Source organism: Tauraco erythrolophus, chromosome 22 (genome assembly GCF_009769465.1).
Source record: "Tauraco erythrolophus isolate bTauEry1 chromosome 22, bTauEry1.pri, whole genome shotgun sequence".
NCBI classification, from domain to species: domain Eukaryota; kingdom Metazoa; phylum Chordata; class Aves; order Musophagiformes; family Musophagidae; genus Tauraco; species Tauraco erythrolophus.
In genome coordinates this window covers 9,301,871-9,538,507 of record NC_141486.1, presented here as the reverse complement: position 1 = coordinate 9,538,507, position 236,637 = coordinate 9,301,871, and the positions used below count along the sequence as shown (strand labels likewise).

Below are 236,637 nucleotides of genomic sequence, written 5' to 3'. Positions count from 1 at the left end.
ACAGGAAGGCAGGTGGCAGCTCTTGGTTTAGAGTTCAGCTGGAAAGGATGATTTCTATAATGATGCCTCTAATTTTGGATGTCCTTAAGCTTCAAGCATAATTATGACAACTCAGTATTTTGAGGGAAAGGGATTCAAGTCTTGGCAATGCAAGGAACATAACCCACGATTCCCAAATTACAGGCTGTGGCTCTAACAGTAATTAAAGGAGCAGCACAGCAAGCAGCATTGTGATGATGTTAAGCATCAACATCGTACCTTTGCCTCCCCTCCTTCCCACGGTCCTGGAGCTGCAGCTGCAACAAGAACTCACTAACAGTCTGTTTTAAAGAAGTCTCAAGAACATTTCATGCTCTGATACCATGGCAGCATGACACATTTTCCCATTAGCTTCCCACTCTACTCTTTGTTCTGCTTTCTAAGTTTCTGGAGAGATTCTCCATGTTATCATTAGGAGTGGGGCAGAGATGCTCAGAGATTCTTTAAGCCTGTGCTTCTTGTTAGGCATTAAATTAGCTTTACACTAAAAAAAAAAAAAGATACAGTACCTCTATTAGCTATGCCCTTGCTGAAGGTAATCAGAATGTCTGTTAATTGACCAATCTAGCCTCAGGAGGTTTTGTCCTATAGTAACAGATCAGTTTAATCCTGAAAAAGAAGAGAGACAGCTGCTTTTTGTAGTTACATGAAGTTTTTCTACAAGCAGTAAGATTACAAGGGCATCTCTTGAACAACATTTGCAAAGGACAACAATCATTCAGAGCACAGATCACATTTAGGACCAGTGCCTCACAGTAACAGTCCTGTGGTGGACAGTGCACAGAAGTGTATGGCAGAGCTTCTACCACATCTGAATTGCTGGGAAAAATGTTACCTATAATGGCTTATGGAAAGTAGAGTACACTGAAAGAGGAAAGCCATTTCAAAATCATTCCAAAATCAAATATCTAACATCTTGACACCCAGTTACAGCAACATTGGCACCCACTTTCCCCCTGACCCAAGCTCTGCCTAAAGGGCCCTCACAGAAGAGTTGCAACTCATAGCGCTCTAAGCTCCTTGCTACGTTGGCAGGAAGCTGAGCCAGTGCAGGAGTACGGAGCTTTCTGCAGCACTTTCCCACTAGATTTGCTCAGCTTTGACTCAGCTAGCTTTGCACCTCTCTGTAAGAAAGAAATTGCTGGTTTATGAACGAGGAAACAAGTTTTTGTTAAGTGATTTGCTAATGTTTGTATGAGGCAGGCTGTGGAAGAATCAAGAAAGAATCCAAGCCTAATTGAATCCTGCAGTTTCAGCCACATGCATATTCATTTTCCACATTCTCCCTGGGTTTCGTGCAGCTTGCAAACTTCATTTTTCTCATTAGCAATCACACTCATACACACATTATTAAAAGCACTATTTACTAGAAAAAACCCACACAGAACACATCAGTAATTTTTAAGTGAGAAAAATAAAACATCTGTATTTCAACAAATACTCAAGACTCATTTTGATACAAAATTGATCTGCTGCTTATTCAGCACTATTCAGTCAGTCAGCTATCAAGCAAAACCACTGTCACAGCACTAGGGAACATATTCTGAACATGGATAAGCATTCACATAAATAGGGCCTAACACAAAAAGGAAATAAATAACCACTATTGCTGGTTTCCCAGATCTCCAGCAATCTCCCCGCCTCCGGCATCTAAGGCAGGTGCCAGTTTGGAAGAGAACAGAACTGGTCTATGCCTGAAAGATTGTGATCCAGCCATTTTGTTTCATTTTTTGCAACTTCTCTAAAGATGCAGACTTTGTTAGGCGATGGGAAACCAGTCCAGCCTTTTTCCTCTTTTCCCCAGGTCCATTTAGTCAGTTTGTTGGAAGTGTTAAAAGTGAACAGTGCAAGAGTTATTATCTCCTACTGCCATGCAGGAAGGGAGACCTCATTCAAGTAACTCCTGTAACAAAGCACAAACAACTCCTATTAGTCACAGCATTTTTATAGGGAAGCTGCCCTTTTTGGAGTTTCTAAAACCAACTTTCAAGAAACAACCCAGACTCATCTGACAACCATGTGAATCCAACACTGCTCATGTTCATTCGGTCTATGTCACCAAAAGCCTCTGTAGACACTAAGACATCCCACACTTGCACCCTATAGAGACTGTCCTGTTATACATGTAGAGAAATGAAGCCCTACAGGGGAAAAAACTCGTCACAAAGCTGTTCAAAGATGAAGTGGTAAAGACAAACTCCAGTGAAGTACCCACTTCCAACAGGTAGCCAACAGCTTTTAATACTATTCTCCTCTTCAAGACTCACCAGCCAGGCTACAGAGGGCAAACTGCACAAAGAGCTGCCACCACTGCCCAGGATCTAGAGGACTGCCAGATAGCCCCGAGCAGGGACAAATTATCACCAGCCTGCTGGAACCTGCAGCAAGAATTTACTTCGGCTTCTGCTGCAAGTGTTTAGCACTCACACACAAACTCTCTCTGCAGCAGCAGCTGCTCAGGCTTTCCTGTCCCACCAGTTATGACCCTCTACTAGTCTCACTTCAGCAGCCAAGCCTGTAGAGTGCTACCAACTTGGGATAATACCAGCAGGCAGCAGCATGGGCTAAAAGGCTGCCAAATGTTTGAACTTCATGACTTTTGTATATAATTTTATCATGCAGGTATCAACTTTCTTTTCCCCTGACAGTATTAGCCTATGATTAACGGGTGGTTGTAGAACTCTGTGTCCTAAGGGAACAAAAGTTGAGATAATTTCAGTCCCTTCTCAGGGTCGTGATTCATTGTCTAAGCTGTACGACAGACGAACGTGTTTCAGGTTCTCTTCTCAAGCGAGAAATACAAGATCCACAGAAGAGCTACTAACACGTTTCCTTCTCACACTCTCCTCCTTTTCCTGACTCGGGCACTTCTCCTGACTTGAGGAGCACTGCCATCAGCCATATCAGCGCAGGAGTCCAAAACAGGTTGTGCAGCCATCTCCTCAGCTCCCACGCCCTGCAACACAAGCAGAAGAGACTCTCACCACCATGAGAGCTGGCATAACCACAGAAGAACCCCTTTGGCTGTCTTTTTATTTTACACAGCTCAGCAACATTTCCAAAATAATCTTCCATTGACCTTCAAAATTAAGCAGGGGACAACATTCTCTTGCCAATGTCACAGCAAGCACAAAACATCCCAAACACCAAGTTTTCACAGTGAAAGTTTCAGCCAACAGTGGCATTTCTTCCTGCAGGATACGCTTCTGCTACCACTACCAAACTAGGGCATTCCTGCTGTAGTCTCTGCCTGGGCATAACCATTTGTTAGAGAGACTGTGTGCCTGCCACAAGTGATGCCACAAGCCTGCCACAGCTTTCACTGCTGGAGCCAGACAGTGCCCCAGACAACACAGGTCAACACAAACTTTTGATTTCTCATAAAACATGCCCCTACCACAAACTTTTCACTGAAAAGCACCAGGAAAGCAACTTGGCTTAATAAAAGGAGTAGGAAGGAGTCTGGCAGAAGATGACACAGGACAGAGGTTGGCAGTAAGGCTATAGGGCAGCGAAGAATTGCTAGTGACTTTTGGACTAACTGCTCACAGTTCAAACTACACTGAACTTGACCCAGACTCAAAAGTCAGATCCAGAATAGAAAGACTTTTACTATGGCTTTTACTATGGGAAAGCTCTGATTTTTAGGCAGCTTTGCCCTCTGCCTGTAGAAACAGCCATTTACCTTGTTTATTTATCTTCATTACTGGTTTATGTGTTTATTTTGGAGCCACAATGAATTGAAATGCAAGTTCGAGCTACACAGCTTCCTGGCATGCTCTGTAAGACCAAGACCTCGAATGGCAATAGGAGCAAACACACACAATTCCTCTGATATTTCTGGGGTTTAAAGGACACATACAATGAAAAACAAGGGCCTGATTTCAAAAATACAGGAGTCAGTGCAGCAGATTATACACTCTAAGAGGAAGGGAAGCTTTGGTACCCCCTTCTAGAAACCACCATGTCAAGTTGAACGTGCTACGTAAGACACAAGCCTTTACCCTCGTGAGGAGTAAGGGCTCCTAGCTAAGCTAGAGAGCTTTTTCTTTTATCAGCTCCAAAACTAGGCTTATTCAAAAGGACCAAATCTCTGCTGTGCTTAAGAACAGGGGAAGTTTCACTCTGAACTCCAGTGGGAGTAATAATGAGATGGCAGTAGCTTTCTGCTTTTAGTCCCTGGCACCTCTGTTTTACCTGATTTAGTAAATCAGCACCCTTGTCTCCAGGCTCATCACCAGCTGCCTCATCCAACTGTACACCTGTTAATTCATTCCCACAACTCTCTTCCTCAGACACTTCCTTCTCACTCTGCCACTCCTCTTCATCACTCTCTTCATATTGCTTCCTGCTGGCTGACAGAGTTGTTGTCACTTTGGGAGGAGGCAGAGTTGCTAGTACAGCCGGGAGTGTAAAGGCTGCTAGGAATCTGGCTTTTAGTAGGAGGTAAGCAGGGTTATCACCAAGCTTCTGCTGCACCAGTTCTCTGATAGCGTCCAAATCAGTCCCAGTGCCCTCATCTCGACTGGCATCAGAAGGCAGAAGACACGCCGCTTGCTCTTCTAGAGCTGCTTTCTGCAGAAGCAGCTTCGAGAGGGTTTTTAAGTTGCACAGAAAAGGTGGCAAATAAGGCAATCTGGTCTGCAGTGATGGCACCTGGACGCCTTGTTTCCCATTCAGCCACTCCTTCACCAGCCCCTCATCTTCAAGGGAAATCAGGCTGAAGTCAAGCAGATTCTTTTCTGCACTGGAAGTGGTTGGCTGGGGTGGGCTGTCAGCAGGCTGCATGGTCAGGGGTTTGGAGGCAATGGGTCTATTTTTCAATGCTCGTGCAGCAAAGCAATTGGTGTTCCTTGGGACACTGTTATGAGGAACTGAATCTCCTGGCTGGAGCACAATCCCTTTTGTGATGATGCTTGGACTGGAAGATGATCCATTTGTTGTAACAGAGTTATGGCTCTTTCCCAAGTCAGTGAGACTCGATACACATTTGGAATCAGACCCTTGAGTGCTTGCAGGGAGCTGTGTTTGGGGCAGCAGGACAGCATGCACGGTTGGTGCATCAGCTGGAACAGTGGTCCGAGCTGCAGAGGAGTCAGAAGCCTTGGAGAAGCTGTCTGAACACGCAGGTGTTGCAGAGGAAACACTGGATGTGGTGCATCCAGGACTCGCTGAGGTCACAGGTAAGAGAACTGTGGAATGGTTAGCTGGCTTTTCCAAAGGTACCCCCCCTTCTGCCAGCTGGGCACTTGGTGCTTTTGTCTCTGCACTGGTAGGGTGAGGCGTACTTGCTCCAGCTGGTACGGCAGGCACTCCCAAATCAGAGACATTGCTGTTGGAAGTCACAGTTGTCTGACATGGATTTATCCCAGCAGCAGCTGGCAGTCCTTGGGGAACATCCAGCAGAGTTTGTACAGTGGTGGGGAGCAAAGCCTGTGGTGTGACAACCCACGTGAAAGGCAGTACGCTGTTGGGAATCAAACGTGAACCAGTTTGTGGAGTTACAAGAGCAGGCAATAGATTGACTGGGCTCTGTTGTGGTCCACTACTATTCAGCTCACAGGTAACTGGTGTGGAAAGAGACAATTTGCTTGTGCCAGACTCCATGCCAACAGGCACCACTGTAATTTGATGTGGCACAAAAGCTTGGTTTTGCAACACTACTGAAGCTGAGCTACCAGCTAGGACCTGACTATTGCACCTTCCCTGATTTGGGACCTTCTCTGCTGCAGCTGGATTCATGCCTGGAAAAACCCCTCCTTCAGGGCTACTTTCCAAAGCTTGCTCTTTTAGTTCCTTATTGGATTGTAGTTCTGTCCCTTGCGAGGAACCAGGGCTTTGCCCAGTTTCTGGCACTGATGAGGAATGGTTTTCAAGCATAACAGTGGTGGAAGGTGGACCTGCAACAGAAGTAAACGCTGGCAATGGTGCTGGTGCACACCGTACTTGGCTATTTGTGCAACCAGTTGCTGCAGGTTCGCTCCCTGCTTGCACGGGAGGAATGACTTGCTGTGGTGGGTGCTGGATTATCAGAGGCCCCGAAACCAGCATCTGTGGGGCAACAAACACTGTCCCCTGCATAGCTGCCTTAGCCTGGGATTCTCTCAGCCGCTTCTCTCTCAGTAATTCTGAGACAGTTTTAGGCTTCTGCCTTTGCGCTTGGGCTGGAAGAGCTGCCTGCGTGGCCGGAGTGCCGCTCTCAGAAACAGCAGCAGCAGCCTCCCTTGCTTTCAAGGCAGCAGGTCTCCTGACAGCGCTCCTTGGTATGCCCCTTTGGGAGTTCCTTTGAGGACAAGACTGTGATGAGTTAACTATAAAGGAGGGGAAATAAAATTAAAAAAAAAAATTAAAGACTGAACAGTATTTTCAAAAGCCGTTTCTTAGCTATTAAGCATCAAGTACCCTGCACAGGAAGTAGCAAAATTCCTGTTTGTCAGTGTTCCTACAACACTGTAGTCTTCATCTAATTGAGTCCCATCCTGACATCCCTCAGATAACTGATGCAGCAAGCTTACCACTTGTTCAGTAACGATGTAATTTTCCCCAGAAACCACATATGGGCCAGGAATGCACCTTAACACCACACACAAGGAACTGTACTGGTGAGCACTGCACAAGCACTTCTCGCCAGCTAGGATGACAACCAACTGAGGTTCTGGTCAGTGCCAGCACGCTCACCACAGCCTACAGCCAGCACCTGGCTGGAGAAAAGCGTAACAGCGACAGCCTACAGAACTGGTGGCCCAGTGCCACTGGTCTCTCAGCAGTTCAGCGTTTTTTCAAGTCCTTACCAAAGGGTAACATATTTAGCCAATAACTGAAAATCCAAGCGCTAACAAAAACGAGCATGGCAATGTAGTTTTGTTCCAAAAGTTCTCCTTCAGTTGAATTGGTCATTAACGTAACGGTGATGAATTAAATGAAAGTTCTTGCACACCATAAAAATAAACGTTCTGGTAAGTACCTGAAGAAGTCTCCATATTTTGGGAAGCCTGCCAAAAAAATTATATTAAATTATACTTCTGGCATATCCAAAGACCATTAAAACAGCAGAGATGTGACTCAAACCCACGTCTGCCAACGTGCCATATGTTTGATTACGCTTCTGAACCAAACCAAACTGGTAACATGCACACATAAACAGCACTACTGGCCACACACAATGAAAAATCTCCACTTTAGTCAAGATTTCCATGGGAAAAGCTTAGAAACAGACCATGTGCAATACCTGCTGAGGCCTTCTTGCATCAGCCTTAAGAAGCTCTGACTGTCTTAGCCTTCTCTCACGAATGATCTTCATGCAGCCTTTGGTATCAATCTGAAAGAGCTGCAAGATGAGAATTTCATTAAAATTTGATTGAGAACAAAAATTTTTGGTAGAGCCAGCAAAAAAACGAGATGGATGGGAGAGGCTTCACATGCAAGATTCTGGGGACAGTTTTACACTTACAGAAAATATCCTAAGGGTATTTGATTTTGGATGCAGGATTTATTTAAGAAACATCACATGCAAGCCATGAGGTCAGATTAGTCTAGAAATTAGATGATTAATTTAAGGAACAAAGATCAACTATTTATTTAAGCATCAGATACAGAGATAAATACTACCACTGTTTGAAAGCAGATAATGCTACTAAGACACTAAGACCTACCTGAATGAAAAGTGTGAACAGAGGAGTGCTCAGAAGACTGACCGACTTAATCTTCTCTTGAATATAATCAGCTAGAAAAAAAAAAGTCCAACATCACAATCAGCTGGGCTTTCACTTACAAGATGCCAGAAAGCAGGTACAAAAAGTAGGAGAGTACTATCCCTGACGAGTCACCACTACCTTTTGTCTGATGAAAGGCCATCTTCCCAGTTTGGAAGGTGCAAGGCAGCAGCACATTGCCCACCCAAGGTGTCACTGCCATTAGAAGCTTTCTGTCAAGGTTCATTCTTCTCAAACGCTCTCTCTCTTGACGATAAGTTTTCTCCGTGATGTTCTGCAGCCCCTGAAGCTTCTGGCCAGCAGAGGTACTACCTGGACCTCCAGGTACTTGTGTTAAAACGGTGGCAGAAGGTTTTAATATCTTTGATTGCTGTGCATGAACAAATACTTAATTAGAGCTCCAATAAGGAAGGTTCTGCCATAATTACTCCCAAGACAAACTACTTACAGGGCAGTTATGAAAAAAAATTCTGAGCTTTTCCTCTTGCAACTATAGTACAAAAAGATATATGATTCTATCAAAAAACATTTCCCACTAAATACAGCCTGGCAGCACTCACATCACAAGAGCAGACAAGACAGACACTTACAAGTCTCCTCTGAAAGCATGTGTTACTTCTTAATACTCTTCTGACATCCTCCAGAGTAACCCGTAGCACTTGCTTTCCACACCTGGAAGCCTTAAAACAAAAGCATAAAAAAGGGAAAATAAGTATCTCATAGAAAATTACTTACACTGACTATATAAAAGTTTTCAACATTCCTGCTGTTGAAAGTATCTTATCACATGAAATCCGCCCTGAAGGGCAGACACTTACCTTGTCTTTTAGTCCTTGTGCACTACCACAATACCAAACATCTATTTTGTAAAAGCCTTTGTGTGAAGCATCTACAAAAACCTACACTGAGGGTCAAAACCTATTGGATGATTCTCTTTGCATTTTTTGGCTTAATAGTACAAGGGCAGGAACAGGAAGAGGTTTGGAAAAGCCACTGACTCTCCCCTAAACTTCTACTAGTAAAATAATGCTGTGTCTGTAGTCCAAATTAAAGCACCTGCAACCCTTGCACATCATTACCCCCAGAACACATCGCTTCTGATCACTTCAGGAAACTTGCCACCAGTGCAATTGGCCATGCAGCCCAGGGCACACGTGCAATCCTTAACACAAAAGTCAGAACAATTTTGATTATGTGAACTTAAAACAGCAATTTAGACATTTAGTGTTTTGCTGAGAAGTATCTTTCTGCCAAAACGTGCTAGGAGGAGGGTTTGTACTGTTTCAGTGCCTGATTAGGGCTGAAAACCCAACTCAGAATCAGACACAGCTGTGCAAGTAACTTAATTCTTCCAAACCTCAGGCCTGCATGCCCTAGTCATCAGGATAGAGAGATGCTACCATTCACTGGACAATTCTGCTTTATGAAGACACAAAAGCAGTTTTGTTTCTGTGACACTATGGGTAGGGAAGAACACAGCTATTTTCTAGGTACTGCATGGGGAGGCAGTGCTGGAAATTTCTGTTTAATTCTAGAGCTCAGTTTCCAATAGCCCCCTCCAATGGTGTAGTAAGGAAGCAGCCAACAGAAGAATAAGAAAGATTTTACCATCTACTCATCACATGCTCTCTTTACTGGAATAACTGCATTTCCTGGTCGCTTCTGATCTAAGCTCCAATCCCATCAAGAACAGACTAAGAATCCCAGGATTCACCTTGTTCATTATTTCTACTGGATTCTTCACAATGATGTCTGTCGAATGCGGACGTGCAATGCCCCTCAGGAGGGTGTTCAACTCTGACGATTTACTGGCAACTCTGTCCTTGTCTCCATCACAAGTTGCACTTGGAACTTCACTGCTACTGGTCTTTGCATCAAACCTCACAGGAGAGAACAAGGATGGACTTTGGTATCTTCCTTTGTTTGACTCTGGTGTATTTGCCTGTGTTGGTATCCACAAATCAATGCTGGGAAGCGCACACTCCTCCTTGCTTGTTGTCTCCTCCTCTGAACTGTCTGCTAAGTCCAGTTCTATGTCTTCACTGCTACTCTCTGAGGAGCTGGAACTCTCTTGCACGTGTCGGCGTTTTGTTGACTTAGATCTTTTCTTCTCAGTCAAAAAAAGCACAGATGAGTTATAGTCAGTGTTCACCCTTGACTGGTAAATCTCTCAAATCAGTAAGTTAAAAAAAGGTTTCATGGGGCAGTATCATAAGGTGTGACTTCCAAATGGATCGTTCTGTTTCACTTCTGCTAAGATTAGCCAAACCCAGTATAACTGACAATTGCCTTTGGACACAGATTTGCATCGGTTTAGATTCTTGCATGCAAAGAAAAAGGTACAGATAGAGACAAGCTATGTGGGAGTAAAGTGCCCCATCTCAACACATCTGGGTTTCCATGAAGCCTCCCCCAGGACAGGCGCTTTGCCAATGGAAACGACTGTTTTTAACATGGTCTTAAGCAGGCAGAATTTCTGGAGTGCCTGGTACCAAAACTGGCAACTCCCGAAATACATACATGAAAACCTAGTTATGTCCCATCCTTACATACACTTCAAGGCAGTAAAGAAAATTCTGGATAATATAGAAATATACAGAAAATTAACTTCAGACTTTCAGAACAAAGGCTGCTTTAACACATCAACAAATTAAGACCATGAACATCCATGACAAAAATGTTGATTGTGTGAAATCAATGTCAATTTTTGTACTGATTTCACAGGATTTCACTTTTAGTTTAGAGAATCTGAATTGAAGAGACAGGACTGTGACACAGCAGGATTTTGTACAATACCTTACACCCAATCATGAGTTTCCACTTGCTCAGACATTGGGAGCCAGTCCGATGTGGCAATTCGGAAGCTATTTTACTCCAGCGACCTAAAAAGGATGCAGAGTAGAGCCCACCCATTAATGCAACAAGCTGAGCCCCAGGCCTTTTCACTGGAGAACACTCTACACACATCATACATGTCCTACAGTCACCATATGAATGGATCTCAGAATCTTAACACCCCTCTGTGCTCCTCGATCAGACTTCACACTACTACACACTCAGCTGCAGTTAGAAACTACTAGAAAATGAACCGATAAGGAAAACCCTGGCAGAACTACACACTCCCTTGCAGCAGCAAGAGAGCTGTTAGAAGAAAGCTTATACTGAATGCTGAAAAGCTTCTACAGAAGCTTCTATAGCTACAGAACTCTTTACTGCACAGTCCCTCAATAACTGAATTTCCAGGAACAGACTACACAATATGAGGAAGGTTGCAGTCATCAGTACAGAGCAGAGTGTGCTAGTATCAGCTGCAGGGCTTAAAAGAAAAGAGCAGAAAACCTGCAATGATGAATTCCTTAATAATACTCACTTCTCTACACTTCTAAAGATGAAGCCACAGAAACACTTACCCAGGCCATGCTTTTGAACCAGTTCAATCAGCTGCTCCTCTTCCTCTAAACTCCACTTGCCTTTCTTTACATCACAGTGCAGTGCTTTTAAGTACCTTCAAAATGAAAACACTGAAGTGAGGAACATTCAATCCTGCTTGTACAGCTCCGATCATCACTGCACACTCCGAGGCTGAACAAAACCAGCATTCCTTATCAGATCTTTCCTTTTTCTAAGGGTTTCCATCCCTGCTCCCTTAACACAGCACAGCTACAATTCTCTCTGTTCTCAAAAATGTTGGGCCACATGATTAAGAATTACAACAAGCAGCTGTAAAATGGGTCACTGAAATTAGGACATACAGTACTCTGAGTCTCCTGCAGTTGGGTCCAAGGCTGAGAACTGCTCAGCACCTCGTTGTTGGAAACCACTGACTACATCATTTTCACAGCTACAGACACGTGTATGACGTGCACAGACTGACAACCTTCCCTCCTTACATGTACTCATTCCAGTTTAACTGGAATCCCCTTTGCTTTACTTTGACCACCACACTTCCCAACTCCTGTTAACCCGCAGGCAAGTACGCTGAGGGAGCAGCACACCACGGCACCAACGCGCTGTTCTCTCAGTTAAACTCAATTTTGACTTTCTGACTTCTGTAACAACAGGCACAGGGCTGTGTGGGGACAACCTTAGAGACTGTATCGAGACCACGACCACTTTTACAAAGCAGCCCTTAAGGTGGCACTGGGTTAAGCAAATCAAACGTATTTGTAAAATAAGTTGCATCTTGGTTCTGTGTAATCAACTTCGAAGCACAGATGCTACGTTCAGCACACTTACCGATCCCTGCACTGAGCATCGCTCCTCCCCGGCACTTCTGTCCGAATTTTGTACCAGTCACGCTCTCCATACTTCTTAACTGCAGCCAGCAGCATCTGTGTCAATCAGACAAAGCAAGAACTGAGATTCTCATCAGTGATAATCCTAATAAGCCTGAGCCAGAAGCAGCTGCATTTGTTTCTGTTGTGCTGTAAATCTCTGAACAGAAGTGTTTAGGAGCTTCTAAGCCCTCTTGACTTGTGAACTGCCCGCCTTGATATGTTTTACACTCTTTTGTGCCACTGTTAGAGCTCAGATGTGTACAGCCACGCAACACCTCGACAGTCCAGCCTCCCCACTTTTTGCACCCTGCAACATCAGAGACCAGAGCTTACAGCATCTTCCTCTGGTGTCCAGGGTCCTTTCTTCAAACTGGGATCCACGCTCTTTGTCCATCGGTAAATCAGTTGAGCAGAATCCCTTCCTTCCATGTAATAAGCAACTAGAAATGTAAAGGTACGTTTTAAAAAGTCTGTTGCAAACCATGTTTCTTCCTTTACTTACATTGTAACTCTACTGTGGTATTTTCAAGCAGTGGATTACCATAAACAGCATTTTAATCTCAGCTTAAATAATTAAACAAGGGTACACAGCAAGAACTGAAAGAGCATGGCATACACAAGGTGTTACTGCTTATACTGGCATTGCCCATACTAGACACATCATGACCCAACAATCCGTCTTGCAACAACAGAGAACCAGGAAAGCTTTCAGCTCTAATACATATCTGACAGGTTCAAGACACCAGGTTGGATTTCAGGCTTGGATTTAGGACCCCACATACTTGACTAATATTCTCAGTTTTACTCCTCACTAGCCATACTGCCTCCCACACTTCTGAGGAACAGGAGCAGCAGTACTGATTCCCTAGAAAAGGCTTCTGAGGAACAGCCCTAAAACCACCAAAACAGCTGGCCATTAATGAACACTGGCTTTCTAGGGAAGATCTCTGATGATTTTGCTACAAAAACCAAAGCTCACACAACCATCAGCACTTGTTAATAACTCTCAGCCAGTTTCAACCAAATTTCAAAGAAGGGTAAAGGTTCCAAGAGACACTAAGTTCTTGCTGATATAATGACACATCCAGGTAGGTACAGGAAAGGCACATGTCACTGCTCTCATCAAGAAAAAAAAAGAGATGGAAAACTCAAGCATCCTCTTTCATCCATCTCACCGAGGGGTTTTTAGAAATCAGTACATCTGCAGTTTCAGATAAGCCACAGCACTGTTGTGCCTTTCCTAGATCGCAGGCTAGAAGGTAAGGTGAAAAAACCGAACTGTGACTATCCTGGAAGTAGAAACATTCACAGGAAATAAAACTTCATTAATTCCTTGAATCACAGCAGTATGGGTGCTCTAGTATGTAGAAACTAACAGACGTAAGCCTGGGAGAATGAAAAAAAAATATTACAGGTGAATGTAAGGCATTTTCACTTGAAGGTCACTCACTTTTCTTGTATGGGATATGGTTTCCTACTCTCATCTCTTGAACAAGCTCTAAAAGCATCTGATCTTCACCTTTGGTCCATTCTTTCCTTTTCAGATCTTTGTTATAGACTTGATACTTCTGCAAGCACTGGAAAGGTGTCCTGTTTGTCTTAACACAATGACAACAGATACACAGATACTGGTTATTTACAAGGACAAAAAGCAAGAGGGAAAGGGTAAAGCACCAAACATTTTTGGTACTGCTCCTTAATGCTTCTCAGAAAAGCATTAATTAACAACGAATTAACATTAACGTAGCTTTCTGAAAATTGGCACGAGGCACAATTAAGTCAGAATTAACTTACCCCCAGCTCCTGGGCTATAGTCTGCCAGTCCAGATAATCGTGTTTAGCAGCTATCTTCTTTAGCCTCTCTATTTCCTCCTCGGTCCACTCCTTTTTGTTGATGCTTGGATGCTCCCAATTTTGCCAAAACTTCCTCAGTTCTTCTGAACTACGTTGTCCATCAAACTAAAAGAAACAGCAAAAATCTGGTTTGCCTTGTAACTGGGACTGAAACACCTGGACAGACAGAACACCGACACGAGGAATAAATCTTGCATTCCGGATATGTCTTATTGCTAAGTTTTCCAGAATTAAATCACCAAATTTAACAAGCTGAGATCATCTAACAGTCAACTTCAAGAAATGCATGATGGGAACAATGGATGCAAACTGGACCAGGTCAGGTAATTCTCAAGAGAAGGGACACAGACATCAGAAGTAATAAACCAGCTAATCTTCCAACTTACGTTGATGTTTGAAATTTTCTCCCAGTCATGCTCATCGAATCTGTTTCCTAATAACTCACTTTCTGGGAGTTGGCTAAAATAGAAGGTAGAAAGAGAAAGAACAAACCACATTAAATGGTTAATTAAACTGTCACTTTGTCTTCCTGATCTTGCTCCATCTTACCCCTCCCTCCTGTTACTGATTTCCACAAGAACTGAACACTCTCTCAAAACGTCGTGCTCTTTAACACAGTAACTTTGCCCAAAACAATGCTGCTTCTTGAACAACAGTTGCCTACAAGATGATTTGGTTTAGCAGGAGAAACGATTAGTTCGATATCAAAATATATTGCTCCAGACATGTTAATGAGCAAAAGCTCAGAACTACTGAGCCCTCTGCTTCCTTGTTGCTAAATCAAGAACTATGTAAAACAGCACCTCTATATTGGGTATAGATACTAAATTTCTGTATTAAGACCTAAAACACAACTCTTCGTAAAGAACTGTTGAGATAAGAGCTCTACAGAGACTGAACAGTAATTTTTTGCAAGCCAACACAAATCAAGCTTTCTCCAAATGTCCTATCTAGAAGTACTTAAAGAAGGGGGGAATTTTAAGAGGTAAACTCCAAGAACAGACTTTCGATTTTTACCAAGAGCATAAAAAGACTTCTCACTTAATTGCCTCTATTTCTTGCTCCACTTCTTTGATTTGTTTTTCCAAGATCTGTTTCTCTGTTTCAGTCTTGACTTTTTCCAGTTTCTGATTCCAATAACTCATCCTGTTCAAAGACATTTTTATCATTACTTAGGGTGGCTAGATGGGAATGAGATCAAAGGCATCTGAAGACATATGGCAGAGAGGGTTTCCCCATCAGTATCATTCTTTCCTTCAGGTTTATTTCCACATTACACAAAGCTGTTGTTCTTCTAGGTCTTCCCACATGGCACACTCATTGTCCTAGTTTTGCCCCCTCAATGCAAGTCACTGACCCAGAACAGGTCTCAGATTCATCACTTTGGTATTTACAGAGAGAACCAATGGCTGCAGCAAGGCACAGAAATCTCTCACTGGACCCACCATTATGACTCGCTACACATCACAATTTCAGCCTCAAGCCCTGTGGAGTATTTTAAGTTGTACTCCTGTGTCAATGGGAAGAAACAATGGCTATGAAACGCCACTATACCAAACAAAACATCTCCACCAGCCAGATGTCCACAAAACAATCAAAAAGTTTACAACCCAACCCAAACGCTGTCACTCAACAGTGCCAGTCAAAGTACCTCTGCTGTGTTTTGCACCCTCACCAAATCGCAAACAGTTAACGTAAGAACTTGCTGAAGGAAGGTGCAATGTCCACGTGCATCCTCTCCTTCCTTTATACATAATGTTGTCATCAGAAGAAGGAACGTTTTTGCACAGTACTTACTTCAGTAACTTTGGCTGAAGCAGGCGCTGCAAGCGGTCGCTTACTACTGATTTCTGCAATAATGTCTTCTCTCTGCTTTTCCCTAAACCAAAGAAGGTTATTGAGTGCTCAGACATTAGTGCCAAGACAAAGAGAGAGCAACTGCTTTCAATGCCCCATTAAAGTGTCCCCCAGATCTTCAATAAGAGTTCCCCACTTAAATCACTAACGTCACGTCTGACCTGGGCAAATTGCAGCCTCTTGCTCAGCTTTAGTTCCCAAGAGACCTCGCTAAAGATCATCACCCAGGTGTTCGTAACCACCTGGAGCTGTAAGTGTCCCTCGAACTTCTCTCATCTGAGTTCTAACCTTACACTATCTCACTTGGTTTTGGAGTGCTCACAGGAGTCGATGCATCAAAACAAACGTACACGAAAGAGGGAAGTCATTAATCACTCACTGAAACAATTTATAGAGCATCTTATTTAGTTTTAACTGTTTTTATTGGTGGAGTCAAGTATGAAATATCAGAAGTGTTGACATTTAACTGCAAACTGACAACATGGATACACACATTTCTTATAGCTCTTATAGAACGCTGAACAGCACAGAGAGTTACTTACATTTTGTTGAAAGCAGTTGTTCAAAGGATTTAATGCCCTGAGCTGCCTTTTCCTTGGCATCTTCATTGGATGGAGGGCCCTAATGAAGAGTAGAAGGGTTAGAGGCACTGGAAGAGTAAAGATATACAGAAAAATTGACCTTTCTTCTTAGAACTCTACCATGAATTGCTACCAAAAAAAACTGGTAACTCAAACTTGTGCAAGATGTCGCATTCAAACTGTTAAGTTGCCTTTCTTAGCACCAGCTCACAGATACATCAGAAGACACAAGAAAACAAATACAAATAGATCCTTCAAGCAAGTAAGTTTGTCCATGGTTACGCAGCACATTCACAGCTCAGAGCCAGGCCTGCTTGTGTTAGCTGACAGTTGGTTACGCATTTTGAACACGGGGCACGTGTTACACACGTTTGTACCTACTTAAGATGCACTAACGACTTGGGTAGCATTGAATAAAAAAATTACAAGTCTTTGCCTGAATATTATATCAATATATGTATGGACAGTTGACAAAGAGGGCAGATTTAGATTGAATATAAGAAAAAAAATTTTCACTCAGAGGGTGGTGAGGCACTGGAACAGGTTGCCCAGAGAAGTTGTGGCTGCCCCATCCCTGGAAGTGTTCAAGGCCAGGTTGGATGAGGCTTTGGGCAACCTGGTGTAGTGGAAGGTGTCCCTGCCCATGGCAGGAGGGTTGGAACTGGATGATCTTTGAGGTCTCTTCCAACCCAAACCATTCCATGACTCTATGACATCTTAGCTACAAGAAAAAGTCAAGATCTCGTTTTGCTTGTGACCCATTAAAAACACATGAAAAAAGTAGTGACATTTGCCTCAGAAAACTCAAAGACAATTGAGGGCTTTTAACAACAGAATGGAACTGGATCGTGGAGATGAAGACAAACAATCACAGTTAAGTTGAAACCAAGAACGTTCGAGTGCCTCGTGGCTGGAACGCCACTCCTCAGAACCCACTCTCAAACATCACACCCAGACACGGGCTGAACAAACATTTCCAAAAGAGGATAAGTAAGTAACAGTGGAGAAAAAAAGGAGGTTTCAAACACAAGACTGAGCTTGCAGTTACACAGTGGAAACCAACACAATTTTAACAGTTACAATTTAAATCTATCATTGAAAGACGTATCAGTATGCAACCTGTTTACTTACAATTCCTGTTGTTTTATCCTTAAAGTATGGTTTCATAAAATGACCCAAAAACAGATTTGCTGGTAGACTTCTACCATCTCCTGCCTTTGCTATTTTTGGACCACGAAGCTCGCACATGATTTCCTTCTGCAATACAAGAATTAGTTAAACAATATCAGCATTTCCTTCAAATTCCTAATTTCAGAGAGCAGTGGCTGTATCACCTCAAACCTCCCATGCAGGGTTCAGATTCGCAGCACCAGAATGTAAATCAGTGTATGTGTTAAAGACAGGATTTGGAACTGCCTAAGTTTGTATAGTACACTGCAGAGCATTTAAAAATAAAAAAAATCAACTTGCCACACAAGCTGAAAGATGAGATATAAAGTACCCTAGTGGTAGCCTTTTGGGTGATAAGAAAGCATGGAAACATCAGCCAAATAAGCCACTCAAAAGGCCAGTCCCATGACAGTGTTTTGAAGAAACACTTTTGAAGAAAGCAAACCTGGCCCCTGGCCATGCAAGCTGAGCACTGCACCAGCATATGAATAAGGGACTATGACTGTTGCAGCTGATACCACTGGTACCTGTGATGGATTAGGAATGTCCTGGAAAGCTTTACTGGGCTTGATGGGCAGGGGAAGATGGCCAATGGCAACCAGAAAAGCACAGGAATGAACACTTTACGCCTGTTCTGCTCACCTGCTGTTCTTTGTTCTGTGCAATGAGAAGCTCGACCTCCTCAATTTTTTCCTGGATAACTTCCTGGTACACATGGTTCATCTGCAGGCATGTTTCTGGATCCTGTGGCAGACTACTTTCGATATCATCATCGCTACTGTCATCTTCTCTTTCCATTTCCTTGAAATGAATGACGCATTTTAGAGGAGGGCGAAAAAAAAAAAGAGAGAAAAATGCTTGCTTTAAAAGCAGGTGTGTAACAATTGTAATTCAACACTTCTATTACCTCATAAAACTGATCCTCAAAAGATGTGGAGGCACGTGGCTGTTTGTCCCTCCCCGGAAGCTGTTCAGAACTGCCCAGAGGCAGTTACCAGCCCTGCCTGGCTCCCCTCGCCCTGTTCATCAGTTCAGCCTGTTGCTATTTGAACAAAGCCTGACTCCAAACCTTGCCAACCTTGCCTGGTCTCCTGCCACCGACTCCAGAACTTTCAGTAAACTGCAGAACAGCAGTGCTTCACACTGGAGCTCTCTCACCTGCTAAATCTGTGCTCCAGAACCACCCCTTCAAATCTCCACATCACTTGTGCTTCCACTAGAGCAATTCTTTCAGTGCATGGATTAGTACCACGTGCTTCAGACACAAAGCAGGGCTGTTCCATGACAGTGCTCTGCACCTAGATCCAACCTGCACCACAGATTTGTCTTCACAAATCAGCTTCTCCTTTTCTGTGCAGTACACGTGTCAAGATATTTCTTTGATAAATGTTTTTATATGAAGTCTGAGAAAATACTACGTTTATTAACACCAAAAGTAAACAGATTTGTAAAAAGTCTTAGAAGTAATTTTTCCCTCATGTACAAATCCAGTAAGCTTCAGGCACAAAGCAGTAAAAGATTTCTTGCTCACACGCTGATGATTTCTTCCTCATGTGCAATTGCACTGCAACCCCCCCAGCAGCTCATGTGTTTCAATGACAGAGACCAGTAAGTATCAGAGCAGTGAGGCCTCTGACCCCTGTAGTTTGCTTTCACACGAAGTCTCTCTATTACACGTGAATAACAGAGTCCTGGGCAGGAATAACCAAACCTCCAGGTCTATTACTGACCCTTCCCAAGCTACAGAGTCAAGCCAGCTGCCTAGACTTCCCCAGAACAGAGTGACATTCCCCTTCCTCCAGCTCCCTGCAATGAACAGATGGAAAGACATGCTTAAAGAGGAAACAGTTACCATTTCAGCATGAGAATCTGAGTCGTCATCTTCACCATCATCTGTCAGACAACAAAAATACAAAAATGCTGATTGCGGTGGGATAAAAAAAAAAAGCAAGTTTCAAAATTAAAGACTTTTCAATTCAAGCGCACAGAATGAAGCACCAGGCAGCATCTCAGACATGACCATTAGAGTTTTCAGGTACCGCCAATATTGTCAAGGAAGACTGATGTTCAGTCACACTCTATGTGTGCACTTTTTTGTTCTAGAGAAGGAAAAAGGAGCAAATTCTGGTAACTGCAGCAATAATCACGCTGCATCTTGGTCCCACGCATCATGGCAAAATAAAGGCTCCAGGGCACGCAGCCAAGTGAACATCCCAATCCAGTAAAACCCACAACCTCTGTGAGCACCCGGCAGCCCTTCCAGTCTCCAGCAGTATTTTTTTGGCACCCGCTGTGCCGGCAGCGCTCTGACAGGCGCTGTTCAGCCTTGCACGATCGAAGCACGGGCGGATGAAGCGCCTGGGGCAGCCGCCAGAGGTATAAACACCCAAACTACTACCGCCCCCTCTTCGCTCTGAGAAATTAATTTCAGGAGGCGCAGGCACGCTGCGTAAGGAGCGGCCGGAGAGCGGCCGGGCGAGCCCGCGCCCCGCCGCGCCCGTACCGGAGCTGAGGCTGCAGTCGGAGACGGCCACCCCAACCGCGGCCCCGCCGGGCTCCAGGCTCCGCTCCAACTCCTCGATCTCCCGCCGGATCTTCTCCCGCTCCGCGTTCAGGTCCAGGGCCGCGGCAGGCGCCCCGCCGGGGAGGCGGGGGCCGCCGGCCGGGCCCGGCCCGCGGGACATGGCGGCGCTGCGGCCTCCCCCGCCTGCGCCGCGCGGCCTCGCCGCAGGCCCCGCCCCTCTCCCCCCGACCAATGACTGCTGGGCATCGCGGTCAGCTGAGCGCTCCGCACGTGACGCCGCCCAGCCAATCGGGCACACCGCCGCTGCCGCGGCTGGGCGGGGCTTGGCGCACGTGGCAGGCGGAGGGCGCTCCCGGGTCCCCGCTCCCCTCCGCCCGGTGCCGCAGAGACCGCACACCGGCTGCGCCGCCGCCGCCTTTAATGGCGCCGCAGAACCCGTCACACCGCGCCCGGGACGAGCGTGACGAACCGGCCCCGCAGCCTCGGGGCCTCGCCGCGCCGCACCAATCCCCCCACAAGCTCTCTTCCCTCCGTGGCAAGGAACACCCTGGGAGGCACCTGAGTCCGAGCCAAGAGCCGGGTTCCCGGGGGGTCCCGGTCAAATCCCGGGGAGGAGCGGCTGTGGTCCCAGTCCAGCAGGAAGGCAGACACAGTCTTGTCCTTTATCCTACGGTTTTAGCTGCACAGTGGGTAGAGATGGAAGAGCCAGCTCTGCAGCAGCACTAACAGTTTCGGATGTCGAACGAGGTTGGATATTGGAAATTAACTTTTAAGTAACGATTTCTGCGTGAAAGCGAAGTTCTCCATTTGAATCAGTTTTGTAGTTTCACGGACTGTCTTCTGACGTCTCAGAAATCCTGTCTATGGATTTCAGGAGATCAGCGACGAGCTGCAGCGATTCTGCTCCAGAGATCAGCTGCCTGGAAGGCGGGAGAGACACGGCGTCAGGCTGAGGGGGACAAAGCGGCCAAGCAGCATCGTGGAGGGGTGTGCCTGAGGAAAGGGATTTTTCAGGAAGCAGTTTCTCTGGACTGAACACTTCGCTCCCTGACGTGAAGCATAAGAGACTCAGTCTAAGTGTAACGGGTTTACATTAAGTAAAAAAAATAAGACTTACACACTCTAGTTATTTTTATTACCTAAACTTGGAGGAAAATACATCGCAGGTAAGAACATGGACTGGCTGATCTGGCATGCAGAATACAAGAACCCGAGTTTCAATCCCAAAAAAAAGCAACACTGGAGGCGTTTACTTGTGACCTCAGTGTTCAGACAAGCACCTGGGATAGTGTAAGGAGAGTCATGTAAAACAACTCACTGGATTGAGGACTGGGAGTTTGTGACAACTTTGGGATAGTGTTAGGAGAGTCATAGAATCATGGAATGGTTTGGGTTGGGAGGGACCTCAAAGATCATCTAGTTCCAACCCCCCTGCCATGGGCAGGGACACCTTCCACTACACCAGATTGCCCAAAGCCTCATCCAACCTGGCCTTGAACACTTCCAGGGATGGGGCAGCCACAGCTTCTCTGGACAACCTGTTCCAGTGCCTCACCACTGGAGGTGGTGTACACCTCATTTACAGTTACACCTCAATGTTAAAAATTTCTTCCTTAGATCTGATCTAAATCTCCCCTCTTTCAGTTTAAGGCCATTACCCCTTGTCCCATCACTACATGCCCTTGTAAAAAGTCCCTCTCCAGTCTTCATAAAACAACTCACTAGATTGAGGACCGGGAGTTTGGGATAACTCTGGGATAGCGTTAGGAGAGTCACGTAAAACAACTCACTGGATCGAGGAGCGGGAGTTCGAGATCACGGTGAGAAGGTTCTGCAAGGCCGTGTCCGCGTTCTGCTTCACTGCGGCCAGACTCGCCGACTGGCCCAACCTCAAGGCTTCGTTCTCTGCCTTGTAGTTCTTCAGCTGAACCTGGGGAGGAAACAGGTAAAATCTTATATGAAAACAACCACAGAACTCCAGTAGTCACTTTACAACTACAGCGACCAATGAATACATTCAGACTGCAATTTATTAGGTTCAACAACTAATAAATGGATCCCAGACTGCCTGGAAATAACGTCTTCCCAGCTGTGGAGGGCAGTGTCTGACAGAAAACTACAACTCACAAGCTTTTACTAAAACTCAAAAGGTATGCAGCATTTTCATGACAGCCTGACAGCCAGCAGCCCTCCAGTCTGCCTGCTTCACAGAACCAGTCTAGCACAAAAGCAGCGTGTTCCAACCCAGATGGTGGGGACGGACGCTGTGACCCGGCACTGACGCCGTTGTCTACCACTACGCGGGCTCTGCTGAGCTCTCTGTAGTATCTCCCACGTTCCTCTCTCTTCTCTGTTGAGAGAAGAACCTTCCTACAGCTAGACACCCATTTGCCCTGGTGCATTACAGCATTCACAGGTCCCAAATACTGAAGAGCATTTCAAGATCACACCAAACTTGAGCAAAATTGTAAGCCAAGTACCACGCGTCGCAGAGATGAAGTCAGTCTGCACAGAACATTTTCTGTGGCATTCAGTAGGAAAAGCGAGGCGCAGCCAAAACTTTTCAACGCCCTTTTTACAGACATCGAGATGTCTGCTCTCAGCCCCAGTACTTAGGAAGGCCTTAAGAACACTGCTCCGTACCTGAAGTAGTGCGTTTTCCTGCTTCAGTTTTGTTGCACTGTTTTCTGCTTTAACAGCCCGTTTCTGAAACAGAAGAAAGATTACTTGCACCACGGCAGCGCTCAGGACACAGCAGGCACTTTGAGCTGGGTAGGAGTGCACAATCCCAGCACGTAACCTCGAGTGACACGGTGTGTGTTATACCACCTCGTGTTCTGAATGCTTCACGAGATGGGGACAGTGCCCCAGTTGTGTCTGATCAGCTGTGTCCTCCCCTCCCCGTTTTCCCTTTCTGCCATCTTCAGATGCTGTCATCGCTTAGATTCATAGAATGGTTTGGGTTACAAGGGACCCTAAAGATCACCTAGCTTCACCATCAAATTCCAGCCATTAAATTTTGTTTGTGGATAAGAGGAAAAGGTACTCAGCATAAATAAGCAAGCAGGAAAAACAGCTCTTAGATCATACAGGCGTTTTGAGAAGGCTGCAAAAAAGCAATCAAAGGTATTGATGAATCTGAAAATGGTATCTCTGCAAGAAGTAATGAAGGAAGTTCTAGACTGGGACACAGTCTTGATATCAGGGAAGAATATGAACCCAGGTCAGAGCTGTTTAGTGCTCGCAAGGGTGAAGCAATCACTTCAGCTTCCCTCACTCTCTGGGGGAGGAAGGAAAAGGAACAAAACCACACAGTTCCGACTGCAAAGAAGCTTCTGCTGTTATGGCAAACGCCAACACTTACAGTCATCAGCTGGAGATTTTGTTCCACGTGCTGCACCATTGCTTCCAAATCCTGTGCTTCTTTTTCTTCTTTAATTTTGTTTTCTTCAAGCTTTTTCTCAAGCTTCCTCATCCTTAAAAAACAGGAGACAATGTTCAGTAAGCACTTGCAACATTAAATACCTTAAAGGAAGGATGAAGCGACTCTTTCTTTCATGTCGGAAGAAAAATGAAATCTTCCCACAGAAGTACACCTCTGGGTTGTGGCTCAGGGGATTTCTTTGTTCGACAGCCACTAGCATTGACAGGAACCATACAGCTGAAGGCAGACAGGCCATACGGAAACCACAGCTGGTCACAATCAGCCTAGGTAGGGGCAACTCTGCAACAAATGGTTACCCTGTCACCATGGAAGTACCAGCTGCCTCACTATGAGGAACAGCACAGCACAGAGCATTCACATATGAACTTCAGGAATTGCCACCCTGGATAGGTCACTGGGCTGTTTAACCTCAGGAAAGTCGAGTCTCCCAGTATCGAGTTGCTCACCAGCAAAAATAAAAATGCTTTTCTTGCTTTACAGAAGAGAGATTACGAATCCTTACTTTGTTAATCTGCAGCTTTATGAAATGCATCCTGTCGAGCCCTACCCTCGTTTTCACTAACCACCTAAACTGCACGAAGCGTACGCCACACAAACACGATCATCAGATGTCAGCTTGCTACTTACTTTCCAAGCCTTTTTCAATAAGAAAATCAGGTTTGTTAGAGCTTTTTAATAAATAGCATAGATTTCAACTACATTTTTCTTCTTTAAAGACGTTGACTGTTTCCAGTGAGCACCTCTTCTAAGACAACTCCTTGCTTATGTGGTTACTTTCCCCCATACTGTGGCTTACGCACTTGTCTGCTTGAGTTTCAGAGAAAATCTGAAGCTTATTGATCTTGCTTCTCAAGCTGGCATTCTCTTCTTTTAGCTGAAAAAACAAAAATTCTCTTTAGAAATGAGGGTCCAGTTTCACAACACTACTAACGCTCCAAGACCAGTACCAAAAGAAACATCCAACTTTAACTCTAGCGCCGGAAAGCCTCGCGCTATTACGTTCACACCTAGTTTTCCCCTCTCAAAACCATTTAGCTTCACCCACCCTGTGGGCCACGGAAACATGGCACCGAGCAACCCGCGCAGATGTGTCAAATCGAATGCTGTTAATCCTAAACTAACATGTTCTAAAGGCAAAAAGCATAAGGAAGTCACCTGGGCCACGCCAAGATAAGCAGGACAGACAAGGTACCGAACCTGACTCACAGTGTGGAGCAGTTTTTCAGACCTACTTCTCTCCACAAGCATCTCTACCAACCAGCTGCCCACGTATGGTGCAGCCCGTGCTGCCAGCACGCTTTGGCAACGCTGGAGGCTGACACCGAGTTCTGCAACAACCCGGCACCCGAGCTCAGAGCTCGCTGGGCAGAAAACGGACCCCGCAGGCGGCACCTGTGCCCGCCCTGAGAACGGTGCCGGAGGACCGCCGAGGCGCTCACCTCCTCGTAGGTGGGCTGCCGCAGGGAGCGAAATCCCGGCCCCGGGGGGGCTCCGAGGGGGGCCGCGCTCCGGCCCTCGCTGCCTGGCGGCCCCTCGCAGGAGCCGGCGGAGGGCGAGGCAGGGCCCGCGGCGAGGTGGGCCTGCTCCACGGCCAAGGGCTGGTAGCTGCCGCTCCACTCCTCCTCTTCATCCTCCTCATCCTCCTCCTCGGGCGGCAGCGGCTCCGGGAACAAGGCAGGGCCGAGGCTCGGGCCGGGCCGCACCGCCTGCGGAGGGGAGAGCGGAGCAGACGGGTCGGGGCGGGCCGGGCGCCGCAGCGCGGCGGGGCGGGGCTCAGCCGTGCCCCCGCCCGGGTCCTACCTGGCGGGCGCCGCTCCGCGCCTTGCTGCGGACGAACTCGCGGAACGAGAAGGGGTTGGGCTCCGCCGGGCCCGCCGCCGCCATGGCCGCCCCGCCTCAGCCCTCACAGCCGCGGGGCGCGGCCTCGCCTCAGCGCGGGCCCCGCCCCCCCCAGAACGGACCAATTAGCGAGCGGCCGCCACAAAATCACCCAATGGCGGCCTCGCCCAAGTCCCGCCTCCTCGGGGAAGGGTGGGGCTCAGCCCTGCCCCTGTCCCCGCCCGCCCGCGCTCAGTGCGGCTGCGCAGTGTCGCGTGCGCCGCACACACGTGACCCGGCTCTGGGGGACGCCAAGATGGCGGTGGCGCTGGCGTGGCTGCGGCGCGGCGCCTGGGGCCCGGCTCGGCGGTGAGCGCTCCCCCCGTCACCCGAGCGGAGCGGAGGGACGGGGAGGGACGCAGCGCCCGGTACCGGCCGCGGGGCGCTGCTGCCGGGGCGCCCGGCCTCCCTGACAGCGGCTCCTGCTGTCCCGCAGGTGCGGACTGGCGGCCGGTCGGAGCTACAGCGGCGGCGGCGCCTACCCCGGCGTGTCGCTGACTTGCCCGCTGCCTGGCGTGCCCAAGGCGGTCTTCGCGGCGGCGGAGGGCCGGGAGCGGTTCGAGACGCGGGTGACGGTGCTGGAGAACGGGCTGCGCGTCGCTTCCCAGAACAAGTTCGGGCAGTTCTGCACCGTGGGCCGTGAGTGCGGCGGGGGGGGGGGGGGGGGGGTGTCCGGGGGGCACCGAGCCGCTGCCCCGGCCTCATCTGGCGGCAGCGACTCTGCCCCTGCCCGCAGGCCTGGCCGGGACGCAGCCGTGACGCTTCGCTTCCCGCGGGACCGGGTGCCTGACGTGCGTGTGAGGACCGGGAGGGGGTAAAAGTCGTGCTGACTTCTTCTCTTCTTAACGCTAGTTCTTATAAATTCGGGATCAAGACACGAAGCGAAGTACCTCAGTGGTATCTCTCACTTTTTGGAAAAGCTGGCCTTCTCGGTGAGTACCATGCGTGGCATCACGGGGCCCTGGCATCCAGTTAAACTGATGGTGATGGGATTCCTGGTTAATTACTGTGATCGTAATTATGTTTTGAAAGGCTGTTGTGCTTTCACCTCCAAGGTTAGCAAGTATTTAGCGAACCACTTGACTTAAAGAACGAAGGAGATGCTTGATCTGGGCTACACTGAACGATTATAAACAAGTTAAGGCTTTACTTATTAATGATACTGATATCTTCTTTCTTAGTCCACAGCTCAGTTTGGCAGCAAAGATGAAATTCTCCTTACCTTGGAGAAGCACGGAGGCATTTGTGACTGCCAGGCATCAAGGTACGATGCTCCTTCTCCGTGCTCCATTACCCGAGTGGTGGTAACACTAGTAGCTGGAGTAACAGTAGCAGTAGTTTGAGTTGCTTTTTCTGGAGTTTGACAGTAAGAGCCACTTTTTCCTTCTAAGCAGCAGAAATCCATTTGTGGCGACTGCTGAGAAGCTACAAAGCGAACCCGAAAGGGCAATAAAAGTCAGTTCTGTTTCCTTTTGAAAGCATTAACGATAATGGTGGAGTAGCTTTACCTGTGATTTCCTGATGCGCATTTACCTGATGGCAGTAGATGTGACTCCTCAGTGCAGAACCCATCTGCTTGTCTTGCAGGGACACCATAATGTACGCCGTTTCTGCTGACGCCAAAGGCCTGGACACGGTGGTCAACTTGCTGGCTGATGTAGCGCTGCAGCCCAGGTTATCAGGTCTGGGAACATAAGCTTCTGTTTCCAAAAAAGTCTCCCAATGCATGACTTGCTGTTAGATTTCAGAATTCTTCATTAGATTCTGCTCATCAAGAAGTTGTCATGCAGCAATTGGGTGTTTTGCAGGGGGGTTGTTATCTCTTGCTTTCTGTCTTAACACAGATGAAGAAATTGAGATGACTCGAGCTGCTATACGATTTGAGCTTCAAGACTTGAATATGAGACCAGATCCAGAGCCTCTCCTCACAGAAATGATCCACGCGGTAAAACACTGAAAGCTTTACCTTATGTGCAGTCCCCTGTGGGAGACATGCTGCATCCTCGTCCTCAGTTTTTCCTTAACTTCAGGGTTTGTTTTAGTCGATTCTGAAAACAGATTTTTCTGGTGTTCAACTAGATTTCAGTGGAGAGAGGGAGAATTTTGGTGTCTCTCACTTCAAAATCCCACATTCCACACACGTGAAAGATTTTAACCTAACTAAAACTGTCTGTAACTTCTCTTTGTTGATGTGGGTGACAACACGTTGTTGAGTTATGCTGACATTAGTGAAATAATGCTCAGCCTTTCCTCTCTTACGTGTCTCAGACAGGTAGGCAGAATTGTAAAACAGAAGGAGAAGGTTTAGATGGAGGGGAGTGACGTAATATTTGTCACTTTAATGTTATTTGTTGCCTTTTAGGCAGCCTACAGAGACAATACGGTTGGACTGAACAGGTTCTGCCCAGTGGAAAACACTGAGAAAATCGATCGAGAAGTTCTGCATTCGTATCTGCGCAACTACTACACGCCAGACAGGATGGTGCTCGCTGGGGTGGGCATCGAGCACGAGCAGTTGGTGGAGTGTGCGAGGAGACACCTGCTCGGAGTGGAGCCGGTGTGGGGCAGCGGGCACACCAAGGACGTGGACAGATCTGTGGCCCAGTACACAGGAGGCATTGTCAAGGTAAGAGGAAGGTGGAGGTGGCATCATGCCTCTTCTCTTCTGTTGGAGGTGCGGATTTGGATTTGAGCTGGTTTCTTTAGAGGGTTTTCTTTTCTAAAATGACATGCTGTTCGTGTAGGAGTGCAGTCTAGGAATATGCAGCCAAAACTGGCCACGACAGCCATTATCTGGGTGGCAGGTTAATTACTGGGAATGTAGCAAGCTGGATACAACAGAGGTGAAAATCAGTCCTGATAATTTGTCTGCCCTTCCCACAGGTGGAAAAAGATATGTCAGATGTCAGTCTGGGCCCTACTCCCATCCCAGAGCTCACTCATATCATGATTGGGTTAGAAAGCTGCTCATTTTTAGTAAGTATTAACCTAAAATCCTTTGGTTTGTGTGCCCTGTACTTGAAGAATCTCAGAATACTATTTCATGGAGTAAACACTGGCACTCTTGCTGCTGATGCTGCACATCAGACAAGCAGCTTTTTCACTGGCAGTTTGAGGAAGGCACTGACCTTTACGCTTCTCTTGTGCTGTGCTTCTTGCCGACTCTTCCTCTTCCTCTTCACTCGTGTCAGATCCTTGAGAGCTCGATTAGCTGACTGAATTTCTCGTTGCAACTCAGGAGGAAGATTTCATTCCCTTTGCGGTATTAAACATGATGATGGGAGGTGGTGGCTCTTTTTCAGCTGGAGGGCCTGGCAAGGGCATGTTCACTCGACTGTATCTCAATGTGCTCAACAGGTTGGTTTGCCTTTCTGTTTAAGGGGTAGCAGAAACATTCCTTTCTAACAGGTTCACATGGGAGACTTCATCCTTTGAAAGCCAACACCCCCAGGTTTTACATCAGCTTATTCTGCTTAAAACGTGGGGCTGATTTGTCAGTGGGTGTTTTGAGGGGTGAAATTAAAGGTCAGAAGTGACCAGGAATCCTGTTTTCTTCCACTAGTTTGATCCATTTTTTAATCAGGGGTATTAACAGAATTGGCAGTAGGTACCAGTAGTGCTGCTCTGTATTGTTCTGAGTTTGGTCTCAAGGATGCAAGTGGAGAGGAGGAAGCAGATGGCACATGCAGAAATGGTCAGAGGCAGGGACTGACAGTTCTCATTGGCACTGCTGAGAATTCTGAAAATGCACTATGCCGAGGACTCGCTGTCCATGCTTGTTTAATTTTTACATGTAAATTCTGTTTTTTAAAATTTTAAATACTGTTTGTCTACTCACAGGCACCACTGGATGTATAATGCAACCTCTTACCACCACAGTTATGAGGATACAGGTCTCCTGTGTATACATGCCAGTGCAGATCCAAAACAGGTACAAAGTCTATTCAAAGACAAGTGTCCTTCAAAAGTAATCACATAATGTTAATAATGTTAACAGAATAAGCATTGTTCTAATCTTCTTTCAATTGCCTGTTTGTTCCTAGGTTCGAGAGATGGTAGAAATCATCACAAGAGAGTTCATTCTAATGGCAGGAGCAGTGGGAGAGGTCAGCAGCTTAACTTACAGGCTGTGCAGATGGTCTTTGAGCTGAAATAATGCATTGCACTGGCCTTGCTAAAAAGAATTTTCGTAGATAAGTATGTTACATATTTCTGTAAAAGAATATACTAACGTTAGCAACACATTCACAGAGAGGAAGGTGTTTGTAGAACTGTTATGTGGTGTCTTGCATTAGAGAGCAGTGGCCAGACTGTTTTGAACATCTGTTTGTATTTGCTGCTTATTTCCAGGTAGAACTTGAGCGAGCAAAGACCCAGTTGAAGTCCATGCTCATGATGAACCTCGAATCCCGGCCAGTTATCTTTGAAGATGTGGGAAGACAAGTGTTGGCAACAAACACAAGGAAGCTACCTCAGGAGCTCTGTGCCCTGATCAGTGAGTAGACAATGCTTTTTCTTGCCTTGACTGAATCATGGAATGGTTTGGGTCGGAAGGGACCTCAAAGATCATCTAGTTCCAACCCCCCTCATCAGGTTGCTCAAAGCTTCATCCAGCCTGGCCTTGAACACTTCCAGGGATGGGGAATTGTAGGCACAGTTGGGGTGGGGCAACTTACAACATACTCTTGTCGCACAGATGAATTGCCTTAGAAAGCACAGGGGCATAAATACTATAGATACATATTTCAGACTGCTGTTGCAAGCTGGCACAATGCTTGATTTTTGTCAGAAGGAAGAGAAAACAAGCATGGTAGAGAAGGTTGAGGGTTAGTGATCGGTTTTCTGAGCGTGGGGTCTGACTCAGCAGCATCTTAAGGCTGCTTTGTGCTGTTTAGAATGTAGTTGTTACAGCTCTGGCTTTTTTTTTTTTTTTCCCCCTGCAGGTCAGGTGAAATCTACTGATATCAAGAGAGTGGTCACTAAGATGCTTCACAAAAAACCAGCTGTGGCTGCACTTGGTGACTTAACGGATTTGCCCACTTATGAACACATCCAGGCAGCACTTTCCAGTAAGGATGGGCGACTCCCTCGGATGTACCGGCTCTTTCGATAAAGCATTTGCATCCTGCACATGTCTGACAGACTTGCTTCTTTTTTATTATGTTTTTGAGATGATAATATTGCTGCAGCCCTACCCTCCCAGTCTTTCCAGGCATACTGTGCAAACGTGGAGCTATGCTACAGCTGAACAAAGCTGCTTCAGAACGCTGGACTGTGAAGAGCTCGTTATGTTATGGATTTATGGTATGGATTTAAAGGCCCACCCTGGCTCTGGATGAGTACTCTGACCCTCTGAGTAGGTAACAAGAGAAGATGGGTGTATGCAGCCTTCTCTTGGCACTGCGGAGAACACAGCAAGCCAAAATATTCATCACTACAAGTGAAAGCATCTATCTGAGCTGGAGGAAGTCACTGCTGTGTGTCACCACTTCATCATATCGGCAGAGGGGCTGTCACACTGGGGCCCCTGGTGTGTGCCCTTCTTGAGGGATGTGGTGGCATGTTAAAGAGCTTGGCCTACGTATCTGAATTCAGAGAATATTTACAGCTGTTACCAAGGTGAACAAAGACTTGGTCAAACCGAATTAGGAAAATATTAGTTATTATCCGTGTCAAGTTAGGCAACAAGTTTCCTGCAGTCCAGGTTTTCTTACAAGCATCATGGATCCATTTCATCATGGTAATTTACCATCTGTAGTACTACTAGAAGTCATGTGTCTGGAAATAAATAACTTCATCATTTTGGTAGAGCTCAGAGGAAAGGAGACCTATGGCATAACTAAATTCCTGTGGAGTTCCTCTACAAAGATACTATGCATAATGCTAGATGGACACTTACTTCTGAATGAAAGTGATCCTATTCTTCAGGTTTTTCACTTGTACGTGAACTATGCTAAAGAATAAAAGTTCTTTTACCTCAGAGTTGGTATGCAAACTAAATTATTACAGGAGTTGCTGCTGCTGCACCTTAAACTCTTACCTACTTTCTCCACTGTCACTCAGATGAACTTAAGGCCTTGCAAAAAGGACTTAATTGTCAGTCTCGCAGCAGAGATGTCACTCAGCCAGGACTCAAGATCAACAAAATGACAACATTTGGAAAGCGACTGACACCATGTTACAGAAAAACACAAAGCTAAGTGCCACACATTTGACACGCTGAAGAAATGGCAGACCCAAAAGAGAGGAATAAAGCATTTGATTTACAGAATATTCTAACGTGCTTAAAAACGTAGACAGCTGCATTGCAGCACTTCACGGGCTAGATGTGTATCGTAAGGAGCACTCAAACTGGGAGCAGAAGACTGTGAGGCAGTTATTACCTGCTGTATCCCCATACCTTTCCTCATGCAACTGGAAGAAAACCCGTTGCATTGCTTCTTGTGGAACCCACAGTACAGGAGTCCTATTCAGTTGTTGTGTATGTTTGTAAGAAAATAAAGAGACCTCTAAATGACTGGAGCAGGTAGTAAGAGTTCTGGAATTCATCAGCTAATGGCTGGGTTTCTTGAACTGTCAGGAGAAATGTGCTTTGTTTGTTCAATGCAAACGATCCCAAAGAAACCTGTCCCGCTTTTCCAGCTGAAGACAGATGGCTCAGGTCACCCCAACAGTTAGCATGCATCACAAAGAGCTCCAGTTCTGACAACACTGCAATAAGAGCTGGTTCTCATTTAAGGTATTGCATTAATTTATTTTTCTTCCTTTAAAAAGAAAGGAAATCCAAATACCTGATGGCTACAGACAGGTCAGTGCCATAAATGTTTGTACCGCAGAAGAGAAGCTCTGTCCTGGACAGGTTGCATAGTTAGCAGCACTTCCTCCAAGTTGTTTGCACGGTGTTTTATGCACTAAGGTGATGAATGTCCCAGCCGATCTGTGCCCATGAACAGTTTTTACTTAACGTTTTACCAGTGTCATACTGGTCCATGTAGTATGTTTAGCCTTAAGACAACACTACTTCAAAAATAGCACATTATTGACAGTTCGCTGAATTGGAAAACCAAAAAGAATTAACTGTAACGGGAGGTAATGGAACTGCGCTGGTTTGACTGGCTGCAGTTTCCCTCTGTACTTCCTTTGGACTCATTTGACATCGTCATCACTTTGGGGAAGTGTTACACAGTAGCTCTACTTGGACCATTATTTTCCACTCGAGTGTCCTGCTGCTGAAGGCAGGTAAGTTTTTTATCACCCCTGGGGAGGGCACGTGAGTTAAGGGATTGTTTCAAGCAGTCTCAACAGACGAACACGGTGAGAGGTTGATATTTACCCCCTTAGGAACAGAAGGCCTATAGAATAATTATTGAAAGGCAAGATTTCTACACGTCAAATGTACAGTAGTACATTCACACAGAGCTTGCTGTAGGGGACCAGAAAAGCCCAACACAGGAGCACCATCCTTAAACAGAACTGCCCAAGTCCCCTCATTGGTCCCTTTACACATTTTACAGAATACCATACATTTGGCTGCAGATAAGGAGAAAAAAAACAACCACACAACATACATAAGCTAACCAGATCAAATCAAACAGACAAGCAAAAATTTTCACCTTTCTCCAGGCTTTTCTTAGGTCCCCTGCCCTCTGTCATGCCAATTCCAGAAGCTGTGCCGCCTGTGTGGAGTCATTTTAGAACCAAGAGAATGCACCTGGTTGCTTCCAAAGACAGTATGGTTAAAAATAAATCAATTACATCCGTTGGGATGGATGTCCTAAATGGCTGGCTCCATTTTCTTCAGCAAAGCACTTGAGCTACATGGATTAGCTCATGCAAATGAATCCAGGATGAGGTTTAAGACATTCTCCACAAGCCACAGCAACTGCCAGAGGTGCTTAAGCAGACGATTCCCTGCAGAGTTCGCTGTGGCCTGAAATCCTCTTTCTGGGCACCTCTAATACAAGCGTGGCAGAGTTCAGGAAACGCTACATATGCTGCTGGATTTTTGGTCCTTTTGCTCTTGCCGTTTCTGAAGTTCCCTTGTAATCCGCCTCTTTATTCCGATTAAATAGAGTTCTCTGTCAAACTGCCCTGCAGCAAGCGGAATGCTGCAATATAAACACACACAATTAGATCAGGGCACAAACACATTCTTCTTGTTGGCCCACCATTTCCCAGCTAGCTCACACAACAAAGGCCACAGGCCTAATTTTTACTTTTTTAAGGCATTCAGCTACCGCTGTGGGAGAAACTGGGTGAACCAAAGATCTTCCACAGCAACAAGTTAATGTTTAAATGAAGAAAATATTGGTTGTAAAAGGCAAAGGTACTTTCAATTTAAGCATGAACATGCCTGTGTCCATAAGGGATATACGTGGAGGACATTATCACCCTAAACCAAACACATCCATTTGAAAAGCTCAACTAGCCTACTGTTAACTTGGTGTATTTGCTGGCATGGCTCATGGACAACAGTTCTTACCCTGGGCTGTTCCAGAGGCCAGAAGGAAACCCTTAGCAGCCCAGCTTCACAGACTGTGCAATACTTCCATTTAATGGGTATCTAATACCCATAAACAAAAAAAAAAAAAATCCCAATTCTAATTGCACTGCTGATCAGGGAGAAATCACCATTTTCTAGATACCTGGGTCTTGAAATCCCTGACCATGCTGCTCACAGAAAAGAGACTAACTAAATTTCAGTGACTCAACCAAATTTTCTACAGAGTTCTACTAGCACGACATTAAAAACTTGGAGGTGACATGTATCTATCCTGAAATGCAGCCAGCACTGGGGAGGGAAAACAGCATTGATCCCAAAGAGGGAAAGAGGAACAGAACAGCAAAGCTGTCCATGCTGACAGGAGAGCAAGCTGCATCTCAGACAAAACCAGATTTATAGTCAACTGCAATGGACTCCCTTTATCTGCCTCAGGAGGATTAAGGGACCCAGCAGCAGGGACTTCAGATGTCAGAGCGAGGTTTAAGTGCTCCTACTGCTCTGACCACTGAGAGCATATATTGTGTAAAACAGGAAAAAGGCTGCAGAGAGCTACATGAGAGAAACTCTATTTCAGGAACTCTCCCGAGAGGACAAACTCTGACCAGGAGCATATCCTCAATATCCCTGGAGCCATGTAAGGAGGTGAGGAGGTACTAACTTGTCTCTGCCAGGCCTCACTTTCACACGAAACAAGGCAAACACAGGCCGATGGTCGGAAGTTCTGATCACGGGACAGGATGAGTACTTGACAGCATGGATGTCATCTCTGTACCGACTGCGGTATACAACTCGATCCTGGGAGGCAGAGAGAGGGAGGGGGGAGACTGATGGTGACTCCCTTTGCACACCCACCCTGGGAAGAAGCACTGGTTCTCAAGAAATAAATCCATTCATTCATCACACTCCACTTAGTGAAATGAAGTGTCTTGGATGGGGATACGTTCATGAAGACTGTGTCTGATCTCAACAGCAGTTTTGTGCCCAGCTCTAAGCACAGGGAAGAATGCACTGGAACAGGATGTGAGGCAGTGAAAATAAGATTAGCAGACTGTGCCAAACTCTCCCTGTGCTCACAGATTCAACAATCCTTTCTTCCAAAACAGTTCCACATGCCCTGTTGCCCTTAAGCAACAAACCTCAGCACAACTGCACCTCATGCAGACCAACTGTGGAAGGCAGCTTTTTGCCACAGATAAGAATCCCTTTTGGAGGTGGATGTGAGGCTGAGCAGCCCTTCTGAGCATGCTGCTCTGAAATCACCTCTTACCGTGTAGGAAGGAGTCCTCTGTTTGGAAGTGGTGTCATAGCTGTCCTTTCCTATGTCAAACTTGTAGGAGGGACGGAAATGAATGTCAGCCTCTTGGAATCCTTTGAAAATAGACCCTGCAATGGAAGGGGAGAACAGCATCAACAACAAATTCCTCCTTTCTAAGAAGCCAGCACATTTTCTGCATTTATTCAACACTGCTTACCTAATGCTGGCTAGAAACAACAGACATTCACGTAGAATCATAGAATCACACAACCATAGAATGGTTTGGGTTGGAAGGGACCTCAACGATCATCCAGTTCCAACCCCCCTGCCATGGGCAGGGACACCTTCCGCTACACCAGGTTGCCCAAAGCCTCATCCAACCTGGCCTTGAACACTGCCAGGGATGGGGCAGCCACAACTCCTTTGGGCAACCTGTTCCAGCGCCTCGCCACCCTCAGAGGGAAGAATTTCTTTCTTATATCCAATCTAAATCTCCCCTCTTTCAGTTTAAATCCATTTCCCCTTGTCCTGTCACTACATGCCCTTGTAAAAAGTCCCTCTCCAGCTTTCCTGTAGGCCCCCTTTAGGTACTGGAAAGCTGCTATAAGATTGCCCCGGAGCCTTCTCTTCTCCAGGCTGAACAGCCCCAACTCTCTCAGCCTGTCTCCATAGCAGAGGTGCTCCAGCTCTCGGATCATCTTTGTGGCCTCCTCTGGACCCAAGTCACATACATGACTAGAAAAACCTGGGCTTGGGCTCCAGAAAGGGAGCAAGCTGAAGTTCTTACATAGTGGGGTGAAAAATAGGCAGTGGCTATTTAAACAAGAAACACTCGGTGCACGCACTTCCCCTCCCGCTGAAAGCTCACGACGCTTTACAAACACCACTCAAACGTGCCCGCCCCAGACGCTGGGACAGAATGATGTCCTGTTTATAGAGGAGTCAGATGAAACAGCAGTCAATGGCTTGGGAGATTACACTATATATGGCAAAATGCTACAGCAAAAAGTCCCCTGTACAGACTGCCGCTGTATTTGACAACTGCTGACTTCTCTTTTTAGGGAACTCAACATGAGAAAGAAGGAAAGGTCTCTAGGAAATAGGGATTTGGCTGTAATTCTTTCTCTGTGTAGGTATCTCTGTTCCTGGAGACTAGGGAGAAAATCAGCTGTCACTCACCCCTGCTCATTTCACTAGTAAGCTGGTCATATGCCAGTAGCTTGGACATGTCTGTTTCCGGGTTCTGGTTCAAGATGGAATCCACGGTCTCACGATCCTTATTTAGTCGGAAGTTGAAGTCGCCAAACCAGAACACTTCATCAAACCGAGTTGTGACGTCATCTGCAAATTCAAGCCAGAAGTGTCAGTAGAAAGGTAAACATCCTGAAAAGTTCTGAAAGCAAAAAAAAAAAAATCCCAAACTTTTCTTCCCTGAATCTCCTTTTGACTTTTGAGGAAAATTAAAGTATAGGACGTAGCTATGCACTCATTAAAATAAAACTCACTTAATTCTTTCAAGGTGAGAGCTGTGTGATGCATAGCTTACTGAGAGTGTTGCTAGATATGATCAAGGAACAGGCATAAATTCTTTCTTTTTACTGCCAGGAGATACAACACTTGAGCATGCTTTCTGCCTGTGACCATCACAGAATGTGGTAATTAAAAAACAGTAGAAAATAGAACAGAAATTTAAAAAAATCATAGAAAAAGCTGAAAAGAGACCACATTGTCTACAGGACCTAAAAATAGTATGAACACAAAAACCTAAAGCTACACTACAAATAAAGAGTAAATCCATCTTTCTAGAAAAAGGGCTTAGCTATTTATCTAGCTGTCACGTTAACAACACAGTACTAAGAAATGATAACGGAATTTGGCAAACAATACGCTGACCTGTGTAAATGCAAATTGAAATAATGGTCTTTCTCTCAAGTTTTGAAATAAAGTAATTTCTACTTGTTCTAGAAAACACTTGAAAAGTGAAACACATCCATAATATTGACAAAAATTGCACCAAAATTATCTTACTGCTGTTCTGAGAAAAAATACATCGCATGAAAATTCCTTTTGAATTTTCTCTCTCCCTCTTCATCTCAACTTTTTCTCTAATTGCCCCCCAAATTACACCCCACCTAAAAAAAAAATATTCATGTGAATAATAACCATTCTTAGACAAAAAGACCTACAGTTTCTTTTTATACTATCCCAAATTAGCACTCTCTTTCTCTCTTCCTTAGTGCAGAATGAAAGACCATGCACGAGCTGTTCACTCGGGCTCCCACACGAGCGTGGTTTCACACTTACTGGAACTGGATCGGTACGGGTTTGTGTCCGGAACGTTCTTGGGAAGCGTAAGGGCCTGAATGGTTTTATTGTAGTCCAGTTTCCTCTCGTTCACCTTACTGTCCCCAGCTGAAAGACAGAAATCCCATTACTGCCAATGCATCATTTTCATTCAATTACCAGTTTTGGATACAACAGGAGCTTCCAAAGGACATCAGACATTTTCCACATGTAAAATGCAACATTCTGACCCAGAGAGACAAGACTGAAAAATAACGACAGAAAGCATGGAAAAGGGATACGGTTGTGCAGAGTTCATTTCTGATTTTCTACGCACAGTTCTTTTGTAGGTTTTCTACCAAAAAATCCTCCTCCCTTATTGTTCTGAGCTCAGCAATCCTGAGCTTTGACTTCAGGCTGTCCTGCTCCTCTATCCCCCCTGCGCCTTTTTTATCTTTGTAAAGCAACCCCCCTCCTCCCTCAATCAGGACACTTCTAACAGGACTGTAAATGTCTCACATGTAAAGTGGGAGGTGATGAAGAGAAAGGAGGTCCCAAAAAACGTGAAGCAGATTCCCAGAGCTCCCTTGGTTTTGATCTGAGATACAATTCGAGTTGTCACTGTGGCATACTCCACTTCTGGAAGGAGAAAAAGAAGCTGCTTTTACTGAAAGGCCTCTAGAGGCAGCGAGCAGGAGGGACAGCGCTGGGGAAAAGGACAAGACAGCCGATGGCAGCAGTCCTTTCACCTCCCCACTCTGCAGCTCTTCCTGGACCACACACCTGAGCAGAACCAGATCAGGTCTCTCCGAATGAAGACCGACATGTACAACACCCCATGTGCAGCAGAGTGGAGCATGACGTAGTGGGGGCCTAGTGTCTCCTGCAGGCGGATCTCCCACTCTCTTCTGCAGGAAAGAACAACAGCTGGATCACAAGGACAGCACAAGAGACAACAACGAGGAAAGGAAATCAGCACTGTGAAAACAGAGACATCCCTCTGACAAAGAACAGCGAGTACACGTGAGCAGAACCTCCACTGTCACAGTGATGCTGCAGTGAAGGCTGGTCAGCCTGGCGTGTAATTCCACAAATATCATGCAAAAGGCTCTGCATGTTGGTGAGAGTATTACAACCACTGCACGGAGCAGCCTGCAAATCTGAGGAAAAGAGAGTCCCTCTGGGAAGACACCCTAAAAAAAGCAGAGTCTGACAAAAGGCTTCAACCTGCTCCTCTAGGGTTAATCTATCTCAGAAGTTTTGCAGCCATGTACCACTAATGAGCACATGGCTGCTAAGGCTACCAGCCAGCCCGTGAGCTAGCTCACTGCTGTCTCAGATCCATGGTCAGATGCCCACAGAAATTACCCAGGAGTTTTGCAGGTAGCTGCCCTGACAACAGGGCCAAGTTCTGTATTTACAGATTTTTGTGACGTTTTCCTCTAAAAAATAAATAGGTTTTATATTTATTTCCCCTGGTGCTCATGCAATGGAATTCAGAGTCTTATTAAATGAGTTGTTTCTTGAAAATGTTAAGAATATGATGGAAACTATTTCCAGACTAATCAAACCCGAAATATTTAGTTAACAATAAAAGAGGATGGTTCATTACATTGTTTTTGCTACCTGTCTGGACAGCCTTCTTGAACTCCAATGACATACATGTCCTGGGCATAGTCAGGATCTGTTGGTAATAAGAAGTCATCCAGATTCACTGGAAGTTCCTATTATTAAAAAAAAAACCAAAAAACCCCAGCAATATTAGTTATGCAAAGATTTACTAGAAAAGTACAAGAAAAGTCCAGGCTAAACTGCAAGTTCCACAGTATTTGCAGACAATTTAAGCTTCAAAAAACAGTTTGAGTGACAACACTAGAAGTTCCCCTTCCCAAAGGCGCATCACAACTGCTGTCGCTCCAGCAGCCATCACGACTCCGCAGTTCAGCCCTGTGTCCCAGTAACGTGATGTTTCTCACCTCCTGTGATGCTCACTTTTCACCAGGCTCACAGGCTACTTACTAGCACCCCAGGGGTTGCCTGTGTTCTTCCAAGCAGAGCTTCTCAGACACCTGGTGGAGTCAGTCCTGCGTTCCTAGGCTACGTGGCGATGTGGGCAGGAGGCTGTGTTTTTCATCAGAGACGTTCTTGTCATAAGCACTAAATTGTCAGTCATCTTCACGCGACCCTGACTGCCACAAAACATAAAAGCTGCTGCCACAAAAAGCCAGAGTGGCACCAGCGAGCTCAGTTGTCACACCTAATACCTGAGGAACCCTGTTATCCTGACTCTCTCGCTAAGATGAACCTGCATGAGAGGGCCTTGGAATTCAGTAAAGACAAGGAACTCAGGTTGACGGGGAACTTAATCATCAACAGAAAAAAGCCACTGCAGTAAAGATGGGGCAACTTTACCACTGCCAAAAGACCTGTGGAGACTTACATGCACATACCTTCTGACCCTGCATGTTCCAGGTAGCCACAAAAATTCCAATGTTCCGATCAGGGAAATACCTGCTAAGTTCTTCTGCTCCCAGTAAGGCACCAGTCGCCAGAAGGCTGCCTTCCAAATAGCTTCTGTGAACAGAAGACCCATAAAAAAGCATCTAAGGAAACAGCATGACAGTTGGAATGATGATTTGTTAGTGGTTGAATCTTGAGTTAATCAAGACCATGCCTTTAGCTCGAGAAAATGGCATTTAGTATTTATATATCGTTCTGCTTGCCTAAAGTTCCTCATCGAGTTCCAACCCTTATAGAGAGCTCATGGATTATGTGCAAGAAAACAAAATATTGTCACAAACTGGCCTTTTTAAAGGCAGGACACAAGCATGATGGTGAGACTGATGCTGCACAGGTTCTGTGCTGAGAAGAATGAAGCCATCCAAGGTCTTCAATCCCCCTAGTACTTACCACAGACACAAAATGAAGGGATTGGTTTGATATTTGAGTATGTTGAAGCAGCTCAGTTTACTTAAAACATGAAAATAGCTCCACCATTCCCAGTGTTCTGGCACCAAGTTGCTCCTAATCAAGGACTCAAACTCACATTCATCAAATTAGCTTTCAAGTAACTGATTTATTGAGTCTGAGGTCTAAAAGAACATCACGTTAAGAAAGGATAGACCTGCCCCACACTGCGTGCCGCTCCAAAGAACACACCGCTTACAAAATCAAGGGGTATTGCCAACAGGCCTGCAAGTTGAACGAGCGTTTTTAATCTTGCTTGAGATCCGCAAACGACGACAGCACAACGTCAGGGAACGCTGCGCAACCCACTGGTCTACCAGCTGCCCACCTGACTCCAGCAGCTTTGCAGAGGGAGGTGAAAGAAAACCCATCATGGCAAACAAGTAACAGTCCATCTTTGGGGCTTTTTTACCAGCTAGTACCACCTCAACTTATCTCTTGGCATTATTCTCCCCTGTACCACCGACTCCCACTCTTTGGATCAATGATCAGTGATCCCTCAAGGTCTTGCAGGCTGTTACGGATCCGTAACATACAACCTTTAGCTCCATACTCGGTGTCCTTTACCTTTTAACACATTTCCTGACCTGCAGTATCATCAGTAATACTCGGAGTGTTTGTGCTGTGTGCTGGGAGGTCTTTAGAAACGGGAGGTCAGCAGCCAACACACGAGGATTCGACACACTTACAAGCAGATTAATACACCTCCATCAGTTCCCTCCAATCAACAATCGAAACTTCTCTAAGAAACAAAGCAAACGAGCAACCAGAGCAAGAGGTCAGGGCCACACTGGGAGGAACTGGTGAGATCTGAGTGGAATCATGCTCTCCCTCAAGAGATTCCTGGAAAAGCCGGGGCAGAGGAGCTCCTGTGAGACACTGAAGCAGTTCACAGTACACGATTTGATCCTGCCAGAAGCCAAACAAGCTCAACATCTGCAGAGGAACCTCAGCACCTTACAAGATTGTGACAGTACTGCAAGTACTGCATGATAGTTTCAAGCTGAAATATTTGGGTTTTCTTCCTGCCATTTAACATTTCAGCTCAAGCCCAATGTATTTTTAGATTCAAATAGAAAAAAAAAAAAAATTCCCAACTGCTAGCGTGCACAGCTCCTGTTTCTTAATTCTCAAAATAGATTATTTAAATATAACAAGCAAGCTGACAGTGGATCAAACTTACATTTACGAAAAACAACACGCAGCTGAAAGGATCAAATATGGAGTGTTTGTACTAATCCCACCATCTCCAACCTGTTTCCAGTCTCCACAGCAGGCTGAACACCACTTTTGCATTTCACCTTGCAGGGAACCCAAAGTTCCCTGCCTCTGCCAAGCAGGACGCTGCTCACACCCCCCAAACTTTGCCACGAGAAGCCGGGGGACATACCTGCTTCGAACATCCTTGGAGCGGATGGGAGCAAGCAGGCTGAAGGTAGATTTCATGGAATCTGTGGAACAATTCTCATAGACCATCCCGTTGCCGTGCAGCCTGGTATCGCTCAAGCTGCTGCTGACCCTCCCAAACTTGTGCCAGGAATAATGCCGGTAATCCATGCAATCTGAGTCAATCCTATTAGCCGTCCTCAGCGTGTGAGAGGCCACGTTGAGCTCCAGGGGTGGCAGAGGTCGAGACGGCATTATTTGGGACAGCCGGGGTTTGCCACCGGCAAACGCCTTCCCGCGCAGAAGCCCACCAAAGGCACTGGAGATCTCGGAGGCTCGTTTCCCCAGGTCCGAGGTGCCTCCTCTGCTCTTCCCCACGGGACTGGCTTCCAAGGCGTCTGGTGAGCTGTTCAAGGAATTCTGCTGGCAGCACTGATGGCAGGGGCTTGCTCTACCCCTGATGGGAGGGCTGAGGGATGCTTCCTGCAGAGAACCGTTTGAGGAACTTGTTTCGTTGGGATCAGTCAGGCTTTCTTGACTTGTTCTAAACCGCCTCCACCTCCTCCAGCTTTTCTCATCCAGAGATGCAGCACGCTCCAGCCGGGGTTTCCGAGGAGGCCTTGGAGTGATTGACTTAATCTTCATGTTAGCTTTGAGTTCCTCTGGCAGAAGCTTTAAGGTTTCATCTAAAGAGGTGCCTACACTTCGAGGATCTTCAAAGGTAAGCACCTCGTTGCCAACAGCCTCCTTCCTTGCTGCTTTGCCAGCTTTTTTAGCCTGCAGGTCCTGTACTGCTCCACCCTCCATGCTCTGAGTAACACATGCCCCTGAGTGCTGTGGAAATCCATTTGGAGTGCTCATTCTCCTCCAGATACCACCTATGGACACTGCTCCATAGGAAAAGTTCCTCACAGTGCAGTTTCCTTCCCGTGCTTACCCTGTAGGCTCATAGCCGAGCCAGAAAGACATGGAAATTGAAGACAGCTCAGTCTTTAGTTGAGAATGAAGGGCAGGAGTATGTGTAGGCAGACGCATTGTCTGCAAAATCTCCAGAGATGGGACACCTAGATTTCCCCAAGAGAAACACGGAAGAATTAAAAGTTATTGAGCTGCAAACTCTGCTCCTTAACCAAAAAGCAAGCTCCTTGCAGGACCTTCCCCTAGGACAATCCAAACCTTAACGTGACCTTGCTAGAAAACCAATGTTATTTTCTCTTTTTTCCGAGAGCAGAGCAGCGAACGGAGCTCCTGCCTGCTGCAGGCATCACAGCTGCACACAGACTTCCTTAAGAAAAGGTTGTGCACGCTGTTAGCGCGGGAGGAAATCCAAACTGCACATAAATCCCTGCTTGTGACAGCAGGTCACCAGCACAACCAGCCTCCAGGCTGCCGGCAGCACTCGGTGCCAGAGGCCGGGAAATTTCCAGGGATCTCCGCTTCCCACATCTAGGACAATGTCTGCGGAGCAGCAGTTTTAGGGACATGGGATGGGGGTTCGAGGGAAACTCCTGCCCCAGGGGACGCAGCTCGTTGTGTGGCAGTCACCGCGGCCCCAGCCTCCCGTCCGCAGCGCTACGCCGGGAACGCGAAACCCCGCGCCGGCCACCGGAGCGCCGTTCGCGTGCCCGGGGGAGCCGCCCGCCCGCTGGGCAGGGGCAGCGGCTCCGCCGGCGCCTCGGCCGCGGCGGGGGGGGCGGACGGGACCCGCCGCGACCCCACAGACACCCCCAGGGGCCGCCCCCCACGGACCTCACCGCTGGGACCGCCGCCTCCCGGCCCGCGGGGCCCGCTGCCGCCCGGCTCCGCTGCGCGCTGGCCGCGGCGCTCCTCCGCCTGCCGCCGCGGGCGGGATGCGGCCCGGGCCCCGCCGGCTCTGCCCGGGCGCGGCCGCAGCCGCCCTTCCCCGCCCCGGCCCGGCGGTGGAGGCCGCCCGGCCCCGGCCCCGGCCCCGCTCCGCGGCCCGCCCGTAGCAACGGCGGCGACGCTGCGCGCGCCCCGCCCCGCCCCGCCGGCAGGCGGCAGCGGCCCCTGGCGGCCGGAGGAGCGCACGGCCAGCCGCGGGGGGGGGGAGAATAGCGGGAAAAAGATGATAGGCAAAAAGAAAAGAGAAAGGGAAAGGGGAAAAGAGAAAGGGAAAGGGGAAAAGAGAAAGGGAAAGGGGAAAAGAGAAAGGGAAAGGGGAAAAGAGAAAGGGAAAGGGGAAAAGAGAAAGGGAAAGGGGAAAAGAGAAAGGGAAAGGGGAAAAGAGAAAGGGAAAGGGGAAAAGAGAAAGGGAAAGGGGAAAAGAGAAAGGGAAAGGGGAAAAGAGAAAGGGAAAGGGGAAAAGAGAAAGGGAAAGGGGAAAAGAGAAAGGGAAAGGGGAAAAGAGAAAGGGAAAGGGGAAAAGAGAAAGGGAAAGGGGAAAAGAGAAAGGGAAAGGGGAAAAGAGAAAGGGAAAGGGGAAAAGAGAAAGGGAAAGGGGAAAAGAGAAAGGGAAAGGGGAAAAGAGAAAGGGAAAGGGGAAAAGAGGACAGAAAAAAGACAAAAGATAAAAAAGAGAAACAAGAAAAAGGACAGAAACAAGAAAAAAGACAGATGCAAGAGGCAAGTGGAAAGCGGAAAGCAGAAAGACAAGACTACAAAAAAAGATACAAAAAAGATACAAAAAAGATACAAAAAAGATACAAAAAAGATACAAAAAAGATACAAAAAAGATACAAAAAAGATACAAAAAAGATACAAAAAAGATACAAAAAAGATACAAAAAAGATACAAAAAAGATACAAAAAAGATACAAAAAAGATACAAAAAAGATACAAAAAAGATACAAAAAAGATACAAAAAAGATACAAAAAAGATACAAAAAAGATACAAAAAAGATACAAAAAAGATACAAAAAAGATACAAAAAAGATACAAAAAAGATACAAAAAAGATACAAAAAAGATACAAAAAAGATACAAAAAAGATACAAAAAAGATACAAAAAAGATACAAAAAAGATACAAAAAAAGATACAAAAAAAGATACAAAAAAGATACAAAAAAAGATACAAAAAAGATACAAAAAAGATACAAAAAAGATACAAAAGAATGGATAAATAAATGGATAAATAAATGGATAAATAAATGGATAAATAAATGGATAAATAAATGGAGTAAACCCACAACTATCACGATCCGTCCTACATTAGAGGCATATAAATAACCAGTTTAAAGCAAAGCATTGTACAGTTCAAAAAAATTAACAAAAGCAACTTTTAAACCTACAGCTTCAAATTCGCACATTTCCACAGAGCCCCGTGCACAACGGAGGCTGAAGCTCGTCCCATTCCAGCACTCCCAGCTCCCTTCTTTGAGCGGATTGCTTCCAAAGGTACAGGAGAGGTTCCTCTGCCCACTCGCTCCAGCAATAACCACAAGAAGAAGTAAAATATGAAAGTGCTCCAGAGCGCAAAATATTTTATTTGAGAATTTACAGTGTCAAATCTTACACTTAGGAAAGACAGCTGCTCCCAGCTCCGAGGAAGCCTTCTTGGATCGAGTTGTCTGGCAGTCTCTACGGAAAGGAGGAACGACCAGCAGCCTGGCGGAAGGCGAGGAACGCCACGCGGCCGACTGGGTTTCCATTATAGAAAAGTAAATAATTTAACGCCGACTGTGCTGACCACGTCTGGAATCGAGTACGGACCATTATGCAAAGGTTTCTCATCCCCCCGAGCAGCGTTTTACTCCAGCTACACACAAACCTTCCAGGACACACGTAAGGCTATTGAGATCTCAGAAAAGTGGCGTTATTCAGGAAAAGAAAAAAAAAAACAAAAACCAAAACCAAAAAAACAATCGGGCCCAACACTGGCAATTTCACATTCACGTTATTTCTACTCACGGGCAGAAATTCCAGTAAAATCAAACAGTCTGGTAGCAAGTTCTAAAGAAAACATGGCCTAAGGATTTAATAAATATTTAAAGTTTATTTCTCTTTGCAGATAATTCAGATTCTTCAGAGAATATGAATGTTGCGTATCACCATTTTCAAGATTTCCTAGATTAAACCTAAAGATTTGCGAGTCCAGCGGTAGAGGTCTAATCCATCTACTTTTAGTAGGTTTGAAATCCAGCTGCTAGCTGTTTGAGACCTTGGTTATTTTAACGAGGGAAATTCAAGAACAGAGTATTACGCTGATTCTGGCACTCAACAGGAAAAAACTTGGACAACTTTCAAGCTGTTACCACCTTAATTGTGCAGTGCCAGCAGTGAGAGAGAAAGCAAGTCACCATATTGCACTTAATTTAACACTCACCCATCAGAGTACGGCATTGCTATTATACAGAGAGCTCCTGTCGGACTATACAATTTGCTTTACAAGTAGTCTACATCACAAACTACATACATACTAGGCAAGATCCAAATCAGATTAGTATTAGATTACAGTCACAGTTTTCATTCAATACGGGTCAATTTATTTGGATGAGCTGTGGCCCCCTCCCCCCTTTGGAAAACAAACCAGCAAGAGGCATTTCCCAGGTGAACATCCCCCGTTTCGGACAAACCGAGTCCTGTTTGATGAGCATCACAATCCCGCATGGTCCTCTTAAGGCCACAGAGTGTTACGTTACAAGGTGGACGTGTTCCGCCCCCGCTGGGAGGGGAGCATCCTTCAGAAATTAAGGAATCCCTGAAACTGTCTTCCAAGGTCACACTAGTAGGTTTAAAATAAACTTCTGGAATAAATTGCCTATGCAATTTACAAATAGTTTTTGTAACAGACAGCAACTATTTCCTCCCTCGTGTCTATTCTTTATCACAGCGAAGCTATTTCTAGCCAGGTTTTTTAAAAGGAAGAGTTACATATAGTTCATGTTTGGTAATGATTGACGTAGATGAGGTGCAAGTAGGGAGACCCATGAAAAATACCACCCATCAGTAAATTTCTGTCATGCCAACTGCAGCTAGTACTGATACCACGTGCCCTAGGACTGAAGAGTTCTTTGTATACTCAGAACACAGGTGAGAATTCCAAGTACAAAGCCATTGTATTCTACTTCAATGTTGGATACTTCCTCTGTCCAATTCTTCCCAGTCTGGAACTTCCAGTGACTGCGGGAGACTGAAAAAAGGAGAACAGGAACGAAAAATGTTCTGTAAGAGTGTCATACTATAGACAAAACACAAAAAGCTGGCAATAAACTTTTGAACACAAACCTGTCAGCAGCTGCTAGATTGGTCTATGTGCACATTTAACACACTATATGCAATACTCCAGATTAAGCCAGTAAAACATAGAATCATAGAATGGTTTGGGTTGGAAGGGACCTCAAAGTTCACCCGGTTCCAACCCCCTGCCATGGGCAGGGACACCTTCCACTACACCAGGTTGCCCAAAGCCTCATCCAACCTGGCCTTGAACACTTCCAGGGACGGGGCATCTACAACTTCTCTGGGCAACCCGTGCCAGTGCCTCACCACCCTTTGAATGAAAAATTTCTTCCTTAGATCTAACCGAAATCTCCCCTCTTCCAGTTTAAAGCCATTGCCCCTTGTCCTGTCACTACACTCCCTTGGAAAAGGTCCCTCTCATGGGTTTGTTCAATAGTTTTGTTCCGAGTAAAAACAAGGCCTTCACTCACTTGTGCAAATTGAGAAGGGTTGTAGAAGGGTACTGCTCCTGCTGAAGGTCCCCCCGGAGGTGGTACACTGGCAGGCTAGAAAGTAGATAGTACTGAAGTTATGGAGCCGCAGAGCTCCGCTGCCTCCCACGTGTGCCACACCGAGCAAATACCCACAGTAACAACGCCAACAACTCGGGCAGCGCAGCAGATTGCAACGACTGCAAAAAGGGCTGGCACGCTTTGCATCCAGATCTTTGAGATCACTTGCTCAACGTAAGAACTGGCCAAACAACGTCACATGCATCAACTCCGAACAGCTCTGAAAACCCACAGCATGCAAAACCGAAACAAGACACCGGCGTGACTGCACTGCATTAGTACCTTCTGCTTTTGTTAGTAGACCTGAGGGCTTGCCCCAAAATAAACGTTCTATGTCAAGTTTTGCTTTACTGAGAAATATCAGAAAAGGTTTGTGTCACCCCTTTATGGTGACCTCACAGTGCTGGAACTTAAAGCAGAGATGAAGCATTCCTTTAATTCCTACAGGGGCTTTTGCAGATGAAACAGGCAACGGTAGGATTACCGATTTGAGAGTGGCAGCAGCAGAACGACAAGGTTTTGTTTGCAAGAGTCTTTTTATGAGTTTTTTGGGGTTTAAGGTTTTTTTTGTTGTTGTTTTTTAAAATCAGCTGACTTCTTTGGTATCCCAGGAAAGAACTGATCAAAATTATTGAGTGAATCTCTCAGGAACATGAACGTAAACAAAAAGCATGCCTGGATTACATGCATTCTCATAAATACAAACAACTCTGAAGACCCTGTTTGAGTGTTAAAAGGAACACTACATCATTAGTCACTTTTAATGTTACTTCTGTGAAATGAAAAGACGTGAAAATGGCTAAAAGTAGCATTAGTAAGTATTTGAGCAAATGCAAAATAAAGAGGGGAAAAGTAAATAAGCTAACATAAATGAGAATGGCCAGCCACATGTACCTGATTAAAATGCTGGCTTACTTCACGTGATAATGAACTCATTGAACTAGAGCGCGAAAGCTACAAAACAGCAAGAACACACAAATACAAAAAAACACAAATAAAAAAGTCGTCATGCATGTCACTGCCCCAAGCTTTCAGTTGTTTTATTTAATTTTAAAAGTCTCACTGCCAAAGGTTAAACCAACTTCAAGTTAAAAAAAAAAAACAACGTAAAGCCAGAAGTTAGTTTAAATCAAAAGGACTTCTTAAAGCACAAAATTATGTAGATATAGAAAACATTTAGTAGGAACAAAGGTAATGTTACTCTGCCTGGCACACAGCCATCTATTCTCCTTGTTGTGTCTCACACTTCATATTAGTGAAATTACATGCATGCACGGAGGCAAGAAGAGGTCCTCAAACTGCTATTGACATTTTACTCTGAAAAAGGCTTGCAGAAGTCTACTTGTACAGAAAAAGGAGATACCAGCACGTAACGTAAGACACGGAGGCTGAACTGATTGTAGGGACTTACAGGCCTTTTCTGCACGGTTTTGGAGGCAGTCATGATTCCATCTTGGCTAGTCATCAGCAACTGAATCAGTTACTTGTTGTTTTAGATGGCCCACGTTAAGTCCACAACAAATTAATGGTTAAAATATGCTGCGAAAGTAATTAGTTAACTACTGCGAATCAAGCCTTACCTCGCCTGACTGGGAGCCATCAGGGTTAGAAACAGGAAGTCCAGATCCAGGAGGAAGGACTGCAGGGTTTAAGTACTAAAGAAAAACAATGCACTTTTGTTTATTTTCATTACTGTGATGCTATTTCACATTTCTGCTATATTGAAGCAAAACGTTACAATACATCAAGCCAGCTGAAACATGCAGTGCGTGGCTCTGCCTACACTCTTGGCACCTTTCCTGACACACACTGCACCCACAGAACCTCCAGCCCTACCAAATCTAACTTTTCATGGCCTTCCCACTTCCATTTCCACCTGCATTTCCCTTCTCCAGTTCTTTAACCAAAGTGTTAAACACAAATGTAATCCCTACAACAACATGCTTTGCACATAGCGCGGCTACGAAACGACTACTCAGAATCATTAGGGTTTTCTGATCAGAAGTATGAATTATAGACACAAGATGTTCTTTCTAACCCACCTCTGGCTCAACAGCTGCAGCAGGATCTGTGTTGGTTTGATTTGCAGCTGGTGTGTGCTCTGCTGCATCACTCCCTTCCATTGGCTGCGGCTCCCCGGGAACTACAAAGGAAATGGGATTCAGCCAAACACACCATACCAGAGTGTTTGATTTCACAGAAAGAGAAGCAGGGACCATCAGCAGAACGGAATTTCTACAGTACCAATCTTTTCCCAGGAAAAGGATAATTTAAAGAGGGCAGTGGCAATGTCTCTAGATGCCCCAGTCTTGTTACAAGCCTGCAAGCAGGAGATGCACACAGTTCATACGGATAACCTTTGTGCAAGACAGCATGGAGTGAAAGCAGGAAAAAAAAAAAAAACAACACAGATGGTAAGCAAGTGTGCAGGTTAAGACCTCTCCCTTTCTTTTGCCAAATAGGAATCCTGCAACTAGGAATAGGTGTCAGTATCTCAGTATGAGATACTGAGCAACACAGGAATACTGCACAGCTCAAATTTAGCCATTTGGATGGCCTAGCCACTCCGCAGCTGGGGCAGGGGGAGGGGAGGAAAGCAAAAAAAGAACCTCTTTGTTTGCAGCACGCTGAGTTGGGCTTTAAGTCACTTGTTTTACTGCAGTTCCCAGACTGATTCTGCTTCTAAAACACACTGAAGTAAGTGATACTGAACATTCTTAAATGTTCACTAAAGGCTACGTAATACACACACTGGCAAAAATTACTTAAATGACCATGACATGAATAACCATACGACCTCTTTACAATTTTATCCACTCATGACACACCTGAGTTTGGAACAAACACATTTGCAGGAATTGGCATTGGTGCCAAGGGGGCAAATAGGTCTGACGGTGCAGGAACAGCACCGCTTGACTTGGTTCCGCCTGGATTCAGGACATCAACATAACGGGCTCTGCTTCCAGCTAAAACAGAAAAAGTCCAGAAATAACAGAAGTAAGCCCTGTGTTAGTCACCCCCATGTCTATTTTGACCAGTCTGCTGGTCAAACCATCTTTCAGAATCAGAAAATAACGCTCCAGGGATACAGAGAGTAACACCCAAGTCACGATATAGGTGTGACAGCAAGCCCAGCACAGAAGCTAGGCACAAAGCCAGCACGAGCCCCAGCTCCATGATATCACTGAGCTGCCAACTGTTCCCAAACAACTCCAGAGAAGCCAAGACTTCTGCCTTCACATTTTATGCAAGGGAAAATCTGAAGTCTTCCATACTTCAGGCATCAATGTTGTCTGTTACCTGCTCTTCTGGAGAACATGTTGACAGGGGCACTAGGTGGGCCTCCAGGTCCAGGTGGAACAGTCTGAGGAACTTTCGGAAATCCTGTCGGAGGTGGTGGCGGAGGCTTACTCTGCAAGGATGAGAAGAAAATCCAACCACATCATTGACTGAGAGTTTTAAACCAAGTAACTGTCCAACTTCTCTTTTTCCTTACCTATTCCAGAGCACACAAAATTGAGTATACAGACATACATGTTTTAGTGCAGACCAATATTCCTCATCTTCCATCTGATAACTAATGTCAAGGCATTTCTACAACCCACCTACGCTCATTCCAAAAGGAAACATTTACAGCAGTGGTTCTTACCACTTGTTTGTGTTTTGAGACAGATCCTTGAATGACAAGGACGGACAGGATGTGTGATTTTCTTTGCTTTACAATACATCATATTTTCAAAACTATAGACTCTTCCTAACTTTTTTTCCCTATATTCTGTTTGCAGCAAGTCAATTAACAAGCAATTGCCTAGGTGATGTCAACCTCTAAGAAGACATACACCAAACTAAGTTTAGAGTAAATTCTCTTGTAAATTCAATCACAATTACCGGATCCACACTAGCAACTAAAGGTACAAATGGTTCCATAAGGATGTAGACTACGAGAACACGTAACCCGTTTATTAGTTTCAAAATATTGCATGTTTTAATCCAAATTCAGTAAAAGGCAGCTCTTAAGAGCCAATAACAGATTAAAGAAAATTGTGTGCCAGTACAGATTTCAGTTTTCCACTTGGAGAAATAATGAGTACTCAGATTTTTACCTCCTCTTCTGGTTCATCCAGATTAACCCAGCGTTGTTTCTGTTCATCCCAAACAATCTACAAGGAAATCACAGTCAAAGATTAGGAGTCCAAACACAGCTGCTAAACAAAACAAAAAAATCCTAACAATTTTTTTAAAAAGCCAGTCTTGGAATAAGAATAATCTTGAAAGTTTTACACCTATTTGTTTACTTCTCAAAACAATGTTCATCCGTCATCCAGGAAAACATTTTGAACACATTAAAACGTATAAACATTTTTGTGATTTATTTTGTTTATTTTTAGGGGCCTTACTGATTTGTTCTTGTCATCTGGAAGGTGAGCTTCATTCTTTCCTTTTCCCATCAGCCAGCGAAACCAGTTTGCACCAGTCTAAAAATAAATTCATCTATTCGGTTAATTATCTCAACACTGCCCTTACAGGCAGATTAAAAGAAAAATTCATTTTCTGTTAGAGACTTCAATTCTAAGCCCAGATTGCACCTCATAAATGGAAACAAAGAGTTTAGTCAGGACCTCTTAAATCAGTACCCTGGACTAGGAGCTACCACATGGACTAACAAATCTCCTCCAGCTATAGCTACTTTTCTTAGAAAGCTTACCTTTCTAGGTGCTGGCTCCTTCTTTATTTCTTTTTTAGTCTCTTTTCCTACAGGAACAGAGGGAGAAGGAGAAGGTTGTTTTGTTGCAGAGCTGGATCTCTCTCGTCCCACAGAATGAGCAGAGGACTCTGAAGTTGTTCGGGATCTTCGCCCATAGCCCTGTATTACAAACATACAAGAAAGTATAAAATTGTCACTGCTGGAGTGATGGATTACATTTAATCTTGCTAAACAAATTCCTTCTTTGAAAAGTTAGTAATAGGAAGAGATACAAAAAGCACATGAAAAATAAACATAAATAAGAAAGAATATTTAGTAAAAGAAACAGCCTGCTTGTGGCATACCATATGTGCTGAAGACTGAGATGCAGATCTGGATCTTCGTCCTGGTGCCTGGTTAGACATAAAGCCAGGACATACTTAATAGGCAAGCAGCTAAATATCTGACACAACATTCACTTTTATCAAAAATTCCCACATAATTCTAGATATTCAAGCTGGTTATTTGGGTACTCCTATCTCCTCTGACACGTAGGAGGTGCAGAAAAAGAGCTGAAGTCTGGCCAAGTAACTGCACTATCATGTAACTGGTCCATTAAACAGAGTTAAATCAGGGCACTGCTGTGCACGATAACCAGTCCACAAGAGAAAAAGATACAAAAATGCTGCACCAGGGAGTGGTTGATGCATGTTTCCCCCTCCAAAATCAGGTTGTTCCTCTAAGGTTAGCATAGCAAATCAAGCATAAAAAAAAAAAAAAATCATCAGTTTCTTCTACAAGTATGGTTAACTTCTAGTTAAAAAATCTCCCCATCCTCTATCAGTTACCAAATGCATCCCTATTAAAAACGTTCATATTAATGCTTTCAGACAATTTCAAACAGAAGACTAAGCTAACTTCCAAGCAGGTATCAACTTCAGTGATATTTAAACAGTGAAAATACTATGTATTTAAAAAAAGGGGTTTAGGATTTTGATAAACATCTTCCACGTTTCCAGTCATGACCACGTGGTAGTCAATACTATGCTTTTACAACTCAGTTGCAGAACTGTTGTCTAGGGCCTCACTTGCTGATGTATGCTCCAAGTTCTTCTAGCTACGAAGAATCATTCTGAGAGATGGGAAGGGCAGAAATTAAACTCTTCCCTCTTTTTTAAAACAAAATTCTTTTTAGAGAAGAAAATTATGGCTAAAATTTTTCTACTAGCTCTTCCCATTCACTGGAATAAATATCAAAGGACAGTGGGGAAGAAACTAAGCTCTAAGTCTAGTTGAAGAGCAAGACGGAGTTTCAAGACACCCTTTTGTTTGCAAAGATCTGCAAAGCAGCTGACACTTGCTGAAGAGATGTATGAAATAAAGATACCATGCTGGCCATTCTGCCATAGAAATCCTCCTCTCTCTGCTCAGGGAAAGAGTTTTGTGAAGGAGACTCCGGGGCAATTCTCTGCATTCCTTAAAAAACAAATCAGATTATGTTAGTGGGGGAGGAACACACCACCACCCCCCCACCCCCCCCCCAAAAAAAAGCCCCGAGACCCTGTAAACACTTCAAAGGCAAAAATTTTCACTAGTGATGAATTTTGTGCTAGAAAGAACCCGGTCTTTTAAAGAACATGCACTGCAGTTGCTGTGATTTTTTTTTTTTCCTCCTGCATTGGTATTATGTTTGTTCTAAACACAGGCCAGAGCAGGCTGAGGGATGCAAACACCAGTATGGGGCAGTTTAAGGTTTTCCACATTTCTAACACAGCTCTGCCAAACTTATATATGCCTTGTCTTCACATGTGTCAGGTTCTTCTGTCACAGAATTAAAACTTACAGGGTCTCAGAAGCTGATGTCCAGGACAGAAATCCCTGAGGATCCAATCACAGACCTTGCAAACAGTGATTCCATGATACAGAAAACTACCTGTTAGGGTCTAAATTGTAATCTGCTGAGCCTGACCTCGCTTTTAAACTAAGCCCAGTAAGCAGGATGAATACCATAACTTTCCACAATGTTTCTGTACGTCATGTTTTCAAGTTTCATTACCCAAGACTTGACTTAACTACTTTCTAAATATTGAGACATTTTGCATTTGCAAAGTACTTAATTCCCCTTTGGAATTAAAGGGGAAAGGAATTAAAAATTAAAAAAAAAATTAAAAGGAATTAAAGAAGGAAAGCTGTAGTAAACAGACCTGTTTCCAGGTTTGTCTGCTCTTCTGACCGTGGTTCAGTTTCTTGTGGTGGCCCTCCTGGTGGTAGTGCTGACCCTAAATACAGTGGTGAGGGTTCAGTTCCATACGGATTTGAAAATCCTGCAGGTGCAAAGCCAGGTCCTGGACCAACAGGCTGAGAAGCCACTGAATAGAAAGGGACACTCCGGACAGCTTCCTGGTCATCAGGAGGAATCAGAGCACCTGACCCATCAAGGACAGCCTGAGGTACTGCAGCACAAAAAAAAAAAGAGAGTTCTAAGAGAAATTCCAGTGTGTGAACCTTTTACCCTATGAATAAAATGATACAATATAGAAATCTTACTGTTTCTACCACCCTTTTAAGTGGTTTCTTATACCAGAAACCTGAAGCATTTATTTTCTCTCTGTCATGAAGAAGGATATGAAACACTAACCTGAAGGCATCAGCTGCACACTTTGCATCTGTTGAGCCATATTGGGTAATAAGGATGCTAATAATGCATTTTCAGCACCTGGACCCATGTCACGGCCAACTCCTGCTCCATCACATTGACTAGCATGGTCTAATTCAGAGCTTGGTGTACTACATGCATATGGTGGTGGGGTGGATCTGTCTGTGTTATAAGCTATTGCACCCTCCTGCACAAAAAAGCAAGATCTTATTAACTGTACCAGACATTAAGTTCATAACCAAGGGAAAATATAGCAAAGAAAATCTTAAGAGTGAAAATAGCACACAGGATTTTTTAGTGTTCTGTCAAAAAACGAGTTGTCAGCCGTTTTCAGGCCAAGTTCAACCAAAACATTTAAAGCCTTTTTTTGTTTGTGGTTGTTTAGGTTGTGTTGTTTTGTTTGTTTTGCGTTTTTTTTTGTTGTCTGTTGTTTTTAATGAAACCTTAGTTAATTAGTTCAAGGTTCAATTTTCTCTTTAAAGAAATGGTAATTATTTCCACTCTGTTACAATCTAGCTACACTAATTCACACAATTATTTTTTTCTGGCAAGCATATCCTCTGCTTACAGTAAGAGGTATTGCAACCTAATAAGCCTTGCAATTGTCCTTGCATTATAGCCTGTCTCATATAATTTACAACACCCTCTGACTATTCTGTATTGAATCTCAGGGCACTAAAGTGTGGTAAATTCACTTGGTTTAAATCATACCACTTGCACTTTATGCCATGAATATATCATAAGGACACTTCACATGTTTCTGTAATTAAGAGTATTAACAAAACCATTTAAAAACTGGATTTACACTAATCCTTAAAAGAGAAACCTTCATGTTGAAAAGCACATTCTGTACCTTGATCTGTCCATCCACATGTCGAAGCCTTACTAACCATGAAGGTTCAATAAAAGATTCCTGTTCTGGTTTTTCTTTTATCTGTGGGTCGAACAGGCGTAGTTGTGATGACATCTAAAGAAATAAATCATTGTCAAGTTTAACTTAACCAGCCAACAAAAGGCACCTTGAGCCACAGCTTACCACCTAACAATATGAAGCCACAAATACTTAATTCTTCCTTGCATTACCTGGATTAGCTGGCCAATAAGTACAGGTGAATAATAATGTGGATCTTTAAGGACAGTTCTGGAAATCACTTCACAGTAATGGAAAGCCTGAGCAGCAAGTCCCATTTCAGCCAGTCGGCAAGCATAGATGAATTTGAAAACCTATAGAATGCAAGCAGGTGAAATAAATCAAGTGATCAGAACATTCTTAGAAGTATCAAATGAAAGGCACTCTGTCATTTCAACTGAAAGCTCAGATATCCCATTACCACATCTATACTAGGCAGGAACAAAAAAAAAAAAAGAGGGAAAAAGTATTCAATTCTCCTCTTCCACTCAATGTATCCAATGGAAGTTATCTATTTGTCTACAGCTAGTGCCAACACATTCTACTGGATTTTTCTTTTAGAATATAGTTAAGGTAACAACAAAATTTAAAATTCAGAAGTTCAGAATGCACAGATGAAAAAACGCAAAAAGAAGGTTTAAGTGACAACAAGAAAAAAGCTATCTTGCACAATGTTATCCATGAATATTTCATTTTACAATGGATAAAATATTTGCTGTGCTGAATATTGCATATGAGAGATTAAAACCTCACATAAAACCTGCCAAAATGAGAAAAAAAAGAAACAGCTCTTCACCTGGAAATTGGGCAAGCAGCCAGGCTGAGATCCGAGTGACTGTGCATATTCATAGGCTTCTGTCCTTTGAATGGCTTCATTGGTGGCAAACTTAAAAAACGGCAAGCTATTCGGGAATGGGAGAGGAAAAATATTATTTAACATTAGGATTATATATGCTGACAAAAAAGACTATCAGAAAGCATCAGTAACTTCTCCTCAAACAAGACAGAGCATCAAATAGTTATCTCAAAACCAGCTGTGGCTAGTGATGATTAGGGGAGCAGTGCAACTCAGTCTCTCAAGATATTAAGCGTGGCCAGCAGGTCGAGGGAGGTGATTCTCCCCCTCTACTCTGCCCTCGTGAGACCTCACTTGGAGTATTGCGTCCAGTTCTGGAGTCCCCAACATAAGAAGGACATGGACCAGTTGGAGAGGGTCCAGAGGAGGGCCACGAAGATGATAAGAGGGCTGGAGCACCTTTCCTATGAGGACAGGCTGAAAGAGTTGGGGCTGTTCAGCCTGGAGAAGAGGAGGCTCCGGGGTGACCTTATAGCGGTCTTCCAGTACCTCAAGGGGGCCTACAGGAAAGATGGGGAGAGGCTGTTCAGGAGGGCCAGTTATGATAGGACAAGGGGTAATGGTTTTAAAATAGAGGGAGGTAGGTTCAGGTTGGATATTAGGAAAAAATTTTTTACTATGAGAGTGGTAGAACACTGGAACAGGTTGCCCAGAGAGGTGGTGGATGCTCCATCCCTGGAGACGTTCAAGGCCAGGTTGGACAAGGCCCTGAGCAACCTGATCTAGTTGGAGATATCCCTGTTCCTTGCAGGGGGGTTGGACTAGATGACCTTTGAAGGTTCCTTCCAGCCCTAACCATTCTATGATTCTATGATTCTATGATTTAATTTTTGCATCTAAAGTTGTGTTTTTTTAAAAAAAAAAAAAGTCAAGCCAAACCTATGATTTGATCCAATTAGGACAAGCTTTGTTGTCTTCCTTGTGTAAACTCCAAAACCAACTTGGGCCATAAGATAACAAAAATGAGCAGCATCCAGCAGGCCTTTCGAAGCTGTAGAGAAGCAAGTGACAGAACTCAGGATATTTCCTCTTGGTGGCACATTGTAATTTATGCCTCGTATTGTTTTGGTTTTGTATTCAAATACCTTCACAACAGAGATACACTCATATAAAACTGTTCCACTTTATGTTTTACACAGCAATTGCTCGTTTTCAAAAAAATAAGACGAGTAAGTAAAGTTTTCAGAAAGCTTTTCCTTCAGTCATCACCCTGTTCATTCCCCAAGTGTTACCAAGAGTGTCTCCCATGGTAGCAATTGTCCTGGATTCCAAGTCCACATTATTGGTCAAGTTGGATAACACCATTGCTAGATGAGGCCTCCAGTCTCCCCATTTCTCATCTCCACAGCACTAAAATGAGAAGAATTATTTAGTCAAATCAGTGACTGGAGCTCTGCATAGGTAAGCATTTCAACCTAAAAAGGACTAAAACAACTTATTTGACAATTCTAGGAAAAGCACACGGGAAAATTACTGTTGTGAACGACACTACTCACTGCAGAACCTCTGTAGTCTCAGCTGCAGCTCAGACTTGAATCTTACCGTGGATGCAGCTGGCATCCTTCCAGACATGAGCTGGTAAACAGTCTGCAGAGGGTCATTAATTGGGAGACTGTTGGCAAATCTACAGAGACATTACACAGAAAAACAAAACAGAAACATGGGGTAAGCAGCTAAAATGTACTTGAACACTCAGTGGCAGTTAAGTTAGCTTATTTTAAGAGAAGGGAGCGCTGTTTGAAACTACTACACTATATAAGCAATCTCCCAGTGGATAAAGTTAAAAAAGCAAAACAATACTAGTTAACTGGATCTGCCACTCTGACATAGGTCAGTCCAAGCTAGGAAAAACCTCAGGATTCTCCCCATGCCAGCTGACTAGACTTAGTATATGATTTTGCAAGCTCAGGAAGTCAAGAGAAAAGTTCTTCTGTCTACAAACAAAGCATCTGCTTCTTTCAGGCAAGGAGAATGAAGGACACGACGGAGTTACTCGGCTTTAACAAAAGTTGACAGTTGGGTTTTTGCAGTTTTTTCAAAGCCTGACTAACAGCACCTGTCCAGCAAGCCCACAGGTGACACTGCTCAAATACCCCTTAAATGGAACAAGTGGCATACAATAACATCTCGGGTTTAAGTTTATGGCCAGAAGGCCCCAAAATAAAAAAAAAGTAACAATGACAACTGAATATACACGTAAAATTAAAGCATAATTCCTGCATGAGCTTCTAACGATAACTCAGGATTTTGACATTAGGATTTCTGAGCACGAAGTCATTAGCAGAAGAGGCAGTCATATGGCAGTGATCAACAAGCAAAACAGTACCTGGTCATAACTCTCGCATGTGTTCTGCTGTCCATTTTGCTGGCAAGTAGCAGAGCATGACCCCATAAACCATGCTTCATGGCAGACTCCAAAGCATCCTAATTAATACAGAAATTAGTTTCCCAAGAATAGCTTAACATACTACTCAGATAAACAATGATTGTTTTACTATAGTACTTTGTGACTGAATAAAAAAATGCTTGTTTAGATCAAATGATAACACATTACTATAATTTTGTTTCATATTATAAACTATAAGGCATAACATTTTTTCATATCAGTGTAGTGCAGTGCCATGAAATATTATATGTGCTGCAAGCTGCAAAAATGATTTCAACTGATGCCTAGAGCTTTAAGACTTGTGAAAAATAAGTATACAAAGAGAGACACGTGCAGTGTTTGGAACAACAGTATAAGCATTCACCTTCTTGCGGCCATAAAGCAGCAACTCTCTGAATCTCTCAATCTCTTTCTCAAGACTGTCAATTGTGGTTATAAGACTGTCAGTGAGAAATGAGAGCTGGGCTTCACCAGATTCCTCTTCCACTTGCTCCAAAGCCTCATTAGTGAAATCAATCAAATTTGCCTCATTAGGGGACTTCCCAGGAAGCCACACTGTTTTATGATCTCGGAGCAAAAGTTCAGCCAGGTCTGTTCCCACGACAGTCTGTATATGTAGAGAAAAAACAAAAATAAAAAATTTGTTATTTCAATATTGCCTTCATTTTATTTGTCACTTCAACAAAAACGTGTGATCAGCACCTCTGAGCACAACTCACCAGTCCACCTGTTCATCAACTTGTGAACTATTCCAAGGTAAGTCACTATAAGCGTGTTACTGTCTAACATAAATACCATTTTGTGTATAAAATATTTCAGGATAGAAAAAAATTCAAGCAGTGAGACATACCCCATTCTGCCTGCACAACAGCACGATAAAGTCCCAAAGCAGACTTGCAGATTCTTTGTCAATTAAATTTTCGTTCTTCAAGCACTGCGTGGCTTTATTTTGTGCAAAATTAATAACATCTACTTTATGGGTGTCATCCCTGAAAAAAATAAAAGCAACAAAGAAGGAAAAAAGTTTTTAATGGAACAAATGTAAACATTCAGGTTATTATTGTGATTAGTATGAGGAACAAATTTAAGGCTCATGTATTATTTAAGCAGGTGAAAAGCCACAAATATTTTAAGTCAGTTTAAATCTTGTAATTTGCAGACCATTAAAAGTTTGATGAAGAAATGAACTCTGAATACACAAAGGTTATTTCTGAAACGTGTAAGAACATACTTAGCAAGAGGACCAGGAAATGCTCTCATCTCTTCTTGCTCTGGAGAATGTTGTAACATAGTCTAAAACACAAATACAAACCATAAGAAATTCTCATAACTATGAATTTTGCTTTTTAACAATAAAACCTCCGGATCTGAAGAAAATACATGGTGTAATCAAGTCTATTGCTCCTAAACAAAGCACATATTGTGATGTTCAACCTGCACAAAGATAATAAATTATGAAGTCTACTTTACGTGTAGCAAAACATAATCATCTTCCTCACATCTCCTTAATCATAGAACAGAATCATGGAATCGTTTAGGTTGGAAAAGACCTTCAAGATCATCAAGTCCAACTGAAAACACTGCCAAGTCCAATAATTTTCCTGATGCTGTTCCAGTACTTGTGCAGAATTCCGCTCCCTCCTAGTGATATTTTACCAATGAATTCTCCCTTCATCACGTAAGCCCGTCCTTCCGTATATTTTACATAACTTGAGCATTCCATTTCTTTGCAGCAGCGCAAGAAGAATGAAAATACACCCATCATAGTTAATCCCCAGTCTATCCAGATGACAAACAGTCCTTAGCCCTGCACAGAACGTATGAGAACAATGTTGTCTCTATGAACAGCAACAGATTACAAACAAACCAAGCCCAGCCCCTCTGGGATGTAAGGATTTCACCTGAACAAATTTCTAAGGAGCTGGATGATCTGATCATGACTACATCATCTCTCAGAGGAAAAGAATTTTTAAAGCTACTGTTGTATTTACAATTACAGCCCAAACAGATAAACAGAAAGATGTGTTGACATATAAAAAAAGTCAGGACACTACAGATCCAAGTTCCATACTCCCCTTCCAAAAGAAAGACCTGTATTCCACTACCTCCCTTTTTTCTTTTAAGCATTACCTCCATACTGTGTATTTCAACCAGAGCTGGCTGTCCTTCTGAAGGCAGGTTTGGCAGCACTTTTATTAAGAAGCCTCCAGGAGCAAACCTAGCACAGATATGAGGCACTGAAAATTTCTCAGGCGTTGAGGGCCTTAAAGGTGCTGAAACGGGAAGAAAAGACAAAATAAGTAACTTGGTGATGTATTTATCCAATTCAGTAATCCCGCAGTACTAGTGGAAAAAACCCTGCCATTCAATTTGGCTAAACTTTATGAGCAACAATTAATCAATTCCATTATAGTCCCAAATATCTTAAGATTTGCAACAGCAAGAACAAAACTAGACTACAGAACTTTAAAATTCACTTTTTTTTTTTTCCCATGCAGGGGCTCTGACTGTTAGTATCAGACACATTGTTGTCACCTCTGTACAAATATACGATGCATCTTCAAAGACCTAATGATATACTCCAACATATCCAAGCTTTTCCAGAGAAACAGTGTTTTGTTCCGCACCGAAAGGGTGAGAAAAAACGATGGAAAAATCTGAAGTTTAAGTTAAACTTTAATCATTCCCCACAAAGCACAAGCAGTGTATTTAAAAGCTATCTAAAAAAGACATTTACAAATGGGAATACGCAGTATTTAACAGCAAACACTGCCTAGCTACTGCTGTTCTGTGATGTACCCATGTTTCAGCAAGTTAACCTTACACTGAAAAGGAAACAAAACACTTTGTTCATAGGTACAGACACTGTAAATCAGTTGTTTTTTTTCCTGTTTAACAGGCTCAATGAATACCTGAAAGGCATCTCATACACTAAAAATACTAACAGAAGTGCAAACTACTACTGGTAGACAACCTCACAAGCAGAGTGTCTTCCCTCCTCCTTCCCCAAGGGTGCCAATACCTTGTTCTACAGCTGGCCATCCAGGTTCAGTCGGGTAGCCATAATCTGTAAAAGGCTGATGTCCATCAAAGTTAGCAGCATATCCACCGTATGGATAATCCGTGTGGAGCGACACCGCCTGCGCAGTGGTTTCGTACGTATTAGCTGTTAGATCATGACTGCTTCTATACAGCTGGCTCTAAACAGATCATATTAGTAACTGTTAGCAGAGAGCGTGAAGCGACACGGAGCAAGCAACCCTGCAAGCAAGACTCCAGACTTCCAATATTACTAAATGAATTGGCAGTTCAGACTGGAAAAAAATCATCTCAACTTCCAAGAAACATGATGAGTAACGCATGAGACTACAGCTAAAATGACACATTCCAGTAGCAAAGTCTGCAACTCAAAAATTACCCAAATACTCTGCATTTTTCAGCTATATGTACTTATGGCATAAGCAGGTAAGTAATCAGTCAGATTTAGTTTTTGCTTTTAAAGTCAAAATAGCATCATACAAATATGGAGTTAGTTTTTTAACAGATCCCAAGTTCAGTAACGGCATTCATGCTCGTGATGAGAAGAACGACAGGACGCTGAAAGCCAGCCACATTATCAACTACAGCCAAGCACGGCAAGGCCAAAGTTCTCACAAACAGCAAATGGATTCAGTAGAGGAAATTTTCCATTTCTGCAAGCGGGCTGATTTTGGTTAAAGTTCTCTTGAAAACTGTCATAGATACTAAGTTCAAAACCATATTACAAAACAGCCTTAACTTACAGAATAAACGTTTTCAAAATACATATTCCCCAAGCTAAACGTAGAAATACTTCCTTATTTCTAACGTTTCACCCACCCCTAACACAGACAAAGACCCAACTCAGCTGCAAGAAGACTTGATGTGACCGTTTGCAACTCACCTGCTGAGAACGAGAGCTGAAACTGCTCTGGCGACTGTGAACACTGCGGGAGCTACGGAGACTGTGACCGGAATGCTCGCTGTGGACACTGCGCCTGTCAAATTCATCACCATAAGGATCTCTATGGGGTTCAGATTCATCATCAAAACTTCCAGTAAAACGAGGGTCGTATCTCCAGTTGTCTTCATATTGGTCATGTCTGAAGAGCAAAGCAAAAATGAACATGGCCACCCATATCCCCAAGGGAAGTAACTTCACTGCGTACCTGTCACGAAGAAAACTGTACCTAACTTCAAAAGGGCTTTTAGATTATTTCACAGATTGAGGTCTATTTTTTTTTTAAATGAGGTTTTACATTTCTTCAAGAACGTCATCCAGAATATTCAAGATCAAGACCAACATCAGAGTCTGTTCTAGGAAAACCCACAGAATGTTCACCCAATCTGCAAACAAGTCCTACAGCCTTAAATCCTTTTCTCAAGGGTGACAGGACAGCTCATCTGTTTTTCCTCAACGACCTATGTTAACGCTAAAGGACTAGCATCATGTATCTGTGAAACACGCGTCATACTGCATTTTAATAGTCTGTTACAGGATGCATCTGCATTCCTACAGAATATTCAGAGGGTTTTACTCACAAAGCTGCACGATACCCTGAAATTCTGGTGCCAGATACAACTGCCACAACAGTTCATACATTTTGAAGGCTTTGGGGCAGATCTTCAGCAAACAAAGCAGTATTTCTGTCAGCACACAAGCAAAGCCTCAGCCTTTGCCTTAACACCTACTGCCATAACTTAATTTTCTGTTGACACATCTGACTACGAGGGACTCAACCCTGAAGAAACTAATACCAGATTCTCCCCCTCCACTCAGACACACACACCAGTCCTCTGATCAACACCAGCACTTTGGCCCTGTGCTGCCCTAGATCTGGAAAAAGCACCGAGAGAACATGGATCAAATGGACAAACCTGTTGCCGTACGGATACGCCTCTCTCTTCTGGTAAGGGTTGTGCTCAGCATCATACCAATACCTCTGATCATAACTTCTGGGATCTCTGTATCTGGGGTCGTATGCTGATGAGTAACGTTCCCAGCGACTTGGATCTTTGGAAAATAAGGAGAAATGATTTAGGTATCAGGAGCCATTGCCTGTAACCATTTTCTACTCCTTTCTCTTTAATTACATGCTGATTTGGTCCTGAAGCATATAGCAAAACCAAAGTCATGTCCCCTAATTTTTAGTTAAAAAACAAATAAACAAAAAAAACCCTAAAAAATAAATTTCACACCTTTCAGAGAAATATGATTATTATAGCTAGCTAGATGCAGGAGAGTGTTCACCATCAGACAGATAGATCTTTTCTAACAACTTTAAAACTCGATCATAACATGATAGTAACTCAACAAATGTTAACAGAATCTTTGTGATCAGTATCCAGAGCAGCATGCTAAACATCTCAGGATGTGGACAGATGTTGCTTAAAATCCTCCCAGGCACTACACAAACAATTATCTTCAGATTACCAATGCCAGTAAGTCTCTATGAGCATTCAGATAATTACAGATAAAACCAAATTCTAGTCATGAGTCGGTTTCTGTGTACACCCACCCAAAATTTACTTTAGCAGTCTGCCTGCAGGTTACACACCAAGGATACACCCCAGTGAATGACAGGCTGGCAACACATTGAAGAAAACTATTCTGTAGACTTACAATGGTGTGCTTTCACAATGGAAAGGCAAACTGAAGGCTGGTAGTGAGGAAAAAAACCTGTATTTACTTTCTATTTACTGCTTCTACTGAATGAAAAACATACAGGAAGATGGCATGGTACTGAGAACCGAAGTAGGCCCAATTTTCAGCAAGGAAAACTTTATTCTTGCTGGTTGTGGAAAGGGTATCAGTTTTATTAATATTTAAAAATGTAGTAATTATCTAATCTTAAAGTTCCTCTTCCCCATAAGTTTTTGTTTAAACCTGCAACTTTCTATAGAAAAAATTCAGAGTTTGTTTTGACACCTTACCTCCATAATCATATGAATTTGGGTAATAGCCTGGATAATAATCACTCCATCCACTTTTTGTATAATAATCTTCAGCATATCCTTGCCTGAAAGAAAGTGCACAGGTATAAAACGTTCTTACACTTCCTTGAATCTCTTCCAAAAAGCCAGCAGGAGATATTAAGAACTATATGCCACCAGGTAGAGTTTCATATTTCAAATAATGCATTTACAGGAAGTCAAAGAATCATAAAATTAAGACTTTACAAACGAATATATTTCTGAATTGTTGTGTGCCATCAAAAGTTGACAGCCCTTACTGTACAATAACTTAGAGATTTTTGTAAACCGCTTTGGTGATAAGTTTAATTACTTACAGACAACTAATCACAAAGACTGCTGCTATAATTAGCATCCTTTGAACCATCTCAGCAGAGAAGCCAGTAGCTTCATAAGTAATGAAATAATTGCTCCTCCAACTTTAACAGTGCTTTGTTACACATCTGATGGTGATGAAAAGAGGACTATGGTCTGGAGAAGAGTTCACGAAAATGGGCCAGGACACAAACTAGCACTCTCACAGGTAATTCTGAACTGGGCTTCAGCCTCTGGAGCTGCCCTTGTGGCATCTGTCACCAGCATTAAATGCAGTCAGAAAAGAAACAAAATGCACCTTTCTTTGGGTACCTGGCCAAAGCACTCGATACCATATCACCTTGCTCAACCTGGTGCTGATGCCAACCTGTGGCTGGCAAGCACACAGAAACTAACACTGACGGGCAGCACTGCTGTAAAACCAATGCTTTATTTTCATCCTGCGTTCAAGTCTTTCTCAACCTCAGCTTCTCAGTAGATGCAGTGATGTTTGAGTGTTAGCACATGCTTACATTTGATACCTCAGTGAATAAATGAGAGCACTGAGATGCAACCATAACACAGCACATCACCACACAACTAATTCCAGGCATCTTCTAGGTTATCACCCTTCTCAACAGGCTTCAACGGGCAGCAGCACGTAGGAAAGGTTTGGTTTCCATTTGAGCAAACAGAGAGGACTGAACAGAAGAAAATACTCATTTATAGAGCCCATGTCAGAATACTGATTGTCCAAATGAACAGAACAAGAACCTGACTAAAACCAACACATCAAAGTATGAGTCAGTGCACACACAAAAGATAATTAGAATACTTTTGATAGAAAAAGAAAGATGTGGCCATTACTTGAAAAATCATGAGCCTTTATTATGTGCCATGTTTAGGACACAATCCCACAATTTCTGAAAAAAGCTACAAGACAAACGGTAGATGAAAAATGAAGTATGTCTTACATATATGTATACAGATGTACCTACACACGTATGTATACACAAGTATGTTTATATCTACATACATGTATATACACGTGTATACACTCACAAACACACATGTACATATACACACACAGGAGGTAAAGATATTGAATGCCAATGCGGAGCGATGGGAACTTTCATGCTCCTCTACAAGTGATCATACAACTGCCAGTGCAAACTCCAAAGTGGCTCAGCAAGTCAAGGGATGCTCCTCCCTGGAACAACGCGTGGGACATTTGCTAACACAGCACCTACCTCTGCAGAGGAGGAGGTTTGATCTTATCAGATCAGGTTTATCCACCCAAACAACCTTCTCAGTCTCTTTCAGAAAGATGTTATTCCCTTTCCCAAACGAAGTTTACAAAGCTGCATCATCAATACTGGCACAGTAAGGGCAAGTTTCAGACACGTTGACACACTGACTTGGCCACCCTTAGGCTCTGCTGCCCTGCAGCACCACACCACAGCCCACATCCGACTGCACTGTCACATCACACATCGACACTGACAGAGCTGCTCACAACAGGCTTTCATCTGCCAAACACCACCTAAAAAAACTTCAACCACTCACAAAAATAGAACATAAGAAGAGCACACACCAGGAAGAGTGCCATCCTAGTGCTACTAGAGGTTTTTATCTCATTACAAGGTCTCACACCGCACTTTTATCATCATCTTAAGTCAATCTATCACACCCAGCTACAGCTGCCGTTTTGCACTCGAGGCCAATATACATCTCCTATAGCCTTCTAGAGGTGGCAAGTAAAATGTTATGTTTTTAACTTGAACGTTGTTCCATGAGTGAACTACCAATAACAGACAAATACTACAAAGGGTTTCATCATTTCCAGATATACAAGTGGGGTTCTTTCTTGAAAAACCTGCAAACCTACCTACTAGGTAATGCAACAGCAACATTTTGTCATTAATTTGGAGTTCACACAGATCACTTATGCAATAATCACCAGAAAGCAGTAATCCCTGAAAGGTAATTTGCTGCTTCTTGTTTGAGAAATACTAGGGATTTCATTTCTGCTTTTTGTTTAATATTTACAAGTAGCACCTGAACACATTGTTTCCCTCTCAAATTTTTTGTTTCATATAATCAGACAGACTGAGGTTTTTAAGTTTTCCAATTCACATGCTACCTGCATCAAAACCTGTAGTGGAGTCAGTGGGTGAGACAGGTCCACGTGGCACCTATACTATACAGACCACAGTGTGTGAGTTTTCTGAGAAAGCTTTTCCACCCAGCTGAAGTAATCGTCAGACAAATTAACCTGACACAGCACCAGGACGTTTTCCCTTGATTCATCACCTCTCTCTTCCGAACACCCAAAACACCGTGTATCAACAGGCCACACGTACTGCTACGTGTGCAAGACAAACCCCAGCCCAATGTGCAAAAGTGCCATTTATTAACAGAACTAGGGGGCACCGCTGAAGTGCAAGCCGGAAACTAAGCCAGTATTGATAAACCATCCCATTATAATTATTTATTAGAAACTAAGCCAGTATTGATTAACAACCCCATGGCCCACGCTGCTCCTTCACAGCACACGTGAAAAAGACCTAACGTCAGCACCGAGTCCGCCCTGCCTGGCAGAAATGCCAACAAGCACCCAAAGAACTGAATGAAAGGAGTAATAAGGCTTTAGCACCAGACAAGCCTGTGGAATCGTATCCTCTCCAGACTGGGCATTCGATACCATTCGTTCCTACGGCAGCTTATGCCATAAAACTTCCACAGGCATCATCATGCTCACTGCTTCAGGGTATTCCAGATCTTCACTCGATTTAGGAATTGCATACCTCGAAGGCGGCCGGTCAGAGCAGTGACTAGCTCTGGAACTAGGACGTTCGGGCTCAGAGTACCGGTAGCTCCCAGGCTCCATGTAAGCAGTGCTGGTGCTATCATAGTGTCTGTACCGTGGGTCATACTGTCCGTAGCTATCCTCCTGGAAAAGAGATTGACACGTGAGGTAAGAGGCTTCCCACCTCCAAGAACAAACTTTCAATAACAAACAAATCGCCATACACACCACGACTGCAACACCTGAACAGATGCAGATCAATAGACTACAGTATTGCTTTCGATATCTGTTGTGGCAAGTTATGTTCAAGTCTGTTAGTATCCTAAACTTAAAAAAACCCCACATTATGTCTGGACTAAAGGCAGTTCAACCACCATGCTGGCCACTCTGCTGAACTGTCAATAATTCAGGGAGCAGACGGGAAGCAAATATGAACACCTGGGCAGCTAAGACAGTTATAACTGCCAACTTTTTAAAAAAAAAAAAACAAATAAATTGCTATCAGCTGACATCTGTGCCAACTGGAATTGGTATCAGCAACAACTTCAAGTTTTTATTATCTTTGTAATTTAAGTCTTGTTAACTGCTATCTGGATTTTCCCTACAATTAAATAGTCAGCATGAACACTATCCTGAATGTTGATCATGACACATCCGTTTAAACTCAATTCAAAGATGAAAATTACTAATACATACTGAGGCAGAGGGAAGGGGAAAAAAAAAATTTACCATGTAATAAAGATGAGCTGCTGTTCTGGGGTCTGCAGGAGGATAAGGTGGAGGATATGGAGGCTGGTAAGCATCATAAGGGTGTCTGTAGTAGTAGTAAGGGTTGTGGGGTGGACCAAAGGCATCCTGAGGAGTCTGAGGCAGGGATGGACGCTGCAGGTCTTGGTGCACGTTTGGCATGACTGACTGATTGCTGGTGGGGGCAGAAGAGGCTGTGGAAGTTGGAGCACTTGATGGCTGTCCAGACACCAGTTGCTTATCAGGACTGGTCTGATCATACGCTGTTGTCAGCTGTGCTGAACTTGCCTCTTGGGGACCCACAAGTTGAGGACGGTTACTCAGCACCTGGTTCTCACGCTGCTGTGATGCCTGCAGGGCTTTAGTCCCTGCGGCAGCCTGGTAGTTTGAAGGAACTGAGGACTGTCCAGAAGATGGTGGCTGCTGCATTTGAGCCACTTGCATTTGTGGTGGAGAAGGCAACGCTTCCTGTACGGCCCTGTCTGATACAGCCTGATGCTGCACATCTTGTGTCACCTGTTGATAGAAATGTTGTTTGTCATGCATCTCAGGACCCACCTGACCAGCACTACCAGCTGACTGTTGAGGATATACTGGACCACCAGAAAGTGACTGATTATGCACCTGTACAGAATTACTTGCACTATTTTTCTCCAACGTCCGTGATACTGTGAAGTCGAGCACTCCAGCAGCAGCTTCTTTGCTATTTGAATGATGTGCAGAATTATTAGCCTGTGCTACAGAATTAACAGGGGGCACTAGTGCACCTGCACTTCCACTGGGGAGACTCGTCCCAGGAGAAACGGATGGCTTGCTAGCAAATTCAGGAACAAAACCTTCCATATTAACATTCTTTTGCCCTTCCGGAGCCAAATTAAGCGGAGTTTTCATAAGCAAGTTTGCAGGCTGATTAGAAGCAGTATCAGAGGAATTACCAGGGCTTTGTAGTACATTATGTTTTAAAAGATTAGTATTTGGAAGTGCATTCACTAACAGAGATCCAACTTGCATGACAGGTAATGGCACGTTTTCCCCAGAAATGATCCCACCAGCATGTGAAGTCTGGAGACCCATGGCAGGCTTGTCCCCAACCCCAGCGTCCTTCATTGGCTGATTGTTTTCACTGCTGCTTAGCTGATTAGATAGAGAAAGAGAAAATTAATTGGCTGAGCCACGTTGTAGCTTTGATTAGGCTGAGCAATCAGGATAGGCTGATTTTGCAAAGACTCTGTAGGTGGAGAAGACAACAAACTTGCATAACCAGAACTTGCCTGAGACTGAAGTGCCTCCTCTTCTCCCATTTTGGGAGGATTCTCAAGATTTTCAGAAGATATATTTCCATCTTGGGAAAGCTGCACACCAATAGTCCCTGGTTTACTTGGCTGCTGATGAGACAGGCCTTCTTCTGGTGGCTGAATGACTTCTACAGTTTGTTTGGCAGGTACATACACTGCAGGAGCAGCAGGAGCGAGAAGAACATTTCCCCCAAAATTAGGTAACTCATTATGAGCCCACAGAGTCGTCGCTGGGCTATCACACTTCTTAACTGCTCCCTGAGCTCTTGTTGAGGACCTTCTGTCAGATACTGATTGTATGTTTTCCATAACAGGTCCAGAGTGCAACATATTTCCAGCTTCACCAGTGACTGCAAGAGGCAGTGGGTGAGGCATGAAAATAGTTTCCAGATTATCTGGTGGCTGTTCAAGATTGCCTGGGGATGCAGCTGGCGCAGCTGTATTCTTCTTGATATTCTTTTGGTTTGAGTGGTTCTCTCTTAATTCAACCACCATCTTTGCTTGGTCAATCTCTGCAGGTTTCACACCAACTCCGTGGGACCTCACAGGTTCGAAAGAACTATTTGCACTTGTCTGAAACACTCCTGTAGGCTTAGGAGGACTTGGAGTTGGAGGCTGGGATAGATTACTATGGTAGTTCTTGCCCAGGTTTAGCTCACTAGAATCGCCTCCCAAAGGAGAGGAGTCAATCTGTTTAAAGAAGCTAGCAGAAGAGTCTTCATCAGGTTTCCCACTTTCCTGCTGAATAAACGTACCAACTTGCTCTTGAGGCCTTGCTGAGCTAGAAGCGCTCCTATGGCTAATGCTGCTGTAGTTTGAAGACACACTATCTGGTCGGACAGGGTGAGGTAACGAATCAGGTGCCTCCAAATTTGGTCCTCCTTCAGCATGGCTCAGAACAGCATTCTTCGGAAGCATCTGGCCTGGAAAGGATCCATACCTGTACGGATCAGGACCAGCAGCAGGGGATGACGTGCTGATGTTCTGTGGTTCACTTGGCAGCACTTCTTGATTCTGAATGCACTCCAGGTTCTCCACATTTTCGTACTGCGACCCACCACTCCCAGACGCGTCACCTACATGTGCCTTGTCATCACCAACAAACATCGAGTGCGGAGCGGCCTGTGTCTCCTGCTGACTGACAATTTTAGGAAAGTACTGGACATCCATTCCTTTTTGCATCACCTCACTGGCTGAACCTGTACCGATCTGCGCCTGAGAGAGAACATTAGCTGCAACCCGCTGGTGATACAAGGATGCTGAATTTGGCTGATAAGCGTCAAACTCCGTATTCTCAACTACGTAATTTTTTTCAGATGAAAGTATTTCTTCATTTTCTGCCTCATCCCCTTTGAAAAACATGGAGAGAGTTCCTGAATCTTGATCTGTGGGAATAGGTCTATTTGATGTTTCAGACATATCTGGAGACTGGGTTTGGGGGTTATTTTCCTGAGCTGGGGGAATGGCAAAACCGGAGTCCTGCAATGGTGGCTGTGGGTAGAACTGCTCCTGGTATGGTTGACTTAACCAAGTGTTAGTCATTTCTGTGTTCTGCCTAAACACGTTTCCAGGCTGGATGCTGTTCATGTGATGACTGCTACTTGCAGAGCCATTTGGCCCATTCTTTTCACAACCAACGGATAAAGGTGCTTGCATGATATTTTGGGGGATACCTTGGTGTACAGGACCCTGCTGTAAATTTGTCTGTGGAGGAGGATGAGAAGTGCCAAGAGAAGACTGAGAAACGTTATGAACGTCAATCTGAGAAGACGGCTCAGGATAGGGCACAAAATTACGAACTGGAGACTGCAGGTTACCTGGAACAGGCCTCCACTGCGACACAGGCTGCTGAGGAGGTGGAGGGAAGAGTGCTGTTGTGTTGGGCCCTGAAGGAACGTCATTTGGGTCTCTACTAATATCTTGTCTACCTCCAGGTTTGTGTGACGCAGACACCATTCCAGGATGCACACTGAAAGAATTTTCAACTGCTGCTCCTGTATTATAATGCAATGGTACTGCAGGCCCACGGAGTCCAAGATCTGCGTTTGGATGCACCTCTGTAGCACTATTTATAACATATCCTGGGGACGGCGAAGGAATCGGAACATTAGAAAACGTACTGGCATTTATTCCTGGTTGAGATACAGGAGCGGATAAGGACGTATGCGGTCCACGGGGACTGTCCCCTGCACGTGAGGGTGAAGGATGCACAACGGCTGGCTGCGGAAACCCTGCTGGGGAAGAACTTTGCATAACCAATGCATTGCCCTTGGATGGATTATCTAGAGGGGAACCCTGGGGAGTCTGTCTGCCAAACGCAAAAGGGTCTGTCACAGGCTGCACTGGGGCAGCTGCTGCGTTTGCTCGTTTACTGAGCGGGCTGTTTCTCCAGTACATGTTCCGAGCAATGCCTGCGGGAGGTGGAGCTGCCGCTCCTGCTGGAACAGTCTGTGGCGGCTGCTGCATGACGGCCTTCTGGCAGGGTCAGATGCTGGATGACAAACTAGTAGTAGATGCTGTAGGTAGACCCCTTCTTCCACCCTGTTAAGGCAAAAAAGATGACAAGTCAGTTTCCTTTCTCACAGTACATGCAGCGCGTAAGCAATTTTTCTTTTAGAAACAAAATTACTCAAAGAACTTGAAGTGGAAAATACCTCTCTTTTCTCCAGAACACATAAGAAATTGACACAAAACATTTTATTTCTAAATCCAAGTTCAATATTAACGAAGTTTAATGCTGTGTGGTAACAACGCACACTATTTAGCAAACATATTAACAAGCAGCTCCAAGTAAGAGCAATTGAACACAGTTCAGTCCTGTACAAACATTAAAATCTCGGGCTGTCAAAGCACCAACGGTATTACACTGTTACATTTCCCCAAATTTAAGCAGAAGTATGCATCACAGACTAGACACCGCAGCAGTCAGCCTGCAACAAAACCTGCAAGCACCGCGGCAAGCTCAATTTAATTATAAAAAGTTGAGAAATTATTTATTATCTAACTCTTCATTCTGTTAGAGACGATCTTCATCTCTGTTGCAGTGTTGCTGAGTGTGAATGCACCTTTCTGCAGGTAAGATGAGAAGCAAACACCTCAAGAAAGAGGTCACCAGATATTCTTCCCCTCAACAGAACACAGCCCATTTTTGTTTTAATAAAGAAAACATTGTGTAGGGCAGTAGTGTTATTTACTTTGAGAAAGGCAACTGGGTTTTCTTCACAAATATTCTATCTTCTAGATGAACGCTGCATAATGGTAAAATTGCATTTAAGAATATAAAAGACAACCGACTCCCCTCACCTATTAATTAATCAATGCTCAATGAAGCTTTAGTAACATGTGATAGTCTTGTTTTCTAACAGTGTCCAACAAACACGGTTTATTTCATGTAGAGTGCAGTACCCACAGCAAGTGTTCCGTACCAAATACGCTCCTGTTTCTAGAGGACAGACAAAAGCCGTGCAATTTTCAGGTAGTCGGGTTGCTTTTCTTAAAAAAAATTCAGCATCTTGTCAGTAAGAGTAATAAAATGGGAAGCCAGAAAAGTCAGATGTTTGTAATCAAGCCAAAATTAATAGCTATAGAGAAGTTCAAATGCAAACCACTTCTAGTTTCTGGTTAACAAAAAAACATATTGAGTGAACACTATGTAACTACACACGTTTTGTAAAGATTTACAACTTTAAAATCCCAATAGAAAGCATACTGACTGGTACCACAGCATGAGCTATCAGACTATATCGGATATCAGTGCAACATAATCATAGGGAAAAACGTCTTCTACTCATCTCTGCTGAATCCAACAGTCCCACATATAACCCAGGTCCCTCTTCCAGAGGGCCTGAAGTACCAGTCAGAGACAGTCTCTCAATTTCTCCCCATATCCACATATTTCATAGCCATACCTTAAGTTAAGACTTTGTGAATTTGTTAAAACTTGTGTTTTGTTGAAATGAGAAAGAAGAGCAGCAACTGGCTTCAACAAAAAGCTTCACTAGTTTCATGCATCACTTGCATTTGTCTTCAACATTCTTTTAAAACAACAGCTGCCTGCTGAATTCCTATCGAGGAATATTTACAAAAAGGTTTTATTGCTTCGCAATCTTTCCTCCTATTACAATACCAAGGTGAAGGTTTTCCAGCTGGCTGTGCTTACTGCCAGCTGTATTACCAGGAAATCCTGCTCAAACACCCACCTCAGGTTCCACATGTTTAAGAAACCCCAGGCTGTTCTGGAAATTCTCATTTATTTTTCATCATGTTCTTTACTTGTATTAACCTAACTGCAAAAACTGCTCCTTCCCCTCCAAAGAAATGAGGGGTTTTATGCAACACACCGAAAAGTGGGGAGGAAAAAAAAAAAGCTAATTAAAAAAAGACAGTTACTTCCTGGAAAACACTAGCTTAACTGAATAAAATGTTGATATCTACCTAACAGTTCTGTTTTTAATAGAAAATTATTTCTGAACTCTAGTTGAGCACAAAAGCCAACTGTTTTTACAGCTTAGATACTCACTTCCAGACTTCAAATGTGGACTTCACTCCTTACAGTGTCTTATCAGATGTACACAAAGAAAAAAATCCTAATATTTTACCACACTTCTGAAACAACCAGTGCCCATAATTAGCTAATTAAAATAAGTGTAGAGTTCTACTTTAAAGCACTGGCTTGCCACTCCTGTAACAACATCTCTAATGTTGCATTAGAGGAGCTCAACACGAGGATATCAGACTCCTTACAGAGGGAAGTTAATATTAACAGACTGCACACAGCAGTAAAAGCACGCCAGACTTGAAGAATTATGTCCAAATAAAGTGAACGTGCCTGCATCGGGCAACTTAAACAGAAGACATCAACTTGGTGACACTGACCCCCCTGACCCCGACCCAGTATTAAGAGAAATGTTGATTTAAAGAAATTTATAAACGAGAAATAGCTGTGTAAGTTAAGAGCAATCCATCTCTGCTTTACCTACTTTGGAAATTCTTAACTTCCAGCAGGGTTATTGATGGACAATGTGGAGCAGCCTGCTAAACGCTGATCACCAGAAATAACAATTGGAGAAGTTGTTTCCAGACACGCCAAGGAAATGTTACCAAAGAGGAAAAAAAAAACCCAACTAAAACTACTCTCTAGACAAAGCCATCAATAAATTTAACCTGACAAGCTCCATGGGCATGATTGGTTCAAGATCCTCTATGAAAATTTATTTGTGTGAAGAAATAACTTATTTGGGGAAGAATTAATTTAATCCTATCTCCAGGTGACATGAGCTAAACAAATTACTCTTCAACAAGAGTAAGCATGCTGACAAAGCAGGTTGCAGAGTACTGATGTTAATTCTCGTGTGTGCCTGCACATACACACATGCGTGGGCACGCACCAACCAACAGATCACACATTTACATACAAAGATGCCCAACGGAGAGGACAAAGTGAATAAAACCCCCTCACTGCAATCCCGAAGACGAGAATAGCTGGAAAATGGGATTTGCATCTTGAAAATCGGTATCTGGGCCATTAGTTTTTCAGATTTTTTTTCTATGCAGACAGCTGCACATCTGCACAGACGAGGAGGACAGTCAGACTGAACACATTCTGCATCTTTAGTACTCGTGACAGCTTCCTACTGGCTTTCTCATAGATGGCAACCAGTTACAAACGTTATCCAGCGAAAAGAGCTCTTTGGGAACCAAGAGCACAGAGCTTCATGTGACTCTCAGACAGCAGCAGCGTAAAACATTCCTGTTTATTTCGTGAAAAATAAACTGCCAGTCCGCCACACCAGCGGCTCCCAACGCTAACCGCACTCCTGAGTCAGCACCAGTTGCTACTCCCGACCCCCCGCACTCGACGGGCCGAGAACACAGCGCCGAGCTGCGCGCAGCGCTGCGTCTCCTCCGCGGAAACACATTTCGCGAACGCCGGGCGAGACTTTTGACCGCGGAGCCTCTTTTTCCGCCCCCACCGCACGCAGCACCACCCGGAACGCCCGCGGCGGCACTCGAGCCGACCCAGAGCCACCGAATCCCGCTGACCGCCGCCCCGTCCCGCCGCTTCTCCCCTCCTCCCGGCACCGCGGGCCGAGCCCCGGCGCTGCCGCCGACCCGCTGCCGCCCTGCGCTCCGACACGGCCCCGGCCGCCGCCCCGAGGCCCGCCGGCGCCGGGCAGCTCCAGCCGCACGGAGCGGGCACCGCCGGGCCCCGCGCCTCAGGCCCTGCGCGCCTCACGCAGCCCGCCCCGGCTCCCCGCCCTCCGGCTGCCCCAGCCCGACGCGCCCCTTCCCTCCGCCGGCCCCACCGTACCCGGTAGCCCCCCCGCTGACGGAGGCCCCTCAGCAGCGGACGCCGCCCCCCGTCACGGCCACGGCACCGGCCCCCTCCGCCGCCATCTTGGAACATCCGGCTGGGAGTTCCGCCGCCGACGTGTCACGCCGCGGCGCGCGATGACGCCACAGCGCGTGCGGGACCGGGCGGCGCGCGCCCGTGTTTGTGTTTCGCTTCCCCCCGCCCTCCCGCGTGCCTTCAAAGGGAAAAGGGGGACGGCGGAAGCGTCGGAGGCCAGAAACGAGAAAGGCGCTAAGGGCGGAAGTGGCCTCAGCAGCGTCCGCCTCGCGGCGCCGCGGCCTGGCGCAGGCGCAGTGCGGCTGCGGACTCGGGGGTTGCGGGTTCGAGTCCCGGTTGGGGCGGCTGGTGCCGGCGCGGCGCTGCCGGCTGCCCGCTCGGCGGAGGCCGGGCCGAGGGGGGCCTCTCCCCGGAGGGGGAGCAGCGCTGCAGCCGCTCCGGAGCGCCTGCTGGGGTCCTGCGCTCCTCAGGCAGCCGCCGGCTGCAGCCGGGCCGAGCGGCCACCGAGACGCCCCAGAGCGCGGCTTTCCCGGGGCGGCTGCAGTGGCGGAGGCGGCCGCCAGGGCGGGACAGAGGACTGCGGGCCCCGGCCCGGCCCCGGCCCCGCGGGCTGCGCGGCGGGACGCGCTGAGCCCGTTCCGGTCGGGGCGGGAGCTGGAGGCGGAGGGGGGCGGGGGGACGACGGGGAGCAGGGCGGTTCGGGGGGCTGCCCCGGGTCGCTGGAGCTGAGAAGGAGAAAAAACTCTGTTTTGGAGGAAGAGGCGAGCGTAAGAAAGTGGAAGGCTGGTGGACGGGTGTCCGAAAGCTGCAGCGTGGCGCATGCCCCAGTTCAGCCCCGCTGCACCCAGTTGTCCCTGGGACGCGTTAACGTAAAGGCTTATAAAAGCACTTCTCCAGAGAAGCATATGTCTGAGTGTTCATTGTTTTGTTTGTGTTTTTTTTTTTTTAAACAAGACCGTAGCATGATATCAAACACTTACATGCAAGACTAAAGATTTTATTCTGCTCGGCTCTGTGTTCCAGCTCTGCTTTAAGGGTCTATTTCACGCGAACACGGAGTTTCTAAGGGGACAGTCCCTGTTCAAATGCAAGAGAGACGCGTCTCGTTTACCGGTTTGTACACAGGCGGAAGCTGCTGTACCAATATTGTCACACTCTGCACCCAACAACAAGCCTTGGAGAGGAAAATACAAACGACCTAAACATCTTAATCAGGAGTCGTCATCGGTGCAAGAGCTGGTTTTGCATGCTTGATCATTAAAGCAGGGTAATATCCTCAAAGCCCAGTCCAAGCAGGGGAAGCAGCACTTTGATGCTGGTGTGGGAACCAGAGGCAGCGCTGTGATTTTTAAAGTGCCTTTCATCTCCCTCTTTTGTAGGAACGTTCTTATAAACCAGCTTGTCAAATACAGTTTCCCTACACAAGCAAGAATTGCAGATAAAGCCCTGGTCCTCCCTTGATACTTCTCCCAGCAGGTGTAATCTGAGGAAACATGGTTTTAATTACCCTGATTGGCTTTTTAAAAATACATAGGCATTCTGTAAAAGCCGTCAACAGCTTACAGCTTAGCTATATATTTACGTTACATATCTAACCCTCTTCTTATACACCTGTACACACATGTAAACAGGATGAGCTCTCACCTTTGCTGTTCTCCTGTTAAGTATGTGATTGTAAAGAATTGTCACATTAAGGCATTCGATCCCTTTTTACCCTGAAGCTTTCTAACTGATTTGCTGTACTTAGCAAATGCAGCCAATTCCGGACTTGAGTGACCCACTACAAATAAAAAGGCTCGCTGGCAACAAGAGGGCAGCGTGTGTCCTTCTGTCCTCCTTAATCAGCTTCCTTGGGGTACAACACAAATGACACTGACCTTTTCCCATTACATTCTGATAACTTATTCAGCCTGCAGGTTGCAGGCAACCATAAACACAGCCCTGCCCCGGGAGCTTGCTATTAAAAGTTTTCTGAGTTTAGAAACAGGGAAAATGGCTAAAGGAGAGTTTCTCTTACCATCGGTATTCTGTATCAACTCAGACAAGCTGGGCTTTATTTATTTACTCATTTAGTTGCTGTGATTATTCAAACTACTCCAGCCACATTAACCCGTGTGTAATTCGAGAGAGGCTACACCTTAGGTGAATTTGGCTCCTTTTGTACATTCTTAAGGGGGTGATTTGAGCTGCAGTCACAATTCGGCAATCAGGGTTCAAGCAGCTGTTAGCAACTTTCTGAGCAAACACCAATAGCCTGGAGGTAAAAGCAATACAGAGTAGCAATTTCTAAACGTCCCATCTAATTGAGCAGGAGTAATGAAAACAAAGAATGAAAAAAACCGAGCCCTCCAGCATGTAAACAAATAGTTCAGATGCACCGATTCCTCATAGCATCAACATACTTGCCATCGGAATAGCTCATGTCTTGTGCAAACACTTCTGAACCCTTCCCTTGGCGTGGGATATAATTTTAGTGCCTCTCAGCCTTTTTCACCTCGAATGCTAAAACAAATGTGCTTGCCATGACCCATTCATTCCTCGGCATCTTCCGTTGACAGGAGAGCTTGAAATTCGGCTCTCAGCATCTTTATGAACATGAGCTAAAGAGGAGCTTGTGGTTGGACAACGTGGGTTGGTTGGAGGGTTTTGGGGAAAGGCAAATCCTTCTGGAGAGAGTTGGTGGGGAAGCCCTGAGTGTGGAGAGAGGGTTTGAAAATGGGGGCATTTCGTTTCTCATTTAACTTTTCCTCAATCCCAGCTGGGGATCTGTAACCCCACAAACATCTCACGTACCCACTCAAGAAAGAAGGAACGAGGGACTGCAAGAGTTTGTGGGTCATCAGACACCTTCATAAATGTAAGTAATTTGGGACTAAACGCTTAAAACCTAAACTGTGTATCCTTACTCCTCTGCTGCTTAGAAAAGCTTTCCTGGCTTCTAGTTTGAACTACCTTGTGGCCAATTTACTAGTATCTATTCATGTGCCAATGCAGACCATTTTGTTTTGCCTCTTTCCCTGGTATTTAGCCCCTTCTTTCCTTGTTCTGTCCCTCTGACCCATCCTCATGGAAAATTATGTGCTTCACAGCCCCTCACTTTTTAAATAAGCCACATGTGCTTAGCTGCCTCTTGCAACGTCATGTTATTTCGCACATCCTTATAACCCCTTTTTCTTTTTTAATCCATTCCAGGCCAAATTCCTGCCTTGACCATGAGTGACTGGAGTGTTGTACACTAGACCAGATAGGAGAGGGTCTTACTAACAAGTCATGTTGGCGTGAGCATCTCCCCGTCTCACCGGCAGCACGGAGGCATGCCAGCTGTGCCTGCAGCCAGCCACGGGCATGAGCGCTGGGATGTGTACGTGTGGGAGAAGCCTGGAAGGATGGGCTGTGTGGGAATGTAGCTGGACGTTCCCAGACATGATTCATGGGTGGCACATGTGCAAATCACGGTGAAGGCAGACACACTTCATCTAGCATATCCCAGATGGGATGCGGCGAGACACAACTAGGGGGAAGAGCACGTCTCAGGAAGCCCATCTCCAGGGTATCCACTGGGGTAACAAGATCCTCACTGGTGAACCACATCTTGCAGGGGAGAAAGGGATTTGTCCTCAGTTAAAATACCCCTTTCCACAGAGTTTGCAGGGAATGCACACGGGCACATTGCCTCCCTGACCTCTGAAGGCGTCGTGTTTCGCTGCTGCTGGGTGGCACATAAAGCGCCACTGCTGCAGCACCAGCTTCTGACCAGTTGTACAGCAAACGTCTGGCGGCCCCGAATCCGTCTGGGGCTGGATACCAGCTACAAGTGCACACATGCCCGCTCCCTCCCCGGCCACTGAGTGGAAAATACCAGCATTCCAGGAGTTACCAGGCTTATCTGATTTGGGAGGAGGTCCACGGCTCGGCTATTTATATCCAGTTATTCGGGGACTTTGCAGCTGTATTTGGACTACAGAGTCCCCGTGGGGAAGAGAAAGAACTAAATTAAATTACCTTAAAAATCTTGAGTGCAGCAAGGACAGCAAACGTTTCTTCGCAGCGTTAGTGCCCGGAGTGGCACTAGTGAAACTTTCCCGCGGGTGCCGTCGCCCCTCGGCGGTGCCGTCACCCCTCAGCCGTGCCGTCGATGGCTGCCCGGTTCCCAGCTGTGCGAGCCACCACATCTGAGAGCCCAGCCGTGTGCTTGGCCCTGTGTGGGAAGTAAGAAGCACCAGACATAACTCGTAACACCAGTCCTAGAAGGCTCTGTTTCCGCAGGCACCAGGTGATGAAAAACACATGGCCGTTTTTCACCCTTGGCCGTCTCATCAGCCAGAGACTGCTCCTAAAAAACTGATCAGAAAGCAAAGTTTTAAAGTTTTAAAGTGACAGAATAGAGTACTTTGAACATGCGAGAGTGACGGTCTGTAACACAACTTTTCGGTGTTTCCCCTTTTAGATCCTGACCTAATGACAGAGGCCTGAGAGGACATCAGAGCATCCACAGCACAGGTGAAGGGCTGCCTGGGCAGAGCCCCTCCTGCCTTGCTCAAACCAGATGTCTCAAGTCAGTGAGAGTTTTGCACAAGTTAAGGAGAAATTTCGTTGTCCAAAGCCCTACTCTGAGCTTTAACACAGAGAAAAAGACTTCAGGAAAGTGCGGAGAGGCAGCCCTGCAGTATAGAGACAGTGGGTATCAAGCCCAGATTTCAACCAATCCATAACAAAAACACTAAGTTCCAGTTTTAGTAAAATCTAGATGCCCAGAAGCATCATTTATTGCAAATCAGTTAACCAAAAAAAATACATCATTTTTGCAAACTACAACTTTGCATGTAGATAACTTTATTACAGAAGATATCTTTTCTTAAACTACACTCTAGTTTATAAAACATAGGAAGATTCAACACCACGTGATGTTTTTATCACTCATATTAGGGATGTCACAATAACAACGGTCTGAAACGTTAACTAAGATGAGTGTTCAGCAAGGCGCTGTGCCTTGAGAAATATCCACTTTATTTGGTGTTCTAATAAAAAGGAATGAGGAAAAGGAACACTTTTCTTAGGTTTTCTTGATTAACTGCTCTCTATTTGCCTGTCCCATACCCATATCTAGTCTTAGGGTGTCTGCTTGCCTTTGCACCCAAGTGAGTGATATTCCAACACCTCTATAAGGTGATATATTTACGATATATTTAAGACTTGCTCATTTAGATTTTTGAAACAAAATCCACCTTTTCTTAAAAAAAAACCCAAAACATATTTACAAACATTAAATCTGCCACAGGCTTATACTATATTTTACATGATACACAGAAAGAGTGCACATCAATATAAAAAAAGATGCATCACTCCAGACTAACAAGAACCAAATGTTAACGTTTCACAGCACAGACTCGCCTGTGCTGTCCTTCGCCCTCCTGTTTAGCCAGTCCAGCATCCCACCAAAACCAGCAGCACTTTCCACTGAGCACCCAGCAGTCGTGCTGCCAGAGGAGCTGGATCCGGGCGAGCACGTGGAGGTGGCAGCGTTACAATGCTCCATCATCTCACTCAGGGGGTCTGCGTTACTAGACACACCTTCTTTAAAACAGGCAGGCCATCCTTAAAATAAGGATGTGGTTTACAAGCTTATATTGGCATTTATTTCCTACACAGTTACTCAAATGCAAACACGAAAACAAAAAAACAGTAAAGATATTCAAAGAAAAATTAAGTCTCCTTTGTGTAGAAACTCCACAGTTATGGGTTTGGTATATACTCCATAGTTACGGGCTTGCTCTCTTAAAAGTTTGGCAAATACACTTTTTTGGTGGGGGACAGTATTCATGCTTTGTAGGGTTTTTTTTTTTTCAGCTTAGAACCTGTTCTTACAGGTCTATAATCCTGATTTTTTTTATCATAAAAATCATTTAAATATATATTTTTTTATATATATAAAAACAAGAGAACAAAAAATTTCTATTATCAAGGCAAATGTACAACTATATAATACTGAAATTTAAACAAAGATTCATGACTGGTACCATAAAATGTCCTCTCAGATATAATAGCAAAGGAAACATTTTAAAGTACATCTCAAACATCTGTCCATATTTAATTTTCTTTTTCCCCCCTAAGAAGCAGTTTTTTTAGTAAAATTTTCCTTCCCCTTTTCTTTCTCACCTCTCTTTCTGAGTTGAAAGAGAAAAAAATAAATTAATGGCATTCCAGAATCACAAATCGCTGCTTACAGCTTTACATAAACATTTCCTCTCAAATCAAACACAGTGAACTCCCCCAAACAAAAGAGAACATCCTATAAAAACCTAATTTTTTGATTTCTTGAAACACAACTGGTGTCCCATATTGAGTTCTTAACAATAGAAGATATAAATAAAAAGGCAGTGTTCTCATGTAAAATAAAAAGTACATAAATAAATACTAAAAAAAAAGGAATTAATTTGTCTTTTTAATTTTTTTTATAAAAACATATTTAAAAAGGATCCTTTAATAAAAGCATCCAATGTCCTTTTAAAAAAAGATCTCCCTCGAGCTTCTAACTCCCACTGAGCGCCAGCGTCTCTGAAACACCGTCTTTTACTTGAAGGCTTCGGGGATGTGTCCCATCTGTGACTGCATACTGGTGGGAGGGCTGGAGATGCCCTCGGACCAGTCGGACACGTTGGAGTGAGGAGACGAGCTGGACCACTGGTCCGGCGACTCCGGAGACGGTGTTAGGAAAGGGTGGTCGGGCACCTGGAGCTGGTGGCTGGGGGTGTTGTCCAAGGGGGAGGAATAACTGTGCTGGGAAGGTGGAGTTAGAAACTGCGTGGTGGTCATGGGCTGGGCGAGGGAGGATGGCAGAGATGTGGGCAGCATCTGGGAATCTTGAGGCAGGATCGTGTGGACTGCCATGGTACTGCTGCTCACCGGCTGCATGTCGGGCTGGCTCAGCTCGGTACCAAGAAAATTTTGGCCGATGTGGCCGCTCGCGTTGGAGCTGGGGTTGTGATGCTGCTGCGGCTGCTGCTGCTGCGGCTGCTGCTGGGGTTGCTGCGGCTGCTGCTGTGGCTGCAGGTTTTGCTGCTGGAGCTGTTGCTGCTGCATCTGCTGTAGCTGCTGGCTCTGCATCAGGTGAGGCTGGGAAGCCAGGCGGGTGTTGGGCATGGCCTGGTAGCTCATCATCTGCGACAAGCTTGTGGTGGGCAAGCCGTTGTGCAGGGAGGTCATCATGCCGTGTTGAAGGTTTTGCGTCTGCTGATGCGCCCCTGGTTGCATGTTGCCTCTCATGGGGTTGTACTGATTCTGGACCATGCCATTCTGCAGCCTGGTGAGCCAGTCACACTGCCCGTTCAGACCCGCTGCTCCGCCAACGGAGAAGTTCATCGGGGCATTGCTCATCACCGTGCTGGGGCTGGAGACGGGGAGGTGGGAGAGACGCGGTGGCACCGAATCGAAGGCCATCCTGCTGGAGTTTCCCATGGCCATATCCTGCTTCCCTGCCATGTTGAGGTGATTGATGCTCATGTGGGCATCAGGCATGCCTGGCAGATGATTCAGAGGCATGGAAGGGGACTGCTGAAATGGAGAGGTCATCAGCGGAGGAGAGGCAACATCCGACAGGTACCCATGGGGCGATTCCAGGGAGTCCACTGGAGACAACACGCTGGAGTTGTCAAGCAGACATCCTTTTCCATCTTGTGATTTTTTCCTCCGGGCTTTGAGGTCTTTGGCATCCTTGCCGTTGCAGCTCAGGCCCTTGGTACTCGGCTTCCTGGCCTTCTTGCCCTGGACGGCAGGTTTCAGGTTGCCGATGTAGCTGTTGGGAGAGCAGAGCGGTGGGGACAGCGTGGGTGCCCCCAGTGGGCCGTTGTGCAGCGGTGGGCTCCGCACCAGGTTGTACTCGTCCAGCAGCCTCACGATGTCGTGGTGCATGCGCTCCTGGGCGATGTCCCGCGGGAGCCGGTCCATGTGGTCCGTGATGTCGCGGTTGGCAAAATGGTCCAGCAGGACCTTGGCGGTTTCATAGCTCCCTTCTCGGGCTGCGAGGAACAGTGGGGTCTCCTCCTAGAAACCCAGCAAAGATGGTTAGGTTTAAGTTCACAGATTCTCCTGGCTAACGCTATCCTGAGCTCCATGGCCAACGCCAGGCAGTTGGGTGGCACTGACAGTAATCATCTCTCCTTTGGTGAGGTTTTGCTGCTGCTTGTTCCTACCCTGCTGAGCCACGTCCTTCTACTGGTATCAAGCCAGAAACCCTACAAGTGACCCAGAACATGAGAGAAGATGGCCACACTAACACTGTATCATAGTGCTCACCAAGCACCGCACAGCCCCTCAACATCACCCATAGGACCAAATCCCACAATGCTTCTTCCAGCTAAATCCAACAGCTTAATCCACAGCAGAACAATCCAATCAGAGTCTCAGTGCCAGACAGCGTTGTATTTTAGGCAAAAATTACCCTTTAAGTGACTCCCCAAACGGCTCTTTCCTTGCCTACGTCAGCCCAGAAGACTCCTACCTTATTGTTCTGCATGTCCTTATTGGCACCATTCTTCAGGAGGACCACTGCGGCTTCAACGTTGTTCACAGCAGCTGCCCAGTGCAGTGCCGACTTGCCTATGGAGGAAGACCATGAAACACAACACGCATTAGCGAGTGGTAAGAGTACGAGCAAGCAGCTCTTCCCTTCCACCTCTGAGGGAGCTTGTGTTTTGGTCGCCTGCAGTACCTAGATCATCCACGGCATTGACGTCTGCATGGCAGTTGATGAGATCGTCCAGCATGCCCTCCACAGCCAAGCGAGCGGCCAAGATCAGAGGAGTGGTCCCGTCGTGCATTCGGGCGTCGAGGTCGGTTGCCCTGTTCCTAATCAGGATCTGCCACGACAAGGATCCAAGCACAGGAAACACAACCGTTAGGAGGGACAGACAGCAGACACCCCTGGCACCCAGGTGTCAGGATCTGCAACCCCATTTCCAGAGGCTGGTCCCTCCAGTCCCTGCTCCCAGCCCAGGGGTGCACATCCGAGGGCAGCTAGGGGGTTGCTGCTTTGCTGTGCCCTGCTCTGAGACAACGGGGGCTTCAATTTTCAAGACTTTCACGCTGCACCTTGCCAGGACAAGCTGGAGACCCTGCGCCAAGCTCAGTGTGTGACTGACAACACGTCGCACCACTGTTTCCCCAGAAAACCCCGCGACTGACGGCGAAAGCATCGATTACCTGGAAAACTCCTTGGGCATCGGCAGAGACGGCGGCGTGGAGGGGCGTCCTGCCCATGTTATCCTGGATGTTTGCATCCGCACTGGCTTCCAGCAGGCGCTTGGCAGCGTCGGAGCGGGAGTACCTGGCAGCCAGGTGAAGCGCCGTCTCGCCGGTGCGGTCAGTCTGGTTGTGTAAGCTGGCGCCTTGGTAAATGAAATCCGAGATGACGGCGGGAGCATCATCTTCCTCTTCGCTGTTGCCGGTCTCCAGCCCTCCTCCGCTGCACGAGGCGATCATAAGGGGGGTGAAGCCGTCTGAAAGGCACAGGGGAACTCGGTGAAAAAAGGCTTTTTACCCTTCTGTAATGCAGGCGGCTCAGCAAGATGTTCTGTCTGCAATAGATGCTTATTCTCGTGGGTGCATCAAGACTGAGCTCCTGGCTGGTTCTAAACATCAAACACGAATATCCTTCCTCTGATATGGATCTGAAATTCCTTAGTGGCATCTCACCACTCGCTGCTTTTCCTATTTCAGCTGCTGGCTTGCACACTAACATGTAAGGTGCAATTTATAAGGAAGGCTGCTCAAAGCAACTTGAGCATGGTACAGCGCAGCCTTAAATATTTTCATTATTTCAGAGGACAATTTCACAGATGTGGAGAAGACCAAATGTTTGTAATAACTTAAAAGCCTATTAGCTATTAATATAGTGAAAAACCTGAAAAGAAGATCGTGAAATGTGCAGTTTGGTGGGAGGAGAGGAATCTAGGAGTGGCGGAGAGACAAGGTGGATGATTTAATAGGTGCTTCTGTATTCTCCGATTTCTGTCTCAGTGTTTAAACAAAAGAGATCTCATGAAAGCAATATGTGTCAGGGTCTGTCTCCAAATCACGCACAACAGCAACCACACGACGCAGACCAGCTAGCTGTGACTCCGGACTAGCACGAGACAGGCAGGGCTGTCTGCGACTGCTCCTCTGCAAGGGGTGAGGGAGGATTTTAGATTATCTGACAAGCAGAATTGAAAGGAGTCCACCTTACCGGGACCTCTGACATTGACATCCATACAGTCTGCATCGATTTCCCCCTGCGGTGGAGTAGGAGCCATGGAGGATATGCGCAGGTCAGCGGCATCCAGGTGCTGCTGGGTCCACTGCCTGTGATCCGTCTGATCGTCCGTGTCAGGCAGCATCGCCTGCTCCTCGAACTGCGGAACGACAGCGGGCCGTGAGCATCGGGCAAAGTGCAGGAGGCAGGGCGGGAGGAGGGGGCCCAGCTCGAGGGTGGGAAGTTCTGCGAGTCTCAGAGGTGCGTTTGCCACACGCAAAGGCGCTGGCAGCAGCGATGCGCAGGGCACACCGGGTCCCCGAGGGCCCCTCTGCTCCGCTGCTTTCCGCAGCGCTCTGCCCCTTGCAAGACAAAACCCAGCGAGTGACTACTTGTGGCACAGAAAGGGAACGTGGCAGCGAGCTTACCCTGAACTTCTTGGTGTCCAAGGTCTCCTCATCGCCCCACTCGTTTTGGTTGTCATCCATCAGAGTGCCGTCTGAAGCATTTTTGAGGGGTCTTTAAAAATAAAACCATACAACAAATTAGCTCCTCTGCAGGAGCTACTCTGTGATGGACTGTGTTTATCTACATGCACAATCTGAAAGAAGAACCAATAAGGCAATCTCCAGGAGGTTCCCCTCTGGTTGCCTTTCACTTTTTACCAAGTGCAAACGGACCACGAAGCATTTAAAAAACCTCTTCCAGGTGGGAACACTCTTTTCCCCATGCAGAACTTTAAGAAACCTGATTTTTCTCCTCCCTGCTACGCCAATACGATGCACTGGAGAACAAAACTCAGATGGGTTCTTTCAGAAGAGCCCCGAGTAGCCCTGCTGCTCTGTGTTTAACGAGTTAGTAAGCAAATTACTCACTTCAGTCCGACAGAATCCTCCCCAAGTGGTTCTCGTCGCTTCTTCTTGCTCGACTCTGTCACTTTGAAGCCTTCTGGGAACCAAAGCTGCCCATGCTCCCTGCGCCGCTTACGAGACACCAGTACTCCCACTCCAATGAAAGCAAGCAAGACCAGCGCAGCCACCACCACGTACATAGGATACAGCTGGGAGTTCTTCGTGGGTTCAGCTGTTTCACCTACAAAACAGTGGGGCACAAAGAGACGCTGAGACATTAAGCTGCATAGCAAACCAGTGACAGAGTGGAAATGAAGGAAAATTAGTTAATAGAGGTACCTAAGGCTGATCTAAATCAGCCCCCCCAAAATAAGGTCATTTTATACGCTATTAATCAGAATTGCAAACTATCGGCAAATTCTCGGCTGCACAAGCCAGCCTGCACCAGGAGACAGCTTCACTTTTTTCTCCTTTAAGGAAAAGGATTAGCAAACTTCAAATCATTGCGCTTGCATTGAGCTGTTAAGACAAAAGGATTTAGGGGGGATTTTCAAGATACAAACTTCAACTCTTTGCATGTCACTGATTGATTTGAGCTGCTTGGGTTTTCTTTTTCTTTCCTTTTCTTTTTTTTTTTTTTAATAACTTTTATAGTGATAATGATTTTGAAATAAACCTGGAATAAGCAAAAATAAAAAGCTGGGTTTGAAATTTTTTTAAGAACAGACTTAAAGAAAAAAAAAAAGATGCAAGGTTATTAAAACCAGACTGTCCTCAAGTGCAGCCAGCTGACAGATAGCTCAACATGGATAAGGCTGGAAAGTTTTGGCTCACTCTCCTCCCCAGCCGACCAGCCGTACTTACTTTTAACAGCTTCTATTTTGTAGGGTATGTTCAGGTTGCCAAGGGAGGCCAAGGCACCCAGGAACGCCGCCACATCGGTTGCACTCTGGAAGCACTGGGAAGACGACTGGATGCACTGGCGGTTATCAATTTCCAAGTAGACGATGGATCTGTGTGAGAGAAGGGTCCATGAGAAACACGGTGCAATGACCATGCTGAGAAGACAGATGAGCCCTGTCCCCCTTACCTCCTCAACTCCTCATCAGAGGGAATCAGAAGGTGGGAACCCATCTCCTTGCTTCCCTGTGGCCCAAGCCCTGCAGCTCACACTCATGGTCTATTAGATTTGCCTCAGTTAATACTATGAAATCCAACTCCTTATCTACAGGAACGGAAGGGAGTCTCTGCTTCGCAGTGTTTTAAAATTACCCAGACACTACAGTATCTTAACTAATGCTGTTTGGGAGCCTTCAGATCTTTCCACATCAGTTTCGCTCCTCTAACTCCTCTGCTTTCGGTGGCTTTTGATTGAGCCCACAGAGAGGGAGAAGGTCAGATCTATATGTTTATACCAAAGATCTCCAAACACGGTCTGCAGTAATTGAGTTTTACAACAAAGCTCTAGAAAGCATTTCCCAGGGAGAAACTGAGGCTTAACTTAATGACTTCCTGAAGTCAGCCAGTCGGTCAGGCCAACCTCTGCTTCCACGTCCCACCCAGCCCAGCCCCAGCTCCCAACAATACACAGGACTCCTTCAATCCTGAGAGTCGGCGCAGCATTGTATCGGGGATTCCTGAGCGATCACTCGCTTTTCCCACATGAGAGCAAAATCCGGTTTCTGTTCACACAGAAAGCAACGTCTAAATACAATTATCTGGCCAACATCCTTCCCTTTATAGTGTGTTACTATTATCAACACAGAGAACAAAAGCTGCACAGTGACAAAGGAACCCGTTGGTCCCCCTTACCCTCTGATGTCCATCTGATCGAGCTCTCTCTTCTGCCTTCTGCCAGCCCTGGAGTAGAGGCTGCTCTTTACTTTGTTGATGACAGCACTAGACATATCTGACCAGTCCTCTGTTGACCTCTTGATGTAATGCTTTTTCAGCTCCTCCTCATTGCCATAGTATGGAAAGATCATATATTCTCCCTTGGGGTTCTTCTTGAAGACCACATTGGTGTGCAGCACACGGCTCAGCTCCCGCAGGAAGTTGATGGAGTTGTTCTTCAGGTTCTCGGGAGTGATTCGGACCACCACCACCAGCGTGCCATCTGCAAGCTTCTCTGGCATGTTGTTTGCACAGTCCAGACCATCCCATTCGCACTCAAAATTATTGCAGCCCTGGTCACAGTGACCATCTGAGAAGTGATCTTTGCAGTACTGGTCATACAGAGGGCTGGGCAGAAGAAAAAGAAAGGCAGAAGAATGAATTAGACCAAGTACTGCATGTACTACCTATCTGCTGAGAAAATAAGTGGTGGTCCATGAGGACCTCTCTTTTGTATAAATATTCCTCATCCTGATAGACACTAAGCCTGTTTCATGCAATGCTGTGAAGCACTCACCTCTGCCAGCGAAGGACAGCAGCTGCTAAATTGTAAGTTGCAATTTAGATGTCAAAAAAAGGGACAAATTACTGTGGCTCAGAGAAGACATGGGGATACGGAATAGTTACTCAGACCAGAGTTTGTCCAGAAATTTGGGATTAAGTTCCTGCCGTTGCCAAAGACAATGTTTAGTAAATGCCTGGATGTTAACATCATCATGTTTTCTGGCTGCTCTTCCATCTGGGGTCTCCCTACGCTGAAATTCACTGTGTTACTACTCTGAGTTGGAGAATTCACTTCTGTGGCGTGACACAGGCAAAGACAGGGAAGCCATCCGGAACGAGCCAAACCCAGAGAGCTTCCAAGTGTATGTAAACTCAGTAAGACCACAGGGAAGTGTGGCTGCTTGAGCTGCAGCCCTATAGGCAGCAGGACAGAATGTAGAGAGTGAGCAACAGGTCTGCACTTAGGAGCTTTAGCAGAGCAACCAGAAAATACCCCCAGAGGACCAGCACAGAGGTTGTGGCTTTAGAACAAGAGGGTCAATGAGCAAGTCACTTACTTGCACTGCCCTTCGTATTTCTGGCAGTCAAATCCATCGTACAGGCAGCCTGCATTATTGCACTGAGAGTCACACTTGCCATCGTTGAAGTACTTCCAGCACTGCAGAGACTGGGAGCAGTTCTTCCAGGGGTCGTTGAAATTGAGGGAGCAGTCGCCGCCGTCCCAGCCGCAGGCATGGTTGTTGCATTTCCCATCGCAGATCTTGTTGCCGGCATAGCCCGCGCAAACTGCAATCTCACACTTCTCCTCGATTTTGGGTGGGATGATATCCTGCCCGATCCCACCTTGGAAATCGAAGTCGAGGATGTGGCAGTTGAGGCCGTTGAAGTTGGCTGGGCAGTTGCACCGGTAGTAGGGGGAGGCGTCGCTGAAGAACTCGCAGGTGCCCCCGTTGTAGCAGGGGCTGGATGTGCAGGGGCTGCTGGCCGGGTACTGGCACTCGGGGCCCGTGAAGGCCGGTGCGCACATGCACTTGGAGCTCTTGTGGATGGAGATGCAGGTGCCACCGTTCAGGCAGTGCAGGTTCCCACAGGTGCGGGAGTCGTTCTCGCAGGTGGCACCCACGAATCCCTGGGGAGGTGACAGCAAGGAGGGAGTCACAATCACTGACGCTGTCCTACAAGCAGCCCAAAACATGTGTGTGCTCTGGGAAAGTGGGCACAAACCCAGTGAATCAGGGCACGGCTCTGGCGTGTCCTCAGAAACCAGTGATGGGCAAGAATAATCCAGAATGTAAGCCCCGTCAGAGCATCCCCCTCAAAACGAAGGGAGGGCTTCTCCATAGCTGCCTGCTCCACCTTTAGGTGGTGCAAATAATGGTCAACCAGGCAGGAATCCCTCCTACAGAGCTGTGCGTCATACCTGCGGGGCTCAGCCACCTCCTTCTTCCTGACCCTGACCCAGTCTCCTTGCAAGTGAGGAGGGTATGCATACATGGATATACCTCCTCGGAGCAAAGCATCTTCCCCTCCACACCTACCCCTGGCTATCCCAACTGGGGAAGCCTCAGGGGCTATACTGGCCCCCTTGACTGCCCCTCTGTGCAAGGGGGTGACCTGCAGGGCCTGTGCAACATCCCACTCCCAGAGCTGGAGCGGAGCAGGTACCTACCGGGGGGCATTTGCAGATGAAGCCACGGCCGGTGTTGCTGGCAACCGCGCACGTTCCACCGTTCCTGCAGGGTTTGCCTTTACAGCCGTCCACCACAGTGTCGCAGCGACGGCCTGGTGAGGGAGAGGAGCGTGTGAGGAGCAGAGGAAGGTGTGCGAGATGCTTGGGGTGGCTGGGGGCTGCAGGGCTGGGCACTGGGAGCAGCGGGGACGTGGCACTCACCTGCATAGCCAGGTCGGCACTCGCATCTGTAGTCGTTGACCCGCTGCACGCAGTTCTGGGTGCCGCGGGCGTCGCAGGGGTTGGACAGGCACTCGTTGACGTCTCCCTCGCAGCGCTCCCCTACAAAGCCAGGGGGGCAGATGCAGCTGTAGCCACCTACCCGATCCGTGCACTTGCCATTGTTAAAGCACTTGGGCCCCAGGGTAACAGGATCAAAGAAAGGGCTGCAGTCATCCACATTGATCTCACAGTGCACCCCTAGAGAAACGGGGGAACAACCCACACAGCTCATCAAACAGTATCGGGGTGCCCGGCGGTCCCTTGTGTGAGCCTTCCCTGCCAAGGGGCTGAGCCTGACCAACTCAATGGCAGTCTGAGCCGCCGCGCTGGCAGGAGGCACGCAGCACCGCGCAGCTCGCGTCCAAGGTTGCGTGGCCTTGATGGCTAAGCTCGCGAGCAAACGCAAACCCCTCCTGTTGCATTTGCTTCTGCTAGCCCGAGCAGCTAATGAGCAGATACTGAGGATATCTGCACTCAGCCCACTAATGCCCCAGCCTGGGGAATTAATTTACCTTGAGTTCCTCTGGGGCAGGAGCATTTGTAGGTATTGATGAGATCGATGCAGGTTCCTCCATTCTGGCACGGGTGGGACAAACACTCATTGATCTCCTCTGAGCAGTTAACTCCATGATAACCAGCCACACACTATAAGGAGGAAGAGGGGAACTATCAGAGGGGTCCACTCAGCTCCCACGTGGCTGCAGGAGCACAGCCAGCACCCCAGCCTTCAGCCCAGTACAGGGGCACCGAGCCAGCCTGGAGCTGGGGCAGCTCCTTGGGCAGCAGGAACGCAGTAACTAGTGCTTTCTCCCTGTGCATCTCTGCCCCCACAGCACCCACCTCGCAGGAGTAGCCTCCCAGGTAGTCTGTGCAGGTGGCTCCGTTCTGACACGGGTTGGGGGAGCACTCGTCCACCTGCTCCTCGCAGTAGCTGCCAGTGTAGCCGGCCTGGCAGCGGCAGAAGTGAGTGTTGCCGGTGTCCACGCAGAGCCCCGAATTCCTGCAGAGATGTGCTACATCGATACCTGCCGGAGAGAGCAGAGTGAGCTGGGGGGACCTCGGTGACACCCACGCACCACAGGGCCATGTCCTGGCCACCGCGCATCCCACTGGGGATCGCAGCCAGAACTGCAGCCTCGGGGGGTGCACGTTACAGCAGTCCTTGAGATCGCTCCGGTTGTGCCAAAGATCCCCACCAAGAGAACTGAGCGTGTCCCTGCTCAGAGCCCAGCACGGGGGGCAGCAGGGGACCCCACTGTGGCCCCACAAAGCCGTACACATGGCAGAGACTTACCTTGCTGCTTAGCAGCCACCTCGCAGGACACGCTGGGGACATCGCAGTAGAGCCCCGTCCACCCGCTGTTGCACTCGCAGCGGTACAGGTTGTTGGTCTGCCAGCATTTGCCTCCGTTTTTGCAGGGAGAGGAGTCGCACCAACGCACCAGGTTCTGGGGAGAGCAGAGCAAGAGAGGGGGGTCAGGACTCAGCACGGCTTCTGTGGAGACCGCAGTGACCCCCCACATCCCCACAGGCGGCACGCATGGGCAAACACTGGGGTCAGCAGCCAACCGCTCATGGCTCCTCTACCTGGCAGTTGAGCCCGGTGTATCCCTGGGGACAAGTGCACTTGTACATCCCATAGCTGTCCTGACACGTGCCCCCGTTCAGGCACGGCTTGGAGTCGCACTCGTTAATGTCATGCTCGCAGTAGCTGCCCGTGAAGCCGGGTGGACAGACGCAGGTGAAGGTGTTGATGCCATCCACGCAGGTGCCATCGTTGAAGCAGGAGCTGGGAACACACACATCACATCCCAGTGAGTCACCTCTGCTCATGCTCCATGCCAAAGCCCCCACAAACCGGCCCAGGGCTACAGGGCAGCGCAGGGACATCAGCCCCGTGCTCTGGCCCCGACAAAGGCCGTGCCCGCGGCAGGCGCCGTGCCAGGTTGTACCTCTCCGTGCAGTCAGGTGTGTTGTTCTCGCAGTGGATGCCGCTGAAGCCGGAGGGGCAGGTGCAGGTGTAGCTGTTGACGCAGTCGGTGCAGTTGGCGCCGTTCTTGCAGGGGTTGCTGGCACACTCGTTGATGTCCTCCTCACACTTGGGCCCACGGAAACCAGCCAGGCACTCGCAGAAGAACGTGCCAACGCCATCGGAGCAGGAGCCGCCATTGTGGCACGGATCTGGAGAGGAAGGATGTGCGTGTGAAGACGCAGTGGGTCCCAGCCATGGTGCAGCAGCCCTGCCCAGGACCTGCCTCACAGCACTGGCCCTGCACATGTCCCCTGGCTGCGTGGAGGGATGGGACAGAGCCCATGGACAAGCAAGAAGCCAGGCCAGCCCCATCAGGGGACAGGGCACATGGGACACACTTGCTCACCGCCCGCACATCACTCCCTACCCCAGCTCCCACCCGGCCTCGGACTGACACAGCTACACTGGGACGTGCTTGAGGTGGTCCAAGCCAGAGCCACAGTCGGGGCTTGCCCACGCACGGGGAGGAGGAACCCGGCCCCAGGAAGGGGCAACTGGAGCTGCTGGCTTGGGGGCCAGGCTGAGTGAGGTCCCCAGTAGTGGCCCATGCTCTTACTGGGCTTGCAGTCGTCGATGTCGGTGTCACAGTTGCGGCCAGTGAAGCCGGTTCTGCAGGAGCAGCGGTAGCTCCCGTTGGTGTTCTGGCACGTGGCCCCATTGCGGCAGGGGCTCTTCACGCACTCGTTGATGTCGATCTCACAGGTCTGACCTATGGGACAGAGCGGGACAGGGACCACGTGGGCTGAAGGTGCTGGCAAAAGCCCTGGGGATGATGATGATGATGACGACGACGACATCTTGGGCACTGCTCACACCATGGTGGGAGCCCTCGCAGCAAACTGCCCTCACCAAGGGGTGCAGGCGATGGACTCACCCCATCCACCCTGAGGAAGGTCAGGACCCTCCCCTCAGCCGGGCACCGTGCAGGGCTGCTCCCATCCAGCAGGGCACGCAGGCAGCCACCTGCCCGCTGCCCCCTGGCCACACTCCACCCCCTCCACCTTTTACTCCCTGAGCAGCCGAGGAGAGCAGGGTGTGCCAAACCCCGAGATGGGCCATGCCCCTACCTTGCCAGCCGGAGGGGCAACTGCAGGAGAAGCTCTTGTAGTCTTCTGACTCCCGGCACTCGCCACCGTTCTTGCAGGGGCTTCCAGCGCAGGGGGCCAGCACATCCTCACAGGTGGCTCCTGCACAGGCACAAGGACCTGCTGACATCCCCTCTGAAACAGGTGGCCCAAGATCCCCCTGCCCCTGTCCCAGGCTGCTGCCATCCCTGGGGCAGGCTCTGGGCTTCCCCACTGCCCTGGGGCGGCCTGGCTGGGGCCATTTCCTTCATCCCTGGTCCCCCATGACCCCAGGCCCCCCATCAATCCTTTAAGCCCTGGCAATCCGGGCTGCATTAAAGCACTGCACACTTCCTTTGGCAGAAAAGCGCTGCTCGGGGTGTCTTTCCCCCTTTGTGCTCCCCCCGTCCCACTCAGCCGCTTTTCCTGTTTACGTCCAGCCAAGGGACACGTTCCCTCCAAACCCTTATCTTCCCTGTCAGCCAGTATCTCCAGAACTGGCCTTTGCTATTTTCCAGAGCCTTCCCCTCCCTGCCTGCCCCGTCCCCGTCCCCTCAGGGGTTTCTATGGCCACTGCCGAGGGCAGGAAACAGCTCATGGCTTCCTGCAATTGTGCACCGGCTGCCGCTCTGCGCGAGCGGAAGCGAGAGGCCGGCAAACAGGAATTGGCTCAGCAGAATCCCCCATCCCCTCGGCCTCGGCTCGCTTTTTCCAGCACGAGCATCGTGGCAGAAGAACGGGGCCGCCGGCGGCGCTGGCCCCCCGGGGTGGTGGGGTGTGAGTGGGGCGGCCGCCTGGTGCTGCTGCCCCAGGCGCAGGCTGCGGCCAAGCCACCACCTCGCTAGCCTCCAGGAGGAAGAGGAGGAGGGAGGAAGCTCTGGTTGGCTGCTTCCCAAAGCTCCTCCAAATTTCCTCCAGCTGTGCTGTGGCATGGGAGGTGGAGCCACGGCCACAGGCAGCCCCATGGCAGGGCAGCGCAATGGAAGCCCCCACGCTTGGTGCCAGCTCATTGCACATGCAGAGGGACCGAGTTGCTGTCACGTCTGGAGCAGCAGCCCCACAGACCCCTGGCGAGGGCCAGGGGGGCACAGGGTGCTCCCCCTCACCTGTGTAGGGCAGGAGGCAGTTGCAGGTGTAGCCAGCAACATCATCGATGCACGTGCCCTGGTTCAGGCAGGGGTTGGAAGCGCATTCGTTGATATTGGTTTGGCAGTTGGGTCCTGTGTTAAGAAAAACAGATAAAAGCAGCTGTGATGGAGGTGTGCTGGTGGGAGGGGGCTGAGGGTACGGCGGGGATGTGGTGACCCACCCATCACCCTGGAAGAGCCTCCTGCTCTCAGCTCCAGCCACAGACACCCAAACTCTGCCGAAGGTCCCCAGGCTGGCTGCTCTGCCACATCTCCCAACCAGACCTGGGGTCTCCACCATCCCTGCAGCGAAGCCTCCAGCCCATCTAGTGCCATGGGGACACCCACCCACAGCTCCCACCCCGGCCCCAGCACAGGGGTGCCAGAGCAGCGTCCCTGGCTGTGCCCTTACCACTGAAGCCCTCCCTGCAGGTGCAGATGTAACCACTGGTCATGTCCTTGCAGGTGCCACCATTCATGCAGGGATTGGATTCGCACTCGTTATTGTTAATGTCGCAGTTTGTCCCGCTCCAGCCTGGGTCGCAGTCACACCTGTAGCTTTGGGGAAAAATTGGGGCATAAACCACAGGATCTGGTCCAGCCGCGCCCTCCTGGCTACACCAGCTGTCATTCACCCAGCAAACCCAGCTTCTCATCATGCCCCTGCAGGGAAACATCCCCTGGCACTAGCACAGAGCATGGAGGAGCACCGGCACGAGGGACAACTGCTCGCCCTGCTTCCAACCCCGACTCTGCTGGGTGGCCCTTTGGCCCCAGCAGCCCCCGCACCCTCCAGCCTACCCGTTCAGCCCGTCGTGGCATTTCCCGTGGATGCAGGGGTTGCTATTGCACTCATTCACTTCGGACAGGCACTTGGGGTCGTGGAAACCCTCGGGGCAGAGGCAGGTGAAGCCGTTGATGCCATCCTTGCACGTGCCCCCGTTGTGGCAGGGGTTGCTGGAGCACTCGTCAATGTTGATGTTGCACATGCGCCCTGGGAAAGAAGAGGGAGTGAGGAAACGGTACCCCATAGGATGCATGGCACGGCACGGTGGGTGCGTGCCACCTCTGGGGAGCACCCACCAGGCAGACCTTCCTCCAGTCACCCAGCCAGAGGCTCAAATCTCCGGGCACACGTGTGCTGGCTGCATAGGAGCAGGCTGCCCTCGGGTAGGGTGACTTCACACCCCTGCATCGCCCGCCTGGCTTAATTAAACACGACTGGGAAGAGGCTGTGCTCTGGGCTCGTTTGGTCCAGGAGGGAATAACGAAGGGAGCCAGTTTCAGCCTGTAACCCTACCTGCCACCACCGACAAAGCCGGGCTTTATTGTGGCTCGGGGCAGGCAGGAGGACAAGGGGCCATGCGAGTGGAGAGAGGCGGGGGCTGCTCCCATCAAAGCCCTCCGCCATTTCCAGCAGCCATCAAACAAACCAGTCGGACAAGGCGGCAACCTGATACCCATGGGAGTGGGCGCAGCGGGAGTCAAATTCGCGGCACCAGACACTCTTTTGATTTCGGCCTGAGCAGGGGTCACCCTCTCGAACGAGCAGGAGCACTGGAGGGTGCAAAACCTCCGGCAAGTGGGATGGCAGCACCTCCACTCCTTGCTGCACCCTTGTCCCGGCTGCACGGGGCACCACCGGCTGCAGCCATGTGGGCACAGGGGACATCCCAAGGCTCCCTGGCACAAGGCTGGATCTGGAGCAGGGGTTTCTGCCATGCCCTGCTCTCACCTGTGTACCCCGGCTCACAGGTGCACTCGTAGCCGTTGATCTTGTCGATGCACTTGCCGTAGTCGCAGGGGTTGCTGGCGCAGTCGTCCAGGTTGATCTCGCAGTTGGGCCCTGGGGAGGAGAGTGGTGCCATTAGGGGGTCCCCGGCCCCGCTGACGAGGCACAGCGAAGCCCGCCGGCACCAACCGCCGCTCCGCAACAAAGCTCCGCCACCACAAGCGGCTCCCCGGCTCCGGGCTGGGGCGCGGTTCCTGTGAAAGCCGGGCACCAAACCGGGAGAACTCGCCCTCACCGAGAAGGCTCCGGGCTGGCTCCGGCACCACGGCGGCTGCTGGAGGAAGCCCAGGGCCAACCCAGGGTGCTGCGTGGCACCACCAACCCACGTGGAGCCCCAGGGGGGTCTCTCTCGCTCACCTGTGGTCCCTTTGAGGCAGAGGCAGTTGTAGGCGTTGTTCCTGTCCTGGCAGGTGCCCCCGTTTTTGCAGGGCTGGCTCTGGCATTCGTTGATGTTGATGTCGCAGCGGTGGCCCGTGTAGCCCGGCTGGCAGAGGCAGGTGAAAGCGGCGATGCTGTCCTTACAGGTGCCGTAGTGGCACGGGTCAGGGTCGCACTCATCGATGTCGATCTCGCAGTGGGCGCCCGAGAAACCTGCCGCCAGTGGGACGGACGCAGGGTCAGGATGGGGCACACGGGGTGAGGATGGGGCACATGGGGTGAGGATGGGGGACGCTTCTTCCCACACACCGGGGTGGCTTGACCTGCCTACCCACGAGCCCCTGGACCCCCAGGAGCGGGGCACAGCAGGGAGCACCCTGGCATGCTGGCAGTGGGACTGGGCAGACCCCGGCTCGCGGGCTTTGTCCCGGGGCGCACAATGACCTGCATTAAGCTGCCTCAGCTCAGGAGTGGGGCCCCGCGCTCGCCCGCAGCTCGTCCCGGAGTGTGCGGGGGGGCCGGCCACAGGCACCCCCGAATAATAACCCCCCCGGCAGATCCCATTCTCCCGGCCGGCTCCCTCCTCGCCGGGTTTGGGGGTGGAGAGCCGAGGACAAAGTACAGCTTTGACTAGACCCCGCCAAGCCCACATAGCAGCTTTTCATCGGGGCTTGGCATTAGCAAGACACTAATTAGAGGCCATTCAGCTGGAAGATTTCTGGCGGGAGCTGCTCCACAAAAGAGCCACTGTTTGCCACCGGGGCTCAAGTCATCATTTTGTGCAAACCGCTCCTTGGGTTTCGGTCGGCGAGCCCCCGCAGCCCTGCACCTTGCGTCCCCATAGAGGCAGCTTTATTCCTTCCTTCCTGCCGTCCCCCTCGCTGCCGCCCGCCACCGAGGTGGGGAGCACGGCCGGACGGCTGCTGCTGGGCCACACCTAACGAGTGCCAGGCTCGTTATGCCCGCTCTGGGGCCAGCGGGCAGCAGGGCTCAGCTCGCTCCGCCACCGCCTGGGAAAAGGATGGTCCCTGTCCCTTGGGATTCCCACCAACCAGAACCAACCCTGCTGCCGGTGGGCTTGGGGACTCCCCTGCGGCGGGTGCGTGGGGAGGTGGGCACCTGTTAACAATTTGGCAATGTGGTTTTATGGCACCTCATGGGGCGGAAGGTGGCTTGTCCCTGCCTGGCAGGGTGGGACACCCAGAACCCCCGGGATGTGGGGACCCCTCACCTTCAGTGCACTCGCAGCTGTAGGTGTTGGGGCCGTCCACGCACTTGGCACCGTTCTTGCAGGGGGTGCTGGCACACTCGTCGATGTCGAACTGGCACAGATGCCCGTTGAAGCCTGGAATGGAGGGAGGTGTCACGTCCCCACGCAGCGGCCGGACCCGCCAGCCTCCCCTCGCTGCCAGGCAGATCCCGCCAGGCCCCCCCGCATCCCGGCCGGGGCGCCGGGTTTCCATGGGGACGGCTCCTGGGGGCCCTGAATGCGGGGCTTCGGGGCTTCGACCCACCATTGAGAGCATCTTATTTACATCTCTAGAGGAGCAAAGTCTCTGAACTTCAAAACCTCCTTTCACAGATTAACCGTCTCCCCATTCTCCGCTCCACCCCGTGACTTTGACACTGCATTCAAAGCTGCTGGTGCGGCCCCCCCGGCCCCCCCCCAGCCCTCCTTCCCAACCAGGAGCCTTTTCAAGTGCAAAGCCATGGGGTTTAATCCTCCCTCCCCTCTCCCATGGGCTGGACCAAGCGGCATCGCCTGCGTGAGACTCGGCCCCTCGCTGCAACGGGGGAACTCTCCACCAAAAGCGCCGAGAGGCGCTGAGTCCCATCTCCTCGTTTCAAGGGGCTCCAAAATTTCAGGAGCCCATTTTTGGCTCCTTCCCAGCTCAAGCCAGGATGCATCACAGCTTTGTTTCTGCCACGATGGCAGCGGGACGGATGCCGCGTACCGGTGGGGCACACGCAGTGGAACTCATTGATCTTGTCGAGGCAGTTGCCGTTGTGCAGGCAGGGGCTGCTGGCACACTCGTCCGTGTTGATCTCGCAGTAAACCCCCTCGTAACCTGCGGAGAGACCCGGTGCACCGTCAGCGCTGTGGCACGGGGCCGGCACAACGCGCGGGATGGGCAGGACACCAGGGCATGTTTGGTCCCCCCGTCTTTACAAGGGCAGCTCCTGTGCTACAGGTGGTGGGACCTGATGCACAAGCTGCTCCGTGGTTGTCCACCCTGGATCTCCCTGCCCTTGGCTTGATTCAAGCCAGCAAGGACGGCAAGAGGAGGAGTTCAGAGCGGGGCTGATGGTGCCCAACTCTCACCTCCCGTCCCCCCACTGCTGCAGGAGACAGCGTAATCTTTACCAACGTCTTCCTTTTCAGTGCAATCCCCAGACACACGCACCTCCTGCGGCTCCTCACCCAAACCAACACTGAGCAGAAGCTCGGGGCACCCAGAGCCCTCCCACCGCTCACACCCAGCACCAGGACAGGGGTCCACAGCGCCGCCCACCCACCGGGCATGCAGATGCACTGGAACTCTCCAATCTGGTCCAGGCAGGTGGCATCGTTCTGGCAGGGATTGGAGAGGCACTCGTTGACGTCGATCTCGCAGCGAGGGCCCGAGTAGCCTTGCAGGCACTGGCACTGGAAGGACCCCTGGGTGTTGATGCATTTCCCTGCGTGCTCGCAAGGGTTGGCTCCTGCAACACACAAGTGGGGCTCACAGGACACGCTCCCGGCTGCACGTGAGCTCCCGGCTGCACCGGCGCTTTCCCCAGCTGCTCCTCTGCAGCCCGCAGGAGCTCAGCTCCAGCGCTCACCCAGCGAGCACTCGTCCACGTCCTGGTTGCAGGCTGGCCCCATGTACCCTGAAGGACACGTGCAGATGGCTTTGCCGTTGACGGGGTTGGTGTCGCAGTTGGAGCCCTCGTTGCAGGGATTGCTGATGCAGGCGTCATCGAGGTGGCACAGCAAACCTGGGTGGCAAAAGGCAGGTGCACGTCAAGGGTGATGGGCACGCAAGTCATCATGCACCAAGACCTCAGCTAGGAGCCAGGGGACATGCAGGGAGATGGGATGGGGCCTCACCTGTGCGGCCGTGGGGGCACTCGCAGTAGAAGGAGGCCACCCGGTCGTGGCAGGTGGCCCCGTGGAAGCAGGCGGCCATGGCACAATCGTCAATGTTCTCGCTGCAGTCCTCGCCTGTCCAGCCGTTGACGCAGACGCAGTTGTAGCCGCCGTGGTTGTTGTGGCAGGTGCCCCCGTTCTGGCAGGCGTTGGGCATCAGCTGGCACTCATCCACGTCCTCTGTACAGTACTGACCTGCCAGGAGGTGAGGCACCCGTGTGAGGCTGGCGCTGCCCAGCTGCTGCAAGCTCCGCGAGCATCACTGCGAAGCACGACAGCTCTCCCCACCTGCTCCACGGCATCCGCCAGGGCAGGATCCGTCCTCCCAGCCCAGACCCACGCACCCTTGCTGCCAGCAGCAATGTTACCTGTCCACTCGGGTGGGCACTGGCAGTTGTAGGTGTTGACGCCATCCACGCAGGTGCCCCCATTCTTGCAGTTGTTTCCCGGACAGTCATTTATGTTCTCCTCACAGTTCTGGCCTGTGAACCCTGTGCAGAGGAGACATCTGCCATGATGCCGACCGACCAACCGGCTGTGCCACTGCCTCAGCCCCCCACCCCACCCCGCCGATGGCAGTTTACTCGTTATCAGGTGCTGAATGTGCGCCAGGCGATCCCAGCCCGGCTTTGAAGCCAGGTGCCCACTTTCATCCCCAGCCCTGTCCTGCCTCTGCCGGGTTTTGGTTCTGCCGTGCAGGTTTCCCTACCAGGGTGCCATCGCCAGAGCCTGGCAAGCGGCAGCAGCTTCCTCCGTGCAGGGCAGACAGTGCGTCCCTGGCACGGGGCTCGCCTGCCAAAACCCCTGGCTCCACAGACGCTCGCCCAAAGCGGACGAGGATCCGGCTCCACGGCAAGCCCGGCTGAACCAGGGCTGCTCCCACGATGGCTTGCGGCACCCGGTGCTGAATCACCAGCTTTTAATTTCGCACGTAAAGAGTCTCATCAGCAGCACTTCCCCGGAGGGGTTCCAAGTCCCTGGCAGGGTGAAGCACTGCGCTAACCCCGGCCCTCCTCCGGCGCGGTGAGCCCAGCTGCTCAGGTTTATGGTATCGCTTCCACCTGACGGTGCAGCACACATGGACACCGTGCCACCCCAGCTTCTCCCTGCAGCAGGAATGACACAGCTAGGCCCTTTTCAGGGCATCTGCCAAGCCACCCTGTCCCCCTCCAACGCCACTTGGGTCAAGAGCTGCATTTACTCCAAGACCCCCAAAGCCCCCTATCCAGCTGCTGTCTGGCAGCTCCTTCCCAGCCCGCTCAGGCACTCAGGGTCGGGATGGCAATGCCAGCCCATGGCAGCTCCCCACGGTGCCGGCGTGCACCTGCAGCTCCCCTAAACTGCCCAAGGCGTTCTGCAGGTCCAGACCAGGCTGCTCCCACGCACAGGCAGCAGCGCCTTCCGCCTCCCAGGAAGGGCCCTGGTGCCCAGGCTCACCCTCAGTGGGACCCTAGACCCTGGCCCAGCTGGGGGTCTGCCCCTCGCTCTCTCCGAAGGGCCATGTTTTCTTCTCCCCCATAACCTCAGCCCCATCACACGAGGAGCAGCAGCAGCAGCTATTTACGACTGCTGGTTGGCATCCAGAGCCGATAACATTGATTTGTGCCTCACTTTTAAGCAGCTGGGCTGAGACTGAACAGCAATAACTGGCAATGTCCTCGCTACCAGGATTAACTCATTTTGAACCATCTGAATGAGTAATTAGTCCTGCAATTACTCTAAACTCAGGGTTACATTCTACAGCGATGGCATGATAAAACAGCCGAGATTAGTTTAACTTGGAGAAACTCGGTACCGCCAGACCTCTCCTCTGCGGGAATGAAAAGGGGACATTGTTTCAGGTCTGCTGTGCTGCATACCAGCGTATCAATCACCCTCTTATCATGAGAAACAGCCCCCAGTCCCTCCTGCCTCTACCCGAAGCTGATGCAGCTCCTGCAGCGAGCCACACCGGGTGGTGGAGGTGCAGAGGGACCCCGCTGCATTCCCCCGGAGCAGGGGCCGTGCCGTGCCACCCCGTGGGAGCCAAACCAGCCTGTGCAGCACCCACATCTCCTGGAAGTGGCCCATGAAGCCGCAGCTGGGCGTGAAAGCGCCAATCCCGGCCGCAGCAGGGATGTTCCCCAGGGCCACACCTCACCCCGATGTGTCTGACGCTTGGGCTGCTCCAGGGAAAAGTGCCTTGTCAGCAGAATGGCAGGGCAGGGCCAGCACCGCTCCTCCTACCCCCTCCACCTGCCTGTCCCTCTGGCAATGCTGCTCCGTCGAGCCAGGGCTTGGAGCTGCTCCTGCAGAGCATTGCCCCTGGGAAGCTCCTGGCCATGCCAGCTCATCCCGTACGGAAAGGCTTCCTTCCCTGGCACTACTCACCTAGTCCACCCCAATGCCTTGCTGCCCTAAGGACAGGAGCTTTGCTCCAGCCTGGGTGAGCAGGCACAGAGGGAAAGCAGGAGATCCAGCAGGGCCCTGCGTATTCTGGATGGTTAACTAGTCTCCTGAGTTATTACAGCCAAAAGCTTTGGGAAAGGGGTTGAACCTCCGAGCCCATGTCGGAGATCAAGATGAGATCCCCCGTGCTGCCCCGTGGGGATTGTGCATCTTCCCCCAGTACTGGGCTGGGCTGCCAGCAGGATGCAGGTACATCTGTGCCAGCTGGGAGACCCCAACCCTACCCTGATGCCACGTCCCCAGCATGGGAGGGAGGCTGGAGATCCCTGCAGCGATGCCAAGCACCACCCAGGGTGCAGAGCAGAGGAGCCACCTACTCCTTGTCCTGCCTCGGCCCCTGCGTGGCTACGGGTGACCAGGGGAGACCAAAGCAATCCCAAGGGAGACTTCTCAGGCAGCGCTGCACTGCCCACAGTTTCCTTCCAAGAGAGAGGGTGGATGCGCTCCCTCCACGTCGGCTGCAGCTGGCAAGCGTGGCTGGCTCGGGTGGGAAATGGCACTCGTCCCCCAACTAACACAGCCTGGTCTGAGCGTGGCTCTGGGCTGTGCCGGCCGCCCATCGGCAGGAAACTCCGTTATTTCGTTTCTCTAGCCAGCACGGGGCCGGGGGGAGCGTGGGGCCATGCTCAGCCCCTTCCGCTCCCTGCCCCGACCGCGCTGCAGACCGCTGCCCCAGGGCAGAAGCGAAAGGGCTCGCCGGGGTCAGGGGGCCCTTCTGCAGCTGCTTTTCCTTCCCTCAGCGTGCAGGGTGCCAAGCTCCTGCACAGGGTGCTGAGCTCCCAGGCAGGGTGCTGAGCTCCTGGGACAGCCCACTCCTGCAAGAGCCCTTCATTTCAGAGGCTGTAATTTGGCTGGGCTGCTCCAGCGCTTGCTGGAGAGAGCAACAGTGAGCACGGAGAGGGTCTCCCTTCCCCAACTCCTTTCGCACTCGGAAACTTTCCAAAATAGCTATTCCGGCCTAATTATTCCATTCTGGAAGTGGATTAAGCTAAAGCGGAAAAAGGCACTCTTATTCTGGAATATGAGCATCCGCACAGGGGCCTCTGCTGAAACAGTTGTTTTGGAAGAGCTATTTTGGTGGATCACCAAGTACGAAAAGCCCCCAGCTGACCTCTCGTCTTCAGGCATCGCTGCCCAACGTCCTCCCAAACGCACGCGGCACAGCGAGCCCCCCAGAGCCGTAACTTGGGGAAAGATCGGGCATTACTTATTTAGGGGCGGGCAAAGGGGCTGCAAGAGGGTCCCTGGTCCCCGTCCCCCCGCCTCAGAAGCAGCCCTACCTGGCAGGCACGTGCAGTCGTAGGTGGTGTCTCCGATCTGGCGGCACGTCCCCCCGTTCTGGCAGGGCGAGGGGTTGCAGGGCACGTAGAGGTGCTCGCAGTTGGGCCCGGTGTACGCCGGCTTGCAGGAGCACTGGTAGGTGCCCACCTCGTTGGTGCAGCTGCCGCCGTTCTTGCAGACGAGCGGTGAGATGTTGCACTCGTTCACGTCCTGCTTGCAGTTGGCCCCGTGGAAGCCGGCGGTGCAGCGGCAGATGTAGTGGGCTTCGAAGGGGACGCACTGGCCCCCGTTGGCGCAGGGGTTGGAGGCGCAGGGGTCAGCCTGCTGGCAGGTTTTGCCTGGAGAGGGCAGGGAGGGAGGATGAGGATGCAAACCGCAGGCATTGATGGGTGCGATCTTTGCGCTGGGGTGCAAACCACGCTCTGGGACTACAACTAATTCCCCCCACCTCGGTCCCTGCGAAACCCTCACCCGTGCAGGAGGGCTGCAGCTCACCCAGCCAGGGACCCTCCCAAGCCCCTGGTCAGGTGTGCAGACCCCCTTCCTTTCTCCCAGCACTGGGGCAAGCCAAAATCACAGGCAGCATCCTTCTCCATCCACGGGGGTTTTCCAGGAACAACCCCCGGTGCAGGCTGCCCCTCTACCCCCCGCCCCGGGTCAGCGCATCCCCGTGCCCTGCAGCAGCACTGCCTCACCTGACCACCCCGGCGGGCAGCGGCACTTGTACTCGCTGAGCGTCAGCAGGTCGCAGGTACCCCCGTTGCGGCAGGGGTTGCTGAGGCAGACGTTGTCGCGGGGCGTCAGGCAGAGCTCGTCGGTGAAGCCCAGGCGGCAGGCGCAGGTGTAGTCCACGGTGCTGCCGCGCACCACCGCGGTGCAGGTGCCGGCGTTCTTGCAGGGGGAGCTCAGGCAGGGGTTGGGTAGCTGGCACCGCTCGCCCACGTAGGCACTGCTACACCTGGAGGGGCAAGGCACACCGTCAGTGGGATCGGTCCCCAAGGGCTGGCGGGCACCCGGACACCCCAGGGACCGGCTCCAGGAATGCCTGCCCGGGTCCGACCCCACGCGGCATTCCGGCACGTCAGGTTTGGCAATTGCAAGGCTCTGCCCTGGCTGCTCTGGGCTGAGAAGAGGAAGATGAAAGAGGCTCCGGGAACAAAGGCGTCCCCCATCGAGGAGCCTGTGCCGACTTGCAAAACCGCAGCCTCCAGCGCTGACGTCCTGCTTCTCATCGCAACGGGCTTTTTTTGCCCCTACCTCACTGAAGAGGAAACTGAGGCACAAGGGGAGAATGTGGCAGAGACAGGAGGGGTCCCCCCCCATACCTGCACCCAACCCCGGGCACCTACAGACCCCGAGGGAGAAGCAAACCCACAGCAGCCTGTGGCACCAAGCAGCACGGGGACAGCCCTGTGCCCCTGCCCGCCCCTGCCCGCACTGGGGCCCCTGCTCCCCCACCGTGATTTTTATCCTCCCTCCATCCTAAGAAATCACTCAAACACCATCAAACAGGGGCTCAGCGTTGGCTGATAGTAGTTGGGCCATGCTCCTGCTCCTTGCAGCTGGCTGCAATCTTCCCCGAAAACAAACCCTGTGCAAGGAGGGACAACTGGCCCTGGCTGCCGCGTCCCTCTCGGGGGGGAGGGGCCTGAGAAAAGGCCCCCTCGATGCGGCCACCAGCTCCACCATCTGTCACCGTTGGCCGACAGGGCTGGAGCAACCGCCCGCTGCAGCACTAGGGCACGCAACGGGGACGTGCCGCAAGGGCAAATCTGCGGCCATCCCAGCGAGGCTGGGCAGGGGACCCCGCAATGCTGAGAGCTGTCCCCCAGGAAAGGGAGGATGGGGGGATGGATGTGCCACGCACAGAGAGACTGAGGGCACCTGACATCAAAAGAAGACCCTGGCGATGAGGCCCCTTGGCACCTCCCCAGCACAAACCCTCCTGCATGGCATCTCTTTTATCATGTCTGCAACGCGAGATGCCACGCGTTTTGTCCCCAGCCAGCTTTGCTCACGTTATGCTGCTTCTGAAGGGGCTCCTCTGCCCTGGCTGGGCTGCGCCGAGTGCCCGTTGCGAGCAGGGCACGGGAGCAGCGAGGCGGCGGTGGCACGCTGCTGTGCCGCACCGCGATGGCAATGCCACTGCAGCAGAGCGTGGCACGCTGCGCTCAGCTCACGCTGGGCTGCCGGCTGCTGTCAGAAGTCTTGAGAGCAGAAATAAACCTGGCAACCATGGCTGGAGGTGATGGCCGGGGAAAACGACAGCACCTGGGCACGGAGGGGGACTGTGGTCCCCACTGTGCTTTGGCAGGTTGGGGCACAGGGCACCCACCACGTGCTTGCACCCCTCGTCACCTGAGCTGGCGGGACCTTGCATCCCCGAGCCTCGTGCACGGCTTCCAAGAACCCCCGTCCCCCTGGGTGAGCAGGGAGGGTCCTGGGGAACGCCGCAGCCCCGTGGCTGCAGAGCAGAGCACCCGCCCGCAAACCCCACCAGCCTGCAGACCCCAAAACGAGCACGGCCAGCAAAACCCCACCCTCAGCCAGCCCCAATCCCGTGCTTTGCCACACCGCGCCGGCTGCAGGACCACGTTACGGCCCCGCTCCCCCTCTCCTCTTCCCCTACTTTTTTTTTTTTTTTTAACCCAATTCTGATTTCATTGTTGGGGATTGTGTGAGAATTTGTCAGGATTCGGAGACATTTTGAGTTAATGAGACGGCATTATCCAGGCCAAATGAAAAAGAAAATGTGTATAATAATAAATCAGGGCATCTGCTCGGCACACAAAGGGCGGCGGGGAGCAGGTGTGCATCCTAATGAGGCAGAGCAGCTGCCGGCGCCCGCAGCCGATGCCCGGCTCGCTGGCGGCTCCGAGCCTGGGGCGCCATGACCACGGGACGACGGCGCTTCTGGGTGGCTGCGCCGTGGCCCCGCGTGGGGGAATGCGAGGGCCGGGACCGCGGCCGCCTGAGAGGGGCCATTGTGCGGGGCCGGCCGGCCGGCACAGGCACGCCGCCGGCAAACCGCTCGAGTGTGCAGTCATCTGTTAAAAGCATCACTTTCCCCCGCCTCCCTGCACCACACACACTTTTTTTCTTAAAACAATCCTCTGGGCTCTCGCGGCGGCTGGCGGACAGGGAAGCGTCATGAGATTCTCCAATGGGAGAAAAAGGCGCAAAGAAAAAAAAGGAATAAGAAAAAAAAAGAAAAATTGATGCTGGACAAAGAGCCTCGGGGGCAGCGCGGGAACCGCCAAGCGCGCGGGAACCGCCACGGCGCAGGCTTTGGCTCACGACGGTGCAGCCATGGGCAGCCGGGACCGGGAAGCGATGCTCCGCATCCCGGGCCAAGCGGGGCAGCCAGCGGGGTTATTGCTGGGATTGGGGTTCCTGTGCCGCGGGGCTTAAGCGAGGCCGGGAAGAGGGGCGCGGAGCCGAAAGCCTTCCCACCCAATTAGTTGTCGGACCGTTTCCAATTTCAGCACAGGCAAGTGGCGGTTTGAGCTCATGGATGGGAAGCCGGAGCAGAGCCCAGCCCGAGCTTGGGCATGGTTATTAGCCAGGAGGTTAATTAGTGATTGGAGGCACAGTCGGGGTTGGGGCCACTGGCAGTGCCCGGGCTGGTGGCTGCCCTGCACCCAGCTGGGCTGCCCGGGTGCTTTCCAGGCTTTTGCTTCAGGAAACCCCTTGAGTTTCACAGAGTTTGCAGATTTTTTTTTTTTTAAATGGCTTTCTATTTGTTTGTTTTAAGAGCTGGTTTATGGACGCAGCCAGCTCGAGAAGTGAGGATGGTGCGGCGGATGCCGAAGAAGGATTTGGCACAGGTCTGCCCCAGGCAGAAGGGGCTGAGCTGAGCGATGGGCACACGTGGGCAGGCGGGACGGGGTACGTACACATCGCATTTCTCCTTCCTGCAAAGAGGGTATTTCCAGCCACTGAGAAGTGCTGGTAAAAAAGTCTTCAGAAAAAAAGCAATACAACACAGGCACCCTTAAAATCTGGTAGCCACTACTATAACCCACAGGGCAGTTTGCATGGAGCAGAGCGGGGCTGCGGATCCACTGCGGATGCCCAGTGATTCCCAAATCCCAACCACAACCGTGGCAGGGACAGGGACAGCCCTCGCGCTCCCATTGCACACACCGCACCAGCTCCCAGCTCGGGGAGCCCTCTCCAACTCCTTCTGCAGTTTCTAAGTCATCTCAGCTTCTTTTCAAGGTTTCAGAGCAAAAGGTCTCCGACGGCAGGGACATCACTATCACGACAGCGATACTGCTGCTCGGTGAGAGCGTGAAACGAGGACACTGCCCACGGCAGCGCCGGAGACATGCCCGAGACACACCACACCTGGCGGCTTCGGCACCGCTCCTGCATCATCTGTAGATGCTTCTGCACCAAAGCGATGCTGTTCCTGCCCACATTGCAACAGAAAGTCTGAGACAAGGCAGGGAAGAGCGTGGTTCTCCTGAAGTTCAGGGATGAACTTCACTGTTTCCTCCCCACGCACGTCCCGGAGCTCACTCACAGCCGGAGACTCTGGCATTTAAAAGCCCAACGACTGCAACAGCTTTAGAGAGTCCCGGCTGCAGAGGAAAGCCTGGAGACAAGCCTCGCATGCAAAGCAAGAGATCAAAAACCCGGTGAAGAGTAAGGCCAGCTCAAGACATTTTTCAGCTCTCCCAGGTCCGGAAAGGCTGGATTCAGCAGAGCTGGGTTCAGCTCCCAGCCGTGCTGCAACCTCGTCATGCATCCACCTACTTCTCCAGAGGCTAAAAACCTCTCCTAAAGTTCAGCCCAGGGAGCTAAGCTTTATTTTCTGTAAAAAAACATACCGGCGGGTGGTGGCATCAGGGCTCCCAGGTGAGCAGACGTGGAGGATGCGATGTCCCCGCGGGCTCAGCCAGGTGAAGATCACCCTGTGGTTTTTCCTTTGGCATTTCCCAAGCCAGGGCTACCCAAACCAACCTCTGAGCAGCTTATGGAAATTAGCATAAGAGACATTAAAGCTATGCTTTAATTATAGACATACGTGTTGGCAGAGGACAGGGCGGGTGCTCCAGGATCAAAACAGCTCAGAAGGGCCATTAGAAACCAGCTTCGAGGTGGTGAAAGGCGGCTGAGCTCCCCGTGAGGACTGAGGACCCTCCGTGAAATCCCCGGAGAGGCCAGCGCGGCCACGCTCCCAGCCCCACGCATGACGCACGCCCTGTTCCCAACCCAGGCAAGAACGGCTAAAAATAACGATGTCTCTCCCTCCCCTGAGCATGCAGCTGAGAAATGTTTCCGTTGGCTCATTAACCTGCCAAAGAGGCACCAAAGGCTCCAGCCACGACCCACTCTGCCATTTTGGATGATGCCAGTGGGTGACGGCATCCCGACCCTGGTGATGGCCAAGCCCTGCTCCAATGCACGATCCTCCTGCTCCCAGCTCCGTGCTGCCACAAGGAGCAAGGCAGGGTCAACGGTCTCACAGCTCTCTTCACTTCTAGGATATTCTCTACACAACCTAACCCAGGGACCAGGGCTGTCACCGACGCATCAGGCAGGACAGGGGACAGTGATGCAGCAGCTGGTCCCCATCCCTGCGATTGTGTGCTCCTTGCAGGTGCAAATATGCTGATTTACACCCCTCGAGTGTCCTGTCCATCCTGGAGGCTTTTTGTTTTGGGGGGTCAGGCAGAGGCTGGGGGCTGGATTCCCACGACACCAGGCTGCGACGTGTCCTCCCCCTCCACGCCGGCCCCGAGTGAGCACCCGCGCCCGGAGCGCAAACTGCTGCGCGGGGGGAGGCGCAATTAATAATGCACCGCGCTCCCGACCCATAAATCTCCGGCACGATTCGCGGGCGATGTGAAGGGTGATGGAGAAGGCCTTGTCCAAGGTCAGACAGCGAGTCCCAGGGGACGGCCTGGGAACGGGAACAGCGGCCCCCGAATTCCCACCCTGCTCCCAGCGCTGAGCCAGGCCAAATGTGGATCTGCTCAGCCTGGGCACGTGCATTTGTTGTGTCTGCTGCACATCCTCAGCGAGCTACAAACAACGGCCCAGCGCTGCAGTTATTTCTGCGAGGCTCCAGAAAAGCTCGGCAGATCACCGAACCAAAAGCATGAATGAGCCGCAGAAACACCGGAGAGCCAACAAGCTCTGCCGCCCGCTGCCACACCGCTGCCCCAGCTTTGCATCACGCACGTGCTTGCCTGGGCACCGCGGCTTCCAGCACCCCCTCACCCCAGGAGCAGCACCTGAGAAATGTTTCAGAGCTGGGGTGCCCGTCCCGGCCCTCCGCCAGCCCCGTGGTCCCTGCATGGGTGCTCCGTGCGTGCGGCTCCGCGCGCGCCGCCGGCCCTTTGTTCGCTCCCTCCCCGCCTGCAGCGCGCGAGGCTTCTCCTCCAACCCACCAGCAACAGGTTTTGTCCCTCCGCAGCAATGTGGGCACTGAAAGCATCCCGAGGCAGATGTTTCTGCGACCTCTGACCCAAGACTAATGTTTTCCTTTCTGTGCTAAGCTGCCATCTGCCACGGCCGGCACAGATGACACCCAGGCGCTCCCGCAGCCCACCCCGCCCCAGCACGGCTCCCGCATGGCGGCACGGGGGCTTTGTTCGAATTCGGGATGTGTCAGCCCTGCACAAGCACAGTCCGGGGTCCGGGGGGTGTTTCGGAGGTGCATGGAGGGTGCCCGGGGGGTGCCCTGGGTGCCAGAGGCTCAGCCCACATTGCCCCACAGCTGAGAACGGCCGCACTCACACCACCCACTGCTCTGCCCAGCCCCAGGGCATCCCCCCAAGGACTGAGACTGTGGCAGGGCTGGAAGTAAAACCCACCTTGGGCTTAAAACGCACAAAATAAACCAACAAGTAAAATGAAAACCAGGTGTAAGCCGGAGCGTGGCCACCGGACACACAGGGGCTGTCCCCCATCCTCATCCCAAGGCGGGGGTAGGTCCAGGTGGCAGCACCAGGCTGTGGGAGGGGACGGGGGGCTGGCAGGGACCCCCACCCCGGCCACTGGCCCCACGTCCAGGCTGCCTCTTATCTGCGCTGCTATCACATAACCTCCTCCTCACCCTCATCTGCTGGAAGCATAAACGGCCGCGGCTGTTTTCCCCAAGGTACGAGCACCGTGGGAAAGCCGGGGAGGGGGGCTCAGGTCTTTACTCAAGCCCTGGTTTAGGGGCACTTAAGACTGACGGGGCCAGGAGAGTCTCCACTGCCTCTGGGGCAGCAGCGAATGGTGTGGGGCGAACGGTGCGAGGTGTCCCTGCGGGAGAGCAGCCCCCACCCCAACACCCATCCCCAGGCGCAGGCTGGGCTGGGGGGACGATGCCGCTCTCTGCTCCGCGGTACCCATGGCCCGGAGCAGCCATCCCAGACAAGCTGCCCTCCCTGTGCCCCAGAGTCCCTGGCACAGCCACCCCAGCGCAGAGGTGATGCAGAAACCACGACCGTGACCTTGCGTGGTGCAGAGGGTGCCCACCGAGGGACCGTCACACCCGCAAAGCCCTCTGCACCACCGAACGTGCTGCGCGACCGAGCGGATGCCAGTGTCGGCGTGGTTTGGACCCCGCAGAGCGGAGCAAATGGCCAAACATGAGTGGGACACTCGGATCTCACGTGTTTGCTGGCAACAGCTGAGGGAAGGAGAAACAACCAGCAGGACAGCCTCCCTTAGGTGCACACAGGCCCACTGCACGCTGCTCCCAGCCGCAGAGCGGTGACCCGTCCTCACACCTCTCGGGGTAACCGTCATCCTCGGGCTTACGAATGGGAACCACAACCACCTGCTTCCACACCTTCCCCTCCGCAATCCCAGCAGCTGCAGACCCTGGGCGTTCAGCTTGGTTTCCATCAGGCATCCACGCACAAGAGTCACTTTTCCAGTTGTGCCAGTGGCTTCCCACCTGGCACAGCCTGGGAGCAACACCCCAACTTTCTCTTGAAGTTACACCCTTCCCCCTAAGACACGTTTGCTCATTGCCAGCCTGGGGGACCCTGATCTCCCCCAGCTCCAATGTGACCAGAGAAAGCACCGGTGCTCAGGGATATGTCTCCATGTCACTGAGAGATCTGCTTCTTATTCCATCTTCCCATTCCATCTTATTCCATTCATTCTTATTCCATTGCCTCCTGCAAGCCTCTCCCGTGTTCCTGCGTGGAGCATCACTGGGGTCCGCAGGGGCATACGACTGTCTATGGGACAGCTTCCCAGCGGGGTCAGCCCATCTCGGAAACACCCCGCCGAGCATAGGAGCACGCTCAGAGCCAGGGGAAGGCAGACAGGCCTGGAAACTGGTCCCACTGGGAAAGCAGAGCTCAGTACCCCATGCTCTGGTCCCATCTCCTGTTCAGCCCCTGCCCTGGCATCACCAGCCTGCTCGGGGTGGGCATGGCACCCCTGGAGCCAGCAGAAGGAAGATAGGTGCAGGGACACAAGGAACACTTTTGGATGCTGCCCTGAGCTCCTGGAGCATGTGGACCATGGATGCTCCCTCCTGGGGCTGGTGGGGGCTGCTTGAGCCCCCTCCTGGCAGCGGGCACGGCTGGGCTCACCACACCTCACCTGCAGCTTCGCTCTGTGGTTTCTGGCACACACGTCCGTTAAGAAACCAAATGCTTCGCTGTGGCTCCCAGGAGAGCCAAGGCAGAGAGAGCAGAGCTGCCCAGCTCCCCCTCACCAACACAGGGCAACCCAACCGGGCGATGCACCCCAAAGCTCCCGACGGCTCTGCCACGCTCCCCGGCGCCAGCATGGACCCACAAACATCTCCAGCAGCCGTGATGCGGCTCCCAGCACCAAAAAACAGCCCTAGACCAAACCGCTGTTTTTTTATGGAGTCCCATCCAGGCCCAGCTTTATTAAACACTCTGGGACACCAGCCTGGGAAAAAAACAGAGTTTCACACAGGGAGGGTTGTTGGCAAAGCAGCAGGTTACTTCGAGTGACATCAGGTTAATAAAGCAAGAGCAGATCTCCAGTCTTGTTTAATTAAAAAAAAGCAAACTGCAATCCGAAGTCTTTGATGTGTTTTTTTTTGTTCCATTTCATTTTTGACCTAGCCCAAGCCATCTAATTGAGATTTTAAGACCCAGACTTTCATCTGGAGAGAAACTAAAGGAATTCCCAAGGCTGGATATACTCACGGACAGGAGTGGAGAAAAACGTGCTAGAGCTCTGTTCCTCCTACCAGCGCGGAGGGGAGAGGGGAAAAAAAAAATGGCTTTGTTTCTTAAGCAGACATTAGTCAGGACAGTTTGGGAATCAAAGTTCCCATTGTAATGAAAAACAATATAATCCCATTACTAAGCAAACTGGCCAGGCTATTCACCGGGTGGTAACCAGCTACCTGGGAAGGAGCTGCCTTTCAATGGAGCTTCATTCACAATAAACATGAAAGATGTCGAAGGAAGAGACCAAGACAAAACTCGCCTCATTCCCACCCTCAACAATGCCTGCTATGAATTTTTTTTTTTTTCTTCCCCAGTTGATGTTTTTTATATCCTTTGCTGGTGTAAATCCACATGGCCCCATTGTTTGTGGGAGTGGGCTGAGCTCTCCCCGCTCACCCTGGTTCCTGCTCCTTCCCTTGGAGGAGCCCATTTATGGGGCGACCATGAGGGATGCAATTCCAACAGAGCATCCTTGGGGAATACAACCTGGGCTAAGGCCAGCAAATGGTCCCACCGCCCACCCATGGGGCAGGGCCAAATGTCCTGGGGCAGGGCCTCAAGTGAGTGCCCGCAGGGGTGACCCGTGTGCCTGTTACACACCATGAAGTTATCCGGCTCTTCCTTTCCTCCGGGCTCTTCTCCTCCGAAGTGCTGCCCAGCAGCTCTGGCATTCAAAAGCATCCACTGTGACTGCTCTCCCTGTTTTGATTTCTCATTTGTAAACATTTTCCCTTCAAAAATATTTATTCTTTAAGCCAGCAGAAGGAAAAGTTGGAAGTTGGAGGAGATGAGGAATTTCCACCTCCCCAGGCCACCCGCCAGCCCAGCACTGCTGGTGCCCGATGCCACTCTTCCTTCCCCATCCCTTTTGGGGTAAATGCCCATTTTCACCCGCTCCGGACACAGCGCTGCCTGCACTTGCTGCCTGCGCAGGGTGGTTTCACGCTGTCTTGCTCCCGGGAGCTCTGGCACACATGCAGTGCCAGTGTCACCATCTCACTAAGTGATGATGAACTCTCTTATTTTTTTTTCCTTTTCCCCCTCAAACCAAGTTTTGGCCAAACACCGCGCTGCCAGAGAGCCAAATATGGAAAACTCCCACCCAGCACAGGCACGACCCCACCATCCCGCTCTTCTAATCCTGAACATAAAATCTGAGATTAGGATCTGAACAGGCACCAAAAATTTAAACAAGCTATATTTAGCTCCGATATTTATAAACAGGAGGAGAGGGGGGTTTTGCAGAGCACACGGGTGCCCCTGTGGCACAAACCCTCCCGAAAGCCAGAGCAATTGGCATCGGGGCTGTTTCGGTGAGACGGTGAGTGGGAAAAGATGCCAATGACAGTGATGGATCCAGCTCCTGCAAGCTGCTGGTTTCTCTTTGCAAGCAAAGCAAAGCTCCCAAAAACATTTATTAGCAACAAAAACCTCGGTCCCCCCACCCCACCCTTGGAAACCATAGCCTGAGGGATGTAAAGCACCTCTGAGTATCCGCTCCTGGGATCTGTATCCCAGGATTTCTGTTACTGCCGAGTTTAACCAAGGAAACGGCGAGGGAGGGAGGGAAGACTCTGCCTCCGACACCTTTTGCCGGCAGAAATCCCTGTGTCAACATGACGCCCTCGCCGAGGGAGCGGGACAATGGTGGCGGCTCTGCCCTCCGGCCGCAGCCCGCATTCCTGCCCCCTCCCCTGGAAACCCCCCTTTTGTGGGGAGCAGCAGGCCCTGTGAAAGGGCCGTCTGTCGCCCTGCCTTTTGACTTGGAGGGCTGTGTCTAACATTTTAATAGGGGCTGGGGGCCGGGGAGAGGCCCCCCCCACCCTCCTCCTGGGCCGCTTCCCCACGGGGTCACTCTCCTGGTCCGCTCCGAAGCCAGAGCACCGGGCTCCGGCCGCCACCGGGCAGCGGGTGTGTGGGCAGGAGCCAGTGGCACTGTGCATCCCGCTGTCGGCAGCCACAGTCCCCCACCTGCCCCGAGAGGAGCTATTCCATGGGTCAATCGGCCGTGAGAGCCTCGGGGGGGGCTTTTTTGGGTCCCCTTTTGCAAGGATGCACCGGTGGGGTGGGAGTGCTGGGAACACCAGTAGGGTGGGAGTGCTGGGAACATGCTCTCCTCCATGGCTGCTCATCCATACCAGATAATTTCCATCTTAAAACACACTCACAAACACTCAGCCCCCCGTAGGCAGCGATGCGAGCGAGGAGGGTCAGCTCCATGGGGTCCCCGTCACCCTGCTGATGCCAGCAAGAGGACATGGGACAGAGCAGTGGACAAAGTGAGGAGCCGCAGCGCCAAAGGCTCCTTTGGTTGATCCTCTCGAGGACAGCTGTGGACACAGGTAACACCACATCGTGCCAGGAGCCACCAAGGAGGATGAGGAGGAATCAGCAGCAGGAGACAAGGCTCAGCCCTGCAGCCCCAGCCCTTGCAACAGCCCGGAACTGATCCTGCAGAGCCCTGGAGGTCCGGGCAAAGCCTGGCACCACCACCCTTAGCTACACTGGCTTCGGAACAAGCCCAAAGCAACAGGTTCCTCAGCCCACCGGTGCCCCTCCAGCACCCAGCCCTCCCAGCCCACCACCACGAGGCTGCTTGCCTGCAGGGTGCCTCTCCTATTAAATAAGGGCAACGTTATAGCATCATTAAAACTTAATAAATCCATTTCCCATATAAATACCATTAAATTCAGGTTTTGGGGACGGGAATTAGGGGGAAAACTTGTTAAAAAAAATGACTTCTGCACAAATAAATTTTTGCAACTTGACTGAGCGTGAAAGTTTCCCATTAAAATGCAACTCCGTTCCCGTTGCTGGAAATGTGCAAGAGCCTAATAACCAGGGCCTAAACATTAACTGGTTAACTGACTTTTCCAATATTAACTCCAGGCTGCCGTGGGGGAAGGGGAGGACATGACGGGTGAAAGTTTGAAGTAGATGTTAATTACTGCTGCGCGAGGGAAGCACACCCAGGGCGCGCACCGCTCACATCTCACCGGCATCATGCTCCCAACAACCCTTTGCAGACACAGACGTGGGATGGCACCGGCCACGAGCGTGGCACGAACCCCGCTGTGCGTGGGGCGGTGGGCAGGACGCTGCCCCGTCCTGGGCAGGGCTCCCCACAGGACCCAGCCAGATGTCTCCCTCCTCCATCCTGCACATGGGCTTTAGTCGTGGGCCTGATCCTGCACCTCTCACACTGAGCACTGCATTTACCAACAAGCACGTCCATTGCCTCGTTCATGTCCACGAGCCGGGATGCACCTGGCAGGTTGTGCCGCTCCATCTTGCACCGAGACAGGTTTTGAAGTTCACATGAGCAGCAGCACATGGAGGGAAATTGAGGCACCAAGCAGACCTCACCTATGAATACGGAAACCCCAACACTGTCCTGTACAGAAGACCCCTGCGCACCTGCAACAGGTCCTGGCACCACGGCACACCGAGCAAGGCAGAGTCCAGACAAGGGTGCACGAGTCTGAATGGGCACCATCACACCTTGGCCAGCTGGAAGCAGCGCCAAGCTGTTCCATCAGTGAGACTCACTCCCCAAGCCTGGGGCATCCCCAGGTGGGCATCTCTTAACTGTCCTGGAGCTCTCCAAGCAGGCAGATGGGAGCTGCCATGGTCCAGTGTCACTAAGACCTAGCAGGGTCCTGCAAAGATTTCCCAACATCACACATGATAGATGTGCAGAGAGACTATTAAGTCCAACTGGAGCTTCTCGCTCTGTGCCCCTGATCAGACCCTGCTGACGCCGGCAGCGCCAAAACCCCGACCCTCACGTCTCTGCTCCCGATCCTGGAGGACTCCAAGCTCAGATACCCCAGAAGCAAAAATGCAAAGCCCCCTCTCAACACCAGAGCAGCATTTCTACGCTTATTCCAGATAAGAGTTGATGGCAAGTGATCCATGCAAGTAGCAGCAGTTTTACCCCAGACCAGAATGTGGGCACAGCCCTGGGCTGGTAAGTGCCCAACACGATGCCCACGGCCAGCAGTCCTCGGGACGGCAGTAACACCGACCTGCCGCTGCCGATACCTGTCAAGGCCAACCCCAAGGAGCCTGGCACTGCAGGACGGACTGGAAAAGCTGGGATGCCTCCTCCCCACAGCAAACACGGGCTCACGAGGGCACCATGCAGCAAGACAGAGTCAGGGACTTGTGGGATTTTGCCAAGGGCATGCAATGAGATGAAAGCACCACTCGGAAAGTGTCTGGAATCATCCCAAACCATCACCTCTCCAGCCTGATGGTCTTTCTAACTCTGGCCCCCAAAAGTGAAGAGCTGCAGGAGGTCAGCCCGAGACTGGCTTGGGCAGGGGTGAGTGAGCAGCTCAAGTGCCCCCCGGTACTGCCCCATCCCGGGTGGCAGCAGGAGCCAGGCAGCCCTCAGGGACAGTGGGACACAGAGCCACACACCTGCAGTCCCAAGCAGAGCAGGTGGACCCCAAACACCTTTTTGGCCTCTGGGATGGAGGCAGGACTCAACTGACACCTCCCTGCAGGTCTGCTTTCCCAGGGAGAATTAAGTTGTATCCCAGAGGCTCTTCCACTCTGCAGCCCCAAAACATGGTCTAAACCCTTCACCTGGAGTTTGGCAACATGTTAACCACAGAGAAGTCTCCATCTGGATCCAGAGCTCACCAGCTCTTGGTAACTGCACCCTGAGGCTACTCTCTCATTAAACACACTGATGCTCTATAAATTTCACATTCCACTCATGTACACATGCTGTTACCATTCGGGACACCTACCAACACGAGCAAAACGAGGGTCAGCACACCTCCAGGCCTAGAAAGAACAGGTTAATTTCCAAACAATGTTATTTTAAAACTTGCTAACTGCCTGCTGATTATGTTATCCAAGCCCTTAATTGGTGAATAGCTTGGTCTTGCAGTGACTTATATGTGTCTCCCTCATGCTACATACAATAAACCGGAACAGCCTTGGAGGTGAGACCGGGGCGTGCAGTATCAGCTGGAACAAAAGGACGTATCGTGGCTTCCAGCAGGTAGGAAGTCAGCAAGCCAGGTGGCTGAGAGGGAAGAGATTTCAGTAGAATAAAGTGTACCCTGTATGATGACATCAGTGACCTGCAGAAGTTGTCCATGGAGCAGAGCCCTGTGCACTGCATCACGCCACGGGATCAGGCATTTAACAGCTGGGAGTACCCGATGGAGAATAGCCCCTCTGATCTCAGGGGGTGATGGCTGCTGTGAATACCTCATCCCCCTTGCATCCTGGGGAACCCCTGAGCAACTCCATCTCTGCAGGTATCACCCCATCTCTCGTGCCCATCTCTGTGCCACGGGTACTGCAGCGAGACCTACTGGGATTATCTTCTCCTGAGCGTGACCCATGCTGGCCCCTGCCCACATGCAGTACAACCCTCTGGCCACCACAAGTATCCAAGCCATGAGAAAAATCAAGTGAAACAAACCTCAGCTCTACCAATAAAATCCCAAGGCAAGTTAGCAGGAGTCAGTAAGACCACCTGAGACAACTGATAACCATTAAGACAGCTTGCAGAGATGTAAACAGAGATTCTTTCAGAAAAAGGCTAAAAAAACCCAGTGCTGTCCCAGTGACCTTACCAGCTGGGCTTCTCACCTAAGCCTCTCTTCCACTGGAATTCGTAACAGGTGACGCTTTTGTATTTTTAATGTACCCTCTTACCCATTTCCACCTTGTTCTTTCCGAGAATGAGCTCAGACTCGAAAAAGCCATCAAGAGTTCTCAACATGGCTGAATCACCGTTCATCTACTTCTTTAAGAGCTTCCTCTGGTTGATTGTTCAACACTCCACCCTCTTCCTCTCCAGCACGGAGACTGCATTTTTTCTTTGTTATTATTTCATGGAAATAACGTTGGGTTGAAGCACATGAGAAAAACCAAACCAGAAGGAAACTTCCGCCCTTTACAACGAGATAACAATGACTGAGCAGTTGAATAACTTGAAGGGCACAGAGAGCTGCAGGGCTCAGATCACTCCTCTGTCTTCCTGGTTGTCTCCTGAAAGAGTTTTGAGCTAAAATAATCATCTCTTCCCACTGCAGTCCCCCTCTGAACGTTTCTTCCAAGGTTTCTGGCCCGCTGCCCATGGAAGCTGGTGGTGGCAACGGGCACCAGCTCAGGAGCCATCGCCCCGGCTGAACTACAACACCGCGCTGATTCATAAACAGAGGAAGTACTTTAGCAAACCGACTTTTCCCCCTTTTCAGTGCAAGCCTAGTGACTAATTTAACTTATTCTTTTCCTTTGCCGTCTCTTTGGCTTCTCTGGGTTAAGAGTATGACAACCCCGACGCAGCTCCTCTGACTTTTAATGGCGACAGGCTGGTGGAGCGGGGTTTGAAACTCAGCCCTCTTTCATGCCATCTGCTTTTAACTAGCGGAGCAGGGAAGGTCCTGGGAATAAACGTCACGTGGCACAGCAGTCTAAAATCAGCCCCACTCATTTGTAGGGATGCCAGTCAAAACTACGGTTATCCAACAGTCTAATTAGGAGCTATCGGTAGAAGTCAAAACGACCTTTTGGAAAACTTTCTCATCTTGTCTGGGAAAATGCCTCAGTCGAAGGCGAGTGCCTTTTCTGGAAAGCCACAGGTCCCCAGCGCCCTAAAACCACACGTCAAACGCCGCAGCAGCCGCCGTCTGCTGGTGCGAGCCCTCCGCAGACCGGACCTTCTAAAGCTCCAGATCGGTGCGAGTGCCACGCGTGGGACGGAAACACCCCGCGCCTTCAGCTGGAGCCTGTGCAAGATGCGTGAAACTCTGCTGCTGCTCTTCCAGCACCAAAAGACCCAGTTACCCCTGCCAAGATGGAAAGCAGCTCCAAAGGCGGCTTAATTAGGCTGCTCCTGTCGCAAGCCCTCCAGCCCATCAAACGCTCAGCCCTCTCCGTTCAATTAAAGCCCGGCGTGCCCTGCACTGCCTGGCAAAGGGACAAGCAAGATAAGGCACCTGGAGTTGCACAAACTATAGCTGTAAAATAATAAAGGCAGAGAAAGCTCCTCGTCTCGCACTGGCGATTCCCTTTCCGTAACAGGGCTGATAACTCGGTTTTGGTGTTATCAGAGTCGCCTTCACGTAACCCAACTAGCTCTCTCCCGCCACAAACGCCGGGACGCTTGTCCGCTGGAGCAGCGTCTCCCTCGTACGCTATTTATTTCACTCCATTTTCTAATTGGATTTGTGGGGGCAGCACAATGGGGCTTTATGGCCAAACTTTGTTAAGTGCCAGGCCGAGCGGAGATGTGGCCAGCAGCCAAAATGGTGCATTTCACGCAGGCGCCAAAGGGCAGTGCCAAGCTTTGCTGCGTCTGGTATCTGTGTTCTTGGCTCTGCTTTGTTTAAGAAGCTTGGAAGCAAAACTCCTCGTAAAGAGATATTCAAACAAGTGAAACACCAGGATTTTGCAAGCTGCTATCAGATACCTTCGAAAGTTGCACCTCCTCCAGTCTGGCATAATATCCAGTCTCTCTCCTATCTGCCCCCATCGCCCATGGAGTGTACCCTGCACGGGACAAACGCTTTAACGCACCGAGAGCACACACCTTGGGTTCCTGCAAAAATAACTCACACACTCGTGAAGCCATCCCGGCGTCTGCAGCCAAGAGCGAGGCAGTTATTCACAGCTAGCAATGAAGAAGTTCTTTAAAGTTAACTTTTTCTCTTAAAAAAACCCCACCCCAAGCCTATTTCGGAGGCTTCTCCTCCAAATAGAGCTCGTACACATCAGATCTAATTAGATTCCATCACCATCTGCACATGAAATGTAAATCAGGAGTTGCAGAGACTTAAGAAAAAAAGGGAAGAATGACCACAAGGAAAAGGAGGGGTGTAAGGTTGGGGAGGGGGTGGAGGGTTGGGCATTCTGGGAAGCCATACATGATTAGTCACACAGCATTAATCTGCCTCCCTTAACAATAGCTGCCGAATTTCGACCGAATCCCAGCTGTCGCTCTTTGAATGAAAGAAAACAAGATTTAGAGCGTCAAGCGTTGGTAAGGGCTTCTGTGCAAAAAAAAGTGGCGTGCATTCATTAGTGGCTCACAAAGGGACCCAGCCTTTGTCCATTAAATTGCTCATGTGCCTGATTGATTTGCTGATTTATTTGCACCAAAGGATTGGGGGGCTCAGCTTGGAGAAGGGGGTGGGAGGTGCCCAGCTACTGGGCAGAGTAACGGCACCCAGGCGGATTTGCAAAAAGCAACACACATTGTCAAGGGAAACTGCCATTCAACAGGTTGGGATTGGAAATGCCTTCAAGTTCCTCCGCCGAGGACTTCCTATTTGGAAATTTGGGGAGGGTGGGAACGTCTCCCCGCCTGCTCTCAGCTCCGACCACGTTCAACAGGCAGAGGGGAAATCTGGCCGGAAAACAGAGCCTTGCCCATTCACATTTCTTTTATGGAATAGTTTTAAAAAGGGAGCTGGAGTCTTATTCATTTCTCTTGGTTATTGTTCCCTGGGAGCCTGGAGTGAATCGGCCATCGCTGCGGTGGGTCGGTTGGTCCTTCAAAGAGTCCCAACGCTTTACACATCCGTTTCCCCACAATCAGCTTGGAGAAAGCTCCTGCCTGGGTGCCAGGTCCCACCAGGAACGCCGGGCTGGACCGTAGCTTGGCACTGGTGCTGGCAGAGCTGCAGGAGGAGGTGGCCCTGCTCCCCTGCCTGTCCTGGGCGATGCCGCGTAGACTCACGGACATCAGTGGGGCAGCTCCAGCAGCCAGAGCCATGCCACGAAACCTCTCTTGAATCTTTATTGGAGATGTACTGGACACCACACCACGAACTGCCAGGGTGCAAAGGGACTGAAAGGCAATGCTTCAGGGCCCGGAAGGAGTAGCTGGAAGACAGACAGACAGACAGCCTCCCTCCCCACCCGACGGTCCAACGAGCGCCACGGGCTGGCCCTAACTCCTGCCCCATCAGCAGGGCAGTCTGCATAGGTTAACATCAGCAAAACATGGCCCTTTGCCCATGTTTTTCCACCCAGCTAGGAACAAAGCCCGATCCTGCCAAACTCGCGGCGACTCCTACACAAGCAGGTTATTCTTGCCACTCAAGGAAAGGAAATGCATCTTGCCCTATTAAATCCAGAGCCTTCAAAGCAAAGTCAACATGCATGTCAATACTTTGGTCGGGGGAGATGAAAATCCTCTGGCTCCTCCATACTTACTGGCACACCTCCGTCCCGTTGACAAAAGTTTCGCACTTGCCCCCGTTGAGGCAGGATTCGGCAAGCTGCGTGCACCGTAAACCTGCAGACAGAAGGAGAGCGTTAGGCACAGCGCAGGTCCCAAGGGACAGTGGAGGGGGGCTGCATCCCCTAGTGCCACCCAGACCGGGGACAGGCTCACCAAGACCCCCCGAGGGCCCTGCGCCTGCGCAGCCCGGTGAGGTGGGGGCTGCAGCACTCGGCGGCCCCCACCCGCAGGGTGACGGAGGCGGGCAGGGATCCGCGTGGCCCCAGCACAGAGGGGCCACCTAAAAATAAACTCGGGGTGGGCTTGAGGGTAGGCTCTGCCTTCTCCTCCAGTGGGAGGACTGACAGAGAGAAAGCCCAGATCAGGTCCTTGAGTGACAAATGCCATTTGGGAAAAACCATCCGCCCGAGGGCCCATGAGTTACTACGAACTCGGTAACGAAATGAGTCGCCCGTCACAACTTGCTGTGAGTAAAGGTTTCATTGTCTGGCCCTCAGAGCCAAATTCTGCACAGTTACCACAGCAACTCACTGAAAGTACCAGAATCGCTTCCGATTTCCACCCCAACTCGCTCTTCCCCTTCTCTGCCCCGCTCGCTCTTCACGGTAACCGGTTCTGCGACACGCGCGTGCAGCCAGAGCAGTTTCACACTGAGCTTCGCGCCGCCACTGCCAGAACCAAACTTCAACCCCAGACGGCTCTGCCGAGCCCCACGCACCCCAAGGACACCCCTCTGCGCTCGGGGCCCTGTCCCCAGCACCGCATGTCCTGCGGGGGATGGAGCGGGGTGATGTGATGGGGACCCCTCCAGCCCGGCACAACTTTCTGCAAACTTTGCCTCCGAGGGGCCCGAGTGCCAGGCACAGCTCCCAGCTCGGGCTGTCCCGGTGCGGAGCGCGGTGAAGGCAGCCCCGTTGCTTTCCCTTCTCAAAATCCTCCCAGGACACTCCTGCTCCGGAGGAGGCTGCTCGGCCCCGGCGCGGGGTGGTGGGGAGGGGGGGGGTGGAGGGGGGAAGCATCGCAAGGCCCTGGCCCCGCCGGGGCGGGCTGCTCCCCGCTCCGCCCCGCACCTCCGGCCACTTTTAGGGTTCTTTTCCCCGGCCCCGACCGGCCGCCCCCGACGGTCGCCCAGCGCTTTGCGGCGAAGCACCCGGACCCGCCCGGGGCCGGCGCCGGGGGTGGGGGGCGGGGGGGAGACCGGGGTGGGGGGGGGGTACCCGGCTGACTTTCAAGAAACAGGAAACCGAGAAAAATTTGCAAAACGGTTAAAAGCTCTCGCGGAACAACAGGCAGGAGCGCGGCCGCCCTGCGCGCCCCTCCGCCGGGCCGAGCCCGTCCCGAGCTCCGGCACCCCCGGCTCCCCGCCGCGACCTGCCCCGGCCGCCCGCGCTACCGAGCTCCGGTAGTCCCGACGGCAGCGAACGCAGTTTCCCGCGGCACCCCCCAGCACCGAGCTCTGGTTCCCGGCGGCCCCGAGCGCCGTTTCCCCGCCACCTAGTCCGGGGCACCGAGCCGCAGCCCCCCCGCGGTTCTGGCCTCCCCGGACCGCCCCGCGGTGCCGAGCCCCGCTCCCCTCGCAGTTCCGGCCCCAGTTCCCCCGGCGGGGCCGAGCTCCGGTCCCCTCGCTGGAGCTGAGCCCCGTCCCCGGGCATCCCGCGGCACCGAGTCCCGGTTCCCACGGGGACTCCGCGTCCCGGACCCTCCCGACGGCGCCGCGCTCGGGTGCCCCGCGGTGCCCCGCGGTGCCCAGCCGGGACCGGGGCACACGCCGCGCCCAGCCCCACTCTCGGCAAACTTCCTGCCGAGCGCTGGGGCGGCCGGTCCGGGGCCCGTCGCGGCGGCCCTCACCTCGCGTCAGGGCGGGCAGCAGGAGCACGAGGAGGCCGGGCGCCAGGAGCCGCTCCATCCCGCTCAGCTCCCGCCGCTCACAGCCGCATAGATCCGCGGGGCCTCGGCCAAGCCGAGCCGGTGCCGGTACGCGCTGCCCCGCCGGGAGCCCCAGACACACCGCGCCCCAGCGCCGAGCGCAGCGACTCCGAGCGCCGGCGCCTCCCGCGGCTGCTCAGCCCCGGCGGGCCGGGCCGGGCCGGGCGGGAGGGCGGGGGGGGCGGGACGGCGCGGGGCGGGACGCCGCGGCACGGCACGGCACGGCGCGGCACTGCACGGGATGGGATGGGACGGGACGGGACGGGACGCTCCTCCCTACCCAGCTCGGGGGGCCGCTGCTGGGAACCCCCTTCCCGCCACGGAGGGTCCCTGCGTGGAACGGGAGTGGGGCTGCGAGGTCCGCGCAGCCCCCACGGGCAGCCCCAGTGCAGCCCCCGGCAATGCAGCCACCGAACACCCCCAGTGCAGCCCCACCATGCCCCACAACCCCCCAGTGCAGCTCCAGCACAGCCCTCTTCCATGCAGCCACCGCAGAACCCCCGCACAGCCCTGGACACCTCCATGCAGCCCCCCACGAGCAGCCCCCACATAGTCCCAGTGGAGCCCCTTGTCTGCAGCCCCAGACCCCAACCTTGGTGCAGTCCCTCCATGCACACTGCGTAATCCCAGCGCAGATCCCTCATAATCCCAGTGCAGTGCCAGTACGGCCCCTTCCCAGCCACAGTGCAGCCCCCTTAACCAGCCTCAGCACAGTCCTCGCACAGCCCCCCCAGTGTGGCCCTCCTCAGTCCCTGCACAGCCTCGGAGACACAGCCCCTGCGGGCTGCAGCACCCACTCAGGGACCGCAGGAGGACCCCGGCCCCCAGCCCAACCCGCAGCAGGGCTGTGCAGAGGCCCTGGGCACCAAAACCACGAGGATGCGTGGGAATGGGGCGGTTGTAAACAGCCAGTTGCACCGAGGGACCAGGACTTGGGCTGAGCATCCCTTGGGGGTCACAGGAGAGTTAGGTGCAGGGTGCACCTGGGGGCACAGGGTGGGATTCACCCTCTGACCTGCACCACGCCGCAGGTGCGCGCAGGTACACCGCAGCCATTTCCTACCCGCCTTCACCATACCAGCCGTGGCGCTGGGGTCGGATGTTGTTTGTTTTGTGAACTAATGAACTCGCAGGCAGAGCCCCAGCCAGCCCGATGCGCTGCATCAACAAATAAACAAATAAATTAGGAGAAGCAGGGAAGCCAAACCCAGGAGGCAGCCTGACAACCCCCAGATGCGCGCAGGCTTCCCACGTGTGCAACGCTGCCTGTGGGTCCCCGCGCCCCCAGAGCCCCGCTCCAGCCCCCAGCCATTGCTGTGCCGCGGTCGAGCCTGGCAGATCAAGCTGTGCCAGAGCCTGCGGGATGGAATCATGGAGACCTCCCACCCAAAAAAGCCAGGCCCTGAGCCTGGGGACGGACTTAAGCACTTAAACTCATGTTTGCTGTTGCCACCCCAGGTCTGTGCCTGCAGCAGGGTGCTCAGCAGCTGTACCCACAGAGCACCGCCACCAGAAACAGCCCGTGGGTGCTAACGAGTGATGCTTCCGCGCAGGGTCGTGGGGGCCAATCCTGCTCAGCAAGGCTCACCGCGACACCAGTCCCCTGTGTCACGCCATGGCAGCCTGATGAGCTCCAAGCACAGAGAATGTGGGGTACTAACTGCTCCGGGGATGGGGGCACCTAAACCCCATTGGGCTCCTGAGTCTGCCCCCAAGCCCCTCCGAGCTGTGGCTGTTGGAGGCTGTTGGAGGGCTCTTACACAGCTCTCAAATGTGGGGACATGTGGGGCTGGCTGCCCACCTTGGGCTGAGAGCTTGGGAAAGAGGAAGAGGAGTGAGGGTCAGCAATGGGTTAATGGGAAGGAGGTGACACCGTTGTCATCTGTGTCTCTCATCACAGGGCACCTCTCCGCCAGTCCCCCAGGCTCATCCAGTCCCATGCCAGGCCCAGTGCTATCCCACTGCTTCCTGTTGTAAATTATTTCCAGAGCAAGTGTGAAACAATTAAACAAACCGAAGGGCAGAGTCTGCTCGTCAGATCAAAGCACCGAGCCCCGCAGCGGTGCCTCGCTCCCGCACTCTCCCTCCTTCCCTGCTCCTCCTGCACTCCTCGCTTTGGGCTCTAAAACAGTGCCCTGATCCGGGTTGGGGAGTCCAGGCTCTGAACGGAGCACGGTGCCGCTTGGGGTTTGGGTGCCACTGGGAGCTCGAGCCCCCTCTGAAACCTTAAAGCATCCTGGGGAGGTGCCACCTGGCTCACTCCATCGTGGTGGAGTGGGGGCAAGGCCAGGCCATTGGCACGTTTCAAGGACGTGAGGCTGTAATGCCTCTTCACCGTCATTTTCTGCCCTTGGCAGGGAAGTGGGTGACCCCCTGTTTTATCCTCTGTGCAGACATGGGTAAGATGGCAGCAGCTGGGCAGCAGGATGCAGCCCCTGCTTCCACCCTGGCTGAGAAACGTCCCTGTGCCACCATGACCGTACCACCATCTTCAGCCTCAGCTGGAGGCAAGGAAGCTGCGAGGGCAGCCTGAGCTTTCCACCACTCAGGCTTTCTTGGAGATGGAGATTTCCGCTCTCTTTCTCCGTCTTCTCCCTTTCTCCCTTCCTTCAGAGCCCAGCGAGCAGGGAGCATCTTGGCTTTACCTGCCTGGAAATACCGGCCGTAGCTTTGCCTGGGCTTGTTCTCCACGTGCAGAAAACACCACGCTCTCAGCTTAGCTGTGCTCAGGGGCTCGCGCCCCGAAACTCGAGGGAGCTCCCCCAGCCCCACCAGACCCCTGTGGCCATGCCTGAGTATGTGGGTCTGTCAGGGTCCCCACCATGCCCACGTTGTATGGGAATGGACGCAGCGGCAGGACTGGGTGGTGCAGACACCCAGCCCTGCCTGCTGCCCCGGCACTGCCGCGGCGGGCGCTGCCGGATAACTGGGTGTCCCTGGTACCGGCTGCTCTCAGGGTGCTGGATGCCCATGAGTGTGGGGCTGAAAGAGCACATGGGAAGCCATGGGCAAGACCTGTCCCCGGCTTTCCTCTGCGATGGGGATGGTCTCTGCCCACGGTGGCCGGGGGCAAGGCTGCAGATAAACGCAAACACACCCGTGCGTGCAGCCGCACAGCCTCAGCCCCGGGCACAAAAGGTCAAATACATCTATTTATTGCCATCACTCGGGGCTGCCGTGACCCCGTGGCAGTGGGGTGGCTCTGCACCGGGGAAGGCTTTGCCGTGGGGGAGGTACAAGGCTCCTCTGTGGTTTCCCACGGGCAGGATGGGGGTACGAGCACCTCGGCACGAGGATGACTCCCCCAGCCAGGCGCTGCTGCGAGATGCTCCGCTTTAATCTGGTGCCATCCTTCACCTGGAACCGGGGGGATCTGGTGCAAGATCCTTGCAGGGAACCTCCTTGAGTTCCCTTCTCCCAGACGTCTCCCCCAGAGACTCCTACCAGTTAAAGAAAAAGGGGAGGAAGGGAAAAATCAGTGTTATGCATAAATCTTTCTGCAATAAGAGGTGAATAGGACATAAATCCAAAGAAACTTTTTATTTGGAGTGGTCTTCAGGGGTTAAAAATAATGGGATTTTAGGTACTTTTAAAAATAGTGTTCATAAAAGGCTTTCATAGAAATCTTGGCAACTGTCCATGTGATTAGTGATTTAAAAACATAAAACCTCCACACATGTTTAAAAGTTTTAATAAGTTAAAATTAAATGAGTGAAACTCTGGGAATATTTTTTTGTTACTGCAAGCTAAGAAAATTATGTCCGTTAAGCAAAACTTAATACAAATATAAACAGGTAACGCACATCTGTAAATTATTTTCATGTCTCCAGGGGCTGGAAAAAAACCTAAGTGAGACCAGCATTCTTATATATATTTTGCCTTGACAGCTCAGGAAAAAATTTGCCAAAAACCAGAGTTAGAGCACTGGGCTGGCGTGGGAAAGTTGGTTTAGTGAGAAATTTGCCCTAGGCTATTTAAATAAAAACAGGCGTTTTTTTAATGGCAAATGCCTGTTAAATACAACCAACGCAGCTTCCAATCGCCTGAGTAACTAGTGTGCCTATTCCTTCTTGACACTTTTCATCTCTTTATCATCACAATCAATATTTTGCTCTTATACATTCAGTGCAATAAAAATAGAACCGATAAGGCAGACATCAAACTGGATCTCTCCTGCTTTCCCCACCGTGCTTGGTCTGGCGTTCCTCCGACCGCTGGTTTTTGGAGCAGCACGCAGGGTTAGCCCTCCTCGCGCTGCTACGCGCACCCGCAGCCTTGCTCACGCTCTCAAAAAAAGCCATTTTTAGTAATTAAGCGTGAATCAAAGTGGGTAGAGCATCCTGGAAAGTCTGAGTAGATAAAAATACAGCCGGTTATGGAGTCTGCGATGTAAAACTATCCCAGCCAAAGCTGCCCCATAATGGGATTAAACTGCGATTCCCCAGGGCACTGGAGAAATGAGGCTGGATTTGCAAGAATGGTCTAAATCCTGATTTCTTTTTTTTTTTTTTTTTCTTAAATAGCTGAGTGGAGGACTGTGAATGGACGACCATAGGATAAATCACACCGATCGCACCGTCCCTCCCGCACGGCGGTGATGGCAGTGCCTCCAGCAGCACATGCCCATGGAGGATGACTTTCCTCCTGGCAGCACTGTGGGGATCAGTCCCACCAGGGTGCCCGGGATCGGGATGGGACAGAGGACAGCCAGTGCTCGCTGCTGTGGGCAGAGGTCGGTGCCGTGCACGTCCCTGCCCTGGCATGGCGGCTGCACCCAGTCTTGGCACCTGCGAGGTTTTCCTCCTTGCAGGCTGCTGAAACTGGTTTTAATTGCTGGGTTGCTTCTGGCCATCATTTCTCGTTGTGTAAAGTCAGTTTAGTAACTCTCACTCACGGGATTAGCGACAGGCGGGGAGATGTCCCGGAGATTTCCCCGCACTGTTTGTACCTGGGTGAAAGGTGCTGATGCTCTATTGCGCTATAAAATCTGTATCATGTTTAAAATAAAATGCCTTTATGAGCTGCGAAGGCAGAGCAGGTGTTGGGCAGGCATCTCTCAGCCCGGCCCCGGCCTCGCTGGCCCCTGCGCTGCTCTTATCCAGCTCCATAAAACAATTGAAACATTTGCTGTTGTGTAAACAGAGGCCGATGGGGTTTATGGAGCTGTGGGTGACGATGTGCCCGTCCCCAGGCCTGTCCCATCCTGACGCTGCTCCCTTGCGGGTGTTGGGGCATGGGTGCACCCACCCGCATGGGCTGGGTTGAGATCTAGGTCCCCGCGGTCCCTCGGTGCTCGTTCTTTTCCATGCCTGCAGCCGGGTGCTGCAGACCCCGCGTGTCCCCGTTCCCTCCCTCACCGAGGCGATTCCTCAGGGGGTCACAGGCACCCAGCTCTGGTGGGGAATGGGTCTGCACCCATCAGCTCTCACCCACGGAGGGTGCAGGTGGCGACCCTCGAAGCACAGACCCCAGCCCAGCCTTGCCCCCAGCCCTGGGGCCGGGCAGGACATGTTTGCACCCTGCATTTCATATGCACCTTCTTTCAAAACCATCCATTCCTTTGCTTTCTCTTCCATTTCTCCTTTTCCTGCTGAGGCACACGGGACTTTTCATCATCTCAGCAAAGATATTGCTCCCCAGAGTGTGTGGAGGGGCCAGGATCAGACCTCTTCTGATATTTACATTAAATAATTGAAAACCATCGCTTGCAGCAGTGAAAACCCAAGCGTGATTCTCTGTGCACAAGCCTGGGCATGAACCTGATACTGGATTTCTGGACTGCCGCGCGATGCCAAGCACATCTGAGTTCCGCTGGCATCTCCGCAGTTTCACCCAGCTCCGCGCTGCTGAGATTTGCCTCTCCCAAGGCAAGCACTCAAAACAGACGTCATGCCATGCGGACACTTGCTCCGTGCAGGTTTTCGGGCAGTTTTTTTGGGAGACATCGCTCCCAGAGACCGAGACTTGCCTCTTCTCGCTGCACTGGCCTGGGGGAAGGTGAGCTGCAGGGTCCTGGGATGCCACCGACGCTGGCAGGTAGTTTCAGGGGCAGCTCAGTGCCAGCTCTGTTCTCACAGTAATGGGATTCGGGACGTGGGAGCTCTTGCACCAGGCTGAAGCCAGCTGAAATTCTTAAGCGATTACAAAAAGAGGGTGAAAAAGTGCTTTCCACACCGCAGCTCTTGCTGCTTGCTCCGTCCGCGGGCGCTCCCACCCACCACCCCCTCTTTCCTTCCGTGTGGAAACAGGAAGATTTGGAGATGTTTCATTTCACAGAGTGGCTGCAAAGCAGCTCTTTCCCAAAACAAACATGTCTGGGGGGGGATTGCGCATCTTCTGCATCCATGCAGGGTGGTTTAGGCTATGGGAGCCCAGGATGGCAGCCCCACTGCCAGGGTGGCGTGGGGGCTCCTTTGTCCTCCCCAGCCATGGCCGGGCACTTGTGCAAGGGCTGCTGTCGGGGAACGCTTCCCACCCAGCTCCGACCTTGGTGCCTCCCAGCAAAAACACCTCCTGGAGAGGGGCCAAGCATAATAGCCAGTTCCTTCTACTCCCTTCCTTCCCAGGCAGCCACATTATCACAGGGCTCGGCCGTGAATCAAAGCCAGGCACACGAAGACAGGAACCAGGAGGAATTGGCCAAAAGATGCCAATTTCCACTCAGAAAGGAGAGTCTGTGGGGCACCGGCTGCCTCTCTGGAGCCGCCTGCTTTATTGCTGGGTGCCTCATCGCGGTGGGCTCCATGCCTGGGAGGGAGGATGGGAGGATCCCCTCAAACCACGCTTGGGTGCACCCAGGAGCTCATACCCAGTGCATCCCTCGTGTCAGGGCACCCGGGGTTCCCTGCCCTGCGCCACGGTGGCTCCCATGGGACTGGTTGTGCTTGGGGGCTTTCATGGCGCTGCAGCCGGTGCCAAAGGGTTTGGAGACGCCCCAGAGCCCACTCCCTGACCTCTGCCCGCTGACAGCTGTACGGGAGGTATTTATTTCCTGGAAAATCACTGCAGATTGTCTTTAGAATTACACTGAAAAATAAATTAACAAAATAAACCCTGCCTCTCTGCCTAGAGGGATCACTCCTGCATGGCGAGGGCGGCTGCCCACTGCCTCCTGGGGCGGGATGGGGGCTCTTGCTCTGGCTGTGGCCCCTCAGGGTCCCAGCTGGCCCATGGGGCTTCCCCCCTTCTCCACATATAGGGATGGTCCTGCTACTCCCACGCTGCTGTGCAGGCACAGGGCTGGTGGCACGAGCCAGGCTGTGTGCCGCACCACCCACCGGCAGCACCTCTGCCCGTGGCACGGGCCGGTGCAAGTGGCAGGCTGGGCTGGGAACTGGCCAGCAAAGAGGGACCGGCGAGGTGTGAACCCTCCGCTGCCGCCAACTTCAAAGCCCAGTGACCTTTCAAATGCAGCAGCTCTGCACGGGGCGGTGAGACTCACAGCTGGGAGGAAGTGGGGAGCAGGGGGCAGGGTGGGATCTGTGCACCCCTGGACCCACTGGAGGGATGGGGTTGACCCCCCTGCTCTGGCATAGGGGGACAGGGTGATACTGCCCGGTGGGACCGCCATGCCATCGCTGGTGCCCACGCCGGCAGGAGCCCGCGTCCCACTGGAGCGGCGTCTGTGCCGGGCACGGCCGGGCAGGGCTCTCACTGCCACCTGGACTTTGGAGCGTAGGAGCCGCACGGCAGCCTGGGCGCTGCCAAGGGTAGTGGTGTGCTCGCTCCCTCCTGCTCCAACACCTCACCGCGCCGTGTCCCTGCGGCACGCGGGCCCTGCCAGGGCCTTGGCACGGCTGGAGCTGCCACGTTGAGAGCCACGGTCCCCGCTGCACCGTGCAAGGAGCTGCAGGCGCCTGGGAGATGATGCTCCCACGAACGTCAAGCAGCAAAAACACATCAAAGCCCGTCCTGATGGCAGCGAGTAAACAGGAAGGGAGAGAAAGACAAACACGGCTCCGTGCAACTGTCGGGGGAGAAAAACAACTCGCTCTCCAGGCGGGAGAAGTTTTGCTGCCGTCTCAGTTGCAACCCCGCGGAGAAATGTGGCAAATGAGCCAAATGAGCCAAATGAGCCAAATGAGCCAAAAGGGCTCGGGACCACCTGCCCCAAACGCTGCCAGGTGCGTGGCTGCGGGGGGCTGAGCCCCGCTGGTGGCAACTGTGAGGGTCAGGGGTGCCCGTGCATCTCCTGCTGCCCACGTGTGCTGGGGCATAGTGCCCAGAGCTCTGCAAGCACAGAGCAAAGTGGTTTGGGGAAAACTGGTGGAGACGGGGCTGAGCAGGACGGTGGCTGCGCTTTGTTTAGTGGCAGCGGTGCAGCTCGCCGCAGGCTGCTTCCTCGCCCGCCGCCTCCCCGGTGCCTCGCGGCGAGGCCGGTTCCCAGAGCTGCCCGACGGGGCCACGCCAGGGTCCGGTAATAGGATTAGGGGCCTCCTTGCCTGGTCATCCCATCCTAATCCCACCAGGAGGGGAAAAGTCAGGCTGGGACAAAAGGCATTAGCTGTCCGTGCCCGGCCGTGGCCCGCTGACCTCTGCGCCGGTGGCGGGGACGCGGCACCAGCCACAGACCCCTTGCTGCTGCCGTGCGGGTGGTCGCAGATGCCGGCTGGGTCCCCGCAGTGCAGGGGCTGCCCGCCGGGCCGGTGGCACGTGCTGCCATGTTGGGGCCCCAAGCGCATGGGGCATTGGGCATGGGAGCGCTGCGCGATGCTGGCACGGATCCGCTGGGCGTCAGCGGGACGAGCTGATTCACCGCCTCGGAGCAGCTGCTGTCCAGCAAAGTTCCTGTTTTCCAGTGAAATCTCCAACTCTGTGCCTGGAAAAAACAAATGGGAGCGGAGCAGGTGCCTGGCCCTGTGCAGGGCGGTTGCGGGGGCTTGGCCCCGGCTGGCTGTTGAAAACACGAACTCCAGAACTGGACCAGTCCATGCTCACAAACCAATGAAAGCAAACTCGAAAAACTCCCCTTCAAAAAACCCAAACTCCAAGGTTTGGGAAGGAGTCAAACCCTCGTGCTTTAGAGCATGAGCCAAACTCAAAAGGTGGAAAAATCAAAGTGAAACTTTCCCTGGAGAGGGATTAGCTCCCATGTGCCTGCTGCCCTCCACCCGGCATCGCTGCTGCCTGTTGCACCAGCCCGTGGCGGCTCCTGTGCCCACCCAGGGCAGCCCGGCAGGTCCCCGTCCCTGCAGAGTCCCAGGCAGTGTGGCCAAAACCTCCTCTGCACCCATGGGAGCTGACTCAAAGTGTCGGACCTGGGCTGTCCCCACTGTGGGGCTTTAAGTGTTCAGGGGTTATTAACGTGTCTCTCTGCATGGGCACGGCAGTGCGGGGGCAAAGCATGGTGCCCAGGGAAGGGGAGCACATCCCCACCGCGCAGCACTCCCGGGGTCTGCTGGCAGCAGCCCTGGAGAGAGCCCGTGGTGCATTTAGGAAACAGGAAGGTGAAGGGCCCAGGAGGGCTGATCCCACCCCCCAAATTGCAGCCCTCCTGGGTAGGCACGGGGGGAGCAGCACCCGTGCCAGCGTGGGTTGGCTTTAGCCTGCGCGGCTTTGGTTTGCTGAGCGGGATGTTTTCAAACGTGCACTTAAGGGAGGAGGTTTGCCAACGGAAATATGTAACTGACTGTAAATAATAGCTTTTATCTGCAGCGGTACCCGTGAAATGAATAAGCTCCCCGGCAGCGGCAGGGCAGAGCCAGCGGATCTGCGCAGGTGACAGTGGAGGGTGTTGGGTTACGGGCTCCCCATCACCGCCAGAGCCCCCCGATGACTTGTGACAGGTTCATAAGCTGAGAAATGTGATGCTTTGCAAGGTTCAGTAAATATTAGGACTACTCCTCCCTCTTTCTGGTGCAGGTTTAATTGCTAGGATAATTCATGAGAGCACAAGGGAGAAAAAAAAACATCTGGGAAAATAGGACCTGTTAAATAGAATCCATTAATAAGGAAATAATTGTTCCTCCGCATGTGATTCAGACAGCTGCCTAATTGTTAATTACCTCGATATGAGAATAACAGGTAATTATGAGGCTACATCACGAGGAGCTGCCTTTTTTTCTTCCTGCTTCTTTTCTTTTGGTGAATGCCGGAGACAGAGCATGCCCCGGCAGGTCACACCGGGACTCGGAGGAGTGATGCTCCCAGGGCAGGGTTCCTCCTGTGGGGGTGAGGTGGGAGCTCCAGGTCCCAGCCACATCCTGAAGCTGTTGCTGCTCTTGGACGTAGATCCCAAAACGCACAGCTGTCCTCAGCTGGGGAACTGGGGACCAGCCACCTTCCTCGTCTGTGGGACCCTGCCCGGACAGAGCCCAGAGCCGGCTCTGTACTGAGCAAACAAGAAGCAAATTTATTGGTGACCTTGGCTGTCAAATTCCCCAAGATTACTTTGTTCAAGAGGCATTCTTGAAATATTTTATTCCCATTTGCCAGTTGCAAAATGTGCTTTCTCTACAAGTGCATGCACAAATACACACATGCTCAAACCCACAGGCACACACGTGCAACAAACACACACACACACACACATGTAGACACCAAGCAAGTATCTAGCAGAGCCAGGACTCTGCCTTAAGTTTTTTTGGACCAAGAGATGTTGCTGGGTTCCATATTCTAGAGGTGAGAGGATGCAGACGGAGACAGGCACTGCTGAAGGTGGTGATAACATCTGTGCAATTAGTGATGCTGCTGCTGGTGATTTGCCATCCCTGGTTTTGTGTGATTATTGCCTTTGGCTTCTTCCAAAGATGAGATGCCAGCCAAGAGATAGCCGAGCAAGGAGGAAATGAGGACAGAAGAGTGTGGATGGAGAGAGAGCTGTCTGAGACCTGCTCAGAGGAGGAGGCAGCCTCAGGCATGGTCCTGTTCCCACTCTCCCCTCTTGGGGCCAAGTGTGCTTTAATCCCCTCCATGCAGTTTACATTTCAGCTCCCCAGAGTGCTTTATATGACACGCAGGAGTGTCGGTGACTTCGTGGCAACGCAGCCCGTCTGCTGCCAGAGCCGAGGGATGGCAGCTCTCCGGCAACGGGAAGGTGTCGGGGCAGCGCTGGCCCCGTGCCCGTTCTTGCCTTCACTGGCTGCGGTGGCCAGCGAGTGAAACACTCGGAGCCGGCGTGAGGCAGGACATGCCCAGCCCGGCAGCCCTGGCCCTGGGCACATCCCGCTGCCAGCAACGTGCTGGGGAGGGAGGGATGCTCTCCTCATCCCAGCTTCCTGCAGGCAAAAATAGCAGCGTAGGAAGCCCTGCACCTCGGGCCCTGGGTTCCTGTGTATCTCGTGTATTTATAGCGTGAACAGCTCCGTAACGCTCTGCCCTTCTGGCTCTCACCTGCGTTTCGGGGAGGAAACACCTTCTCCCTCCCGTGTGTTCATGTGCGTCGTTCACACCAGTGAGGCCTCGGCACTTCCCACAGGCACCAAATAAACGAGGTCCCGGCAGTGGGACCTGTGTAACCGCATCCCTCTGTGCTGTCTGCCGTGCCGGTCCCGGGTGGGATGCCCTGTGGGGGCAGCGGGTGTGGGAGGCATGGAGTGCACCCGGCACTGCCCTCCGACATCTGCCTTTGCACAGCAAAGGAAAAGTCTGCGGCATGACAAGATCTTTCAAGAAACGAGAAAGCAGCAAACCTGCAAGCTGGCTCCCAGCTCAGCACTGCCCAAGCGAGCCGGAGCCGTAGCCACCGGCGGGGCAATGCCTGCCGCCTTCCCTCGACTGCCCGGGGGCCCACTGGCGCTGGCAAGGGCAGGGCTGGCACAAATCACCACTCGCAGCAGTGACAGGAGTTTATTTTCCTAAGCAAATCGCCATAGAGGCTAAATATACATTTTCCATTCAGTTCCCCAAAGCAGCGATAGCCCGGAGCCTAAAAATAAATCCCTTTTGATTGTGCCTGGGCCAGAATTAGACTGCCTCCGGACCAAGCCCTGTTCAGCTTCATCCCAGCCTGAGCCCTTTCTCCCGCTCTGGGCTCCCGATGGCGTGGGATGGGGTGGCCCCGTGTCCCCCCCCACCTTCCCTGGTTCCAGCCCTGGGGATGCCACGGCGGTGTGTGCGGAGGAGCGGCGCTGAGCAGAAGAGCAGCGCCTGTCACAAGGCTTACCTGCTGGAAGAGCTCGTGTTTTGCAAGGCTTTCCCCAGCCCAGGGTATACCAAGCGCTGGCCCAAAACCCAGCATGTGCCCTGGCACTGCCTTCGCTGCCACACTACAAGCCTCCAGCCCCGCTTCCAGCCCTTGGGTCCAACTCCAGGGGTTTTGCCCACACCTGAGTGTACAAGCAGAGTCCAACCGCTGTCCCTCTGTCCAGTGGATGCCCACCTCGAAGGGTTTTGGGGACTCCAGGGGCCAGGCTGAACCGTGGGTGCCCAGGGGCGGTGAGCCCTTGACCACCTCAGCCAGACCCAGCACGTCCTTCCCTCTGCTGTGTAAGTAGTAACCACTCTTACGTCTCAGTGAAATAACACATTTGAAAGAAAGGGGGAAAAAAATATACCCTAAACCCTGTAAAACTGAAATTGTAGTTCTCCCGGGATGCAGCGTCTGAAATATTCCCATAACCTTTGCATAATGCATTGCTCATGTCAGACCTCGGGAGACAGAAATTAATAGCTAACAGCAAGCAGGCATGGCACACACGTGGGCTTTCCTTCGCTCCGCACTCCCAGGGGCTCCGCGCTCTGGGGATGCTTTTCCTTTACATTCAGCTCAAATAATTCTCGTTTAAAGACACGAGAAGAAAAAGACCATAGAGGAGTCAAAGAGTATTTGTGCCAAACAGGAAATATTCAATAAATGTTTATCCTCTAACACAATGGTGGGGTTTCGAAAGTTTTCTATGGATGTGATTTAAGATTGAGGGGGTGGAGGGACTTTTCCTCCCCCTCCAGCCTCTGGATGAGTGAGAGACGAGTTTGGGCTCTGCCTGCGGTATCAAACTCCCTATCCGGGCAGCTGCTCCCCGTTGATGGAGGTCCAAGTCGGACCGTGCCGTCCCCCCAGTTGCACCCACGCAGAGATGGGGCAGGAGTTAAAGACTTCACCATCAGCCAGGACACTGTCTTGAGTGGGGTGCTCTGTGCCTCAGTTTCCTCTTCCAGCCCCCCTTTTCCTGGGAGGACCCTACAGAAACAGGGCTCTGCTAACCAGCCCCCCTGCAAATCTGCTCCTTTCCTCCACTTTCCTGGTCCCAGCGGCTTTTTCCCAAACCTTCCTCCCCTCCCCCCCAAAAATGTGAAAAAATAGCTCCATCTGGATGCTGTTTCCACCCAGGCACAGGCCCCGGGGCCGGGAGCCAAGAGAGCAGCGCCTGTGAACAGCAGACGTGGGAGCCGGAGAGGATGTGACGGGGAAGCTGTGAGAAAAGCCTGAGGTCGGCAAACCTTCGGCCTCGCCGTGGGAGCCACTCTCCCTCGCAGGAGACAGTGACACGGGGCGATGCCAGCTCCGAGCCTGAGGGACAGTGGCATCCCCGGGCTGGGGGAATGGCAGGGAGAGGTGCAACGGGATGGGGAGAGGAGGGACAAATCCTGCCCAGCATCTCTATGCTGAGCCAGCGCTGCATCTGCGGCCTGTTTCCATCCCATTTTGGAGCGGCGCATCCCACGAGGCCACAGTGGTGGCAGTTTCAGGCTGACAGTGCAGAGCATCGCTCCTCGGGCAGCATCTCCTGCCCCGAACCCTCCAGGCACCGCTCCGGGCTCCCCAGCCTCGGCCGTGGGAGGGGACGGCCTGGCTTCCCGCTTCCCAGACTTCCCACGCCAGCACGTGTTCTTTATGACCCCCAGGTTTTCAAATTAAACATAAATTAGCGGAGGCGGAGGGGGGAGCGTGAGGGTCCTGCTGTGTGCTGACCACCGCACGAGGAGCAACGTGGCTGCGGGAGGGGGGACAGTCACAGCCGGCGCGGGAGGAGTTAAGCTGTCCGGCTATGGGGAAGCCACCTCCATCCTCCAAAATACAATCGACCAGGAAATAAACAGGAGCTTATGTTTGTTTCAGTTCACAAGTGAAAAATAAAAGGATTTCCTGCGGGCCAGGGCGCCTGGGGTCCCACAGCCCGGCCACCGAGCCGCCCGCCACCCCGCGCCCATTGTTCGCCCCAGCTCTGCCATGGGGGACATTGTTCCCTCAAAATGTCCCATCAGATAAAGGAGCTGAAACCAGCTCCCTGGGCTGTGCTGGCGATGGGTGTTGTGTGGCTACTAGCACCGGCCAGAGCAAGCCCATGGGTTTTATCCAGACTTTGGGGGTCCCAGGCACAGCCCCGAGCCCCAGTCCCGCAAGCACCCTGCAAAGGCAGACAGGGAGGGGGCCAGATCCTGCCTCCTGCCCCAGGACCAGGGGCGACAGGCAGGCAGCAACACCCCAGAGTGTTTGTGGGTGACCCTCAGCACACAGCGAGACCCCCCGCCCCGAGTGGGGCTGCAGCTGTGGGTTGGACCTGGACCGAGGGGTCTGAGCATTCGAGGGGTGCGGGAAGGTCCGGGGGTGGCACAGCGGGACCTCACACCCTCTCGAAGAGGTTTTCTGGCTTCCTCTTTTTATCAGCCGAATCTCACTGAAGCGGTAAAACCTCACATTTCCTACTGTTTAATGATATTTACTGACTGCAGTGTCACAACAGCCGTACCGGATGAGCGGAAAGAAAATAAATGCAAGAAAAATAACCCTGCGTGGAGGCACGTGGCAGCACCGAGCCCTGACGGCCGTGGGGCTCCCAGCCGGCAGAAACCCCTCGCTGATGCTGGTGCTCCTGGAAAGCAGCAGAGAGTGAAAGGGAAAACTTTCTGTCATCTCCAGTGAGCCCCACTGCCCGGCCCTGGGCTGGGGGCACACGCGGGGTTTTGCAGGGCTGCCGGCGGTGGTGGTGGTGGTGGTGGTGGGCTGCACACCTCGGTGTCAAGTGCTCTGTGAGGCTGCAGCACGCTTTCACTGCTGGCTTGATTGATGTGTTAAGAGCATCTGAAAGCAAAGGAGATTTTGCATTTCAAATCATTCCCCACCTGCTGCCCCCGAAGCCTGCCTGGGGTCTGTAAGAAACCCCCGAGCCCGGGTAGGAGGCATTTCAGCAGAAAAAGGAGAAGAAAAAGAAGAATAACGTAGGGGCAGCCATCAGCCTTCGCTCCCATCCTTCTTTCGGAAGCAGCCCAGCCACGTTGGTGGAGCCGACGTCTGGGGCTGGCGTGGTGGGTCCGAGCTCCTCTCCGCTTGCCTTGCAAAACCCAAGAGAGCTGGACTCAGGGCTCCACTGAGGAGCTCCATCTGGGGCGCAGGGTGCGATTTGGGGCTGGCAGAAAGGCTGGACCCTTGTGGAGGGGTGTTGCAGAGGTTTCCTGGAGATGTCTGTCCTTGCCACAGCTGGTGCTGGTAACCGGCATCACTCTCTTTCCTGCTGGGAAAGTAAATTTGCTCGAAGAGCTTCCTCCACTTTTATTCCACCATCAGCTGGTGGGCTTTGACAGTCTGAGTGCTGGTGGCCTTGTGATCCCTTCGAGATGTACATCTTCAACGTGTCCATTATCCCACTGGTCAATCACAGCGTGGACAACCAAACAGTTCCTGCTGTTGGGTGACCTTGGCTCTGGGCTCCCTCGGGATCCAGCCATGGGACCTGATCAGTCCTCTGCCCCAGCTGCTGGTGACAATGCGCCTTGCTCTGCTCTGGTAGGATGGGGCGTTTTTGGGTGCCCAGCCTGTGCCTCCCTGGCACTGCTGTACGGGCACGTGAAGTTTGGGCTCATGGCACCATGGGGGAGCAGCTCCCACTTAACTAAACCCTGACCTGCTCTGCAGAAACCCTGGTGGTGGTGGCAGCTTCTGATGCTCATGTTGGTTTTGTGCTGGGGGTGTCAATAAGCACCAAGAAAAGCTGGAAACCATCACCTGGGCGTAACGCAGCAGCTCCCCCGGGAAGGGGAACAAGCACGGGGACCCGCTCGCGTGGGGCTCGCCCACCTGCAGCCTCCGGGGAACGCAGGTGCCAGGTTGTGCCGGGAGAAGGTCCCTGGGGTGGGTAGGGGGGCGTGGGGGGCAGCAGTGCCGCGGCAGCTGCGGCGGCTCCGGTGACTTGCCGGGAGCCGCGGGCTGCGAGCGCTTCCTGCGATTTGGCCCTCGGTGAATAAATAACCGCGCACAGAAGCGAAGGCAGCGGAGGATCTTGGGCAGAGTAAATATAGTTCATAACTGCTTTTTTTTTTTCCTTCGGTCTGATCCCAGGCCCTGGCTGTTTGTACTCTCGCCTTTGTTTTGGTTTTTTTCTGCTGTGTTTTTTTAACCAGCGTTTGATGGCAACCTCCCAGCGACACGTTCGGGCTGCTGAAAGCGCCTCGTTTCGCTGTGGCCGGGGCAGCAGCTTTCATTGATGGTTCGAATCACTAGGCAGCCTCCGGGTTGGAAAAAGACAACAATACTACAACACTCGGAGGTTTTTTAGAGCAAAACCTGCCAAAAAGGGGATACAAAAAAAATGGTTTGGGTTTGGTTTTTTTTTTTTTGCCTCTGGCAACTGTAAACTAAAACCTCTCTGGGACAGAATTGCATCTCGACTGATGGGAGCGCGGCTCTGCAGCCAGCCGAGCTGGGCAGCACTGGCAGACCGCTGCTCGGGCACTCCGCTGCCACCGGCTGCCATGAGCCACTCCGGTTTCCAACCAAATGCCAAACGCGATGGCTGGTTAACCAGCGCCCAGCTGGCATTTCAGAGGGGTTTGCTTCGCAGATGCAGCTAATTGCCAGGTTGGGGCTGATGGTGCAACCATCTTAACAGCACTAGGGGCTGCAGACTGCTGTGTCTGGCTTGGGTTGATTCACTTTCCGGCATTTCCCCCTCCCCACAGCTCCTTGGGGGTGTTCGTCGATTTTCCTCACCAACAAAGCTAAAAACAGAAAGGCAAGATGTCTCCTAGGTGGTGGCCAGACGATGGGATGCCCCAATCCTTCCTGGTGCTCCTGCCCCAATGCAGGATGGGGAGGGACACACCATCCCAGTTGCTCTTCGCAGGCAGGCGAGAGATTTCGCATCCATCGGCAAAGTGGGGCCTCCGAGAGGGAAGAAAAATACCCGGAGGGGTGTTGCCTTTGGGAATGCTTGTCTTGGGAGCTGGAGCAGCCCCCTACCCTCTCCTGCTGCCCCCCCGCTCCCCTGCCTGGCCCCTGGGACCCCAGCCCGAGGGTGGGAACGTGCCAACCCCTGGGGCCACCAGCACAGACAGGCGGGGAACAGCCCTGCTCTGCTCGGAGGAGCCGTCCCCAGGGAGGAACCGAAACCTGCCCCGTAATGGCAGGGGAATGCTCCCCGTCGGGGTGGCAGAGTCCCTTGCCCTTCCCACAGCTCGTTGGGTTCCTAGAAAACCAGTGCCCAGAAGGTCCCAGAAATTGGATTTTGCCCAGTGCAGCTTTGCAAACAAATCTGGGAATGATAACAATGAAGTGGCCAGCCCTGCTTTGGGGTCCTTTTGCTTTATTTTTCTTGCACGTTGCAGTTTTCCACCATGGCCCGGTGGTGGCTGGAGGAGCTGCATCACCCACAGCCCCTCCAACCACGGAGCAGGAGCCGAGAGAAGGGTCTTCAGATGAAGATGAGATGCTTCAGGTGCCAGCGAGGTTGAGCTGCTGCTCCTGCCCTCCTGGAGATGCTGCCTCCTCCCTGGCTGCGTATCGCAGGGCTGGGGCAGATCTGCTACCCAAAATGCCCAGCAGCCCATCACCCGGGCCTCAAGCCTGCTGGTCCTATCCCACCAGCACCATGCTGCACCGCCTGCCAGGCAAGGAAATACTTAAAAAGAAGCAACATGGCAGGAAAAGGGAGAAGTGGCTCCAGCCGTACTCTTAACACGTCGCACAGATAAGGCAAGAAATCTCCCAGGACAAACCTGGGGAAGCAGGAGGAGAGGAAGCGAGGGGCATCCCCATGGGAAAACACATACATGTTTGGGCAGTGAGAACAGAAGTGCTCGTTACTCATGAAAAAAAACCCACAGAAGTTCTTTTCAGGCATCGGTTTCCAGTAACAAAGCCATATTGATGGAAAAAAGTGCCTTTATTTTTCATTCACCAATGGAGAAGCTAAAAAAAAGGACGCAAAGAATAACTGGGGGAATGTAAAGAGTCAGCTGAGGGAGCTGGGTCCCAGGGGCGCTCAGACAATGCCTCCTGCCCCCGGGCTTTTAATTATTGTGCTCGGGAAATCAAACAAGTGTGCTATTATTTATTTGGAGGAGGCATCGGTTTCTGTGTGTTTTACAGGGGTTTGCCTGGGCAGTCCACGGCCACGGACGGATGATTCCTGCTGAGGCAGCTTAGCACACGAGGAGGGACCAGCCAAACTGCTCTTGGGTTGGCACCAGCTGGCGGGTGCACAACAGAGGACCCGCAGCCTTGCCGGACTCCCCAGGCCAGTGGCATTGCCCGCTTTGGGGTGCCAAGGTGGGGAGAAGAACCACGGCTCAGCCCTGGTGCAGTCCCATTTCCCAGCGGCTCGGTCACTGCCGGTGCTCGGCCATGGACCACTGGGTCCAAGCCGGGGCTGGAGGAGGCTCCCTGGCCCACTACCGGGCACCAGGCATACGTGGAGTGTCCTCCCCTCGCCATCCCCTCCTGCTCCCCGTCCTCCCTTCCTCCCCACTCCCCCTCCTCCAGCCCCAATGAGCCCCAAAAGGAGCCCTCGGTATGTTGTGTGAGTTGCAGCTCAAGTGAGTTTTATTCAGCTCCACTAACCTTGGCAGACAGACCCCAGGGAAAGGGACAAAAGGACAATTGTTTGCAGCAATTTTGCCCTCAATTGGTTTCCCCATCAGCTTGCAGAGCGGCACAGCCAGCCAGGCACTGCCTGACTAACGGCATTAAATTCAACTCGCGCTGCTCTGAGCGGGGGGGTGGAGGAAATTAAACTTTTGGGGGCTACTGCTTTCCTTTCCACGCACAAAATCCAGAATTGTGGTACAGAAAACATGGGGGAGCCAAGCTGCCCCCACAGCCCTGCTCCATGGGCAGGCTGTGGGATGGCAGCTGGGATGCTGGTGCCTCCATCCTCAGCCCCATCACCGTGCCCAGCCACGCCACGTGCACCCCCCGGCCGGAGCACGCTGCCCTCGGTGGGGGCCGGCTGCCCACACGGCAACCGGGCACTGAGCCGCTCGCGCTCCAGCTGGAGCCGGCCCAGCACCGGGGCAGCGAGCCGGGCACTGCTCGTGCCGGTGCGGCCGCTGCCGGTTCTGCCGCCCCTCGTCACCGCGTCCGTGTCCTGCACGAGGCTGGCTGCGGCGGTGTTTCGGTGGGAACCCCAAAGGGAGAGAACCTGTGCTCCAAAGCATCGCTGATGTGAGGTCAAGCCTGGCAGAGCCCCTTCCCAGGCTCCAGAGAGTCTTTCCAAAGTCTTGGCTATGGAGCAGCCGTCGGGGTAATTTAAGCCGCCTTCCCGCACGCCCACGGCTCGCTGCCGGCCGCCCCACGGCCGAGGAGTCATTTGAGCAATCGGCGTCTCTGCCAAAGATGCTCAGTTTTAACCACAGGGATCCCAGTGGAGGGGGGGTTTCAGGCATCTTTCCCTACTGCTCATCCCCCCAATTCCAGCCTGAACCTTTGCTGATCTCTCCCTGCCTGGCTGAGGTTCGGTCCCTCAGGGTGCCCGTGGGAGCAGGACCACCGTGCCCAAAACTGTGCCAGCAAAGCCATCCCAGGGCCAGAACTGCAGCCACCTGGATGCCCCACCAACACGGTCCCCTGGGGAGACGCAGTCCTGTGGGGCGAGGAGAGGGTGCTGTTTGGGAAGAGGGGTCTCACTAGACCCAAAACTCCTGGCATGGGTGCTTTGCCGAGCAGGATCCAGCCAGCCATGCCCACCGGACTGTCTCACTGGCAACATGGCACCAGAGTTGGCTGGTGCCAGAGGCACGTGGGTGGTGGGCGGCTGAGGAGGGCAGGAGCTGTGGGTCAGCCGGGCTTGGGCGCCTCTCCTCTCCGCCCTGGGACTGTGGTGGCTGTAAAGCCCAGTCTGAGATCCGGACTGTAACGAATGGGTTGGTTTTGGCTGGGCCCCAGCTGGAAACCTGCCCACACCGTGAAACCAGCCTGTCTGCGGCAAGGCAGCGGTCAGCCCGGCTTGGGGACCTCCGGCACTGAACCACCCTCCGCCCACGCACCTCCGGGGGTGGCACAGGGTGGTTTTGGCAGGATGGGGAGGCCTGGCTATGCCAGGGGTTTGGCTGGGATTAACCCAGCTGAGGCCCTTCCTTTGCAACTCAAGAGAGTTTCTGGTGCTCCCGAGGGAGGTGTGGGTACCCCATGCGCAGGTGACGTGTCCATACAGGCACCACGGTCCCCTCTCCGTGCGCCCCGGGACATCTCTGCACATTTGAACTCCAGGCGAGCGAGTTTTTAGGTGGCTGCATTTTCCTAACATTTAGGAATATGCCTGGGCACATCCCCGCAGCGGGAGGGCGCGGGGAAGATGCACCGTTCCCCAGCCGCCCTTTGCCGTGCCGCGTCTCGGTGCAGCGGGACAGGGCAGCAGGTGGATGCAGGGGCATCAGCGGTGCCAGGGCGGTGTGTCCCAAACCCCACAGCCCCGCGCTGGGGAGGTGGGTGTTTGCAAAGCTCCCAGTTGCTTCTCCTCGAGGGGAACCTCATCTGCTGGCTGCAGCATCGCGAGGAGCCATCATAATTAACGCGGCCCCAGAGGCTAAATTCCTTTCCCGGCTCTGGCAGGTGGGAGCTGGGTGGGAGTCGAGCCGGGGGGGCTGCCTGCTTTAGTGGCAGTGCCTGGAGCAGGAGGGAGACCTTGAACGAGGCACCCCAAAATCGATCAGCTGCAGCATGGCTGGGCTCGGAGTCTGGAGGTATCCAACATCTGACAGACGGAAAGGGCCCGCGAGATGCTCTCTGTTGTTCATCTCCAGTGTAATTAGGTAATTAACAAAGCAAATGAATTTCGGTTTCTATCTTCAGGGTTGGATTTGACATTGTGTTTGCCTTCTTTTTGGGGCGATGTGAGGGATGAACATGGGGCGAACCAGGGTGTGCAAATGCTCCCAGCTGGCCCCACTATCCCTCTGACACCTCTCTGCCCCGTGCAGGGCTACAGTAGGGCTCAACATCCACCGAAAGCCCGTGATTTTCCATGAGTTCTTTGCTCCCAGCATGCTGGCATCAGGAGTGACAGGTCCTTGGGACAGGGCAGTCTTCTCCAGCAAGCCCACGTGCCCTGACCTGGGACTCAGGGGTTTCTCAAGTCATCAAGGCTTCCAGCCTTTGAACCATTTGCTCCTGTGCCTCAGGAGGCAGGAGCTCCTCTGGCTCTGCCTCAGTGGAGTCTGCAAGAATGCATGCCTGAAATCTTTTGCAAACTTGGCTCTAAATTTCTACAAAACAGACTTTTCCCTGCTCAGTCCCTCTTCCTTTGGCCCATGCGGCAGGGAGAGGTGGGAAGTGGAGCCTTGTGCAAACCTGAGCCCATCACTGATGGAGATTTTGGGGAGAGACAGGATCTTTCTTGCCAAACCACTTTGCATCAACAGTCAGCCCAGACTGCCTTTGCTGCAGGGACTGGCAGAGGGAGAGGCTCCAGAACAAAGGAGGAACTTCTCCACACATACCACACACAAATATTTGCCGTAGCAGCAGGAACAAAATAGCAAATTAGCAGCAAACGAGGTGATCCTGTGCTTGGCCCAAGTTACTTGGGTAGGAAAGTCCCACTTCAACGTTGCGCTGGGCAGGTGAAACACATCCTTGGAGCAGCTCCAGCCGTGCCAGCACAGCTGACACCGGGTCAATGTATTCCTCCCCACCGCTTCCTTCCCCAACGGCTGCTCGTCCACCAGCTCAGAAGAAAGGCAGGAGGGGAGGGAGGCAGCCCCCGGTGCGGGCAGGAGCTTGGCTATGCTGAGCAGTGCTCAGGCGGCAGCAGGCATGGAGGGGCCAGGCAGCGCTGGTGTTGGCAGGGAAATGCCATGGTAACCCGCCGGCGTGATGCCGAGCCCCGCGCGTCCTCCCCGCGCTGGGGCTGGGGGAAGAAAAGGGGACAATGGGGCTGGGGAGGCAGAGCTGCCTCCCCAAGCTGGCCTACTTTGCTGCTCTGCCCCATCTGTGAGCTGTCAGGCACCCGTCCGGCTTCACCCTCCGGCTGCTTTTCCAGCGGGGCTGGAAACCCCCCCGTGGGCAGCGTGTTACGACGGGGCCGGGGGGGCTGCCCTGGGGTCTATGAGGATGCTCAGGGAAGGCGTCTCCGATGAGCACGGATGGCCTTCCGGCTGTCTAAGGGTGTGCAAACAGCCTGCAACGAGCCCTGGCGTCTTCTTGGGACTGATATTTCTCTTTTTTTTCCTTTTTTAAGCAGAAGCATGGATGTGCATCCAAGCACGCAGCTGGTCGGGTGGATGCTGACCCAGGTGGAAAATCCCAGAAGGAAAAGGCACCTCCGAGCAGCCCCCTGGTCACCAGCCCTTAGAGCTGAGAACAAAAGATTTTCCCATCACAGGTCCCCGCTTTGCCACGTGTGGGCAGCTGTGGCATGGATCACACCCGCTCCATGCACTGTGCCACGTCTTGGTGTTTCACGTGGGCACGGGGACCCTCCGTCTCGGTGGGGTTTCTCCTACCCGAGGTTTGTGGGTGTGGGGTGCTCCCCGGAGCAGGAGGAGGGAGCGGGGTGCTGGGGAGAGTCGCACGCCCTGGCAGGAGCTGCGCAGGGTGCAGGAGCACACCCAAATCAAAGGGAGAATTTAATTAATGTTTCCGACGGAGCGAGATAGTGAAACGAGCAGATCTGGGCCCTCACCGGCAGAGACGGGCGACTCCCTCTGTCTGCATCGGCATGCCAGGGATCATTTGCATTTTTAAACAGAGCAGTTTTTAATTTATATTGTGCTTGGATAACACGAGGAAGGAAAACCATAGAGGCCTTTTCATGTCTGGGCCCCAGCTCTTCTGCAGAGCCCCGGGTCCCCGGGGGAGCCTGGCTCTTGGGTGCTGCCAGGGTTGGGGTGCCGGGGTGGGCAGGGTGTGATCTTGCTGCCTGCAGGGATGGAGCCCCAGGCTTTGCTGTGCTTCTTCCTCTGCACGCCCAGAGCCCGGCATGGCACACGGGGAGGATGCGGGGAGGTTTGCACAGCGCGTTTTTGAAGTACTTAAGGGTAAACGTGAGCTCCGGAGCAGCTCCCAGTTCACTCCTTGCACACGCACCGTGCCCAGCATCTTCCCTGGCTGCTGGCAAACAGTTTGCCCTCACACTTGACCTCTCCCCAGAAATGCTCAGGGGTCCCCTTCCCCGGGCATCTGCAGGGGGGATCCCGCCGAGCTGGGTGCACTGCCCGCTCTGGAGGGAGCTCACCCGCTGCTGCTCCGTGAGCACCCAGGCTGTGCCGGCGGCGGGAGGGGGAGAGGCGGCGCGGACACGCTCGCAGGGAAAGCCATTTGAGGAAACGACGCCAAATAAATCAGGCGGATTCATTCAGATCCGATTCTGCCCCGGAGAAAGGGGAGCCTTTGTGGGGAGCGAGGCGGCCGAGCCAGCCGTCCACCTGCCCCGCAGCCCGTGCCGCCGGCTCTGGCGCCAGCAGCAGCAGCTGGCCCGGCCGCCCGCCCCGGCGCCTGCCAAGGGTGCCAGCACGGCCCTAAATGCTCCCTTTGACGGCATCTGCCAGGGACCGGGACTCGGCGCGGGGCTGAGGGCTGCCGGCCACGCAGTGCTGCTGAGCAGCACATGGCAGGGGGTGCGGGGTGCTGGTGAGGGTGCGGGGTGTTGCACCCCAACCTGGCCGCCTACCGCTGACCGACCGCTGAGCCAGGCACCGCCGGTCGCAGGGCAGGTGCTCCCGTCCCCTCCAGAGCTCCTTCTCCCCGTTGCTATCTTTAACCGCCCCGCCAAGGGCAGGGGGACGCAGCCCCCCACCATTTGCTCTGATTCCTGGGATGCTCCGCGTGCCGCGGAGCCCCAACCCCGGTGGGTGCTCCGTGGGAGGGGGGCTGCGAGAGGGGCTCATGGACCTTTGATCCACCCCACATCTCCCCCCTGGTTGCCAGCCTGGATTACGTCTCTGGCTCGCCTGCACCCTGTGCACAGCTGAGCCCGCGGGTGCCAGCACAGCCCCGGCGCAACTGCGGCCACCTCCTTCCCCGGGTGGCAAGTGGCCGCGGCGGAGGGGAGAGAAATCACTGCTCATTTTCCTTCGTCCTCTGGCTGCTCCTGTTGTTCTCCTGCTGGTTCAGGGACCTGGAGAGGCTGGGGAGCTGGGACGTGCTGGGGAGGGAGCCTCCCCCTCCGCCCCGCCAGCTGTGACACCCGGGAGCATGTGCCGTTTCCGGAGAGGAAAATGACATAATTCATACCCAGAATAATTCCCTCCTCAGAGCAAACCTGGCCCTATCTCCCGGCCGACAGCGGGGCCCCAAACCCCTCTCTTGTTTCCTAATCTCCACCTCAAGCCATGAGAAATGGCAGGAGGCAGGGGAGAGGTCCAGGACAGTGGTGTTTAAGATGTGGATATTGCAAATCAGCGCCGGGTAGCGGGATACTGGCTCCAAAGATGACGGAGTCCCTAATTACATATGCTTAGCCAAGATTTTTGGCAACTGCATCAGAAAAGAGCTAAAGCTGCCTAATTCCTGCTTACCCCCAGAACAGCCCCAAGCGGATGTGGCTGAGGTGGGGACACGGCCAGAGGCAGCAGCCATGGGGGTGCCAATGCTGGGGACCCTGTGGTGGCACCGCCAGGGCACCCCACAGCCCTCATGCACTCCCTCCCCAAGTCGCATTGCTTCTGAGCGTGGCAGGGGGGGTGAGTTTTGGTGCCGGAGCCCCTGGCCCCCCCGCAGCTGCCCCCCTGCAGCAGGACGTTTCCCACTGGGGCCAGACTGGGGCTCACTGCAGCAGAGGGGCTGCGCCTGGTTATCACCTCAACGAGGGGCCTGGAGCCATCAAGATCTGCTCCAAACAATCGCTTCCTTTCCCAGGCACCTTCCGAAAAAAAAAAAAAAAAGAACAAAAAACCCCAACAATAATAAAAGGAAAAAAAAGAAAAAAGAGCAGACTTTTCCCAGTGCTGCCGCATTTCCCTGCCTTGTGTTTTCCTGCCCCCACACATCTTCCTCGTCCAGGGATTGTCCCCAGCTGCCTCGAGCAGGGCTTTCCACGGCTCCAGGCCAATCCCTGGGGCTGGTGAGGATTTATCCTGCTGTAAGCCAGCATGGGAGCATCCGTGCTTGGACCTGCGGGACCAGACCATGGGCCACCCTGGCACTGGGATAGGGATGAATCCTGCACAGGGAGGATGAATCCTGCACGATGAGGGTGAATCCTGCACGGGGAGGATGAATCCTGCACGGGGAGGATGAATCCTGCACGCAGGGACAGGGCTGTGCCTTTCCACTGTCCGTGTTTCGGGAGCCCTCCCGCAGCTCCGTTTTCCTCTCTCCCTGCCGAACCCCTGTGCCTCCCCCTGCAGCTGAGCCCAGCACTCGAGTGACTTTAGTAACTACATCCCCTTCCCAGATGTTTTCCTGGTAAAAAGGGAAAGGCTGATGGATTTATGGGGCGGATTGCCCTTTCCCAGCTGCAGGACTCCCGTGGGCTCTGGTGGGAGCACGAGCAGCCCCGGGGCGGCTCTGCAGCGTGGCACAGCCGCTGCGCTTCACCGCAGAGCGTGCAAGTGGGGCTGCCAGGGCAGAGGCAGAGGATGCGGGTCCCATCCTGGGATGGCTGCGCTCCTCACTGTGAAGTGCCAGTTCCCAGGGCCGGCTGTCCCCAGGGAGCCCCGGGGAGGCAGATGAGGGGGCTGAACCCAAGCAATGCCTTCTGCCACGGGGACCAGCCGCGTTGGCCACGGGGAGGTGTCCATAATTCATGGCAGCCCAACCTGAGCTGCTGGTGATTGTTCCCAGGGCCGGGTTTGCCACTGGGGACGCCGCCGGCGTCTGTCCTCTGCCCCTTTCCAGCCCCTCGACTTCACAACCTGCACAAGGCAGGGCTGGACCGGGCACTGACCTCCTGCCTGCTGCGAGTGATGTCCCAGAGTGTGCACAGACACCTATTCTTGCACCCACACCCGTGCCTGCTCGTGCACCCACAATGCTGCTTTTCTCTCTTCTCAGCTCGGGCAGCAGCAGGGAGGATTCAGGCATCGCTCTGCTCAGCACTGAGAGATTTTTTGTGACTTTGGAGCCAAACTCTCTTCCCAGCAGGACATGAGGCACCTGCACCGGCTGTTTACAGTATCCTGGCAGTGGTTCACCGGCTCAGAATCACAGCTCCGCAGAAGTGCGGTTACGGGCACATCTAAACACGGCTTTAAGGGAAGCCCGGAGGCTTGCCCTGACCCCCAGCTGTGCCGTGGCACTGGTTGATGGGCACCCTCTGTCCAGGGCGAGCCTTGAGCGGGTTGCCTGTGACTGGGGCTGGCAAACCGCAGCATCCCCTTGCTGGCGTGGGTGGAGGGCTGGGTGCTGCCCGCAGGAAGCCAGGCCGGTATCTGCCCGTGGCTGCTATCTTCCTCTCTTGCACTCACAGTTTCCCATGTGCAGAGCCGCTGGCTCTGTGCGATGGGGTCGGTGCGAGCCAGGGGGAAAATATCCCATTTCCCACCCTGGGGGCTTCGTGTGTGCATGGCCCCCCCTGCACCCAGGTGCTGGGCTGGACCCTGTGCCTCTCCCCGTGCCTGGAGGCAGCCGGGGGCTGCACGGGCTCTGTGCTCCATTTGGGGCATCCCTCTGGCTCAGCTCCATCCCACATTTTGTCCTTGGTGCCCAGGGATGAGTCCTTGGGCTGTAAAACCCTTTCTGCTCCCCGCGTTGGCTCGTGCCCCCCAGTGAGCACCACGATGTGCAGCGATGCTGTGCCCAGCTCCAGGGTCTCTTGCCGGAGAAGATTCATCTCCCTGTGATTCATCTTCCCTCATGTGGGAGCCGGGACTCATTTCGGGAGCGTTTGTTCCGGTTTGGTTGTGGCTTTGGTTCTCTTCGTGTTTTTTTCTGCAGCGGCAGAAGCTCCTTCCCCTCGCGGGCGCCGGGAGGATGTTTATTTCGGAAGATGGGCTGGGTGAGCGGCCGAGGGACACAGCGCTGGGGCCGAACCTCCAACTATTTTACTTTCCCCACAGTAACAGCCAGAACTTAGTGGGAACAGAAGAGCCCAGGTTCATTTCTGGCACTCGGTCAGGGCTGTCCCTGGCACACGGGGAGGTGACCAAGCAGGGGTAGACGTGTGCTCCCGGTGTGGTCGCAGCACACCCGTCCCGGCTGAGCCGTGGCAGCTCTCCCGCGTGGGACGGCTGCCGCTGAGCCGTGTCCAGCAGGAAGCGTGGGCAAGGCTTTGTGTAGGAGCTCTTTTCCCTGTCTGCTGTGCACGGGATTGCACCAAAGATTGCGTTTCCTCTCTGGGCTTTTGCCACCAGCTAATTATAAGCTGTTATCCCAGCTAGGCAGCCCCTTGCCTTCCTTGCTGCGCTGAGTTGGGCTTCCAGGGATGACAGCAAGGCTTTTCCTATATTTTTGGGGATCCTCATGGTGCAGGATTGTGGCTGTTCCAGGGAAAGGAGTGCTGGTCTGCCTGCAGTGGGCTGATATGAACCCACCGAGCTGAGCCAGGGCGATGGGCTCACGCACATCCCGGGATGCTCCCGGCTGCCCACAGTGGCAATTGGTGCTTCCCAAGGATGAGGGGTCAGGATCAGCCTCCTCCAACCCGCCGCCTCATTTGTCAGTAATAAAAATCAGCGTTTTGAATCTGTAGCACGAGGTGGGGAGGGAGGGTTTTTCCAAGCCCCCGGGCCAGGGCTGGGTGCCAGCTCTGGAGTGGGAGCACAGCTGGGAGCCCCGCAGTACCGGCTGCTCCCCCAGTGCCTGCCCTGCTCCTCGGCAGGGGAAACTGAGGCACAGGCTGCCCTTGCTGCTGGCACAGTGGTGAAATCAGAGCCAGGTGCTCACCCCCATTGCAAGCCTGATACTTTAAGTGGGGATTTTTCTTTACAAATTGGTTTTTTTTTGGAATGTTCCAAAACCCCTGCTGTTTTGCAAGCTGAGGGTCTTTCGTAAGAGGAGGGAGGGGGAAGTTTTGCAAGCGCAGAAAACCTACACGTGCCTTTTGAAACCAAGCCTGACCTCGGGGCCCAGTGACGGCATCTCGCGCCGCTGCCTTCCCCTTTCCGCCTGGAAAGCCGAGGCTGAAGCGTCACTTGGGCTGGGCTGGTGCTAGGAAGGGCCACCTCTGCCATGAGTTTGCTTGGGCTCAGCTGAGCTCAGACAGAAAGGGGAAGTGCACCCACCTGGGAGCACCATGACAGGGAGATGGGACATTGTGGGGTGGTGACTGCAAAATCCCAGTGCTTTAGACCATCTCCCTTTGGTCTGCAGGAGCATCTTTGTACTCCTGGGCTGGGCAGGGAGGGTGTGATGGATGCAGTGGGTGCTGCTGACCCATCCAAGCCTTCCTGGCTCGGAGTCAGAGCCAGGAATCTCCCCATCCCATCTGGCCATAGCTCTTGCAGAACTACCAAACCCCCTGGGAAGGTCTCTGGAGCTGTGTTTGGAGCTGATTTGAATTTCAGAGCAGCAGGATCCAGCCACGTCCCCTGACTTGCAGTAGTGGGGAGGCAGAAAACGTGCACCCTCCTGGGTGCTGACGTGCACCTCACCAGTTCCCGCACGGAGCTCCCATCCCGTGTCCCATCGCCCTCCTGCCAGCACAAGGCACCAGGGAGCTGAGCGGTCTGGAAGGACTCAGTTACCTAATAGGAAGGGGTGGGTGTGGGTGTGGGTGTGATAAATAGGCACAGATAATTTTACTTCAGGGTAAGTCAATAAATTACTAAAGAGCCTTTGATTGTGCCCAAAGTGGTGCGTGTTGATTCAAAAACCTAAGACATTTAGCCTCAATTATGTCTATTTGTGTGTCTTTCCTGCCTCGCTTCTCCGCGGCGCAGGGGAAATAACCCTGCCTTGTCTGCATTCCCACACCTCTCCCACCTCGGCCCCGCTCCAGATTTCGCTCCTGTCCTGATAACCCTTCCAGCAGCGAGTGGGAGAGGAGCAGCTCTTGGCACGGCTTCTTCCCAGCTTCGGCCAGCTTTCTGCACTCGCTCTGGCCAAAAGCATAAGGAGCAAATGCCCCAAGGGGCAGCAGCAGCCGGGGCAGTGGGATGTTTTGGGCTGGCCAGAGTTGTGGTTTCTCCTGTTTCCCCTCTAGCATGATGCTGGGCTGATGGGGAGCTGGTCTTGCTCTGCAAAAATAGCTCCATGCTGCGGGAGCACAAACCATGTTTCCCCCACACCTGCCTCAGGGAGACCCCGTCCAGGCGAGGGGTCCTAAAGTTGGATCCCCTCTGCATCTCCAGCCTGGCCAGCAAAGCTCCCCGCAGGCACTGGCCTGGCACCGCTCGCCCCGTGCAGCCTCTGACTGCGTGTGCTGGAGCGAGCCCCCGCTGCGGCGGATCGCAGTGATGCTCAGACCACACAGGTCCCTTAAGCTGCCAAGGATTCGGCTTTAAATACAAGTTGGCACTGGCACTACTGCTGCTGCGTGTGCTCGGTGGCTTGGCTGGGGACGTGTAGCCACGCGAGGGAACAGCGTGCGGTGCGGGAGGGCTGGTGTTATCAAAGGAGCAAACGACTGTGCCCGGGATCAGCTCTGCTCCGCTCCAGGGTGATGTGCGCTGAGCTGATCCCGTTTCCTGGAGCAGCCCCAGGACCACGCTCCTCCGCCTGCCCCGGGGCAGCTGGAGGAACCAGCTCAAAGGGGCATCGTTGTTTCCCTAAATCAGGAATGCAAAGTCAGGCTCCGGAGCGGGAGTTCATGGTCAAAGCCCCTTTTGCAATGGATGGCGTGAGCTGTCAGGGCCGTGTCATTAGAAATGAGCTCCTTCCATTGGAAAGACACTTTCTTCTTTCTGGGAAATCTCAGCAGAGGGTCATTAATCACGAGGCAGGGCAGAGCTGTCTGCTCCGTGATGGGGTACGGGTTCAGCACACATGCAGGACGGTGGATTTGCGGTACGGCTTTCACCCAGTTCTCCGGGCCAGCTTGGGAGGCCGGTCCGGTGCCGCTCCGTGGGTGTGCAAGGCAGGTATGCAAAAGGAAGCAGAGATCGCTCGAGAAACCAGAGGGCATCATTTCTGTTTCTGGACTGACAACGTACATGTTTGTGCATGCAAATTCGACAGTGGCTTTTCAAGTGCAAATCTCCTGAGAAAACAAAAAGGAGTCCCGAAACTGGAGCACATGTTGCATCGAATTAAGCTGTTCTTGCAACATCTACCCAGAAGCTGTGTCGAGATCCTCCTTCCGCCGTGCCCTGCGCCTGCAGAGGTGCACCCAGCACCTTGTTCCTTTGTGCTTTGCCATCTATTTTTAGCTTGCACAGAGGAAGCACACTTTGCCCTGCGGTAACCACCCACCCTCAACAGACACTTCTGCTCAGCAGAGTTGACACACAACTTAGTCGAGTGTGTCTGACTGCTCGGGGCTTCGCATCAGCGAAGGTCGGTACCTGGTGGGATTAGACAGAGAAAGGGAACGGCGCGGGGACACGGCAGGGACATGCTGCTGTGCTGCGCCAGCACGAAGAGTCTGGCCCCCCTCTATTCCCAGCCTGCAGGCAGGGAGGGACAGGGCTGCTGGGGTGCTGCCTTTTACACCAGGAGGTAAAATGTAATCCCTAAACATTCCCAACATCCCACCTGGCTTCTCCCAGACACTCGGTGTTGTGGTGCTTTCCCCTGGCAGGGGACGAGGCTCCTGGGAAAGCAGCCGCCATCCCATGGGTGCCCCTGCACTGGCTCTGCAGGGTGCTGGGTGCTGTCAAAAATGGAACGCGGCAACGTGGCCGTGCTCAGGGCTGAGCACCCGCTGCAGCTCCCACAGGACAAGCAGAAACCTGCAATGGGGCATCAGCTTGAGAGAGCCGGGTGGCAGCTGGAGCACCCCATCCTGCAAACTGCCCCGGCTTGACATGGCTCGACGCCCCCAGCACCTTCCCGTGCGGCTCATCGGTGGGACGGAGCAGCTTCCTGACACATCTGCAGGACAGGACCACGCGGCGCAGGGGGACAGGCTGTGGCAGCATCCCCAGCCTGAAGCGTGGCCGCAGCCTCGGGGCTCCATACACCACAAGCCCTTGAGTCACTCCCCAGGGCTATTTTTACTCCCTGGGGCGGGCTCACTGGGTCATTCCCAGTTCCTAATTGCCATGATCATGATCAGACCTTCATAAATCTCACCTGAAAGAGGAAGTCTGGGAAATAGAAATCTCCCCCTGCGAGCGAGGCGGGCTGAGCTGCGGCCAGGCACCGGCGGCACCGCGCGCAGGGACTGCTTTTGTGGGAGGGCGGGGAGAGGGACGGAAAGCACAGAGCCCTGGCTTGCTGCCATTCAGACCTGGTGTTTCAGAGCTCCCCACAGCGATGTTTTGGCTGACATTTTACTAAGGACCTTCCGGGACAGCCTTCTTCCACCTCCTCCTCCATTCCCAGCCTCTGCCTGCTTGCCTTAGTGCTCCCAATCTCCCTGGCGCAGCCAAGCCCAGTCGAGCCAGTGCAGGGCAGCGGTGCTGGATGGAAAAAGCCAACCCCTGGTCTCTTGCCCAAAAGTTGCACCGCACCCAAGTGTCTGAAAAGGCTTCATTGAACAGTTTGTTGGCTATTTTTGTCATTGCCTCTGCCCTTCCTGGCCAGGGCTGAGACCAGAATCAGTAATGCCACAACGGAGAGGATGACATGGCCATGTCCTGGGCATGGGTAGAGGAGAAACACTGGGAGATCTTGCTAGCAGGGTGCTGGAAATGTTTGGGTGTGATAGCATGATCAGGCCTTGATGCTCTGGATTTTCTGAACTGGGTCCTGGTTGGACTCTATGAGGGGATCCTGCTGATGCTGCCAGGGTTTGGTAGGGGGCTGCGGGCTGAAAAGGAGAGATCTGCAGAGATATGCAGAGCACAGAAACATTGCCATCTGCTGACACCTCCAGGCACGTAGTGTTGGACCCTGCCGTGCCGCTGGTCACCATTTGCAAACTGTCCGGGCATCTGGCATCTCCTCTGCCGGTGGCAGGGCAGGAGGGCAGTGGGATGGCCCTGCCAAGGCACGGCTGCGGGAGGACCAGGCGGTCAGCACCGACATGCAGCACATCAAGTCATGGGCGCAGCGGTGGAGGCCGAGCTCCGACCATGGTGCTGCAGGCGCTCTCACTGCTCCTGAGCCAGGAGACAATGGAGATCACTCTGCTCATCCCAAAAGAGTTAATGAACCTTTACCCTGCTGCAAAGAGTGACTTCAAAGTGTCAGGGCAGCGTCCAACATGGCAGCCTCATGCAGAGAGGTGAAGTCTTGGTAATTACAGCCTCTGATGCAAGAGCTGCAAAGGACTTGGGAAAATGTGCACTTGGCTGTGAAAAAAGGTTTTGATTCCCCTCATCTTTCCTCCTTCCTGAGCTCCCCCCAGTGCCCTCCAGCTACAGAGCTTGGAGATGCATGTCTTGGACTGGATTTGCTTTGTTTCAAGTTCCCTGGGAATCTGGCACCGGCATTACCTGGAGGAAAGGTGCTTCCAGCTTCCCAAGCACCGGGGCTTCGCCACGGCGAGCAGAGAGCTGGGAGCCCCCCGATGCTCTGGCCTGGGTCTGCTGCACCTGCTGAGAGCAACCATCAGCCCCCAAGACTCTTGATGCAAGCCCACAGCCTCAGTGGGGGCCAGCCAGCAGCCCCGCACACCTCACACTGCAGATTTAACCTTGCATGGGTCGGGCATCCCCCACGCACAACAGTGGCAGGAATGCAGGAGAAAACCACTGCCCGTGGGCAGCCAGTGGGCAGCAGGATGTGTGCTTCATCCCTCCCCGGGGGATGCAAGCCCCAGTGCTGGCAGCAGCAGGCAGGAGATGAGGAGGCTGGTGCAGCTCCCGGTGTCTTGCCGAAGGAGACACGGACGCTGGCAGGCGTGCAGGGGCACGCTGGGGCGGCCCACGGCCTCTCGCCGGCACCTGTCTCGCAGCAGGATTCAGGGATTCAGTCGCGGTGTAGGGTTGGTGTCAGATGGGTGCCCATGGCTCGTCTTCCCCATGCCCTGGTGCCCTGGCACAAGGACCAAGAGATGAGTTCACCTGGTCTCTTTCCTCGGCTTGTCTTTGCTCCAGCTTCCTCCCTCCCAGCTGGAAGATGCTGCTCCTCCAGACCCCTCCACCTTCCCCCCACCCAGCTGCTCACCTCCCTGGGGCCACGGGCAGGTGCACGCACCTCTGCTTTCCCACACCAGCACGGCCCCATGGCTGGGTGGCTGCCGGAGAGGGATGGGCTCATGCTCTTGAGGGGGTAGGACAGGCTGGGGACAGTGTTTCAGGGCCACAAGCAGCCCCAAAGGCTCCCTGCAAAGAGGCAGCTGCAGAGCTGGAGGGGCAAACAGAGGTGGGGAGAGAAACTGGGGTTCCCTGCCTGACGTGGGTGCATTAAAACTCAGAGCTGAGCCTTTCACCCATGGGTCTTGCTGAGGTTGTCTGTGGATTGGCACCCTGCTCTAGGGCAGCAACAGGTCTGGGCATGGCTCAATGCTCAGGCTCCTCAAAGCCCAGGGGTCCTGGGCTATGCCTTCGCCATCCCCTGTCCTGCGGGGGAACCCCCTTTGCAGAGGGACCCGTGCCCAGTGCCAGGCTGCACAGTGGTGGTACCTCCAGATGTGGGGACTGAGATGGCTCCGGCGATCTCTGCAAAGCCGTGACCACCCTGGGGTTCCGTCCAAGCCTGTGACCACCACGAGGTTCCCTGCAAAGCCATTACCAGCCGCGGCTCCCTGCTCTGGGCTCCTTCCTCAACACGGCAGCGAGGGAGGGCACAACAGCACTGCTCCTGCTGGGTTTGCCCTTCCCCGTGACAGCGCCCGGGCTGCAGCAGCCTCCTGGGACTATGCAGGACGTGGTGCTGGTGCAGCGAGGCCAGAGCAGCCGCGCAAAGCTCAAAGCAATCCCAGCTGGGTGGAGCATCCCGGGGGCACAGGATAAAGGAGCACATTTCCCTTTCTCAGCTTGGCCGGCGACCTGGCAGCAAAGGCAGTGTTTCACTCCTGTGTCAACATTTGGAAGAAAAGGGGGGAAAATAGTAATTTCTGTCAAACCCTGGGAATGCGGATGGCCCGAAAACAAACAGAAGCTCTGTTTCTCCAGTGAAAGGCCGTTGTAAATCTGGTTGGCTGCCAAAAAGTGATAAAAATGATTGCTGTTCCGGCACTAGAGAAGAGTTTTGTTGGAAATGTCACCCCACACACACCCTTCCCCCAAATCTCAGTTTTATGAAAACACCATTTTTTACTAGTGAGCTGGCAGGCAAATCTTTGGCTCAAGCCCCCATCAGAGGCCAGATGCACCCAAATTGCTATTTCCAACCTCCTGTGTGTCATCTGTTGATTGACAGCTGTCAGTCACCACTCATAGGGACTGAGCATGCTCTGGAGACAGGAATTCTCCCTGCCTTGAGCTTGCCTGGTGGCTTTTGTAAGGATATTCCCTTGGGAAGGGTCACCCCGTACCGTTCCCAGGTACCACTCTCCACCTTGCAGCAATGTGCTTAGTGCCCGGCATGGGGGGGATGTGGGGTGGGCAAAGTGGCCACGCCGAGGGGTTGAGCCACAAGTGTCATGGCTTTGCCAAGATGAGCCGTGGCTGGTTCCTGGGAAAAGGCCACCATTCCTGGCCAGTGCAGCAGCTGCCTGCCGGGAGTGATCCCTGGCCCTGGCAAGCGCAGGAGGGAGGATGCTCCGCGTCCGCACTTACAGGGTTTTTAAAGGGCACGGGGAAGAGACAGCGGTTGTGTCACCGGAGCTCTGAGCTGGACTTGTCAGGGCTCGTCCCCTATTTATTTATGAACAGTGGCAGGTTTCCAGTGAGTTGTTTTCCTGGTGTAATATTAAACTCCCAGCCTTTTGTTCCGAGGCATCGCCCCAGCTCAGGTACATCAGCCCCAGCGCCACGCTGCTCCCCAATTCCACCGGGACGGCACCGAGCCCTTTTCAGCGGGGCAGGGCAGGGGCAGGCCACGGCTCGGTGGGATGCGAGCGCGTGAGGGCAGCTCTCGGTGTCCCCTCTGCTCGTCCTGGCACGGCTGGCTGGGGCTTTCCGGGTGAACTCAAGTGTCACGTACTGCCTGATGGGCACCCTCGCCCCGGGCCAGCGCAACGGTGGCAGGGACAGCAGGGAGCTGCCAAGCCCTCCAGCCGCGGGGTTGGGCGCTGCCAGCATCGCTCACTCACAAGGAGGATGTGGACAGGCTGTTGCACTCATGTACCTGCAGATCCGTTCTCTGAAAATCAAGTGGTATAAAGGTTGGTCATAAATATTTCCTCTGCTCCAGCCCAGTTGCGGGTCTTTGCAGTGTCGTATCCCTCATGGATGGCTTTTGGACATGCAAGGAAATAGCCTGAGGGCTGGAGAGGGACCAGAGCAGGGTTAAACCGTGGCCGTTTAACCACGCCACATGTCCGGGCAGAACCCCCCTCCACCACGGCCACGCAGACAGCCCCCATCCCTGAAGGTCCCGGCTTCTGGAGGACAAGAGGAAAAGACTGAGTTGGGGTGAGCTCACGGCCATGGAGGTGCACATCCCCAGTGCCTGGGGGAGCCGAGCGCTGCCTGCTGCGAGGACGTGCCCGGGCACGGCTGCTTCCCCGCTCCGCCACGTTGGAGGATGAGAAATCCCACGGTGCCGAGCCTCCTCCTCCGCAGGGAGCGGCGGAGAGGAGCTGGCAGGTGGAGTGCCCGGGGGCACGATTCCTGATCAAAAAACCACACGTGTCCCAGCTCCGATAAAGAGGCGAGAGCAAACCTCCGGGACTCGAGCGGAAACACGCGTTTGCTGGAAGCGCTAGCGGCTAAAAGTGCGTGCCCTGCTTCCAAGATGCGTGGTTGTTGCTTTTGCACGCTCAGACATAAATAACGATAGGAACCATGTGCAGGTTCCCAATTAATTGATAGAGCACCCAATTACCCAGGTAGATTTAACTCCCCCTTTTCTGGAGCATCCACACATGGTGCGGAAGGACTGCCGGAGGCACTGCTGGCCTTGGGGCTGCCTGTCTGAAGGCAATTCCTTGCCCCGAGCGGCTGCACTGCGAGGACATTGATTTTGAAGCAATTTTTGTCTTTTTGTTCAATTCCTGCTGTCTGTAGCTCAGCCTGATCTTCATTTAGGAAAAGCTCCCTTTCACAATTGCAGCCTCACTTGGGGAAGGCACGTAGGTCCGGGAAGGAATGAACCCCCCTCCAGTCAGCTACATCTGCTCCTGACGCGCGTCCCAGTGGAAGTGCTGGCAAGATGCTCCAGGATGTCTAGGCTTTGGATCAAGCCTACGTCCTTCTGGAGCACATGCCTTGTAACATCTATTCCTTCCTGAAGTTTGGGTGGTGATGACCAGGCAGACTGGTAACAGAGAGCAGGAGCACTGGTTTCGGAGGGGCTGGGACCCGATAAAACGTGTTCATTGAGGAGCATCAGCATGTGATTGCTGGAAGCGTGGCCCTTCTCCTGCAGGCAGAATGGGCCATTTCACACCAACCAAGGGCTTCTCACTGCAGCCCTGCCTGCCCTGCAGTGTGTCCCTGCACCAGGCACAGCTCCCAGCTGCAGCACGGAGCAGGGCACAGCAGTGGGGACGGAGCTGGACCGTGTGAGGGGACCAGGGGAAGCTGAGAGCACCCAAGAGCCCAGGGAGAGAGCTGGGCTCCTCTGGCCTTTATTCTAATGATAATCGGGCTCAATTCCTCTAGACAACCTCGAGGGATGCAGCACGGAATAGCAGGCAGGGAGCTTTCCCAGAGAGCTGAGCTTGCTCTTTGTGTTTCCCCCTCTCCCGAGGGAGCGTGGAGGGGCAGAGGGCTCTGCCAGGGACGTGTCCAGGAGCTCCAGCCCGCACCGAATGCCTTGCAAGGGGGCATCTCTGGAGCACGTGGACGCTCATCACCTGCAGCAGGCAGCCAGCTTGTGCCGCGACATGTCCCACAACCTGCTGGGAGGTGAGGGCTGCCCGGGCTGGCTGCTGGCTGCTCAGCAGTATGCAGGGACTGCTGGAGAAAGGAGCTGAATGCCACATCCCAGAGCATCTCAAGACGAGTCTGGTCCTCCCCAGCCAGAGATCGAATACCCCAGGATTCAATCTCTCAGCAGGTGCTGCTGCTGTAAATGCAGACAGCCAAAACGAGGAGTGGGGCTGCCCTGGGATCCACTGATCCTCGTGGCATAGTTACCCGGAGCTGAGTGGAAAGGTTGTTTCACTGCCTGTTTAAGAAGCAACAAAAGAAGCTGCTGCTTTAACCAGAGCTCTCTCCCATGTTTGGTCCACGGAGCTGACTGCACCCTGGGCAGGGAGGCAGCAGCTCGCTGCTCCCTGCAGGTGCGTGGCCCCAGGGTCCCTGGCCATGGAGATAGATGGAGACCCTTGGGTGACTTGTCCTTTTGGCCCTTTGCTTGATTTACTTTCAAACTCACTAGTTTTGAGGGTCCATCCTAACCAGCCTGCAGGCTCAACCAGGGACACTGGTGCTGAGTGGGGAAGGGGCCAGGGTTGTGGGGCTGTGAGTGGAGCTGTGCACGGCCTCAGCGGGTGCCTGCACCCAGCTGTGGGTGCATGGGTGAGAAGTTGGGGTGCAGCCTGGTCCCTGGCATGTCCCTGAGTGCCTGTGGGCAGCACTGTGCCGAACACGTGCGTGCAAGCCGGAGCCTAAAAACCTGCCACGTGGAGGGATGGAGGAACCCAAAAATCCCAACTTCACCATAAAAATATCAATCATCTCTAAGCATCCGTGCGATGCTGATCCTTCCCTCCCTGCCGGTATTTTCTCACGCTCCGAAGCTGGCAGCAGGCACTGGGAAGCAGTGTTGGAACTTGTCCTGCTGTCCCATCAAGGCCGTTTATCTCCACCATCGAGCCCTAGAGCTGGAAGAGCTGCAAGTAGGGGCAAGGCACGCTCCTGCTTGCCGCTTTCCATTGCGTCACTTCAACATGGGCTGAGCGAATGCCTGAGGGCCAGATCCCACACAAACCACCTTGCCTGGTCCTGCAAAGCACAGCAGCGTCCTGGCAGCCCGGTGCTGCTCCGTTGATTGACAGGACAGAGGGACCGTGAGCATCACTGGGGACCCTCCCTTGCCTTCCCTTCCCAACAGCCTCCAAGGAACCAGAGCGTGACCGCCCTTCGCCTCTCTCAAAAGTCATCGCGTCCAAGGGTTGCACACCCAGAGTGACCCCAGATGTGACCCTTGCTGTCTGATGGGGATGGGGAAGCTGATTGGGAGCCGTCTTCGGAGCAGAACATGTTCCAGGCCTGGCTGGATGCTGCTGCTGGGATGGTGGGGACAGGAAGGGATGGTGACACTGCCAGGGCACAGCTGCCCGAACAGAGGATGATGAGGCACCTGCCCTCAGTGTGGATGGCACAGTCCCTAACGCGGTGTGCTCAAGTGTGGGATCCTGCTCGGAGCGAGCTTGGTTAATTAACACAATTATGAGGCAGGCTGCTCCCTTGCCCCTCCCTTGCTGGCTCCTCCGTGAACCAATGGGTTTGAAAACCTGGCCAGCCTGCTCCGCACCCTCCTGCCGCAGCGCTGCCAGCCCCAGCCGCCCGTGGCTTTGAACATAAACAGCTGAGATTCCTCCTCCGAGCCCCGGCGAGCGCCGGCCTGCAGAACCCCAGCCCTTCGCCTCCTCGGGGCTCCTCGCCTGCACCAGGGCTTGGCCAGCATGGCACGGCATGATATAGCACTGCTTGATGTGGCACGGCTTAGCGTGGCATAAGCATGGCGTGGCATGGCATGGCAGGACATGGCATGGCACATCATGGCATGGCATGGCACCACCCAGTCTCTGGGGTGGGAAGGGGCAGTGCAACCCTGGGGAGGGGGACACCTTGGTATCACCCCCTCCCCATCGCAGGCCAGACTGAGGTGTTTGGTGCCCAGAGCTGGTTCCCTGCCCGGGCCATGTTGCCACCAGAGGTTTGTGGAGATCACAGCATGACAGTCGCTGCCACCAGGACCACAAGTCCCGTAAATCTGATCCTTCCCACCTCTCGCTATGCCCAAACCAAGGACATGTCCTGTCCCTCAGTTCCCAGGGAACCTTGTGCCTCCATCTCGGTGCCTGGAGCCTAGTAGCTTCATGGCAGGGGGTGCCTGCCAGGCGGATCCCCTTTTTCACGGAGAACCTGGCCCTGCGTGCTGGCCAAGAGCATGCTCTTATCAATAGGGAAGCAGGAGTTCAGCAAAGCATTACGTGGTACCACAGCAATTCCTACACAGCCATGGGCACCACGGTGGGAGCAGCTGCTGGTGCCACCCCCCCGAGCAGGGCATTGCTGCCTTGAGCCCCATGGGGCTGCTGTGCCACGCTGCACGGGACCTGGTGTGGACAGAGCTGGGGCTCGGCCAGGGCTTACGGCACGCGAAGCAGCGTCGGGAGCAGCAGAGCCGAGACAGGAAACCAGTCTGGTTTCCTACACACTTATCACTCAGAGGGTTTCTCGTGTGTGGGTGCTCTGCTGTCTAATAAGAAGGCTGAGCTCCCCGTGCAGTCTCTTTCTCCAGGGTGACACTAGCGGCAACACCAATAGGGCCTCTTTGACCTCTTATTCCACCGCCTACATGCACGAAACTTGCTGGCAGCAAACAGCTTTGAGATTGTCACTGCCGGGTCAGAGGAGGCTGGATTTGGCCCCCTGCACTCCTGCGCAGATGGAGCTGAGCTGGGCACGAGGTGGGAGAAGCTCGAGGGCCAGTGGTGTGGCCGAGGGGACTGTGCCAGCAAGCCAGGAGGGCAGGAGGAGGCTTGTTCGGCTTGTGCAAAACCCACATGGCCAGAGAAAGCTTCTCTTTGCCAAGCCAAGCATGAAAATGTGTTCTTTTGGGACCAATGAAACCAGTTTTTGTTTGATTTTAAGTTAATTTTAAAAAAAAGCAACCTCACATTTAAGGAGCGTTGCAAGGTGAGAAGTTCGTGTTGAACAGAAAGATGCAGATGGCTGGTGCCGAAAGCGTTAAAAGCCAACGCTCAAAATATTTGTCTTTGGCCAGCCAAGTGCTTGTTTTTCTAACAGAAAAAAATAGTTTTATTTCAAAATCATCAGAATCCTCTTGTTCCCCCGGGCCTGGATGTCCCGGCGGGTTAGCTCCAGGGCAGGCTTTCCCACCCGTGGAAACATCTGAGCCCTTTCAACAAAAAAAATCTCTAAGCAGTGAAAAAATAGGCAAAGCTGCAAACGCTTGTTGACTACATTAATTTCCCGTTTTGGTCATTTCCCGGCTCGCCCGGGTGGGAGTCTGGGTGAGCGGCATCCCGTCTGCACAGGGCAGATCACAGGGCTCTGTGGCGAAGCGGCAGCTGGCGGGGCTGGCTCAGGGCTGCCCCGATCCACACACCACGTTGGCACCTCACCTTGGGACTGCTGGATACGGGGAGCTGGGATTTGATGGGCAGGAAGAAGGAAAATGACAAAAAAAAAAAACCCAAACCATGCTGTTTTGATGGCAAGAAACCAAATGTCCCTCTGCACCCTGACCTTGTGTGGGAAGGAGGGAGCTACTGAGAAAACGTGATAAGGATTGCCAGCAGCGCCCGGGGTTGACACCGACACCGGGTTTGAGCCGCGTGTGCCAGCGCGTGCGGTGAGCTTGTCCGTGCTCAGCAGCAGGAGAGTGGCGAGTGCCAGGTGCCGCGGCAGCGGGCGGCTGGGGACGGCAGCGCTGGAATGCGACAGGGAGACGGGCTGGAGGAGCAGGGGTCCTGCCTGGCCGGTGCCCCAGAAGCAGACGTGGTGCCCAAAGAAAACGGACCTCGCTGGAGGAGTCGGGACTGGAGAGCTGGGGGGAAGATGATGCTCTTGGGGAGCTGCTCTGGGGGGAGTTTACAGTGGCTCTTCCCTGCCCTCAAACTGGGGGTGCCTGGGCAGGACAGGGTGGGAAATCACCCCCCGGGGGGGCTTTTCTTCCATGGGACCCTGCCTCATCCTCTGCTTGGGGGGCGTTGGCCGGCTCAGGGGAGCGGGGGTCCAGGAGCCTTTGCCCCCCCAGGGGCTGGGGGGGACGGCGTGCTGTGCCACCGCCTGCTCCAGCGTGACAAACGGCGCAATTAGGGCCGAGGCTTAACTGAGTGTGCTAATTTGACATCTGGCGATTTGGTCGGGCTAAAGAAACTGTTTACATTCACCTTCCACTATGTTTGGTTTGCGATAGGAGCGGAACAGAAGGCGATGCTGCGGGTGTCCTGTTCTCAGCGCTTTTGTGGGGATTTCCTATGAGAAAAGCAGCAATAGGGCTGAGCCCTGGCAGCCGCCCATCCAGACCTTCTTTCCCTGATTTTTTTTTTTTTTCCTATGTTTAGACTTTACCTCATCTCAAATAAAAAGAGTGATTTAAAACTCTTTGCAGTAAAACAATCCAAACAGAAGTCAGTCTACAGCACTGTACAACGGGGGAGAGGGCTTGTGTTATTTGCTTAATTACAGACTTTTGTTTGTCGAGTACTTGTGGGTGAATTGTTTGCAAATAACAGGTGAGTTTGTTCACGCTCAGAGCCCTGAGCCTTGAGATTAGAGCTGGGCTGAGAGATAGGAGGCTGGAGGGTCCTCAGGGCTGTGGGTGACCTCTGGAAAGTCCCTGTTGTCTGGTCCTGGAGGGCTCGAGGGACCTGGGATCAGGGTGCTGGTCCCTCCAGGAGAGCTGAGCGCAGAGGGCTGCAGGGATGCGATGCTGTTTCATTGGAGCTGGGTGCCTCACAGTCTTAATCATGTGCAGTTTATCCTTTTATAAATTTCAGATAAGGATTAACTACTTTATGGAGTGCCTGTGTAAAATGCAGCCCATTAATGGGAGTGGAGAGAGGTTGCCTCAGCTTTGGGAAGCTTGGATTCAGCGCGTCAATCTGGGCCACTCACTCCCAGGTGGTTCCTGACCTCCTGTATGTCCACAGGAGATAACAGCTTTCCTTAGGACTTCTGACCCACTTTATGATGCAGATAAGGGCATTTTGGGGTGTTGGAAGGAGAAATGGCTACCAGGTGCTCTGCTGATGCAATGGTGAGAGTGGGTGGATTCAAGCTTAGAGGTGCCCAATGTTCTCAGAGTTGGGATGGACATGGGATCTTTGTGACCACAGCTGGTCTCAGCCATTTTTGGGCTGTCCCGCTGCTAGCAATATTCCAGCACTGTGGCAGGAGTATTTCCCTAGTGTGTCCAGACTGATGAAAAAGGCAACTGCCCTGCGTGCATAGGGCAGGGAAGTGACACCAGCGAGAAAAAACAACGTGCAGGAGGCAAACATGTGCCTGCAGCCGCCCACCTCCCTCTCCAAGGGCTGCAGAAGTCCAGATGTTCAGATGAAAAAATGTTCCCAGAGCTTTGCCGGCAAGCAGAGAAATCCCAACATTCACAGCGTCTGCACCAGGGAAGAGACGCATCTAAAATTGTGGCCGTGCTTCCAGGGCTGTGTCAGGACTCTGAAATGGAGATCGAGGCAGAAGGGATGAGGAAAGGAATACGTGAAAGGACAGTAATTGCATCTCCCCCTCCCGCCCTGCTCCTCCGGCATCTGCCCAGACCCAGCTTGGTCAAGCCCTGCAGCAGTGTCCGACGTGGGGGCAAAGGGGCAAGAGGCAGCTGCCCCCTCGCCTTGTGCTGGGCGCAGGTGATGAACTGGGATCAGAGGGGAGGCAGAGCTGCCATGGCGTGACTCAGGGCCAAGTCACGCAGCACCCACTTCACCCCGCCGGCTCCCTTCCATCGCCGCTTCGCCTAAGTCTGCGCTTGCACGTTGCGCTGGGGGTGATACGGAGCCGGCACGGAGCCACGGGTGATTCCTAGCCATGATCTGGAGTGTGGGAAAAGCGCAATCGCTGCAAACAATCAGAGGCAAAGCCGGCAGCAGCACGCAGAAAGCCAGCGAGGAATTCGGAGGCACATTCCAGCGGGGATGACAGAGGAGGGGCCGGGAGCTGGGCCGGGAGTGCAAAAAAAAAAAACATGCTCCGATTTGTTTTGGTTTTTCTCCCTCTCTGTCACGCCCTGCTTGGCTTTCGAGTAAAGCTGCTGGGTGCTGCAAGAGGGTGGCACGGCAGGGAGCGGGGATGCGGCGAGTCCCAGCTGGGCACAACGCTGCCCTGCTGCCCGCAGGGACCTGCCGGACTGGGGCCAAGGGCAGCTCTGCCTTCCCCTCCCACGCCTCAGCCAGGATCTGGGCCACGGGAACCCGGCTCCACCAGCAGCGTGTGGCCTTCTCTTCTGGCATCAGCTGCCGCCCAGACGGCGCTACGGGCCACGGCCAATAGCCCATGTGCCAGGAGCCACCCACGTGGCTCAGCACCCATCCACTGGCAGGTAAGGCAGTGCTGGCATGTTCTCCTCCTACCACGGCTGCTGACTTTGGGCGAGCCTCTTCCCAGCACTGTGCCTCAGTTTTTCCTTCAGTGCAATGAAAAAGCACATCTCTGCACCTCGGAGACCAACAAGGCTTTGCCTTGGAAGCGGTCAGCTCTGGGCACAGGGACACGTCTGCGCACATCCCATGTCCACTGCAGGCAGTGCAGGCAGGAGTGCTGGCACACAGGAGCCAGCACTCATGCCAGCCTGGCATCACTGCCGGCCAGGGGAGCACAGCCCCTGCACGCGCTGCCAAGGGGGGCAGCACAGCCTGTAACCTTGCAGCTCCCTCCCTCCCCTCCCAGCATCTTCTCCCGGCTCTTCCTGACCCACTTTCTACATCACACAGTTAAAGCAAAGCAAAGCAAAACAAACACGGCAAGGGGACGCTGGCACAGCCACTGGCACATTGTGTGGTGACCGGCAGCACAGCCTGCTGACGGCTGCTGCATGTTGTGGGGCAGGGCATGGTCATGGGGCAGGAGAGCAGGTGGTGCTGGGTGCTGCTCAAGCTCAGAGAGAGGACCTGGGGTCACCCACTGCCCTGTGTGGGACATGTTCAAGGCTACGTCTGCCCCAGAGAGCCCTGCACGCTGGCAGCCACCAACCGCCCCACTCATGTTGCCCGTGTCCACTCAATCTCCTGGGAAGGGAAGGTGTGGGGCAGAGCCAGAGGGCCAAGAAGGGACAGCAGTTTTCAGGGAGCTCTCAGCCCCTCCAACTCACAAATTCCCAGCCACCTCCACATCCTTGGTGCCCATATTCATCCCACCCCACCAATGTCCTCCTCCATTGCATGGGTGCCCGGTGGGCAGAGGCTCCTGCAGCGGCACAAGCGAGGGCTAATTGCTAGAGTGTGCAGGGTGCCCTGTGCCATATTTCACTCATTGCTTCAGGCAGAGCAGCCATCCGGGAGCTAAAAGCATTCAATTGTTCACTGATGCTTTTCTTTGAAGCCCTCATTCATCCTCCAAGGTCTGTATTGATTGGGGACTCCAGGAAAGCATCTGCCCTTCTCTGCCTTCATCAATGACTTTCCCACATTAATCCACCTCTTCCCTTGATAACCACACTAATTACTCTCAGCTAAGTTGACTCTGGCAGGTCACTGGAGGCTGGGAAGTGCAACCTGCTCCACAGCCTGGCTGTGCCTTAAAGCTGCAGATCTGTCCAGTCATGGTCCCTGGTACTGGAAAGGACTGGCCATACTGGGAACATGAACACTGTGGCACGGGTCTGGCTGTGGAGCAGCACAGGATTTCGGCGGGGGCCATGCTGGGGATGTCTGCTGCTGAAAGAGGGGTTTGCTTTCCATTCTTGAGGCTTGTGTACCTCCTGGGGAATCACTGATGATTTCGCGTGGATGGGGACCCCGGACCCTGGCCCGGTGGGGTGCACATCCATACTGCCCGCCTGCATCTGCCCAGGCCTGGGGGTTCAGCACCCACTTTGGTGCTGTGAAAGGCTTTCCTCTGTTGTGCTGCAGGGTGATTTAGACCACCACGGGAGGTTCACACCCTTCAACCTGGGGTGGTCAAGGCATGAAATGAGATATTTTCCACTTCTCCACCCGGGTTTCCTTGGGGGGGAATGGGAGGCATGCAGTTCTCTGATCTCCGCTCTGCTCTCAGCCATGGTCAGGCAGTGCTGTGACTCAAGAGCAGCCCCGCAGGAAGGAGCTTTGCAAGGAGAAACCTGGATGGGCTTCGAGGGGCTGATGGCCGCAGGGCACATGCCGCACGTCCTGCTGGAGAGCTTCCACGCTCACACTGCTCCCAGGAGGGTGAGAACTGTCTCACTGTCACTGCTGCATTGCAGTGGGCAGCTCTCAAAGCCTTCCAGAAGACATGGGAGGTGCAGAGAGAAATACATGGAAGAGATGATCCTGGTTAAGCAATGCGAAGCCTGCTCCCATTGGGAATCAATGCAGGAGGGAATGTCTCAACCCGTGAACCCAGAGCAGCAGAGGTCAGAAGCATGCTCAAGTGACCTGTTTAGGGAGGCGTGAAAGCCTGAGGACAGGAATTGGCTCAACAACTGGCAAAATGGGAGGGACGAGGACAAACAAAACTTAGACACCTCAAGGGAGAGACAGGTTTAGTCCTGACTCATCTGGGATCAACCCGGCAGCTGTGGGACAACCCCATACCACTCTTCAGGGTTATGTCACATACCCACTGGTTTTCTGAGACGGGTTGGCTTCTCTTTCCACAACATTTTGCTTGTTTAAAAGGTAGTGAATTAAAAAGTATGTCAGACCGGCAAGGAGAGGGAGGTGTTTTGTCCTGCCATTTGAGTCTGCTCATGACCCAGAAGACACCGGCTTTCTGCTTTAGGGCTCCCTCAGGAAAATCCTTTTATCTTCTAACTGAAAGTCTGTCTTTCTGTCTCTCTAACTGAGCGTATTGTGCTTGCAAATTTAATGTACACCATGGGCAACTCAGCGGCTGGCAGATGAGCATGGCCTGTGCTAGTAAGCGTGGTTATACGAAGTCCCTGGGATTTGTCCAAAGAATTTGTGCTGCTTCTTATCCGGGAGCAAAAGTAGCCCTTCAAGAGACTCGGATTGGAGCGTATAAAAGGGAGACTGAAAGTAAAGCTTGTCAGAGAGAAGGTGGCTGTGTGCACACGTGAGGAGTGCGCTGAAGACAACGTGGCTGCTGAGGTCTTGGCCAGCAGGAACAGCCCCATAAGGTGAGGCTTCAGCGAGCAGAGAAAGAAAAGCCTCCGACTCCAGTCGGTGAGGTGCATCACATCTTTATTTACTCATGGGTGCCTGCAGCATGGGTCCCCCATCCCCATCCCGGTGTGCCATCTGCTGTCCTGGGCAATGGCAGTAACACCCCTTCCCTGGGTACATGCCCACGGGTGGGGTCTCACGGGGGCAGATGAGTGGTGCTGGACCACCGCGTCCCATGACCACCCTGTGTCTTCAGGGGTGCCCCAGGCTGGGCCCCCCCGGGCCCCGCAGCCGTTTCTGAGCTGGCGCTGCCATCTAGTGACACGGTGGCCCGGCGCGGCTGGTGGCCACGTCCACGTCCCGCCGGCCCCTCGGGGGGAACGACGGCCCGGGGGGGACACAGGCAGAGCTGGGTGCGGGTGAGCGGGAGCAGCTCCCCACCACGCTGGGTGCCTTTTGGGGCGAGGCTGTGCCGAAACACCAAAGCACATAAAGGTGCTAGTTTATTTTTTTTTTTTTTTTACAGAAAGCTCAATTCCTCACAGGGCTTTTGAGCGGAGCCCACCCCAACCTGAGGGCCTGGCTGCAGAAACCAGCCACGGGGCAGTCGATCTCCCCAGTGTAAACTGGGGCACCTCCAGAGCCTGCCCAGCTCCTGGTTCCCAGAGTATGCGGGAGCCTCACGATCCATATGTTTGGACCTGGCTGGGTGCCCAGTTTCCCCCCAGAATACCATCTGCAAGCACGACAGGACAAGCCTGGAGGGAGACCCTCACCGTACAGATGCCCAAAGCAAGGGGCTCGGCCCTGTCCCCATGCCCAGTCTGCCCACAGCCACCAGCAGCGACCACCAAACCTCACCTGTGCCCAGCCGCAGCGGCCAGAGCCTTCCCACCCTCCCTGCTCCTTCACTGCATCAGGGCATCATGGCATCTTTAACCCCTCTGTAACGTTCTCTTTTTGCCTTCGTCTCTGAAAACCAAACAAAGGCACCGGCCGTCCCGTTGGCTGTGGGAGGGGCCATGAGCTGGCCTGTCTCTTGCCCCCCCTCCATTTTCCTCCCATGGACTGCCAAGAAAAGGGATCCCACCCTGCCCACTGTATGTGAAAAGCCCCCGCCTGCCTTGTGTTTTATGAAGGAAAATCTCCTTGGGAGAGCAGCCAAACGTTCCCAGCCTCCTGCTGGGTGTTTCGGATGGGCGCGCTGGAGGATGCAAGGGCATGGTGGTCCTGCGGGTCCGGGGGGAGAGTGGGGGGACGGGGACAGGAGCTGCGGGGCTCTGAGAAAGCCGTCGTCGGATTGTGCAGGAGGATGAGACAAGGAGGTCGCTGCCTTGAGGTGCCCGGAGCCTGCTCTGTCTCTGCTGCCTCGAGGGAGGGAGTTTCACCATTGGGCTGGGGATGCTGAGCTCCGTGTAGATCCCTTGGTGTAGGACATGGAAGGATGGAGTCTGGCTGTGTCTGACGTGGCCTGGGCGCTGGCTGTGCCACCGCAGGCTGGGCAGCATCCCATGTCCCTGCCACGAGACAGGCTCTGCAGTGCACTGTGCTGGGGGCAGCCCCCAGGAGGCTGGCTCTGCTAGTCCCTCTCCTGGCTAGATTTTCTCCTTTATTATCCCCTTTTCTCTCCTTTTCCTTTTTCTTTCCTCCTGGTCTTCTCCCCACACAACCCCCCAGCACATCTCCTGGACCACACGGCCCTGTGCATTAGAGACCTTTCAGACCCAGCGACTATTTCAAAGGCAGCCAAGAGGCACCCAGGGCTCCAACCCACCAAATCAAACTCAAATTTGCAGTTTATATGCAAACATAATGTGTCTGGATGTGGGGGCTCTGCTGGCACACAGAGCAAATAAACAGAAACACATGGCTGAGCCTGGAAGAGCAACAACCTCAGCTGCAGCAGAGAGCTGGGGTTTGTGGAAGGCCTTTAACCAGCAGCACCCAAAGTGAGTTAATCACACCCGACTGCAGCTCCAATGGGCACTGCCATGAGGTCCCATGCCCGTGTCGGCAGCGGGGCTGCACTTGAGGGCTCAGGGGGAAAAATAAGGGGGAAAATGGATGTTTCTACGCTGAAGCTGAAGCAAAAACTGCAAGGACAAAGCCAGACAGGCTCAGACCCAAAGAGAGAGTCTCTGCCATGTTTCCTTTTCTGGTTCATTCTGCAAATGTTGGGCTCCACATTAAAACTTTCCTTTCTTTCTTGGGGGCCATTTAATATCCTTTAAAGGCTTTTTCTTTGTCTTTTTAGTCTGGGACCAATTTCTCTAGGAAAATGCTGCTTCCCAAAAGCACATTTCATCTCTGAAAATGATGAAATAAAACATTTAGCAGCTCCAGAATTAAACTTTTTATTGGCAAGCCCTGGTGCAAAGTATTTCAATGTTTTTGTTACAACCTTCCTCCTTCCCCTTTCTCTGCAAAACCACTGCCTAAATTTGACCCACGTTAGCAGACAACTTCACTGATTTTCAAACTTTGAATTTATTTGTAAACCCGAAGAAACCTCTGCTCGTAAAGTGTTCAGTTCCCGCTAGCGTGGCTCTCCCACTCCACCTTCCTGTCGCCTGGAGATGCTGCTCCTCCATGCTTTATACCTTTTCTCCTCTAAAGTTTCCCGAAACATGTTTCTGAGGTTTAAAATAATGTCGAAAAATGCCTCTGGACCCCCAGCACTCTCCCTGCTGCCTTTTGCAGCCCAGGAGCTGTGGTGCGCGACCCCGAGGTGGGGACCCAGCTGTGCAGCGGTGCCAGGGGCTGAGCAGCCCCGCAGCACCTCAGGACATTCCCTGGAGAGCCTTCTCCTGCCTGCACTGTCCAGAGGAGCAATGGGATACACTGATTTTTCTGCACGAAAGCAAACTCCATTTCCAGATTCTTCTGCCCCTTCAAAGCGGACACAGAAAACCTCCTCCCAGCATCTATCTCCCTTCCTCCCTGCCACCTCTTCCTCTCCCTCTGGAGAGCGGTGGCAGCTCCCAGGCCCTACACTCCTTCACTCTGGGGTTTTCCTGCTGGGAAGTCCCACTGTCGCCTTGGTGGGTGGCACTGAGAGTTGAGACGGGTGCTTTTCTGTCGGAGATCTTTGATGCTAACGCGTGTGCGAGCAGCCACGGCGGGGTGTGCTTTTCCTTCGGAAGCGTGCTGGGAGGGAGCAGTACAGGCAGACACGGGCAGTGTGTACAGGCAACTCCCACTCTGCCCAAGCAACCCCATGTGTGTCTCTCCCCTTCCCGACTCTTGGTCTTGCTTCCTCCTCCTCATCGCATCATGGTCTATATTTAGTCCCAGACGCTGCAAACCCTTTTGCACGACTCCCACAGAGCGCCTGGCAGGATCGGGGCTGGGATTTCTTATGGTAATGCTTTGGGCTGGGAACACCCCGTGCAGTATTAATAACAAATAATGAGGGCAGTTCCTGGAGCGCAACATAATTATCCCTACCACGCTGGGGGCTTCGTTAAAGGTCTGCCTCCACGTGACCAAGCAGGCTTTAGCCGGCACAGTCGATGAGAATGATCCAAGGAAAACCTCCCACGGACACCGGAGGAGGGCAGAAGGAGGCAGGGGGATCGGGGCCCCACCGAGTTGCTTGGAATCTCCTCTGATCAGCCTGTGTGTCCCAGCTTTGTGTCTGAGCTCCTGCGCGGCCCTGGGGACTGGGCTGGCCTGGCATGGCAGGCGAGCAGCTCTCGGTGTCACGTAGCGTGTCCCCGACTCGCAGAGGGCTCAGGCTGCAACCGCTGCCCCCTCGCCTGCGGCTCTTGGGGTACCCGGCCCCCCTGCCCACCCCCTCCTTGCCAGAGGCGCCTTTTGGAAAGCGCATTTTCCCACACCACTCATTGGCACCAGGGGTAGAAGAAAAGGGAGATAAGGGTTGCACAGGAGGGCTCACTTTCCCCTCCACATCAAAGCCCTGTGTTTATCACCAGGTCCTGGCTGGGCGCGGGGCTGTTTGCCGGCTCCTTTTCGACAGGCTGGGAGGGGAAGGGGTCAGGGTCTGTCTCGCTCGGTGACTTGGCTGAGGTCTGTGGTTTAACCACTGAGCAGCACTGCCTGCAGCCCTGTCACAACCGCTTGTCCCCCAGGTCCCCTTGAGCGATGGAGCCTCGCCAGGCCGATGGCCAGGGACCTGCTGCTGGGGTCCCATTGCCCTGCGGCGACAAGCGAGGGTGAGGAGGGAACTGTGGGTCCAGGCAAGGTTGGGGTTGTAAGCAAAGCTCTTTCCTCCTCGTTGTAAGATAGGCTCGTGGGAGGACCTGGGGGCCTCCAGCTCCAGCGGCCCTTCCAGCAGCAGGGAGATGGATGGGTGCGGTGTAGAGGGGAGGCAGCAGAGGAGAGTTCTGCACGTTTAGGAGAAGGATCAAGCAGAGCGGGGGGTTAAAAGTCAACCCTTCCCCCCTCCCAGCTCCTCCGGGTCAGAGGGAGCAGCTTTTCAAGGTTATCAGTTGGGGTCAGCTGCTGGGAGGAAGGCGATGAGAGGCTGGGGGGCCTGGGGCGCCCCTGCTCAGCAAGAGTCACCCCTCCAACCTGGCTGCTGCCCACAACGGTGCACGGCGAGGACACGGCGTGACCTTGGGGTACAGTTACCATAACAGACATCCTTACTCTGCTCCCTGACAGCTGCCTGGGAAAGGGCACACACAAATTCATGGATATAGAAACACTGAGCAGGAGACCAAACCTCCCAGCTGGAGGAAGCAGGACAGCAAAGAAAACACAGGCCTCCGTGCGGTCTGTGTTGGCAGTGGGCTCCCAGCATCTTCGGTGTTGTCCACGATGCTGTAGCAATGCCATCGAGGCACGACTCGCTCCTTGAGTCCTTTGCATCCTGCCCAAGTTTTTGCACTGCAGTGGATCAACCCAGCTGTGGGGGAAGCTCGGCGGAGCCCTCTTGGCTCGGTGGGTGTGAGATGAGGCCCAGACTCTGCTGCAGTTGCCCTGTTTTGATGTTGCTAATGTGACAAGTTGAATTAATTAAGTGTGTTTGGAGGAGGCTCTGGCGTTCCTCCCCTTTCAAGGGTTTTTACTTCAAAGGAAGGCAAACAACGAGAGCATCTTCCTCCCTGATATGCCTTGGCAGATCATGTCAAGGCAGCCCTTCTCTGCTGACCCCAGGCCTGGGACATGTCCTACCCTCCCACGGCCAGAGATGAACAGCCACAGCGGAGCCACAAGCTCTTCCATCAGTGTGCGGGGGGCTGGCTTGGCCCCGTGCAGCCCACAGCCCAGGGAAGATGCTCCGGGATTTACAGGAGCATCAGAACTGTTTCTATGCAGATGGTTACCAAATCTGAGGTCTAGCCCACAATAAGCATGTCGGAAACGTGACTGGAGCTTGTCTGCTTCCCACGCGGGTGCTCCCCATCACCCATGGGACCTGCTGTCCCCCAGCTCTGCCCTGGCACAGCCAGGGAAAAGCAGCCCTGTGCCACCGAGCACCTTCTGAGTCACTTTCTCTGAAGAGCTCGACCCGCTGGCTAATCTGGGACGTGGGAATCTGGAAACTTCAGGAGAACAAACTGGCTTTTTTTAAAGCCCCTGAGAGGCTGAGGAGATGTTTCACGCTCCTGCTGGGTTTGTCCTCACAAAGTTTTGGAGTGTTTAGCATCAAAGTAAGGCTGTTACAGGGCTCCCTTTGCATCTGTTTCCTTTGCCCGTGTATCTCTCAGTCTCTTGCCCCAGTTTGCTGATTTTGTGACAATGGCCTTCAAAGCCCCTCCGGAGAGGACAGCAGCTGCGAGGGGAGCCCTCACCTGCATTGGCAAAGAGCAAAAGGGCTTCAGAGCTGGGGGAAGCGCTACTCTTTATATCAAAATAGCACCTGGGAGCATTGTCTCATGGCCATGGAGACAGCCCTGCAGTGTCCCCAGGCAAAGGCAGCTCATGGCTCACCCGGAGAGGCAGAGCCATGCAGCACGGACAGGTGCCCTTGCTGCCCTCTCCTACAGCCTCTGCACATCAGGGCCAATGTGTTACTAACTCACTGCCCTCCTTGATTCCCCAGGATGGACAAGAAGTGGCTTATCTGTGACATTCAGCAGCTGCTGGTCGATGAGTGTTGGCAGATCACTTAAAAACGCGTAAATGCAGAGCTAGTTATTGATGGAGGCTCCCTGGGCTGGGATGCAGCATCCCTTCCCCGGGGTCTGCGTGCTGGCAGCATTGCTTGGAGGATTTCATATTAAAGGTACAAAAAAGTAAAAAGCAAAAGTAGGAACAAGGAGTGCACAGCTCTCCCCTCCCTTCCCTGGGGAGTTCGCTCCTTATCTAGCCCCACTCCCGTTTCCTTCTGGGATAAACCAGGAATGGGTGGGTTTGGTTTCCTTCACTTTGCAATTGATGTGGCCAACCCAGCCCTCCCCACAGAGCTGCTGCCACGGGCAGATGGGGAAGAGCCTCCAAATCTTCTATCTGAGGTGGTTTGAGAATCAGCCACGCTCCGAGGCCACGGCTGCCATGCCGGCCCGGGAACGCTCTGGAAAATTCACTTACCGGGGCCTCTTCATGTAAAGAAAAGTGGAGGCACCGGGGGTCCAATTACAATATATTTAACATTTCTGAGCTCAGTGGGGCCTCGCTGTCTCACAACTGGGTCATGCAATCAGCCCGGAGCTGCAATGTCAAACTGGCTCAAGGATTAAGTGTGTTGTAACTGGAGCCGTGAGCCCGGTGCGCTGGGAGGGGGAGACTTTTATCCGGCTGTGATTGCAAAGTGGGAGCAGGGCTGAGCTCCGCCGCCCCGCGCTTTGCACAGTGCTCAGCCATGTGTGGTCGGAGGATGTCTCAGAGGGTTGGCCCGAGCATTCGTGCAGCTGTGTGTCCTCGTGTCTGCTTTATGGGAGCTGAGCCCTTTTGTAGGGGTTTTGATGATGTCTCTGAAGGATGGTCTGGTGCTGCTGGCTGGTCTGGCCGAGCACTGTTGGGTTAAAAGAAGATCTGTGCTTGCAAAGCTGCCCTTCATCCCCAAAAGAAATAGTTGTCACAGTCCCCCTTCGCAAGAACGGTCACGAGCGCAGGCTCAGCTTGGTTCTGGCTGAAGACTGGTACCTACAGTCCTCGTACGTCCCTCTCCCCAGAGCCCTGCTCATGTTTCTTGCTCTCTGGTTTGTCCTCATGGCAGTAATATGCATGGGGAGTTTCCTGCTGTGAAGCTGACTTGGGGAGACCTGACTTTGAATTGTCTGTGGAGGGATTTCTGCCTCTTGACACTGCTGTAATAAATGGAAAATGAAACAAAACCAGCTCTGAAATGTCGTGTCAACCCAAGAAAAAGAGAGTGAAGAAACCATCATTTTGGGTAAATCAACATTCACTTTACTTTGAAATCTTGCAAAGTTACAATAGCATCATTTCCGAGCAGGGACAGGAGGTGGTGCCTCTTGGAAGGAGGTGAGAGGAAGCGACCTGCCCTGGCTGGGACGTTTCCTTAAACGTGTGTCTGTGAAGGTCTGCACAGCCTGGGGCAGGAGTTTGGGGAGAGCTGCTTTTCTCCGCTGTCACAGAAATCCCACCTTTCTCTGCTCAACATTTTGAGAAGCCCAGTCTCCTTGCCTGTGCAATGGGGGATGACGTGCTAGAAAGGGAGTTTGGAGCCAGTGGTGGAGAAAACCCTTCTGCGTGTGCAGGGAGAGCAACGAGCCCTGAGCTTTGGTCGACCTGGCTCTGTCTGCTAAAGCCAAGCAGGAGATCTAGCAGCAATCGTGGGGAAGTGCAAGTGAGAAGAAAACCCTCGGAGAGGGCAAAAAAGAACTTGGATCAAAGGCTCAGCTTTGCTTTCCTGTGCTGGCCTTTGCTTTGTTCTGTGGTTCTGCTTTTCCCCGTCGGCTACCAGATCCTCTCCCCAGAGGAAGCTGGCAGCCGTGCCTGCTCTGGTGGCATCACGCGGCTATTGTGTCTGCACAGATGGACAAACAAACAGGCTGCGGGCTCGGGGCACGCGGGGCAGCCCCCCAGCCCAGTGCGCCTCGGGCTGGGAGGGCCGTTTGTCGGATCCTTTCTCGCACCGGTTCCCGGGGGTCAAGGACTTCAGGGAAGCGTGATCCGTTGTAGTGAGAAAACAGGAAACGGAGCTGGTGGCAGGAATTTGTTTCGTTTAGCAGTTCACGTCCCGGGGAGGTGTGGGGCCGAGGCTTGTTGCATCACGCTGCTGGAGGCCGGGTCTCGAGCAGCCACGCGCCATGCAGACCTTGTCCTCCTTCATTAGTTAAGGTGTCTTCGCGGGGAGTTCTGGTGCCCCACGCAGGACTGGGTGCCATGGGGTCTGCCACCACTCCCAACATGCTTATATCCAGCTCCACTGGCACTGGGGCACTGTGGATGCCGCCAGGGGGAACGGGTTAGGATGCATCCGAGTAGGGAGCAATGCCCATTGCACATACTGCTCCTCCAGCTCCAAAATAAGTGCGTCGTGCTGATGCTGGTACCCCAGGGTGGGTGCACAATGTGAGCCCTTGCCCTGTGCTGTGGTCTCCATGTGCCTTGGGGACCCTGGGCACCTCAGCTCACCCCAAGGATGAGGGGCTGCAAACCAGACCTTGGTTAGTCTGGACATCCCACACAGTGCAGAACAACTCCCTGCAGTGTGTGTCGAAGGATAAAGGGCCAGAGATAATTCATGTGGCTGGTGGCCACAGTGCCGTGATGGGGAGCAGCACACGGCCGGTCCAGCGGGATGCCCCGTGTTATCTGTGCTCAAACATCTGCGCCGCGCCGTTACACCAGCGTTTACTCTGTAAGACATGCCACGGCAGCCGCAGGGTTGGCTCCAGGATGTCTTCCTGCGCGGCGGGCGCTTGAAATCCCCACTGCTGCCAGGCTGCTGCAGTGGGAAGTGCCAGGGCTGGATTTCTGGTTCCCGGCTTTGAGTCGCTACCTTCAGACATGTCAGCCTGTCCCGCAGCTGCTCAGGTCCTTGCAAGCTGCATCTCAGAGAGCAGTGACCGCTCGGAGAACCGCCTGGACCCATGTAGCCCCTCGGAGCCACGCACTGGCCCCACACTCACGCAGGGTGGCCGTGGCCTCACCGGGGCTGCCAGGCAGCCACCGCCCCGAGGCCCGGAAAGCCCTGCCTTCGCCCGCTGATAATCCGCCAAACTGCCAAGTGGCCCTTGTATAAACCATATTTGTGTTCCTGGGGAAACAATGCTGCTCGCATTGTTTAGGGCTGGAATAGTGTCCTGGAGAGCCTTGGAGCCCTTGGAAAGCTCTGGCTTTCTATAAATATAGAGAGGCAGCTGGGAAGGGGGAATGGAGCTTGTGACAGTTGGTCCAAGGAAGGTTTCTGCCCATCTCCAGGCTATGTCACACGTGTTTGTGGTCCTGGGTCGGCTAGACCGCAGGGAGCCATGGCCAAGGTACCGGTAGAGCATCCTTAGCATGCAGCCAGACCCGGAGTGAGCTGGGAAAGGGCTTTGCATTCCCGGGAGGACCTTTGTGGGGCTCCTGGCCGCGACCCGCACACCTCCCCGGTGGGCACACAACCGCAGGCACAGGCACACGCGCCCCACTCCCGGCCCCGCTCGCACCAGCTCCCGTTTCCTCCCGAGGCAGCCGCAGCAGGCGGGATTAGTGATTTATTAATGAAGTGGAGTGAGTGTGCTGCTGGGGCGTGCCAGGCGGAAATGTCTGCTCGGAGAGATTGGATAACCCTCTGGCCTGTTTCCCTTCGCAGCCTTCAAACGGCCGCAGCTCCCAGCAGCACCATATCCTTTTCCTCCCGCTGCCAGCTCCCTCCCTCCCTGGGGCAGGCTGGCTGCCACCAGCGGCGGAGGGGGGATGCAGGGACATCCTCACTCAGCCCAGAGGGGCAAAACCGTGGGGTGGGAGCTGCTCGGGAAAAGGACAGGTCCAGGGGTTGATTTTGGAAGCGATGTGCAGGGTGATGTGAGCTCTCCCACCTACACCCATGAGGGTGGGGGTCCCACTGCCTCCGCCAGGCTTTCTCTGGGTCCTGTGTCTGCACTCGAATCCTGCAGACTGGGGTTACTTTAGGGGATCTGGGGAACAGCTTTGCCCTTGGTCTGGGCTGGGTGGCAGCTAACTCAGGCTCACAGGGAAGGATTCATAAGGAAAGATGCAAAACACAGTGCTTTTGACTGAGTTTCTTGGGGAATAATTTAGTTTAGTGTGTCCTGTGCAGTGTCTATCTGCTTGGGGATCCTAAGCATTCGCACAATCGTCCCGAAGCCAGTCAAAACCAAACTGTACAGACACTTTTTGCAGCCTTCCAGTCTGGGAGACCTGAGCTTTGCTTTGCACCCACAAACCTCAAACTCCAGATTCTGCACAAGGTATTCAGAAGGTGGCTAAATGCTCCCTGAAGCCCTTGTCTGAGTGTACGACCCTGGCCCATACAGGGGAGGGCAGGACCTGTGCTCACTTGAGTTTAGTGTCTCTTCAGTGGCACCAGTTACAGAATCATTTTGTTTGATCCATAATTGGTTTATTATAATATCTGGTGGTAATAGATATTGCCATTCCAGTTGCTCTAGGAATAGAACTGTGTTTAACTCTGGGGAACTCTGAAAGTAAACAACGAGGGAAGAACTAGCTCCATGAGCAATCGCTCTTGGGCTGAAAGCTTGCCTGGGAAAACTGCAGCCAGGAGCAAATATTTATGGCTGAACTGTAAACACCTGTGAGAGGCTTTTATAACCAGAGTCACTGCCTGTCTGCGCCGTGCCAGCCCACGCTCTGCTCCGACGCCGGGTGGGCTCTGGGCTATCTATGTACACTAGGACCTGTCTGCAAGGTGCTTGGGCCTCCACTTTATGGTAAACATCAAAAAAAAGTCTTGTTCCAACAAAGATCCATCACTTGGGGCTTCCAGGTGTGGAGAGCTGGTGTTCAGCAGTGACACAGCATGTCCCCAGGACGGCTGTAACCTCGAGCCATTGAGTGTGGAAGGAATATGTGTGCACCCGCACGCACGCACGCAGCCCGTGCATCCCGTGGCAGCTACGCCGCGGCCCACGGCCGGCCCCTGCCCACCTCTGTCAGCACAAACTGCTTCCAGGAAAGGGGCTGGGAGAGGAAGGAAGCACTAATGAAAAATCCCTTGGTGAAAAATGTGTTTCTATGACCGTTAGATTATTTTGTCCTTGAGAGGCAGGGGAGGGAGATAATAAAACAACCTCGCTGCATTCCAGCCTTGGCTGGGGGGACGTTGATGCTGTGCTACCCACCGGCCCTGTCTGGGGGTGCCCCATCACCCTCATGTTCCCACACTTGAATTTAGTATCTGATCAGTGGCACCAGTTACAGGATCATTTTTTGTTATTTGGTTGCCACAAGATCCATAATTGCTTTATTGTAGTAACTGGTGATAATAGACATTGCCATTCCAGTTGCTCCTTCTGCTGTAGGAGCAAAAGCATCTGCTGCGGGGCTGCTCCTCCGCAACCATGTGCTGCTCCTGCAGCCGCCCTGCCTGCTCCTGGCTTTGGGGATCGGGGCTCCCACCTTATCCCCATGGTGCAGCGTCCCCAGCAGGGTCATCCCACCCCAGGCCTTGGCTTGCAGCAAACACAGGACTGCAAGCTGCGAGGGCTCCGCGACCGGCAGCGGCCCGGGGACCTCAGGCAAAGAGCGACCCGCTGGTTGTTGTCACCCTGCACCGGGGAGGAAGGGGCATTGACTCGTCTTTGCTGAACAGAAACAGTGGTGGTCGTAGGGTGAGCTGCATCTGAAGGAACAAACTTAGATCACTCTTTTGAGAAGGAGCCTGGGGGAAAATATAGCCTAATTTAAGGAGTGGAAGTGCTCCCTGCTGTCAGATCAGGGAGGTTATACAGGGCACGTGTGTCTCCTGCCAGGGACAGCAGCCCCTGGGACGTACCCTAGGCTGGCTCAGCAGGTGCCAGGCCAGGGACAAGTTCGCAGCAGGGACTACCACAGCCACGAAATGTCCCGTGAGCACCCTCCAACCATGTGCTGGGGCATTTGCCGAGGCTGGCAGGGACCTGTGCTGTCCCAGGAGCCTAAGGCATGTGTAGGACAGTTTAAGTGGCTTTTTCCCTCTCCACACCCCTGGGTGCCCGAGATACCCATGCCCCAGCTGAACCAGCAGCGAGCCGTGGGCAGCGCGGCCACTCGGTGTTCCATGGGCAGCCGGCAGCAACGACATTCCTTTGGAGATGGGACGTTTCTGCTCAGGAAGGCATGAAAAAAGCCAGGGACAAAGGGGGGAAGTGATGGCGGCTGTGTCTGGAGTTATCTTGCTGCTGCACTTGCAGGGGCTGTTGAGTGACAGCGCTTTTCTGTTTCACTCCTGAGAGTCAGGAAACACTCATCTCCGCCGGCTCCCTTCCTGCCCTGCCTCACCCCGCGCTGTGGTTCGACGGCCCCGGGCAGGGGCACGAAGCCCGGCTGCCTCTCGTGGCCGTGCCCAGGTTCTGTGGGCACCGCTGGGGAAGCCCCGTGCCAGCACATCCTAAATCTTCCAGGCTAAAGCATCCAGAAGCCGGGTGGGCTCCTCATACACGGAGCAGCTCATCAGCCAGAGTGGCAGCGAAGCATGAAGGCCTTTTACCCAAACCAGCTTGCTCCAGTGGGTGGGAAATTGGTCAAACAGCTCCAGTTGGCTTAAAGAGTCCCAAACCATCTGCTTTCCACCATTTCCTCGCTCAGTTCATTTATTTAAATCAGATCATTTCTCTGACTCAGCTTCTCAGCAGAGTCCCAGGCGAGGAAAGCTGGAGCAGCGCTGCTGGCAGCTCGCTGGCTCCCGGCCCCGATCCGGCCTCCCACGGCAGCGAGGGTAGGAAAGGGCAGGGCACCACGCATGGTCCCTCAGCTGGCGGGCACGCGAGCCTGGCACAGGGGACAAACCAGCCCAGCCATGCCACTGAGCTGCAGAAAGCCAGCACATTGCAGGGCTACGGGAGAGAAAAGCAGCGCCACTCCCGCAGCCAAACTGGTCCTGGGGGGACCCGGGGACGACTGCACAGGGAGGGGATCCCCCCAGCACAGCGTTAGTGCAACGTGCAGGATTGTTGTATCATCTTCCCTGAAATGGGAAGTGAAAGAGTAGCAATAAAAGGATGTTTAGCTTAACCCCGTCTGCTTTGGAGTATCCTGTGCTGAAATGTTGCTTTACAGCTTCTTCCAGAGCCCGCTCCGCTCTGGATGCCAGCGATGCACCTGGGACTTCAATAGAAGCAAAAGAATCTGTTTTCTCTCCCTTTTTGGAGTGGAAGAATCGCAATAATATTTTCAGTGGGAAGGACTGTTTTTTCCACTGTGAAAAAAAAGTGTTTTCTTTTTAGCTAATAATACTTAACCACTTCTGGAGCCAAAAGCAACCCCAAAGGTGTTGGTTGGAATGAGCTATGTGTTGTCAGGCTCTCGTGCTGCCTGTTTCGGTGCAGCACGACCTGGCTGGCCCGGCACTGCGGGGCCCTCAGTGCCAGCGGTGGGATGGGAACGAGGATTTCTCCTGCCCGTGTGCTCAGAGCTGGTGCACAACCCCAGGTCCTGCCGTGGAGACCTGAAGGAAGGAGTTTGTACAGTGTAACAAAACATGATGGGAATCAGGTTTATCACTAGAGCAGATTTCTGCACTCTCCCAGGCTGTCCTGGTGTTTAAGGTGCATTTCAATATCTTTCAAACGTGTTTTTTCTACAGCTCAGCTGTCAGCCACAGTCTTTGCCATCATGCCCTGGCCCGGAGCTCCCACACGGCCCCGGTGGGCTTTCAGCCCCCCCTTCCATTACTTTTACAGCCCCGTTTGCTCTTATTTGCTTTGCTGTTGCAAACAGCAGGTTTGACAAGGCACCGTTTGCAGCAGCTTCTCCAACACGTGGGATCCATAAGGAGCGGAGGCGATAGCCTCAGCCCGGAGAGAGCTGAGCTGCCAACCCTGAGCCAAGGGGAAGGGCGGCGATTAAGAAGCCAGCGGGAAAGCAAGTGATTTCTGTCCCTGCCGCTCCGTGTCTCAGCTCAGCGTGGAATTGCAGTGCCCACGGATGTCAGGGAGCCTGGGGAAGCCGTGGCAGCGTGTCCCAGGCTGGGGAGGGCAGGGTGTGCTGCACCTCGAGGGTCTGCTCTTCCTCGAGTGATTTTTAGGGGTGTCCATTTTTTTGGGCAAGTTCAACCAGGGGGGGCTGTAGCAAGGCCCTGCTTTCACATAGTGAAAATACCATTGTTGGAGAATCAGGTTTCTTTTCAGGTTTTTAAAAATTGTGGTTTCCACAATGACTTCTGGATTCGGAAACATGGGCATTGTGTTTTCAGTGACATTATGGTCTTCAGAGGGGTGCCACAAATCCAAAAAGGAGACTGGGATGCACAGGGCACCGCTAACCCCACCACGTCCAGAGATGGGGTTTGGTCTCCTCCACCGCTCCCACTTCCCAGATGGGGCCACCTCACTGTGAGCTGGTGTCGGCTCCCTGCGATGGAAATGTCACAGCAACTGGCTGCAAACCTGCCACAGCCTCCGGGCTGAGCAGTTCTATGCTAATAACAGATTTTTCTACTGCCAAGTTCCTAAAGTCCTGCAAAAACAGGGCTTTGTCATGGAAATGCTGAGACGACATTAATGGCAGTGTCCTGAACACAACTCTAATTAAAGAGAGGAAGGAGAACTGAAGCAGGATGTCCTGTTTGGCTGCCCAGGATGGAAAGCTTGTCACAAATAAAGTGCATTCTCGTACTTTGTCTCTGTCCCTCCACATAAGGCTTTCCCAGATTCTGCAAACATTCGTTTTCTTATCTCTCCTGGATTCTTGATTCTTTTCTTTTGAAATAACTCCTCACAAGAATGTTTCTTCTCTGTTGCATTCCCCATCGAGCTCTCAAACACACCAACTAAACAAATGTCATCTCGAACACAAAGTGAATGTGCTTTTTATTCCTTGAACAAAATCACTTGGGCACAATAGCTGGTTGGCTCCGTGTAAGGAAACTTTCCTATTAATGTTGCAGAATAAACTCTGGCAAGCGAGTAGGGACAGGCAAATCAAAGCTGGGTGCAAGATGGCAAATGTTTCCTTTTAAAAACAGGCTTTCAGCTGAATTAGCCCAGGGTGTCACAACCAAGCTCTGAGCTGCTTCCTATGATAGCAGAAAAATAAATAAAAATCAAAACAAAGCAAAAAAAAAAGAAAAAAAAAAAAGAATTCAGAAGTGACAGACAAGTAATTTAGTTCGCTGTGTGCCCCAGGAATCCTGATCCAACCGATTTTTGTGCTCATATAGAACCTACTGAGTGTTTGTGGCTTTGTACCTAGGACTAGTCTCAGAAAAGCTCAGATTTAAGGCTGACACTTGAGCTCAAAGCACTGTCCCAGCAGAGCTCCCCTGCAAATCCAGGATGCAAAATCTGGTATGTTTATGGAAAATAAGATGCACGATCTGGAGTGAAGTGTTCATTTGTGCAGCAGGAGGAACTGGGCACGTGACGATGTCCTGCTCCAATGACTTGATTTCTCTGCTGCCAGCGGGCTGATCTAGATGTTATCGCTCCCGCTGTGACATTGGCCGTGGTGCCTTTGCTGACCTGCTCGTTTGCTCGGAGTGCAGACCCTCTCTGGGCTGATGCCAAGGAGGCAGCAGCTCCAGGACAGTTGTGCAGGCTGGATTTCTGTGAATAAAGCAGCTGAAGGCTCCCTGCAGTGTGCTGGGCTGGCACAGCCTCCAGCAGCCTCACCGAGCCCTGGGTCCTCCAGGAGTAGAGGGAAAGTGTCATTTCACTGTTGGGTCGGTCCCAGCGTTTCTGCTAGATGAGTTTTCTCCTCCCCATTGGGGCACTCAGGTGACACTCGTGCCCAGAGTGGGGTAGAAATCCTGATGTCTGCACACAGCCCTGGCTGGGACTGACTTCTGCTGCCTTCTGATGGGCAAAGCAAGGAGTGGAGAGGGAATGAGCTTCCTCCAGCCCCATGGGGGACTGTGCAGGTGATGTGGAGCTCAGGGCTCCTCTCATTGCACCTCCAGCTCTGCCACTAACCTTGGCCTTGCACAAGCACTCACAACCCCGTCGTGATCCACCTTGCCTCAGCATCCCCACGGAGTACGGCCTGCCTGCTTCCACCACAGTAGGGCTTTTCCTCCCAGTCTGGCCTGGAGTCCCAAACCCAGTGCCATGACTTCACTAAACCCATCCTTCCTGTGAGGGGAACGAAATACCTGCTGGTACCCAGCCTTACACATCCAACCCCACCACCAGCCGCTCCCTGCTTTTTCAAACAACCCACCACTGGCCTTAGAATCATAGAATCATAGAATCATAGAATCGTTAGGGCTGGAAGGGACCTTTTTACGCTGCAAAACCAGTGGTGCCTCTGTGTCATCAGCCTGACTGTTACGCAGCACTTTCTCTTGTCCGATGGGGATTACCCCGGTGGGTACAAGTGAGGTGAACTGAGATTTGTGTTGTCCTCTCCCTGACCATGCCCTGGGGATGCCCTCTGGGCTCTCCTGGACTTTGCGCCTTTCCCTTGTCCCTCCACAGCCCTCCCTCTCCCAGCCCCTGCTCGGAGGGTACATTCCTGCGGCGCTGTGTACACATTCCCCACATTGCTGGCACTGCTCCGGGAGCCTGTTCCCGACACACTGCCATGACTGTGAGCTGTCGCGGTGACTAGGGGAAAGTTTAGACATCCTCGTTCTTGCAGGTTAATAAATTACTTTTATGCACCAAGGTGCTGGCTGGGAGTTCAAGGGGAACAGAAATAAGAAAGGAATAAGAATGAGAAATAAGAAATAAGAAATAAGAAATCAGAAATAAGAAATAAGAAATAAGAAATAAGAAATAAGAAATAAGAAATAAGAAATAAGAAATAAGAAATAAGAAATAAGAAATAAGAAATAAGAAATAAGAAATAAGAAATAAGAAAAAGAATAAGAATAAGAATAAAAGAGTAAGAATAAGAATAAGAATAAGAATAAGAATAAGAATAAGAATAAGAATAAGAATAAGAATAAGAATAAGAATAAGAATAAGAATAAGAATAAGAAAACCCTGGGGCTGGCAAACTCCTATCCACATGCTGCACTGTAATCCTTGCCTGCTCCATACACCAGTCACACTGCTCTTCTGCTGACATCCTGGGATGGATGTAGGGGTGGGCTTGCCCAACTTGGCTCCCTTGATGCCAACAGACCCATATGCAGACCCTGAGTTACACTCAGGCTTCAGCTGGCGGGGCTTGGTCTGAAACTTTTGGTAGTAAAAGGTAAAATGTGTGTTGCAGCTGGCAGCAGCGGCGGAGGTGAGGGAGCAGACCTGCTGCAGGGAGCTGGAGGGTGACACCACTTCCTCTTCAGTGAGTCATCGCAGCCACCACGCTTCCAGATGCACCTTTGCATGGCGCCAGGCTCTGCAGACGTATGACCTTAGCAGAGAAGATGTCCCTCTGGCTCTGCTTTTGTCCCTCTGAGTGCTGGCGGGGACATCCCTCCAGCTGCACACATTGAGGCCGGACAACTTTGGAGAAGAAAAGTGGAAGTCTGCCAAGATATATCTGGAGAACCGCAGCTTTAGTATGGAGAGGTGATTTCATCCGAGCTCAGCTGTGAGGTGTCTGTGATGTGCTGTCAGGGGCTCCGCGCCCGGGTTGCTTTTCTCCGGGGTAAGTCACCGGAGCCAGGTGAGGACTGGGCTGGCTCTGGCCAAAATCAGTGAGGCTGCCTGCCTGGCTAAAACCAGGATGAAGGCAACAAAAGAGCACAAAATAATCTATTTAACCATTAGGCCACATTCATCCTTCCTGCAGTGATTGCAGAGGAGCTCCCTCCGGGAGAAATTTGGCCCATTTTGTCTAATTAGTTTCTCTCCTGCTGACACTTGCTGACATTTGCTGCTGACATTGCCCAGCCGTGGCTACACGTTCTGAGCAAATATTTTGCTTGGATGGGAGAAAAACTTCTCTGAGGAGCTTCTGCGAGTCTGTGGGAACCCAAACCGGAGCTGGATCCCCTGTTTATTACCTGTAGCCCTGGAGGAAAGCAGGCCTGGGAAAGCGATGCTCTTGCTGCGCCACGCACAGTGTGAGCTCTGAGCCTGAGCTCTAGTTTTAGGGCAGGACCCCCTCCCCTGGCTCATGCAGGGTTGTGCCAGGGGTTCAGCAAAGGTCTGACTGATGCTGTGAAAAGTGATGAGGAGGGGGGAAGGGCGATGAGTCCCTTCAGCTGCAGCAGGGTATAAGGTAACGCTCTTTACCCAGGACCGCTCTGGCAAAGCACTGGGTACCACTGGGAGCTCCCAGACTGCGGCACCCGCCTTGACCATCTCTGGGGCTGATTGCTTCAAACATCCTGCAGTGCTTAGTGCCCTTGGAGACAGGATGCCTAAGCATCTTTTAAGGTCTCAACTCCTGTGTTCTCCAGCTCTGGAGCTTGTTTGGGATTCTGGCTCACATGGTGGGGAGAAACACAGACGAGAAACGCGCATGTTCAGAGCCCACTAAATGGAGACTAATGGCGGGGACTAAAATGATTAGGACTCATAGACGAGACCACACAGACAGTGTTTTGAGATTTAGTCAAGACGCTGAGGCCTCGGTTCATATCCTCTTCCCAGAGAAGCTGGGAGAAGGTTTTGTGGTTGACTGAAAAAGGACCAAAAATGATGGGGCCAGTGTGAGGTCTTGACCATGCAACAGGTTGAGCTGATGCTCTGCCTGCTTGTACAGACAGCTGCAAATAGGACTTTTGGGGAGAAAAGTGAGGAGGAGATCCACTAAATCTCATCCACCAAATCTCATCCAACCCTCTAGGCTGGCAGCGTTGGGGACGGACAAAGAGAAAAGTGGTAAATATTTTGCAAAGGAGCCCAGGGACTGTCCCTCCTAGCCAGGAACTGTTGACAGGTTTCGGTGACGCCCCTCACCTGGGATAACTGAGAGCGGAGCACGCGGTGCAGCGTTTGCAGTCAGGCCCCGCCGCTGAAGGACGGCGCGAGCGGCTGCGGGAGCCCTTTGTCAGGAAAAAGCCTTTATGACTATATTTGTGCAGGCAGCCCTGAATGCTCAGACCTTTATTCTTTGAGGCTTTTAAACTAAAGGTCATTTTCTCTTCCCTTCCAGAAAAAAAAAAAAAAAAAAAAAGTGAATTCCTCTTGACGCAGATCCCCTTCCCCTCTGGATGGGAGTTCAATTGTTCTTGCAAGCAAACTCCAAATCTGCCCCTCGCATTCACTTCCTTTTTCCTGCCCGAAAGGAAACAGAGATTTCTGACTGTGTGAACTAGTCCTTTATTTAAGGATACAAGAAAATAGCTAAATGCTAATTCAGTGGAGCGCTGTGCACTTTAGCATGCTGCATGGCAAAACAAAAGAAAGAGAAACACATCCCCGCCCTTCCCAGCTGAATTGTAAACTGCACACTGGTTTGAGTATAATGGGTATTTATGAAAGTTATACTAAAACATTTACTGAAGTCCAATGCAAACCAAAACCCTTCAGTCAGGAAGCTTTTAGCTACCAAAAATAATCACCAGGCCCTGGCTAATATTTTTAACGATCATGCGTTCTTGGGAATTTCCTTTCCCTCCGTGGAGATAAGTGATTAAACAAAATAAAGGCAGTGGCTGTTTTGATACGCTGCGACGTGTCAGAGAAGAGACGTATCGACAGTTCTTTTTTTGTATCTTTTTCCTAAGTCTTGACTTCTGCATTCACTGTCTGACTTTTAGGCTGAATTCCACTTCTCTATTATGTTGCTGAAATCCAGTGAAGTCAGCAGAAAAAGCCATGAGAGTTTCCTGGGTAGGACTTTTAAGCCAAGGTATTAGATCTATGAACAGGGAGACAGTTATCTATCACACACCTTATCAATTTTATAAAAAAGACATTGAGCTCTTTTCAGCTGCATGTTACTTGGCTTAATCGTTTCTGTAGAACACCATCAGTGTAACGTCCTGTCCATTCTTCAGGTCTTCTCCGTGGAGACCTCCTCTGGACCTCACAATGAGATCAGAGCCTGTCCTTTGAGTGCATTTTTCAGTACACCAAGTATTTTTAATGTAGAAAATCAGTGGCAAGTGTTTTGTTCTGCAACTGGGCAGTTTTAAAATTTCAATTATTGTTGACTGTGACAACCGGTAAGAGTTGCTGGGAAAGGGAGTGTCAGCTTCAGGCAGGGAGGAGGTGGCTTAGTCCTCAGGACTTTGGGGAAGGATGGAGCAGCCCAGCAGAAGTCACCTCCCCAGGATCTAACACCATTTTGTGCCGTGCCAATAGCTTTGTCGTGGTGAGAGGGAAACCCTTCCTCTCTCGATGCCTTCCCCCAGAAGCCAGTGTTGTGTGAGGCAGCACGAAGGTGCTGCTCAAGCCGGGGGGTTGATGCCCCTGCATCATCCGAATCGCACGACTGCTCCGGTGCGGTGCATAGCTCTGTTGTCAGACCCTGCAAAGGGATGGATTTTATTCCTTATCCTCTATTTTCATGATATGCCTTTTCCTCCCGGTCAGCCCTCATGGTGCTGCATAAGGATTTCACAGAAAGAAATGGCCACTGAAGGTCTCCAAACCAGGTCCTTTGTAGGGGAGGGCAAAGCACACAGAGAAGAGCTGAACACCCAGGTGGTGATAGAACATCCTGGAGAAATCCAGCTCACCCTATTCAAATACGCACGTACATCAGGGATATTAAAGTACGTGACTTGTTGCAATAAGATACACTTCTCACTGACTCATTAAAACAAACGTTAATCTTGGTGAGCTCTCGAGATGTTCGCGTATCACCAAAGCAACCCATTAAGCTTTGAAGTAGGGAGAGAATATTTTGGTTTTGCATCCTTAGAACAAAGGCAGGTCTGGGATGGTCCTTACTTGCGTGATCATTTGGTGTTACTTTGTGGGGAGAATTCAAAATTAATATTTGGATCTTTGCTGAAAGAAAAGTTCTGCATTTAGGATTTGAACTCTGTTCTAAACAACAGTAAAAAAAATAAAAGAATGATTGTAAATGTACCCATCCGAATAGATGCTCCCGGTGCAAGAAAGGGGCAGCTGGATTGACTGAGTGAAATTTCGGAAGTGGGAAATGTTTTCCCATCTGTCTGCTGGTGGGAGCTGTCTCCAAGGTAGGCACAAGGGACATGCAGGGACTGCATCTCCCCACACCCCCGGGAATTGAAGGGGAACATTTCCCAGCCGAGTAGGGAGCCCAGGCACTCACATCCCTATTCGGTCTGTGATAATCCTTCTCCGTAGAGACTTGCAACGGGAGAGGCCCTCGCAGCCCAGTCCTACAAGCTGCGGAAACGTGTTTTGTCCTTGCATGGACAAGGAGGCACTGAGCCCCCCGGCGTAGATCTAATCCACCCTGTGTGTGTCTTTCCATTGCACACGGGTTTCAAAAAGATACGGTCTTGCTCAAATATTTTCTGAATGCCTGATACCTTTCTGCAGCAAGGGGAGGTATCTGGGAACGATACAAAGCTGCTCCGGCAGGACAACGATGAAACCTTATCTCACACCAAAGGGCAGATAAAGGAGCCCTTTGCCAAGCTGGCTTAGCAAAAGAGAGGCTCTGGGCTTTGTCCCGTCTCTGTCCTCGATGCTATCACAGCAGCAGCAAGGCACAGCCAACGTTCTTGTCCTTGGGTATGCCGGGGTCCCAGTGGTATCCCAGACCACATCGCTGCAGAGCAGGGGGGTTTGTCCCCCAGCCCAGGGTTTGCTGCCTGTGCACAAGACACCAACTTGCACATTATTTAGTCTTTGCTCCCTGTCTTCCTCACTTTCTCCCCGTCTCTTATCAGGCTTTCCTTGGACTCTTCGTCAAGAGCAAGAGTGAGAGGGGAGGCTGAGTACACAGGGCCGTTCAGACGAAGCACGCCAAGGGCTGGCATGCCACTCAGCCCACCCATGCCAAAGCTGCCCACCACCGCTCTTACAGGAACGTATTTTTCTCGGAAATCACGCACACACTCTCTTGGTAACTAGTACACAGTCCTTGGCAGCTACGTGTCCGGGAGTGCTTCAGGAGCGCCTCGGGTGGCTCTGATTCAGGAAAGCACGGATGTACGAGGTGCTTTACGGTAAGGTCTGGCTGATCTTTTGAGGCCAGTCTTAATTTTGCTAGAGTTGATTTATGGGCCTGGACAAGCTGACCTTGATGACACACGCTCGCTGGCACTGAGGTTCCCTCGTGCCTCTGACCCAGCACAGGAGCACGTGCAGGGCTTTAAGCATGCACTCAGGCACTGCTCGCAACGGAAACACTTCCCTGGCCGGGGGCTGTGTCCTGAGCCCCAGGCCAGTTGCTCACACACATAGACTTTGCTTTGGTTTATTTCCATGTTAGAGGCGTCTTGGAAGAACCTACCAATCTTCTGTAGGAGGCACTACTTAAAGTTGGCATTATAGAGGTCAACTTCCAGCTTTCTGCCATCACAACCCTGACTCCTGGTGCAACATGATGTTGAATATCTAATTAACAAATTGGTAACAATTAGCCTTTGGTGTTAATGAGCAGCTACTAGTACCAATGAGAGGGAGTGGAGGCATTTTGAACGTCGGGACACCTTGAAAAATGTCTTAATTGCACAAGTGAAGACTTTCATGAGGAACGAGAGACCTGCACAAAGAAGAGGCCTTTGCCCAAGTGACTTCTCCCAGGGAAGACCCAGCCACTTTCCGGTGGCATCTGCAGCCTCTGGTCCTGGCAGTGTCGGCGGCAGATCCAGCTGTCCCTGGATGATGTTGGGTGGTGCTTCCCCAGTGTTGAAAATCAGGAGTCTTTCTGACTCTTACTGTCAGAGATAAAATAAGAATTTACCAGGAGATAAAAAATCTGGAGACACAAAAAACCTTGAGCAAGCTGAAACAACAGGGAAGGACCTCGGAAGGGGCAGCTATCCCAAAGCATCTTTTCTTTACCTCTCCTTATGATCTTTTTTTTAAAATTAAAAGATGAATAATGAAAGAGCTGAAGGAACAAATATTCCCCAAACAGTTCTGCCAAAAGAGCTCTCCCCAGTGCGGTTTCTCCGTGCCTCACGGGAGGATCCCGCTGTATGTGGGGCTGCACAGTGACCCAAAAACCCCTCCTGCAAGCAGAAGCCTATCAGCCATCTCAGCTCATCGCCCCGTCGCCCCGCAGCACGCTGCAGGGCCCCATCCCAAAGCAGCCATCATGTGCTCCGGCTCACAGCCTCCCCAGACACTTCAGCGGCGAGGTTTTGTTTTAGCAAGAATGCTTTTTTTAACCCTTAGGGAAATTTGAGTGGGAAAAAATACAATTTCAGCTAATTGTTCAAACTTGGGGGCTTTAACGTTCAAAACTCAATTTTTGAACTGGGAGATTTTGATAGTTTCAGAGGAATCTTTTTCCTGAATTCTGATTTCTCTGAAACCTGAAACATTCTCTGCAAAACCTGGATAAAATTCCTTTTCATAGAAGATTTTCACCAGCAGAAGACAAATCTGTTTCCAGCCAGGCTGCGGTTGCCTGCCAGACTGCCAAGGCTGTCCTCGCGCAGTGAGAAGCGCTAACGAAGAATACAGTCTCTGAACTTGATTAATTACATCTGCACTGCCTGGGTATTCCCATGGCACCCTCAAAACTTCTCCATACTGCCCCAGTGAGCAGGAGGTGCACCGTAATCTCTGGGCTGGACTCTGCCCAGCGCTGTCACCTCTTGTTTATACCAGCACCCTGGCCCCAAGGACGGGCTGGAGAACAGCCAAGTAGGGTTTAGAGGTGCCACTCTTCCCCAGAAGCTCATGAGATCTGGGCATGCAAGACCTGGTGCCTCACAAGAAATATCAGCAAGGGGATGAGTTGGCTTGGGGTGCAGCTCATCCAGTGCATGCAAGAAAGGCCCCCAGTATTCAAACCTGGCTGCTGGGGGGTCTTGCCTTGGCGCTGGTGGCTCTGAGCACCCCAGCAATGGTATGGGCATGCTGCAGAGCAGCACCAGGAACTGACTCCAGGTGCCCTGCGTGTCACATATGCAACATCTTCAGCAGCTGGAGAAATCTAGAAGTTGTTAAAGCATGAGGACAGCAACTCGAGTTCAGCAGAGGACGAGCAGCAAAAGGTTTTCCTTTTCCTCCCCTGCTCCCTGAAAAGGTTCAGGTTTGAAATACGGTTTCCTTTTACGCTTTCAGGCTCAAGCAAGCATCTGCTCCTTCTGCTGAGAAGAGAATTAAACCAGGGAAAGTTCACAATACCTAAAATTAGAAGTTAAATTTATGCAGCAGGTTTCGTGTTCATGGATGTTAGCTGGACAAGCAGCACAACATCCCTGTGATGGGACTGGCGCTTTTATTATCCACCGATGAGAAAGCAGGCGAGGGATGGTAAAACGGTTTTTCCATGGAGAATACAGGAAGTGGGTGGAAACAGGCCCCGGGTGGCCTGGATCCCATGCCCCCACCTGACAGCCAGCGGCCATTCCCAGATGCAGTGTGCTCCCCGAGAAGCAGTTGTCGCTCGAGGATTTGGAGTGGCCTGAGCCTGGAAACATTTGGGGCAGCGCTCCGAAATCCGACAAAGGTGTGGGCCAGCTCTGGGGGGGTGCAGCAGAGTGCCATCCCCCTGCCAGGCATGGCTGGGCTGCCCTCGACTCACCGTGCCGGCAAAAGCTGTGCAAACTGAAGGTGGAGTTTTTGCCATCTGATTTTGATTGCTGCTCGGTAATTGACTTTATTATTTAAAGTATCAGCTGTTGTTGTGGGACAGGATTTTCCCTGGTACTGGCTCGTATGCCGATTGAACCCTGACTGACTGCAGCATCACAGCAAACAGCAGCACGCTAGCAGAGAGCAGCCCAAAAGGGCTGATAAAACAAACCAGGCACGGCTTCTTTTCTCAGCAGAAAAGTTCCTTCAGTAAAACCATGGAGGAAAACTGATTGTAAACCAAACACGGCCTCAAACTTAAAGGGGTCAGCATGGACAGGGGGTATTCAGGGGTGGCCACATCAGCTGGCAGGAGAGCAGCATGCCACACTAATTGGGTAGTGCTAACGAGGAGCTAAAGCCCCCTCCATCCCCCTGCTCGAATCATGCCTGACAGGCCCTGAATGCCACTGAGCCGGGGCAGAGCAGCAGAGAGGGGCTGCACCACCTTTGGAAAAGCACTTTTGGGGCTGCGTGGCTGTCTGCATGCTCTGCTTTTGGTGGGTCCCACTGCCTCCTGCCACCACGGGCTACCAAAAAGGTCACCTTGTGATGGGCTGGGGGGGCTGCCAGGGAGCCTGTGCCTCAGCGTGTGCTGGAGGGCACCAGGGACGCCGGGGAGGTGTGGGCCAAGGCAGGGCAGCGGGCACGGCGGTGGGCACGGCAGCACATGGCTGGACGCACGGTGCCAGCGCCCTGTGGCTCGCTTCCTCCCTCTCGCACACCCTAACTGAGCCCTGGCTGACTCCCAGGTCTTCCCCAACACCGACTTCCACAGGAGGGTGGTGGTGGCTCTGCAAGATGAAGCGTCATGATCTCAAATTTAAAAATACCCGTTCATATGGCCCCTGCTGACCGCGTCCCGCTCCAGCAGCTACTACTAAAGATACTAAAGACTGGATAAACAGGAAGCATTTTCCACACATCCCATTTCACTCCTGCAGCTCCGCTGCCGAGGCCAGAGCAGTCCCGCTCCATGCTCGGCTCTGTGTGAGCAGGGAGGTGTGGGTGGCTGATGTCCCAGCCGTGCACCATGACCTGTGGTCCATCCTGGAGCAGAACACATAGGAGAGATGGCATAGGGCCAAGTGGTGGTTGCCGCAACTGATAAAATTTGGGTCTAGAGTTTTTGCCAAAGTTCACAAGCTTCAGTTTGGAGAAGGTGGGGAGGAGAATGGGGATGCTGGGAGCCATTGCGAAATCTCTGTGCGTTGCAGGATTGAGCCTGTGTGTCTGCTGGTGGTGGAGCAAGCTGTCAGCTCTGGCCCTGAGTTTCCAGAGTCTCTGATCTGAAAGGAGCATCCAGTGCTGCCTCTTCTTGCAGGCAGTGTGTGCTGTCCACACAAGCCCTGAGACTTTCCACAGGCAGCTGCTGCTTAAATCTCAGCTCAGCACTGAGTACAAGGTCGGGAGGAGATGCACCCTCCCGACAGGTTAACGCAGCACACAAACACACAGAGCATCTCGTGCGCAATGGAGCACAAACAAACGCTTGTGCCTAGAAGAGATGCCCTGGACAGATGCACTCCCATGGAGTCCATCCGCTGGCAATGCCCGTGGCAAGCGGCATGCAGCACAGAATCACCTCGTGCTGGAGGGAACGACAGGCAGCAGAAAACAGCCTTTAAAACATGTCTGCCAAGGAAAACAAGTGGCGTCTTTCTTTAGCCATGCATTTATATAAATAAACATGGGAATATTTTGCAACTCCCAGGGGACTTGCCCAGAGGAATATTTTGCTGAATAAGGGTGGGAGCAATTCTCTGCTCCCCGTAAGCTGCCGGGTGTGAGCCGGGGACGTGGCTCTGCTCCGGAGCAGCCATGGACAACCCGCGCCGTGCGCTCCGTCATGCCGGGAAGAAAACACGCTGGCTGCCATGGGGCTGCTCGCTCGGTGGCCTGATGATATACGCTGAGAGAGTCCAGAAATAATGACCACCTTCACTGCCCTCGCATTCCAAAACATCTCCTTTCCTGGCATGCAGTCTGGATCAAAGCTTCAAGTTCCAATTAAAAAGTGTACCATTCCTCCTTTGGCTACCCAGAACCAAGGCCACACATACATATATATTAAATTTGAAATCGCAATCAGATTTGCAACAGAGCGGCTTTGAAAATTACAGAGCCATGGCAGTTGTTCCCACACCTCTCCCTGAAGGCACCGTCTTTGCCGGGTGACGTCCTGCGGGTTTAGTGACCCTAACTGTGCGTATCTTGCTCTTTCCCAGCCCACAGACAGTGTGATGGGAGTGACAAGCCACCCAACAAACCGACTGGCCACTGCGGTGTAACCCCAAATTTCAGAGGGTGGCAAATACTCAGGGATATGCCCGCCGGCACCTAACGCCAACATGGCCACCTCTTGAGAAGATGGCCGCCAGCCCGCCACGCACGGTGTGGGCTGTGAGGGAGGGTCTGCAGCTGCCGGGGTCCCCCCCCACCCTCTCCCCACTCCCTCTGAGCGGGGACACGGGCTGGTTGTGGTGGGGGCTGCCGAAAAATGCCCTGTGCCAGTGAGGCAGGAGGGCAGGGGGGTGGCAGCCATCTTAGGCCTGGTGGATGTGCGGGCAGGGAGCCGAGCGGGTGGCCCTCTCCTCCCCGTGTTCCCGTGTCCCCATGGCCGCCTCCCCTCCGTTTCAGCACCCTGTGGCCGTCCCCAGCGGGCACGGTGTGGGGGTGCCGCCCCATGGCCCCTCTCCCCCTGTGGGCGCGGGGCGGCCGTGTTTGTTCTCCTCGCGGCGCCCGTTATCAGCGCACAACACACACAGGAAGTCCTGTCTGGGATTGTCCATCCCCGGCCTGATTTATACGGGAAGAAAAGCATAAAAAGCCGCCCCTTCCACCTCGGCAGCCACCTCCCGCCCGTGCGCGGCCGGTGCTGGCCATGCCAGGGGCGCGAGGTGGGTGCCTGGGCGCGCCGGAGCTGGGCTGGCCGGGGGGGATGGCCACCGGTGGCCATCGGGGAGTGTGGCAGCGGGGCTGCCCCTGGCACAGCGGCGTGGGACAGAAGGGCACCGCAGGTACTGTGCGAGCCGCGGCCGTCGCCGCAGAGGGGATGGGATGGGACGGGAAGGGATGGGATGGGGCGCTGGCACTGGGGGCAGAGGGAGCGTGCACTCGTCAGGCTGGACCCCATCAGCTCCGGGTGGGATTTTGCTCCAGTCCAAGCAGAGGGGATGGCGGGAGGTTGGACACACAGCGCTGGCGAAGGGCTGCCAGAGCAAACGGGTGTTTAAAGCATCTCTCAGGGGCTTCCAGCAAGGCTGGCTCTGCCGTCGGCCACGCACGTGCCCAGCCGAGGAGCGTCTCCAGTGCTGGTTTGCTCAGAGCGAAGCCCAGTCTGTAGCACTATTATTTTTAATTCGCCCGACCGGTGCTCAAGCTGTTTCCCAGAAGTCAGAGGGTGCATTTTGCCTCCTGTGCATGTAAAGGAAGGCTGCAAAGACTTGCACAAATACCTGTGAGATAGCTAGAAATTCTCAGCAAATCTCTTTTCTTTCTGTAATTCATTCTCTTTTTCCATCTGCCTGCCTCCTGAACACCTCTGATACACCACCACATTGTTCATCCTTCTGCCCGCGCTCCCCCCATCCACCTTCTCTCCCCTCTGTGCAGCACGTGGTGATGCCACTCGCTCCTGGTGCAGCAGGACCCTGAGCCAGGACACCAGGGCAGAGTTTGGCCCCGGGGGAGTGGGCAGGACAGTAAGGCTGGACGGGGCTGCAAACAGGGACCATCTCTGTCCTCATGCAGACCTGAGGCTTGCACTGGATAACAGCCGAGCCTGGAGCGTGCCGGTGTTTGCATGCCAGGAGCTCGGCAAAGCCTCTCAAATTTACGCCTGCGAAGCTGGGTGATTTGCATGCTGTTTTCAGCTACCTGCAGACCTGTGGGTCCCGCCATCCTTATCTATGGCATTACACAGTGCAGGCAGGGGGCTTTCAGTGAGGCACCTGGGGTATTTCGGGATAAAAGGCTGGCTGTGGGTAGGAGCAGCTGGGATACCCAGGCACTGGCTGGCTATGCGGGAATATGTAGCAAGACCACATCAGCGAATGGCTCTCGCTAGAAATAACCCAGCATACTTTCTCCCAGGGACTAACATTCATGAAATCAATTCACTGGGCAGAGAATCAAACCTAAGCAGAAATAGTAAGGCTTTGTCAGTGATAAAATTAATGTAGAAGCGGATTGGGAAGCTCTGCCACTGCTTGGGAAGCTGTGCGACGCAGAAGCCCGGATGCGGTGGCTGGACTCTGAGCCTCCTCGAAAATCCACCTCTTCTCTGGGCAGCAGCAGCAAACACCGAGTCTGCCCTGGCAGATTTTGAATGTTATGCCCCATGATCCAGCATTCATTCTGCTGATTGAGCTAGTCCCCCTCTATGCTGTTAAACTACCAGCTCTGCACAAGTTTCCCTGGAGGTAAGGAAGAGAAATTGAATCTGGGCTGCAGGCTCATTGGAGTCATTTCCCAGGCTCTACTGCTGCAGATGGGGCTGACTCTGGGGAGACAGATTTACAAACTGCAACAAATTAGAGTAAATGAACCTGACTCACAGTCACATCAGCAGCAGCAGGGCATGGTGAAACACAAGGAAGATTTAACTTCAGGTTTCAGACCAGACAGAGAAAGAAAAGGAAAGGTTCTCTGCAAACAGAAGAGAACAATCAGAAATGTTATTTCCCTCTCTGCCCTCTCTCCCAAAGTGTCTGCTTGGATTTCCAGCCTGCCCATAGCCTGGGAAGTGACTGCAGAGAGGAGCTGGAGACTTTCTCCTACTAGAGAAGGATAATCAGGAAAAAACAGTCTTGTGCGAAATGTTTTTCTCCTGAGCTGCTCACTGGGATGGCTGTGATGAAGGGCCCGAGCCGTGCTTGCAACTCACAGCAATTCCCACTGCACTTCCATCCACTCCTCAGGGAGTGATTCACTGGGAAAATGCAGAGGGGAACAGCAGGGTGGGGGACCATTCCCTGCTGACTAATGCCACTCTTTGCCAGGGAAATTTCACAGAAAGCCGCGAAATTCAGTTTGTTCCTGGGTGAGATGATTCATTTCCCAGTTTTTACGCAGCAGCCGCTACTGCCTCCTCTAAATGTAAATAAGAACTCAGCTGTGTGCACATAAGAGAAAACAAACCTGGCTACAGGATGTTGCTCTATCCACGCGTTTGTTTTTGCACAGCTATAGCTATGCTGCTGTGTGTCTCTATGGTCGCCTTAAGTTGTAACATACCAGTCTTGAGACACTTAATGCTTCCAAAGTGCTTACTAAGGAAAGAAAATAAATCACTTTGTGGGAATCAGATCTGGGTCATAATACGCATAGCACTGGGCAACTGGTGACGATAGACCAAGAGCTGTGGGCCAAGTACTTTTCTTGGTTTGACCTGCTTTGATCCCCCTGACATCAATGGACTCCTCTAGATTTCCACTGAGATAACTGGTCTGCAGCTGACGCAACTGAGAACAATGTGGGACATAATAGAATAGTGGGAGGTCGTTTTCCTTACAGAGCTCTCCAAAGCCTAAACTTAAGTGTAAAGTTTACAAACAGCCTTATGAAAAGCCTGAGCAGAAGAGTTTGTCCTAAAACAGGAAAAGCCATTCCCCCTTTTTTTCAGAAGCACCAAAAATTCCTATCGCTTCCGCAAGTGCTTCCAGTTCTGTGCGAGACCCCCACGGAGGCCAGTGAGATCCCATTGTACGCAGCAGGTATGGGGTCAGCCACGGCTTGTGGTAGCTGAAAAGTTTTGCATCTGTATGTGTGTCACTCTTCTATCTGTCTCCCCATCCATCTGTCTCCATCTGCCACTTCAGCACCTCTGGCCGCAGTTTGGGGAAGTGCTGGTGTGCTTGGGCACGTCCCGTCTGCCGTGACGGGTAGTGAGCACTCCTCTCTAAGAGAGCTTTCCTGATGTGGGACCTTAGTTCTGGTCTCCTATTAAGAATCCTCTGCTAATCACTCCTTTTTCATGCCTACAGAGAGAGCGCAAAGTTGAGTCCCCCCCACCCCAGCCCCAGACACCCTCACACCCTCCGAGCTCACTTACCGCACGAGCGGGCAGCTGGAAGCCCAGCGCACGCCTCCAGCCCTCAATCCACCACGGATGCTCTCAGGGTGATGTTGGATCTGGTGTGGGTGTGCTCGGCAGGTCTGTGGGATGGCCTCCAGGGAAGCAAGGAGGTGGGTGAAAATCTCACCTTCACAACCAGCCTGGTGCTCAGCCTGGGACCCGTTCCAGGCCAGCACTCAGCATGCCTCGTAGCTCACACTGGTGGTAAAACCAGTGGGAGACAAGGAGATTTCGACATTGTTAAATCTAAAAGGGAGATTGGGCAGAAATATTTCTTTCTTGGCCTGGAGACAAGCATTAATATTAGATGTCGTGGGAGTATGCTTCTAGTGTGCAGTGGAGAAAGCTTTGGAGGAAACATGTAAAACACCAATCCAGGGAGGACTTCACATTTAGACAGACTTGCAGTCCGGAGCCAAAATCCCTTACCGCCTCTGTCAGAAGCTCATCACTCCAATATTAACAGAGCCAACAGATCTGATCTTCCTCTGCTCTGAACTGGCATCACTCCTCTGCTTCCAGGGGAACTTTGCCGGGCTGTGTCCTGGGGGATTTCCTCCCAGCGTAATGAATATTAGCATATAAGACACTGAACCCTCCCTGTGAGCGGAGGATTAAATGTTCTTTTAATGGGCTGTATGCAGTTCTTAAGCAGCTGAGGTGGGCACTTGCTTGAGCACAGATTTGACCCAGTAAATGGAACTGAAAAGCAAACATTTTTCAATCAAAATAATGGCAGAATTTTAAAATGCCGCAGTGCACTTTGGGAATAATCTAATGGCTGAGAAGGCGCTACTGGAGACCCTGGACGGTGGCGTGCTTAGTCCTGCACTGGGTGCTATTGTGGCACACGGAGCTAAGAGCTGAGTGCTTTGGGACGCTGGGTGTCCATGAGTCCATCCCCTTTCTCTCCATCAAATTTACACATGGGATCTCGGGGACTCGTGCAAAGCTTGCCTGGGCAGCAAGGGGTCTTTGTCCTTAAAGCAGTGTGTACACGTGCTGAAGATAACAAAAATATATTGTTGGGGTACAGCAGATGGGATCACAAATGCGCATAAGGGAACTTGAATACGCTCTGGTGAGTGTCAGTAGGAACAGGGCACCCTCTTCTCTCGAATTCCTGGAAAATCCCAGCCATAGGCACTGGAGGACTGCTGGAGGGGACAGATCAGTGCTGAGCGAAGCCCCAGTGCTGTGTTAGGTGGAGCCAGGGCTTCTGCTCTGCTCAGTCCTTGCTTCTGTCCCTGCCTGCTGTACCCCAAAGGGTGCCAAGGCATCACGGGGCTGCCTGGTCATTCCCGCCGGGGTCACAGCAGGGCAACACACACTGCAAGCTCATGTGAGCACGGGGAGGATCGGGACCCACAGGATGTTCCTAAAACACCCGCTGTGCCATCTGCACTGCACAGAAGGGAAAGGACAGGCTCCCCATGCCCTTCTGCTGGTACCACGGTGTCCGTGCCTCTCCGGCATGCCAGCGAGCCTTTGTGGTGTGAGCTCAGTGCCAATGCCCCAGACAGGCACTGAGTGGCCATGATCCTGCTTTCATCCTCCACCCCACTCCACAATGACCTTCGGGAGCATCATCCAGGGAACCCCACACCAGGTCTGTCATGGGCATGGGCTGGATCATTGGTCTCTACCTGCACGCCAAGGGGAGTGTAACAGCGGGCTTCTTCTGTTCCAACAGTAAGAAACCAAGATGATCCATAAGGAAAGGATCCCTGCCCAGGACAAATGATGGAGCACCATGGAAGAGGTGAGTGTCTCTGCCGTGAAATTAGATCCTGTGCTTTCAGTATGGTCAGATGGAGAACGTTTCCATTGGCTTCCAAAAACATTTTGCAACTGTTAGACAACTCAAGTGTCAGGCTCTGTTCATCTCCTCCACATACCAGAAAAGACAGTAACGCTCTCTGCGTAAGAAGATAATTACCGTCCCTTCAAGACGCTTGGGAAAAGTTGCCTGTGCTTTGTGCTTACGAGATTGAGCTGAAATCATTCCCCAGAGGCAGGCTGGATCCAGACAGAGCAAGCACACCTGTTTGTGCTGTGTGAGATCCTGTGTAATGTGGAGCTGCGCTTCCACCAGCATCAGCTAAGCCTTTCCCTTTCTGCTGGGAGGGATCCCGTCTCCTGCGTGCTTCGTCCTCCCCGGCAATGGAGCTCCATCTTCACCAGCACGTCCCAGAGCTGATTCCCCTCTGCTCCCCTCCCTTCCCCAGGGAGGATCTGACCAGAGCAGTTCATGCTCCTTTTACACGGGTCCAGCTGAGAGCCCCACGCCAGCACGTGTAGCACCCAGCAGCTTCCCCGGAGGGCACAGCATGACCTGAGACAGCTCCACTTCAATCAGCAGCCTCAGCGTATCCAGGAGGAAATGCAGGGCCAGTGATCTCAATTGCTCTTTTGGAGCCATTATTGTTTAACTGGTAAATATTTCCTTTAAATGCCTACATGCTTTCAAAAAAGTTGCAAAGCTTAATGGGAACAAATATTCCCAGGGGTTGTATCCTGCCATTCATTTGTGCATCAGACCCCTGCGATCTTTTAAGGCTGGTTCTGTGCACGGGCAGGCGCCTAAGTTGTTTGGAAAACAATAAGCCTCTGTGCTCTAATTTACCAGAAAAAAACGTAGACAAAACAAGTGGTAGTTTGGCACAAACCAAACTGCAGAATTTTCTTTGATAAATAACTGGGCATTTAACGCGAGCAGCCTGCCGGCAGCTGGGGGATCAGCCTGCCTGGTCTGTCCCCATCCCCAGGCAGGTGCTGGCAAACCGACGGAGCTGTGCCCGGCATGGGTCTGTGTGTTGAATTCGGGTGACTCTCCTGGCCGATCCTCACACCACTCCACGGCTGAGGACGTGTCCAAGGGATCCTTTAGGGCTCACTGGAAACCAGCCTCCCTCTCCTGGCAGTTCATCGCCTGCTTCTGGAGGACTTTGCTGTTGTAACGAGCTCAGGGGGATTAACGGGGCATGGTGGGAGGCTATGGACCAGTGCGGTGTGTTAGGTCTCTAACCTCGGGAAAAGTGATGTCTCCTCTTATAATTATGTGTCCTCTTGGGGAGTGCAGAACCAGCTATGGTATTTTTTAGCAAAGAGAAATCAATTTGCTCTGGCCACTGCCCTGGTGATGGACCATGGGAGCCCGAACATTCCTGGGTAAGGGGCTGTGGGCTGTGCTGGGGTGCCCCACTCTCACCATTAATCCCCTGCCCACCCAGGCAAGCTGGTCTGGGGAGGTCAGGGACCTTGTGTCCTTGTAGTGCGGGGCATGCAGAGACAGGCTGGCAGGGCTGTGGGGCTCAGCCTGCCGTAGGGAGTCCGCAGGTGAGCCTCCGGATCACTGCCAGGGCAGGGACCCCCTGCAGCCCTGTCCCCATCGGGGTCAGCACGGAAGGAGCAACGTATGGGGCACAACGCCAGCATGTCCCCCTACCCTGGGGTGGGCTTTGCCGAGGGGTCCCCGTCTCCTCCCAGGACCAGGCTTCTCCAGGGGGTCCTGCTCTGTCCCTGTATGTCCCCGGGGAGCCGGGGCACCCCGGCGGGGGTGCGGAGGCAGGTGGCGGCCGGCGGGGGCCGGCGGGGCGGGGGCAGGCGGAGGCTCCCCGGGCCTCGGCGCTTTCCCCCGGCCGGGAGGCTCCGCTTTCCTCCCCGCCGGGAGCTCATTGGGCCGGGGCGGAGGGACCGGCTCGGGCCGGGGGAGGAAATGCGCGGGGGGCCGCGGCGCGGCGGCTACTCCGCGGCTCCGGCACCGCCGCCGCCACCGGTGAGTCCCGGCGGGCGCCGCCCGGGGGCTCGGCACGCCCGGGGGGGGCCGCGGCCGCATCCTCCGGCGGGGAGGGACGGGCGGAGCGGGGGGGTGTTTCGCGGAGCGGGACTCGCTGCCGCAGCGGGGGCGCCCGGGGATCCCGGCGCGGCCGGGGGTGGGGGGCGGCCCGGGAGGTGCCCCTGCGGCGGCAGAGCCGCGGGCGGTGGCCGGGCCGGCGGGCAGAGCTCCGCCTGCCCCGGGGGTTGCAGCGCCCGGCGGAGCGCGGCTCGGCCTGCTGCGGGCCGGGGTGAGCATCCCTGCGCCGGGAAGCGCCGTGCCCGTGTCCCTGCAGCCTGCTCCGCGGTACCCGCGTCCCCGCAGCCCGCTCCGCGGTACCCGCTTGCTTGCGCCCCGCTCCGCCGTGCCTGCGTCCCCGCAGCCTGCTCCGCCGTGCCCTCCTCCCTGCGCCCCGCTCCGCCGTGCCCGCGTCCCCATGCCCCGCTCCATCGCGCCCACAGCCCCTGTGCCCGCGCTCCGCGGTCCCTGCATCCCAGCCTGCGCACCGAACAGCTGGAGGTGTTTGTAAGGGAGAATCCGTTTCCCTGCTGCCGATGCTGACGCTTTCCAGGAGGGTTTGGCTCTAAGGGCACAGACCAGGTCCAGTGCACAGTTGGGAGCAGTGGTTCCACCTGCAGAACCAAGCCAGGCTGTTCAAAAAAGTGCAGCTTGTTGCGTTGTCGTGAGGGTGATTGCATCCTCTTGAGGCACTGGCTTTTCCTGCACGGCTTTGCAGCCAGACCCTGATTCCTCCTGCTGCCGTCAGCTGGAGTTTTAGCCTTGGTTTCACAAGCAGAGCTGGACAAAGCATCGCTCACCAACATGGTGGCTTGAATTTTCCCGTTGGTTGCTGCAGCGAGTTAGGCAAGAGCAGACTTAGGAGAGTTACAGGAAGGTTTCTGGCAGGTGGGAAAGGGATCCCCAGACTCCCAGGAGCACATGGCAGCCAAGGAGACTTTGCTGCACCCTGACACAGCAGAAGCTCAGATGCACCCACATAATTTCACTTGCCAGACCATGGGGCTTCACCTCTTCATTTGAGAGAGTAGAAAGGCAGTGACAAAAAAATCCTATTTTTTTTTCTTAATCAGGAAATAGTTTCCTGAAGTTATGTGTTTTAAAAAAAATAGTATTAGGATAGATAGTGGCAACAGGTTAGCGTACCTTCAGCAGCATTAAAGAGGCTGATTTTCATAAACTCATAAAAAGACAAGTATAGACTATTATGTTTTCCACTTTTGAAACTTTTTCTGGTATGAAGCAACCATAATTTTAGGACCCAGAGGGATACTCTGACCACTTGAGGTAGGGCAATGCTGCTCCATTTCAAAGCAAAAAAACAAACCACCAGTATTTTAGGCTTGTGCTCTGTGTTTCTTGCCTTCCCCACATGGAAAGCTCCCACAGCAGTCATGGAAGCCCTGTGGGAGGATGGAGATAGTTGGCAGAGTTTGACTCACAGACTTCTGGAGAAGCACTGCTAGACTGGGGATCTTTGGTTGTGAGGAACGTATATGTCCCAGTACAGCCCTGGGAAAAGCTGTCCGGCTGAGCAGTGGGGATTTAGTAGGTCTCTGTAACTAATGTCCCTGGGATGTCCTTCAGAAGGACTGGGGAGAAAGAAGGTTTCTTCACTATTTTTGAAAAACTTTCCTGCAGGTCAACCAAGGTTTGATTTCCTGCTGGTGGAGAAATGTATTAATCGTTAGAAGATTAAATTTATCGCTATGTTTGGAAGGGAATGGAGGACCACAGGCTTTATGTCACAAAAATCCTCCTTACATCCTCAAAGTTGGGCTTGTACGGAGGTTAAGATGGGCCCGGGCATCTGCTGTTCCCTGCTGGGCTGCGGCTCCATGGGAATAGCTCGTATGGCTATAGGAGCAGGGTGGGCACGGTGCCATCCCTCCCTGTCCTGGAGCCAGACCCTCAGCTTCTGCAGTACCACTGAACTCAGGGACTGCCTGGGGTCTCGACTGTGTTTTATAGAGATACAGTCGATTTGCTGTGACACGAAACCTCCCTGTTTTCCAGCCAGGCAGAACCGTGTGCCCGGCTCTTGGACTGAGACCCTGGCTGGGTGAGGAGGGGAAGGGGCTGCTCAGCCAAATGGCCGCCTCGCTCAGCATGATCACTGCGTGGAAATATGCACGAGACCTTTGGTATTAAGGGGCAGGAAGGCACCAGGCTGGTTTCTCGCCGGATGCAGGTCTGCATCTCTCCATGTCTCAGTTTCTTCACCTGCATAAAGGAAACAGTGGTACTGAGTGCCTTGGAGAAGGCTTTGAGACTTGCAGGGTCTATAAATTTGGGATGGTTATGCCAGTTATACTCAACAACTTGGCTCAGAGTTACAAATTGTCCTGAAGGACTCCAGGGATGAACCCGCAATCCCCAGTCCCACATCACCTGGGGATTTTACAGAGTTTATTTGCAGCTCACCATATTTGCAGTTTCAGAACGATGTCTCATTTTGTGTTGTCTCCCCATAAAGCCACTCCTTTCTCAAAGTTTAATCACAAAGACTGATTCTTTCTTTAATTGGCATATATTTAAGGTGGGTTTCTTTATTTCTTCCTCCTTTAACTGCTGCCATCCGGAGGCCAACCGTTTTGTTTAAATTAGATATTGTTTAAATTAGATATTGTTATTGACCTTCTTCAGCCTTGTTTCAAATTTGTCCTCTGCTGGAAAATCAAAGCCTCTTTGATTTTTACGTATTTTATTTGTGACTCAGTTAGCACTGACTCTGCAGACGGTACATATGGCCTTTACAGCACTTTTCTCTGGGAAGAACTTGTATTGGAAAGAGAAGAGGGTCAGATTTCAGTGTGTTATGTGGTAGGAAAATGCAGCTTTACAATGCTGTATGGATTAAGAAATTACGGGCCATTGTTTCTCCCTCGCTGCCTGGAATTGGCAGCGTATTTCAGGGCGGCACAGGTCCCTTCCCTGCCACTTGGCCCCTGGTGCCATGAGAGTATCTGGAGGAGTGCGCGCCTTGCGAGGGATTCACGGGTCCCTCGTGTCCCCCTTCCCCTGTGCTTTGGCACATCACCCTGCTCTGTTGTCAGCAAGTGGGCTTGCTCTGCCCTCGAGAGTCTGTGGACACCCAGTGCCATCCTTCTGACCCTGGGAGCGGGGGCTGACCCCATCCCCATGGCTCCATCAGATGTCACCAACTGGGGACGGACGCCGCATGTTCACACTGCGCTTTTCTCGGTTGCAGGGCTCCCTGCTGAAGGGTGAGACATGCAGTAGGAGCCAGCGCTTCCCCCCGGAGAGTGAGAGGTCGTGTGGCACAGCCTGGGGCACCACGGGAGGGACAGGACATGCGCCCCATCGGCTGCCTCTTCTTGGGACTTCTCTTCATCCTCAGCGCGACCGGCACGGACGGCTTTGCCCAGGCAGGGTAAGCTGCCTTTTTACCTGCATCTCCCGCGTGTGCCCAGCTGCGTGCATCCTCTCTGGGTGACACCGGCTGGCTGCAGGTGTGTGGGCCACTCTCCAGGCTGGCGAGGAGGTGGGAAAAGGTTCAGCCGAGTCCTCCTGGGGCAGCCGGGGCTCGGCAGCCCTTCGCTGCTGTTTATTTGCTTTGTCAATGAAGCAAAAAAAATGTCTCAGAGAAAATACCCTGGCTCCCTTAAGCTCCATGCAGGGGACACAAAGACACTCTGGGCTTTTTGTCTGGGAGAGTCAAAAGCTAAACAGGTCCCGAACTGTTTGTGAATTATTATTGTCTCTTTCAAGCACATCCTTGCACAAAAATACACGCAATCTTGCTGTCATGCTGATCAAGCTGTGCAAATGAGCTGTCATAGGAGGATGCACCATCCTGGGGACACAGGCATGGAAAGCCCCGGGGGGTTGTTGCCTGCCATGCGCTGTGCTCCCTGGGATGCTGGTGCGGTCATGGGCCTGCAAGTCCAGGAGCGGCAGCTCCAGCAGTTCCTCTTCCCTTTCCAGGAAATGGGTCTGACATGGTGCCCTGGATCCCAGCGCAGCCTGGGCAGGCTCAGCTCAGCTCCTGCTGGGTCAGGGGAAGCCCAGAGCTCAGTGCCCCAGTTTCTTACCCAGCCAAAACGAGCTCAAGCTCAACGCCTACCCCCTCGATACAGATCACATTTTCTGCAAAGTTTGTTTTCACATTGAAATACTCTCCTCTAGCGTTAAACTTTCTGTTTGTGACGAAAACCACAGGCTGAATTCCTCGCTCGCACGCACAGGCTGCAGCTATAGCTTTAGTCTAAATTTTGCAAAGCAAACAATTGCTGTTTAAAAACTGCAACTTCTATAGCATTAATCAGTGAGGCGGAGAGGAGTTTTCTGGAGTTAATGGAAGCCATCTGATGTCCATACTGATTCCCAGGCTTTTTATTCTAGTTTTCAATTGAGATGGGAGGCTGAGATGAGTAGATGAGTTCTTCAGTGGGACTGACCTGCTTGGGCTGGAAAATGTTGGGAACAAAAAAAAGAATCTGTAACCAAGACTACTTTGGCTGTTAACCTTGGGAAAGTTTTTGACTGGATCACAGTTATATTAGGAAGACTGGAGGATGACTTTCCTCTGGCCTCTACTTTTTTTCTGTGAGCCTGACCCTTCCTGTGAAATCATTATTTTTTTTGGTGACCACAGGGACATCCATTTCAGGTGTGCAAAAGCCTCAGAAAGGAAAAATCCACCCAGAAAGTGAGTGATTTTAAGGGGAGGGAGGTGATGAATGGAAGGAGAACAGCTTTGAGTAAAAGTCCCCTAAATCTGGGCCCCGACTGCTCTCTCGGGATGGAGGGACTGGGCCAGGGTGAGTGTACGAGGAGGCGTCAGCGACGAGGGCTGGGGAGGAAGAGCCCGTGCAGCCCTCAGTGCTCAGACTTTGTGTCACTGCCCCGAAACAGCTTGAAGTGGCCTCCCAGGACACTGAGGCAATTAGCCACTGCCATTTAAATAGCCTTCTATAGAGAGGGACTGTCAGGCCGCGTCTGGAGCTGGTGTGGAGCGAACCCTTCTTCAAAGGGAGAGGTGGCAGGCTGGTTTTTAGCTGGTGGCTCACCTGCTGTCCTTTCTGCAGCCGCAGAGTCTGTGCCGCGGCGCCGCAGAGCCGGACAGCCGCCTACACCGAGTCCCACGTCCAGCCCGTCTACCAGCCCTACCTCACCACCTGCCAGGGCCACCGCATCTGCAGCACCTACAGGTGAGGGCAGCTGCCCGTGCCACGGACCTCATCCCTGAGAGGGAGCCGGATCCATCCCAGCGAGGCAGCGACCCGCAGGGGCTGCGGCAGGGGGGAGTCCTGCCTCCATCTGTGGGGAAGGGGCTCCCAGGTCTCACCCACTGGCATGGGAGCGGGATGGGGGCTTGGGGCAGATTCTCAGTCACCTGGCTCAGCCCCATCTTTGCGTTGCAGGACCATCTACAGGGTCACCTACCGGCAGGCGTACAGGCAGCTGCCCCAGCCCGCAGCACCGTGCTGTCCTGGCTGGAGCAGAGCTAACAGCCACACACTCAGCTGCAACAGAGGTAAGAGGCTGCTGTGCCACCCCAGTGCCAGCCCTTCCCCCAGCTCCCGTGGGCCGGGTAGCTCATGTCCCTGGATGCGGCCCCAGCAGCCAACTCTCAATTACCAGCACTCAGCCCATCAGGAGGATTCTCCCTGTAGGAAAGCATTTAAATTTTTGGCGTCACAACCAAATGCGGTTCAATTTCTGATTAATTCCCAGCCTTCCTCTGCTGCCTTGCAGGCCTTTCTCCTTTGGGATCGCTTATTAACTTTATAGTTACCAGAGGATAAATAAAATGAGTAAGTCCTTTCCATATAAATCAGCAGTAATGGAAGAGAAATGCTTTCAGGAGGCAATCGTGATGTATGGCACAAAACAAATGCAAAATACAGCAGCAGCTAGTCTATCCCCATATGAGCTCTGAGCACAGCACCAAGGGCTTCCCAGGGTCTGCTGCTCCCTGTCAGCCCTTCTCCCTCCCGGCTGTGCTGCCTGCAGGTGCCTCGGCCTCTTTCCAGGCTGCAAAAACAAGGTCCTGTTCATCCCACCCATTCTGTGCCCTGTGCACCCCGGTCAGCTCAACCCCACCGCTCCGGGGCTGGGGCAGAGCATCCTGGCCCCGGGCTGGCACTGGTGTGTGTTGTGTCATGTGTGTGCACTGTGTGTGTACACGCATCCAGAGTGGCAGGGGAGGGAGTTTGGGACCCCCGGAGCTGCCCGGTGACGCTGTGCTCGTGTTTTCTCTCGCAGCTCTCTGCTGGGTGCCATGCCAGAACGGTGGGAGCTGTGCCTTCCCCGGCAGATGTGCCTGCCCGCCCGGCTGGACAGGGAGAGCCTGCCAGACAGGTACCAGCTGCGCTGCTCCCCTCTGGGCTCCCTGCACTGGGCCTGCCTTGCCGCTGCTGGGAGAACTTCTTTGGGGCACAGCAGGGCTGCCATGGGGCTCTGTAGGTCTTCTGCCTTCTGCCCCCCTTGGTATGGGATGGGGACCAGCACCGTGGCTCCTCACCAAGCCTTGGCACATGCCTTGTGCCACTCAGATGGGGAGCACACACATGCACACCTACACGTATTGCTCCAGCGGTGCCTCATGGTCTGGCCAGGAAAGGCCGGGAAGCTCAGCTCCCAGAGGAGCTCTGACCTTCCTTTGGCTGCATCGGTGCTCCCAGCCCTCACGTACAGCCCTGGCATCCACATTTTCTCTCCGATGCTGCCCTGCACTGGGTCAGCGTGAGCAGGGGCTGTACTCTGCTGTCACTGTGCAGCCAGCAAAAGGCTTTGTGCAGAGCACCCGTTACGCTGTTGGGATCTGCCGGAGATTGTGTATCTCCCAAGCTTTGTAAACTCTTGCTGTAAACTCAGATGCTCATTTACTGCAGAGCCTAAATCTGTTAACTGAAAATATCGAGGGGTGGAGGGAAAGCCTGGTGATCTCCAGGCATCGAGCTCCTCCCCAGCATGAGAGCAGCCGTTTGCTCCTCACCAGAGTGCGGGGAAACAAGGCAGCGTGGAGGGCAGCAGTGCTCCGCAGAGCCCAGCACACCAGCATGGTGCAAACCCCTGCCACGGCGTTTCCCAGCTTTCCGCCCTCCCGTAAGGCAGACGAGGAGTGTGTGGCATTGACCCACGCTGGGCCAGGCAGGGCTGAGCAGATCGCTGACAGCTCCAGCTCCAGCGCAGGGCGGAAAAGATTTTCCCACTGCCTAAAACAGATTCGCCTGGGCGTGGGAAGCGGTTCAGCTCATTTTGCTTTGTGGGAACAGCTTTAATAACTCCCCCGTGTGAGGAGAGGTTACTGGGTTTTGTACACACTTGAAAGGCTGATAGCTCCTCGCCACGGCTGGCTGGAACCAAAACCCCGGCCGTAAATCCAGGATGAGAGCCGAGCGTGGCCTGCGCCTGCGTGGCCAGAGCTGGGACGTTTCTGACCACAGCTCTTGTTTCTGGCTCTTTTGTGGGGGGAGCGAGTGGAGGCCAGATACCCCCCAGAGTTAGCCCAGGTTTCCGCAGCCGGGTGCAAGAGGAACAGCTGTCCCAGGCACTGCTGGGTCTTGTGCTCGCGCGCAGCAGCACTGGGAGCACCCAGGGCTGCGTCCAGCACAAATGGCAGCTTGGTCTGGGGTCCCATTGCATCCCCACCCTCTAGCAGGGGGAGCAGGACCCCTGCTTGCCTGGCTGAGCCATCTGCGCCCCTCGTCCCCGGTAGGCACCCCCTTCCTCACGGAGCCGTACCTCTGCTTTCAGACGTGGATGAGTGTGCCGGCCAGAGCCACGGGTGCCGTCAGCTCTGCGTCAACACGGCTGGGAGCTACCACTGCGCCTGCCGGGACGGCTTCAGCCTCGCTGCCGACGACAAGGTGTGCCAGCCCCTGGTGCCAGCCCCCGAGCCAGACACCTTCGGCCAAGCAGGTAACCTGTCCCGCCACTGCAGGACAGCCCCAGCTGCTTGGGGCCTTTGATGACAGCTGGGATTAACATGCAGCATCACAGGGTGGCAGGAGCAGGAATGGGAAGAGACGGGCAAGGGGACGACAGCCAGAACCCCTCACCTTTATTCCCAACGATCTGGGAGTCTCTCTACCACCCAAACAACCTCCTCATGCACAAATCCAGCCACTGCTCCATCTGCAAAGGTGACAGAGCCCATCCACAGCGTGCAGTGGCCGAGATGCAGCTGTTCTCTCCGTCATTATCATCGTCCTTCCCGCAGGGCAAGTCTGGAGCCACGAGGAGCGGCGGGCGCTGCTGGTGACGGCCCATTATTACTTTTGGTACGCGCTGTGACACTTCAAACTCGTACCGTGAGTAATAATGCGCTGTGGCCGGCACGGGCATCTGTGGGAAACGCCTGGGAGAGCAGGGCACCATCTGCACGTGCCCCGCAAGCCACCTGCCTTTACCCCCCATCCAGGGCCCTCAGCAGGGACGAGCCTTTGTGCCCACCACGGGACAAGGCAGACCCAGGTGTTACCTAATCTGACAGCACGGCTGCAAAAGGCCAGGCTTCACCAGACCTCCTGTCCTTGAAGCATCACCCCAGCCTGAAAAACTCCCCCACTTTGTTGCAGGTACTCCAGCAGCAAGGAGAGGCTTGTGCACGTTAGCGGCAGGACTAGATGCCAGTGCTTGCAGCAGGCGTGGATCTGATTGATGCTCCAGGGGCTGATCCCAGCAGGGCAGATCCCAGGGGCTCACTAGGACGGGAGCGGAAAGCAGCGGAGCTTGGCCTGAGCCCTGCAGCAATGTCTCTCCAGCACCTTCCACTTCACCTCGGGCAATGAGCTTTTACTAACTGACCTTTCCTTGGTCACTTTTTCAGGTCCGCTCGGTGAAATGAAGGAAGAAATGATAGACCTGAAGAGCAGAGTGGAAGCGCTGGAGCAGGTGAGCTTTCAGCACACCCCTCTGCCTTGCCCTGCCCTGCCCTCGCTGCCCTGTCCTGGCTCAAGGGCTCGAGGCTGCGCTCAGCCAGCTCCCACCCCAGGCTGTGCACAGCCAGGGTTTCCCTCCGCCCCAGCTCTATTTTTAACATCACGCTGGCCTCACTCCACAGCGATCCCAGCTGTGCTCCACGCTGCCAGCAGCACCCACACAGCAGCTCTTCCAGCCCAGCGGCCCTTTGAAGGCAACCAAAGCCCCGTGAGCTGGCTGGCGTGCTGCCCCATTGGGGTGCACCCCGGCAGGCAGTGCACTACGCCCTGCCGGGTGGTCCTTGTGACTGGGGAGGACATGCTCACAGCTCCCCTTCTCCCTGCAGAAACTCCAGTTGGTGCTGGCCCCCTTCCACAACCTCATGCCATCTGCCCCGGAGGACGTCGGTGCAGACCCCATCAGCCGGCTGTCCCACTCCCTCCAACAACTGGACAGAATCGACTCCCTGAGTGAGCAGATCTCTTTCCTCGAGGAGCGGCTGGAGACATGTAAGTGCCTTCAGCAGGGCTGAAGTATTCCACTCTACCCATACTGGCCACAGTGAGCAGATGTGGGCCAACGAGATCGGTAACACATGTGCCACTATTAATCTATATCTCCCTCAAGCTCAGCAGTCTGTAATTAATAAAAGATGAACACAAGCAGCCCATTAGCTTCATTTCAAAGCTGTTTCTGTGGCTGCACCATCTGACTGCCCTGTAGCAGCCAAAAATCGTAAGATCAGCACATGGAAATGAGGCTCTGGGGCAGAAGCAGAGGGAGCCCACAGTGAGCAGTGGGTCATGTCTCGCAATCAGCAGCCTCACTGGCTGCCTTCCTTTCCTGAACCGTTGTAACTTAGTCCTTAGGAAAGAAACTCTAACTCTTAGGAAATTAACCATCCAAAAAGTCAATCAGGAAAGTTTAGGGAGCGTGCAGAAGTTGGCAGATTTATGAGCCTGGGAAGTTTTAGGCATTTCTTTTTGAAGTCTACAAACCAGTCCATTGCCAAGCAGAGGACCAGAGAGGGTCACCTAAGTTTCAGAGACACTGGTGGGTGCTGTCATGTGTGAAATGGCTGAAGGTGGGGGTCCTGCCTGCTGTGCTCCCCCGCGGCACGGCAGAGTGGGGCAGCATCCCCTCGGGTCCCTGAGGTGTGTGCAACGCTCTCCCCGGAGCACTGCAGCTTGACTCAGAACAGAGCACAAACCATATGAACACTTTACTTTGACAGGCAGCTCTTCACAGCTCTTTTCCCCATTAAATAATTCCAGTCAAACATGCCCAGAAACTAGGCACGGCTGGGCTGTCGTGGGAGCTGGCGTGGAGCAGCAGCCTGGTACTCATGGCAGAGAGGAGAGGGTGCTTGGAAAGACTTACCGGGAAACTGTTTCAGGGCGTATCCAGTCCCAGTTCACTGCTTGCAGTAATGGCTTAGATATAAAAGACTTCAAAGAACTTGTTTGAAGACTAAGTAGCTGCAAGTAGACACTTAAAAAACTTAAAAAATATCTCAGAAAGGGGTAATCATCAGAGTGTTCCAGCAGACTGAGTCCCCTAGTATTGCCCTGTATGTATTAGTAGTGACAGCACCGAGGATTGTGAGCAGTATCACAAGGTAACATGGATTTATTCCAAGGGATGACTCCAAAGTCCTGAAATTAACTTCTGCCAAGCCTGTGCCGACAAGCAAGACTTGCTTTTGTCCCTCTCATGATCTTGAAAGTCCCTGGAGGACACAAGACTGACCTTTCGTACTCCAGCAAGCACTGGGCCTTGCACAGCATCCCACAGAGAGCTAAGCAGCCATCATTTTCTGTGCCTTGTCAAGCATTTCACTGCTGAATGCTGATAGAACAGCACCCTCCAATTATCTGCCCCATGGGGATGTGTGTAAGGACTAAAAATCATTTTCTCTTCCTTAAACCACCCAGGAAGGCACACGATAGAATCTCTTTAAGCTGTAACCATTCTAGCCCCTCGAAGTCTGAACTACCCGCAGTTCAGCACGGGCTGTGACACAGCAGCACGACAGACACACAGCAGCACACCACTGTGCCACAGCCACCCCTCAACGGTCCCTTCCCCATCCCACGGAGCTCCCTGGCCACTGGAGACTTGGGTGACCAGCAGCACCTGCTTCGATTACCGTCACACAGAGGCACCGGCTGTGTCTGTGGTGGGGACAGGCTGGTCCAGCCTCCCATCCCAGGGCAGCCAGTGTTACTGTCACTGGCCTTCCTGCTGCCTTGAGATGCTTTGCACAGCACCCAGGTGAGGCTGGCGAGGACTGGGGCATGCCAGGGAAGTAAGAGTGACTCTCCCAAGCGTGGTGGGACAGAGACAGCCTGGAGGTCTTTGGCAAAAGGAAAGCAGCAAGTGTGGGTGACATCCACAGAGGCTGAGGTCAGCTTCATCCTTCTTGGCAAAAGAGACAAACCAAACCCAAGCTAACAACATTGCTGGATATTTGTTTTTATTTCCATCTTCGCAGGTTCCTGCAAGAATGAACTCTAGCGAGCACCTGGGGAAGTGGAACAACGTGCATCCGTAGCTCTCATCTCACTTTCCAGCCCCAGGGTGAGGATGAAACCACATCATCCACAGGAAGACACAGGGTAGCAGGAGAAGGCTGGTTTCCCATCAGCATCTCCTTCATTTTCTCTCCCAACTCACCTTATCGAAGGTCATGCAGTTTCTTCCAAACTGGACTCCAAGCCCTCAGCATCTCACCCCCTTCCTGCTGGAGCGGCAGAAAATAAATGCCTTACCTCATGCCGTTAGTGCCTGTCTGGCTGTGCCAGAGAGACTGGCGGCACGTGAAGCCGCGTGGTGCTTAGCTTTGCCCAGCTATTCCTTAGCATTTCCCTGGGACACCGTTTCCCAGAGGAGCTCAGACCTGGCCCAGGCAGGACAGGTGCCCCACCATGCTCCCCCTGCCTGCTCTCCCCCTGAGAAGGTGGGGGCAAGTCCTGTGTTTGGAGACTACAGCCAAAAAGGACTTGTGGCAGAGGGGCAGCCCCAGGCCAGGCATTACTGCCTGGGATGGGTGCAACTGGTCCCTGCAAAGGTCCTGCGCTGGCTGGGTACAGAGAGCAGGTGCCCATCCCTGCAGCTTCTGTTCTGCTCTCTGGGACCAGCCTCTCTCCACGAGCGCTGGAGGTGGGCTCTTGCCTCACCGCTTCCTGGCATGGCAGCTCGCTCTGAAGTTACCTGTTCCTGCTTGCAGTAACAAGGATGAAGCTTTTACACGGGCCGGATGGTGCAGGGTCTGGTTTTACCTCCTCTAACCTTTCCCTGCAACACTCCCATCAACAGCACAGGACAGGGACAAGCCTGTGCCACTCAGTACTGCCATCAGGGCGAGGCCAAGGAGGGAGTGACAGTCCTCTGCATGCCTGGACTGGGGACGAGGCCTGGCACTCCCATGTGTTTACACTGGCACCAGCACCAGCTGCTGCAGTAGCTGGTCTCTCCCAGACCCAACAGCCGCCACACTGTCAGCCTGCAGCACATGCACCCACCTCCCCCAGCACTGTTTGCTCGTGCCCAAGGACACTGGTACAGCAGAGCAGACGTGACCAACCTGGTACACCACCTTCCCACTTGCCTAGAGTGAAGCTGCAGGAGGAGCTGCTTGCCACAGGGGCAACAGGGTGTGGTGGGGGTTGTACCAAAATAAAGCCTCCTGCTGCACACGCTGAGGCTGTGGGATCGTTACTGGCTGGGAAGGTGCTTGCTCCAGGGCCCTGCTTTGACACCGGCTCCCATCCACACAGGCATCACCTTCCTCTTCCCCCATGACAGGTCCCTGCAGGCATTCGTCCTCCCAGTTCAGGCCAGGCTGTGGCTCAGTGTGAGGCTGGGGTGCAGAAGCATGGCCCTTCTGCCTGTGAGGGACAGGATGAGGACAAGGACCTGCCATTCCTCCTCCGTCACCAAACCCACCCCCTACAAGAGCTGATGGGTCACATCCTTCTTCCTCCCACAGCAGCCCTCCTCCCTCAGCTCCCACACAAAACCAGGAGTCACTTTTATTTAAATAACCAAAGGTAAACTTTTTTTTTAAAGCACATAACATTATTCTCAACCCAATTAAAAGTGAACAGCAGACAACTGCACACAGAGGCACCGCTCCCTCCTCCCAAGAGGGGATGCTGCAGGAATCACTCCATGAACGTGGCCATCCGCCCAGGAGCCCGCCCAGGAGCCTCCTGACTTTAACAGTCCTTTATGTGCAGCTCCTACAAAGTGCTGGTTCAGTTCCCATCCTCCCACCCCGACCCATCCCACGGCGGGCCTGACCCCTGAGTCTGTACTGTAAGGCCTCTCCGACAAAGCCCCCTGGGTCCCACCAGCACCAGCTCAGCCCGAGGGCTCCCTCCCTTGGGGGCTGCTGGTCCTGCGGGAACTCCCTGCCTTTCCCAGTTGAGGCTTTAACGCCCAAATGCCCTAGGACTGCAATTCCACCAGCGCAGTCCCAGACAGGCTGCAGAAGATGGTTGCGCGGGTTACCCGAGTAGTGCCAGGCAGCTTATCTCAAGGTTACACACCCTGTGCCATGAACGGGAGAGCCAAAGCCTCCCCGAACCCAAGGTAGAGGTGAAGGTTACCCCCGGGAACCATGGACCCGACCCAGCCTTGCTCTTCACAGAGGGCATCAACACTTCTGCAGCTCCCAGGGAGGGACCCATGAGCACTGCTGGTCCATCACCCCAAAGCACAGGGGAAACCCCTCTATCTGCCCAGGGGAAGGAGCCCATTTCCCCTAAAGGGACAGCTGAAGCCTTCCGAGCCCTGTTACTGTCACAGCTCACCCGCCCTGCGGCTCTGCTGGAGTTCTACAAGCCTTGCAGAGCAGCAGCTCCACTGAGATCCTCACAAAGACAAGCGGGACAGGCACCATCTTTCGGCCAGTGCTGACCATGACAAGTGGCAAAACGAGTGGGACAGAGCCCTTTGCATCTGTAACGAGTACCGTAGGCACCAGGATGCCTGCTGCGGCCAGGTCCAGCCCCACCACGGCAGGGAGTTGGCAGCACAGTTTCCCAACACCAAGGAAGCTCTGAGCCAACCCGGGTGCACATCACACACGGCATCCAGAAGTGTGCCATGACCACGTCGCACATGAGGACAGGTTTGACCAGGACTCCGATAGATCCGTGCAGTTTTTAAAATCAAGCTGGTGGCTCTGAATGGTAGAAACAAGTGTGGGGTTTTGTGCAAGATGACTAAACTGCCAAGGCTGGGCAGTGTTCAGCTAAACTCTGCCCAGACCATACGTGTTGGCTGGGTCAGACTGCAGCTGCCCTCTCTGCTCTCTCGACAAGCAAGGGCACTTGTGCAGACGAGGCAGCCAAGCCCAAGGAGACACTGTAAGGCTGACCGGCCCCACGCAGCCCCTTCTGCAGCCCAGTTGAGGTTACCGGCCCTCGGTGCTTTCTTCAAAAGTGAAAGACTTGGCTCAGGAGTGCCTGGGCAACACAAAGCCCCAGCAGACCCAAGGGCATCTCTCAAGGAGGCAGGCCCTGCCCCAGAGGCTGCCGTGAGCTCCACCGTGCCAGATGGCAGTGCTCCGGGCTGCCCAGGGAGGACACTGCACTCCCAGTGCTGCCAAAGAGCCAGAGGCTGGATTTTCACCCAAGTCTTGGCCCTATTTGAGCAGCATCGAGGCTATGCAGATGCAAATTGCTGCCTGGTGGTTTCCATCCGGGACAGCACAGGGCCAGGCCAGCACTAGCTGAGCCTGCAGGAACACAGGCACGGGGACACTCATGTGAGGCACAGCCCTGCCTCCAGCCAGGTTTGCGTCATTGCCCCGTGCCAGCTGCCTGAGCTGGGGGAACTCACCTCTCTGGTCACTGAGCCCTTTGGTAGCACAAGTTTGATGCCTGAGAAATTCAGAAAAAGGAGATGTTTCACTGCGAGATAATGAACCCATAAGAGAAATCCACTCAACAGGGAACCTCAGCGTTGGCTCGACACCCTGTGTGTGCCAGTCCACGGTGTTCCCAGAGTTAGTGGTCACTGCAGAGGAAGAGAAGTTTCTTCAGTATTTGGCAACAGACAGATTCCTTCAGCCACCACCACACAGTGACGTCACTGGAGAAGCATCTAGGACGAGTCCTTTGCCTCGCTTGGATGGCCTGACAGCCTGAAGAGGGTCTCCCTCATAGTGCGAAAGCATCTGTCAGTGAGGTCAGAGACATCATCCGAGGTCAGGCCTTTGGTCTCTATTGGAGGTAGAACCTCAACCTTGATTTTGCCTGGGAACAAGAGAAGAGCATGTAAGAAACCCACAGGCCACAGGTGAACGGTTCTCTGCCCTCCCAGGACCCCTGCTTCCCCTGCGCTGGACAGACCCAGCACAGCCCCCATCCCCTCAGAGTGCTTCAGGCATCCACCCCTGGTGGAGGCTGCATTGGTCTCAGGGGTAAGACCCCGTCCTCAACCAGCTGCAGAAAGCAGCACAGTATTTTTTTGTGCCCCAAACTGACACCCCAGCCAGAGCTTGCCCCTTTCCAAGGCTGGAGTTGCTGCTCTGCCCTCATGTCAGCCAAGAGAGTAGGGGGAGTCCAGGGCCACAGACCCACTCAGCTCCAGGGCCATGCCAGGCACAGCCTGTACCAGCTGTTCCCTCCACCTGTTCCTGTCCAACCTTCCTACCTTTGGCTGGCTCCAGCCATCCAGGCAGGGAGCACAGCAAGCATGGCTTTCACCTAGAAATGAGAGTTACTACTCCAAGTTGACCGAAAGCCAGCTTTCTGCCCAGCGCTTGTACTGGCAGACTCCAGAGCTTTGATATGACCAGCATCCTTGGGTGGCTTGCAGAGACATCCCTGCTCTGAAAGGTCAGGAGGCAGAGCACACATGCTTCTTCCCCCAAGCCCTCACCCAATGACTTGGGCTGCGCCAGTTATGACAGGGAGAGGTGGTGTCTAAATCCTCACCGTATTTAATTACATTCTTTCCTGAGTTAACCCAGCCCAGACTCTGGTGCCAAGTGCTTTGAACTGTCTCCTGCCCACACCCTTGTGAACCAGATCTCCACATCAGTATGGCATCAACTCTGCCTCCAAGTGACTGTAAAGGCCCTCAGGCTCTTTGGTACCTGAAGTAAATAGATTCTTCTTTGGGTTATAGAAGGTGGTGAAGGAGGAATACACGACAGGGATCACTGGGACCTTATGGAAGAAGAGGAAAAAGAGTTACTTGCACTGCAGCGACTCAGGGCAGGCCAGAGATAAGCAGCAAATCCCACGCAGCAGAGCTGACCTGGCTCTCAGCCATACGAGGCACACACAGCCCCACAAGCAAGAGCCACTTCCAAAGGCTGGGACAGTCAGGAGCCAAACGGGATCAAAACCACTCCCCAGTAACTCAAGGCACAGGGACATTCAAGGCACTAGGGTGAAGTTAAACTTCAGCCTCAGGTCAGCACTGGCTCTCAGGGCTCCTCATCCCACGCCAGGCTGCAAGACTCAGGTATTTCCTGACCTGCAAACACTGGGGGATGTCTGTTTCAACAGGCCTTGCTGTGCTGCACAAACACATGTTCGGGGCAGGCCCCCTGGTGTGCCTTCAGCTTCTAAGCAAAGGAGTCACCACTTGCAATCCATTGCTCCCAGGGAAGCTTCCGACAGGCAGAGACACAGCCAGGAGGCAGACACAGAGTCGTTATTTCAGCGCTGATAACACAGACACGATCTGCAGCGGGTGACTCAGGGGAGTGTTAGCAGGGCGAGTACCATTTTCACTGTCCACCTTTCCTACCAGCAGCTGCCAGACCCTGCCTTGGTTGTATCACCCCAGCAGGAAAGGGGATGGTACAACACAGGCTACACCCTGGGCTTGGCCAACTGAACCCAGCAAGAGACCTGGCACCTCCTCCCTTCTCCAGGATCCCTGCTATAACACCTGTTTTAGGCAAAGCAGTTTCCCTCAGGCCTTGAGTCACCCCAGCCCTGAGATGCGAGGCAGAGCAGGCATGGCAAGGCGAGGTACCCATCTCCTCCCAGCACCTGGGAGCCAAGCAGGGCGGCTCGGATTCCAGCAGCCGCCTGGGCCTAGGCAGCACTGCCAGGCGTTCACTGTCCCCAGCACACTGCCCAGGCAAGCACCACCGCTCCTTCAGGAGCACTGACAGCTCCAGCTGTCTGAAGCCAAGGAGCTGTTTGTCTGCTCCCACACTAACTGCTCATGGATCTTGTCATTTTGGAGAGCGAGGGCATCTAAGACGTAGCAAGAAGTGCCATATGGCTGTCTGAATGAACACTACACTATTGCAACCTGGGGGACTGAGAAATACATTTTTGGGATTTTTGGAATCCCAGCTTTGGAATCTCAGCTTTGGGATTCCCCAGGCAAGCTCAAAGTGCAGCACCCACCAGGTTCCCTGCCAGAAGCAAGCTCTGTGCTGCAGCCGTGCTCCCAAGAGCAGGGCACAGCCGCTGCACTGCCACACTGCCAGGCAGCCGCCTGCAAAGCCTAGAGCCAGGGGGTCAGGTGTGCCTGTCCCTCATGCTCTGCCCTCCAGATGGGACACTGGGAACGAAGTGCTGGGGCAATCAGGAGAGAGGACAAGGCAGCTTCTCCACTGTCTGCAGCCACCCATTCACAGGGGTCAAGCCGCTCTGGCATGGGCTGGAAGAGTCTCTCAGCTCCTGCTGGGCAGCACTTATGACACCTCACAGCGGTTCAGCTTAGGGCTCAGCTGTGGCCTGGGAACACAGCTCACTTGAGAGCAAACAAACCACAGCGCTGCACGACCAGTCTGCAGGGCCGCTGCAAAAGCGTTCAGAGTCCCGGTGCAGGAACAAAGTGCTGTTACCTGTGCCTGGACAGCAAGGTGAAATGCTCCTTTCTTGAATGGCAGCAAATCCCCCGTGCAGTTCCTCGTGCCCTCTGGGTATACCCACACCTTCACCTGCACAGGGGGAGACAAGGTTCTGCTCCAGCAAATCACTTGCAGTGCTCCCTTCCTGCTGGCCAAGCCACCAGCCAGCCTTGCCAAGAGCTGCAGGCAGCTGTAACTTCAGGCAAGCCAGCATCAGGAGTGCCACATCCCCCTATACCACCTCAGCACACCTAGACACATGCCACCCTGCCAAGTGTGAGTCACACTCACGTTGTCAGCTGCCATAGTCTTCGCCACCTCTGCCATCACCATCTTGGCACTGTTGGTGCTCTTCCTGTTGATGAAGATGACACCACCGAGGTAGATGATGAGCCCCACAGTGCCGGTGTACATCAGCTCCTTCTTGCCCACCTGGACACAGTCATCGGGCAGGACCTCCATCAGCCCTAGCGTGACAGCAGAGAGTGAGACCTAGGCAGCAACCACCCCCAGCCTGCTCTCAGACGGGACAAGAGACAGTCTGAGGTGGGGAGTACCAGGGACAGACCAGTGCCTCATTTCTCTGCTGGCTTCTGCTGCCATCAACAGTGCAGAAGGAGACCCGGCACAGAGCAGAATTACAGGGGCAGAGGGGTTGCAGGTCATAGCAAGATCCCTCAGGAGGGCTTCACTCCTCGGCCCCAGGGTGCCCACCAGGGTCACCCCCCATGCCTGGCTGCCTGGCACACTGCCACGAGTGCTAGGCCAGCCAGGCTATCAGTGAGGCAGGGATGTAAAAGGGAGCTGAGAAGCATCTGAAGCCGAGAAGTACCTGGGGTGCTGCACGGGAGTGTGATTGCTCAGAGTGAGGGGAGACCCTTCCTGCAGCCAGCACTGATAGAGAAAGCTGGACCAGCTGGCTCGGTAGCACAGACTGGCCCGGACAGCGGGCTCCTTGGCCGGGAGACATGAGCAGGATTTCTCTAATGGTGAGCAAGAGAACTGCTCACTCCCTCCCTCCCACCAGTTCCTCACCCATCATGTCGAGAATGCTCTGGTGGTTGGACACAATGATAGCAGGGCCCTTCACTTCGAAGTTCTCCAGTCCCTTCACCTCAAACCTCAGGCCGAAGAAATACTTGAAGGTCTTGACCACAGTTTTGATGATTCTGCAGAAGAGAAGAGCAGTCAGCAACAGGGCAGGGAGGTGACAGGGTCTGCTATACCCAGGGTGGGCAGAAGGAGACAAGAACAACTCTGACAGAAAGCCTCCAGTCTCATTTGCCCTGTGGTCCACCTAGGTGTCTCCTGCATGGTCCCATGTGATCAAGGTGCTTCAGTTGCACACTAAGCCCTGTCCACTCCCAGTGTGTGAATTTTACCGGAAGCCTGAGGGAAGCTGAATGTAACTTTGAGGTCAGTGCAGCTGGACTTGACGGTCCATGCTTCCTTCAATCTGACAGCATCAGCTCACAACCAGGCTCACTACGAGCTCTTTGGAGGAGGAGAGTCCAGCCTAGTGCAGCTGCAAGAGCCCTGCAAAGCGCTCCAAAGTCCAGGAAGGAGAGACGCTGGTTTCAACGTTGGATCAAGGACCACTCCTCCTGCTGCCAGTCCTATCCACTTAATGCTGTTTATTTCCTCCTGTGTAGTGGCTGTAGTCTGCTCCAGTGCTACCAATATTTTCTTCCTGCAATCAGCAGAGCCCCAAAAGTTGTTCGAACAGTTCTCTTAGGAGCTGCCACTCCCTGGCATACGGGTATTAGCTTGCACACCCATCGCCCAAGGAAGGTTCTGCCAATTCTGCTCCTTGCCATGCTGAAAGATGCTGCTTAACGATACAAACAAACACGAGGTGTCACTACCCCAGTGGAGTCCAAGAAAAGAGGAGAATGAAGGTAAGAAACACTTCCCTGTACAACGCAAGGATGCCAGCAACAAACGGGATGTTCCCCATGCAGCTTGGCAGAGGCTAGGTGCCCTCGGCAAACCCATCTTCAAGCAAATAGCTTTTGCCTGTCAGTTTACTTCCCCAGTGGATCTACAGGTCTGTCCACAAAGCTCCCAGCTTTCTTCCCCTGTTCCCAAGTGCTGGGGGCCCAGCTGGCAGGAAACACCAGCAGCTCCACTCATCCCAGCCAAGCAGGCTGCCATGCCATTGCTGAGCACACCCAGCCCAGGCTCACCGTCCAAGACCCTGCCAGCCCATGGGAGCAGGGTCCATCCATGCCGCCCTCAGACAGGTGGGAGCTGAGGACTCTCCAACTGGGCCAAAGGACGCAGCCAGAAGCTGACAGCACACAGAGGCTATTTTAGGCAGGGAGCAGCTATTCACCAGGACAGGAGGTGGAAGAGCTTGCACATGAACAAAGCCCTCAGGAGCAGCCACCAGCTCTGCTCTTCCCTGCAGCAGATTCAGGAGCTGACCTGCCCTCCAACAAGCACCTGGATGCCCTGCGTCAGTGCCCGCCATCTCCCCGTGAGACAGAGGATGTATCTTTCCTCCCTGCAGGAGGAGACAGAAAGACAGTGTCAGCTTCTCCTCCTGCCTCAACAGGATCCAGCTGGAGGGCTGCACGGCACCCACAGCCTGGGAAGCATCCCTGTCACCCGGCCGGCATCTTATCCTGGCTTGGCCACAGCTCGCAGCATCTGCTTTCCAAAAATGTCTCCATCCCTGCCATCAACTCTTCAACCACGTGCCTCTGTCAAGGCAACTTTCCCTGGCTTGCTCCACCCCACAGTGGGGTTCCTATCTCCATGGGGTGCCCCACCCCACAGACCGCCCAGCTGCTGGCTTTGACACTGGAGTTCAGGCCAAGCCAATACCCGCAGGTGACACGGCTGAGTCACACCGCTGCTATCAGTCCCCTGGCATTCAAGCTTTCTGCAAAGGTTAGAGCCACACCTAGGGAAAGGACACGGGGAGGTGCACGGGCTGCAGAGCTCCTGAGCACCACAGACCCGCACCGAGGTTACAGGAGTGCAGTTTAGGTGAAGAAACGAGGGTGCAGGTGAGAAGAGATAGGGTGACACAAACCAGTGAGGTCATGGTGGATGCCATGCCACCAGACTGACCTAAATCCTATTTCTCCACCCTTCTGACTGCCAACCAAAAACGAGGTCACTGCTCTGGAAGTCACACTGCTCAGTAGCTGTCGGGAGAGGCTGGTTACACATTACTCAAGAGCAACCATCCAACTTCCTCCTGCCAGTAAGGAGCCAGCACCTCCTTGCACAAGATGTGGCCTAAGCCACTGAAAGAGGCAAAGGGGGAGAGCTCAGAGCAAGTGAAGAAGAACTAGGTGACCAGCAGCCCTGCTGAGGTGGCCACACCATCCACAGGGTTAAGCAGATGGGTCCTACTCCTTCAACCCTGCAAGCAGCTTCTCTGTTGGTATCAATGATCCTGACTTGATGCAGTCACAGCTGCAGAGAGCTGTAAATCCGATACACTTGTTGCTGGACGCAAGGAGAGAACAGAAAAATGAGAGGGAACGGGCTTTTTCAGTGCACCCGTTAACAGCCTGAGTCTGAAATCCAGCAGCCCCAGCTTCGTATGGTCTGCTCCACAGCCTGTGACAGAGGCCTTTTTACAATCTTCTGATTTTCAAGGATTAATGAAGCGTGCTTACCAGATTAGAAGCTCTTGCAAGAGGTTTTGCCACTAGATAAACAGCTCTATCTCTATCAGACATGGAGGGCAGCTTCTTCCAAGTCACACCAGCTTGGCAGTGGTGCCAGGAGCACAGCAAGGACAGAGCGTTCTGCGCTGGGCAGCGACACTGTTATCACTGTCTGTCCACCAGCACACGCTCTGCTCCAGCCCCTTTCTTTGAGCCGGAATAAGCAGGCTGAGATGTTGTAGAAAAAAGGAGCTTGCTGGATCACCTCAGCCACAGACCTCCCAGGCACCAGGATACATGACCAGGATCATCAGCCAGTGCCAGCACATGGAAACGATGGGTTTAAGTTACAGGAAAAGGGCGGTTCTGGCCAAAATTCAGCTCTGAGTTTCAACACGAGGAGTTGTTCAGTGCAAGGAGTTCTTGTTCCCAAAGAGTTCCTTTAAGTTTACAGAAGATTTACCAAGTTTTATGGGTGGGAAAAAAAAAAAAACACAAAACCAACCAACAACAAACCAACAGTCTCCATAACTGACATCATAAATTCCCCCAGCTGCAAAGCTGGTTGTGTGTTGGAAAGCTGCTCCCAAGCAAGCCAAGGCAGCCAAAGCTGGAGATAGAGCTAGGCTGGAGATCCCAGAGCAGACTGCTGTTTCCAGTGCCCGGGGGCCATGCTACCACAGCAGATTGCAGCCCGTCGGTTCAGGCGGGCAGGGCAGAGCCCACACGGCAGCACGTCAGTGCCCAGAGCCCGCTCACTCCACCCTGAGCCCTGCCTGCCACAGCCACACCACAAAGCAAAGTTCAGCTCCAGCAGCCGAGACGCTGCCCACCTTCGGTCCATAAGGATGCGTAAGCACAATAGGGTTCCCCATTCCACCGCACCCGCGTAACCTGGCCGGGACACAGGTGGTCACAGCAGGTAAAACGCTGCCTACAGAAGAGTACAGCAAGGAGCCCAGGCTCTCCTGTGCTGACAGCAGAAGTGCCAGCTCTGCCCTTAAAACATGCCACTGCCCCAGGCACCCTGTCAGAGGACACGCACAGCAGGGCCTGACAGCACAGCCATGCCCCGGGCAGCTGCACGGCCACCACGCTCCTGGCACCAGGCTGAGGGCAGCACATCAAACACCACCCGCCAGCGGGCAGCCCTGCTGGCACAGCCTCCACTTCTGGAAGGGGAAAAACGCCCTGAGCGCCGCTGTCACACAGCTTTCCCCAAAACCTGGGCAGCCCCTGGAGCACGGCCCCTTCCCACCACCCTCACGCCTTCCGCGCCCCTCCGAAGGGCACTCATCCCCAAACGGAGGGGAGGGCACGGGTGTGGGGCAGAGCAGCCCCTCACCGCAGCCCTCAGCGCCCTCCCTGAGCCCGCAGGCTGCCCCGCCGCCACGGGGGCGGCCACTCGCGAGTCTGCTGCCACCGCCCTGAGGTAACGGCCGCCGCCGCCATCCCCCCGAGGCCTCCACGCAGCGCCTGGGCCTGAAACCCATCTCCCCAGTTTGCGTTTCCCCCCCCCGCACCTCAGCCCTGCCGTTACGCCCGTCCCCCCGTGCCCGCCGCTCCTCGGGCACCCCCCCGCCTCACTCACCTCATGTTCTTGACGGTGCGGCCGCCGTTGACAAGGAGGCAGACGGGCACCGTCAGCACGGAGCAGACGAAGAACAGCAGGTAGTAGAAGCCCATGCGCAGCACGAAGTTGACGGCGGGGCTGAGCTCCATCAGGACGTGGAGCAGCAGCAGCACCGCCGCGCCCCACAGCAGCCAGCCCAGCTCCATGCCGCCGCCCGGGACACCGACACCGACACCGCCGCCCGGGACGCCGCCGCGCCGCGTGAGCCGCCCCTGCCGTGTGTGGGCGGGGCGGGCGGATGGCCCCGCCCCTCGCCCCGCCCCTCGCCGCTCCCCTCGGGCGGGACGGGACGGCCCCCTCGGGGCTGCGTGGGTCTCTGGTGGGGGCGCGGAGGGTCTGGGGTTCGCTCGTGGAGCCCTGTGGGGTCTTTGGGTCCCTGATGGTGCCATGCGGGTGTTTTGATTCCCCTCATGGTGCCGCGTAAGGTCTTTGGGGTCCCCTCACAGCACGGTGTGGGGTCTTTGTGTCCCTCATGGTGCTACGTGGGGGGTTTGGGACCCTCGTGGCATAGTGAGGAGGGCTTTGGGTGCCCTCGTGGTGCTATCGAGGGTCTTCGGGTGCTTCGTAGTGCCGTGTGGGGTCTTTGGGTCCCCTCATGGGATGTGGTGAGGGTTTTGGATTCCCTCATGGCATGTTGTGGGGTCTTTGGGTCCCCTCATGGCATGTTGTGGGGGTTTTGGATGCCCTTGTGGCATGTTGTGGGGTCTTTGGGTCCCCTCATGGCATGTTGTGGGGGTTTTGGATGCCCTCGTGGCATGTGTGGGGTCTTTGGGTCCCCTCATGGCATGTTGTGGGGGTTTTGGATGCCCTTGTGGCATGTTGTGGGGTCTTCGGGTCCCCTCATGGCATGTTGTGGGGGTTTTGGATGCCCTCGTGGCATGTGTGGGGTCTTTGGGTCCCCTCATGGCATGTTGTGGGGGTTTTGGATGCCCTTGTGGCATGTTGTGGGGTCTTCGGGTCCCCTCATGGCATGTTGTGGGGATTTCAAGTTCCCTCACGGTGCCATGTGGGGGGTCTCTGGGTCCCTCCTGGCATGGTGTGAGATCTTCGGGTCTGTCATAAAAATTCGCAACTGTCCGAGGTCAGCATGGATCAGTTGTGAATTTCTGTGACAGTTTCCCGTTTGCCACGTCTCCCTGCCCCGTGTCTCACCCGTGTTCTCTGCCGGTGCTCGATGGTTGTTTTCCACCCACGCAAACACGCTGAGTGGGATGGAACTTTGAGGAAAGCTGAGGTTAGGTCAGGATCGGGCCCGACGGCTCCGTGGGTGCAAAGCCAGCGGGGAGATGACAGCCTGTCTGCTGCAACCAACACAAACTCTTTCACTGGCCTCAGCAGGTTTTGCAACACTTTTTATAGCAAAAACCCCAGTCCCGTGGGTGGCAGTGACTCCGCCGGGGTAAGATGTGACCCTGGCACTGCAGTCCTGAGCATCCTCTTGGTATCCGCAGCTTTGCAGTTCCTGGATATCTCAAGGAAAATGGATTGTCCCCTCTCCAAATAACCCTTGGCTCTCCCTAGACTCAACAGCAGAGGTAGTGGGCTGTTCCCAAATGAGGTATCACCAAAACGGAGCAGGGCTTGCTGCATTTTCACTGCCCCTCAGCAGCTCTAATGCTGGAAGCAGGAGACAAGCTCCTTCTCTCTGCTGGAGAGCGCAAGGCCGGCACTCCCTACAGCTGCCAGGCAATGACATCTCAGAGCTGGTCTCATGATTCCTGCTAATGCCACAAAGAACCCTTATTGTATTAGCATCTCGACACAGCATTAGATTAATCCCTCCGGCCCGCGTCGTGCAGGCTGTTCAGAGAGCCTTGCTCCAGCGCTGTGCCAGCCAGCATATGCCTGGGAAGTCACCGAGACCTTTTCAGCTGAACATATGCTGGCCCGGAGCGATTCCGCATTATCCTCGTGACTTTCGCTTTTGTTGACCTGGGAAGAAAGTCACTGGTGATCTGTCACTGGGGCATCATGCGAGCCGGTCCGCTCGACTCACAAACGCTGGCTGACGTTAGGAAACTGAAATGCGAATTCCAGCACGGCCGCAGCGCCGACAGCAAACGGCATTAGCAGATCCGGCACGGTGGGGATGGCGGCCCTGCATTTGCTTAACGTGTGGGCTCCTGAAGGAGCTCGGCTGTAATTCCTTTCTCCCCACGCTCTCCAACAGATTATCTGGAGTAATGCAAATGAAACATTTAATATTAGTCTGTAGCTCCAGGAAGGGGAGTGATTTCTGATGCCAGATTAGAAGCTAGACGTGGGTCTGCCTGCTAGCAAGCAGAGCTGTCACACTGAGTTATTTCATAAGGCGAGCGGTTATGCTGCCAGATGACGACAGCCTGTGCTTTAACATTATCATAACGAACTGTCTGATGGAAGAGGGCCCGTGAGCCTCAGCGCGCTGCGTAACGCGACAGGGATCGCATCATCATCCCTGAAACACGACTGGTTTCGGGCAGAGGCAAAGGCAACCCCCTCCCTGCCCTCCCAAGCTTCAGCAGCCAGAACGAAGCAGTTCCAAATTCTTTCAAAATAAAACAGCTTACTAGATTGCACTGCATGTTTTGCATATTTAAACTTCTGACTGAATTATTTAGATGTGTTGCAAGCGTATCCTGCAAGTAGTCTTGCTAGGCAGGGTCCAGAAACGCTGGCAGGAGCACGCACCCAGCCAGCGCCGAGGTGGCTCTGTGCAGCAGGTGCTGCCTGTTGAAGGTGCATGTGGCACCCGGTGCCTTCCAGCACCCTCAGAGGGGACCTTGAAAAACTACCTCGGAAAGGTAAAAGAGTGCTGACAGCAAAGCACGGTGCGCAGAAGGGTCCATGTGGCGTCGCTGATGGTAGGATTTCTGTGGCTGGGTCCATGAAAAGTCATACAGCTGAGAGCGTTACCCTGGGCCTTAGTTTTCTGATGTCTTGTAATAACCTGGCTGTGTTTTTTGTATCTTTTATTTGCCTTAATTTACTGCTTCCCTTGGAAACAATATGTGACCTCACTTCTGGTGACTAGCTTCTGACTGGAAAAGAAATGGAGCCAGGGAGAAGGTCTCCCACGCGTGCAAGGAGGTGAGCGGAGAAAGGAAGAGAAGGAAAGCACTCAGTGGGATGGGAAGGAAGGAGAGACGTGTCCATCACCTGGCTGGAGGCTGGGCGGCGGGTGCTTGGCAAGGACCCCCCGGGAAGTGCAGGCTGTGCCGAAGGAGGGCTGGGTCTGCAGAGCAGCGTCTTGCTCCCCGCTGCCTCACCGCGCGCCTGCCCTTGACTTCCCGCGGTGTCTTTGGCAGCTCTACCAGCTTGCTCTTCACCTCCTGCCAAGGGACATGTGTTGAAAGCAGCAGCTGGGTTTCATGGTGTTAAAAGCAGGGGGAGGAGGAAGTAATCAGTCAAGCTTCTTCATTCTTGGCCATGTCAAGGCACGCATGTGTGTGGCTCGTGAGCCTCCCAGGAAAGGCCGATAGCACGGGCAACATGAAGCCCCAGGTTGCCCCAGGTTGCTCAAGATTCTAAACAGCAGCCCCTGTGGTGCAAAGCAGCCTCAGTGGTCAGGGACTTGGGGACAGTAAGGTGATCCATGCATCTGATCTCTAACTTCTTCCAGGCTCTGTCAGTCCGTTCATCCATCCATCCATCCATCCATGCATCCCTCCCTCCCTCCCTCTCTCCCTCCCTCCATCTGCTGATCCATCCTCTTTACCTGTTTCAGCTGGCAGGTGGCTTTGCAAGATGTCTTGGAGCCTGGTGACACTGAGTCTCACCTCTGCGCAGCTCAGGGCACATAAATCAGCGCAGCATCACAACACAGACGTAGTTATGCTGCTCTAGCTTGCTCCCACATAGGCAGAGGTATAGACTGGCAACCTGGACCATCTTTGGATCAGTAAGCAAGGCTGTCCTAAGGGCTGACACCAGCAGGATGGCGTCACTGAAATGTTCTCCTGAAAGTGTTGCTCTGGCGAAGACAGTGAAGAGGTCTGGCCTGGGCTGTGCTGTATCTACTGCTGTGCACAGCAGGGCCCGCTGCAGGCTGCTCGGCAAGGTACGGTGGTGGCTAAGAGCAGTTTGTGCAAAGGATGTGGGTGAATCCCATTTCCCTCTCACTTGTTTCAGCCCAAAAGAGCACCAGTGCATGGGAGGTGAAGCCTCCTGCGGCTCCTCATGTGGGTGGCATGGATGCCCACAGCCGAGCCCACGCTTGCAGGGCAGAGCTTCAGACTGACCCCCAGCTGCTGCGTTGGCCCCTGCTGCCCTGTGGTCGCGCTCCGTTTACTGGCTGTGCTGTAAGTAACAACATATCGTGCTCTCGTGACAACAGAGTAAACACTTAGGGGGGAGCTGGGCTGGTGACTCAGTGTCATTTGAATGCGAGCGCTGCAGTTACCCGCAGGACTACGTAGCAACACGGTTGCACAAAACCCAGAAGCATGAGATTGCCAAACTGCGCTGGTGCTGGGGTTCTGCGTGCACAGCCTCCACCGGTGGCTGGAAAGAAAAGGAGCCTGAGGGAGTTTGACTCTGGGAACATGCAATTAAGAGAGAAACATATTGCAAAAGTGTATTAGATAATCGGAGCCTTCCTTCCCCTTTTACTCACCTACAAATAACTCTGTTGAGAAAGTAACTGTTATCTGCTCGGGTGTTTGCTCCAGCCAGCTGTGGCTTTATTGTTTTGTTTGTCAGGGAACTGAGGACTTTGCAGGTTTCAGGCCCTGCACAGCCCCTGCCAGCCCCACAGAAAACGTCCCTGTGCTCTGCAGGTGCCTTGGAGCACCCAGCCCTGCTGCTCCTACCACACCGAAACCCATTTCTCAGCTGTGCTTTTTAAAGATCTGCTTTCTCTGAGCTCGTCTTACCTCTGCCTTGAAAAACTCAACCAATGATTTAAATCCACGTAAGATACAAGGCTGATTTGGCACGATGCTTATCTGCATGAGGAACGCCACACAAGCAGCCCCATTGAGTGCCAGGACACGGCTCCTCTGGCTGTCAGTGTCTGGAGATTGGTGTTTGCAGAGTCAATGCACCATCGGTCAAAGATTACTGCTAGGGCTTGCACCCCACCATGCCCCCCAACACTTTTTATTTTTTCCCTTGGCAGACTGTGCCTGAAACAGAAGACAGATAAAATGTGAGGCTGCCAGCCAGCAGCAGTATAACTTGCCCCATCTGCGCCAGATTCAAGTGATGGTGCTGAGCTCTGTGCATGGTTTTTTTTCAGGGCTGTGACTCTGTCAGGTGCTTGTGGCAATTGCCACTGCGCAGTGGCCCATGAGAGCTGGAGCGGTGGGAGACCGGGGCTTTGGAAGTCGAGTTGAGATGTGCCCCGGAAAGGGATGCTGGTCTCCGTTTGGATCTCCATCCCCTCCTCCAAAAGGGCAATTCCTTACTCTGAAGCATCACTTGGTACCTGCTCAGTGCAGGCCCCATTAGCAGGAGCCATGTTCTCTCCCCACACTCCCTCCAGCACGCAGGCAGTGAGAAGCATGCTGAGTGTGGCACTCCTGGGTTGCCAGACCTGCTGGTGTGGTGTCGCAGGGTGTGCCAGCACCATGGGATGCAGCAGTCCTAAAGGGCCTTTGGGGTGGGTACGTAAGTGCCATTAAACATCAGCTCAGCTTCTGTGTCACAGGCTGCTCCTCAAGCTGACCTCAGCCCACGCGGGAGCCCGTGGCACCTCCATAGCCCGAGCTTGCCCCAGGGCCACTAGTTGCTCTGCCTGGCACACACTGCTCGCCATGGGCGGCCGGTACCACCGCCTCTCTGCAGTCACCTTCGAAGGCAATTCTGTCCTCCGGCTCCTGCAGATGTGCTCAGCCTCCTTCTCCAGCTCTCCAAGGGAAAATGGGCTCCAGCACCTGCACTGACGCTTGCTGGGGCGGAGCACAGGAGCTGCATGAGAAGAAAAATGGGTGTTGCCACCACAGAGCAATGGAAATGTACTGGCAAGGCTGGGGCAGGGCGGGAGGGAGTGGTGCAGCCCAGGGCTCTTTCAGCACAAAGACCGTTTCTCCTGCAAACAACTCCAGTCTCGCCCCGGGAATGAGCTCCCGTCTTGCCTGCAGCAGCAGCACGGCAGGCTGAGCCCCGGGCACGGGGCTGAGCTCCGACATGGGGCTGGATCGCTGGGCAAGCTGCCGGAACCCATTGCACCACGACTGGTAGAAGCACAATGTGAAACCAGTACCCTGCACTTTGGACATGTAAAATTAGTTCCCAGCACTTCGGGCATATGAAACGAGTATCCTGCTCTTCCTGGGCTACCTGTGTGGGAACAGAGGATCTGGGTGATTTGGAGCTCTGGGTAGGATGCTGGGGTACGTGGAATCGGGTGCCACGAACTCCCCAGCTGGTCTCCTGTCATTGCACAGCCTGGCTGGAGCTGCCAGTGTGTTGCAACTGGCTCAGGATCTCCTCCAAGTGCCAGAGTCCAGCACAAGGTGAATTCTTTTCCTGGCAGGCCTCCCCGGCTGCTGGAAATAAAACATACGCACCTCAGCGGGCTAAAATCCACACGGGGAATATGTCTCCATGAAACAAACAGCTTCTCTCCCTCTCTCTGTTTCCCCTATTATTGATTAATGCCTCTTAATGACTCCAGCTAAAAAAACCTTGTAGTTGCCGCCTGTCACAGAAGATCAATGGAGCAGCATTAGCGAGAGATACAGAGGCAAACTGTCCCAGGCGAGTTCTGTGCAAAAGCCATCTCTGGGAGCAGCGCTGCCGCCTGCTCAATCAATAGTTCATCATGACCTCTCCCTCTTGCTTGCTTTTTTTCCCCTTGAGCTAGCTGGGCAGCGAAACCTGCTCCAGGCTTTCACAAGGACTAGATTATAAGCATCCCGATTGATCTGATATGTAAAGAATAAAGGGACCTCTTAAGCCAGCTGTCTGCATCGCAAAAACTCAAGTGGCTGCGCAGACAGGGTCAGACCCTCATTAATCCCGGGATGCTCGGGACCCCGCTCACGCGGCGCGTGAAACCTGTACCGCGGCACTGGAGGGAGTCAATTAGTCATGACAAATCCAATCCAACTTGTCCCTGGAGCTTTCCCATTCAGCTGCCTGTGCTGCTGGGGCCTTTTCATGAGTCCACCACCATCGGAGCCATCATGCCCTGTCCCTCTCGGCTCCGTTTTTGAGATATCTCCTTGTTTCTCCTATTTCCCTTCCTTCAGAAATCGTGGTGCTCGGTGTGTGGGGAGGAGGGGGAAGCCCTTTGCTGCTTCCTGCATGCCCACCACCAAACCGTGCTGTAAGAAGCAGGTGAGTGCCCCAGGTGAAGCCTGGCCATGTGTGGGGGGTCCTGGGCAGAGGTGAGGGGGGGTCTCCTTTGCTCAGGCAGCTGCTGCCTTCTTGAAAACCCTTGCCCTTTTGCACATCAAGCCTCCAAACTGGAGCCTCTCTTCTGCAGCCACCTGAGACTAATAAGCAGGGAGCACCTGGAAGATGAAGGCCGACTTGAAAGCTCAAGGGCTGTGTGTGTTTTCTCCTGGCACAGCACCACTTCACGACACTGCGATGTTTCATGGCTCAGGCAGGCAAGTCCAGGCTGCAGCTCCAGATAAAATTTGCTTCCTGCTCCATATTGGTGCTGCTGTGTTGCACTGATGCTGTGGGTTACTGTGATTCTGAAATTGGCTGGGAGACCATGATCCCTTGTTAACACATCAGCACGCTGGGCTCGACCCAAGGACGCTGCAGGGGTGTCTGTGAGCATCTTA

The 236,637-nt window shown here is 52.7% G+C and overlaps 8 protein-coding genes across 10 annotated transcripts; 2 read left to right on the top strand and 6 right to left on the bottom strand.

Annotated features, from left to right (window-relative positions):
* Positions 1-1,907: 1,907 nt before the first annotated feature.
* Positions 1,908-20,603, bottom strand: SNAPC4 (small nuclear RNA activating complex polypeptide 4). Of its 3 annotated transcripts, none has more exons than XM_086625039.1 (23): positions 20,573-20,603; positions 19,343-19,383; positions 18,133-18,291; positions 17,452-17,577; positions 16,282-16,360; positions 15,680-15,761; positions 14,924-15,028; positions 14,269-14,341; positions 13,823-13,987; positions 13,479-13,626; positions 12,362-12,468; positions 11,988-12,082; positions 11,162-11,256; positions 10,548-10,633; positions 9,466-9,858; positions 8,342-8,431; positions 7,872-8,121; positions 7,692-7,762; positions 7,268-7,366; positions 7,004-7,031; positions 4,237-6,350; positions 2,865-2,995; positions 1,908-1,942 (listed from the first exon to the last, which is right to left on the bottom strand). In XM_086625039.1, exons 2-22 carry the CDS (start codon positions 19,343-19,345, stop codon positions 2,876-2,878), a joined length of 4,488 nt encoding a protein of 1,495 aa, XP_086481165.1. In that variant the 5' UTR covers positions 19,346-19,383; positions 20,573-20,603; the 3' UTR covers positions 1,908-1,942; positions 2,865-2,875. The 3 variants fall into 3 exon arrangements, 2 of the variants coding, with proteins under 2 accessions (XP_086481165.1, XP_086481164.1); XM_086625038.1 differs by lacking the exon at positions 20,573-20,603 and adding an exon at positions 19,994-20,174; XR_015222784.1 differs by lacking the exon at positions 20,573-20,603 and adding an exon at positions 19,994-20,174 and having other exon boundaries at positions 1,916-1,942; positions 2,797-2,995.
* Positions 20,604-20,686: 83 nt separating this feature from the next.
* ENTR1 (endosome associated trafficking regulator 1) lies at positions 20,687-25,343 on the bottom strand. Its single transcript, XM_086625456.1, has 7 exons — positions 25,260-25,343; positions 24,899-25,165; positions 24,260-24,333; positions 23,379-23,490; positions 22,658-22,720; positions 21,805-21,944; positions 20,687-20,934 (listed from the first exon to the last, which is right to left on the bottom strand). The coding sequence occupies exons 1-7, from the start codon at positions 25,341-25,343 to the stop codon at positions 20,841-20,843; spliced, it is 834 nt and encodes a 277-aa protein (XP_086481582.1). The 3' UTR covers positions 20,687-20,840.
* Positions 25,344-25,593: 250 nt separating this feature from the next.
* On the top strand, positions 25,594-31,872 carry PMPCA (peptidase, mitochondrial processing subunit alpha). Its single transcript, XM_086624978.1, has 13 exons — positions 25,594-25,646; positions 25,774-25,976; positions 26,190-26,269; positions 26,519-26,601; positions 26,925-27,019; positions 27,182-27,282; positions 27,700-27,963; positions 28,221-28,313; positions 28,576-28,694; positions 29,178-29,268; positions 29,381-29,443; positions 29,688-29,832; positions 30,281-31,872. The coding sequence occupies exons 1-13, from the start codon at positions 25,594-25,596 to the stop codon at positions 30,448-30,450; spliced, it is 1,560 nt and encodes a 519-aa protein (XP_086481104.1). The 3' UTR covers positions 30,451-31,872.
* Positions 31,873-32,097: 225 nt separating this feature from the next.
* INPP5E (inositol polyphosphate-5-phosphatase E) lies at positions 32,098-42,789 on the bottom strand. The gene is made up of 10 exons (XM_009981193.2): positions 41,736-42,789; positions 39,829-39,952; positions 39,005-39,102; positions 38,162-38,286; positions 37,898-38,017; positions 37,400-37,507; positions 36,275-36,436; positions 35,108-35,223; positions 34,499-34,635; positions 32,098-33,445 (listed from the first exon to the last, which is right to left on the bottom strand). Exons 1-10 carry the CDS (start codon positions 42,590-42,592, stop codon positions 33,313-33,315), a joined length of 1,980 nt encoding a protein of 659 aa, XP_009979495.1. The 5' UTR covers positions 42,593-42,789; the 3' UTR covers positions 32,098-33,312.
* Positions 42,790-45,524: 2,735 nt separating this feature from the next.
* Positions 45,525-72,583, bottom strand: SEC16A (SEC16 homolog A, endoplasmic reticulum export factor). Its single transcript, XM_086624922.1, is given in 31 exon segments — positions 45,525-46,818; positions 47,339-47,413; positions 48,314-48,373; positions 49,000-49,074; positions 49,462-49,562; positions 50,248-50,385; positions 50,720-50,831; positions 51,523-51,579; positions 51,817-51,894; positions 52,125-52,283; positions 53,491-53,579; positions 54,308-54,556; positions 54,742-54,946; positions 55,613-55,726; positions 55,843-55,983; positions 56,466-56,571; positions 57,405-57,516; positions 57,758-57,875; positions 58,068-58,149; positions 58,852-58,949; positions 59,276-59,518; positions 59,762-59,900; positions 60,143-60,204; positions 61,042-61,184; positions 61,934-62,111; positions 62,834-63,032; positions 63,808-63,943; positions 64,864-64,949; positions 68,004-68,149; positions 68,735-69,906; positions 69,909-72,583. Coding segments are annotated over 31 exon segments (7,347 nt in total). The 5' UTR covers positions 72,514-72,583; the 3' UTR covers positions 45,525-46,749.
* Positions 72,584-82,924: 10,341 nt separating this feature from the next.
* On the bottom strand, positions 82,925-125,368 carry NOTCH1 (notch receptor 1). The gene is made up of 34 exons (XM_086625418.1): positions 125,311-125,368; positions 123,435-123,516; positions 105,771-106,033; positions 105,075-105,413; positions 101,715-101,837; positions 101,308-101,541; positions 101,040-101,195; positions 100,734-100,919; positions 100,172-100,285; positions 99,448-99,561; positions 98,196-98,429; positions 97,782-97,892; positions 96,848-97,040; positions 96,459-96,604; positions 96,026-96,139; positions 94,923-95,042; positions 94,412-94,564; positions 93,776-94,004; positions 93,411-93,612; positions 93,118-93,271; positions 92,664-92,848; positions 92,336-92,468; positions 91,764-92,021; positions 91,542-91,654; positions 90,430-91,001; positions 89,288-89,716; positions 88,340-88,488; positions 87,500-87,716; positions 87,053-87,143; positions 86,619-86,784; positions 85,595-85,890; positions 85,104-85,251; positions 84,894-84,991; positions 82,925-84,436 (listed from the first exon to the last, which is right to left on the bottom strand). Exons 1-34 carry the CDS (start codon positions 125,366-125,368, stop codon positions 82,967-82,969), a joined length of 7,650 nt encoding a protein of 2,549 aa, XP_086481544.1. The 3' UTR covers positions 82,925-82,966.
* An 80,444-nt stretch (positions 125,369-205,812) lies between these two features.
* On the top strand, positions 205,813-217,338 carry EGFL7 (EGF like domain multiple 7). Its single transcript, XM_086625291.1, has 10 exons — positions 205,813-205,872; positions 209,141-209,201; positions 209,236-209,323; positions 210,981-211,103; positions 211,317-211,429; positions 212,161-212,256; positions 213,655-213,819; positions 214,730-214,794; positions 215,168-215,330; positions 217,316-217,338. Exons 1-10 carry the CDS (start codon positions 205,813-205,815, stop codon positions 217,336-217,338), a joined length of 957 nt encoding a protein of 318 aa, XP_086481417.1.
* Positions 217,339-220,557: 3,219 nt separating this feature from the next.
* AGPAT2 (1-acylglycerol-3-phosphate O-acyltransferase 2) lies at positions 220,558-229,062 on the bottom strand. Its single transcript, XM_086625175.1, has 6 exons — positions 228,875-229,062; positions 224,693-224,826; positions 223,949-224,124; positions 223,652-223,747; positions 221,933-222,005; positions 220,558-221,087 (listed from the first exon to the last, which is right to left on the bottom strand). The coding sequence occupies exons 1-6, from the start codon at positions 229,060-229,062 to the stop codon at positions 220,936-220,938; spliced, it is 819 nt and encodes a 272-aa protein (XP_086481301.1). The 3' UTR covers positions 220,558-220,935.
* Between the last annotated feature and the right edge of the window lie 7,575 nt (positions 229,063-236,637).

Coding starts and splice junctions, on each gene's coding strand:
- AGPAT2 (XM_086625175.1), bottom strand. CDS start 229,062: ATGGAGCTGGGCTGGCTGCTGTGGGGCGCGGCGGTGCTGCTGCTGCTC. Junction 224,125..224,692: donor GAGCATTCTCGACATGATGG/GTGAGGAACTGG, acceptor CTGTCACGCTAG/GGCTGATGGAGGTCCTGCCC. Junction 221,088..221,932: donor GAAGAATCTATTTACTTCAG/GTACCAAAGAGC, acceptor TCTTGTTCCCAG/GCAAAATCAAGGTTGAGGTT.
- EGFL7 (XM_086625291.1), top strand. CDS start 205,813: ATGCGCGGGGGGCCGCGGCGCGGCGGCTACTCCGCGGCTCCGGCACCG. Junction 205,873..209,140: donor CGGCACCGCCGCCGCCACCG/GTGAGTCCCGGC, acceptor TCTCGGTTGCAG/GGCTCCCTGCTGAAGGGTGA. Junction 213,820..214,729: donor AGACACCTTCGGCCAAGCAG/GTAACCTGTCCC, acceptor TCACTTTTTCAG/GTCCGCTCGGTGAAATGAAG.
- ENTR1 (XM_086625456.1), bottom strand. CDS start 25,343: ATGGCGGCGGCGGGCCCGGCGGAGCCCAACCCCTTCTCGTTCCGCGAG. Junction 25,166..25,259: donor CGCGGAGCGGCGCCCGCCAG/GTAGGACCCGGG, acceptor TCCCCTCCGCAG/GCGGTGCGGCCCGGCCCGAG. Junction 24,334..24,898: donor GGCAGCCCACCTACGAGGAG/GTGAGCGCCTCG, acceptor TTGTTTTTTCAG/CTAAAAGAAGAGAATGCCAG.
- INPP5E (XM_009981193.2), bottom strand. CDS start 42,592: ATGAGCACTCCAAATGGATTTCCACAGCACTCAGGGGCATGTGTTACT. Junction 37,508..37,897: donor CATCACCTCCCACTTTACAT/GTGAGACATTTA, acceptor TCTGTCTTTCAG/CTGGGGACAGTAAGGTGAAC. Junction 34,636..35,107: donor AGAGGACTCCTTCCTACACG/GTAAGAGGTGAT, acceptor TCTGCCTCCCAG/GATCGAGTTGTATACCGCAG.
- NOTCH1 (XM_086625418.1), bottom strand. CDS start 125,368: ATGGAGCGGCTCCTGGCGCCCGGCCTCCTCGTGCTCCTGCTGCCCGCC. Junction 100,286..100,733: donor CCAGTGCATCTGCATGCCCG/GTGGGTGGGCGG, acceptor GTCTCTCCGCAG/GTTACGAGGGGGTTTACTGC. Junction 88,489..89,287: donor GATCAGATGGACATCAGAGG/GTAAGGGGGACC, acceptor TCTCTCACACAG/ATCCATCGTCTACTTGGAAA.
- SNAPC4 (XM_086625038.1), bottom strand. CDS start 20,174: ATGTCCCGCGGGCCGGGCCCGGCCGGCGGCCCCCGCCTCCCCGGCGGG. Junction 17,578..18,132: donor CACAGAACAAAGAACAGCAG/GTGAGCAGAACA, acceptor CTTGTATTGCAG/AAGGAAATCATGTGCGAGCT. Junction 9,859..10,547: donor AACTCATGATTGGGTGTAAG/GTATTGTACAAA, acceptor TTGACTGAGAAG/AAAAGATCTAAGTCAACAAA.
- PMPCA (XM_086624978.1), top strand. CDS start 25,594: ATGGCGGTGGCGCTGGCGTGGCTGCGGCGCGGCGCCTGGGGCCCGGCT. Junction 26,270..26,518: donor TGGAAAAGCTGGCCTTCTCG/GTGAGTACCATG, acceptor CTTCTTTCTTAG/TCCACAGCTCAGTTTGGCAG. Junction 26,602..26,924: donor TGTGACTGCCAGGCATCAAG/GTACGATGCTCC, acceptor CTTGTCTTGCAG/GGACACCATAATGTACGCCG.